At 41.2% G+C, this 288,358-nt stretch overlaps 4 protein-coding genes and 2 long non-coding RNA genes across 21 annotated transcripts; 3 read left to right on the top strand and 3 right to left on the bottom strand.

The window, feature by feature from the left end:
• The first annotated feature begins 76,832 nt into the window (after positions 1–76,832).
• On the top strand, positions 76,833–87,602 carry Tro (trophinin). Of its 4 annotated transcripts, none has more exons than XM_040743984.1 (13): positions 76,833–76,973; positions 78,329–78,398; positions 78,663–79,808; positions 80,425–80,529; positions 80,641–80,704; positions 80,883–80,962; positions 81,386–81,477; positions 82,100–82,179; positions 82,271–82,313; positions 82,708–82,770; positions 83,232–83,346; positions 84,117–87,217; positions 87,389–87,602. In XM_040743984.1, the coding sequence occupies exons 2-12, from the start codon at positions 78,354–78,356 to the stop codon at positions 87,204–87,206; spliced, it is 4,923 nt and encodes a 1,640-aa protein (XP_040599918.1). In that variant the 5' UTR covers positions 76,833–76,973; positions 78,329–78,353; the 3' UTR covers positions 87,207–87,217; positions 87,389–87,602. The 4 variants fall into 4 exon arrangements, with proteins under 4 accessions (XP_040599918.1, XP_040599921.1, XP_040599920.1 ...); XM_040743987.1 differs by having other exon boundaries at positions 76,923–76,973; positions 78,691–79,808; XM_040743986.1 differs by having other exon boundaries at positions 76,954–77,060.
• On the bottom strand, positions 87,590–170,924 carry Pfkfb1 (6-phosphofructo-2-kinase/fructose-2,6-biphosphatase 1). 6 transcript variants are annotated; one of them, XM_040743992.1, is made up of 16 exons: positions 170,744–170,923; positions 170,073–170,172; positions 169,046–169,177; positions 119,992–120,117; positions 115,235–115,328; positions 114,205–114,271; positions 112,941–113,015; positions 112,456–112,512; positions 109,757–109,878; positions 106,334–106,541; positions 102,668–102,814; positions 100,447–100,551; positions 93,829–93,958; positions 90,683–90,745; positions 89,480–89,544; positions 87,590–89,172 (listed from the first exon to the last, which is right to left on the bottom strand). In XM_040743992.1, exons 3-16 carry the CDS (start codon positions 169,134–169,136, stop codon positions 89,113–89,115), a joined length of 1,410 nt encoding a protein of 469 aa, XP_040599926.1. In that variant the 5' UTR covers positions 169,137–169,177; positions 170,073–170,172; positions 170,744–170,923; the 3' UTR covers positions 87,590–89,112. The 6 variants fall into 6 exon arrangements, with proteins under 6 accessions (XP_040599926.1, XP_040599929.1, XP_040599928.1 ...); XM_040743995.1 differs by lacking the exon at positions 119,992–120,117 and having other exon boundaries at positions 170,744–170,924; XM_040743994.1 differs by lacking the exon at positions 169,046–169,177 and having other exon boundaries at positions 170,744–170,922.
• Positions 170,925–170,994: 70 nt separating this feature from the next.
• Apex2 (apurinic/apyrimidinic endodeoxyribonuclease 2) lies at positions 170,995–192,860 on the top strand. The gene is made up of 6 exons (XM_040743990.1): positions 170,995–171,230; positions 171,994–172,077; positions 172,761–172,941; positions 173,434–173,580; positions 174,443–174,512; positions 191,680–192,860. The coding sequence occupies exons 1-6, from the start codon at positions 171,077–171,079 to the stop codon at positions 192,595–192,597; spliced, it is 1,554 nt and encodes a 517-aa protein (XP_040599924.1). The 5' UTR covers positions 170,995–171,076; the 3' UTR covers positions 192,598–192,860.
• An 840-nt stretch (positions 192,861–193,700) lies between these two features.
• Positions 193,701–216,754, bottom strand: Alas2 (5'-aminolevulinate synthase 2). Of its 2 annotated transcripts, none has more exons than XM_005086624.4 (11): positions 216,669–216,754; positions 211,480–211,675; positions 210,184–210,306; positions 209,177–209,287; positions 205,509–205,731; positions 204,556–204,740; positions 201,747–201,926; positions 199,579–199,743; positions 198,209–198,477; positions 197,559–197,721; positions 193,701–193,987 (listed from the first exon to the last, which is right to left on the bottom strand). In XM_005086624.4, exons 2-11 carry the CDS (start codon positions 211,658–211,660, stop codon positions 193,824–193,826), a joined length of 1,764 nt encoding a protein of 587 aa, XP_005086681.1. In that variant the 5' UTR covers positions 211,661–211,675; positions 216,669–216,754; the 3' UTR covers positions 193,701–193,823. The 2 variants fall into 2 exon arrangements, with proteins under 2 accessions (XP_005086681.1, XP_040599923.1); XM_040743989.1 differs by lacking the exon at positions 216,669–216,754 and adding an exon at positions 213,916–213,979.
• On the top strand, positions 212,267–252,967 carry LOC110339377. Of its 7 annotated transcripts, XR_002381509.2 has the most exons (10): positions 212,267–212,581; positions 240,546–240,640; positions 241,175–241,233; positions 242,595–242,683; positions 248,760–248,840; positions 249,496–249,643; positions 250,162–250,230; positions 251,175–251,255; positions 251,347–251,401; positions 252,785–252,967. It is a non-coding gene; the product is annotated as an uncharacterized LOC110339377 (long non-coding RNA). The 7 variants fall into 7 exon arrangements; XR_002381508.2 differs by having other exon boundaries at positions 240,546–241,233; XR_005876722.1 differs by lacking the exon at positions 212,267–212,581 and adding an exon at positions 231,653–233,694 and having other exon boundaries at positions 240,546–241,233.
• Positions 252,968–259,352: 6,385 nt separating this feature from the next.
• Positions 259,353–263,451, bottom strand: LOC121139940. Its single transcript, XR_005876720.1, has 3 exons — positions 263,331–263,451; positions 260,164–260,341; positions 259,353–259,398 (listed from the first exon to the last, which is right to left on the bottom strand). It is a non-coding gene; the product is annotated as an uncharacterized LOC121139940 (long non-coding RNA).
• Between the last annotated feature and the right edge of the window lie 24,907 nt (positions 263,452–288,358).

Genomic DNA, 288,358 nt, shown 5'->3' with positions numbered 1-288,358 from the left:
TGTCTGTTAGTATTCGAGGGATAAACACTGATCCACTGCTCAGGACCCCATAGGTAGCCCAGGCCTCCTCACCGACTCTCACATTCAGGGGGTCTGGATCAGTCCCATGCTGGCCTCCCAGCTGTCGGTCTGGGGTCCAAGAGCTCTCCCCTGTTCAGATCAGCTGTCTCTGCTGGTTTTGCCAGCCCATTCTTTGCCAATTTGCTCTTCACTCCTCTCTCTCTGGGTTCCTTGGGTTCTGTTCAGTATTTAACTATGGGTGTTTGCCTCTGCTTCCATCAGTCACTGGATGAAGGCTCCAAAATGGTTATAGACATCAAGTTCACTATCAGGAATGGTCATTCGAGGTGGTCTCTACACTATTGCTTAGCTTGCCAATTGGTGTCATCCCTTTAGATCACTAGAGGTCACAATGGTGCCTGATCTGCCTTCTAACCTATGATAACCTCTTCCCCCTATCCTACCCACCCAGTCAACCTTCCTGTTCCTCCACGACCTACTCTCTCTCTTCCACTTCTCCCCCTCTCTATTTCCCAGGTCCCCCTCCCCACCCACCCCTTGCTATGTTCCCCATCTGTTCAGAGGATCTTGCCTCATTTCTCTTCTCTTGGGTACCATGCATATCTTTTATGTTCTTTCCTGTTTCCCAGACTCTCTGTCAGTGGAAGTGCAGACTGGCACTCTCCTGATCCATGTCTAAAATCCATATATGAGTGAGTACATACCATGTTTGTCTTTTTGTGACTGGGTTACCTCTCTCAGGATGGTTTCTTCCAGTGCTATCCATTTACCTGCAAATTTCAAGATTCCATTGTTTTTTTTCTGTGAATAATACTCCATTGTGTAAATGTACCACATTTTCTCTATCCACTCTTCAGTTGTGGGGCATCTAGGTTGCTTCCAGGTTCTGGCTATTACAAATAATGCTGCTATGAACATAGTGGAGCAGATGCCCTTGTTGTATGAATTTGCCTCCTTTGGATATATGCCTAAGAGTGGAATTGCTGGGTCTTGTGGGAGATTAATTCCCATTTTCCTGAGGAATCTCCATATTGCTTTCCAAAGTGGCTGTACAAGGTGGCACTCCCACCAGCAGTGGAGGAGTGTTCCCCTCTCTCCACATCCTCTACAGCATAAATTGTCTTCGGTGTTTTTGATTTTAGCCATTCTGACAGGAGTAAGATGGTATCTCAAAGTTGTTTTGATTGCATTTCCCTGATGGCTAAGGATGTTGAGCACTTTCTTAAGTGTCTCTTGGCCATTTTAGCCTCCTATATTGAGAATTCTCTGTTTAGTTCTGTACCCCACCTTTTAATTGGATCCTTTAGTGTTTTGGAGACTTGCTTCTTGAGTTCTTTTTAAATTTTGGAGATTAGCCCTCTGTCAGATGTGGGGTCAGTGAATATCTTTTCCCATTCTGTGGACTGCCTTTCTGTCTTGTTGACTATGTCCTTTGTTTTACAGAAGCTTTTTAGTTTCATGAAGTCCCATTTGTTAATTGTCGATCTCAGTGTCTGTGCCACTGTTGTTATGTTCACGAAGTGGTCTCCTGTACCAACTCGTTGAAGAGTATCTCCCACTTTCTCTTCTAAAAGTTTCAGTGTGGCTGGATTTATGTTGAGATCTTTGATCCATTTGGACTTAAGTTGTGTACAAGGCGATAAACATGGATCTATCTGCAGTCTTCTGCATACCAGTACCCAGTTATGCCAGCACCATTTGTTGAAGATGCTTTCTTTTTTCCATTGTATAGTTTTAGCTTCTTTGTCAAAAGTCAAGTGTTCATAGGTGTGTGGGTTAAAATCAGGGTTTTCAATTCGGGCTGCCTGCCTATTTTTGTGCAATTATCAAGCTGTTTTCAGGACTATAGCTCTATAATAGAGCTTGAAATCAGGTATGGTGATGCCTCCTGAAGTTCCTTTATTGTATAGGGTTGTTTTGGCTATCCTGGTCCTTTTGTTTTTCCATATGAAGTTGATTAATGTTCTTTCCAGGTCTGTGAAGAATTGTGCCGGAATTTTGATAGAGATTGCATTGAATCTGTAGACTGCTTTTGGCAAGATTGACATTTTTATTATGTTGATCCTACTAATCCAAGAGCATGGGAGAGCTTTCCATTTTCTGGTATCCTCTTTGATTTCTTTCTTTAAAGACTCAAAGTTCTTGATATACAGGTCTTTCACTTCCTTGGTTAACATTATCTCCAGATATTTGATGCTGTTTATGGCTATTGTAAAGGGTGAGGTTTCTCTGATTTCTTTCTCAGTCACTTCATCATCTGTATATAATAGGGTCACTGTTTTTTTTTAGTTTACCTTGTTGCCACTTTGCTGAAGGTGTTTATCAGTTCTAGGAGTTCCTTTGCAGAGTTTTTCGGGTCACTTATGTAAACTATCATATCATCTGCAAATAGTGAAAGCTTGACTTCTTCTTTTCCTATTTGTATCTCCTTTATCTTCTTTTGTTGTCTTATTGCTGTAGCTAGGATTGACATGTAAAACAAGCTATTTAAAATTAAAATAAAAAATGACAATAAAAAAGAAATAGTATCCCTATGGATTTTAGACATGAGGCAGGGTAGTGCCAGCATACAATCCCATTGCCAGAGAGTCTGGGAATCAGGGAGTACCCTAAGAGAGATATCCTTGGTATCCCATAGAAGGGGAATCGGACAGGATCTCCAGAGTGGAGTGGCAACATAGGGGGAGGGGAGATGGAGCTGGCATTCTTTGGGGCCTCGAGTACTAGATCAGTATTTATCCCTGGCATCCAAATGAACTTTGGGAGCCCATTCCACATGGAGGGATTCTCTCTTAGCCTGAACACATGGGGCAGGAACTAGGTCCTGCCCGGGATGATATGACAAACTTTGGAGATCTCACATGGAAGGCCTCACCCTCCCTGGAGAGTTGAGTGGGGATTGGATACGGGGTTGGGGGATTGGTGGGGGGAGGGTAGGGAGAGGGAGCTGGGATTGACATGTGAAGCAAGCTTGTTTCTAATTTAAGTAAAGAAAAAAAAAAGCTTAAATCACACATCAAACACCAAACACTAATAGTGGGAGACTTCAACACTTTACTCTCACCAATGGATGTCTGCTAGAACTAACAGATCTTATGACTCAATCAGACTTAATAGAGAAATATAGAACATTTCACCAGAACACAAAAGAATTTACCTTCGAGTGCCTGCAGATCGCCTGGGACCTGCACAGAGCTCCCAATCCCGGCGGGAGCTAAGCACCCCAGACTCCGGATCTTCGCTCCCACCAACGAGACCAGGAAAGGAGAGGAGGCTGGGAGTCCAGGGAAGCGGCGGTTCTTCCAGCAGCATCAGGTAAACAGGCCGGCTTCCCGGCCTGTGCTCCAGTGCCTGCAGATCGCCTGGGACCTGCACAGAGCTCCCAATCCCGGCGGGAGCCAAGCACCGAGACCCCAGGTCTTCTCTCCCACCAACGAGACCAGGAAACCAGAGGACCCAAGAAGACCAGGAGAGTAGCTGTTCTGGATCAAGTGCAACAGGACCCAGCAGAGGGTCCAGGGGACCAGGTAAGAGGATAAGCACCCCAGATTCCTGTTCTTCTTCTCCACCCACGGGACCAGCATTCGGACAAGGAATAGAAGAACCACCAGATTATTGGACTTGCTAGCACCCACCAAAAGGGAACTCTTGTCCCCAGACCAGTAAGGGGCTCTTTCTGCACCCACTAGAAGAAGAGATGGGAAAGAGACAATACAAAAACACAGTCAGCAACAGAAAAACAAATATGACACCGCCAGATTCTAGAGAATCCACACCAGCAAGACCCCAACATTCCAATGCGGACGAAGCAGAAGAGAACGACCTTAAAAGCACTTTCATGAAAATGATAGAGGCCCTAAAAGAGGATATTGGAAAATCCCTCAAAGAAATGGAAGAAAAAACAAACCAAAAAATGCAAGAATTGGAAGAAAAAACACCAAAAAAGGCAGAAAATGGAAGAAGAGATGCAGCAAAAAATGCAAGAAATGGAAGAAAAAACAAAGCAAAAAATGCAAGAATTGGAAGAAGAATCATACCAAAAAAGGCAGGAAATGGAAGAAGAAACAAAGCAAAAAATGCAAGAAATGGTAGAAAAAACAAAACAAAAAAGGAAAAAAATGGAAGAAGAAACAAACCAAAAAAGGCAGGAAATGGAAGAAGAAACAAAGCACAAAATGCGAGAAATGGAACAAAAAACAAACCAAAAAATGCAAGAAATGGAATAAAGAACAAACCAAAAAATTCATAAAAGGCAACAAGCGGACGAACAGATAAACAGAAAATTGCAAGAAGCAATGCAAACACTGCAAGGGTTGAAAACTGAAATAGAGTCATTAAAAAAAACACAATCTGAAGAAAGGCAGAAAATAGAAAAGCTGGACAAACAGACAGGCACTACCAATACAAGCATTACCAACAGAATAGAAGAGATGGAAGAGAGAATCTCAAGTGTTGAAGATATGCTAGGAGAAATGGATTTATCAACCAAAGAAAACCTTAAATCCAACAAATCCTTAACACAAAACATCCAGGAAATATGGGACACCATGAAAAGACCAAACCTAAGAATAATAGGTATAGAAGAAGGAGAAGAAATCCAGCTCAAAGGGGCAGAAGGCATATTCAACAAAATCATAGAAGAAAACTTTCCCAACCTTAAGAAAGACATGCCAATGAAGGTACAAGAAGCCTACAGAACACCAAATAGAGTGGACCACAAAAAAATCCCCTCGCCACATAATAATCAAGACCCCAAACATACAGAATAAAGAAAGAATATTAAGAGCAGCTAAGGAAAAAGGTCAAGTAACATATAAAGGCAGACCTATCAGAATTACACCTGATTTCTCCATGGAAACGCTGAAAGCCAGAAGGTCCTGGATAGATATTCTACCTACACTAAGAGACCACGGATGCCAGCCCAGACTACTATACCCGGCAAAGCTCTCAATCACTATAGACGGAGAAAACAAGATATTCCATGACAAAACTAGATTCAAGCAATATGTGTCCACTAACCCAGCCCTACAGAAAATTTTGGAAGGAAAACTCCAACCCAAGGAAGCTAACTACAACCAGAAACACATAAGCATTAGAGAATCTCTCTCTACCAACAGCCAAAAGAACAAAGGGGTGAAACTCCACACAAAATTCCACCATCAACAACCATCGCAAATCGAAGAAGGATGAGCAATCATTGGTCATTAATATCCCTCAATATTAATGGCCTTAACTCACCCATAAAAAGACACAGACTAGCAGATTGGATTCGAAGACAGAACCCTTCCTTCTGCTGCATACAGGAAACACACCTCACCCTTAAAGACAGACATTACCTGAGAATTAAAGGTTGGGAAAAAATTTTTCAATCGAATGGACCCAAGAAACAAGCCGGGGTAGCAATCCTAATATCTAACAAACTAGACTTTAAAATAAAATCAAGCAAAAGAGATGAAGGAGGTCATTACATACTCATCACAGGTGAAACCCACCAAGATGAAGTGTCTATCCTGAACATCTATGCCCCAAATACAAAGGCATCCACATTCGTTAAAGAAACATTATTAGAACTTAAATCTCATCTAAAGCCCCACACAGTTATAGTGGGAGATTTCAACACACCACTCTCACCACTAGACAGGAATACCAAACAGAAACTCAACAAAGAAGCCAAAGGTCTAATAGAATTAATGACCCAACTGGGATTAACAGATATCTATAGAACATTTCATCCACATAAAAAAGAATATACCTTCTTCTCACCACCACATGGAACCTTCTCAAAAATCGACCACATACTTGGCAACATATCAAACCTCAGCAGCTACAAAAAAATTGGAATAACTCCATGCATCTTATCAGACCACCATGCTTTAAAACTAGAATTCAACAACAACACAAATTGCAGAAAACCTACAAACTCATGGAAATTGAATAATGCTCAACTGCACCATCCCTGGGTCAAAGAGGAAATAAAAAAAGAAATTAAAGACTTCCTCGAATTCAATGAGAATGAAGACAAAACATACCCAAACCTATGGGACACTTTGAAAGCAGTGCTACGGGGAAGTTCATAGCGCTAAATGCTCACATGAAGAAACAGGAGAACAGTTATACCAGAGAATTAACATCACAGCTGAAAGCTCTAGAACACAAAGAAGCACACTCCCCAGGAGGAGTAGACGCCAGGAAATAATCAAATTGAGGGCTGAAATCAATAAAGTAGAAACCAGGAAAACAATACAAAGAATCAACGCAACGAAGAGTTGGTTCTTTGAGAAAATCAACAAGATAGACAAACCTTTGTCCAAACTTACCAAACAGCAGAGAGTGAACACGCAAATTAACAAAATTAGAAATGAAAAGGGGGACATAACAACAGACTCTGAGGAAATCCAGAGAATCATTAGGTCATACTTTGAAAACCTGTACTCCACAAAATTCGAAAATTTAAAGGAAATGGATGACTTCCTGGACAGCTATCAATTGCCAAAACTAAATCAAGAACAGATAAGCAATTTAAATAGACCTATAACCCCTATGGAAATAGAAGCTGTCATCAAAAGTCTCCCAACCAAAAAAAGCCCAGGTCCAGATGGCCTCAGTGCAGAATTCTACCAGAAATTCAAAGAACAGCTTATACCAATTCTTCTCAAAGTGTTCCACACAATAGAAGCAGAAGGGTCTTTGCCAAACTCTTTCTATGAGGCTTCAATAACCTTGATCCCCAAGCCACACAAAGATACAACTAAGAAAGAGAACTTCAGACCAATATCCCTCATGAACATTGATGCAAAAATACTCAATAAAATACTGGCAAATCGGATCCAAGAACACATCAAAACAATCATTCACCACGATCAAGTAGGTTTCATCCCAGGAATGCAGGGATGGTTCAACATACGAAAATCCATCAACGTAATCCACCATATAAACAAGCTGAAAAACAAAAATCACATGATCATCTCACTAGATGCTGAAAAAGCCTTTGACAAAATCCAACACCCCTTCATGATAAAGGTCTTGGAGAGATCTGGGATAACAGGGACATACTTAAACATAATAAAAGCTATATACAGTAAACCAACAGCCAACATCAAACTAAATGGACAGAAACTCAACGCAATTCCTCTAAAATCAGGAACAAAACAAGGCTGTCCACTCTCTCCATACCTTTTCAACATGGTACTTGAAGTTCTAGCTATTGCCATACGACAACAAAGGGGGATCAAGGGGATACAAATTGGGAAGGAAGAGGTCAAACTTTCACTGTTTGCAGACGATATGATAGTTTACATCAATGACCCAAAGAACTCTACCAGGGAACTCTTACAGCTGATTAACACCTTCAGCAAAGTGGCAGGCTACAAGATCAACTCAAGAAAATCAGTAGCCCTACTATATACAGATGATAAAAGGGCTGAAAGAGAAATCAGAGAAACATCACCCTTTACAATTGCCACAAACAACATAAAATACCTTGGGGTAACGCTAACCAAACAAGTGAAAGACCTGTATCGTAAGAACTTTGAATCTTTAAAGAAAGAAATTAAAGAAGCCCTCAGAAAATGGAAAGATCTCCCATGCTCTTGGATAGGTAGAATCAATGTAGTAAAAATGGCAATCCTGCCAAAAGCAATCTACAGATTCAATGCAATCCCCATTAAAATCCCAGCACAGTTCTTCACAGACCTTGAAAGAACAATAATCAATTTTGTATGGAAAAACAAAAGACCCAGGATAGCCAAAACAATCCTGTTCAACAAGGCAACGTCCGGAGGCATCACCATCCCTGACCTCAAGCTTTATTATAGAGCTATAGTCCTGAAAACAGCTTGGTATTGGCGCAAAAATAGACAGGTAGACCAATGTAATCAAATTGAAAACCCAGATATTAACCCACACACGTACGAACATCTGATCTTTGACAAAGAAGCTAAAAATATACAATGGAATAAAGAAAGCATCTTCAACAAATGGTGCTGGCATAACTGGAGACTGGCATGTAGAAGAATGCAGATTGATCCATGTCTATCGCCATGCACAAAACTTAAGTCCAAATGGATCAAAGACCTCAACATAAATCCAGCCACACCGAACCTCTTAGAAGAGAAAGTGGGTGGTACCCTTGAACGAATTGGTACAGGAGACAGCTTCCTGAACATAACACCAGTAGCACAGGCAGTAAGATCAACAATTAATAAATGGGACCTACTGAAACTGAGAAGCTTCTGTAAGGCAAAGGACACAGTCAGCAAGACAAAAGGCAGCCCACAGAATGGGAAAAAATATTCACTATTCCCACATCTGACAGAGGGTTGATCTCCAAAATTTACAAAGAACTCAAGAAGCAAGTCTCCAAAACACCAAAGGACCCTATTAAAAAGTGGGCTGCAGAACTAAATAGAGAGTTTTCAATAGAGGAGTCTAAAATGGCTGAGAGGCACTTGAGAAAGTGCTCAACATCCTTAGCCATCCGGGAAATGCAAATCAAAACAACTCTCAGATACCATCTCACCCCTGTCAGAATGGCTAAAATCAAAAACACCAATGACAATTTATGCTGGAGAGGATGTGGTGAAAGGGGGACACTCCTCCATTGCTGGTGGGAGTGCCAACTGGTTCAGCCACTTTGGAAATCAGTGTGGAGATTCCTCAGAAAAATGGGAATAAACCTACCACAAGACCCAGCAACTCCACTCTTAGGCATATATCCAAAAGATGCCCATTCATACAACAAAGATGTCTGTTCCACTATGTTCATAGCAGCTTTATTTGTAATAGCCAGAACGTGGAAGCAACCTAGATGTCCCTCACCTGAAGAGTGGATAGAGAAAATGTGGTACATCTACACAATGGAGTACTATTCAGCAGAAAAAAATAATGGAATCATGAGATTCGCAGGCAAATGGATGACACTAGAAGAAACCATCCTGAGTGAGGTAACCCAGTCACAAAAGAGAAGCATGGCATGTACTCTCTCATATATGGATTTTAGACATAGATCTGGGGAGTGCCAGCCTACAATCCTATGGCCAGAGAGTCTGGGAAACAGAAACTTTATTTAGTGGCTGATCGAAGAAGAGGCAGACTCCCTTGGTTAAGTACTGAGCTGAACTCAAGAAAGCCAGTAACAGAGAGGGAGGACTGATGATCAAAGGGATTAAGACTGGGCTGGTTTAACCCCAGAAACAGCTGACCAGACAAAGGTTAACTCTTGAATCCCAGGCATTAGCCTGGGAAGCCAGCATGGGACTGATCAAGACCCCCTGAATCTGGGTGTCAGTGAAGAGGCCTAGGGAATCTACTGAGCCTTGGGCAGCAGATCAGTACCCATCCCAAGTATACACACGGACTTTGGACTCCCATAGAACAATGTGAGGTGCACTCTCACCCTGAACTCTTGGGGAAGGGTCTAGGCCCTGCCCTATATGAAATGACAGACTATGCACACCCCCATGGAGGGCCTCACCCTCCCTGGAGTAATGAGGGGATAACGGGGGGGGGAGGGCACGGGAGGAAAGGAGGGAATGGGAGAGGGACCTGGAACTGACTTGTGAAGCAACCTTGTTTCTTATCTAAATTTAAACTGGAAAATAAAATTAAAAAAAAAAAGAATTTACCTTCTTCTCAGCACCTATGGAACCTTCCATAAAATTGATCACATACTTTCTCACTAAGCAAATCCCAACAGATACAAAAAAATTGGAATAAAATAGAAACAAAAAGAACAATACAGATAATCAATGAAACAACGAATTGGTTCTTTGAGAAAATCAACAGGATGACAAACCCTGATTCAAACTAACGAAAAAGCAGGGAGAGAATACACAAGTTAACAAAATGAGAAATGAAAAGGGGAACATAACAACAGACACCGAGGAAATCCAGAGAATTATGAGGTAATACTTCAAAAACCTATACTCCACAAAATTGGAAAATGTAAAAGAAATAGACAATCTTGTAGATAGGTACCATATGCCAAAATTAAATAAAGAACATGTAAATAATTTAAATAGACCTATTACCCTTAAAGAAATAGAAGCAGTCATTAAAAGTCTTCTAACAACAAAAACAACAAATCAAAACCAGGGACAGATGGTTTCAGTGCAGAATTCTACCAGAATTTCAAAGAAGAGCTAATACCAATACTCCCCAAATTGTTCCACACAATAGAAACAGAGGGAACATTGCCATCTCTTTTTACAAGGGCACATTTACTTATATACCCCCAAAACACCACAAAAACGCCACTAGGAAAGAGAATTATAGACCAGTCTCACTCATGAACATTGAGGGAAAAATTATCAAAATACTTGCAAAAATAATCCAAGAACACATCAGAGAAAGCATTCACCATGCTCAAGTAGGATTTATCCCAGTGATGCAGGGATGGTACAACATACAAAGATCCATCAATGTAATTCACCACATAAACAAACTGAAAAAAAAACATGATCATCTCATTAGAAGCTTAAAGAGTCTTTGACAAAATCCAATACCCCTTCATGATTAAGATTTTGGAGAGATCATGGATTCATGGATACAAGGAACATACCTAAACATAATAGAGTCACATACAGAAAGTCAACAGCCAACGTCTAACTAAAGTGATTCCACTAAAATCAGAACATGACAAAGCTGTCCATTCTCTCCATTCAATATAGGAGTCGAAGTTCTAGCTAGAGCAATAAGGCAACAAAAGGAGATTAAAGGATATAAGTTGGAAAAAATGAAGTCAAACTTTCATTGTTTGTAGAAGATATGATAGTATACATAAGTGACCCCAAAAATTCTACCAGGGAACTACTACACTGATAAACATTTTCAGTAATGTTTCAGGATACAAGACTAACTAAAAAAAATCAGTAGCCCTCCTGTATACAGATGATAAATGGGCTGAGAAAGAAGTCAGAGAAACATCACCCTTTACAATATCCATAAACAACATAAAATGTCTTGGGGTAACTCCAACCAAACAAGTGAAAGACCTCTATGAAAATAACTTTAAGTCTTTGAAAAAAATTGAAGAAGATATCAGAAAGTGGAAAGATCTTCCATGCTCTTGGATAGGTAGGATCAACATAGTAAAAATGGCAATTTTCCTGAAAGCAAGATACAGAATCAATGCTATACCCATCAAAATCCCAGCACAATTCTTCACAGATCATGAAAGAACAATACTCAATTTCACATGGAAAAAAATCAAAGAAACCAAAAACCAGGACAGCCAAAACAATCTTATATAATAAAGGAACTTCCAGAGGCATCACCATCCCTGACTTCAAACTCTACTATAGACCTATAGTAATGCAAACAGGTTGTAACTGGTACAAAACCAGGCAGGTGGACCAATGGAATCGAATTGAAGACCTGGATACTAATCCACGCACCTATGAACACCTGACTTTTAAAAGAGAAACTGAAATTATACAATATATATGCTGAACTATGTTCATAGAAACATTATTTGTAGTAGCCAGAACCTGGAAACAATTTAGATGCCCATCAACCAAACAAGGGATAAGAAAAAATGTGGTACATTTACACAATGAAGTACTACCCAGTGGTAAAAAACAATGACATCTTGAAAGTTGCAGGCAAATGGATGGAAGTAGAAAAAAACATCCTGAGTGGGGTAACCCAGATCTAGAAAGACAAATACAATATCTACTCACTCATAAGTGGATATCAGATATAAAGCAAAGGATAACCAGTATACAGTTACAGTCTACAACCCCAGAGAAGCTAGGTAACAGGGAGGACCCTAAGAAAGTTATGCAGGGAACTTCCTGTGAAGGGAAAAAAGACAAGATCTCCTGAGTAAATCAGGAGCATTAAGGAAAGGGGGAGTGGGAGGGAGGAAGAAGAAGGGGGAAGAGAACATAAAGGATCAGGAAGGTCACATTGTGGGAAGGACAGAAAGGGAGAGCAAGGAAAAAGATATCTTGATAGAGGGAGCCATTGTGGTGTTTGTGAGAAACACGACACTAGGGAAATTCCCAGGAATTCACAAAGATGGCCCTAGCTAAGACTCTAAATAATAGTGGAGAGGGTTCCGAAACTGGCCTTCCCCTGTAATCAGATTGATGACTACCTTAATTGTCATCATAGAACCTTAATCCAGTAACTGATGAAAGCAGATGCAGGGATCCAACTCTTCGTTTCATTGATTCTCTGTATTGTTCTTTTTGTCTCTGTTTTATTGATTCTAGTCCTGAGTTTGGTTATTTCCTGTGGTCTACTCCTCCTAGGTGAATTTGCTTCTTTTTGCTCTAGAGATTTCAGATGTGCTATTAAGTCAATTGTGTGAGATTTCTCCAAATTATTTATGTGAATACTTAGTGCTATAAACTTTAGCACTGTTTTCATAGTGTCCCATAAGTTTGGTTATGTTTTGTATTCATTTTCATTGACTTCTAGGAAGACTTTAATATCTTTCTTTATTTCTTCCTTGACCCAATGATGATTCAGTTGTGTGTTATTCAGTTTTCATGAGTTTGTAGGCTTTCTGGGCTGAACTTCAGGAGTACAGTTGAAGAGAGGGAGGAGTGACAATATGAGCAATGGGGTCAAGACCATTATGGGGAAACTCACAGAAACAGCAGATCTGAGCTAGTGAGAGTTCACTGACACCAGACTGACAGTTGGGGAACCTGCAAAGGACTGATCTAGGCCCTCTGAATGTGGGTAACAGTTGTGTGGCTTGGACAGTTTATGGGGCCACTGGCAGTGAGACTAGAATTTATCACTAGTGCATGAACTGACTTTTTGGACTCCATTATCTTTGGAGGGATACAGTGGGGAGGGCCTTTGTCCTGTCTCAGGGTAATGTAACAGACTTTGTTTACTCTCTAAATGAAGCCTCACCCTCTCTGAGGAGTGGGAGGGGAATGGGAGAGGGGAAGGAAGGGTGAACTGGGATTGATATGTAAAATAAAAAATAAAAATAGGACCACACTAGAAGAAACCATCCTGAATGAGGTAACCCAGTCACAAAAAGACAAACATGGTATGTACACACTCATATATGGATTTTATACATGAAGCAGGGGAGTGCCAGCATACAATCCTGTTGAGGGACGTCAATGCAATATGGAATATAATATATTTATTTACCAGAGAAAGAACTTACACACAAGCTGAAAGGTCAGAAGTGTGGCAGGTTTCCAAAGAGAGAGAGAGAGTACTTTTCTTTTCCATAAATATCCCACCTGTGCTAATCTCCCTATCCCCGCCCTTTTGGACATGGATAGTTTTGTGGGCTCACCCCTACAATTCCCCCTTTAGTCTAAATAGAAAATTTAAACTTGATACAAAACTTAAACATATACAACATAAAGAGTACTTTTCTTTTCCTTAAATATCCCACCTGTGCTAATCTCCCTATCCCCGCCCTTTTGGGCGTGGATAGTTTTGTGGGCTCACACCTACACAATCCCACTGCCAGAGAGACTGGGAAACAGAACTTTCATCCAGGGACTGATGGAAGCAGAGGCAGACACCCACAGCTAAACACTGAGCTGAACCCCTGGAATCCAGTGACGGAAAGGGAGAAATGATGAGCAAAGGGGTGAAGACTGGACTGGTTTAACCCCCAGAAACAGTTGACCTGAACAAGGGGGAGCTCTTAGACCCTAGATTGATGGCCGTGTGAAAAGCATGGGACTGACCTAGACCCCCTGAATGTGGGTGTCAGTGAAGAGGCCTAGGTAATCTATGGAGCCTTGGGTAGCATTTATCCCTGGCATACAGATGGACTTTGGGAGCCCATCCCACAATGAGGGATGCTCTCTCAGTCTGGACTCTTGGGGGGAGGGCCTAGGCCCTGCCCTGAATGAAATACCAGACTCTGGAGATTCTCCATGGAGGGCCTCACCCTCCCTGGGGATGAGAGTGGAGATTGGGTAGGGGGGAAGGGAAGGAGGGGAGGGAGAGAGAGCTGAGATTGACATGTGAAGCAAGCTTGTTTCTAAGGTAAATTTTAAAAAGGAAGAAAAAATTAAAACCATTGCAAATACAAAAAATAATGAGAAAATCCATGCCTGCTGGCTCATTTCTATAATGTCAAGACTTGGGGAATGAAGAAATGAGGATTGCTGCAAGTTTGAGTTTCAGGCCACTTTGGGATACAAAGAAGGGCTATGTTTTAAAAACACTAAAAATCCCTCAAAACATAAGAGGAAATACTATTATTTTGATTTGATTAGTATATTTTCATGCACATTTTGAATTATCACAGGATACACAATGAGTATAGTGATTACATGTTAAAAATAAATGTAAATGTGGAGTTGTGGAGTCCCACAGCTACTGCTCAGGGGTCATTGTGAAACCGGGCCAGAAAGATTGTAAAAGCCAGCGGATAAGGCTTCACTCTGAGACCGTGCTTCCTAGAAATGTCAGAAGCTACACCCATAGTCTCCCCAACACGATGGCCTCGACATCAGCTGAATACAACAATAGATGTGTGTGCATGTGCATACATGTGTGTTTGTGTATGTGTAACAACAATAAATGGAAAATGAGGCTATGAATTTGAGAGAGGACAAGGAGCCTGAGGGGTATATGGAAGGATATGAAGGGAGGAAAGGGAAATTATGTAATTAATTTTATGCTAACTTGACATAAGCCAAAACCATCTGAGAGGAGGGAACCTCAGTTGAGAAAATGCTTCCATAAGATCAGGCTGTAGGAAAGCCTGTATGGCATTTTCTTAATTAGTGATTGACAGATAAGGGCACAGCCCATGGTGGGTGGTGCTATCCCTGGGCTGATGGTCCTGGATGTGATAAGAAAGTATGCTGAGCAAGCTATGGGGAGCACGTCAATAAGCAGCACTCCTCTGTGGCCTCTGCATCAACTCTTGCCTCCAGTATTATTCCCAGTTTGAGTTTCTGTCCTGACTTCCTTTGATGATGAGCTGGGATATGGAAACATAAGCTGGATAAACCCTTCCCTCCCCCAAGTTGCTTTAGTCATGGTATGTTTCATCACAGAAATAGTAATCCTGGCTAAGAAATTTAAAATTAATAAAAAGTAAAACAAAGTAACTGTAGCCAAGTGTGGTGGTACACACCTTTAATCCCAGCACCCAGGAAGCAGAGACAGTAGGAACTCTGTGAGTTCCAGATCACTCTGTTCTACATAGCCAGTCCAGGCCAGCCAGGGCTATGTAACAACCTCTGTGTCAAAAACAAACAGACAAACAAACAAATAATTATTAATTTAAAAATATTAGAAAACAGTTTTATAGCATTCAAATGTTAATGCAGAGCACAATAGTAATGTCATTCAAAAGTGACTAAGACTGCGTTGTGTGTGTACCTCAGTGGGGGAAGAGTGCCATCTAGCACACCAAAGCAACTAATAGCATCCAAGCTATTGTAATGTCCTAAATTAGACATACTAATATTTGGGGGCCTTTTTCAAAACAGAGCAAAGCTGTTAAGAACAGGGCATTTGAGTGGGGAAAAATGTCTATTTCAATAATACATTATGAGAAAATAAAACTTTTGCTATATAATGACAAAAAGATTATTTCCTATATGATCTCACAGTAGCTATGGTTGCCTGTACTGGGCCTACACAAGACTAGTCATGTCAACACCAATCATGTATCAAGCAGGGTTTCGTGGGCTCTACTCTCCACTGCTGAACTATTGGCAACTGATGGATTGTAGGGGAAGGACAGTTATTGACTTTAGTTTTATACTAAACAGCACACCAAACTCACCGAAAGAATACTTCCAAATCCATAGCCACAAAGCCCATCAAGGCTAAAAAAAAAATCAAAGATGAAAACCAAACCAAAACAATGCATAAATTCAGAAAAGGAATTTGTAGGGAGGAGGTTTTACAGCCAGGGTGGAAAGGAGATAAGAGATGGTAGGGGAATATGAGCCATCAGATGACACAAGGCATGTTCAGGGAGGCAGGGCTGTAGACAGAACGTGAGTAATCAGAATGCACTGTGTGTATGTATGAAATAGTCAAATAACAAATTTAATCAATAAAAGTATTATTGTTGAATTGAAGAGCAGAACACTTGTATGTTTTTGATGGCTAGTTTGATATCAATGTGATACAAGCTAGAGTCACCTGGGAAGAAGGAATATCAATTGAGTAAATGCTCCCACCAGATTGATCTATGGGCAAGCCACCATGGGCTAGCCAGTAAACAGCACTCCTCCATGACCTCTGCATCAGTCCCTACCTCTACGTTCCTGCCCTGGCTACCCTGGATGAAGGACTATAAGTTGTGAGGTGAAACAAACACTTCCCTCCCTTAGTGTTTTACCATAGAATAAGAAATCCAAAATTGTACAGTTTTAGGTCTTATATGCAGGTCTACGATCTACTTCGAGGTTGTTCATATATATGTTGTGAAATAGGTATCAATACTCTTTTATATGTATTCATTTGTTCCATTATTTTTTAGGGGGCTTTGTTTATTTGTTTGTGTGTTTTGTGGCTCTGGGGATTAAATCTTGGACCAATGATAGGTAAACTCTACCAATAAGCTATATCCCCAGCACTATGCCATTATTTTAAAATAACAATTTTATTATACCATGGTGAACTTAACATGAGATCTATTGACACAACAAATTTTCAAGTGTATATAGTGTTGGTGACTCTAGGTCTGGAACTTAATCATCTTTGATTAACAAACTTCTAGTCATTGATTACCAGTTCCCCCATTTTACTCTCCATCATACAGCAGCCACTTTACTACTCTTTGTTTCTATAAATTTGTTTCAGATACCACTTATACATGAAAATATGTAGTATCTGCCTTTCAGTAACTGACATTACTTTTCTGTCACTGTAAAGTAAATCGCATGCTTGATGACGGTATAGGTAACTGTTTATTGTGGAAGGTACTTAAAAGAGAAAATGTCAGCCCAGGTGAGTCAGCAGCTTTCTGAGACTGGACTGGAAGCCCGAAAGACAACATGCCTCTGCCCTGCACAGCCTTTTATTCCCACGTCCCTATGCACCTGTAGCCATGCCCAAAGTGGGCGTGGTCAGCAGCACAGAGATCGAAGATCTCTCCCTACACTTTTCTGCTATTTATTTTATGGATTTATCTAATTTTATTAGTTCTTTGAGAATTTCATGTAATGTATTTTGGTTATATTCACCCCCCCAACCTTTCCCAGATCCATCCCCCTTTCCTAACATATCCAACTGTGTCCTCTTTTGAAAATCCCATTAAGTCCAGTTTGTGGTGTCTATACACTCTTAGGTGTGTGGCCTTCACAGGAAGGTGACAAAGAACTCTGATGCTGTTTGACAACTAGTAGGTTTGCCAGCTTAAAAGCAACAACAAAGGCTTTTCCTGACTTCTCAGTTCTCTGTGTAAAGTTCAGGTCACAGGCCTCACTGTCCTAGAACTAATACCAAGTCTAGACAGTTTACCTCGTTGCCAGACTCATAAAAGAGATAAACTCATAAAACAGATTTCAGTATGGCTTCTTATCACCCTTTTGTCTAAAGAAACTTACCTTATAAAAATATTTTAAGATGCAAAGTTTAAGATGTGAGGATCTAAAATGTTTCAGGGTCTAAATAAGCAAGTGACTTAAGGTGTATAAATGCAAGATTTCAAATTCCCTTTTGTTGTTTTCTAACTATAGATTTAAAAGGTGTTTTTCATTGTGCTAAAAACTTTTAGATAGAAGAAAGAATATTAATGCTTTCACCTAAAATCATTTCTGACATGAGTATACTGCTGTTTCTAATATGTCTAAAACTTACATTTTCACGAACTCAAAAAATTCTTGTAAGTTCCAGGAATTCGACTTGGATTCACCTTGAACAGGTCAGATGCACCCCCAATTACCAGGATCTAAACAGCCTAAGCCTCCTCACCTTTCCCTGGTCTTGACACTCCCATCTCTCAATTGCCAGGACCTAAGAAAACTATTTCCCCTAAACTTAACTTTGTCTTCTGCTCTGACAGCACCTTGCCAGGTCCAAGAGGCACCGGACAGTTCCATAGAGCCTGGATAGCTATGAGGCAACCAGCTACCCCAGGACATAGCTAGCACCCCAGCTTTCCCAGGTCCCCCAAGATTTTCATACTTAAAACTCATCAGGAAGCAGTCTTGAGAACTTAGTGCCCTCATTTCCCTAACCTGCCACACCCAACTCTTCACTCTTTTTAATAAATAAAGGGAGGAATATTAGCACCCAGGCATGCCAGGCCCCACCCCTTCGGGACCTGGCAGAATGGTCACCCCTGTGCATGCAGGCAGTACCCTGACTCTGTATCAGGCACAAAAGGCTCCTTTAAGAGACAAGCTCCACCCATTCTGCTTTTTCCTGCTGCTCCTCTGAAGAGGCAGGTAGGTCTTTACCTCTCTCTTTCTCTCTCTCTCTCTCTCTCTCTCTCTCTCTCTCTCTGTCTGTCTGTCTGTCTGTCTCATCTCCTCCTCTCTTCCTCCGCCCCTCTCTTCCCTCTCTCCCTTCCCTTCCTGCAATAAAACTTCCCACATAAGGTCTGACTGTATGGTATGTTTGTCCCTCACCTGCCATGGTTTGGACCCACCCGCCAAGGTGCCTCTCATGCAGAATCATAATGCCAGTCCCACTGCCAGAGGCCTGCCCAACAGATCAAGCCACATAACTCACCTACATTCAGAGGGCCTAGTTCAGTCCCATGAAGGTTCCCTGGCTATCAGCCCACAGTCTGTGAGCTACCTCTAGCTTGAGTCAGTTGTCTCTGTGGTTTGCCCCATCATGGTCTTGACACCCCCCCCCCGCCTTGTTCACATGATCTCTCCTCCCTCTCTTCAACTGAACTCCAGGAGTTCAGCCCAGTGCTTGGCTGTAGATCTCTGCATCTGCTCCCATCAGTTACTGGACGTAGGTTCTATGATGACAATTAGGGTGGTCACTAATCTGATTAAAGAGGAAGGCCAGTTCAGACACCCTCTTCACTACTGCTAGGAGTCTTAGCTGAAGTCATCCTTGTGGATTCTTGGGAATTTCTGTAGCACCAGGTTCTTGCTAACCACACAATGGCTCCCTTCATCAAGATATCTCTTTCATTGCTCTCCTCCCTCAACTCTGCCTTCTTGGTTCCTCATGTTCCCATCCCTCATTCTCTCCCTTCTACCCCACCTCACAGTTTACCTAGGAGATCATAACTATTTTCCCTCCCTGGGACCCTCCATGTGTGTCCCTCCTAGGGTCCCCCTTTTTACATAGCTTTACATAGATATACTAGAATAATATCTGATTTCGCAGATGTCTTGCCTTTTATGTTATTTTGTCTTTTCCCTTGAAGCTTTTAATGTTATTTATTTGTCCTGTAATGTTTAGTGTTTTGATTATTATGCAGCAAGGGGGCTTTCTATTTTGGTCCAATCTATTTGGTGTTCTGTAAGCTTCTTGTACCTTTGCAAGCATCTCCTACTTTAGGTTATGAATTTTTTTCTGTGATTTTGTTGAAAACATTTTCTGGGCCTTTGAACTGGGATTCTCCTTTCTCTGTTCCTATTAATCTTAGGTTTGATCTTTTCATAGTATTCCAGATTCCCTGACTGTTTTGTGTTAGGAGTTTGTTTGCTTGTTTGTTTTTTAGATTTAACATTTTCTTTGACTGATGTATCCATTTATTCTATTGTATCTTCAACACCTGAGATTCTCTCTTCTATCTCTTGTATTCTGTTGGTGAAGCTTGTCTCTGTAGTTCCTATTTGAATTCCCATATTTTTGGTCCCCAAAATTCCCTCAGTTTGTTTTCTTTATTTGTTCTATTTGTTCTATTTCCAATTTCAGGCCTCAGACAGTTTTATTTATTTCCTTACATTGTGTTTTCCTATGTTTCTTTAAGGGACTTATTAATTTCCTCTTGAAGTGTTGGGGAAGTCCTGTGTATATGTCAATAAATTACTGCTGGCCAATAGGAATCTAGATAGGTGGGGCTAGGAGTCCAGGAGGATTCTGGGAAAGAGAAACACAAGAGAGTCGAGATGTAACGCCATTGGGGTAGGAAGCTCGGAAACCTCTCCGGTAAGAAACATACTTAGATTAACAATTATGGGGTAATTGCTTAAAGCAGAGCTAGCCAGGAAGAAACAAGAAAGGCCAACAGCTTCATAATTAATATAGCCTCCTGTGTGTTTATTTGGGACTGATGCGGATCTGGAACCAGGCGGGCGGGAAGGCTCCTCTCAAGGAAAAGGTTTCCCATAACATTGAAGGACCTCTATTATATTCATAAAGGTTGTTTTAAGGTCTCTTTCTTGTACTTCAGCTATGTTTGAATATTCAGGGCCTGTTATGGAAGGATAGCTGAGCTCTAGTGGAGACATATTGCCCTGGTTGTTATTATTTCTTTACACTGGCATATAGGCATCTGGGTTTGGGAAGTTTACAATTCTAGATGCTGTTATCTAGTCTAGTCTTCACTGGATGAAGGTTTTGTTCCTTGGTTTCCATTTCCTCTCTAATTTTCAGAGGGAGACCACAGCAGGTTTCCTGCTCCAGAGCTTGGGATGAGACTGGAGAAATTGGATCCCAGGAACACTAGGAGAGGTGTGTGTCTGCCTTCAGCCTATTTTGTAGCCCTGGGAAGAGCTGCCCTTGGGTTAACATGGGTTGCCTGCTGGAGTTGGAGCCTGGGACAAAGCAATGAGTGGAAGAAAGGAGGTTAGGAGGGGAAGGTTTGTGGGATTCACAGGAGATGTGGGTGGTGGTGAGGAAAGGCTATAGCTGGTGTCTGCCGAGGTGTTAAGGATGACATCTACAGTATTTCTATTTCCTGGCCATTGTGAATGGAGCAGAAGTGAACATGGATGGACAAGTACCTCTATAGTAGGATATAATGCCTTTTGGGTATATACCCATGGTTGATTGGTGGATCATGTGGTAGAGCTATTTATAGTTTATAGCGGAACTGTCACACTGATTTCCACAGTAGTTGTACCAGTTTGCACTCCCTCTAGCAGCAGTAAATAATTGTTTCTTTCTCCATATCCATACCAGCATTTGCCATCTATTTTTTGGATCTTAGCCATTATGAGTTATGTTAGATGAAATCTCAAAGTAGCTTTAATTTGCAGTTTCCTGATAGCTGGGGGAATTGATTATATTTACTATGTACTTCAGCTATTTTTATTTCTTCTTTTGAGAAATCTGTTAGTTTCATTCCCTGGTTGTTTTTTTAGTTCTTTGTATATTCTAGGTACTGACTCTTTATTGAATGTGTATCTGGTAAATATTTTCCCATTCTATAGGCTGTTTCTTCACTGGAATGATTATATTCTTTGAAATACAGAAGCTTTTCAGTTTCATCAGAACACACTTACTAATTTTTGGTCATAATGCCTGTACTCTTCGTGTCCTGTAAAGTCCTTTCCTGTGCCAATGAGTCTTTTGTGTTTATATATATAATTTAATACTGTTTTTTCAATTTCTGTATAGAATTTCATTGGAATTTTGCTGAGGATTTAATTGAATCTGTAGACTGCTTTTGGTAGGATGTCCATCCTCACAGTATAATCATGCTAATCCATGATCATAGGAGATCTTTCCATCTTTTGATTTCTTCCTCTATTTCTTCTTCAGATTTGTAAAGTTTTCATCGTACAAGTCTTTGACTTCCTTGCTTAGAATTTTATTGGAATATTTTTCAGTGGGGACTATTGTGAATGAAATTGTTTCCCTTACTTCTTTGCAGTAGGCTTGTCTTTTGTATTTAGGAAGGCTACTGATTAATGTGTGTTCATTTTGAAACCTACTACTTCTCTGAATATGTTTATTAATATAGGAGATTTCTGGACTCTTTAGGGTCTTTCATGTATAGAATCATATCTCCAAATGAGAATACTTTGACTTCTCCTTTTCATATTTGTATTCCCTTTATCTCTTTCTCTTATGTTGTTGCTCTCAGACTTCAAGCACTATATGAAACAAAAGGGGAAAAAGTAGATGGAGAGCCTTGTATTGTTTCTGCTTTTAGTAGAAATACTTTTTTGAGTTTTTTTCCATTGAACAGTATGTTGGTTGTAGTCTTGCTGTATATTGCCTTTATTGTGTAGAGATACATCCCCCCTGTGTTCCTAGATTCTATAAGACTTTTATCACTAAGGGGGGTTACATTTTGGTCAAAGGTCTTTTCTGGTCTAAAGAGATAACCACATCATTTCTGTCCCTGACTCCATTTATGTGGTGAATTGCTCTTGTTGATTTATATATGTGGAATTATCCCTGCATCTCTGGGATGGAGTTGACTTGATTGTTGTGGTGGTTTGAATGAGAATACCCCTCATAGACTCATATATTTGAATGATTGCTTACCAGTTAGTGGAACTGTTTGGGAAGGATTAGGAGACATGACACCATTGGAGTATGTGCGGTCTTGTTGGAGGAAGTGTGTCAGTGTGGGTGAGCTGTGAGGTTTCAAAATACCAGGCCAGCCCCAGTCTTCCTCTCATGCTTGATTTTGAGGATCAGGATGTAAGTTCTTGACTACTACACCAGTGCTGTCTGCTCACTGCCATGCTCCGCTCCATGATGGTCACAGATTAACTCTCTGAAACTGTAGGCAAGGCCCCAATTAAATGCTTTCTTTTATAAGTTGCTTTGGTTATGGTGTCTCTTTACAGCAATACAACAGTAACTGTGGTGACATATTATTTATGATTTATTAAAGCTTGCATGAAGATTCAGAAAGCAATGTCAGCCACAAACCATAGAAGCCAGGCACACATCTTTAATCCCAGCAATCTGAAGCTAGGAGGTGGTGGTACACACCTTTAATCCTAGGACTCAGGATTAAGAGGTAGACAGATCTCTGTGATTTCAAGGCCACCCACATCTACACAAGAATGATCCAGTACTAAAGAGAAACAGCTCACACAACGATGGTCTCAGCACCTGGGATCACACACACCTTTAATCCCAGCATTAGGGAGGTATATAAGACAGGAGCTAGGTCTCAATATCAGGCATTCATTCTCCAGCCACGCTGAGGGTAGGAAGACATTCAGTCTCAGGATTCTCCAGCCACACTGAGGAGAGGAACAGGATCAGCCCACTTATCCTGAGGTGTACTGGTAAGAGCTAGTAACCCACTACTTGGCTTTTCTGTTCTTCAACTTCAAGTTTGAACCCCAATATCAGTTTCTGGGTCTTTTATTTTTTGTTACAAGTAACTAAGGCAATCATGATGAATTTTTTTCATGTGTCCTTGAATTGAGTTTAAAAGCATTTTATTAAAAACTTATAGGTCAATAATAATTTTCTCTTTTTTGTTGGGTCTTTGTCTTGTTTTGGTATCAGGGTGATACTGGCCTCATAAAAATAATTTAGAAATGTTATATTTTTCTAATTTGAAGAGTATTTGTGTTAATTATCTGGAGGTCTGATAGAATTATGTGCTGGATCTATCTGGCCTTGTGCCTCCTTTTTAGTTAGAAGATTTTAAATTACTACTGCTATTTCATTGGATGTCATAGGCCTATGCAAATTATCTATTTAACCTTTATTTATCCATGTTTTTATGTTTTCCAGTTTGGTTTGGTAGAGTATGCGTTTTAAAGCATGTCCTTATGATTTCTTATGTCTGTTGTAGTACCTCTCTTTTTGTCTTTAATGCTATAAATTTGGGTCCCTGTCCTCTTTCTTTTGGCTAATTTGGTTAAAGGTTTGACAAGCTTGTTAACCTTTTTCAAATAACAAACTGTTCCATTGATTCATTGATTTTTTTATTTCTATTTCATTAAATTAACCTTTATTGTGGTTATCTGCTCCTATTTACTTTGGGGAGTATTGGTTTTTTATTTTATTTTTTCTTTAAATTAGAAGCAAGCTTGTTTCACATGTCAATCCAAGATCCCTCTCCCTCCCGTTCTCCCCCGCCCTCCCCACCAGGCCCCCAGTCCCCCACCCAATCTCCACTCTGATCCCCAGGGAGGGTGAAGCCTTCATGGTGGATCTCCAGAGTCTGTCATTTCATCCAGGCAGGGCCTAGGCCTCCCCCAAGAGTCCAGGCTGAGAGAGCATCCCTCATTGTGGGATGGGCACTCAAAGTCTATTTGTAGGCCAGGGATAAATACTACCCAAGGCCCCATAGATTACCTAAGCCTCCTAACTGACACCCACATTCAGGGGGTCTGGGTCAGTCCCATGCTTTCCACACAGCCATCAATTTGGGGTCCAAGAACTCCCCCTTGTTCAGGTCAACTGTTTCTGTGGGTTAAACCAACCCAGTCTTAACTCCTTTGCTCATCATTTCCCCCTTTCTGTCATTGGATTCCAGGAGTTCAGTTCAGTGTTTATCTGTGGGTGTCTGCCTCTGCTTCTGTCAGTCCCTGGATGAAGGTTCTGTTTCCTAGACTCTCTGGCAGTGGGATTGTAGGCTGGCACTCCCCTGATTCATGTCTAAAATCCATATATGAGTGACTACTTACCATGTTTGTCTTTTTGTGACTGAGTTACCTCACTCAGGATGGTTTCTTCTAGTGTCATCCATTTGCCTGCAAATTTCAAAATTCCATTTTTTCCCACTGAATAGTACTCCATCATGTAAATATACCACATTTACTCTATCCACTCTTCAGTTGAGGGGCATATAGGTTGCTTCCAGGTTCCGGCTATTACAAATAATGATGCTATGATCATAGTGGAACAGTTGATCATCTCACTAGATGCTGAAAAATCCTTTGACAAAATCCAACACCCCTTCATGAGAAAGGTCTTGGAGAGATCTGGGATAACAGGAACTTACCTCAACATAATAAAAGCTATATACAGCAAACCAACAGCCAAAATCAAACTGGGGAGTACTGTTTCTCTTATTTTTCCAAAGCTTCCAGTATATTATTCATTTATTTTGTTTAAAACACTTTGAAGCTGTCACCTCATTTTGCAAGAAAAGTTCACAGCAGTGTTTTCATTGTGATTTTGGTATGTTGCATTTTTAATTCTCAATAGAATTCTTGATTTTATTATTGACCAAATTATTATCCAGTAGTGTGTTTTTTAGTTTGTATGCGCTTGTATACTTTCTGTATATTCTGTTGCTGTTGAAATCCAGCATTATTCAATTTTGGTCAGTTAGAATGCAGGATGTGATTACAATTTTCCCATATTTGTTGCTTTGTGTTCTAATATGTAGTGTATTTTAGAGAAAGGTTCATGAGAATCATGTGCATTCTTCAATACTTGGGTGAAATATTCTGTACATAACTGTTAGTTCCACTTGTTATGTGGTGATGTTTTTTAATTCTAGGGTATCTTTTATATTTCTGGATGACCTATCTATTGATGAGAGAAGGTTACTGAAATAACTATCACTGTGTTGGGTTCAATCTTGGATTGACTTCCTTATTTCATTTGTCTTCTTTATTACCTCTTTGTCTTCTTTATTTGGCCTTGGTTACGTTCACTCTTTTGAATTCATTTACATTAGGGATCATTACTATGGGATGTGCATTTTTATTTCTGTATTGGAGCTTGTGCACTTCAAGTCAGTTTGTTGTTTGAGTTATTAAAATCACCTTTCTTCTTTCAACAGAGGTGTTTACAATGTTCAAGATGAGACTAATTCCAGAGTAGTTGAAAATTTGACTTCCTCTGTGTGGTACTTAGGGTTATAGCCACTATCCCGATCTTCTGTTTCATTGCTATATCCTGATACCATTAGTAACTTGGAACTGGAACAAGTTTCTCCTGGCATTGTGGACTGGTCTTGGGTCTCAAAGCTGAACAGTGCAACTGGAGAATCCCACTGGGCAACTATAAGGGCTCTAGGAATCTGGGTCATATATTATGGCTGGAGGGTCTATGGTAGAGATTAAACTGGGATGAGGTGAGTCCTGCAGGGAGGAAGTAGAACCTAGAGGAGGTGGGTGTCCCTAGATAGCAGCCAAGGGACTTGGCAATCCAAATGGAGGGTGGCAAGGCAGGAGAATACCCGGTAGCCTACCTGGGTCTACAATATATATGGTAGCTATTAGATCCTGATAGCAAGTGGCATAAGGAGAGTTCTGGAAGGAAAGAGACTAGCTGAGATGATGTATGTTTCTAGCAAGCAGCAATGGACTTGGATAGCACAAATGGAGAGTGTCATGGGAAAGGAGTGCTGGGAATCAGGATGTAAGCTCTCAGCTACTGCTACCTGGGTCTCTGCCACATGTGGTGGCCACTTTGACTTATTTAATTTAGCATAATAATTCAATATTTCATCTACATTGTCACATATCTCACTATAGTTACTACTTTTCTCATTGCTGGGAAACATACTTGACCAAAGCAACTTAAAGGAACAGAGGATAGAAGTAATCTTGTGGGTATAAAACATAACAAAGAGTCCTGGAAGGAAGGAAGCCCAGGGAATGTATGTGAGCAGTCGCCTCAGAGCATGGGGGCTCGGTTTGCCCCTAAGCTTCCTGACAGCTGTAGCAGGTAGGACGAGGGAGTAGAATTCCCAAGTCTCCATTTTCAGGAGAAAAGGAGGCACTGAGACGTGTCTAAAGGGACACTGGTCTTGGACTGAAATTCCAGAGGAGTTGATCTTGCAGCTGGTTCAGCAAATGTCCAGGAGCAAAAGTCATGAGTGACTTCACAGGGCACTAAAAGGCTCCTTCACAGGCATGCCTCTGAGTGACAGGGGGAAGAGGGAGAAGAGGAGTCACACAGTTGTGTCCCAGAGGGGAGCACTGCTAGCCTGCCCCGTCTCACAGCAGGAAGGACAGGAGAGGAGCCCAGCCCTGACACTGTGTCCATCTCGGTCCTCACCGCCCACTACGCTGACCCTCGGGAGGAGGACACTGAGCTCCCGGTGGAGCTGGGGACATGAGAGTCCTCCAGAGACAGGCCCTGGGTTGGGTGGGAAGTGAGGCAGGGGGAGGTAATGAGTGAAGGACAGACCCTCTACCTCCAGGGCTGGGAGGTGAGGGAGGGCTGGGTCTGGCAGGCAGGGTGTGATGGGGGGGCAGGGCAAGAGATGGCCACAGGGCTTGTGACAGAGTGGCAATGGAGCAGCTGGAAGGGCATGCTAGGCTAGAGGAGCAGCTGGGAGATGAGGGATTGCACTTCTCACCCTCCCCAACATCCAACATCGCCCCTCTCACTGTCTCCCTCCATGGCTTTTCTCTCTGTTGAGCCCTCCATGCCACCTCAACGTCCATGCAGGTGACGGTGACTTGCCCCCATCCAGCAGGATACAGAGGGGAGAGACCTGTGTCCGCATCACCTTCTCCCCAACACTGCAAGACCAGTCTGCCTTCTCCAGCTCAGGCATCATGGCTGACTTCACAGTCCACTCTCTGGGAGGCAACAAGCAGTGGTCAGGGATCAACTTCTCATCATATCCCACATTATTTCTCTTGCTGTCTCTATGTCTGGCTTTATAAAAACCTATACATTGAAACAAAAAGCTGTACTTACTAACAGGGTATCATTTAATGGTTCAATATGCACACATTCTATAATAATTAATATTTATAGTTTCAAAAATTTGTCATTTCTGCAGGATAAAAAATTTCAAAATTCTTTTCTCTTTTAGAAATGTGTAATACATTGTTTTCTCTGTTCATCAGTGGTGCTCCTTGCTCCAGTCTACCTATATGTTAACATTCCCTTCACTCCACACTCCCTTTCCTTGTCTTTTGTGTCTACTGAATTCTTCCTTCACATTCACTCTAACTGCCACTGCATATGGGTGAAACTGATTGGCTCCCATCTAGTAAGATTGGTGGGGGAGAAGCCTATATTTATATCATCTACCATTCACTACTTCAAGGCTAGTGTCTTTTACCAAATGAGGCATCTTGCTAAACTTTAAGGTCCATCATTGGAGATGTGCAGTTGAGGAGACCTGGAGAAATAGTGAGAGAATAGGCTCTGGAATTGACATTTGTTCTCTGTTACCTTGTTACATAAGTATATCCAAATTCCATAGTCTGCTAGGATCTCTAGATTCACAGGTGATTGGAATATTTAAAATGAAAAGAAAACATATAAAGCCACATTTATACTAAACAAAGTGTAATCTAAGCTTCATATTACTGAATGAGATGAAGAATGTTACCAGTGATGACAACATGTTCCATTTTCTGGAAGAATTATAGTAACATAAGGTCCAAATTCCTACCATCAGAAGCTTTAGAACAGGAAGAAGAAACATGCATTTATTGTATACATTTACATTCTGTTATGTCAAAACAGAGAACATCTCGCAGGAAAAAAAACAGAAGAAGTAAATTAACCTTTATGGATGAAGTGTAAGTATATAAGTACATCTTTCTAATAAAAGACATTGTCTTTTTTCTTTACATATTCATAAAACACGTTCTTGAATAATCCCTGAGCTTTTGTACTCTGTCTGGCCTCTGATTTTTAATTTGGAAACCTCAAGATTAGTTGGACTTAGCCTTATAACCTTGATAAGCTAACCATCTTTGAGAAGGTATATATGGAAAACCAAGTGACAACAACCTTTGATCTGGACTTTGATGATCCCTCATGGAAGACCTCACTCTCCTTGGGGATTGGATGGGGGTGGGATGGGGGCTCAATGATGGGCATGGGAGGATGGGAGGGAGAGGGATCTGGGATTGATATATAAAATATGATTGTTTCCAAACTAAATAAATTTATAAAAGATATAACTATTAACTTAATGGAATACACAGCAGAAATTCTTCCTATGCTGAAGTTGGTTCTAGTTAGAAGGGGCAGTATATGGAGAAACATACCACATTTAGAAGACCATGAAACAACATGGCAAGTAGAAAGAATCCTTTCACCCCTCAAAACTGAACAGAGTATACTGCCACCAGGTGGCTGGAAGAGTCTAATTTTACTCTCAGGCAGATGTGATTATTCAGTTTAGAAATGTTTGGGCTTCACCCATGGCACAGCCTAGAGTGTCAGGACCCAGAGGCTCAATGGTCCAGAGACTTAGAATAGAACCAAACACAACTGGAAAAATATCAACACAGTGATGCCTAACAATATTCTGCTATATCCATTGATTAGTGCCTAGCCCAATGATCATCAGAGAGCCTTCATCCAGCAACTGATGGAAACAGATGCAGAGACCCACAACCAAACATTAGGCCAAGCTCAGGGAATCCTGTTAAAGAGAGGGAACAATTGTAGGAGCCTAAGGGGTCAATGACATCACAAGAAAACCCACAGAAACAACTAAACTGGTTCATAGGAACTCATAGCCTGAACCAACAACCAGGTAGCCTGCATAAGACCACGCTAAGCCCTTTACTTATATGTGACAGTGTGTAGCTTGGTCTATTTGTGGAACTCCTAACAATAGGAGCAGGGACTGTCTCTGACTCTTTTGCTGGTTTGGGGGAACCTATTCCTCATACTGGGTTGCCTTTCCCAGCTTTAATAGAAGGAGACGTGCTTAGTCCTACCTCAACTTGATACGTATTGAGGAACATTAGCCTAGACAAGACAGCGATGTTATATGACATTTTATTAGGGAGAAGTCACTTACATGAGAAGCCAAGAACCCAAGGTCAGCGCTCCGTTGCTCTCCAAGACCCAACCGGAACCCCAAGAGAGAGAGAGGGTCTCTTTCTCCTCAGCTCTTTTATCTCCCATACCTTCTACATACCTGTGACCATGCCCAAACAGGCGTGGTCAGTGCTACTCTCCTTACAGATAAGCCATGCTTTGTTGACACTTATAGGAGGACTGATTCTTTCTGAACAGAAACAGAAGAAACATGGATGGGGGGGGGCAGGTGGAAAGTGGGGAGGAGGGAATAGAAGGAAAAGGGGGAGGGGAAACTTTTGTTGGGATGTAAAAGATATTTTAAAAAGAAATGTTTGGACTTTTCCATTTATAACCATTTATAAACTTACCTTTATATAAACAGTGCAAAATCAAACCCATCAGGTTAAAGGTGTAAGATGTATACTTTCCTTTCTTTCTAATGCTGATCCTTTCTTTTACTTTCACATTAGGTTGTAGACACTTAATTTTATCTACTTGTTGACATTTGGCTGTTCATATATAAAATCTGTAGTTGAAGTGTGGAGTCAGGGATGTAATATTCAATGCTCTTTATCTACCAATACTGGCATTGTTGAGATATGTTCTTATGTGGCTTTTGGTCATTTGTTTGTGCTATTCTCTTATGTATCTTCTTTTTCTGATCATAGACTTCAATTTCCTTTCCTAGGAAATATGCCATTGTTTGTGCGCTGCTCTCAACTCAGGAAATATGAATAGGTTTATTTGCCTAAATCCTACAAGACAATTCTTTACTCTTGTAAAATATGATGCAATGAGACTTTGGAACCTTGCCAGATACGTGTTCTATATACTTGGGGGTAGGGTGAGGAGAGACTTAGTTTATTCTCTTTTCTGATTTTCAGACCAATATGTAAGCTTGACATCTCAGCCTAGGTTTTACCAACATTATCATTCCTCTCTTCAGAATCCATAGTGACATATAAACATTCTTTGTAGTTAAGACTTCCTGATCTCTCTCCCTCTCGTGTGTGTGTGTGTGTGTGTGTGTGTGTGTGTGTGTGTAGTTTTGCTATGTTGAGAATTCATAAGAATTAAATTATTTTAATTATTCTGTCTCTACTTCCTTCCTATCAGTTTTTGAATTCTAAATGTTGCTTGACTTCTTGGCTAAAATATATCTATATCACCCTTCTTTTGCTGAAGGATCAAGGCTTTTCAGAATCAGAAGTCAAGAACTGACTTTGCTATTTTCTTACTTTAACTGCATCATCCTGGCTGAGTTCGAGCAAAGGCAGAATACATTTGAAATAGGGATATATCTAATAGAGCTATGTATCAGAAAGGAACAAAAAGAAAGCAAAAGATGTGTGGATGTGGAGAATGTAAGGAGTTGTAAAGCAAAGAATTACTACTAAATTCCAGGGCATGAATGTGAGGTCTCAGGAAAGGCTGGGACAATGGATGGTCATTGGAGTCGGTCCAGAGAGGTGAGTGTTCCAGGCAAAAGATCTGATGTGGAGCTAGCTGCGGAACTAGTATAAGATTGGATTGTTTTGGGGGTATTTCTAAGGTGTATGGAGAATAGTGCAAAAATTATTGTACTGAATATAGAACACAATAATATATGTTTACCTTCAGAACAAGGGGTATTTTAGATTCAAGCTGTTTATTAATTATATGGACAATAAATGGAAGCATAATAAAGCATGTTAGTTCCTCACAGTTCTTGTCTCATACATTAAGAAGAATGAGGTCAGATTATTACAACACAAATTGTGGCATACCCCAGTACTAAGGATACAATTTTATACTTAAGCTAAACAGTTTTCTTCATTACAGTTCTGAAGAAGGTAATGTTAGACACTCCACGACTTATCAGAAGCAGAAGAAAAGAAATTATCTCATGCACGGCCTCTTGGGAGAGTCAGGAAAGCAAATTGGAAATTTCTGTGTTCAATGCACCTCATAGGCCTCCCATCAGTTCATATTTGGGAACGACGGCTATTCAACCAAGATGTAGATTAAATAAAGTTAGATAGATATGTGGTATATAGGGTTGAGGCCAGTCTGAGCTTCAGAAGGAGCCCCGGTTTCAAACACCTACAATTTAAGCCTTTGCTTATATGAAAAGATATCAGAGTGCCATGGCAGAGAGTGTTGCCTACTGTCCTTTCATCTCCTGTTTTCCTCTGAAAAAGGAAAAAGCAGGCTCTATCTCTGAAGTCACAGAGTACCTGAAGGAAGGGAAGAAGATGGAGTTCTTTCCCAAGGTAGTCCTAGGACTTCAGTCCTCACATTTAACACTACCGGGGAGCCTTAGTCCTCAATCAACCATGGACTCCCTAGCTTGAGTAGGTAGTAGACCTTAGATGCAGCAGGGGTGGTAGTGATGCTGACCCTCTCCTTTTCCCTATCCTCCATTGACCTACCCCTCTGGCTTTGCAGAGGGACCAGCAGCCAATCACATCATGACAGCCCAATGCATCCACACTTGATACAATGAATCCCCTCGGCACAGACAGCTCAGTTGGCCTTTGCTGCCTCCTAATCCTCTGCTCTGCCCTGGAACTGCAGGAAGTGGGAGAGGGGACCTCTGCAGGCTCCTAGCCCCTGCTTAATAATGGAGCTGTACTCAAGGCATATCATTTTCTTTTAGTTAAATCTTGTTGTGTAAGCCAGTCTGCCCTGAAACTCACACTCTTTGGCCTTAGTCTCCTGAGTAGAATTGGAGGCATATGCTTCTATGCATGACTTCCAGGCTCATTCCTTGGCAGAAAGAACATACTTTCTGGTAGTACCTAGAGCCCAAGATCACTGTCCTTACATACTCATGGGGACACTCATGCATTCTTAAATCTGATATCTGATAGGAAGAACTAAAGAGTACTGGGAGAGTGAAGTGTAAGAGAACCTCTTTCCAAGGTCCACTAGCCACAACTTAGCTGGAGAGGTAGGAGTCTAAAATTGGTGAGGAACTCATTTTCCCTATATAACCCTTGCCTTACCTCCAAGAATTATGACCCTTCTCCCCACTACTCTGGTGACCTATACACTTACTCTCATTTCACCATTATAACTCTAACCTAGGTTTTTTTCTTAAATATAAATTTTTATTTCAATTAGAAACAATCTTATTTTACATATCAATCCCAGTTCCCTGGACCTCCCATCCTCCTATGCCCACCACTCCCCATCTACTCCACAGGGAGAGTGAGGCTTCCATAAGCGATCATCAAAGTCTGTCACATCACTTGGGGCAGGACCTAGGCCCTGCCCCGTGTGTCTAGGCTGAGAGAGTATCCCTCCATAGGCAATGGGCTCCCAAAGTCCATGCACTAGGGAAAAATAATGGTTCCACTGTCAGAAGTCCCATAGACTGCCCAGGCCTCCTAACTGACACCCATGTTCAGGAGGCCTGCCAACCTAGGTTTGTAGTAGATAATGTATGCTTTTAAAGGACAAGACACACTGGGCGGTGGTGGCACATGCCTTTAATCCCAGTACTCAAGAGGCAGAGGCAGGTGGCTTTCTGTGAGTTTGAGGCCAGCTTGGTCTACAGAGTGAGTTCCAGCTCAGCTAGGGCTACACAGAGAAACCCTGTCTCAAAGCAAACAAACCAACAAAGAACAATACCTTGAACAAGATTAGAAATGTATTCATACTATGTTTTAACAAAAATAATCTCAATTTTGTATCAATATACAAAAAATCCAAGTCAATGTAAGATATTTAAAACTAGTAGTTTCTTTTTTTGTTTAGAAGTAGATTCTATAATCTACCTTTTTATATTATTTCTATATCCCCCCTTTTTCTTTGCAGAGTAGATTCAATAATATAAATGTATATCCTATCATATCTAAATCCCACATTTTTCTTTTCAAAACAAGAACTATGAATTTAATTTCCTTTGTTCAACCTTTTCCCGACCATTAGTAAAAAGTACTACAACTTCTTCAGGATCTATTCCTGCTAATTGATGAAGTGTCAGTTTTTCTTTTAGAATCAACTCAGATCTTTTCCACATAAGTTTTTTTTTTACTTTTTAAATTTATATTAGGAACAAGGTTTTCTTACATGCCATTCCCAGTTCGCTCTCCCTCCCCTGTTCCCCACCAATCCCCTATCCCATGCCCTTCCTGCTCCCCCGAGAGGGTGAGGCCTTCCATGGGGGATCTTCGAAGTCTGTCATATCATTTGGAGCAGGGCCTAGGCCCTCCTCCATGTGTCTAGGCTGAGAAAGTATCCCTCTATGTGGAATGGGTTCCCAAAGTTCGTTTGTACACTAGTGATAAATACTGATCTACTATCAGAGGCCCCATAGATTTCCCAGGCTTCCTAACTGACACCCATGTTCATGGGGTCTGGGTCAGTCCTATACTGGTTTCCCAGCTCAGTCTGGAGTCCATGAGCTCTCCCTTGTTCAGGTCAGCTGTTTCTGTTGGTTTCTCCAGCCTGGTCTTGACCCCTTTGCTCATCACTCCTCCCTCTCTACAACTGGATTCCAGGAGTTCAGCTCAGTGCCTAGCTGTGGGTGTCTGCTTCTGCTTCCATCAGCTACTGGATGAAGGCTCTAGGATGGTATATAAGGTAGTCATCAATCTCATTATCAGGGAAGGGCATTTAAGGTTGCATCTCCACTATTGGTTAGATTGCCAGTTGGGGTCATCCTTGTAGGTCTCTGGACATTTCCCTAGTGCCAGATTTCTCTTTAAAACTATAATGACTTCCTCTATTATGGTATCTCTTTTCTTGCTCTCCTCTATTCTTCCCCCGACTCAATCTTCCTGCTCCTTCATGTCCTCCTCTCCCTTCCCCTTCTCCCCTTCTCTTTCTCCTAATTTCCTCTCCCCTGCACCCATGCTCCCAATAAGCTCAGGAGATCTTGGCCCTTTCCCCTTCTCTGGGGGACCATGTATGTCTCTCTTAGGGTCCTCCTTGTTTGCTAGCTTATCTGGGGCTATGGACTGTAGGCTGGTAATCCTTTACTCTATGTCTAAAATCCATATATGAGTGAGTACTCATGTGACTGAGTTACCTCACTCAGGATTGTTTCTTCTAGTTCCATCCATTTGCCTGCTTATCTCAAGATTCCATTTTTTTCTGCTGAGTAGTACTCCATTGTGTAAATGTACCACATTTTCTCCATCCATTCTTCAGTTGAGGGGCATCTAGGTTGCTTCCAGGTTCTGGATATTACAAATAATGCTGCTATGACCATAGTGGAACAGATGTCCTTGTTATATGAATGTACATGTTTTGACTGTATGCCTAAAAGTGAAATTACTGGATCTTGTGGTAGGCTTATTCCCATTTTCCTGAGAATCCACCATACTGATTTCCAAAGTGGCTGTACGAGTTGGCATTCCCACCAGCAGTGGAGGAGTGTTCCCCTTTCTGCACATCTTCTCCAGCACAAACTGTCATTGAATCCGTAGATTGAGTTTGATAAGATTGTCATTTTTACTATGTTGTTCCTACCTATCTAAGAACATGGGAGATCTTTCCATTTTCTGATATCTTCTTTAATTTCTTTCTTTAAAGACTGAACGTTCTCTTCATACAGGTCTTTAACTTGTTTGGTTAGCCTACCTACAAGCCCTTTTTACGTGACCTTGTTTGCCACAATTGAAACACTTGACATTCTGATTTTTCTTCAAACCTCTGGAAATCACCTCTCATCCATGCATCATCATGGTCCTGAGATTCAATATTGATTGTATCTCGGATCCATTCCTCCAAGAGTGCTCATCTTTCCTTTAATGGCCTACTTATTCTTTTGTATTGTGCATTAGCATTTTCAAAAGTCAGGAATTCAATTATTGTTTGTCTAGCTTCTGAATCTGGTATCATTCTATTTACTGCTGAAGCCAGTCTTTGTAAGAAATCCGTGAAGTCTTCCTTTGGGCCCAGTATAACTTTAGTAAATTACTCAATTTTTCTTTCCTACTTCTCTAATTCTGTCTCAAGGATTAAAAGCTGCTGTGTGACATAAATCCAGAATGTGGTCATCATAGAGATTGCCTTTGTACATCAGCATGATATCCCTTTTCAAAAAGTTGGTCTTGCAGCTGACCAGATAACGGGGAGCTCTTGAATCCCAGACTGATGGCTGAGAGGCCAACAGGAGACTGATCCAGACTCCATGAATGTAGTGCCAGGGAGGAGGCCATAGAGAATCACTGGGGCCTTGGGTAGTAGATCAGTGTTCACCATGGTTTATAAATGAACTTTGGGAGCCCATTCCAAATAGAGGGATGCTCTCTCAGCCTGGACACATGGGGAAGGGCCTAGGTCCTGCCCTGGATGAAATGACAGACTTTAGAGATCCCCCAAAGAGGGTCTCACCCTCCCTGGGGAATGATGTGGGGATTGGGTAAGGGGCTGGGGGGCTGGTGGAGGGATAAGGGAGGAGGGGTGGGAGAGGGAGCTGAGACTGACATGTGAAACATTCACATTTCTAATTTAAATAAATACATATATTGAGAAAAAAAGTTGGTCTTGGGAGATTTCTATACCTCTAGCCCTACTTTGTTGTTCAATGGTCTTAGTCTTATCTTTCCACCAGATTTTCTATTATAATTGAAGATCAGGCTCCAGAACAGCTTTAACCAAGTCTCTCCAGTCTCTAGGGATAATTGTATTACAAGGTGACCAGGAGTTTAACATCTGCTTCACAAAAGATAAATGCGTATCATATGAGACTACCACTTCCTTGAATCTTCTTAAGTCTAACATTTCCACAGGAAACTCTTGCATAGTTTTTAGCATATCTGTCATTTGGCAGTCCCTGTTAGGTAACTGGATAAATTAAAGTTGGTTGTTTGAAAAACTTAAGCCTTTTCCTCTCTAACCTTATAATGCAACTCTGAAATTGAATCTCCATTAAATTCCTCTCTCTGGCTCTGAATATCTCTATGATCTGCTTTATTAAGATTTTTTTTAAATCCTCATTTCTCTTCTCTTGGGTACCATGCATATCTTTTAGGTTCCTTCCTGTTTCCCAGACTCTCTGTCAGTGGAAGTGCCCGTATCTTAGCACTCATATTCACCAACTTTTTAGGGATAAAACAAAAATGATAAAAATGCTATTTATAATTTACATTACATAAGTCCCATAGTTATCACTTAATGTTTCATTTTCAAACCATTGGGCATATTATCATACAGGGACCTAAATCCCTCATTGTAATAGTGCTTCACATTTTTTAATGTGGGAAAAAACTCTGTTTTTTTTAAAACTAATTTCCCCTTTTAAGAATTTCCAATTGTCTCACCAAATCTGCCAACAAACATGTTGGACCTTAAGGCTGCATAGCATGTCTGATCAGAGAACACAGGCAGTGTAAGTCTGGCTGAGGACAGCTGCAACTGCTAGCATGTAGGTATGAGCTGAGAGTGGCAGCCCAAAAAGAGGAGTTTTAGGGGAAGCCAGCAACCTACTAGCAGAGGAGGGAGAAGAGAGAGAGCCAGGTGTCCGAAAAAACACACAGAATTGTTCAGAAGACGCATGTGTGACAGAAGCTGCATGAAGGCAGAGCCGGTCTAGGGCAGGTAAATCCTGTGGCATTTGGAGCTCAGGTGCTTCTGGAGTTTGGGTAGCAGCTTGGGACCATTTTAGAGAGACTACAACAGGAAAATCCCAAAGTCGCTGAGAGGCTTGGGGGAAAAAGAAAAGAAAACCTAGCTAGGCAGGGCAGTAACTCTGGTAGAAGCCGGAATTGCAGCTCTGGTCTGTCTGTGCAGGTGGCAGCAAAGCCGCAGGCAAGCAGCTTTTTCGTGAATTCATGCCTTTAAGTTGGGTACCAATATGTAACAAGAGTTCTAATAGGTCTTAATAATAAAAGACAGGTTTCAATAATAAAAGTCAGATATAGGAGAAAATGCCGAGAGATCAGAGAGACGAAGTAGCAAAACCACAGCCACTTACCTTCTCAACTTCCCAGCTAAAAAATAGACTGAGTGCCTGTCTCCTCCTGCCCTATTATCCAGTATCTGCCCAGCCGTATCACTTCTTGTCTGTCTGTACAGACCTTACAGACCTCCAGACCTCTATAGTTAGCTAGTGGCTAGCTCTGCCTTCTGATGTTCAGGAAAGCTTTATTTCTGAGAGTATAAACAAGGTATCACTACACCACATTGCCAAACTTCTCATCTTTGGTAATAGAGGTTTAGCAGTTAAGAAAACTTGTTCTTACAGAGGACCTGGGTTCAATGCATAGCATCCACATACTTCTCACAACTGCCAATAATTCTAGTTCCAGGGGACCTGATGCCCTGACCTCCATGGGCACCAGGCACCAGTGTGGTGGTACACAGATATACATTTGAGCAAAACACTCATACACATAAAATAAATCTAACAACAACAAAACCTCAGTTCTTTAAGAAATTGAAAAACAAGCTCTTGTGGTGTTGTGCCAAACCCACGGGCATATTGGAAAAATGACTTTGACTAGATTTGGAACTGACCCAGATTGTACAATGAAATGATGTTATTTTTGAGTAGGTCCTCTGGGGCCAATGCATGTTCACGTGCTGCTAAATGAACTAATGCTGCTAAATGAATTGTAGGAAAAGATGTGTTAAGTATGTTTAACTCTTCTCTTGCTTCTAGGGGACATTCCAAATGGGGAGCATTCACAATTTTAATAGAACTTGATGGATAAGTACACAATTGAGTGCCTACCTAGCTGCCCCAAACCACCCATGCAGTATCAATAAATCGGGTTAAAATAGCCAAGAAACAGAAGATAATAGTCCATGGGAGTGAGCTAGCAGAGGTAGTAATTTCCAGTCCCAAATGTGTTCTATCTCTCTCAGAGAATAATGGACTCAATAACAAAACCGAATGCCACAATGAAGGAAAGGTTATTCTTTGAGCAGAGAATAAGGAGAAACTGGGAGGATTGGCTCACAGATTAGCTTCTATTCTGAACAAAGAATGGACGTCCTTTTAAGAGCAAGGGGGTGGTCAGAGAGAAACAACCAGGGACCCTGCATGGGACTGAGCTATACCCTCTACTTATATATGGCAGCTTGGTCTACTTGTGGGACTCCTAACAATTGAAGCTGGAGCTGTCCCTATTCCTCATTCTGAGTTGCCTTGCCCAGCCTTAAGATAAAGGGGGGAGTGCTTAGTCTTACTGCAATTTGATATGCCATACTTTGTTGATATCCATGGGAGGCCTGCCCTTTTCTGAATAGAAATAGAGGAGTGGATGGGGGAGGGGAAGTGAGGGAGGGAATGGGAAAGGAAGGATTTGTTGAGATGTATAATAAATAAATTTAATAAAAATAGGTTATGAAAATAGCAAGGGATTGGTAATTAGAGAGGTTATACATGAATTGTTCATGAATGGTGTCTCAAGTCCATTTTGTCTGGTTCATAGCATCTGCTTTCGCAGCAGTAGCAGCAGCAGCCACCATAGCCCCAAACGTCTGTTCGGTTGGTTAGATAATATCTTGCAGAAACAGAACACTGGTTAGCAAAAGGGATTGTTTTTTAGAGTTTGAGAGGGTGTTTTTCTAGTGACAGCAGAGACAAGAATACTTAAGAAAATGATTCTACAGCTTGTACAACCTTTCCAGTTGCATCAATCATCCTCAAGGCACCATTTAAGCTCCAGTGTGACTGAAAATTATACAGACTAAAGTCGTAACAATACCATGTGGCCAGTAGGCTATGGTGCTTCCTGCAATACTGAACACAGAACTTGTCGTACATGACAACATTATATATCCCATTTAGTAGACCACTACTGGTTGTCATTAGAAATTATAAGACTATTAGAATCTAACAAAACAACAACCAGTATTGTGACCCTTAGACAGTAGTACTATGAAATAGGTCAGAAGTGAGAACACCAACAAAGTGGTTGCTGCCCAGCAAGTGATTGTTATTAAGAATATCAAGAAAATAAGTTGGGTATCTCAGTTAGGGTTTCCATGGCAACTCTTATTTTTTGAGGTATGCTTACTTTTTTAAAAGTTTTGTTTTTAAATTTAAATTAGAAACAAGTTGCTTCACATGCCAGTCTCAGTTCCCTCTCCCTTTCCCTCCCCTCCTCCCACACCATCCCACCAACCCCCCATACCCCCTCATTTCCCCAGGGAGGGTGAGGCCCTCCATGGGGGTGTCCATAGGGCAAGATTGGAGTGAAATAGTGTCTTCCTTATGTTCGTAAACTCAAAGCAGCTAACAAGATCAAGAGAATTAGCATCCTAGCATGGAGAGAGGAGGGAACCTCCTGTCGTAACTGAAGGGCTATTGATAGTTAATGGACTATGGGGGAGGGAGACTATGTTTTCTTTAAGGTGTGATCCCTAGTAGGTTGAGCAAACTACAGGAGACGGTCCTACACACGCGAGTAGGTTTACAGAGTGGACTTGATGTTATTTTTTAAAGAACACTGTGAGAAATCAGAGGTATATCTGGGAGGAGTTGTGGGGAAGAGAAAGATAAATATGATCAAAATATATTGTGTGAAATTTTCAAATAATTAATAAAATATTATATTACATACTCCTTTAATCCCAGCACTCAAGAGGCAAAGACAGATGGATCTCTGTATGGTTAAGAACAACCTAGTGTACATTTAGAGAGTTTTAGGCCAGCTAGGGCAATATAGTAAAAATCTGTTTCAAAAAACAAATAAACAGTGATCTCATTAATACAGTTAGTTATCCACATGTTATCATCTAGTCAAAGAAAAAAATAACTCAATACTAACTTTCAAAAAGGATTAAACTCTATATAAGACAACAGAACACTGAATTTCTAAACATTGATATCTTTAACCTTACACTGTTGTCAGATACTTTGTTTACATAACATTATTTTAAATTCTTTATAATAAGTAATAAATTATATTGCTAAGGAAGGCTTTGATCAAGATGGGAGTATGCACTTTTCAATACTCCTTACTATGCCTAGGTGACATATGTAACAATCCTTACTCTGATTTAAGAGCTTGGCTCTGACTTATTTGCCAAGTAGACCTGAGTGTCCTAAGGAGGGATCTAAGAGATCTAATCTATTTACCCTATGATATGTATGTATATATGTATGTACGTACATATGTATGTATGTATCTATCTATCTCAAACCCAGGGCCTAGTGCATGCTATGCTGTACTTTGAATTATTAACAATTTGCAAAAAGAGTAGGTAAAGTAATACAGTACTAGTTTCAGAACTGTGCTAGTCTAATGTCCCTTGATCATTCCTCAAAAACATAGGAAGAAAAGAAATACAGTACATACTTTGGGGGCATTATGATTGATACAGTCGATTGTTTTTTAAATGAATCTAAATGTTTACTGTGGTTAAAAACACAAGCTTGTGAAACTGATTAAAAATATAGTGGTGCACTCTTCCTGGGGAGCATTATTTCTTCCACTCTCAACATTCCTTAGTTGCCTATAGTTTACTGTCTAGGGTTGAGACACCAAGAGCTTTCCCCCATCTATATTAACATGTCTAGTTGTGTCTGGCCTAGTTCAAGTTGGGGAGACTTGCATAGGTTATGTAATACCAAATGGTCATCTCTGAAAATATTTTCATACAACCACATCATATATGCTTAACAATTGTATGCATGTATATATATATGCATATATATGTAATACTTGTGTATGTGTAACAATGAAAGAAAAAGCAGCCATGAATTTGAAGGCTAGCAAGGGGTTGGTACATGGGAAGAGTTGGAATGAAAGGGAAGGGAGAAGTGATGTAATTACATAATAATCTCAAAAATACATTTAAAACTAGGAAAAGAACACATAGTGCTGTTTTTTAAATGCATGCAAATGTATATAAAACACAGGACTGTGGGGATGGAAAAAGGAATGGTTCAACAGCTGAACAATTTGTACCATTTTTGCAGAGGACCTGAGTTTGTTTTCCAGGACCCAAGTCAGGCAGCTCACAACCACCTGTAACTTCAAGTGCAAGGGATCAGACTATACATGCATACATACATACATAAATACATACATACATATATGTGCTTGCGTGCATGCATGTGTGTGCTCACTGACATGCCCATGAGTACACATGCATACACACATTTAAATAAATTTTTTAATAAAACACGTGTCTAGGACTTACTTGAAAGCTGTACCTTCTGCTTGCTGAATATATAACTTCAGGCTAATAAAATTTAACTTTAATTTGTGGCAAAACTATCTTATAAGATTGGATTTCAAAGTGATAATCTATGTGAAAACTGAGGTTACTTTATCAGAAGCAAATTTGTATCAATTTTTAGTTCAGTATGGTAATTTTCATGGTACAAATTTGTCAGCTGTGGTGGTTCCTGCCTTTAATCCAGTACTCAGGAGGCAGAGACAGATGGCTTTCTATAAGTTCAAGGGCCACCTAATCTACATGGTGATTTCCAGGACTATACAGTGAAGATTTTGTCTCAAAACAAAACAAACAACTCAAAGCCCAAAGTTGAACTGATAATGTTGGCAAAGGTTACTTGGGAGGACCATGCTAAGATGGTTAAGAGTGAATAAATTTATCTTACTATTTGAGTGAACAATATCCCAGTTTCTCAGGACGTTGCCCGATTTTTAGTACTAAAAACCATATATCCCAGGAGTCTGTTTGGATAGAATAGGATGAGGACAGGTAATATCATCCATATTTCTGGCTGAAGTTGCTGTTTGTTGATATTATTTCCATGTCTATAATTTTTATTTGTCATTTCTTCTTTTTCCTTTTTTATTGAAAAAAATTCACACAACATATTCTAAGCATAGTTTCCCCTCCAACTTTTTCCAGATCCACTCCTGACTCCCCACACACCCAACTCCATGCCCTTTCTTTCTCAATGTCTGTAATTTTTTAATGCAGCAACTCCTGATTTATGGCGTTCAATTTTCAAAACATATAAAATCTCTCAGTATGTTTACTTCAAGAATGTCAGTATTTATTTTGTTGGGATGGGCATAATAAAATTTCTGAGGTTGAATATTTTTCTTTCCACACCTCTTTTAATTCTGAGTATCTTGTATAAGTCACAGAAGAAAAGACTTTTACCTATATCTTAGTCTAGGATGAATGGCTATCAGAATCCGAGAAGATGGAAGATCTATAAAGAATTTCATAAAACCATATCACATGCCACAAAACCAGACTGTACCAACTGCTCAGCAGAACTCTCAAGTTGGTTCCTCAACACTGGTGTGTCTCTTAATTTGTGATATAATTATCTGACTCGTTTTATTTTAGCACTCTTTTTAGTATACGGGACTAGGTGTATAGTGAGCTGGTACCTTAAGATCTTATTCTTACCATAGTCTTTGTAATGAATAAATGATAAGTCTAAAGTAGTTAATCCAATCTATTGATCAAATAAGGCAGGACTTTGCTTAGGCTATTGTCTTATATCTTCTTGACAAGATATTTTAAAGAAATCTTCCATTTTCTTTATTATTTTTCTGATAGCAGTGAAGCATTAGGGGCAGCTGGTTCTTTAGCACATTATATTCTAGCACTATGTTCTTCTGATAGCTCTTGTATATTCTTGCCCTGGAATGCTAGGAATGTATGTTTATGTTTTAGTAAAATGTAGCACACTTGAAACCTTTAAGTGCCTCCAGAACAACTGATCTAGATGAGTTTCACCTTAGTGAGAAAGTCAGGTAACAGAAAAACCCATTCATCTCATAAGGACTCTGTGAGATAATACTCAGTGACTGAAAAATATTTGGTAGTGAAATGATAACAAGAAATTTTTGTATACTTTACAAACTAGCAATTCTATGCTTAATTCCATATAATAGAAATTTATTGTTTTTATGCATTCCACCATAACAAGATTATAGCAGTTTTATTTTAGAATAGCAAAAAGAAATGCAAATGTCCACTAGCAGAATACAAAAAAATTGCTGCTTTCATAAATATTAATTTCAATTCTTACTGATAATCCTGGTGTTCAAATCCCTATGAGTATTAATTTTTATGGAATAACATAAGTAAGATTGTAATAATATGTATATAAACATACCATTTAAAAATGAAGAGCACTTTATCTTCTAAGAGGTTCAGTGTGGCTGGATTTATGCTGAGGTCTTTGATCCATTTGGACTTAAGTTTTATGCATGGTGATAGATATGGATCTATATGCAGTCTTCTACATGTCAGCAATTAGTTATGCCAGCACTATTTGTAGAAGATGCTTTCTTTTTTATTGTATAGTTTTACCTTCTTTGTCAAAAATCAGGTGTCCATAGGTGTGTGGGTTAATATCAGCATTTTCAATTTGATTCCATTGGTCTGTCTATTTTTGCAAATATCAAGCTGTTTTCAGGACTACAGCTCTATAGTAGAGCTTGAAGTCAGGGATGGTGATGCCTCCTGAAGTTCCTTTATTGTACAAGGTTGTTTTGGCTACTCCGGGTCTTTTGTTTTTCCATATAAAATTGAGAGTTGTCCTTTCGAGGTCTGTGAAGAATTGTGCTGGGATTTTGAGAGGGATTGCATTGAATCTGCAGATTGCTTTTGGTACGATTGCCATTTTTACTATGTTGATCCTGCCTCTCTAAGAGCATGGGAGATCGATCCATTTTCTGGCATATTCTTTAATTTCTTTCTTTAAAGACTCAAAGTTCTTACTATACAGGTCTTTCACTTGTTTGGTTAGCGTTACCCCAAGATATTTTATGATGTTTCTGGTTATTGTAAAGGGTGATGTTTCTCTGATTTCTTACTCAGGCCGTTTATTGTTTGTATACAGTAGAGCTACTGATTTTTTTAGTTAAATTTGTATCCTGTCACTTTGCTAAAGGTGTTTATCAGCTGTAGGAGTTCCCTAGTAGAGTTTTTTGGGTCACTTATGTAAACTATCATATCATCTGCAAATAGTGAAAGTTTTACTTCTTCCTTTCCAATTTGTATCCACTTGATCTCCTTTTGTTGTCTTATTGCTCTAGCTAGAACTTCAAGTATAATACTGAATAGATATGGAGAGAGTAGGCAACTTTGTGTTGTTCCTGATTCTAGAGGGATCACCTTGAGTTTCTCTCCTTTAGTTTGATGTTGACTTTGGTTTGCTGTATACTGCTTTTACTATGTTTAGATATGTTCCTGTTATTCTTGATCTCTCCAAGACCTTTATCATGAAGGGGTGCTGGATATTGTCAAAGATTTTTTTAGCATCTAGTGAGATGATCATGTGGTTTTTCTTTTTCAGATTGTTTATTTGGTGAATTACATTGATGGATGTTCATATATTGAACCATCCCTGTATCCCTGGGATGAAGCCTACTCGATCATTGTGGATGGTTTTTCTGATATGTTGTTGGATTCGGTTTGCCAGTATTTTGTTGAGTATTTTTGCCTCAATGTTCATGAGGGATATTGGTCTGAAGTTCTCTTTCTTAGTTGTGGCTTTGTGTGGTTTGGGTACCAAGGTAATTGTAGCCTCGTAAAAAGAGATTGGCAATGAACCTTCTGCTTCTATTGTGTGGAAAACCTTGAGGCATATTGGTATTAGTTCTTCTTTGAATTACTGGTAGAATTCTGCACTGACACTGTATGACCCTGGGCTTTTTTTGGTTGGGAGACTTTTGTTGACTGCTTCTATTCCATTAGGGTTTATAGATGTATTTAAATTGCTTATCTGTTCTTGATTTAGTTTGGTAAGTGATATCTGTCGAGAATATTGTCAATTTCTTTTAAATTTTGATTTTTTAAAATACTTTATAAATTTATTTCTTTCATGTATATACCTAGATCAACATGTCAAATTACAATCAAAATCAAGGCAAATATTGCCCATCTTTATACAAATAGATGTCTGAAGATTCTGTTCAGTGGTCAAATATTATGTACAATGTTTTTATAATATTTATGAATAACCTTGATGGTTTTTAAAATGTTTCTTTAAAATATTTATATTGAAAATACATTTAAAAATAAGAGCTTATCTGTAGCAATTATGCTTGCTGGGTAAAAGATCATCAGAAAAATCAAACACTTGCCAAATATTTCAAGGTCTCACATGCTTTCTCTCTTGTTTCATTGGTCCAGTGAAATTGAATATGTTGTAATTAGTAATATCCTTCTTGCCGGAATATTCATCTTTCTGTTCTTTTATATATATATATTTATTTTTAAGTTTAAATTTAAATTAGAAACAAGGTTGCTTTACATGTCAATTCCTGGTCCCTCTCCGTTACCATCCCTTCCTCCCATGCCTTCCCACGAACCCCCCAATATCCTCTCATTTCCCCAGGGAGGGTGAGACCCTCTATGGGGGTGTCCATAGTCTGTTATTTTATCTAAGGCAGGGCCTATACTCTTCCCCAAGAGTTCAGGGTGAGAGTGCATCTCTCCTTGTTGGATGTGAGTCCAAAGTCCATTTATATACCCTGGATAAATACTGACCTACTACCCAAGGCTCAATAGATTACCTAGGCCCCCTCACTGACACCCACATTCAGGGCGGCCTTGATCAATCCCATGCTGGATTCCCAGCCATCAGTCTGGAATTCAAGAGCTAACCCTTGTCAGGTCAGCTGTTTCTGGGGGTTAAACCAGCCCAGTCTTAATGCCTTTGGTCACCAGTCCTCCCTCTCTGTCACTGGATTTCTTGAGTCCAGCTCAGTGCTTACCGTGGGAGTCTGCCTCTGCTTCCACCAGCCACTGAATGAAGGTTCTGTTTCCCAAACTCTCTGGCCATGGGATTGTAGGCTGGCACTCCCCAGATCTTTGTCTAAAATCCATACGTGAGAGAGTACAGGCCATGTTTCTCTTTTTGTGACTGGGTACCTCACTCAGGATGGTTTCTTCTAGTGCCATCCATTTGCCTGCAAATTTCAGGATTCCATTGTTTTTTCTGCTGATAGTACTCCATTGTGTAAATGTACCATATTTTCTCTATCCACTCTTCAGTTGAGGGGCATCTAGGTTGCATGCAATTTCTGGCTATTACAAATAATGCTGCTATGAACATAGCAGAACAGACATCCTTCTTATATGAATGGGCATCTTTTGGATATATGCCAAAGAGTGGAGTTGCTGGGTCTTGTGGTAGGTTTATTCCCATTTTTCTGAGGAATTTCCATACTGATTTCCAAAGTGGCTGTACAAGTTAGCACTCCCACCAGCAATGGAGGAGTGTTCCCCTTTCACCACATCCTCTCCTGAATAAATTGTCAATTGTCGTTGGTGTTTTCTTAAATTTATTTTTCAGTTTAAATTTAGAAAAGATACAAGGTTGCTTCACAAGTCAGTTCCAGGTCACTCTCCCTTTCCCTCCCCTCCTTCCGTGCCCTCCCCCAACCCCCCATTATCCCCTCGTTTCCCCAGGGAGGGTGAGGCCCTCTATGGGGGTGTCCATAGTCTGTCATTTCATATAGGGCAGGGCCTAGACCCTTCCCCAAGAGTTCAGGGTGAGAGTGCATCTCTCATTGTTGGATGGGAGTCCAAAGTCGGTGTGTGTACTCGGGATGAGTACTGATCTGCTGACCAAGGTTCAATAGATTACCTAGGCCTCCTCACTGACACTCACATTCAGGGGGTCTTGATCAGTCCCATGCTGGATTCCCAGGCTTATGCCTGGGATACAAGAGTTAACCCGTGTCAGGTCAGCTGTTTCTGGGGGTTAAACAAGCCCAGTCTTAATCCCTTTGGTCATCAGTTCTCCCTCTCTGTTACTGGCTTTCTTGAGTTCAGCTCAGTACTTAAATGAGGGAGTCTGCCTCTTCTTCGATCAGCCACTAAATGAAGTTTCTGTTTCCCAATCGCTCTGGCCATAGGATTGTAGGCTGGCACTCCCCAGATCTATGTCTAAAATCCATATATGAGAGAGTACATGCCATGTTTCTCTTTTTGTGACTGGGTTACCTCACTCAGGATGGTTTCTTCTAGTGTCATCCATTTGCCTGCGAATCTCAGGATTCCATTGTTTTTTTCTGCTGAATAGTACTCCATTGTGTAAATGTACCAAATTTTCTCTATCCACTCTTCAGTTGAGGGACATCTAGGTTGCTTCCAAGTTCTGGCTATTACTAATAATGCTGCTATGAACATAGTGGAACAGACATCTTTGTTGTACGAATGCGCATCTTTTGAATATATGCCTAAGAGTGGAGGAGCTGGGTCTTGTAGTAGGTTTATTCCCATTTTTTCTGAGGATTCTCCATACTGATTTCCAAAGTGGCTGAACCAGTTGGCACTCCCACCAGCAATGGAGGAGTGTTCCCCTTTCACCACATCCTCTCCAGCATAAATTGTCATTGGTGTTTTTGATTTTAGCCATTCTGACAGGAGTGAGATGGTATCTCAGAGTTGTTTTAATTTGCATTTCCCAGATGGTTAAGGATGTTGAGCACTTTCTCAAGTGCATCTCAGCCATTTTAGACTCCTCTATTGACAATTCTCTATTTAGTTCTACGGCCCACTTTTTAATTGGATCCTTTGATGTTTTGGAGACTTGCTTCTCGAGTTTTTTGTAAATTTTGGAAATCAGTCCTTTGTCAGATGTGGGGTTAGTGAATATCTTTTCCCAATCTGTGGGCTGCCTTTTTGTCTTGCTGACTGTGTCCTTTGCATTACAGAAGCTTCTCAGTTTCAGGAGGTCCCATTTACTAATTGTTGATCTCACTGTCTGTGCTACTTACTGGTGTTATGTTCAGGAAGCTGTCTCCTGTACCAATTAGTTCAAGGGTACCACCCATTTTCTCTTCTAAGAGGTTCAGTGTGGCTGGATTTATGTTGAGGTCTTTGATCCATTTGGACTTAAGTTTTGTGCATGGCTATAAAGATGGATCAATCCGCACTCTTCTACATGCCAGCCTCCAGTTATGCCAGCACCATTTGTTGAAGATGCTTTCTTAATTTCATTGTATATTTTAGCTTCCTTGTCAAAGATCAGATGTTCATGCGTGTGTGGATTAATATCTGGGTTTTCAATTCGATTCCATTGGTCTACCTGCCTATTTTTGTGCCAATACCAAGCTGTTTTCAGGACTATAGCTCTATAATAGAGCTTGAGGACAGGGATGGTGATGCCTCCGGAAATTGCCTTGTTGAACAGGGTTGTTTTGGCTATCGTGGGTCTTTTGTTTTTCCATACAAAATTGATTATTGTTCTTTCAAGGTCTGTGAAGAATTGTGCTGGGATTTTACTGGGGACTGCATTGAATCTGTAGATTGCTTTTGGCAAGATTGCCATTTTTACTACATTGATCCTACCTATCCAAGAGCATGGGAGATCTTTCCATTTTCGTAGGGCTTCTTTAATTTCTTTCTTTAAAGATTCAAAGTTCTTGTGATACAGGTCTTTCACTTGTTTGGTTAGCGTTACCCCAAGGTATTTTATGTTGTTTGTGGCAATTGTAAAGGGTGATGTTTCTCTGATTTCTTTTTCAGCCCTTTTATCATCTGTATATAGTAGGGCTACTGATTTCCTTGAGATGTTGTATCCTGTCACTTTGCTGAAGGCATTAATCAGCTGTAAGAGTTCCCAGGTAAATTTCTTTGGGTCATTTATGTAAACTATCATATCGTCTGCAAACAGTGAAAGTTTGATCTCTTCCTTCCCAATTTGTATCCCCTTGATCCCCCTTTGTTGTCGTATGGCAATGGCTAGAACTTCAAGTACCATGTTGAAAAGGTATGTCGAGAGTGGACAGCCTTGATTTGTTCCTGATTTTAGAGGAATTGCATTGAGTTTCTGTCCTTTTAGTTTGATGTTGGCTGTTGGTTTACTGTATATAGCTTTTATTATGTTTAAGTATGTCCCTGTTATCCTAGATCTCTCCAAGACCTTTATCATGAAGGGGTGTTGGATTTTGTCAAAGGCTTTTTCAGCATCTAGTGTGATGGTCATGTGATTTTTGTTTTTCAGCTTGTTTATATGGTGGATTACGTTGATGGATTTTCATATGTTGAACCATCCCTGCATCCCTGGGATGAAACGTACTTGATCATGGTAAATGATTGTGTTGATGTGTTCTTGGATCCGATTTGCCAGTATTTTATTGAGTATTTTTGCATCAATGTTCATGAGGGATATTGGTCTGAAATTCTCTTTCTTAGTTGTATCTTTGTGTGGCTTGGGGATCAAGGTTATTGAAGCCTCATAGAAAGAGTTTGGCGAAGACTCTTCTGCTTCTATTGTGTGGAATACTTTGAGAAGAATTGGTATAAGCTGTTCTTTGAATTTCTGGTAGAATTCTGCACTGAGGTCATCTGGACCTGGACTTTTTTTGGTTGGGAGACTTTTGATGACTGCTTCTACTTCCATAGGGCATTATAGGTCTATTTAAATTGCTTATCTATTCTTGATTTAGTTTTGGCAAGTGATAGAAGTCGTCCATTTCCTTTACATTTTCGAATTTTGTGGAGTACAGGTTTTCAAAGCATGACCTGATGATTCTCTGGATTTCCTCAGAGTCTTTTGTTATGTCCCCCTTTTCATTTCTGATTTTGTTAATTTGTGTGTTCACTCTCTGCTGTTTGGTAAGTTTGGACAAAGGTTTGTCTATCTTGTTGATTTTCTCAAAGAACCAACTGTTCGTTGTATTGATTCTTTGTATTGTTTTCCTGGTTTCTACTTTATTGATTTCAGCCCTCAATTTGATTATTTCCTGGCATCTACTCCTCCTGGGGGAGTTTGCTTCTTTGTGTTCTAGAGCTGTTAGCTGTGATGTTAACTCTCTGGTATAACTGTTCTGCTGTTTCTTCATGTGAGCACTTAGTGCTATGAACTTCCTCCGTAGCACTGCTTTCAAAGTGTCACATAGGTTTGGGTATGTTGTGTCTTCATTCTCATTCAATTCGAGGAAGTCTTTAATTTCTTTTTTTTATTTCTTCTTTGACCCAGGGATGGTGCAGTTGAGCATTATTCAATTTCCATGAGTTTGTAGGTTTTCTGCAATTTGTGTTGTTGTTGAATTCTAATTTTAAAGCATGGTGGTCTGATAAGATGCATGGAGTTATTCCAATTTTTTGTAGCTGCTGAGGTTTGATATGTTGCCAAGTATGTGGTCGATTTTTGAGAAGGTTCCATGAGGTGGTGAGAAGGTATATTCTTTTTTATATGGATGAAATGTTCTATAGATGTCTGTTAATCACAGTTGGGTCATTACTTCTATTATTCCCTTTGCTTCTTTGTTGAGTTTCTGTCTGGTATTCCTGTCTAGTAGTGAGAGTGGGGTGTTGAAATCTCCCACTATAACTGTGTGGGATCTTATATGTGATTTAAGGTTTAGTAATTTTTTTTTACGAATGTGGATGCCTTTGTATGTGGGGCATAGGTGTTCAGGATAGAAACTTCATCTTGGTGGATTTCACCTGTGATGAGTATGTAATGACCTCCTTCATCTCTTTTGATTGATTTTATTTTAAAGTCTAGTTTGTTAGATATTAGGATTGCTACCCCTGCTTGTTTCTTGGGTCCATCTGAATGAAAAATGTTTTCCCAACCTTTAACTCTCAGGTAATGTCTGTCTTTGAGGGTGAGGTGTGTTTCTTGTGTGCTGCAGAAGGAAGGGTTCTGTCTTCGAATCCATTCTGCTAGTCTGTGTCTTTTTATGGGTGAGTTAGGGCCATTGATTGCTCATCCTTCTTCGATTTGCAATGGTTGTTGTTGGTGGAATTATGTGTGGAATTTCACCCCTTTCTTCTTTTGGCTGTTGGTAGAGAGGGATTCTCTAATGCCTATGTTTTTCTGGATGTAGTTAGCTTCCTTGGGTTGGAATTTTCCTTACATAATTTTCTGTAGGGCTGGGTTAGTGGACACGTATTGCTTGAATCTAGTTTTGTCATGGAATATCTTGTTTTCTCCGTCTATAGTGATTGAGAGCTTTGCCGGGTATAGTAGTCTGGGCTGGCATCCATGGTCTCTTAGTGTTGGTAGAATATCTATCCAGGACCTTCTGGCTTTCAGAGTTTCCATGGAGAAGTCAGGTGTAATTCTGATAGGTCTGCCTTTATATGTTACTAGGCCATTTTCCTTAGCTGCTCTTAATATTCTTTCTTTATTCTGTATATGTGGGGTCTTGATTATTATGTGGCGAGGGGATTTGTTTTGTGGTCCATTCTATTTGTTGTTCTGTAAGCTTCTTGTACCTTCATTGTCATGTGTTTCTTAAGGTTGGGAAAGTTTTCTTCTATGATTTTGTTGAATATGTCTTCTGCCCCTTTGAGGTGGTTTTCTTCTCCTTCTTCTATACCTATTATTCTTAGGTTTGGTCTTTTCATGGTGTCCCATATTTCCTGGATGTTTTGTGTTAAGGATTTGTTGGACTTAAGGTTTTCTTTGGATGATGAATCCATTTCTCCTAGTGTATCTGCAACACTTGAGATTCTCTCTTCCATCTCTTCTATTCTGTTGGTAATGCTTGTATCGATAGTACCTGACTGTTTGCTCAGCTTTTCTATTTCCTGCATTTCTTTTTTTTTTTTTTTGGCATACACAGGTCCTGCATAGCTCTTTATTTTTTCCTTTTCTTCAAATTTAAATTAGAAACAAACTTGCTTTACATGTAAATCCCAGTTCCCTCTCCTTCCCCTCCTCCCCTCACCCCCAGTGACCCTCTATCCCATCCCCTTTCTGCCCCCCAGGGAGGGTTAGGTCTTTCATGGGGGATCTTCAAAGTCTGTCATATCATTTGGAGCTTGGCCTAGACTCTCCCCTGTGTGTCTAGGCTGAGATAGTATCCATCTATGTGGAGTGGGCTCCCAAAGTTCATTAATGTACTAGGGATAAATACTGATCTACTACCAGAGGCCCATAGATTAACAAGACCTCCAAACTGACATTCTCTTTCAGGGGGTCTGAGACAATCCTATGCTAGTTTCCAGCTATCAGCCTGGGGTCCATGAGCTCCTCCTTGTTCAGGTCAGCTGTTTCTGTGGGTGCTCCAGCCTTGTCTTGACCCCTTTGCTCATCACTTCTCCCTCTCTGCAACTGGATTCCAGGAGTTCAGCTCAGTGTTCAGCTTGGGATCTCTGCTTCTGCTTCAATCAGCTACTGCATGAAGGCTGATGTTTGTCTTTTTTTGTGACTGGGTTCCTCACTCAGGATGGTTTCTTCTAGTTCTATCCATTTGCCTGGAAATTTCAAGAGATCACTTTTTCTTCCACTGAGTAGTACTCCATTTTGTAAATGTACCACTAGGAAAAACATATCTCAATAAATGCAGGTAAAAAAATTCAGTCTGTAGATATACTTCCAATACAGCACAGAAGAGACAGAAGAGCATTGTCCTGATTTATGGCTATTTTCTGGAAGGTTAGATTCTCCCAAATCTCTTCATACTCATAATTCACATACGTGTATTTTTCTTTTCTATTAAAAGAAAACATAAACTGGGAACTGGCAACACTGTTTAATAATCTGGGAACTGACAAAAAAATGATTATCAGCCATGAAAAGCAAAAGGGTTAGTTATCTGGAGTGTGGATTTGGGTCAAATGCTACTCTGTCCACAGAGAAAGGAGGACAAAAACCATTGGCCTATAAGGTATATACTTGAAGAATACCTGAGGATAAAATTGAAGACTGCGGAATTAACTTTTCTCTTTGTTCCAAAAAAAAATAATAAACAGCATTTTCCTGATATATTCCATGTCATAAGCCTAAAATATGAATTATCTTCTTTAATATTGTCTACATTATGTTATTTTATTCTTAGCATTCAGTCAAGGACTTCAGTCATCATGCCTATACAGTTAACCAGAAGAGAAAAAAGCAACCTCATCAGTTATTAACTAGTTAGTTGTTTAAGTCTGAACATGGTAAATATATTATGTATTAATCACTAATTTTCCCAAACACTCTAAGTTAAACTAAGCTCATCTTGTAGGTAACAAAGCTGGGGCTCCACAAAGCTCATTGGTTTCATGCAAACAACACTATAATGAATAACTTGAAATATTCCATTCTGGTCCCAAGATTCTAACAACCACTCATTTTTTCCCTCAGGACTGAGTTTGCCTGTGTAGCTTTGGAGACTGTCTTGGAACTCACTCTGTAGACCAGGCCGGCCTCTTTCTCAGAAAGCTGCTTGCCTTTCCCTCCTGAGCGCTGGAATTAAAGCCATGCCTCCACCACTGTCTGGCCCCTAACGTCTTAGTTTTATTGGAATGGTTAGATTAAATCTCTTTATCTTACGCTAACTATCTTTTTTTTTTAATTTTATTTTCCAGTTTAAATTTAGATAAGAATCAAGGTTGCTTCACAAGTCAGTTCCAGGTCCCTCTCCCATTCCCTCCCTTCCTCCCGTGACCTCCCCTCCCCCTCCCCCCGTTATCCTCTCATTTCTCCAGGGAGGGTGAGGCCCTCTATGGGGGTGTCCATAGTCTGTCATTTCATATAGGGCAGGGCCTAGACCCTTTCCCAAGAGTTCTGGGTGAGAGTGCTCCTCACATTTTTCTATTGGAGTCCAAAGTCCGTGTGTATACTTGGGATGGGTACTGATCTGCTGCCCAAGGCTCAATAGATTCCCTAGGCCTCTTCACTGACACCCAGATTCAGGGGGTCTTGATCAGTCCCATGCTGGCTTCCCAGGCTAATGCCTGGGATTCAAGAGTTAACCTTTGTCTGGTCAGCTGTTTCTGGGGGTTAAACCAGCCCAGTCTTAATCCCTTTGATCATCAGTCCTCCCTCTCTGTTACTGGCTTTCTTGAGTTCAGCTCAGTACTTAACCAAGGGAGTCTGCCTCTTCTTCGATCAGCCACTAAATAAAGTTTCTGTTTCCCAGACTCTCTGGCCATAGGATTGTAGGCTGGCACTCCCCAGATCTATGTCTAAAATCCATATATGAGAGAGTACATGCCATGTTTCTCTTTTTGTGACTGGGTTACCTCACTCAGGATGGTTTCTTCTAGTGTCATCCATTTGCCTGCGAATCTCATGATTCCATTATTTTTTTCTGCTGAATAGTACTCCATTGTGTAGATGTACCACATTTTCTCTATCCACTCTTCGGGTGAGGGACATCTAGGTTGCTTCCACGTTCTGGCAATTACAAATAAAGCTGCTATGAACATAGTGGAACAGACCTCTTTGTTGTATGAATGGGCATCTTTTGGATATATGCCTAAGAGTGGACTTGCTGGGTCTTGTGGTAGGTTTATTCCCATTTTTCTGAGGAATCTCCACACTGATTTCCAAAGTGGCTGGACCAGTTAGCACTCCCACCAGCAATGGAGGAGTGTCCCCCTTTCACCACATCCTCTCCAGCATAAATTGTCATTGGTGTTTTTGATTTTAGCCATTCTGACGGGGTGAGATGGTATCTGAGAGTTGTTTTGATTTGCATTTCCCGGATGGCTAAGGATGTTGAGCACTTTCTCAAGTGCCTCTCAGCCATTTTAGACTCCTCTATTGAAAACTCTCTATTTAGTTCTGCAGCCCACTTTTTAATAGGGTCCTTTGGTGTTTTGGAGACTTGCTTCTTGAGTTCTTTGTAAATTTTGGAGATCAACCCTCTGTCAGATGTGGGATTAGTGAATATTTTTTCCCATTCTGTGGGCTGCCTTTTTGTCTTGCTGACTGTGTCCTTTGCCTTACAGAAGCTTCTCAGTTTCAGTAGGTCCCATTTATTAATTGTTGATCTTACTGCCTGTGCTACTGGTGTTATGTTCAGGAAGCTGTCTCCTGTACCAATTCGTTCAAGGGTACCACCCACTTTCTCTTCTAAGAGGTTCAGTGTGGCTGGATTTATGTTGAGGTCTTTGATCCATTTGGACTTAAGTTTTGTGCATGGCGATAGACATGGATCGATCTGCATTCTTCTACATGCCAGTCTCCAATTATGCCAGCACCATTTGTTGAAGATGCTTTCTTTATTCCATTGTATATTTTTAGCTTCTTTGTCAAAGATCAGATGTTCGTACGTGTGTGGGTTAATACCCGGGTTTTCAATTCGATTCCATTGGTCTACCTGTCTATTTTTGTGCCAATACCAAGCTGTTTTCAGGACTATAGCTCTATAATAGAGCTTGAGGTCAGGGATGGTGATGCCTCCGGACGTTGCCTTGTTGAACAGGGTTGTTTTGGCTATCCTGGGTCTTTTGTTTTTCCATACAAAATTGATTATTGTTCTTTCAAGGTCTGTGAAGAACTGTGCTGGGATTTTAATGGGGATTGCATTGAATCTGTAGATTGCTTTTGGCAGGATTGCCATTTTTACTACATTGATCCTACCTATCCAAGAGCATGGGAGATCTTTCCATTTTCTGAGGGCTTCTTTAATTTCTTTCTTTAAAGATTCAAAGTTCTTACGATACAGGTCTTTCACTTGTTTGGTTAGCGTTACCCCAAGGTATTTTATGTTGTTTGTGGCAATTGTAAAGGGTGATGTTTCTCTGATTTCTCTTTCAGCCCTTTTATCATCTGTATATAGTAGGGCTACTGATTTTCTTGAGTTGATCTTGTAGCCTGCCACTTTGCTGAAGGTGTTAATCAGCTGTAAGGGTTCCCTGGTTGAGTTCTTTGGGTCATTGATGTAAACTATCATATCGTCTGCAAACAGTGAAAGTTTGACCTCTTCCTTCCCAATTTGTATCCCCTTGATCCCCCTTTGTTGTCGTATGGCAATAGCTAGGAGTTCAAGTACCATGTTGAAAAGGTATGGAGAGAGTGGACAGCCTTGTTTTGTTCCTGATTTTAGAGGAATTGCATTGAGTTTCTGTCCATTTAGTTTGGTGTTGGCTGTTGGTTTACTGTATATAGCTTTTATTATGTTTAAGTATGTCCCTGTTATCCCAGATCTCTCCAAGACCTTTATCATGAAGGGGTGTTGGATTTTGTCAAAGGCTTTTTCAGCATCTAGTGAGATGATCATGTGATTTTTGTTTTTCAGCTTGTTTATATGGTGGATTACGTTGATGGATTTTCGTATGTTGAACCATCCCTGCATTCCTGGGATGAAACCTACTTGATCGTGGTGAATGATTGTTTTGATGTGTTCTTGGATCCGATTTGCCAGTATTTTATTGAGTATTTTTGCATCAATGTTCATGAGGGATATTGGTCTGAAGTTCTCTTTCTTAGTTGTATCTTTGTGTGGCTTGGGGATCAAGGTTATTGAAGCCTCATAGAAAGAGTTTGGCAAAGACCCTTCTGCTTCTATTGTGTGGAACACTTTGAGAAGAATTGGTATAAGCTGTTCTTTGAATTTCTGGTAGAATTCTGCACTGAGGCCATCTGGACCTGGGCTTTTTTTGGTTGGGAGACTTTTGATGACAGCTTCTATTTCCATAGGGGTTATAGGTCTATTTAAATTGCTTATCTGTTCTTGATTTAGTTTTGGCAATTGATAGCTGTCCAGGAAGTCATCCATTTCCTTTAAATTTTCGAATTTTGTGGAGTACAGGTTTTCAAAGTATGACCTAATGATTCTCTGGATTTCCTCAGAGTCTGTTGTTATGTCCCCCTTTTCATTTCTAATTTTGTTAATTTGCATGTTCACTCTCTGCTGTTTGGTAAGTTTGGACATAGGTTTGTCTATCTTGTTGATTTTCTCAAAGAACCAACTCTTCGTTGGGTCGATTCTTTGTATTGTTTTCCTGGTTTCTACTTTATTGATTTCAGCCCTCAATTTGATTATTTCCTGGCGTCTACTCCTCCTGGGGGAGTGTGCTTCTTTGTGTTCTAGAGCTTTCAGCTGTGATGTTAATTCTCTGGTATAACTGTTCTGCTGTTTCTTCATGTGAGCATTTAGCGCTATGAACTTCCCCCCGTAGCACTGCTTTCAAAGTGTCCCATAGGTTTGGGTATGTTGTGTCTTCATTCTCATTGAATTCGAGGAAGTCTTTAATTTCTTTTTTTATTTCCTCTTTGACCCAGGGATGGTGCAGTTGAGCATTATTCAATTTCCATGAGTTTGTAGGTTTTCTGCAATTTGTGTTGTTGTTGAATTCTAATTTTAAAGCATGGTGGTCTGATAAGATGCATGGAGTTATTCCAATTTTTTTGTAGCTGCTGAGGTTTGATATGTTGCCAAGTATGTGGTCGATTTTTGAGAAGGTTCCATGTGGTGGTGAGAAGAAGGTATATTCTTTTTTATGTGGATGAAATGTTCTATAGATATCTGTTAATCCCAATTGGGTGATTACTTCTATTAGCCCTTTTGCTTCTTTGTTGAGTTTCTGTTTGTTATTCCTGTCTAGTGGTGAGAGTGGTGTGTTGAAATCTCCCACTATAACTGTGTGGGGCTTTAGATGAGATTTAAGTTCTAATAATGTTTTTTAACAAATGTGGATGCCTTTGTATTTGGGGCATAGATGTTCAGAATAGACACTTCCTCTTGGTGGGTTTCACCTGTGATGAGTATGTAATGACCTCCTTCATCTCTTTTGATTGATTTTATTTTAAAGTCTAGTTTGTTAGATATTAGGATTGCTACCCCGGCTTGTTTCTTGGGTCCATTCGATTGAAAAATTTTTTCCCAACCTTTAATTCTCAGGTAATGTCTGTCTTTAAGGGTGAGGTGTGTTTCCTGTATGCAGCAGAAGGAAGGGTTCTGTCTTCGAATCCAATCTGCTAGTCTGTGTCTTTTTATGGGTGAGTTAAGGCCATTAATATTGAGGGACATTAATGACCAATGATTGCTCATCCTTCTTCGATTTGCGATGGTTGTTGTTGGTGGAATTATGTGTGGAATTTCACCCCTTTGTTCTTTTGGCTGTTGGTAGAGAGAGATTCTCTAATGCTTATGTTTTTCTGGTTGTAGTTAGCTTCCTTGGGTTGGAGTTTTCCTTCCAAAATTTTCTGTAGGGCTGGGTTAGTGGACACATATTGCTTGAATCTAGTTTTGTCATGGAATATCTTGTTTTCTCCGTCTATAGTGATTGAGAGCTTTGCCGGGTATAGTAGTCTGGGCTGGCATCCGTGGTCTCTTAGTGTAGGTAGAATATCTATCCAGGACCTTCTGGCTTTCAGCGTTTCCATGGAGAAATCAGGTGTAATTCTGATAGGTCTGCCTTTATATGTTACTTGACCTTTTTCCTTAGCTGCTCTTAATATTCTTTCTTTATTCTGTATGTTTGGGGTCTTGATTATTATGTGGTGAGGGGATTTTTTTTTGTGGTCCACTCTATTTGGTGTTCTGTAGGCTTCTTGTACCTTCATTGGCATGTCTTTCTTAAGGTTGGGAAAGTTTTCTTCTATGATTTTGTTGAATATGCCTTCTGCCCCTTTGAGCTGGATTTCTTCTCCTTCTTCTATACCTATTATTCTTAGGTTTGGTCTTTTCATGGTGTCCCATATTTCCTGGATGTTTTGTGTTAAGGATTTGTTGGATTTAAGGTTTTCTTTGGTTGATAAATCCATTTCTCCTAGCGTATCTTCAACACTTGAGATTCTCTCTTCCATCTCTTCTATTCTGTTGGTAATGCTTGTATTGTTAGTGCCTGTCTGTTTGTCCAGCTTTTCTATTTTCTGCCTTTCTTCAGATTGTGTTTTTTTTAATGACTCTATTTCAGTTTTCAACCCTTGCAGTGTTTGCATTGCTTCTTGCAATTTTCTGTTTATCTGTTCGTCCGTTTGTTGCCTTTTATGAATTTTTTGGTTTGTTCTTTCTTCCATTTCTTGCATTTTTTGGTTTGTTTTTTGTTCCATTTCTCGCATTTTGTGCTTTGTTTCTTCTTCCATTTCCTGCCTTTTTTGGTTTGTTTCTTCTTCCATTTTTTTCATTTTTTGCTTTGTTTTTTCTACCATTTCTTGCATTTTTTGCTTTGATTCTTCTTCCATTTCCTGCCTTTTTTGGTATGATTCTTCTTCCAATTCTTGCATTTTTTGCTTTGTTTTTTCTTCCATTTCTTGCATTTTTTGCTTCATTTCTTCTTCCATTTTCTGCCTTTTTTGGTTTGTTTTTTCTTCCAATTCTTGCATTTTTTGGTTTGTTTTTTCTTCCATTTCTTTGAGGGATTTTCCAATATCCTCTTTTAGGGCCTCTATCATTTTCATGAGAGTGCTTTTAAGGTCGTTCTCTTCTGTTTCGTCCGCATTGGAATGTTGGGGTCTTGCTGGTGTGGAGTCTCTAGAATCTGGCGGTGTCATATTTGTTTTTCTGTTGCTGACTGTGTTTTTGTATTGTCTCTTTCCCATCTCTTCTTCTAGTGGGTACAGAAAGAGCCCCTTACTGGTCTGGGGACCAGCGTTCCCTTTGGTGGGTGCTAGCAAGTCCAATAATCTGGTGGTTCTTCTATTCCTTGTCCGAATGCTGGTCCTGATGCTGCTGGAAGAACCGCCGCTCGCTGGACTCCCAGCCTCCTCTCCTTTCCTGGTCTCGTTGGTGTGAGCGAAGATCCGGAGTCTGGGGTGCTTGGCTCCCGCCGGGATTGGGAGCTCTGTGCAGGTCCCAGGGGATCTGCAGGCACTGGAGCACAGGCCGGGAAGCCGGCCTGTTTACCTGATGCTGCTGGAAGAACCGCCGCTTCGCTGGACTCCCAGCCTCCTCTCCTTTCCTGGTCTCGTTGGTGTGCGCGAAGATCCGGAATCTGGGGTGCTTGGCTCCCGCCGGGATTGGGAGCTCTGTGCAGGTCCCAGGGGATCTGCAGGCACTGGAGCACAGGCCGGGAAGCCGGCCTGTTTACCTGATGCTGCTGGAAGAACCGCAGCTTCGCTGGACTCCCAGCCTCCTCTCCTTTCCTGGTCTCGTTGGTGTGCGCGAAGATCCGGAATCTGGGGTGCTTGGCTCCCGCCGGGATTGGGAGCTCTGTGCAGGTCCCAGGGGATCTGCAGGCACTGGAGCACAGGCCGGGAAGCCGGCCTGTTTACCTGATGCTGCTGGAAGAACCGCCACTTCCCTGTACTCCCAGCCTCCTCTCCTCTATTTCCTGCATTTCTTCAGATTGTTTTTTTTATTGTCCCTATTTCAGTTTTCAACCCTTGCAGTGTTTGCATTGCTTCTTGCAATTTTTGGTTTATCTTTTCGTCCATTTGTTGCCTTTTATGAATTTTTTGTTTGTTCTTTCTTCCATTTCTTGCATTTTTTGGTTTGCTTTTTGTTCTATTTCTTGCATTTTTTTGCTTTGTTTCTTCTTCCATTTCCTGCCTTTTTTGGTTAGTTTTTTCTTCCATTTCTTTCATTTTTTTGCTTTGTTTTTTCTACCATTTCTTGCATTTTTGCTTTGTTTCTTCTTTCATTTCCTGCCTTTTTTGGTATGTTTCTTCTCCAATTCTTGCATTTTTTGCTTTGTTTTTTCTTCCATTTCTTGCATTTTTTGCTTTGTTTCTTCTTCCATTTCCCGGCTTTTTTTGGTTTGTTTTTTCTTCCATTTCTTGCATTTTTTGGTTTGTTTTTTTCTTCCATTTCTTTGAGGGATTTTCCTATATCCTCTTTTAGGGCCTCTATTATTTTCATGAAAATGGTTTTAAGGTCGTTCCCTTCTGCTTCATTCGCATTGGAATGTTCGAGTCTTGCTGGTGTGGAGTCTCTGGAATCTGGTGGTGTCATAATTGTTTTTCTGTTGCTGTGTGTGTTTTTGTATTGTCTCTTTCCCATCTCTTCTTCTAGTGGTTGCAGAAAGAGCCCCTTACTGGTCTGGGGACCAGACTTACCTTTTGGTGGGTGCTAGCAAGTCCAATAATCTGGTGGTTCTTCTATTCCTTGTCCTTGTTCTGGCCCTGTGGGATGGAGAAGAAGAACAGGAATCTGGGGCGCTTAGCCTCCTACCTGGTCCCCTGGACCCTATGCTGGATCCTGTTGTACCTGATCTTGCGGCCAGAACAGCTGCTCCCCTGGTCTCCCTGGCTGCTCTGGTTTCCTGGTCTCGTTGGTGGGAGAGACGACCTGGAGTCTGGGGTGCTTGGCTCCTGTCGGGATTGGAAGCTCTGTGCAGTTCCCAGGCGATCTGCAGGCACTGGAACACAGGCCGGGAAGCCGGCCTGTTTACCTGATGCTGCCACAGGAACAGTTGCTTCCCTGGATCCTCTGGTTTCCTGGTCTCGTTGGTGAGAGAGAAGATCTGGAGTCTGGGGTGCTTGGCTCCCATAGAGATTGGAAGCTCTGTGCAGTTCCCAGGCGATCTGCAGGCACTGATGCTGCCATCTGAACAGGTGCTCCCCTGGTCTCCCTGGCTCCTCTGGTTTCCTGGTCTCATTGGTGGGAGAGAAGACCTGGAGTCTGGGGTGCTTGGCTCCCGCCGGGATTGGAAGCTCTGTCGACGTTGGTGTTTTTGATTTTAGCCATTCTGACAGGAGTGAGATGGTATCTCAGAGTTGTTTTGATTTGCATTTCCCAGATGGCTAAGGATATTGAGCACTTTCTCAAGTGCCTCTCAGCCATTTTAGACTCCTCTATTGAAAACGCTCTATTTAGTTCTTTTTAATTGAATCCTTTGGTGTTTTGGAGACTTGTTTCTTGAGTTCTTTGTAAATTTTGGAGAACAGCCCTCTGTCAGATGTGGGGTTAGAGAATATAGAGAATATTTTTTCCCATTCTGTGGGCTGCCTTTTTGTCTTGCTGACTGTGTCTTTTGCCTTACAGAAGCTTCCCAGGTTCAGGAGGTCCCATTTATTAATTGTTGATCTCACTGTCTCTGCTACTGATGTTATGTTCAGGAAGCTGTCTCCTGTACCAATTCGTTCAAGGGTACCACCCACTTTCTCTTCTAAGAGGTTCGGTGTGGCTGGATTTATGTTGAGGTCTTTGATCCATTTGGACTTAAGTTTTGTGCATGGCGATAAACATGGATCAATCTGCATTCTTCTACATGCCAGCCTCCAGTTATGCCAGCATCATTTGTTGAAGATGCTTTCTTTTTTCCATTGTAAATTTTTAGCTTCTTTGTCAAAGATCAGATGTTCATACATGTGTGGGTTAATATCCGGGTATTCAATTCGATTCCATTGTTCTACCTGTCTATTTTTGTGCCAATACCAAGCTGTTTTCAGGACTATAGCTCTATAATAGAGTTTGAAGTCAGGAATGGTGATGCCTCCGGCCATTGCCTTGATGAACAGGGTTGTTTTGGCTATCCTGGGTCTTTTGTTTTTCCATACAAAATTGATTATTGTTCTTTCAAGGTCTGTGAAGAATTGTGCTGGTATTTTAATTGGGATTGCAGTGAATTTGTAGATTGCTTTTGGCAGGATTTCCATTTTGACTATATTGATCCTACCTATCTAACAGCATGGGAGATCTTTCCATTTTCTGAGGGCTTCTTTAATTTCTTTCTTTAAAGACTCAAAGTTCTTGCGATACAGGTCTTTCACTTGTTTGGTGGGTGTTACCCCAAGGTATTTTATGTTGTTTGTGGCAATTGTATAGTGTGATGTTTCTCTGATTTCTTTCTCAGCTCTTTTATCATCTGTATATAGTAGGGCTGCTGATTTTCCTGAGTTGATCTTGTAGCCTGCCACTTTGCTGAAGGTGTTAATCAGTTATAAGAGTTCCCTGATAGAGTTCTTTAGGTGATTTATGTAAACTATCATATCATCTGCAAATAGTGAAAATTTTACCTCTTTCTTTCCAATTTGTATCCCCTTGATCTCCTTTTGTTGTCGTATGGCTCTGCCTAGAACTTCAAGTACGATATTGAAAAGGTATGGAGAGAGTGGACAGCCTTGTTTTGTTCCTGATTTTAGAGGAATTGCGTTGAGTTTATGTCCATTTAGTTTGATGTTGGCTGTTGGTTTGCTGTATATTGCTTTTATTATGTTAAGTATATTCCTGTTATCCCTGGTCTCTCTAGTATCTTTATAATGAAGGGGTGTTGGATTTTGTCAAAGGCTTTTTCAGCATCTCGTGAGATGATCATGTGATTTTTGTTTTTCAGCTGTTTATATGGTGGATTACTCTGATGGATTTTCGTGGGTTAAAACATCCCTGCATCCCTGGGAAGAAACGTACTTGATCATGGTGAATGATTGTTTCGATGTGTTCTTGGATCTGATTTGCCAGTATTTTATTGAGTATTTTTGCATCAATGTTCATGAGGGATATTGGTTTGAAGTTCTCTTTCTTAGTTTTGTATTTGTGTGGCTTGGGGATCAAGGTTATTGAAGCCTTGTAGTAAGAGTTTGGCAAAGACCCTTCTGCTTCTGTTGCGTGGAATACTTTGAGAAGAACTGGTATAAGCTGTTCTTTTAATTTCTGTTAGAATTCTGCACTGAGGCCATTTGGACCTGGGCTTTTTTTTTGGTCGTGAGACTTTTGATGACACTTCTCTTTCCATAGGGGTTATAGGTCTATTTAAATTGCTTATCTCTTCTTGATTTAATTTTGGCAAGTGATAGCTATCTAGGAAGTCATCCATTTACTTTAAATTTTCCAATTTTGTGGAGTACATGTTGATTTTCTCAAACAACTAACTCTTCATTGCATTGATTCTTTGTGTTGTTTTCCTAGTTTCTACTTTATTGATTTCAGCCCTCAATTTGATTATTTCCTGGGGTCTACTCCTCCTGGGCGACTTTGCTTCTTTGTGTTCTAGAGCTTTCAGCTGTGCTGTTAATGCTCTAATATAACTATTCTCCAGTTTCTTCATGTGGGAACTTAGTGCTTTGAACTTCCCCCATAGCACTTCTTTCAATGTGTCCCATAGGTTTGGGTATGTTGTGTCTTCATTCTCATTGAATTCTAGGAAGTCTTTAATTTCTCTTTGTATTTCTTCTTTGACCCAGGAATGGTGCAGTTGTGCATTATTCAATTTCCATGAGTTTGTAGGTTTTCTGCAATTTGTGTTGTTTTTGAATTCTAAGTTTAAAGCATGGTGGTCTTATAAGATGCATGGCATTATTCCAATTTTTTGTAGATGCTGAGGTTTGATATGTTGCCAAGTATGTGGTCGATTTTTGAGAAGGTTCCATGTGGTGATGAGAAGAAGGTATATTCTTTTTTATGTGGATGAAATGTTCTATAGATGTCTGTTAATCACAGTTGGGTCATTACTTCTATTATTCCCTTTGCTTCTTTGTTGAGTTTCTGTCTGGTATTCCTGTCTAGTGGTGAGAGTGGTGTGTTGAAATCTCCCACTATAAATGTGGGAGGCTTTATATGGGATTTAAGTTTTAGTAATTTTTCTTTTACAAACGTGGATGCCTTTGTATTTGGGGAATAGATGTTCAGGATGGAAACTTCATCTTGGTGGATTTCGCCTGTGATGAGTATGTAATGACCTCCTTAATCTCTTTTGATTGATTTTATTTTAAAGTCTAGTTTGTTAGATATTAGGATTGCTACCCCTGCTTGTTTCTTGGGTCCATCTGAATGAAAATTTTTTCCCAACCTTTAACTCTCAGGTAATGTCCGTCTTTGAGGGTTAGGTGTGTTTCTTGCATGCAGCAGAAGGATGGGTTCTGTCTTCGAATCCATTCTGTTAGCCTGTGTCTTTTTATGGGCTAGTTGATGCTATTAATGTTGACGGATCGTAATGACCATTGATTGCTCATTCTTCTTTGATATTGAATGGTTGTTGTTGTTGGAATTATGTGTGGAATTGCACCCCTTTGTTCTTTCAGCTGTTGGTAAAGTGCGATTATCTAATGTCTATGTTTTTCTGGTTGTAGTTAACTTCCTTGGGTTGGAGTTTTCCTTCCAGAATTTTCTGTAGGGCTGGGTTAGTGGACACGTATTGCTTGAATCTAGTTTTGTCATGGAATATCTTGTTTTCTCCATCTATAATGATTGAGAGCTTTGCCGGGTATAGTAGTCTGGGCTGGCATCCATGGTCTCTTAGTATTGGTAGAATATCTATCCAGGACCTTCTGGTTTTCATAGTTTCCATGGAGAAGTCAGGTGTAATTCTGATAGGTCTGCCTTTATATGTTACTTGGTGTTTTTCCTTAGCTGCTCTTAATATTCTTTCTTTATTCTGTATATTTGAGGTCTTGATTATTATGTGGCAAGGGAACGTTTTTCATGATCTACTCTATTTGTTGTTCTGTAAGCTTCTTGTACCTTCATTGTCATGTGTTTCTTAAGGTTGGGAAAGTTTTCTTCTATGATTTTGTTGAATATGTTTTCTGCCCCTTTGAGGTGGTTTTCTTCACCTTCTTCTATACCTATTATTGTTAGGTTTGGTCTTTTCATGGTGCCCCATATTTCCTGGATGTTTTGTGATAAGGATTTGTTGGACTTAAGATTCTCTTTGGTTGATGAATCCATTTCTCCTTGTGTATCTTCAACACCTGCGATTCTCTCTTCCATCTCTTGTATTCTGTTGGTAATGCTTGTATCGGTAGTACCTGACTGTTTACCTAGCTTTTCTATTTCCAGCCTTTCTTCAGATTGTGTTTTTTATTGTCTCTATTTGAGTTTTCAAACCTTGCCCTGTTTGAATTGTTCCTTCCAAATTTCGGGTTTATCTTTTCATCCATTTGTTGAATTTCATTAATTTTTTTCATGGAGTATAGTTCTTTAAAGTATGACCTGATGATTCTCTGGTTTTCTTCACTGTACTTTTTTATGTCCCCCTTTTCATTTCTGATTTTGATAATTTGCATGCTACCTCTCTGCCTTTGTTTACTTGGATAAACTTTTGTCTATCTTGTTGATATTCTTGAAGAACCAAGTCTTTGTTTCATTGATTCTTTGTAGTCTTTTCCTAGTTTTTACTTTATTGATTTCAGCCCTCAATTTGATTATTTCCTGGCATCTTCTCCTCTTGAGTGAGTTTATTGCTTTTTACTCTAGAGCTTTCAGTTGTGCTGCTAATTCTCTAGTGTGACTATTCTCCAGTTTCTCTATGTCTATGAATTGTCCTCTTACCACTGCTTACAAAGTGTCCCATAAGTTTGGGTATGTTGTGTCCACATTCTTTTTGAATTATAGGAAGTCTTTAATTTCGTTTTTTATTTCTTTCTTGATCCAGGAATGGTGCAATTGCGCATTACTCAATTTCCATGAGTTTGTAGGGTTTCTGCAATTTGTGTTGTTGTTGAATTCCAACTTTAAACCGTGGTAATCCAATAGGATACAGGGGGTTATTCCAATATTTTTTTTTGTATCTGTTGAGGTTTTCTATGTTGCCTAGTTAGAGAAGATTCTGTTCGGCACTGAGAAGAAAGTATATTCTTTTGTGTTTGGTTGGGATGTTCTTTTTTTTTTTTTTTTGGTTTTTACGAGACAGGGTTTCTCTGTATTGTTTCAGAGGCTATCGGTCCAGCCTGGCCTCAAACTCACAGAGATCCACCTGTCTCTGCCTCCCGAGTGCGGTTGGGATGTTCTAAAGATGTCTATTAAATCCAATTGGGTCATAATTTCTGTTAGTTCCTTTGTTTCTTTGTTAAGTTTTTGTCTGGTGTTCCTGTCTAGTGTTGAGAGAGGGGTGTTGATGTCTCCCCCTACAAGTGTGTGAGGTCTTAAGAAGATCTTTAGTAATGCTTCTTTTATGAATGTGGTGACTTCACATTTGGCGCATAGATGTTCAGAATTGAGACTTCATCTTGATGGACTTTTCCTGTGATGAATATGAAATGCCCTTCTTCATCTCTTTTTATTGATTTTAGTTTGAAGTCTAATTTGTTACATATTAGGATTGCCACACCAGTTTGTTTCTTGCGTCCATTTGATTGGTAAATCTTTTCCCAACCCTTTACTCTGAGGTAACATCTGTCTTTGATGTTGAAATGTGTTTCTTGTATGCAGCAGAAGAATCGTGTCTGCGTTCACATCCATTCTATTAGCCTGTGTCTCTTTAGGTTTGGTCTTTTCACGGTATCCCATATTTCCTGGATATTTTGTGTTAGGGATTTGTTGGACTTGAGATTTTCTTTGTTCGATGACTGTATATCCTCTAGTGAGTTTTCATATCTGAAATTCTCTTTTCCATCTCTTGCATTCTATTGGTTATACTTGCATCTGTAGTTCCTAATCGTTTTCCCAGCTTTTCTATTTCCAGCATCCCCTCATTCTGTGTTTTCTTTATTGTTTCTATTTCTGCTTTCAAGTCTTGAAGAGTTTGAATTGTTTCCTTCACTTGTTTTGTTATTTTTCTTGGCTTTTTTAAAAGATTCTTTTCCTCCATTTCATGTATTTTTTTGTTTTTTCTTGTATTTCTTTAAGGGATTTTCTCATTTCCTCTTTAAGTGTCTCTATCATCTTCAAAAAAGAGTTTTAATGTCCTTCTCTTCTGCTTCATCTGCGTTGGGCTTTTCAGGTCTTCCTAGTGTGGTATTCCTTGATTCTGGTGGTATCATATTGGTCTTTCTGTTGTTGAGTGTGTTCTTATACTGTTGTCTTCCCATCTCTTCTTTGAATGGGTACATGTGGGGTCTCTCCTTCTCTTCTAGTCTCCCGGTGGTATATGTGGGGCAAGACCTCAGTGTTTGCAATTCTGGATTGTCTGGCCTATCCTGGAATTCTCCTCATTCAAGTGGAGTGGGAGGCAGAGGCCAGGGGTGGGGCAGAGTGAGGTGTGTCCTATTGGGGCAGGACCACTCTACACAAGTAGCAGGCTCAAGAAGATCCAAGGAGGGGGTGATGGAGGGAGTTGGGGCCTGAGCAGAGTCCACACTCACCTCAAGCAGAGGGCGTAGGTGTCCCCATTTTTCTGTCTCCCTCCTTTTCCATGTGTATCCATCTGGCCCCAGTAATCCTACCTTTCATACTTTATGTGCTCTATGATCCTATCCATCACCTTCCATTACAGCTTCTTTTTTTCAGCAACAAGGTACCCTTCTTATATTCCTACCTAGATACACATATTTAATAACTAGAAGCTAGAATCCACATGTGAGAGACAACATGGAGTAGCATTATTGGTCTTTATGAGCCTGGGTTGCCTCACATAATAAAATATTTTCAAGTCCCATCTATTTTCTTTAAAATTTAATTTTATTTATAGATGAATACAATTCTATTCTGTATATGTACCACATTTTCACTGTTCATTCATCTGTTGATGGATACCTAAACTTAATTTCATTTCCTCGTAACTGCAAAAACAATAGCAACAGCTATGGGTGCATAAGTATTTCTGTGCTAAGATGTAGCATTCTTTGGGTAGAGAAACTATTAGTGGAATGAACAGCAGCCTACAGAACGGTGGAAAAATTTTGCCACTTTCCCCTCAGAGAATGGATTAATACCTAGAATATCTAAAGAAATTTAAAGATTCACATATATACACAAACAACTGCCAATTAAAAAATGGGCCAATGTACTGAACAGTTATCAAAAGAAGAAATACAAATGGCTAGCAGATATTTTTAAGTGTTCAACATCTTATTCATTTAAAAATTATTTTACATACCAACCAGTTTCCCCTCCCTCCTACTTTCCAGTTCTCTCCTCCACCTCCCTTCTACACCCCATCCACTCCTCCCCCTTCTCCATTTAGATGGTGTAAGGCCTCCCATGGGAATCAGCAAGGCATGGCATATCTAGGTGAAGCAGGATCAAACTCCCCCCCCAGAATCAAAAGAGCCAGCTCTTGCATCAGGGCAGGTCCTGGTTCCACTTCTAGTGACTCCACAAAAGACCAAGCTACGCAACTGTCACCCAGATGCAAAGGGTCTAGGCTGGTCTCATGCTGGCTCTCTAGCTTTCTGTCCATAATCCATGACCTCCCACAAGCTCAAGTCAGCTGTCTCTGTGGGTTTCCCCATCATGATCTTGACCCTCCTTGTTCATATAATCCTTTACCTGCTCTTCAACTGGACTCTCAGAGTTTGGCTCAGTGCTTGGCTGTGGATCTCTGCATCTGCTTCCATCAGTTACTGGATGAAGGCTGGTGTTTATCTTTCTGGATCTGGGTTACCTCACTCAGGATGATTTTTTTTCTAGTTCCATCCATTTGCCTGAAATTTTCATGATGTAACTTTATTCTGCTGAGTAATACTCGATTGTGTAGATATATCACATTTTATTTATCCATTCTTCAGTTGAGGGGGCATCTAGGTTGTTGCTGCTATGAACACAGTTGAGGAAGTGTCCTTGTGGTATGGTTAAGCATCTTTTGGGTATATGGCCATGAGTGATATCACTTGGTCTTTAGGTAGATTGAGTCCCAATTTTCTAAGAAACCACCACACTTATTTCTAAAGTGGCTGTACAAGTTTGCACTCCCACTAGAAATGGAGGAGTGTTCCTCTTACTCTACATCCTCTCCAACACAGGCTGTCATTAGCATTTTTTATCTTGGCCATTCTGATGGGTGTTAAGATGTTATCTTAGAGTCCTTTTGATTTGCATTTCGCTGATAGCTAAGGATTTGTGTTCAACATCTTTAGCCATTAGAGAAATAAAAATTAAAAGTACTGGTCAGAATGACTATAGCCAAGGAATAAAATAACAACAAATGCTGGAGCGTGTGAGAAAGGGGGAACCCTCATACATTGTTGTTGGGAGTAAACACCATTGCAGTCACTACAGAAATTGTGGTAGAAGTATATTAAAATGTAAAACTATTACATTTCTAACCCATAGCTTCTTCCCACACCACATCTAACTTCTCCACATTGCCAAATCCTGTACATTTTTCTCCAGGGTCTAGCCTGGTTACTCTGTCTGACCCTCCCATGAATGCACCCTCCCAACCCATCAAACCTAGTCCAGGTCCCACATCCAGAACCCTAGCCTAGTTATGTCACCCCTGTTTTCACCATAGCCAATATTTAGGTTTTGGCCAGGATTCACTCTACCTATTCCCCAAACCACAGATCCCTTTCATGCCACATACAAGCTATCAACCCAAATCTATCTCGAGCAGCCCAGTCCCCTCTGTCCATCTGACTTCATTACACATAAGACATTTCTAACCCAGTGGGCCAACATGCCTACATATCCTCTCTTCTGAAATAACCTGCTCTTTCCATATCAGACACAGAACTATCAAAAGCAGTCCACATGCCCAGATCTCACCACAAAAACACAAACACTATGGAAGGTCAAGCCAATATCTCCTCTCTAAAACCTACCAATAATTTTGAGATTTTTTTTGTCCATGATAACTACCTAAACTAACACCAGGACACATAATTTAAAAGAAGAACCATAAACTTCATCAAATATTTCAAGGAATTTAAAGAAGATGTAAAGAAACATCTCAATAAAATCAAGGAGAAAAAGTTTAAGGAGAACAAACACCTGAGTGATACCCCATAAAATACAAACATAAGGCTGATGGAAAGAAAACAATCTATGGCTTGAGGAAAGAATTCAATAAAGAGAAATACAATTATTGCATAGGACTGAAGCTGAAACTCAAAACCCAACAGCACCACTAGAAAACTCAAAGGAAAGCATTACAAGTAGAATGCATCAGGACTTGGGCAGTTTGTGGAGCCATTGTCAGTGGAACCAGAATTTATCCCTAGTGTATGAACTGGATTTTTTGGAGCTCATTCTCTATGAAGGAATACCTTGCTCAGCCTAGATATGGGGGTGGGGCTCAGCTCTGCCCCAAATGATGTGACAGACTTTGATGATCCCCATGGGAGGCCTCACCCTTCCTGAGGAGTGGATGTGGGGTGGGATGGGGAGATGGTGGGGGGAGAGGAATGATGAGAGGGAGAGGGAACTGGGATTGTTACATAAAATAAATTGTTTTAAACATAAAGATAAATATTAAAAAGAAGAATATAGACCAAGTAAACAAGTAATATGAAAAATTTTAGAAAATGCAGGAAAGGAACATACAGGAAATATGGAAAATCATAAAATGACCCAACTTTAGAATTATAGGCATACATGAGGCAGAATAATCACAAGTCAATGGCATAGAGCAGATCTTCAACAAGACCTTAGAAGAAAGCTTTCTCACTTAGGATAAACATACTGATACAGATACAAGAATCACATAGAGCACAAAATAGACAAGACCAAAAAGAAAATACCCATGGCGTATCATAGGTAAAACAGTAAGTATACAGAACATAGAAACTGTGTTGATGGCTGCAGGAGAAAAATCACAAGTCATATATAAAGGAAACCCATAAGGCTAACAGTTGTTTTCTCAATGGAAACTTTGAAAGCCACAAGAGCATGGAGCAATGGCCTCCAAGTTCTAAAAGATCATGACAGTCGGCCTAGACTAATATGCCCAACAAAAGTATCTACCATGATTGAAGGAGAAAGAAAAACTTCCTATGAAATAAACAGCCTAAGAAACATTTCCAACAAACAAAACCTAAAGAAAATATAGGAAGCAATATTTTGTGCTAAAGAAAGGAATGAGCATAACCAAGAGAAAGAAATACAAAGCCATAACTAATAAAGCACAAAGTACCACTGAAAACACACCACCACCAAAAATCAACATGATGACCAAAATTAACACACACATTTAAATAATAACCTTAAATATCAATAGCCTAAATTCTCCAATAAAAAGACACCAGCTGATTGAGTGTATCAAGAAGCAAAATTTATCAATCTGTCCTGTTGTCTACAAGAAACACAGGTTAACTTTAAAAATAGGACTGCCTTAGAGTAAAACAATGGAAAAAAGTACTCTAACCAAATGGGATCAGGAAGCAAGCTCAGGCACTGATATCCTAATATCTGTTAAAATAAACTTCAAACTAAAACTAATCAGAAGAGATAATGAGGAACACTTCGTTCTAATCATGGGAAGAGTTAACCAAGAAGACATTACTATCCTAAACATATATGCACCAAACACTGGTCTACCCAATTTCATACAAACAGTTATGACCAGATTTAAAGTTGCAGATTAATATCAATCCATTAATAGTAGATGATTTCAATACCCCACTTTCTCCAACAGACAGGTCATTGGCATAGAAATAAACAGAAACAAATTAGTTGACATCACATACCGAATTGACTTAACAGGTAGCTACAGAATATTCTAAACAAGCACCAAAGAATACTTCTACCTAGCAGCACACAGAGACATCTCAAATGGACTTATCAGATAGCTACAGGATATTATGTACAAACATAAAGGAATACTCCTTCTATGTAGGAGCCCATGGAGGCATCTCTAAAACAGACCACATCCTGGGACATTCAGCAAAACTTTACAAATTAAAAAGATTGAAATAACCATCTATTTTATCTGAATATAATGCAATCAAACTTAAAATTTATGACAAAGAAATCCCTAGGAAATACACAAACTTATAGAGATTAAACAGCTCATTAGTGAACGATGAATGGGTGAAAGAAGAAATCAAGAGAGAAAAAATCCTTAAACTAAATTAAAATGAAAACAGTGCACAATAAACCTCTGGGACACATTGAAAGAAGAACAGAACACCATTAGCACAGGCACTAAGATCAAAAACTAATAAATGGAAACTAATGAAACTGAGAAGTTTCTGCATGGCAAAGGTAAATATAATTTGGACAAAACAGAAGCCTACAGAATGAGAAAAGACTTTTTTACAAACTCTACTTCCAATAGAGGATTAATATCCAAAATAAATAAAGCACTCAAGAAACTGGATATAAAAACACAAATAATTCAATTTAAAAATAGGGAACAGATAACCCAAGTAAAAGAAATGGGGTATAGATTTAAACAGAGAATTTTAATAGAGGAATCTCAAATGGGTAAGAAGCACTTAAAGAAATTTTCAACATCCTTATCCATCAGGGACATTCAAATAAAAAAGACTCAAATTTCATCTGTCAGAGTGGCTAAGATAAACACAATGTGTGACAGCTCATGCTGTTAAGGATATGGAGTAAGGGGAACACTCCTCCATTCCTGGTGGGAGTGAAAACTTGTAAAGCCACTATGGAAATCTATACAGTGGTTCCTCAGAAAGTTGAAAATTTATTTACCTCAAGATACAGCTATACCACTCCTGGGTATCTACCCAAAAGACACTCCATCCTACCAAAAGACACTCAACCATTTGCATTCTGACTTAATTCACAATAGCCAGAAACTGGAAATGACTTAATGTCCCTCAATAGAAGAATGAATAACAAATGTGGTACATTGACATTGTGAAGTATTACTCAGCTTTTTAAAAAAGCGACATCATGAAATTTGCAGGTAAATGGATGTAAGTAGACAAATCACCCTGAATGAGGTAACCAAGACCCAGAAAGATAAATATGGTATGTACTCACTTACAAGTGGATATTGTTAAGTAAATTATAACCAAGCTACAATCCATAGACCCAGAGAGGTTAGCTAACAATGATCTCCCTGGGAGGGAGCAATAGATTTTATGGGAAAACTGGGAGAAGATAGGGACAGGAGCGACAGATAGTGTGGATGGCATGGAGAGGGAGAGTGTGGGAAGAGCCAGCTGGAAACCTAGTGTAGTGGAAACACAGTGTAGCAGAAACTTCCTGGAATCTATGAAGATGGTCCTAAGAAGGACTCCTAGTAATGGGGAATACATAATCTCAACTGACCATCTCCTGTAGCCAGGTGGGGCGTCCAGTGGCAGGATTAGGCTGCAGTCAATTGAGTTGTTGGCTAAAGGGGTTCCATGGAAATCCCCAAACAACCCAGGCTGTTGTTAAGATAAGGGGTTGCTCTCTGCAAACTAACAGCAGGGCCCCATTGCTGATGACAGCACACACATAGCTCATTGAACATGGGGATGTTGAGCTGGCACATAATACATGAAGCCCTCACCTCTAAGTTCTAGTCTCCTTGGTGTGGGAAGGTACTTTGCCGGCTGCCAAAATAGAAATATGGACACAAACTCAGACACAGAACCTTTGACCTATAATATATCCTGCCTAGTAAATATGCTAGGGCAATGGTAGCACAGAACTTGTGGTAGTAGCCACCCAATGTCTGATTTGATCTAAGGTGTGCTCCATGAGAAGGAACCCACACACAACACTGCTTGTGTAACCAAGAACAATAGACTAGATAGTCCAAAGATCTAGGGTAAAACCAAACACTAATGGCCAAAAAAATTAATGAAATGATCCCTAATGATATTCTGCTATGCTCATAGATAGTGGCTTATCCAGTCTTCATAAGAGAGGCTTCCCCTGGCAGCAGATGGGAACAGATGCAGAGACCCACAGTCAGACATTATGCAGAGAATCTATGTTGGATGTTCCCTTCATATCCCTCTCTCCAGAGCTCAGGGAAATCCCATGGAAGAGGTTAAGGATTGTAATGAGCCACAGGGGATGGAGGACACCAGTAGAACAAGGTTCTCTGAATCAACTGAGCAAGGTGCATATGAGCTCAGAGACTGAAACAGCAAGCCTAGGGCCTATATGACTCTACACCAGGTCCTCTGTGTATATATTATTGCTATTAGTATTTTTATGGGACTCCTGAGTGTGTGAAGAGTGGGTCTCTGATTCTTGTATCTGTAATTGGGAGTCTTCCTTGCTGTATCCAGCTTCAATGTGATATTTTTGTTTTATCTTGTTATGTTTTATTTGCTATGTCTGGTTATTATCTCTTAGAAGCCCATTCTTTCGTAATAAGAAACTGAAAGGAGGTGTATCTGGAGGGAAGGGAATGTTAGGAGGAACTGTGTAGAGGGAGGGGAAATTATAATCAGGATTTATTCTATGAGAAAAATCTATTTTCAATAAAAGAACAAAAAAGCAATAAATAAATAAATAAATGTACCACTTAGAAGACAGGTTATTTATAGGGTTTCCGTTGCCCTAATTTTTATAGTTTCAAGTCAACCAGTTGTCTAAATATATTAAGGTAAATTGTTTCTTTTTTCACTTTTTGCAACATTACTTAGGCGCTTTCAATCTTCCGTTCTTTTTCCAATTTTCATCATAAAATGTGTAATTGCAGGATACTTTTGTAATAATGTTATATTTACTTGTCACAGATTTTATTGCACCAAGGGATCACTGTATGCTGTGGCTAATTTTGTTGTATATATTAAAGTTCACATTTTGTGACATACAGTTCTATGTGTTTTGACAAGTATTCTCTTCTTAGATTTGTTAAGACTTGTTTTGTGGCCCTACTTAGGATTTATGCTGGAGAATGCTGCATGTATATTCGAGAAGAATGTGTATTCTGCAGCTGTTGGTTGGAATGTTCTGTAGATGTCTGTTAAATTCATTTAGCTTAAAATGAAATTTAAGTCCATCTTTTCTTTACTGATTTTCCATTCATATAATCCCTACATCGTTGGAAGATGGGTATTGAAGTTCCTTACCATTCTTTTACTGAACTCTATCCCTCCATTCATTACTTAACATTGTTTCATATATCTAGGTGCTTCAATGTTGAATTAATATATATTTGTAATTTTTATGGGGTCCTTGTGAATTGTCTCTTAATATAATTGTCTTTTGTTGTTTTGATACAAGATGTCACTATGTAACCCAGGCTAGGCTCTGAACTCACAGGGGTCTGCCTGTTTCTGACTCTGAGTACTATGGGATTAAAGGAATGGGCCACCATACCCAGTCTACAATGTCATTCTTTTTATAATGTGTCATTGTAGTTTTTGACTTAATGCCTTTTTTATCTGACATAATGATCTCTACTCACTTTGACATAATTGAATGAAAAAGTGAGTGCCACAGAATATTTCTTGCACTGGGGAGTAGTGCACTAAATCATGTTCAGTGTATCAGTAAAAGAAGAACATGAGAAAAAAAGACATTCATGTATATTTGTATGTGTCTATATAATACAAACGTATGTGTGTATGTATTATCTATATATATCCATTATATGCATATAATTTACATATAGTCTCATTGTAGAAGGCTGTATTTGAACTCAAGATTCTTCCACATCTTCCTCCCAAGTAGTTCTGGAATTACATCACTGCTTTGGTAAATGCCCACTCCAATATTTTCTTTTTAAAAAGGCATCAATGCAAGTATTTTGCGATAAATTGAAATGACCAGGGATTTTTATTTGTAATAAAGTGTGTGTGTCTGTGTGTGTGTGTGTGTGTGTGTGTGTGTGTGTGCGCGCGCGCGCGTGCACGCGTGTACGTATGTGTTTTGTGCAGGGAGAGCTGTGAGGACAACTTGTGGGAGTAAGGTTTTCTCCCTCCGCCATGTGGGTTCAGAGAATAGAATTCAAGCCCTCAGGCTTAGTAGTAAGTGCTTTTACCAGCTGAACCACCTGATCGGCCCTAATTGATTTTTCTTACATCTACTTTAAAAAATATGTATGAAATACACATTTAATTTATATATTTATTACATTATATATGAAGATGAATTATTCGGGAGCACCTTTATAATGTTTAGAGATTTTAAATATCTTAATCTGGTCATATTTGAACGTCAGCAATGAATGTGACATAATCCTCTGTTCTGACAGTGTATCACGCCATGTAATTAGTGTTGTCGACACAGGCGTGGGAGCACTGAAGTCATTCTCTTCAGTAGAAACAGAAAAATCAAATGGAAACAGGGACATAGAATGGGGTACAGAGAAATGAAATGGAGAATAGGTGTGATGCCGAACAAGAGGTAGTAAACAGAAAAGAGGAGCTACACTGTGGATATCGGGAAGTCGTCAAGCAGGGAGGGGGTGGGGCGGGCCGGTAGGGACAGAGACCCCCCTCTGGAGGCGGAAAGAGGCAGGACCACTTCCGGCCAGGCGGGGGGGTAACAAGCTCAGACCTGAGGAGAGGCTTGGAGAGAGCAGACGTCCTCTGGACTCAGGAGGGTGAGGTGAGCTGAGGTGGCTAGCTTTGGTAAAGACCCTGTGGGGGCTTCAAGGCTGCAGCTTCAGGATTACTGGCTTCATACAACATTAAGGTTTGAAGAAAACCTGCCAGGATTTGGGATCTAGAGGTTTCGATGTTGTGGGTTTAGTGGTGCCTGAACCCAATTCTCATGGGGGGAAAAGCGGGGGCGGGATTTCTGGCTATGGGAAGGTCTGGACTCAGTTTGGGGATGGGAAGAAGGGATGCAGACCTGTTTGTGGTTGTGGAAAGGAAACGTTGAGAAATCATTCTGGCTGTCGCAAAAAAGGAGGTGGACCGAGTTCAGGAGGAGGTAAGAGACGGAATTAAGGACTCGGATTAAGCTGAAGAAAGGGGGTTGGACCCCCTCTGGGCTACGGAGAGGATGGATCTGATCAGAACCAAGAAACGAGCCACAGAATCCTTTTTTAAACGGCCAAAGGACCAGGCTTGGAAGGGAGAAAGGGCGGGCTAGGATCCGGTTAGCACTGGTTTGAAAGGGGGGGGATGACCTAGTGGGGTTAGGGAGCTGGGAATCCAGAAGGGTATCCCTGCTGGATTTGGGGGTGGGGTATCCATGTTGCAGAAAGGGCGGGGCTGGGCTCTTGCAGACGTGGATCTGGGGGGGGCAGTGTTGGCGGAGGCGACTGCGGCGCAGGGGGGAGGGGGCTTGGGGAAGGGTGGGAGGTGCGGGAGGACTGCGGAACCACAGCGAGGGTGAGTGGCTGACAGGCAGCGCGGCCGCAAAAGAATGGGGGGGGGGACTGCTGGGGGAGGGGGAAGAGGGGGCGGCGCAAAGCGGCCCTGCAGGGCCTGAGCCATTCTGAGGGAAAGGGTGGACTGAGAGATGGTGTAGTTAGGAGGAGGCAGCGGGTGGGACTGAGATCTTGTAGCTCAAAGGGGAGGGAGACATAAGTGGAAATGAGATGGTTAGAGATGATCCTGTACCCAAAGCGCATGCGCATTGAGGGCCCTGAGGACCAGGCTCATTTTAGGAAACCTGTGATCCTGCCTGAGTCGTGTGTGTGTGTGTGTGTGTGTGTGTGTGTGTGTGTGTGTGTGTGTGTGTGTGTGTGTGTGTGTCGTTCTGTGCGCATGCGCACTGTCAGGTTGCAGTGTGGTAGAGGGTGTTTAGGTGTAGATCGTAGAACTGATTTGCCATCTTGGAAGTGAAAGATGCTGAGGCTCAGAAACCAGATGCCCTGAGCTTCTAGGTAGGCAACCCCCAAAAAGGTTTGTGGTCCAAAATAAAGTAAATTCTTTCACCCTTCAGATTTAGCATGACTTCTGATGAATCTCCCTGCTCCCTCTTTTCCTCTAACTCAGTCCTATTTCTTTCAGGCTCAGCTGTTAGCCTCTCAAAAAGATGGACAGAAGAAATGACTATGGTTATCGAATGCCCACATTCCAGGTGAGACCTCTCTGCATTCTTACTAGGTCATTTGCCTTGCCCCAAATTCACTTAACCACTCTGGAGTCCACTATCACTGTGTAGTTCCATAATTCCCTACCTAACCTAACTTTGTATGGGGCTGGGAAGAGGGAACCTTGCCTGACTCTCCTGCTCCCTCATTGTTTCCCCACCCCCTTTCAATCAAATTGCTAAGGAGGGGAGGTCACTGTAGAGAGGGGTGGTTGTAGGGAGGCCCATAGGATCATAATCCTAAGTATGTAGGGCCCTGTGCCTCCCCCTGGGAGCCTAGGGCTTCCTTTCTCTTCAGATGTACAGACTGAGACTACAGAGAAGGACAGCGTCCTGCTGATGAATACCCTGTTATCGACATCCAAGGACCCACCTATTGCCAGCCGGTCTAAGAAAAGCAAGACCAAGAAGACTTCTATTAAAGCTGTTACTAAGACCACACCCACTCCCCCTCCGGTCCCATCTGCCAATGACATTGCTAGCAACAAGCCTAAAGTAACTCTGCAGGCTTTAAACCTACCAATGTTCACCCAGATCAGCCAGGCTTCAACTACTACTGAGGCAGCCAATATCCAGACTTCAGTTACTGCTCAGACCAAGAAAGCCAAGACAAAGAGAGTTACTCCCAAGTTATCACTAACTGGCACTGAGGGTGCCACTACACAGATCAAGTCACCCTTACAGGCCCTAAACCTACCAGTTAACTCACCAACTATCCAGTCTCCAGTTGCCAATGAATCAGCTAATTCCCTGGCCTTGATAGCAGTCAGTAAACCTAAGAAAGCTCCTAAGGCAAAGAAAGCTGCCAATAAGACCATACCTAGTGCCACAGAGATCTCACTGGCTTCGACTGCCATCCACACAGCCACTACCCAAGGCCAAACTGCTAAGGAGACAGCTAGTATCCAGGCCACAGCAGCCATTATGCGAACCAAGAAAACTTCCAAAGCTAAAAGGACAACTGCTAAGACCACAAATACTGACACTGAATATGTAGACTCCTCAAATGCCCTGGAGGGAGCTGGCAGACAGATCGAGGCCTCTACTGTAGGTCTAAGGCCCAAAAAGCCTAAGGGGAAGAAGGTTGCCAATAAAGGCCCAAATTCTGCTTCTGAGCTTTCTGAGGCTCGGCCTGCCATTCAAATGGTCACAAACCATGCCCTATCAGTCACCGTACGGATCAGGAGAGGGTCTAGGGCTCGAAAGGCTACCACTAAGACTCGGGCTCAAGAAAGCCAGGCTCAAATCACTGACCAAGGAGCTCAGGCTACCTCCCAGGCCAGCATAAGTGCCCTTGAGACTCAGGTTGCTGCTGCTGTCCAGGCCTTGGCAGATGATTATCTGGCTCAGTTGAGTTTAGAGCCCACAACCAGAACCCGGGGCAAGAGGAACCGGAAGGTGAGATCTGTGACATTATCCTTAACCTTTTGTTCTGTTATCTCTTTCCTATACTAGGTTGTTCATTTGTCTTATGTTTCCTGAGTCATTTAACTTCAAGAGTGACCCTGTGTTCATATAGGCTATAGGACGTGCTGTGAAGAATGTGATACACATTTGTGTCCACTAGTGGTTCACAGATTGGTAGGGAAACACATTTGTGTATTTAGTCAAGACCTATTTGTAACTCATTTCGAATTTACATAATATTTAACCATGTGCCAGATTTTGTGTTAAATACTCAGGTTGTATGTGGATTTCTTGAAAAGAACTCTTACTAACTGGGGACTATTAAGTCCCAGATTTACAGATAAGGCTTAGCAGAGTATGGTGGTGGCCAAAGAAAAGGGAACACCCCCAGGCCATGTCCTTGCTTGACTTGTGCACTTGGAGGTGAAATAAACTGTTGCTTAGGAACCAGTGATAGAAACGTCTGGGAGTCAAGGTAGCCTGTGTTAGGGCCACACCCCTCTGTAATGGAGAGTCTAGGCCCACTAAATCTACAGAACTTTGTGGAAGAAACAGCAATCTCTTTCATTTGGTAACTCCAGGCATTTTTTTCTTTCCATTGATAAAGTCTAAGCATCCCAATGGAGAAGAAAGAACTGGGAGTAATTACAGGCGGATCCCATGGGGCCGGAGGCCTCCACCACCCAGAGATGTGGCCATTTTGCAGGAAAGGGTAAGAATCCAATCTGCTCAGGTCCTATTTTTCTTCTTCCTCTTCATTCTCTGGCATTCTCCCAAGTGTTTTGCCACTGTATTGATTCCTCCCTAACTGTTCCTCTTTTAGGCAAATAAGTTGGTGAAATACCTTTTGGTTAAGGACCAAACAAAGATCCCCATCAAGCGCTCAGGTAGTCTTCTGGAGCTCTCTTCTTCACTACTCTTTCCACATGGCCTGTGGGCATTGGTTTACTCATCACCACCTCTCATACTGCCTCAGCTGCCACACTCATATTTCACCATAGCTACCCTGACCATAATCATGTTGCCTCTGTAAAGTTTAGTATTTCTGTCTCCCCTTTCTTGTAGACATGCTGAAGGATGTCATCCAAGAATACGATGAGTATTTCCCAGAGATCATTGAACGAGCAAGCTATGCTCTGGAGAAGGTGAAGGGGCAGACCTGGGGGATGGGGAAACCTTAATTAGAAGAAAGGTATAGGATCACCCTCCTGGCGGGAAGCACAAAGACCTAATACATTCCCATCACTGTGCAGATGAGCACACAGTGGCATAGGGAGGGGCAGCCACTGATTACACAGCAAGTCAGTGGTGGAACCACAGCTAGTACTAAAGCTACACAGCTTAGTCCTAGCTTCTGTCTGCTGCTGGCTAGTCTCATGTATTGCTGATACTCACTAGTCACAAAGGTGCTGTGGATGACTGTCTTATGTTTGTTACATATTTAATGTGTGCTTGGTACTGAACTATATGTTTTATGCATTTTCTCTCTCACACAAAACCTTGCTTTTCTGCAGAATGCCCAACATACTAGTTGATACCTAAGATATATTTTTGCAATCTCTTGGCAGATGTTTCGAGTCAATCTGAAGGAAATTGATAAGCAAAGTAGCTTGTATATTCTTATCAGCACTCAGGAGTCCTCTGCAGGCATACTGGGAACGTAAGCTGGGGAAGTGCTAGGGTGGGAAGGGGCTTCTTGCTTCCTCTTAGAAGCGCAGGAAAGAGGGTCTAAACGCCTGTGTCCCAGCTCCCACACATGGCTGGATCCCTGTGAGCAGTAGTGGTGCCAGACTATATCTGACAGAAGGGTTTCAGAGCCCGGAGCAGGCATTCCTGCTGTCAGGTTTGCTTTCTCTAACAAGCTCCCCGAAAATTTGGCTGTTGTCACTTGTCTCTTTTACTGAGTACCTGGCCTGGCTGTGGAAGGGTGGCTTTTAAAGGAGGGAGGGATTTCTGGTGTGGACCATGATGCTTGAGAGCAGGAGTGTCATTAGGGTTCCATCTAGAACTTCTCAGGGCCCGGGGGACTATGGGAGAGAAAGAAAAGCCTCCCTCTGACTGAGTGTCCATGTGGTAGACAGGGATTCCTCCATGTCCTGCTAACCCTGGGTAGGGATAGTATGTGGTTTCCCATTATGCTGGAGACCTTGGCTCAAGAGCAAAAGCAGCTTGCCTTAGGTCATAGATAGTGGGACCACAGAGTAGGCCAAATTCTCTGTATCTGAGGAATCGAGGAGAGGCTGGTCTATTGAGCTCGTGAACATAAATGTTCTCTGCCTTAGGACCAAGGACACACCTAAGCTGGGTCTCCTCATGGTGATTCTGAGTGTCATTTTCATGAATGGCAACAAGGCCAGTGAGGGTGAGTGGCTGGGCATGCAGTTGAATAGGTTGCTGTTGTCTGAATTCCAGGTGCTCATTTTCTGTGCTTGTCTCCTTGCCTCTTCTTGCAGCTGTCATCTGGGAGGTGCTGCGCAAGTTGGGGCTGCGCCCTGGGTATGATTGGGCTCTCTCAGCGCTTGCTGTCCATGTTGTCTTTTGGCAAGAGAGGACGGTCCCAGGATTGCATCAACCTGGTGGTCTGGTGGAGCATGTGTGGGGCGGGGATGGGAGATTTCTTACCTGGATGAATGACAATGTTTCTGAACTCTGCTTCTTTTCTCCTTTATGTCTTCTGTTTGTTCTGAATTGTAAGGTGGACCTTCAGGCATCCCTGACAAAGAGCCATCTGGCCTCCACTGTTTTCTTCTAGTGGCCATATGCTCACTACTATCTTCACTTCATTGAGACTGCCTCATTAACTATAGAATCTGTTCCATGTTGGGAAATACCTCTGCCTTTATCTGGGTAGTTCTGGTCTGTATTCACTGATTATTTTTTTCTTTGCTAGGGTAAGACATTCACTTTTTGGAGAAGTGAGAAAACTCATCACAGATGAATTTGTGAAGCAGAAGTAAGTAGTGTTCAAGGCTTTGTGTAACTTTGAACTGCTCTGGGTGTGGTAATCTGGTTCAAAAAACACTTAATGACTTTTTTACACTGTTTATAGACAGATGAACTTCCTGTGACCTAGACCAAGTCCTATCTAAAATTCTTGTGGCCAAGTCCCATTGGAACCCTTGGATCCACTCAGAGCAGGGCTCCGAAAATGGCCAGTCTATTAACAGCACACCCAAAAGGAATCTGGGGTTAATCTTCATAGGGGACAAAACACATCTGTGTTCTGTGGCACAGTGTCCTATATATGTATCACCATGGCTTTGCATGGAAACATGTTTCCATGGGAATGAGTCTGAGTCTGAAGGGCATGGAAAATTTTTCTCCAGGTGTTAAGAGAAGTTGCTTCATCTGAGGCTTAGTGGTTAACCAATAGATTTGCCTGTTTAGAAGCAAGTTTCATTTTCTTTCTCCAAGGTATCTGGAATACAAGAGGGTCCCCAACAGCAGACCACCTGAATATGAATTCTTCTGGGGCCTGCGGTCTTACCATGAGACTAGCAAGATGAAAGTCCTGAAATTTGCATGCAAGGTAATGAACTTCCTGATCTTGGCACCTTACAGGAATGGGATGCTCCAGGCTGAGGCAGGCTGAGCGTAGTGATAGACAGGTATGGGGAAACATATGGTTTGTATATAAATACAAAAAGGCTCATTAATGTCCCAGATATAAACTGCAAGATTTATCTTTAATTGTCTATTTAAGTTTTAAATTTTATCAGTCAATTCAGGCTGCCCTTATAAAATATTGTTAATTACTGGATGGCTTAAGATACATAAATTGATATACTCATAGTTTTGGAGATAAAAACCCTAGATCACCATCTAATACAGTCAGTTTATGATGTAGGCTCTTTCTGACTTACAGATGCTAACTTTTCTGCATCTTCACATAGCATAGAACAAGCCTGAGTTCATTTTTATGTCTTTACTTTATAAGGACATTAATCCTATTTGATCAAGGCCTCACTCATTTCACTTAAGTTACACCCATAAAAGACCCTGTCTGCAACTACAGTCATGATTAGGAGTATTTTCAAGATAAAAATTCTGGGGAAATTGCACTCAGTCCAAAACATACTTAGTTTCTTATCATTTCCTGTATTACATATGGGGATATTTAGGCTCAGTGATATAAAGCAACTTGTCTAAGGACATAACTTGGATGCTTAAGTTATCAGAGCTCAAGTTTGATATCAAGATGGACTCATTAGGACTCTAGATTTTTATTTTCCAGTATGGGTGCTTCACATATAACTAGAAGGGCTATTTTTCTTATAATAATTATAATTTCCATTTTAGGTACAGAAGAAAGATCCTAAAGACTGGGCTGCTCAATATCGGGAGGCAGTAGAGATGGATGTTCAGGCTGCAGCTGTGGCTGTGGCTGAGGCTGAGGCCAGGGCTGAGGCAAGAGCCCAAATGGGGATTGGAGAGGAAGCTGTGGCTGGGCCCTGGAATTGGGATGACATGGATATTGACTGTTTAACAAGGGAAGAGTTGGGTGATGATGCTCAGGCCTGGAACAGATTTTCCTTCGAAACTGATTCCAGAGCCCAAGAAAATGCAGATTCCACCAACAATCTCAACTTCAGCCATGGACCTAGTACCAGAAATAGCTTCAGTGATGGCGCTAATATTAGCTTTGGTGGTATAACCAACCCCAGTGGTGGCTTTGGTGGCATACCCAACTCCACTGGTAGCTTTGGTGGCATACCCAACCCCAATGGTGGCTTTGGTGGCAGAAATGGCATTACCTTTGGTTGTGCACCCAACACCTCTGCCAACTTCAGCAGTGCAGCGAGCATTAGCTTTGGTGATGCATCCAACACTAGCACTAGTTTCAGCGGTGGAGCCAGCATTAGCTTCAGTGGCATACCCAGTACTAGTGCCACTTTCTGCAACACAGCGAGCATTAGCTTTGGCAGTTCATCCAGCACCAGCACTAGTTTCAGCAGCGGAGCCAGCATTAGCTTTGGGGGTGCACCCAACACTAGCACTAGTTTCAGCAGCACAGCCACCATTAGCTTTGGGGGTGCACCTAGCACTAACACTAGTTTCAGCAGCACAGCCAGCATTAGCTTTGGGGGTGCGCCCGGCATTAGCAGTAGTTTCAGTGGTGGATCCAGCATTAGCTTCGGTGGTTCTCCTACCACCAGTACCAGTTTCAGTGGTAGAGCCAGTATTAGTTTTGGTGGCGCACCTTGTACCAGTGCCTGTTTCAATGGCTTTAATGGTGCACTCAGCACAAGCACCAACTTTGGCAGTGCACCTACCACAAGCACTGTCTTCAGTGGCGCGCTTAGCACCACCACTGGCTTTGGAGGCACCCTTAGTACCAGTGTCTGCTTTGGGAGCTCTCCCTGCTCTGGGGCCGGCTTTGGAGGCACACTCAGTACTAGTATCTGCTTTGGTGCTTCTCCTAGCACCAATCCTGGTTTCGGTGGTACACTCAGCACCAGGGTTTCCTTTGGTGCTTCTTCTAGCACCAGCTCTGACTTTGGTGGCACACTAAGCACTAGTGTCAGCTTTGGTGGCCCTTCAGGCACCAGTGCAGGCTTTGGCGGTACACTCAACAGCAGTACCGGCTTTGGCGGCGCCATCAGCACCAGCGCTGGCTTTGGCAATGCACTCAATAGCAGTGCCGGCTTTGGCAGTGCCATAAGTACTGGCTTCGGTGGTGCGCTCGGTAGCAGTGCCAGCTTTGGTGGTGCCATAAACACCAGCACCGGCTTTGGCAGCACACTCAACAGCAGTGCCAGCTTTGGTGGTGCCATCAGCACCAGTGCCAGCTTTGGTAGCGTACTCAATGGCAGTTCTGGCTTCGGCAGTTCCATCAGCACCAGTGCCAGCTTTGATAATGCACTCAATAACAGTGCTGGCTTCGGCGGTGCCATCAGCACCAGTGCCAGCTTTGGTAATGCATTCAATAACAGTGCTGGCTTTGGCGGTGCCATCAGCACCAGTGCCAGCCTTGGTGGTGACAGTGCTGGCTTTGGCAGTGCCATCAGTACCAGTGCCAGCTTTGGCGGTGCAATCAGCACCAACCCCGACTTTGGTGGTGCATTCAGCACCAGTGTTGGCTTTGGGGCACTTAGCACCACTGACTTTGGTAGTACCCACAGCAGCAGCATTAGCTTTGGCAGTGCTCCTACTACCAGTGTCAGCTTTGGTAGTTCCCACAGCACTAACCTCTGTTTTGGTGGGGCACCCAGCACCAGTCTCTGTTTTGGCAGTGCATCTAACACCAACCTATGCTTTGGAGGCTCTTCCAGCACCAACTCCTGCTTTAGTGGTGCTACCAGTGCCAATTACAGTGAGGGGCACAGCACCAGTGCCATTTTCAGCTTTGGGAATGGATTGGGCACCAGTGCTGGCTTTGGCAGCAGCCTAGGGACCAGCTCTGGCTTTGGAGGAAGCTTAGGCCCCAGTGCCAGCTTCAATGGTGGCCTGGGCACCAGCAATGGCTTTGGTGGTGGCCTGGGCGCCAGCAATGGCTTTGGTGGTGGACTAGGCACCAGCACTGAATATGGTGGTGGACTAAGTCCTAATGCTGACTTTGGTGGGGGACTGGGTACCAGTGCTGGCTTCGGTGGTGGACTAAACACCAGCACTGATTTTGGCGGTAGACTGGGCACTAGCTCTGGCTTTGGTGATGGACTGGGCAGCAGCACTGCCTTTGGTGGTGGACTGGTCACTAATGATGGCTTTGCTGGTGACCTGAGTACCAATAATGGTTTTGGCGGCACACTTGGCACTGGTGCAGGCTTTGGTGTAAGCCTCAGCACTGGCGATGGCTTTGGCAGTGGGTCTAATGCCAGCTTCGACAGAGGACTGAATACCATCATTGGCTTTGGCAGTGATTCCAACACCAGCAGTGGCTTTACTGGTGAACCCAGCACCGGCTCCAGCTTCAGTAATGGACCCAGTTCTATTGTTGGCTTTAGTGGTGGACCAAGCACTGGTGCTGGCTTCTGCAGTGGACCAAGCACTGGTAGCTTTGGTGGTGGACCGAGCACAGGAGCTGGCTTCGGCGGACCGAGCACAGGAGCTGGCTTCGGCGGACCGAGCACAGGAGCTGGCTTCGGCGGACCGAGCACAGGAGCTGGCTTCGGCGGACCGAGCACAGGAGCTGGCTTCGGCGGACTGAGCACTGGAGGTGGCTTCGGAGGACCCAGCACTGCAGCCGGCTTTGGTGGTGGACTGAGCAGCAGTGCTGGCTTTGGTGGTGGACTGAACCCCAGTGCTGGATTCAGCGGTGGACAAAGCAGCAGTGCTGGCTTTGGTGGTGGACTGAACCCCAGTGCTGGATTCAGCGGTGGACCAAGCACCGGTACTGGCTTTGGTGGTGGAGGCACTAACCTCGGTGCCTGTGGCTTCTCTTACGGCTAATGCAGTTGCAGGTAACTATAATATTCCCATAGCCAGGATTCATTGGATTAGCTATGATAGTTGGGAGATAATTAGAAGAAACCCTAAGATAGGAGGGCCAAGTGAGAAGATGAAGACAAGAAAGGAAATATGAAGAAATAGGCTTGGTGCTAACATATGTTTTTGGGTACTTTGTTTTTCAGGTTTGTTACCCATGTTTACAGATAATGCTAACGCAGCAGTACTTCCCATGGAGCCAATGTGCAGCTTTGGAATCCGTCCACACAGCAGCCTAAGCAGCTACTACCCATTAGCTGAGTGAAACACTAAGAAAAATCTGCTGTTCCTGCTTTGTGTTTGCTTCCTGTGTTGTTGTCGTATTTTGGTATCAGAGTTACATTAAATTTGCCAAAGGAATCCGAGTTTATTCCATCTTTTAATATGGCTAGATGTGGTGTTTGGGGTTTGTAGAACTAGAATTCAACTTAGTTTCTTGGGGTCTATGGGGCTTCAGCTAAAAGATAGGTATTTCTCAGAGTCAGAGAGCTCTGGGAAAGTGTGGCAGGCCAAAGGATAATAGCTTGAGCAAAGATATGGAAGGGGACACCTAAAGTAGAATGCAAACAGAAAGAGCTATGGATAGTAATTTCACACTCATTTGGGGTAGTTGTATAAGAATAGAGGGATAAGATAAGGAACTAGGAGTTGACATGGGAGAAAGAGGACATTCTCTTGGGATAGGAAAGAAAAATAAGTTTGGACTGTAGGACCAAAGGCAATTGAGAGGCAGGGGATTGATATGGAAGAGTTAAGAATTGACTGAAGTATGAGACAGTGGAAAGGGACAGGGTGCCAGAACACATAATGCCCTTGACTTTGAACAGGGTTCATGGCTATCTGTAGAAGTGGATAAATAGATATTCCAAGTACTGATCTAGAACCCTAGTGCATCCCTGTTTAAAAAGGGTGTGGATGATTCAAGGCTTGGATTTTACTGGGTAGTTGTGCTGAAAGGACTAGGGAACAAAGGCAGCGAGGTAATGAGCCTGTTTATCACATGAACACTAGTGCCTGGTTCATAATGGTTAGTGTATAGATAGCGGCTGAAGAAGCAGGTCCAAGTTGGTTAGGGATAGAAGAATATTGAGAGACTGATGAACTAGGAGGCAGTGGGGGCTCAAAAGGAACATACAGATGAGCAAGGGAAGATACTGTTCATTTAGGAAATACTACATGAATCACTATGGTGTGGAGGCATACTGCTAAAATCTTAAGGATGATAAAATTTTACAGACTCCAATGAAGAGGAAGCTTCCAATCAATAAGTTAGCCCAGAGAGAGGATGCCACAAAGGGAAACAGATAATCACTGAAGTTGAGGGAGTCATATCCCTGGGAGGGAGGGTATTGATGACATTATTAACATAGGCAATGAAATTACTCAGGAAAGTAGCAAGAGTTGGAGGAGACTGAAGGCCAAGTACTGGATTCTTTGAGTAAAATGAATATATCCTGTCCCCATGTACCTTGACTACCAAAGAACAAAACCAATGGGAACTCACAAGGACCTATCTTTTCCATCTTTAAAGTGCTACCCCAGCAATCTTCAGTCTCAGACATCCTCACCAATTTTTTACCAACAGCACCAGAGTCGGGTTAGAATCAAGATCTTCAGAACAATGGGAGAAGCCTTATAGCCTCTCCCTGTCCTATAAGCAGGAAGACGTGTCTTTATTCATCAGAGAATAGTTATTTAAAAGAACTTATGGCTAGGAATTGAGACCTGTTTGGGAGCTGCTACGGACTTCTTCATTGGAGGTAGGGCACTCTCAGGCTAAAGCCAGAGTCTGCTTAGGGAGAAAAAGGGCAGCAGTTCCTACAGGAGGAAGGCAACGAGGATAGAGGCAATCTGATCACTTGGAAAGGGTTCAGTAATGGGCAGGGACAGTGTCCAGGGCTTCCTCAGGTTCACGGGTGATGTCCACATTCTAAGGAGAGAGCCCAGGGTTAGTAGGAAGTATAGGGTCCCAGTCTTTGCCCTGCCTCTTTCCTCACTGCCAGGCACCCCTCTTTCAGCAGGGCATGTGTCCTGGCCCTTTTCTTAGGCATTCCCCGGGGAATCAGCCTGAGGCCTGTTTAACAGGGATCAATACAGCCCTGAGTTTCTATGGGCCTGGAATACTAGTTGATTTGAAACACCTGGGATGTCTGGGGCTGGAGATAGCCTTTCCATGTGAGGGTACTTTCAGAGTGTACCTTGTAATAGCCAGCTTGGGCACAGAGCACCCCACCTACCTCAGGCTTGTCCCGGTGTGTGTTCACAGCCTCTACATTCAGGTAGATGGACTCCACTCTGCAGCCTCAGAAAAGAACAACTCATATGATCATAAATACTCAGGATAAGCCCAAGTTTTTCCTAAGGTATTATTTTCCCCTTTCCTATCATCACTGCCCACACCCCTGGTCCATACTCTCTAGATCAGCAGTTCTCAACTTATAGGTCCTGACCCTTTTGTGGGCTGCATACCAGATATTTACATTAGGCTACATAACAGTAGCAAAATTACAGTTATAAAGTAACAATGAAAATAATTATATGGTTGGGGGGGTCAACAAAACATGAAAAACTGTATTAAAGGGTGTCAGCATTAGGAAGATTGAGAACCACTGTCCAAGATTATATCTCCTCTGAAGGTGGGGGAAGTTCAGATGAGTTGTAGGATGTGTGGGAAAGATTCCACACCAAAAGCCCAGAAATCAACAGTCATCTTCCCAGGTCTGCATCTGTCTGTTTGCTCAGACTCAATTGCTCATTTGTACATGGGGAATGAAATGAGAGGAGATGATCTTTGTGATTTCCCCAACTCCTGTGAAGTGTAAGACAGTGATCTATGTATGATTGACAGAGTGCTGTGAGTACTCCAAGCCTTGCTAAGTGGAGGAGTCCTAGGCTATGGGTACTCAAACCCAAGCAAGGTTTATTAAGAAGACAATTATAGCAATACTATGTATGATCACTGGGAAGTTCTAGGGAACCTGAAGAAGGTCCTGGGGTTGATGGAGGAGATCCACTGTTCAATCTAGCCTCTTCAGCACCATTCCTGCAGACTATCCTGTCACAGGTTTCAGTTGGTTCTTTTATCCTGTTTACACCCTGGACTACATTTGATTCTATGCTTTCCCTGCTTATGAACTTTTCACAAATAGCTAATGCCTCCATTCTTCAATGTCTCCAGCCTATAGTTTTCCTTAGGTATCTGTTGGGGACACCTCTGCCTCAACACAAATAGAACAATGTTCTTTACTCAGCGCCTAGGCAGAGAAAGAAAGAGCCAGACTCTGGATTTGGATCTGACTGTCACCAGCTGTACCTTTACCAGGACAAACTGCCAGCCACCTAGGGAACCTCACCCAGGAGCCTTCTATAGCAAATGGTAGGCACTGGATACATACTCTGGTTTCTATGTATCTTTCCTTAGGTCAGAGTAGGGTACTTACCATAAGCCACAGGTGTGAGTTTGAGCACTGTGTGCAAAGGACACTTGAGATAGGGCAGCTCATCTGGAAAGGAGGAAGAAGCAACCGTGAGAAGATGCAGTATTGGGCAGAAGACCACATCCAGGCTGCTGGATGTTCCTACTTCTACCTTTGCTTCCTATTTGGGTCCCAGTACAGACTTATAGCTGGTAGTCTAGAGAGCTGCTAAGCAGAGTAAAAGAAACCAAGCTACCTGGAAACAGGAATGAGACAGCCTTGGGAAGGGGGACAGAATATGAGTCTCATAGGAGGACTAGGTACCCACCTAGGGGCTTCAACTCTTTACTCAGAATCAGCAGGAGATGAGAGCAAGCTTCCCTCCTGCCCTAGGCTAACTTTCCATAGACCTCTTATACCCCTATCCCCACAAGGGTCCACAATTCTGTCTCTGTCTCCCCCCACCCCCTCCCGTGTGTGTGTGTGTGTGTGTGTGTGTGTGTGTGTGATGTTACTACAACTTTTTTATAGAGAAGAACTGATTGATTCGCTGGTTTCCTGTTATTGGCAATTATACAGAAAGTGTCCCTGAACATTTAGGTACAATTTCCTTTCAAGACCAGTGTTTCTATTTTTCAGAAAGGCTTCAACAGGAAATGTGCCATGGCTAGATGGCAGTTTGGGGCCTCAAACTTAGGGTACTCTGAAGACAAAATGCCTACTCTGCTCTTGTAGTTTGTAGCTGCTGCCACAGATGGAATCACAGAGTACTGTGGATGCACATCTTTTTAGGTACCTTATCTTGATAGCTACCTCACCACTCTCCAGGCTGCACTACATATTATTATTTAGCTGGAAAAACATCACTTGTAATGACTTCTTGTACCTTAGGCTACTTGTAGGCTTTAAAGGCAAGCCACCATCCTCCAAACCTCTGGATATATCAAGATGGGGCATTTTCCTCAAAATTCATTCTGTTTCTCCTCACTGTTAATCATTGCAATTAAGTTTTGGGCCAATGACTTTTTTTTGTGAGATCACACTAAACCTTCACTGATGCTGTGGGTCCTGTCCACTGTCACTTTCCATATGAAGAAACAGGTTTGGAGACCAGAAGCAACTTTTCTACAATATCTGATTCAGCTATGCCACTCTCTGTCTCTGTCTCTCTCACTCTCTGTCTCTTTCTCTCTCTGTCTCTCTGTCTCTATCTCTGTCTGTCTCTCTCTGTCTCTGTCTCTGTCTGTCTGTCTCTCTGTCTGTCTGTCTGTCTCTCTGTCTCTGTCTCTGTCTCTCTCTCTCTCTCTCACCCTCCGTGTCCCCATTTTACAGAACAAGATTAGATTAGGTACAATCTGAAGGTGCCCTAGCCCTGCAGATCTGTGGGTATGCATTCTAACTCATATAATTTTTCTGGGCACTCTTTCATCACTCTAGTCAATAATAAAGGTAAAACTATCTGCTGAGCCCTGTAAAACCTCGCTCCCACATATTCCCATCATATCATCATATCACAGTATTCTTTGCCTGTCAAAGAAACTTATCTCTCAGTGTTTGTGAATACTCAATGAAATGGACAAATGCTGCCAAAGCCATGTGAATGACACCTCAAGTTACTCACTTATTGAGGAATAATTTATTATTGGATGCAGTCATGTCTAATCATGGGTGTATTTAGGAGTGTATTTTTATTGCATGCTTTCTTACATACCATGTCTTCTTCTGGAAGGGTTATTAAAACATACTATGTGTGCTATAGTGAAAGAAAAAAACCTTGCTCCCGGGGCCAAGTTGTGAGCAGCTAGAATGGTCTGTGTGTGAAAAATGATAAGAAATGGAGACATTAGGAAGTACAAGGCTTCTGTGTATATGTGAGAGGAGAGAGCCTCTGACAGGGCCTTATCTTATCCCATGAACTTGAACCTGTCATTTCATTGCTTCAAGCCTTGGTTTTCTCATCTGAGCAATGGGAATAGTGCTAGCCCCAGTCTCAAAAAACCGCTCTGGAAAGCAGAGATGTGAACATATCAGAATTCTAAGACTGAGAGGACCTCTATCATACAGTCCATCACCTATTTCAAATGAGGACATTTTCAAGTGAGGGTACTGAAAACCAGGTAGAGAGTATGACTTATCTAATGATAAGTTCTCAAGTTCCCTGGATTCCAATCTTGAATTATTCCATATTTTATATATTCTTTATTTTGAAATTAGTACAACAGAATTGACTCAAGAGTTTGGGATACTGTAGGCATTAAATAGCATTTAGCATTTCTCCTAAACACCTTCAAAATATACTGACAACATTTCGGCATCCACATTAGAAATGGACTGTCATATGAAGGTGGTGTCAGGTCCCCAGGAAGAAGATGAAGTATATGTATACTTTGTATACATGCATATGGCACTATATCAAGTCTATGTTTACATATGTATGGTACCATATATATATGTATATATATGTATGTATGGCTGCATATAAAGTCTGCATATATGTTATATGTGTGTATGTCAATATATGAAGTCAACATATATATTAAGTATAGATATATACATATGGCAGTATATGAAGCCTGTGTATACATGTAAGACAGCATAGCATAAGTACTCTGTGTGTGTGTGTGTATATATATATGTATATATGCATACTTTCATAAATACAGGTGTTAGATATTTTTAAAGATAAATTACCACTTGAAAAGATTAAATTATAGACATTGCTATCTTGGAGAAATTATTTATACAGCAAGGTCACAAGTCTCACTATCAACTGAGGCCAGTGTGCTTCAGAGATATATTGGCTCAATATGTGAAGCTGTGGCAGACTGTTTATACTGGCTTTCAATACGCAAATTCTACAGATTAGCTAAGAGTAATGCTAGTAATGACCACATAGCCCATAAATGCATCATTTGTTCTGGGCTTTTAACATGTTTATTTCAACTTTAACATTAATCCTCTCCATTTTATAGTTGAGAAAACAGCCTGAGGGAGGCTAACAGTACTTATTGACGGTAGCACAGACCCGTGTAACAAGTTTGAACCTAGATATCCTTGTTTTAAATATTGTGCTTTTAACCACTAAGATATAAACTTCTAAGTGCTGACATCAGCATCTCAAATCATATCCAGCTTTTCACACCAGGAACAGAGGGTAAAGGGGGTGTTACCTGAACTTTTATCCAGGAAGTATGCCAGGAGGCACCGCATAACAGCCTGATGACATATCACCAGTACATTTTCTTGTCGCTCGAGCTCCATTATAACAGGCTCAAGACGCTGAACTAGATCCTCATAGGACTAAACAAAAGAAAAATACATGTAAGAAGTATGGGCAGGGGTAAGGCATATTTGCCCAGAGAAGAAAACTTGGTTTGGGAGCCAGTTGAACTGTTGACCCAACAGTATGGCTAAGGCAAAACACCTGTTTCTCAGTGTGTGTGTGTGTGTGTGTGTGTGTGTGTGTGTGTGTGTGTGTGTGTGTGTTTCTCATCTGTTAAATGAACCAATCAATAAGTGTGTTATAAAAGACAGCACTAAAACTCCCACTATAAAATATATACTTAACTGTACAACTGGCATTTCAAAAATAAGGAAAATTCTGACCTGTAGTATTCCCAAATGAAAAGTTAAAAAAAATAAGTGGGTATAGATGCCACAGCTATACTGGGACATTTGGCAATCTCATTAACCAAGTATCTGGGGTTTCAAAAACCTTACAGAAACAGGAGTTAAGCTAGGAGTTGGGACTCAATGTATATCTGAGACTCTCAGAAGACAAATATTTATACCCTCAGTAAAAGTTTAAAATAGAAAAAGTCCATCCACATGAGAAAGGAAAACAGTAAGAAAATGTATCTGATCCTTCTGCCTCCATCTCCTTCAGGAAATCCTACCAGCCTGCTCCACCAGGGAGGTTGGAGAAGGCGAGCGGGGGTGGGGGGGGGATGCCGAGGAACATGAGGAATCAGGAAGGTTGAGGTGGGGGAAGGACAGAGGAGAGCAAAGAAAAGAGATACCTTAATAGAGGGAGATCGTATGGGCTTAACAAGAAACATGGCACTGGGAAAATTTCCAGGAATACACAAGGATGACCACAACTAAGAATCTAAGCAATAGTGGAGAGGCTACCTTAAATGCCCTTCCCCTATAATGAGACTGATGACTACCTTAAACGCCATCATAGAGCCTTCACCTAGTACTTGATAGAAGCAGATGCAGAGATTCACAGTTATGCACTGAGCCGAACTCCTGAAGTCCAGTTGTAGAGAGGGAGGAGTGATGAGCAAAGGTGTCAAGACCATGCTCAGCTGACCTGAGCAAGTGGGAGCTCATGGACTCCAGACTGACAGCTGGGGAACCTGCATAAGACCAAACCAGGCCCCCTGAATGTGGGTGTCAGTTGGGGGACTTGGGCAGTCTATGGGGGCCGCTGGCTGTGGAACCAGTATTTATCCCTAGTGCACAAATAGGCTTTGGGAGTTCATTCTCTATGGAGCGATACTCTTTCAGCCTAGATACACAAGGGAGGGCCTAAGTCTACCCCAATGACGGGATAGACTTTGATGATCCCCCATGGGAGGTCTCACCCTCCCTGAGGAGTGGATGGGGTTGGGACAGGGAAATGGTGACGAGAATGGAAGGATGGGAGGCAGAGGGAACTGGGATTGGTAAGTAAAATAAGATTGTTTTTAATTTAAATAAAAAATAATTTAAAAATGGAAAAAATTGTATATGTCTCTCTAATTTTGATGGGAAAATATGAAACTTTTCCTGTAACAATTTATTTTAAAGGGCTAATGGCATAAAGAACATGTAGGAAGTCTTGTAATTGAACCTCAGTACAAGAAAGAAAGAAAGAAAGGAAGAAAGAAAGAGGAAGGGGAGAAAGGAATGGAGGGGTGTTGAAGAGAGGGGAAGAGAAGGGAAAAGAAAAGGACTAAAGAGATGGAGGATAGAAATGGACAGGAGAGTGGGGATGATGGGAGAAGAAAAGGAGAGAGAAGAGGAGAGGATGAGAGAGAGAAGAAAGGAAGAGAGGGGGAGGGGGAGGAGGTGGCAAGAGGAATCAAATAATATCTAGACATAGAAGAGTGAAGCTTTAAGGTAACAAAGACATAAAGACTTCACTTAAGCAATGAACAAAGAAAAATAATGAAATTGAAAATTTTCTTAGTCACATTGGAAACAATAAAACAAAGAAATATCTTTAAAGTGTTGAGAAAATAATAGTCAACTGGGAATTATATACACAAGCAATTATCATTGAGAATTGAGGATGTACCCCAAAATAGTTTTAGATAAAAGTAAGGTAAACAATTAATAAATGGGACCTACTGAAACTGAGAAGCTTCTGTAAGGCAAAGGACACAGTCAGCAAGACAAAAAGGCAGCCCACAGAATGGGAAAAAATATTCACTAATCCCACATCTGACAGAGGGTTGATCTCCAAAATTTACAAAGAACTCAAGAAGCAAGTCTCCAAAACACCAAAGGACCCTATTAAAAAGTGGGCTGCAGAACTAAATAGAGAGTTTTCAATAGAGGAGTCTAAAATGGCTGAGAGGCACTTGAGAAAGTGCTCAACATCCTTAGCCATCCGGGAAATGCAAATCAAAACAACTCTCAGATACCATCTCACCCCTGTCAGAATGGCTAAAATCAAAAACACCAATGACAATTTATGCTGGAGAGGATGTGGTGAAAGGGGGACACTCCTCCATTGCTGGTGGGAGTGCCAACTGGTTCAGCCACTTTGGAAATCAGTGTGGAGATTCCTCAGAAAAATGGGAATAAACCTACCACAAGACCCAGCAAGTCCACTCTTAGGCATATATCCAAAAGATGCCCATTCATACAACAAAGAGGTCTGTTCCACTATGTTCATAGCAGCTTTATTTGTAATAGCCAGAACGTGGAAGCAACCTAGATGTCCCTCACCCGAAGAGTGGATAGAGAAAATGTGGTACATCTACACAATGGAGTACTATTCAGCAGAAAAAAATAATGGAATCATGAGATTCGCAGGCAAATGGATGACACTAGAAGAAACCATCCTGAGTGAGGTAACCCAGTCACAAAAAGAGAAACATGGCATGTACTCTCTCATATATGGATTTTAGACATAGATCTGGGGAGTGCCAGCCTACAATCCTATGGCCAGAGAGTCTGGGAAACAGAAACTTTATTTAGTGGCTGATCGAAGAAGAGGCAGACTCCCTTGGTTAAGTACTGAGCTGAACTCAAGAAAGCCAGTAACAGAGAGGGAGGACTGATGATCAAAGGGATTAAGACTGGGCTGGTCTAACCCCCAGAAACAGCTGACCAGACAAAGGTTAACTCTTGAATCCCAGGCATTAGCCTGGGAAGCCAGCATGGGACTGATCAAGACCCCCTGAATCTGGGTGTCAGTGAAGAGGCCTAGGGATTCTATTGAGCCTTGGGCAGCAGATCAGTACCCATCCCAAGTATACACACGGACTTTGGACTCCAATAGAACAATGTGAGGTGCACTCTCACCCTGAACTCTTGGGAAAGGGTCTAGGCCCTGCCCTATATGAAATGACACACTATGGATACCCCCATGGAGGGCCTCACCCTCCCTGGAGAAATGAGGGGATAACGGGGGGGGGGAGGGCACGGGAGGAAGGGAGGGAATGGGAGAGGGACCTGGAACTGACTTGTGAAGCAACCTTGATTCTTATCTAAATTTAAACTGGAAAATAAAATTAAAAAAAAGTAAGGTAAAAGTGCTAATGACAGATTTTCAGTAGAGAAACTTCCACAAGATAGAAGAATGGATCTTGAGATAAAACAAGAATGAACAAAGGATCAGTAAGCATTTAGTTAAATTACTTATAATGTAATAATAACAATGACAATAACAGTTCATTTAGGGCTTCAGAGATTGATGCTACCTGAAATATAAAACATGTAACTTAGAAGAAGTTACTGAAGTTTGAAAGATCCTACACTATTTAGGGGGATAGCAGAGACATTGATTGTTAGGTCTTGTTAGTCATGTATATTAAAATACTAAATGTTCCTATTCTATCTAGGGTCACCTTTATATCCCCATAACACTATATTCTATTTCCTCTCCCTTGGGAAGGGATATGGGAGAGCATAGTAATGGAGGGAGGGAATATCTGACAGCTAACTCTAAAGACCTTTTGAAAAACCACACAGAAACGTACTGCAGAAGCTTCCTAAAATATACACATACACAAAAGGAGTTTAAATGGGGTCACCCCTATAATAAGGGAGACAATGTCCTAATTAGACATCTTGTGTCACCAAGTAAAACCTCCTGTCCCAGGAATGGTCCCACAGAACCACAAAAAAATATTGCAGGCTATTGGTTTTTCTCTACAATCTGACAGTAAGGCCCTATTTCTGAAGACACAATTTAGTTACGTTATCAAACACAAAGAAGTTGAGTTGGTGCCCTACTAAACTTTACCTCTACTGACTAGCATTTATGGTCCTGGAAGGTAACTCCCAATATCACCCAGCTTCAATGGTGGCACAAACATTATGGGAATAAGAAACCACTTTTTGATTGGATTTAAGGCTAATTCTGAGATGGAACCTATACCTGACACTGCTAGTGTCCAAGAATCTGAGCTTAGATAGGTCATTGGCCTATGGGAAAATCTAATACTAGTATTCTGCTAAAGGAGCATAACTTTAAAATGACTGCTAGTGACACATTAATATACCCACAGATTAGTGCCTTACTCAACTCTCATCAGGAAAGTTTCTTCTAGTAGTAGATGGGAATAAACACAGAGACCCACAACTGGACAATGTGTGGGGGTGAGAGACTTTGGAACACTTAGTCCTAAATGGGATGTCTTCATCAAATCCCTCTCTCCAAGGCTCAGAGGATCTATGTGGGAGAGGAGGCAGAGAGATTTTAAGAATCAGGGGTGAAGGATGACTTCCAGAAAATAGTGTCTCCCAGATGTAACAGGTTTGATACACATATGTAGCATGCACAAAACCTACACAGATTCAGGTCAGACAGGGTCTCAGCACTGAGAAGGGGAAGTGGAGATAGGTTCCCAAACCTAAGTAAGAAGCTATTTTGCAACTGATACCCACTGGAAAAAGGAAAATTATACTTCAGAGCAGACCCTATGGCCAAGAGTAGTTGGCTAATGCAAAATTAACTCTATATTTTGTTTTGGAATTATCTTATTGGTTGTTTTGATTTTCATTTTTTGTGCTTTTGTGGAGCTTTTCAGAAACAAAGTTGGGCAAGTGGGAATGTAGGGAGGATCTGGGAGGAATTAGGGGAGGGGAACAATCAAAATATATTATATAAAAATTTTGATTAAAAATAAATATAAAAAGTTGAATGCTCAAGTTGATTATATAAAAATACACAACAATTTATTCTGAGTGATTTAAAAGTACATTTTGACCTCATACCCTCAAGTAGGATATCTTCAAAAACAGAAAGAATCATGATGGCTTTTTTAAAGTTAAGCACAACCTCCACGACAATCTGGAAACAGATTCTAACACATATTGATGAAAAACTCAATCCTAAGGAAAGCAAGAGAAAAATGAAGTAAGCACAGAAAGTTCAAGACAACAGAAATAAATGTTAAAAAGTAAGTAACACCAATAAAAATATATGTACCAAGTTTAGCATTCAAAAGACATTTAAGTTTGGATTTAAGACAACAAAATCCAAGTATAAACTGCTTATAAGAGACATAAATCAAACAAAAGTACCCAGAGAAATTGAAAGTGAATAAGTAAAGATGAACTCAGAAAATGGTTAGATGATACCATGTAGAGCTAGATTTGTGTTAGGTAAATAGCATTAGTAAGGAAAAAAAGAGTCATTCTTAATAAAAATACATAATTCAGCAAGAGGACAAGATTGCTTTTAATTTGCATGTCTCTAATAACAGCCTAAATATATATATGTATAGGAAATGAGAACAAATTAACATTAACTTAATAAAGTCCCTTCTGAGAATGAAGATGAAAATATTAAAGTGATATGTGACTGAACATAACATCTACTGTTTTATCTTCCCTGATGTCTGTATTTTCAGAGAACTGTTCATAGGGTTTTGGATCAGAGATGAGTATGACTAATAAATACATTAAAATGCAGAACTGGCTAAGTAGAGGCTGTATTGAAAGCAATAAGCATTCATCTCATAAAGACAGGAAAATTATGTTCTGGCTCATGTAGCAGCCAAGAAGTTGATTAAACTAATAGCTTTTGTTCCTTGCCAACTGCTGAGAGAGCCTAGAACTGAAAGTTGGCAATAAAATATTACTGAATTATAGTATATTGAGCTATTTCAAGTTGTCCAGTGAGGAAATGACAAATGCAAGGTACTGGACAAAGTGTGTTCTTTTAAAAGTACATACTGCCTATAAGCGGGCAAATATGTAGCTTTTAAAAAAGAGAAGTAGCTGGTCATAGCAGCTATCACTGAGCCTGATGACCTCAGTTTGATTCCTGGGATCATATGGTAGAAGGAGAGAACCAAGTTCTATGAGCTGTTCTCTGACCTCCACAAGCATGCAGGGCATGGCATGCATACATGCACACACTGAATGAATGGATGAATGAATATTTCTTGAAAAGAAGAATAGCTTGCCTAACAGCTAAGGATCAGATGATTATGTACCTTAACAGGTGGCAGCTACTGAAAACATGCTTTGCCTTGTTTCTAAGGCTATTCAGGAAACTCTGGCAGTTGGAATGAAGATACAGGGGAAGAGTCCTAGGAGTTAGACCACCCCTTCAACTTTACCTCTCCCTTGGGATAGCGGTAACGGTATTTATCCTGGTCCCGTAGTGCAAATTCTTCAGGGTAGTGTTCCTGGATTTCTTCGTAGGTCATTTCCTCACAGACACCCTATTAAAAAACATCTGTGAACAATATATTCACCATGGGAAATCCATATAGCTTTTCACACAGTTTAGAGACCAATGATCAGAGAATAGTATAACACTTGGGTTTCTGTGAATGCAGCTCTTGAGGTGTACCTGTTGCTTGTGGTGTGCATGTGTGTGTGAGGTGTGTGAGGACAAACTGATGGGTGTGTTCAGAGTGACTGTATGATATATTCCTATGATTTGTTCAATAGGTCTATATGTGTACATTTTATATATATGTATACACACACACAATAAGTTCTTACTACTATGTTTGTAATCATGTGCAGTATGTTTATTACATGTGCTGTTGTGTGGTATTTTGATCTTATTCTGACAATAAAGTTTGCTTTGAGTCAGAGGGGAGAGCTAGCCACTAGCTGACCAAAATTAACCATAGAGGTGTTGGATTGGACTGAGAAAAGATAGGTGACAGGAAGTAGTAACCTGGGTAGAGAGAGGATCTCAAGTCCTTTCTTTGAATTGAGGAACGGAAGTAGCTTCTCTGCTTCCCTGATCATTTAGGTTCTTATCCTCATATCTGACTCCCAATGCTTTATTGATAAAGAATAATTAGATAAACTCAGAAGTGTGCTTGAGATATGGTCAAAGCCTCATGCTTGCGTATGTAATGTATATCTATTTTTGCATATGTAGTATACTTGTATTCTCTGTGTGTATGTACAGAGTGTCTAAATATCTGAGAATATGCCCATGTGGGTGACTCTGTAGTATGCGTCTTCAGGTGTATTGGTGGCATACATCCATGAATTTGTGCATTCTGCATTATGTTTCTGCTATATATTTGTATCTGTGTGCCTATGTCTGAAGTCTGTGAATTTGGGGTAATATGCCTGAAGCCATGTATTAGTGCTGTGTACATGTCAATGGTCTGTTCATTTGTGTCTGTATGAAATTCATATATGTATATGATGTGCCTATGTTTATTTACAGATGTGTGTGAATATACTGACATGATTGGCAGAAGAGAGCTGTGACTGTGAAGTGCATGTATATACCTGTAAGCATACTTGTGGCAGGTGTCTGAAACTCTGTATCCATGTACATACTACAGTGGTACTCTCCCATTGGACAACCTTTCTTATCCTTCCTGTCCTGTCCTATATTTTAGTATCTCTGGGAAAAATCTATCCACAGATACTTCATGAGGCAAAAATTAGGAAAATTTTAACTTAACTGTGTTTAGGAAGATAAACTCTAAGAGCTTCCAAGTCTACTGAGAAATCCCCATAGGCAAGACTGCTGGTAGTGGTGGTAAAAAGTGGTATTGTTTCTGACATTTCCTTCAAAGTGTGTGAGTTCTAATTAAACCCTGTTTGTTTGGTGCCCGGGGTCACCAGACTCTGGCTGTTGTCTTTTTGGACTATATACCAGACTTCCTTCAGGGCCAGGGAATAGAACACTTATAAATTACAAATAGCTCTGCAGTGTCAGGCTTTCTGAATGGACATTACTCATAGGAAAGAAAGTGCACAAAGATCTTTTAGACTGCTTTAAGCTTCTATTCTGAGGCTTATTGTGAGGCTTCTTGCCTAAGGAAATGACTATTGTCTTCTTATTTTGACTTTAGGCAATATGCTTAACCTATGTTTTATTGTCCTTATCTGCTAAATGTAGAAAATAACTACTTTATAGAAGTTGTCTCTTGCTGTGGTAGACCATGACCAAAAGCATATTAGATAGGATAACAATAGTTCATTATTAAGGGAAGTCAAGGCAAGAACTCAAGCAGGAGCAGTGGCAAGAGCCATGGAGGAAACATGATTCCTTGCTTACTTTTAGGCACACTTAAGACACCATTCTTATACATCCCAGACCTACCTGCCTAACATGGTAAGCTGCCTCCCTATATAAATTAATAATCATGAAAATGCCCAATAGACAATCCTATAGATCAATCCAATGCTGAACTTCACAAGATCTCTAAGACAAAGAATGCTCTCTTATATATGGTTGGTTGACAAAAAACAAAACAAGGTCTAATTAACTAATTAGGTTCCCACAGAGGTAACTGGGGAGATAATCTTAGAATTACCACCTCCCTACATGCCAGGACATTAGCCCTTTCCATTTACCGCATCAATCTCATTCAGGGCTTTCCACTGTTCATAGGGGACACCTAGAGCCTCAGCAGTCTGAATGGTCCTCTTCATATGGCTGGTCCACACCTTCAGGGAGCTGATGCTTTGAGACTGAATGAAGTTGGCCAGGGCATAGGCATACTAGGGGTACAAAGGAGAAGAAGGAAAAAAAGAGCTGAGAAGTGAAAGATCAAGGAAGTCATAAGAACAGGTTCAAATCTTTCATAAATGGTGAAGTACTAAAGGGCAAGCAAGAAAATGAGGGTTAAATTTATATAATGAGAAACCTGAGACTACAGCTCAGAGGTAGACCATTGAGGTGCCGGGTTCTTTTCCTCATACCACAAAAGACTACATAAAAACATACTATTGAGAAGGTGGGATACAGAAAAACTGATCAAAGTGTACAAAGTTACAGAATAAGTTCTAATGTTCCAATGCACAGGAGGGTAGCTAGCGTTAAAAATTGGTGTTGTATAGTTCCAAACCCTTAGAAGATTTTGAATGTTCTCATCTCACACAATGTTAAACACATAGGATGATAGGCCAATTTACAATTAGCATGGAAGTAGTAAATTGGATCTAAACAATATGTACAATTATAAGTCATATCTCATCCTGGGGCACTGATGCACTGATGCTTGCTCACTGAATCCCCTATTAGGTGAATCATTTATTCAAACAGGCCCACCTCTAGCATATGTGGAGCCTAAGAATAAATGGAACCACCTCATGGTCTGCATCCTTTCTCCTTCCATTTCTGATGATATCCAGCAATGTAGGTATCTTTACTACGTTTCTGAGGTTAATCAAATCACATCATCAAGTTCTGGTTATGCTCCATTTTCAGTGGTCCTCTTCCACACAAAGAGTAACCTCAGGGCGACGCTTGAGCCTAAAAGTTAATATTTCTGTGACTAAGGCCTATTCTCAGGTGAACACTATCAGCTAGGTGCATACAGGCACTGAAGCAGATTTCAGGCCATTACCATGGGGTTCCAAGGTTAAAAGAGCCCAGAATGGGGTCTAGAATTGTGGATTGAAGGATCTGAAAGACAGTGCTCCAATTTTGTGAATTCCCATTGCTTGAATGGGGATCCTGGTACCCAGTTAAAGGGCATTTGCACATGCATTGAGTATTAATTGCCCTGTTTTGGATGCTGAAGTGTCAATTGTGGTGATTTATTATTTATAAGTTGCTAAAGCTTTCCTGAGGATTCAGAAAGCAAAGTCAGGTACAAGCCACAGAAGTCAGGCATACACCTTGAATCTCAGCAGTCAGAAGCTAGGAGATGGTGGTACACACCATTAATCCTAGGACTCATAATTAAGAGGTAGAGGGATCTCTGTGAGTCCAAGGCCACCTAGGGATACATGAGATTGAATCAGTCTAAAAGAGTAACAAATCACATGTCTTTAATCGCAGCACTAGATGCGTATAAAAGATAGAAGCAGGTCTTCAATATTCAGTAGGAGGCATTGATTCTCCAGCCACACTGAAGACAGGAAGGCTGAGTAACAAGGAGGATAGGAAGACATTCAGTCTCAGGTTTCTTTTTCCAGCCATGCTGAGGAGAGGCAGAAGGATCAACCAATTCAGCCTGAGGTAGAGATAAGAAGCTAGTGGTCAGCTGCTTTGCTTTTCTGATATTCCGCTTAAAGTTTGAACCCCAATCAGTCTTGCGGGTCTTTTAATTTTTCATGTTACAGTTAATACTCTACAGAACCAGCCACTTAAATAATGGCAGTGCAGAAGGGAACCACAAAGGGCTGTGGGAGCCCTGTGTACAGGGTTTATTAATCACACATGGCACATCCCAGGTATATCTGCACAAATGGGCATAAGCACAAACTTGTATGATAGATGCAATTCAGCAGTCAGTGTTCAAGAAGCCCTTGCCTGAGAAAGAGAAAGGCAAACCCCAGTAGCTCCCTTACACATTTTCCTTCCTTGACCTCACATCACACCTATAAAATGCAAACATCAGACACTTAGCAAGCCTTGCCTCTAAGCTGTGTGGAAAGCAAACTACTTCCTGTTACACAGTAGGTACTAGTTAAATGAAAGCTATAAAGACTGGGGTGGCTGGCCTTTAAAACCAGGCCTGGTGCAGTGGGCTGAAGGACGTGAAGGTTTGGGTCTGATGTGTGCATATATACACATATTTGTGCATGCAGGAGGTACTCATGTGGACATGGCCACTTTTCCAATAAGCTGAGTTATGCAAGTAAGACAGGGACTAGCTATAACCAAGAAGCCCTGGAGATAAAAAAAAATACCTCAAGAGATTTCAACCTCTGTTCTAGAGAGCAGGAGAGGTAAGAGTCATGTCAGAGGCAACCTCCAGAAGGAGGTTTCCAGTCCATAGGAATCAGAAAGGATCCCTGACGACAGGGCTTCAGGGACAGTCCTAGTTTGGGACATCTCCCACCTATCCAGCAGGTACGCTGAGGCAAGGCAGGAAGGAATGGTTTTCAGTTCTGTCTATATGTTATCTTGTACTGATCAAGTGACCTGAGGCCGCTTTCTGTCTCTGTTGCTCATAAACAATGACAGTTATTCTCAGTTCACACTGCTGTTGTCATTCAAAAAATACATACAGAAGTTTATGGTACTGTGGCTGTGCAGAGGTGTTCAATAAAAGACAGTATGGGGCTGTAGAGTTGGCTCATCAGTAAAGAGCACTGGCTGTTATCATTCCCAGAACCCATATGATAGCTCACAATAATCTATAACTCCAGGGGATCTGATGTTCTCTTCTTGCCTTTGTGGACACCAGGCATGCACATGGTACACAGACACACAAGTAGACAAAACACACGTACACATAAAATAAAAGCAAATAAAACTTAAAAAAGACATTAATAACTAGGAATGCCCCTCCTGCACTTAATTTCCTACCTATGTTATCTCTAAGTGATTTCTCCAGCAACATGTTTTCTAACAATCCTAGGTAAAGGACCAGAAGCTGTGAAGAAAACTCCGTTGTGAAACAAGTACCCAGAATGGACAGGTTACTATACTGGGCTGGGAACAGGGAGAGTCATGACCTGAGAGAGAGTCAGTGTTAGATCAGAATGAGGAGAGATGTTCCCAAAGGCCAGTGCCCATAAGATAAGGAGTGAATGGGGAGCATTTCCTGGATGACTAGATCTTGGAGCAAGAGCAGGGCCTTGGAAGGTAATGGAGTGATGAGAGGCAGCAAGGCAGGGACAGTGTGATTTCTAAGATGGGCTAGGGGACACTGAGTCATGAAGAAGAATGATTCAGGCTGAGATCCTCAGGTCACCTATCTATGTACTTGATAGCAGCTGACAGAGGGACCAAAAAGGATAGCAAGATGGGAATGAACAAAGGCAGAGTGGCAAGACTGATGAGGGGAGACATCAAGTAGGGGAAGGGTGGTCACTGTGATGGAGCTTGAGGAGCAGCTAGAAATTTGCAGTCTTGGAGGACCATGCTAGTGATCCTGCAGAAGTAGTAGCTGTATGGGAACCATTCAATGTCTGTGACAGGACTCAGTGACTAATGATGGAAGAGAAGGATCTATCATAATTTGCTCCTTTCCCATCTAAAGGCTACTTCTTAAAACCCAGTCATTGGCTACCCCACTTGGGCTAGCCTAGTCTACAGACCTGAGTCTTTGGAGTCCTCCTTACCTGCTTGCCCCGAGATGAGAGGCCAGAGTCACCACCAATGCGGCCTCTGAGGTTGAGTTCACTCTCCCCATGCCGGCATAGGTAGATGGATCGGGGTGTGACATGAATGTTCATGAGGTAGTAGGCTGTGCGGCTCTGAACATGGTCCTGCACTCGATTTACCATGTAGCGTGTGCCCACATCGAAGATCTTGATGTAGGACAGGTGGCTGGACCCAACCCAAGCAGAAGCAAACATCTTAGGTGCTGATTGTAGGGAGGGTTGATTCCAAGAGAAATTCTCAACCACACATCCTGCTTCAAATCCTCCTCTGGAATTCAGCTCCTGTCTAACACGATGTTAATGCCTAATCTTGTTGTGGGTATATGTTCTAGAGATTTTGTTCCTGACGACCCCAAGGACCTCATCACTGTGGGGTACTATTTCCTTTCTTCAGGTTGAGTCAACCTTTCTTTTTACCTTTCCTAATCACAATACAATAGGCTAAGGTTCTTCTCTTTAGTCTATACCTGCAATTCACAAGTACTTTTATTTGAATTAAGGCACTGTGCCTTGGGTAGAGGATATCTGCCCTTTGGGAACCCTTAGAGTAGCCAAAAACATGCACTTGGAAACATGTGAATAATATTCAACATTTTTGTCACAAACAGCACAGCATGGCAAGTATTAGTGTGAAGTGATACAGAAATGGTGCAGAACATCACTAGCAAACTTGTGGTCCTGGCCCCAAGTTCCTGGTGGTCCCATAAAACAACCTGTCTCTGGAGGAACTGGGAGGCAGGGGTGAGGATACCAACAGATCGAAAGACTTAGAGCCTTGAAGTAAGACTTCTACAGCTTCTGTTACAGCCATAAATCTTCCAGTTATTCGACTGTATGGACCTGAGAGAGCTCTGTGGGAAGAAGAGTGGGAACACGCATCCCAGGGTCCATAAGGCTGCTGATAGTTTTTGTTTCAGAGGGCCTCTTCCTTGATCTTCCTAGAGAAGTCATTTCCATCTACAACCCCATTCGTCAAGACTCCAGGATCCATGTGCAGTGATTCCCACAGAACACTTGCATTTGTTGAGTATTTTTTGTGTATCTTAGAGAGACTAGGAGATTTTAAGATGTATGAATCCTCACAGACATCATTCATAGAAGATATCATCATGTAGAAAACTGAAGCACACAGAGAACCAATTTACCACAGAATGTGTCCCACTCCAGTGATCTTTCTAGGATCCTCAGAGCCTAAGGGCAGAGTGTCTCTGATGTTATCTTGTTGAGTGGCTATTATCAGTTCCCAATACTAGTCTCTATGTGGCTCTAAGGGAACTTTCAAATTCCATAGCTATGTCTGATACCCTAAGTGATTTTACATGCTATCTGTAGTTGGCATCACTACATAGCGCCATACCTTACCCATGACTTTTTAATTCTTATATTGCCGTTGTGCTTGGAATATTCTCAACACTCCTCTCCTCTTTTCATACTAAGAGCTAATTAGGCCAGCTGTCTCAAAGTACTTTTTGTTTTGGTTGAAATGAAGTCCCTTGCTAATTTCCAAAGTTGAGCTCCTATGTATACATCTTTCAAAAGCTAGGATGATATTTACTCTGTCAAATGTTTGCAGGATAGTTTTCTTCTTATCTTTGGAAGATACAATATTGCTGATGCCCTGAACACATAGTTAGATTGCCTACTGAATAATCCAGTTCTTCCTGGCATTCTTCCTTATAGGTAGGCCAAGTTCCCTGCTTGAGTTCCTTCAATTATCTGGCTTACTGTTCCCACAACTGGGATCAGTTGTGTATATACCACCTTTTTCAATTTATTGGGCCTTCTAGCAAAGCATGGACAGTCTTGCCTCTTTGGCTTCCTTAGACACTGCTAAAGCTAGCCATGATGAATGAGTTATAAATGCCTATTAATTAAATAAATTAATAAAATAATTCATTTTATTAAAAATAATTAAATAAAACTGGCCTTCTACTTCCATCTTCTTCAGGCTCAATGGGTTCATCAAAAGAATAACAGAACCAAACAAAACCCATCAGTGTCCTTGTAGGTGTCTAGATTCAGGTCTGTTGGTTTCTTTAATGTCATTCTTTCCCTTCAGCTCCCTTCCTGCAAGATCTTTCCATCATATGCTGTTAGCCCACATAGTGCTTTTGTGGAAATCTGAAAAAAACCACTTTTCTTCAAAGCATAAACAACTCAGTTCCTTACAGGTTTTCCTGAGAGAAATAAGTGTATCTTTGATCAGGGAGCATGTGCAGTGAGTAATCTGTAAAATTATACATGAAGGCCATGCCCTTTGCATTGAATTTTTAAGTCCCAATTGTTACTTCTTGTGATACAAAGATGTGAAGGGGGAAAATCAGGCTGAAATTTGGGAAATAAAGCTTCATTCAGTATAGAGTGTATTGCTGACTCACCATGTAGCCTCAGGAAAGCCTCTGACCTGATCAATCCCTGGTTGTCAGTTTCCCAAACTATGAAATGACGATACCCATTTCCTTACATTTCCATTGGATAAGACTGAAAGGATGCTTTTAAACTTTTTAGGGTAATAATGACTATTTACAGTTTTTTTACACTTCAAACTTGGGCCTCAATGAGTATGGGTAGCCAGAGTCTGTTTTCATGAGAACATTTCGAAAGAGAGTGAGTTTCTTGAAACATTTACATGTACACTCACATCTCCTTTAATCTGATAGCCAATACTTCCCTCTTTGTAGCTAGTATTATGAAAGACATTTTTCTTATTTTGTTGCTTTATAGGTCTTTTCATCTTTTCATATGTCCAGACTCTGTAAAAGCCACCTATGGACAGAACCCATTTCATTTGATTCTATTGACACCTTCTGCATGCAGTTTCCAAAGATTTGCTGACTAAAGAGATACATGAGGATTATGGCAGGAGAAATAACAGGAGACATATATAGTTAGATTCCTAGCCCCACCTATGACTTGTAGTGGAAGCTTGGGAAGTAGCTTCAGCTCTCTAAGACTCAGTTTCCTCTTTTTGGAAATCTATGATAATCAGCTTTACCACAGTCTCTTTTATAGAGCTATGGGAATGTGATGGAAGAAAGAAGGCGGATCTGTTTAGATGCTGAGGTGACATTCACGTGAACAGTATTTCTGCAATAAAAACTCAATATCCACAGAAGGGAGGCATTTGTTTTCAGGGAGCAAAATCCCATCTGTACCTACTGCATAGGAAGGTACAACTTTAGTCAACTCACGAATATTTCCCACATCATGGAAAACTGGACTGGAGGGGGTCATAAAGACATATCAAATCAAATCCCACTTCTGTTATTATGGAAAGAAAAGTTAAGGCCCCTAAAGGTATATATTTCCTTAGGTCCTATAAGATATCAAAACGGGCTAAGACTCCAGACCTTGACTTTGGGGTGTTTTGGGGTCTCTTACCTGTCCAATTCCTCATCCAAAGGTTGGTAGTTGATCTCATAGCACTCAATTCTCTTAAGAAAGTCTTCTAAAACCTTTTCTTGGTCACAGTCTATATAATCAGGACTGCCGAGTTTCACTTGCTGTGAGAAGGTAGGAAGCACACAAATGTGGGTAAACAGAGACTCTGACATTGTACTTGAAAAGAGCCCTTACAGACAACTGACTACTATATACCCCATTACAAAGGCAAGGGAACTTTAAGCATTTGACAAAGGGTTTTACCCTAGTTGACAAAATTAGGCAATTAAAGAGAAGTTGGGCTATATTTTTATAATATATTTACTTCCAGAGAATATATTGCTTAACAACATTTGTAAGAGAACAGGAAACTGTGATGCAGAAGAATAAGATGACTTGGTATCATAAAGGCTTTCATAAATTTAGCCACTGTTGAGAAACAGGCATGTTGTCATTGGCTTTCTTAAAGACTGGCATCTCCTAGTCCTCTGATATCTACCTTCTCCTTCTTTATTTCCCACTCCTCCACTTAGTCACTTAAGCCTACACAGAATTTCACTAGCTAGCAGAAACTAAGCCTCTCAATTCTCTTTTCTAACCAGCTAATCTCTTTTGCCTATGCTCACTAGAGCTTTGTGACTAATTGCTGGTAGCCAAATAGATATTCCTCTTTAAATTTTAGATTATTTTATTATTGTTGTTATTGTGTACATATATATGTGTATGATTCATTATTATTATTATTGTGTGCATGTACATGTGTATGATGTGGTGTTATGGGACATAAGCATTGCCACAGTGAGTGCAAGGACAATTTTGTGGAGTTGGTTCTCTCCTTCTACCTTCATGTGACTTCTGGGGATTGAACTCAGGTCATCAAGTTTGTGTGCTGAGCATTTTTACCCATGGAGTCTCTCACTGGTCCCAGAAGGGTATTTATTTATTTAGTCATTTGTTCATTCGTTTATTTATTTTTCCCAGAAGGATATTTATAACATGCACATTTGACAATGGGACACTCCTATTTAAACTGCTCCGCAATTTCCAAATGTCTTTTAGGACAAAGTATGAACTATTTTAGTAAGTGGATCATGACAAGTCCAATTGCGTTTTCACTATAATCCCTTAGTACTCTCCTATTTGGACACACATTTTGCCTTATAAGGTCTAAACTAATTATAGTTCCCTGGATATATCATGTTTAGTGTATGCTATTCCCCATTTCAATTCTTTACCTGTAAAAACTCCTATGTATCCAGGATATTGCTGCCACCTCTACTTGGAGGCCTTCCTTGGCATCCTACCACATGCAAGATTGGCCCTTACCACTGTGTTCCTGCAATCTTCTCTTTCCCCTTACCTAATCTTTAATCTCAAAGGCTATGTCTATATATCTATCAGTGTCCCTAATTAGACTGGGAGTTCAAGAGAAGGGCTTTTCCTGTTTCTATACATTTAATGCCCACAATGGCTATCCAGGAGTACAGTTTCCCATGAATCAATAAGTGATGAAAAGGAAAAAGATATGAACATGCTATATATACCCCAAAGTAAAAATACAACAAATGGGTAGAGGTTACAGGGAGACAAATTTCACTTTAATTAGGCTACATTTTAATAAATATTAATTAAATGAATATTTTAATGAGTATTAGTTAAAAAGTAAGAATACCTTTTAATGAGTATTTGTTACTGTAAGTGTGAACAGAAATATGGACAAATACTTAGCTGAGATTTTAAGTACTTGATGAAGGGTTGAAAGAGATGGCCTTTAAGGTCTCTTATGCTTCTGAGCACAAGTAATTTGAAGGGGCAGGGAACAACAAAAGTTTGTGAGTGGTCTAATTCTAGGCCATGCAGTTAAGAAACTAAAAGTAGCAATGATTCTGATGTGAAATGTAGGGCACAATACAGAATAGGGGCTTTTGAGAAAGACAGCCAAGCCAGAGTGCATTCCTACTTCAAGTTTTTTGACTCTGCCAACTCAACACTTTGAGCCTCAGTTTTTCCTCCAAAACAAACATGCATGTTTGTTGTGAAAACAATTAAGGAGAGTCAAGCTTAGTGCTTGATACATCCTAAAGGTTCTATAAATGCTGTTTTCATCTAACCTTTTACGAACACTGTGGGCAAGGATGGACAGGGAGTGTTTCCTATACAAAGTGGGAGTAGCATCTTGGAGAGGAAGGCTTTAAGACTATAGTGGTCTTTTAGGTATTACCCAAGCCTGAGACAGAATAAGGAGGATTGAGGGTTGGGGAGATGACTTAGTGGGTAAAGAGCTTCTCACACAAGTATGAGAATGTAAGTTTGGATCCCCCAAACCTACATAAAGCTGGGTGTAGTGGTGTACATCTGTAATCCCAGTGCTTCTATTGTTAAATGAGTAAGTAGAGAGAGGAGGATGCCTTAAAAGCTCAAGGGTCAGTTAGCTTGGAATATGCAACAGAAAATAAGAAGATACCCTATCTCAAGCAAGGTGAAAGATGAGGACAGACACCAGAAATTATCTGACCTCCATATGCATGCCATGGAATATGCCTTCAACATTACACACACACACACACACACACACACACACACACACACACACAATGTATGTGTGCATATATATATACACACATGCATATTTAAAATGTAAATTAAATTAAGACGTATTTTTAAAAGAATAAGGAAGAAAGGTAACTTATTTTCCTTACCCTGATGTTTTCTGCAATGATGTCAGGGTCATTACAAATAGACTCAATAAAGAAGACCTAGAAGAGAAAAAGAGAGCTTTCCAGTAGAGGATTATGTTTTGGGAGAGCCAAATAAACATAACCATTCTTGACAGCCTTGAGTCATCCCTAGGGACATTTCTAAAAACAATGCTTTCACACAATGGTGCTTTCAGGATTCTGACTCCTATGATGCAGCCTGGCTTTAATTGAATTGCCCCAAATTTCTGATGGTTTTTTTTCTCGTGATGCTCATCACCACCTCACTATCACCAGTATCAGGTTGTAAGTAACTAGCTTTCACTGCCTAACCTGGCATCTCTCCTGTTCTGTTCTGCTCTACTGTTTCCGAATTTACCCTGGAAAGCTAGATATTAAACCTATGGAGTCCAAATTGGCTGCTCTAAGTTCCCTAGTTTGTACTTCTTTGTAATTTGCTCTAGGTAAGCATGGTTGTTTCACTCTACCTTGTAACCATGTTCTTTAGCAAATTGCAGAATCAATGACCGTCGTTCTCTGGTAGTGTTGGTGGCATCAAAAACCTAAAGACATGTAATAAGACTGGCTTACTCTCAATTTAGTGTTACCATTCTTTGTTTACCTTTGTTCCAAGTGGAGGGCTTCCAGAAGGGGGCAGAACTTAGAGAGGGTCTTAAAGAAAAAGAAGGCTTTGGAATTGGCTTGTGTCGCTTTCAAAACCATTCATTTAGTCCTTACTGTCTGCTCAGAAATGTTCTCCACTCTATGAATATAATAAGGCAAGAGAAAAGCTTGGGATTTTCCTTAGTATCATGTTATAAGTTAATTAATAGGCCTAGAAGAAGGACTTGCTCTGATAACAGCCATGGACTGCACATAGAGCAATTATAGAGCTGCTTTTCCAGATGAGACCTGTCCTTCCTAAAGCCCTAAAAAAGCTCAGGAACAGGAAAATTTTCCCATCCATTGTATTAGCAAATTTGAGGATCTGTAACCCAAGGATTTAAGACATTAAATTGCTGAGATATTTAGGCAAATATTTCTCTAGAAAAAGAAAAAAAAAGACACAATTCAACAGGCTTATGTTCTACACTGTATGGAAGTTCATGGAGTTGTATAGACGTTCAGTCTTCTTATTTTGGTATGGTATGCTTGTAATTGTTTGCAAGGATTTTTAATAAGAAAGTTTATAACATTTTGAAAAAAGAAAAGAAAGTAATGTTTGTACTGCGGTCTTAAATTTTTTCAGTTCATTATTTTTATTTAAATTAGAAACAATCTTGCTTAACATGTCAATCCCCACTCCCATTCCCTCGCCCCTACACCAGCCTTCCGGTTCCCCATCTAATCCCCACACCTTTCCCCAGGGAGAGTGAGGCCCTCCATGGGGGATCTCCAGAGTCTGTCATTTCATCTAGGGCAGGGCCTAGGCCCTCCCCCATGTATCCAGGCTGAGCAGTCTTAAATTTTTATACTGGTAAATCTTGAGGACAAATCAATGAAGCATGGGGCTTAAGAGTATGGATTTTGCAAATACTGTACCACCCTGGGAAATAATTTAATCTTTCTGCAGTAATTCTTTTGGAATCTAAAATAGAGCATAATAATGACAACTATATTACGGGGCAATGTGAATTACATTATCAATATAAACAAAGTACTTAGAATAATGTATGGCATAAATGGTTAGTACATATTATCTATTTTCCATACTGACAGATAGCCTGAGGGGGGAAATGGGAAATTATTTACCGCAACGTGACCTTCCTCATGGCTGAGGTATTTATGGACATCCTTTAGGGCTGCCAGAGCACACTGCCTGAAAAACAGAGAAAGAAACAGACAACCCCTATTCCCTAGATGAGTTCGCCTCACCGCTGTTCTCTTATGAATCATCTCTCACATGTTTTATACTAAATTATTCATCTACTGACCATCTATACAGCACACTTTGTTCTAGGCATCATGGTAATTACAGAGGGTTCACAGTAGAAACTGGCTCTGTGTCTACAGCTTAAGGGCATGTATAAGATGACATGCTGAGCAATGAAAGCATCCTAGCTTTTGGGCTCTAACTGTGTGCTACTGGAGCTCAAGTTGAATTGGTTGATGATCACAAGTAAGGCATAGGGATGTAGTCTTTGAGTTAAAATGAATTTCTGGCATAGGAAACATTGTAAACACAGGTATGATACAGATAATGTGCTTAGGTTTTAAGCAAAAAATCTTTTAATAGTTACTTGTTACTGAGTTCTATAGTGAGATACAGATAAATAATTGAGAGCCAGGTAGCACCTAGAAGTACTTCCAACCACATAGATAAAAGAGACTTTAAGGTTGAAATGATGAACTGAAGAGTGCTGAGCTACTGGAATAATCTCAATGCTAGGGGAAGAAATTTCTATGCTATCTTACAAGAAATAGGAGACTGTAAATGCTTCTTGATAGGGAATGGCTATTCTTGATAGGGAATGGCTATGACTAGAGCTGACTTCAAGCAGGTTGACAGAAAGGCTGGACACAGACAGGGGTGTTCAACTCATGGCCTAGGATAACTATTCAGTGTGGCCCAACACAAATTATAAACTTACATAAAACACTACAAGACTTTTTTGCATTATTTTCCTATTTATAACTTGACTGAGGAGTTCACAAGCACGAACACTGTAAATGTCAAAAGTTTGGATACCCATGGAAGAGCAGGCTACCCCACTAGTAGGATATGAAGAAAGTTCCCCTTCAACCAAAGTACAGCACAGGTTCTTCAATGTTGAACACTTACTTCCTGATAAGTTGGGCTTCCATGTTGTCTGGGAGAAAGAATTCATAGTTCCTGTAGCTCACTGCCTCACGTCGATATTGGCCTAAATTAAACACTGAAAACAGAAAACCCTAGTGAAGAGGTGGGAAACACTGCAGTGGCCAAAAATATGTTCTTGCTGGAAGGAATCTCAGAGGTAGAAGGCATAATTTATAAGAAATTGTACATATAAAAGGAAATGTAATTATAAAACTTCAAATTATGGGTACCAACTCATTTTCTCCCTCATATTAGTCCTGCAAAGTAGGGTTAACTATTTCACTTTTACAAATGAGGAAAGTAAAGCTCAAAGGTACAAAACAGCTTTCAAGTTAATAACTAGCAATCCAGAATTCAAACCCAAGTCTTTTGATTCTAAGTTACTTTATCATAAATTCCAACCATTTAAATGTCCTATTCAATAGTGAAATGAGATAGAGAGAGTAAAGTCAGTTACCCAAAGTCAAACAAAGAGTGAATTGATAATATATACAGATTGGGTCTCCTGACTCCTAGTTATCATGGTCATTTTATCATTTCGTGTCATAAGGGGAAATCTAAATGTAAATCTCTAAAAAGCACTTTCCCACTTGTATGGGAAAAAACAGAGAAGGAATAGAGAAAGAAATCATATTTTATTAATTCATTAATCTAAGATATAACTTTAGCATACTGTGGTGGTTTGAATAAAGTGGCTCCCATAAGCTCATGTAGTTGACTGCTTAGTCATGGGGAGGGGCACTATTTGAGAAGGTTTAGGAGGTATGATCTTGCTGGAGGAGGTGTGGCCTTACTGGAGGAAGTGTGGCCTTACTGGAGGAAGTGTGTCACTGGGGATGGGCTTTGAGGTTTCAGAAACCCATGCCAAGCCCATAGACACTATGTCTTCCACCTGACTGTGGATCCAGATATAGTAGAACTCTCAGCTACTTTTCCAGACCATGTCTTCCTGAATGCATATCACCATGCTTCTGACATGATAATAATAGAGTAAACCTCTGAAACTGTAAGCCTGCCCCAATCAAATGTTTTATTTTACAAGAGTTTCCCCGGTCATAGTGTCTCTTCACAGTAACAGAACAGTAACAAAGACAGAAATTGGTATAAGGGAGCCTGGTATTCCTATTATGGGCCTGATTATGCTGCTTGTTGGAGGAATATGGAAGATTTGGGGACTCTGAACTAGAAAAGTGGTTAGATGCTTTAAGGCTTAATGGGCCATCCTAGTAGGAGGATGGAAAGCAGTTCTGAGGGTAATTTGAACTGTGGGGGTCCAGTTCAAGTTCTAGAGGAGAAGATAATTAGCAAGTGACCTAGAGCCATTCTTGTGATATTTTGGCAAAGAAATGTGGTTGCTTTTCCCCCTTTCCCAAAAATCTGCCTCAGGATAAACTGAGGAATTTTAGATTAGTGACATTGACTGAGGAGTTCAAGTTAGTCTTGACTGTGTTGTGTAGTTTAGTAATCAGTCTTACACAGACCTATAATGAAAAGGAGGAAGCTGAGCAAGAAAAATCACAAAATGTAGTTTGAGAAAAAAGGGGGTACCAGGAAGTGTAAAAGAGCTATGTCTTGGGCTCAAGGAGATTAAAAGTTTAAAGAAGACCCTGGTGCTAGATGGAATAAAGGGAGTGGTGACCTCAGGGAGAGGCCCTACCAAGTTAAGCTTCGAACTTGTGAAAAGGAATGAAAGAAAAGCTTAAGCAGTGAAGAAAACTGTCCAAAACAGAAAGCTAGTGAAATGTATTTGAACGAGGGGGCCAAGCTCCAGCCCCAGCAAGCAGAAAAACTTGGCAGCTTGGGCCACATGGTTACGGCTTTTGAGTCCAGGATACAAGAAAGGGGCTATGAAATTTCCTTCTGTGGCTAAGGAAAGTAGCTGAGGCCAGGTGTTGTGGCAGAAGAGGCCCTGCATGGAAGCCCAGAGAGACCATTTTGCAAAGCTGTGAAGGTGAAGTCCAGATTGTATTGCAGACCCCAAGAAGTTGGTGATGCCTGAGTTGTAGTATACCTGCTAAGGAGAACCGCAGACCAGGTGTGGCACCAGCCCAACAGAGAGAAGGGTGTTACAGTCAACAGGAATTAGAGATCTGAAGAACACTTTGATATCAGACATGTTGATGCAGAATTTGGAGTTTTCCATGCTGGTTTTGGTCTTGCTTTGGTCCAGTATTTCTTCGCTATGCTTCCTTTTTTCTCTATTGTAATGATAATGTATATTCTGTGCCATTTTATGTTGGAATTGTATTATTTTTGTACTTTACAATGGGTTAAAGTTAAGAGATTGCCTGAGTTTCAAAAGTCTTTGAATTTTGGACTTTTAAACAATGTTGAGACTGTGATAGACTATGGGGATTTTTAAAGAAGAACTGAATGCATTTTTTGCATTACTATATGGCTACAAGGCTATGGGGATCAGGGGATAGAATGTGGTATGAATAAGAATAGCCTCCATAAGCTCATATATGTGAATGCTTAGCCATCAGTGAGTGGCACCAGGCACTATTTGAGAAGCATCAGGAGTTGTGGCTTTGTCAGAGTAGGTATGACCTTGTTACTGGGATGGTCTTTAAGGTTTCAAAACCTAAGCCATACCCAGTGTGTCTCTCTACCTCTGTGCCTGAGGATCAAAATGTAGAACTCTCAGCTATTTCTCCAGTGCCATGTCTGCCTTCATGCCGTCATACTCCCTTCCATGATGATAATGAACTAAGCACCTGAAACTGTAAGCAAGCCTCCAACTAAATGTTTCCTATTATAACAGTTATGGGCATTGTGTCTCTTCACAGCAATACAACAGTGACTAAGACAGATACCTACTCTGAAAAGTGGGATAAGATTTCTGGGACACATACACACATACATAAATACACATACAGACACACACACACACACACACACACACACACACACACATACACACACACTCCCCTAGATTTTTGTGATGAGACTCTCAAGCAGCTCATAAACTCCAAGTCAGACAGCACCCAAATCAGGCAACAGTGAAGTGCCTACAGAGTCCTTTAAGTGCTCCAACAGAGACAACATTGAACTATGCAGAACAGTGATGGGGAAGGAAAAGTTATCTTAGAGTATGTTTGAGAAAACAGTATTTAAACGAGGCCTTTAGGGTAGGTATCTTTTACTGGTGGGTATGAAGGTGAAGGTGGGGAGCAAGGACACTGTAGGTAGATTACAAGTAGGTAGATACTACTTGAACAAAGATATAACATCTGCAGAAAGCAAAGTATGTTTTGGGGGAAGGGGTCAACCACTGTGGTTGGGGCCTCAAAAGCTAGAATAGTCAACTCTGGATGGTCTTGAACAGAAGTAAAAGGGCTTGGGTTCAAAACTTGACTCAAGGAGACCCTTGGAGACTACAACTATTATTGGTCTTGTACTCTGAAATATGATTCTGAAGGTCTATGTGAGCAGTTAAGTTGAATAAACAGAATAAAAGAGGAATCATGACAGAGACAGATCTGCTCCTATGCCATGAGTTTCTTCATTCAGTAGAAGCTCCTCAGGCTTGGAATTCTGTACAGTGGCTCTTTCTTGCCTCCTTGTCTCATCAAATGCGCCCCTCTTCCCAAAGCACCCATGTCAGACATATTCTTATCCATAAAGGATTTGATGCCCATCAGTCAGCAATCCCGTGAGCATCCTCAGCATGCTATCTGAGAATTCCTAGTCCAGCTTTGGTCTTGTTATGTATAGCATTCAAGGTTAGAACTCTTCAAGGATAGCACTTGAGTCTCACCCATTCTTATTTCTTTCCTAATGCTTGGCATGGGTTCTGGCACATGGAAAACTTTGGTAAATTAATTAAAGAAAGTGGAAGAAGGGTAAGGAAGGACAAATTGGGGGTTGACTGGAGGTAGATTTTGTGCCAGGTGTAACTTGGTAGTACAGTGTATGCTTATTATAAACAAAGCTCTGGGTTCAATCCCTAGCACATAAAAAAGAGGAGAAATAGAGTGAAGGCTTGATGGGAATGAGGGGAGGGTGACTGGATGGAAGGGAGTAGATACAATGTTGGGACAAACAAGAGAAAGGATGAGAATAAAATAATGGATGAAAGGAAAAAGAGTACAGGATCCCTTTCTCTTCCCTTTAATATAGTCATGCATTAGACCTAGTGGAGAATGTCAAATTTGAAATCAACCATATCCTGGTCCTGTCACTTTTAACTGTGTCCCTTTAGAAAGGGTATTTCACCTTTTTACCTTATTTTTTACTACGAAATGGTGAAAATTATAATAAGAAAAATGGTGTTATTGGGGGCTAGAGATATGGCTCAGCAGTTAAGCGCATTGACTCCTCTTCCAGAGGACCCAGGTTCAATTCCCAGCACCCATATGGCAGCTCACAATTATCTCTAACTCCAATTCCAGGGGACCTGACAGCCATGGAAAAATATCAATGCATATAAAAATAGTATTATTGATGGGACAATGTAGCTGTGATAAAAATACTTGCAGTCCTCAGAGGGTTGCTTTGAGTTTGCAAGCCTTCTTAAGAGTAGATTTAGTCTTAATACTGGTTTTTCTATGCCTAAAACCTTGCAAGGTATTAGGTACAGAACATAGTCTCATGACCACCGTGACAGTGGTAATAGTAGTGGTAGAAGAGGTTCTAATCCTAGAAACAAGAGTGTGCAGCATTTTTTGTACTGAAAAGTTTGGCCTTCTACCTTCCTCAGTAGTGGGGATGTACAGCAAATGATTCCTGTGACATACCTTTAGTTGGTGTTCCGATCCAGTTGAGATATCGTGTGAGCTTTGTAGAGATGTAGGTCTTGCCCCGAGCTGGTAAACCCACCATGATCATCATTGTGGGGGAATTGGTGAACTGTGGTATAGATGCTGGAAGACAAACAGATCCTCAAAGGCTTATCCCTACACTTAGAGGCTCTTATGCCATTATCTTAGAGATGTAGAGTTGGAAACCACACTACTTTCATCATTATGAGAAAAAGAGGGGGTTAAAATGGGTATCACAACTTTTCTTAGACTCATCAGAAAACTGAGGCTGAAGTGCAGATAGTCAACTTAAACATGTAAAAACAGGCATCAAGAGGACAATAGGACTCTGGCATTTCTTAGTTGATACAGACAATGCTGAACAACATACCAACTCATAAGAAGGTCAAGATAAAAACGACTAACAAACTGCTAAGCTGGTTGTGGGCCAATGTGCTGCTTATAAGGACTGCAGACAGATAGCTTTACAAGCATTTCAAATTTCATCCAGGTGCTGGCAGAGAAAAATCCTGAGAAAAGTATTGTATAGTTATGGCTTGGGAAGGAGAACAGAACAATAACTATTGCTTATATTCTGCCCAGAAAATTTGCTCCATATTTCTGCAGGGAAAGTCTTACTATTCCAAAAGAAAGGCAGCAGAAACCATAGCTTGAAAGCACTGGTGGCTAACTTACTGCATCTGGCAGCCAATACTGACCAATCTACCCCTTCTCTCCTGGAAATCAGGCCAGACCAATTTACCTTCTCTTACCTGGAGGGAAAACATTTCATTTTGCAGAAGGAAGGGAAACAAAAGTTGAAGGCACTGATGAAAACTCTCTGACATGGGAAGAAATACAGAAAATGTGTCTGCTAAGCAGGGAGCTAGGTCTACTTACTATATTTGGAGGGCAAGAACACTTGTGACAGGCATACCCCAAATACTCAAGATAAGCCTGCCAAGGACTGAGACTTAATAACAGAACAACTCAGTTCCCCATTCTTCACTACCAAATAGCTTCATTGAAAATAGTAGTGAAGGGGGCTGGAGAGATGGGTCAGCAGTTAAGAGTACTTGCTGCTCTTGCAAAACACCCAGGTTCAGTTGCTAGCAACAATGTATCAGCAGAAAAACACCTGTAATTCCAGTTCCAGGGACTCTGTTGCCCCATGCTGAACTCTGCTGACCTCTACAAGCACATATACATGCAGCAAAGCACTCAAACACATAAACTTTTTAAAGAAATCTAAAAAAAACCAATATGAAATGGTAGTGAAATGCATCTTTATGAGATGGATTGTCTCTAGGATAAAGGGGGGAAATCAAGACCAAACAAAAAGTCTGAAGAGAGAGAAAGCATCAGAAACAGACTTATTTATGACACTGATGCTGGAATTATCAAACTAAGGAGTTCATCTGCCTATGACTATTGTGGTAAACTCTTTGTTTAAAAGGTAATCACACAGGATGAGAGAGCTATCTACGGCTACTTTACTAAACCAGTGTAATCTCTAAGAACATTCACACTCACAGATAAGTACAGTCCTCTCCATTCATTAAGGAAACTTCTCTTTGCAACATACAGTGACCACTAAAGAAAGTCACAACCAATCAAAATGCAGAGTTGTGGAACCCACTCCCAGTGAATACAGTCACAAAATAACTCTCACCCAAGACTCAGGAAACATTGAGGAAAAGTTGTCAGAAAGCATATAAGAGCCAGAGGATCAGGGAGTTTTCAATGAGATTGTGTCTCCTAGTAAGGTCAGGAGCTATACTCATGAACTCTCACCAACATGACTGAATAAACATGAGCTGAACAATGATGAAAACAATAAACATGTCAAAGTACACTGAGGAAAGACTATGAGACCTCAAGCCTAAACAAAAAACTACATACAGACAACTAAGGAATGCTGAGAGCAGAAGCAATACAGTCTTAACAAAAGAAGAGTACATCAATTAACAATCCAATACCAAATGGTGAGTCCTGAAAACATACATATGAGTAAAATTATAAAGGCTGAAAGGGTTGCTGTGAGGAATATATGTATATATGCAATCAATGAAAAAGGAGATCAGGAATTTGAAGGAGAGAGTGGGAGAGACATATGGGAGAATTTGGAAGGAGAAAAGGGAAGGAAGAAATTGTGTGTTTATAATACCAAAACTAGAATTAACAGCACAGCTGAAAGCTCTAGAACACAAAGAAGCAAACTCGCCCAGGAGGAGTAGACGCCAGGAAATAATCAAATTGAGGGCTGAAATCAATAAAGTAGAAACTAAGAAAACAATACAAAGAATCAATGCAACCAAGAGTTGGTTCTTTGAGAAAATCAACAAGATAGACAAACCTTTATCCGAACTTACCAAACAGCAGAGTGGGAACATGCAAATTAACAAAATCAGAAATGAAAAGGGGGACATAACAACGGACTCTGAGGAAATTCAGAGAATCATCAGGTCATACTTAGAAAACCTGTACTCCACAAAATTTGAAAATTTAAAGGAAATGGACGACTTCCTGGATAGCTATCACTGGCCAAAATTAAATCAAGAACATATAAGCAATTTAAATAGACCTATAACCCCTATGGAAATAGAAGCAGTAATCAAAAGTCTCCCAACCAAAAAAAGCCCAGGTCCAGATGGCCTCAGTGGAGAATTCTACCAGACATTCAAAGAACAGCTTATACCAATTCCTCTCAAAGTATTCCATGCAATAGAAGCAGAAGGGTCTTTGCCAGACTCTTTCTATAAGGCTTCAATAACCTTGATCCCCAAGCCACACAAAGACACAACTAAGAAAGAGAATTTCAGACCAATATCCCTCATGAACATTGATGCAAAAATACTCAATAAAATACTGGCAAATTGGATCCAAGAACACATCAAAACAATCATTCACCACGATCACGTAGGTTTCATCCCAGGGATGCAGGGATGGTTCAACATAAGAAAATCCATCAATGTAATCCACCATATAAACAAGCAGAAAAACAAAAATCACATGATCATCTCACTAGATGCTGAAAAAGGCTTTGACAAAATCCAACACCCCTTCATGATAAAGGTCTTGGAGAGATCTGGGAGAACAGGAACATACTTAAACATAATAAAAGCTATATAGAGTAAACCAATAGCCAACATCAAACTAAATGGACAGAAACTCAACGCAATTCCTCTAAAATCAGGAACAAGACAAGGCTGTCCACTCTCTCCATATCATTTCATCATTGTACTTGAAGTTCTAGCCAGAGCCATATGACGACAAAAGGAGATCAGGGGGATACAAGTTGGAAAGAAAGAGGTAAAATTTTCACTATTTGCAGATAATAAGATAGTTTACATAAATGACCCAAAGAAATCTACCAGGGAACTCTTACAGCTGATTAGCACATTCAGAAAAGTGGCAGGTTACAAGATCAACTCAAGAAAATCAGGATCCCTACTATATACAGATGATAAAAGGGCTAAGAAAGAAATCAGAGAAACATCACAGTATAGAATTGCCACAAACAACATAAAATACCTTGGGGTAATGCTAACCAAACAAGTGAAAGACCTGTATCGCAAGAACTTTGAGTCTTTAAAGAAAGAAATTAAAGAAGCCCTCAGAAAATGGAAAGATCTCCCGTGTTCTTAGATAGGTAGGATCAATGGAGTAAAAATGGCAATCCTGCCAAAAGCAATCTACAGATTCAATGCAATCCCCATTAAACTCCCAGCACAATTCTTCACAGACCTTGAAATAAATTTTGTATGGAAAAACAAAAGAACCAGGATAGACAAAACAACCCTGTTCAACAAGGCAACGTCCGGAGGCATCACCATCTCTGAATTCAAGCTCTATTATAGAGCTATAGTCCTGAAAACAGCTTGGTATTGGCACAAAAATAGACAGGTAGACTAATGGAATCGAATTGAAAACCCTAATAATAACCCACACACGTATGAACATTTGATCTTTGACAAAGAAGCTAAAAATATACAATGGAATAAAGAAAGCATCTTCAACAAATGGTGCTGGCATAACTGGATGCTGGCATGTAGAAGAATGTGGATCCATCCATGTCTATCGCCATGCACAAAACTTAAGTCCAAATGGATCAAAGACCTCAACATAAATCCAGCAACACTGAACCTCTTAGAAGAGAAAGTAGGTGGTACCCTTGAACGAATTGGTACAGGAGACAGTTTCCTGAACATAACACCACTAGCACAGACAGTGAGATCCACAATTAATAGATGGGACCTCCTGAAACTGAGAAGCGTCTGTAAGGCAAAGGACACAGTCAGCAAGACAAAAAGGCAACCCACAGAATGGGAAAAAATATTCACTAACCCCACATCTGATAGAGGGTTGATCTCCAAAATTTAAAAAGAACTCAAGAAGCAAGTCTTCAAATCATCAAAGGATCCAATTAAAAAGTGGGCTGCAGAACTAAATAGAGAGTTTTCAATAGAGGAGTCTAAAATGGCTAAGAGGCACTTGAGAAAGTGCTCAACATCCTTAATCCTCCGGGAAATGCAAATCAAGACAACTCTTAGATACCATCTCACTCCTGTCAGAATGGCTAAAATCAACAACACCAACGACAATTTATGCTGGAGAGGATGTGGTGAAAGGGGAACACTCCTCCATTGCTGCTGGTGGGAGTGCCAACTTGTTCAGCCACTTTGGAAATCAGTGTGGAGATTCCTCAGAAAATTGGGAATAAACCTACCACAAGACCCAGTAACTCCACTCTTAGGCATATATCCAAAAGATGCCCATTCATACAACAAGGATGTCTGTTCCACTATGTTCATAGCAGCATTATTTGTAATAGCCAGAACTTGGAAGCAACCTAGATGTCCCTCAACTGAAGAGTGGATAGAGAAAATGTGGTACATTTACACAATGGAGTACTATTCAGCAGAAAAAAAACAATGGAATCCTGAGATTCGCAGGCAAATGGATGACACTAGAAGAAACCATCCTGAGTGAGGTAACCCAGTCACAAAAAGAGAAACATGGCATGTACTCTCTCATATATGGATTTTAGACATAGATCTGGGGAGTGCCAGCCTACAATCCCATGGCTGGAGAGTCAGGGAAAGAGAACCTTCATTCAGTGGCTGATGGAAGAAGAGGCAGTCTCCCACGGCTAAGCACTGAGCTGAACTCAAGAAAGCCAGTAACAGAGAGGGAGGACTGATGACCAAAGGGATTAAGACTGGGCTGGTTTAACACCCAGAAACAGCTGACCTGACACGGGTTAACTCTTGAATCCCAGACTGATGCCTGGGAATCCAGCATGGAGTTAATCAAGACCCCCTGAATGGGGGTGTCAGTGAGGAGGCCTAGGCAATCCATGGGGCCTTTGGCAGTTGACCAGTACTTATTCATGGCATACAAATGGACATTGGGTGCCCATCCTACTATGAGAGATGCACTCTCACCCTGGACTCTTGGGGGAGGTTCTAGGCCCTGTCCTGGATGAAATGACAGACTATGAACACCCCATGGAAGAATTCACCCTCCCTGGGGAAAGGAGGGGCTATTGGATGGGTGGTGGAAGGGGGTGGGAGGAAGTGAGGGAAAGGGAGAGGGATGTGAGATTGACATGTGTAGAAACGTTGTTTCTAATTTGAATTTAAATTTAAAAATAAAATTTTTAATAAAAATACCAAAACTAAAATAAAATACAAAGGACAGCAAAAATATGGGACCTAATTAAAGAGTACAATAACATACTTAGAATATGCACAGGGGAAAGAAGAGGCAGAGGAAATACTTGGAAGACATAATGGACTAAAGTTTCCAAAATTAGTGACTGACACCAAACCATAGATCTAAGAAGCATAGAAAATTCTAAGCACAAAAGTGTAAAGAATCACATGGAAACATAATTTTACAGACAATTAGTACAAAAATAAAATCTTGAAAGCAGTCAGGACAGAGTGTAAATGAGGAACATATTCCCTACTGAGAAACAAGAATTGTCCTGCATTTTCCTACTGCCCTTTTCAGCCTTTCCTTCTAGCCCATCTCCACTCCTTTGTGACACCAGCAGACCTGCAGAACTACTCTCTATCAAAGATCCTCAGTGGCTAAACTAGGCAGTAACTCAGGTAGATAGCCTTTATTATCCTTCTGTCATTCACTGTGGTCTCTCCAGACATACCCTTAGTCCTCCTGCAGTCTGAACACAAGAGCCTATATTCACAGCCCACATTCATTCCCTTGGAAACTCTACCTTTTGGTGTGGACCCAGGATGCCCCTAGTTATTTTTGCTCACGCCTTTTAGGCTTTCCTTCTAGCCTAACTCTATTCTTGGTGATAATTATTGCCCCCCCCAAATAAACAGACTGTACCAGGGACTTCACAGCCACCACATTTGGGAAGGACCCAGAGTGGGCAACAGCAACCAATGAATGAATTACCCACCCATACAACATTGCCAAGACTAATTTCTAAGTCAAGAAATATTTCAAATATCATGATTATAGCTGCTTAAAATCCAACACAAAACAAAAACATGAACAGCCAAGATAATATGACTTCTCCAGAAGCCAGCAACCCTATTGCAATATGTCCTGAGAAAAGCAACTTAACTGAAACACAAGACAAAGATTTCAAAATAAGAATTGTGATGTTCAAGAGCCTTAAAGGGCATGAATTAATGCCTTAACAAAGATCATGAAAACACAAACAATTAATTGAAAAAATGTAAACACTTCAGGATATGAAAGCAGAATTTAACAAAGAAATAGAATAAATGAAGAAAACCCATACTGAAATAAAAATGGAAATGAAAAATTCTGGCTGTCAAACAAAAACCTCAGAGACACACCTCACCAACAAATTAAAAGACATAGAAGACAGAATTTCAGTTATTGAAGATAAGGTGGAAGAAATTGATAGTTCAAAGAAAATGTTTAGTCTAAAAATTACCAGGCAAAAAATACTCAGAAATTTGGGACATTATGAAAATTACAAATCTACAAATAATAGTAAGAAGAAGAAATCAGTTCAAAGGAAAAGAAAATATTAAAATATTTTCAGGAAAACCATGAAAAAAGAAGCTCCCCAATCAAATGGCAGAAATACCTATCCAGTTCTAAGAATCATATAGAGCATCAAATAGATGGGTCAAGAAAAGAAATTTCCTATGACACAATAAAAACAAAATATATATTAGACAAAGAAAGGATATTAAAAGTGGCAAGGAAAAAAAAGCAAGACCCATATAAAGGCAGAACTATAAGAATAGTTAATGGAATCTCTCAAAGTGAGAAGCATTCTCTCAGGAGGGCTCTGAGAGACCACAGAGGTCATCCCCAAGTAAAATACCTAGAAAAGCTGTCAATCACAAAAAATAAAAAATATATATAAGAAAAGAAGAAGAGACAGTGGGTGGTACCCTTAAACGAACTGTTACAGGAGACAGCTCCTGAACATAACACCAGTAGCACAGACAGTGAGATCAACAATTAATAAATGGGACCTCCTGAAACTGAGAAGCTTCTGCAAGGCAAAGGACACAGTCAGCAAGACAAAAAGGCAGCCCACAGAATGGGAAAAATATTCACTAACCCCACATCTGACAGAGGACTGGTTTCTAAAATTTACAAAGAACTCAGGGAGCTAGTCTCCAGAACATCAAAGCATACATTTAAAAAGTGGGGTATAGAACTAAATAGACAATCCTCAACAGAGGAGTCTAAAATGTCTGAGAGACACTTAAGAAAGTGCTCAACATCCCTAGCAATCATGGAAATGCAAATCAAAATAACTCTGAGACACCATCTCACTCTTGTCAAAAAACAATGATAGTTTATGCTGGAGAAGATGTAGAGAAAGGCGAACACTCCTCCACTGCTGGTGGGAGTGCCAACTCGTCTAGACACTTTGGAAATCGGTATGGAGTGGAATCAGTTTACCACAAGAAGCAGCAATTCCACTCTTAGGCATATACCCAAAAGATGCACATTCATACAACAAGGATGTCTGTTCCACTATGTTAATAGCAGCCTTTTTTGTAATAGTCAATACCTGGAAGCAACCTAGATGCCCCTCAACTGATGAGTGGATAGAGAAAATGTGGTACATTTACACAATGGAGTACTACTCATAGAAAAAAATGGAATCTTGAAATTTGCAGGCAAATATATGGAACTAGAAGAAACCATTCCTGAGTGAGGTAACCCAGTCAAAAAAGACAAACATGGTATCTACTCATTCATATATGGATTTTAGACATGGATCAGGGGAGTGCCAGTCTACAATCCCACTGCCAGAGAGTCTGGGAAACAGGAAGGACCCTAAGACAGATATGCATGGTACTCCAGAAAAGGGGAATGAGGCAAGATTTCCTGAGCAGATTGGGAGTATGTGGGGAGGGGAGAGGGAGCCTGGAAAAAGAGAGGGGGGGAAGAAGAGTGGAGAGGAGGACATGGGGGAGCAGGAACGTTGAGTCAGGGGAAGTATAGAGGAGAGCAAAATGAGAGATACCATAACAGAGGGAGTCATCATAGGTTGAAGGAGAGATCCTGCATTAGTGAGACTTCCAGAGATCTACAAGGATGACACGAACTAGTAAACTAAGAAATAGTGGAGAGACTACCTTGAATGCCCTTCCCTGATAATAAGTTTGACAACTATCTTATATGCCCTCCTAGAACTTCCATCCAGTGACTGATGGAAGCAGAGGCAGACACTAAACTAAACACTGAACTAAACACCTGGAAACCAGAGACAGAGAGGGAGGAGTGATGAGCACAGGGGTCAAGACTGGGCTGGTGAAACCCACAGAAACAGCTGACCTGAACAATGGGGAGCTCTTGGACACCAGACTGATGGCTGAGAGGCCAGCGTGGGACTGATCCAGACCCCCTGGATGCAGGCATCAGTGAGCAGGCTTAGGCAATCTATGGGGCCTTGGGTAGTAGATCAGTATTTATCCCTGGCATACAAATGGACTTTGGGTGCCCATCCAACAACGAGGGATGTCCTTTCAGCCTGGACTTTTGAGGGGAGGGCCTAGGTGCCACCCTGAACGAAATGACAGACTCTGGAGATCCCCCATGGAGGGCTTCACCCTCCCTGGGGAACAGAGTTGGGATTGGGTAGGGGGTTGGGGGGGGTCTGGGGAGGAAAGGAGGAGGGGAGGAAGAAGGAGCTGGGATTGACATATGAAGCAAGCTTTTTTTCTAATTTAAATAAAAAAACACAGAATGAGGAATGCTGGAAATAGAGAAGTTGGGTAAATAATCAGGAACTCCAAATGTAAGTACAACCAATAGAATATACAATAGATGGAATACAGAATCTCAGGCATTGAAGACTCACTAGAAGACAGACAGTTATCGACCAAAGAAAATTTCAATTCCAACAAATCCCTAACACAAAATATCCAGGAAATATGGGATACCGTGAAAAGGCCAAACCTAAGAATGATAGGTATAGAAGAAGGTGAAGAAATACAGCCCAAGGATACAGAAAACATATTCAATAAAATCATAGAAGAAAACTTCCCCAACCTAAAGAAGGATGTCACTATGAAAGTACAAGAATCTTACAGAACACCAAATAGACTGGACCAGAAAAAGAAGTCCTCTCACCACATAATAATCAAAAAACCAAAATTCTGAGCAGAAACACCAGAGACCTGAGGACTGCACAGAGCAGATCCAGATCCCAGCCCAATGGGATTCAGCCCACCCAGAGACTGCTAGCTTCCATGCCCCAATCTCCACTAACGGGACAGGCAAGGCCAGGGTCCAGCCTACCCAGAGTTTGCTAAGGTCCTAAGACTAGGATGGCCTCCATCCATGCAAGACGAAAGCTACCAGGGTATTGGATCTGCTCCAACATACTGGAAAGGAACCGTGGTCACATACCAACCAGGGGAGGAAGAGAATCCTTCTGCACCCAAAGGAAGAAATGATGGGAAGGAGACAATACAAAAACACACACACCAACAGAAAAACCAATATGACACCACCAGAAACTAGAGAATCTATATCCTCAAGACATGTATAGTCCATTGTGGGAGAACCAGATGAGAAAGACCTTAAAAACAACTTCATGAAAATGATAGAGGCCCTCAAAGAAGATACGAGAAAATTCCTTAAAGACATGGAAGAAAAAGCAACCCCAAAAATACAAGAAATGGAGAAAAAACAATCCAAAAAATTAAGGAACTGTAAGAAATGGAGGAAAAAACAATCTAAAAACTGCAAGAAATGGAAGAAAAAACAAACCAAAACTTCAACAAATGCAAGAAAGACAAGAAGAGACAAAGCAAAAATTACAAGAAACAATTCAAACAGTGCAAGGGTTGAAAGCTGAAATAGAGACTAAAAAAAAACACAGTCTGAAGGAATGCTGGAAATAGAAAAGCTGGGCAAACGGTCAAGTACTACAGATACAATCATAACCAACAAAATACAAGAGATGGAAAACAGAGTCTCAGGGGTTGAGGATACACTAGGGGAAATAGATTCATCGACCAAAGAAAATCTTAAGTCCAACAAATCCCGAACACAAAATATCCAGGAAATATGGGATACCGTGAAAAGACCAAATCTAAGAATAATAGGTATAGAAGAAGGTGAAGAAATCCAACTTAAAGGGGCAGAAAACATATTCAACAAAGTCATAAAAGAAAACCTTCCAAAATAAAAGACATGCCAAAGAAAGTACAACAAGCCTACAGAACATCAAATAGAGTGGACCACAAAAAGAAATCCCCTCACCACATAATAGTAAAAACCCCAAATATACAGAATAAAGAAAGAATATTAATAGCAGCAAAGGAAAAAGGCCAAGTAATATACAAAGGCAAACCTATAAGAATCACACATGACATGCCATGGAAACTCTGAAAGCCAGAAGATCCAGGATAGATATTCTACCAATACTAAGAGAACATGGATGCCAGCCCAGACTACTATACCCAGCAAAGCTTTCAATCATTATAGATAGAGAAAACAAGATTTTCCATGACAAAACTAGATTCAAACAATATGTATCCACTAACCCAGGCCTACAGAAAGTTCTGGAAGGAAAACACCAACCCAAGTGAGTTAACTACAACGAGAAAAACAGGCAATAGATAATCCCACCTTACCAACAGTCAAAAGAAAAGATGTGGAAATACACTTATAATTCGACGACCATCAATTATTAGAAAACAAACAAGGATGAGCTATCAATGGTCATTAATATCCCTCAATATTAATGGTCTTAACTTGTCCATAAAGCGGCACAGGCTAACAGAATGGATTCGAAGACAGAACCCATCCTTCTGCTTCATACAAGAAACACACCTCACCCTCAAAGACGGACATTACCTGAGAGTTAAAGGTTGAGAAAAGAATTTCCAATCAAATGGACCCAAGAAACAAGCTGTGGTAGCAATCCTAATATCTAACAAATTAGACTTGAAAATGAAATCAACCAAAAGAGATGAAGGAGGTCATTACATACTCATCACAGGCGAAATCCACCAAGATGAAGTTTCAATTCTGAACATCTATACCCCAAATACAAAGAAACATTACTAAAAATTACATCACATATAAAGCCAAACACACTTATAATGGGAGACTTCAACACCCCACTCTCACCACTAGACAGGAATACCAGACAAAAACTCAACAAAGAAGCAAAGGGTCTAATAGAAGTAATGACGCAACTGGGATTAACAGACATCTATAGAACATTTCATCCACATTAAAAAAAATATACCTTCTCACCACCACATGGAACCTTCTCAAAAATCGACCACATACTTGGCAACATATCAAACCACAGCAGCTACAAAAAATTGGAATAACTCCATGCATCTTATTAGACTACCATGAGTTAAAATTAGAATTCAATAACAACACAAATTGTAGAAAACCTACAAACTCATGGAAATTGAATAATGCACAACTGCACCATTCCTGTGTCAAAGAAGAAATACAAAAAGAAATTAAAGACTTCCTAGAATTCAATGAGAATGAAGGCACAACATACCCAAACCCATGGGACACTTTAAAAGCAGTGCTATGGGGCAAGTTCACAGCACTAAGTGCCCACATGAAGAAACTGGAGAACAGTTATACTAGAGAATTAACAGCACAGCTGAAAGCTCTAGAACACAAAGAAGCAAACTCCCCCAGGAGGAGTAGATGCCAGGAAATAATCAAATTGAGGGCTGAAATCAATAAAGTAGAAACTAAGAAAACAACACAAAGAATCAATGCAACCAAGAGTTGGTTCTTTGAGAAAACTAACAAGATAGACAAACCTTTATCCGAACTTACCAAACAGCAGAGTGGGAACATGCAAATTAACAAAATCAGAAATGAAAAGGGGGACATAACAACGGACACTGAGGAAATTCAGAGAATCATCAGGTCATACTTTGAAAACATGTACTCCACAAAATTCGAAAATTTAAAGGAAATGGTTAATTTTCTGGATAGCTATCACTTGCCAAAATTAAATCAAGAACAGATAAGCAATTTAAATAGACCTATAACCCCTATGGAAATAGAAGCAGTCATCAAAAGTCTCCCAACCAAAAAAAGCCCAGGTCCAGATGGCCTCAGTGGAGAATTCTACCAGACATTCAAAGAACAGCTTACACCAATTCTTTTCAATGTATTCCATGCAATAGAAGCAGGAGGGTCTTTGCCAAACTCTTTCTACGAGGCTTCAATAACCTTGATCCCCAAGCCACACAAAGACACAACTAAGAAAGAGAACTTCAGACCAATATCCCTCATGAACTTTGATGCAAAAATACTCAATAAAATACTGGCAAATTGGATCCAAGAACACATCAAAACAATCATTCACCACGATCAAGTAGGTTTCATCCCAGAGATGCAGGGATGGTTCAACATAAGAAAATCCATCAATGTAATCCACCATATAAACAAGCTGAAAAATGAAAATCATATGTTAATCTCATTAGATGCTGAAAAAGCCTTTGACAAAATCCAACACCCCTTCATGATAAAGGTCTTGGAGAGATCTGGGATAACAGGAACATATTTAAACATAATAAAAGCTATATACAGTAAACCAACAGCCAACATCAAACTAAATGGACAGAAACTCAATGCAATTCCTCTAAAATCAGGAACAAAACAAGGCTGTCCGCTCTCTCCATACCTTTTCAACGTGGTACTTGAAGTTCTAGCCATTGCCATACGACAACAAAGGGGGATCAAGGGGATACAAATTGGGAAGGAAGAGGCCAAACTTTCACTGTTTGCAGATGATATGATAGTTTACATCAGTGACTCAAAGAACTCTACCAGGGAACTCTTACAGCTGATTAACACCTTCAGCGAAGTGGCAGGCTACAAGATCAACTCAAGAAAATCAGTAGCCCTACTATATACAGATGATAAAAGGGCTGAAAAAGAAATCAGAGAAACATCACCCTTTACAATTGCCACAAACAACATAAAACACATTGGGGTAAAGCTAACCAAACAAGTGAAAGACCTGTATCACAAGAACTTTGAATCTTTAAAGAAAGAAATTAAAGAAGCCCTCAGAAATTGGAAAGATCCCCCATGCTCTTGGATAGGTAGGATCAATATAGTAAAAATGGCAATCCTGCCAAAAGCAATCTACAGATTCAATGCAATCCCCATTAAAATCCCAGCACAATTCTTCACAGACCTTGCAAGAACAATAATCAATTTTGTATGGAAAAACAAAAGACTCAGGATAGCCAAAACAACATTACTCAATAAAGCAATATCTGGAGGCATCACCATCCCCGACGTCAAGCTCTATTATAGAGCTATAGTCCTGAAAACAGCTTGGTATTGGCACAAAAACAGACAGGTAGACCAATGGAATTGAATTGAACACCCTGATATTAACCCACACATGTATGAACATCTGATTTTCGACAAAGAAGCTAAAAATATACAATGGAATAAAGAAAGCATCTTCAGCAAATGGAGCTGGCATAACTGGAGGCTGGCATGTAGAAGAATGTGGATCGATCCATGTCTATCGCCATTCACAAAACTTAAGTCCAAATGGATCAACGACCTCAACATAAATCCATCCACACTTAACATGTTAGAAGAGAAAGTGGGTGGTACCCTTGATGGAATTGGTACAAGAGACAGCTTCCTGAACATAACACCAGTAGCGCAGACAGTGAGATCAACAATTAATAAATGGGACCTCCTGAAACTGAGAAGCTTCTGTAAGGCAAAAGACACAGTCAATAAGACAAAATCGCAGCCCACAGAATGGGAAAAAATATTTACTAACCCCACATCTGATAGAGGACTGATCTTCAAAAAATTTACAAAGAACTCAAGAGGCAAGTCTCCAAAACACCAAAGGATCCAATTACATAGTGGGCTACAGAAGTAAATAGAGAATTCTCAACAGAGGAATATAAACAGAGACACTTAAGAAAGTGCTCAACATCCCTAGCAATCATGGAAATGCAAATCAAAACAACTCTGAGATACCATCTTACTCCTGTCAGAATGGCTAAAATCAAAAACAGCAACGACAATTTATGCTGGAGAGTGGTGAAAGGGGAACACTCCTCCATTGCTGCTGGCGGGAGTGCCAACTTGTAGAGCAACTTTGGAAATCAGTATGAAGATTCCTCAGAAAAATGGGAATCAGTCTACCACAAAACCCAGCAACTCCACTCTAAGGCATATATTCAAGGTTGTCTATTCCACTATGTTCATAGCAGCATTATTTGTAATAGCCAAAACTTGGAAGCAACCTAGGTGCCCCTCAACTGAAGAGTGGATAGAGAAAATGTGGTACATTTACAACAATGGAGTACTATTCAGCAGAAAAAAACAATGGAATCCTGAAATTTGCAGGCAAATGGATGGCACTAGAAGAAACCATCCTGAGCGAGGTAACCCAGTCACAGAAAGAGAAACATGGCATGTACTCTCTCGTATACGGATTTTAGACATAGATCTAGGGAGTGCCAGCCTACAGTCCCATGGCCAGAGAGTCTGGGAAACAGAACCTTCTTCATTAAGTGGCTGATGGAAGCAGAGGCAGACTCCTACGTCTAAGCACTGAGCTGAACTCAAGAAATCCAGTGAGAGTGAGGGAGGACCGATGACCAAAGGCATTAAGACTGGGCTGGTTTAACCCCCAGAAACAGCTGACCTGACATGGGTTAGCCCTTGAATCCCAGACCGATGCCTGGGAATCCAGCATGGGACTGATCAAGACCCCCTGAATGTGGGTGTCAGTGAGGAAGCCTAGGTAATCTATTGAGCCTTGGGTAGTAGATCAGTATTGGCTCCCATCCAACGATGAGAGATGCACTCTCACCCTGAACTCTTGGGGGAGGGTCTAGGCCCTGCCCTGGATGAAATGACAGACTATGGACACCCCCATGGAGGGCCTCACCCTCCCTGGGGAAATGAGGGGATATTGGAGGGGTTGGTGGGAGGGCATGGGAGGAGGGGAGGGAAATGGAGAGGGACCTGGAATTGACATGTGAAGCAACCTTGTTTCTACTTTAAATTTAAAAATAAAAATATATAAAAACGAAAAAAATAAAATAAAACAAGCAAACAAACAAATAAAAACAAAATAGACTAAGAAAGAAGTCAGGGAAACAACACCTCTTACAACAGCCTCAAATAATGTAAATTATCTTGGGTAACTCTAACCAAGCAAGTAAAAGACTTCAACTCAATGAAGTAAGAAATTGAAGATGATATCAGAATATGAAAAGATCTCCCATGATAATGTCACAGGATTAACATAGTAATAATGGCTATCCTACCAAAAGTAATTTACAGATTCAATGCAATCCCCATCATAATTCTAACACCATTCTTTACAGACATAGAAGGGACAATTCTCAACTTCATATGGAAAAAGAAAAAACAGAGGATAGCTAAAACAATCCTGAATTTTAAAAAAACTGCTAAAGCTATCACCATCACTGATTTCAATTTGAACCAGAAAACTATGATAATAAAAACAGCATGGTACTGGCACAAGAACAGACATACTGATCAATGAAATCGAACTGAAGACCCAGACATGGACTGGTCTTAAGGACAACTGATTTTTTTTATAAAGAAGTCAGAAATACACACTGGGAAAAAAGACAACATCTTCAATACATAGTCTTGGTCAGACTTAAGTTAGAAGGTAGAAGAACGGAAATAGTTCTGTATCTATCACCCTGCACAAAACTCAACTCTAAATAGATCAAAAACCTCATAAAACCAGATACACTGAACCCGATAGAAGAGAAAATGGGGAATTGCCTTGAATTTGGTGGCACAGGAAAAGACTTTCTGAACACAAAATATAGCTAGGCAATAACACCAATAATTAATAGACAGGATCCCATGAAACTAAGACGCTATTGTAAGGCAAAGGACACCATCATTCTGACAAAGCAGCAGCCTACAGAACGGGAATAGATTCTCACCAATTAGACATTAAATAGGAAGCTAATATCCAAAATATATAAAGAAATCAAGAAACAAAATATCATGAAAATAAATAAGAATTAAAATGGGTAACAGAAAAACAAAAAAAAATCAGGATAGCTAAAACAATCCTGTGCAATAAAAGAATTCTGGAAGTACCACCATCCCTGATTTCAAGCTCTACTGAAAAGCTGTAGTAATAAAAGCACATGGTGTTGGTATAAAAACAAACAGTTGGATCAAAACGGAATTGAACACCCAGATGCAAATCCACACACCTATGGACACATGAGTTTTTTATTATAAAGAAGCTAGACTTGTACACTGGAAAAAGGGAAAGCATATTCAAAAAGTGATGCTTGTCTAAATAGATATTGGCATGTAGAATATTGTAAATAGAAACACATCTATCACCCTACACAAAACTCAAGCCCAAGTGTTTGCAAAGACATCAACATAAAAGGAAGACAAACCAAACACGATAGAAGAGAAAGCAGGGAATAGCCTTGAACACATTGGCATAGGAAATAACTTCCTGAATAGATCACCAATAGCACAGGCACTAAGATCAACAATTGATAAATGGGACTTCATGAAACTGAAAAGCTTCTATAGAGCTAAGACACCATCAATAGGACAAAACGGTAGCATACAGAATGGGAAAAGATTTTCACCAACTCCACATCTGACAGAGGGCTGATGACCAAAATATATAAAGAACTGAAGAATCTAGTCATCAATAGGCCAAATGATCCAATTAAAAAATGAGGTTCAGATCTAAACACAATTCTCAACAGAGGATTCTCAAATGGCCTAGAAGCACTTAAAGAAATGTTTGACATCCTTAGCCAACAGGGAAATACAAATTAAAATGATGGTGAGATTCCATCTTACACCTGTCAAAATGGCTAAGATCAAAAACACAAGTGACAGCTCATGTTGGCAAGGATGTGGAACAAGAGGAAAACTCCTCCATTGCTAGTTCAAATGCAAACTTGTATAGCAACTTTGGAAATCAATATGACAGTTTCTCAGAAAATTGGAAATCAATCTACCTCAAGACCCAGCTATTCCACTCCTAGGCATAGGTATAGGCAGGCACAGGATGGTCCATCTGACCACAAGTACACTTGCTCAACCAAGTTTATTGCTGTTCTATTCAGAATAGCCAGAAACTGGAAGCAACCTAGACGTCTCTCAACAGAAAAACGGATAAAATGTGGTACATTTATACAATGGAGTATTTCTCAGCTGTTAAAAAATAACATCAGGAAATTTGCAGGCAAATGGATGGAACCAGAAAAAAAAACCATCCTGAGTGAGGCAACCGAGACCCAAAAAGGCAAACATGTTTATATACTTACTTGTAAGTGCATATTAACTATAAAGTAAAGAATAATCACACTACAATGTTACAGACAGGGAGGCTAAGTAAAGAGGAGTGGGGAAACTCCTGAATCTCCCTTAGAAGGGGAAAAAGAATAGATATTGTGGGTGGAATGGGGCGGGTGGAAATGGGACCAGGAGAGATCATGTGGGGGGAAGGATGGAAGGAAAGAGTACTTAGGTGAGACAACTGGAATTGGGGGGAATCTCAGGGATGAGCTAGAAACTTTGTGCAATGGAAACTCCAAAGATTCTAAGTCATGACCCTACCTAAGACTCCTGTAATAGGGGATATAAAACCTGAACCAGTCATCTCCTATAACCAGGCAGGACTTCTAGTGGAGTAACTGGGACTCCAATGCAGCCACAAAACCTTTAACCTACAATTTGTCTTGCTTGCAAGAAGTACTATGATAAAGGTGGCACAGAAATTGTGGGAGTGGTCCATCAAAGACTGGCCCAGCTTGAGACCCATACCACAAGAGGAAATCAACCCCTAACACTGCCAGGAGAGCCAGGAACCAGAGGTTGGATAGCCCAGAGACCTAGGATAGAAGCAAAAAAGACTGGCAATAAAATAAAAAATGAAAAGGTTGGGCAGGGGTGGTGCACACCTTTAATCCTAGCACTAGGGAGACAGAGGCAAGTAGACCTCTGTGAGGTCAAGGCCAGCCTGGTCTACAAAGCAAGTTCCAGGACAGCCAAGGCTACAGGGAAACTCAGGCTTGAAAAAAAATAGAAAGAAAAAAAGAGAAAGAAAAGGTCAATGAATTGATTTCCAATGATATTCTGCTACACTCGTAGACAGAAGCCTAGCTTAATCATCATCAGAGAGGCTTTATTAAGCAACTGATGAAACAGATGCAGAGAGCCACAGCCAAACATTCAGCAGATTTCAGGATTGTAGTAGCAAGAGGGTCAGGAATATCACATGAAAACTCCCAGAATTAACTAACATGGGCTCATAGATGTTCACAGAGCCCGAACTGACAACCAGGAAGCCTGCATGGGACTGACCTAGGTACTCTGCATATGTTACAGATCTGTAGTTTGGTCCTCTTATGGAACGCCTTAACACTGGGAGCTGTCTCTCTCTTTTGCTGGCTTTTGGTACCCTTTTCCTCCTACTGGGTTGCCTTGTCCAGCCTTAATATGAGGGGAGGTGCCTAGTCATATTGCGACCTGATATGCAATGTTTGGTTGATATCCCTGGGATGCCTGTCCTGAAGGGAAATGGAGGAAGAATGGATAGGGGGAGGGGAGGTATAGGGGTAGGACTTGGAGAGGAGGAAAGGGAAAACTGAAGGCAGGATGCAATATATGAGAGAATAAATTTAGAAATAGGTACAGATCTAAACAGAGAATGGCTGAGAAACAAATGTTCAACACCCTTAACCATCAGGGAACTACAAATAAAAACTACTTTGAGATTCTATCTTACACCTGTCAGAATGGCTAAGATCATAACAAATGATAGCTCTTGCTGTCAAGGATATGGAACATGAGGAACACTCCTCCATTGCTGGTGGGAGTCCAAACTTGCACAGCCACTGTGAAAACCAGTGTGGTAGTTCCTCTAGATGATGGGAATCCATTTACTGAAGATCCAGCTATATCACTCTTGGGCATTGTCTTAGTTGGGGTTTATATTGCTGTGAAGAGACACCATGAACCGTGGTAATTTTTTCCTTTTTGTTTATTCATCTACTTATTTTACCCTCCCCTCCCAGTCTCTCCCCACCCGCCCCCAATTCCCTCCTCTATCATCTTCATCCAGGAAAGGTCAGGTCTCCTATGAGTATCAAGAAAATATGGCATATCAACTTGCAGTAAGACTAAGCATCTCACCAAGATGAGCCAGTATGAGAAGTGGGGTCCCGAAAGCCACAGCAACTCTTATACAGGAAAACATTTAATTGGGCTGGCTATACAGTTCAGAGATTTATTCCATTACCATCATGGTGGGTGATATGATGACATACAGGTAGACACAATTCTGGAGAAGGTGCTGAGAGTCCATAGGTAACAGGAAGTGAACTATGACACTGGATGTAGCTTGAGCATAGGAGACCTCAAAGCCCAGCCTCATAGTGACATACTTCCTCCAACAAGGGCACAACTACTCCAACAAAGCCATACCTCCTAATAGTGCCACTCCCTATGAGCTTAAGGAGGCCAATTACATTCATACTACCACAGGCGTATACCCAAAGGATGCTTCATACTACCACAAAGATACTTGCTCAGTCATAATAGCCAGAAAGTACAAATAACTTAGATGTCCCTTAAGAATAGATAAAGAAAATGTTGTAAGTTTACACAATGGAGTATCACTCACATTTTTAAAAAATGACAGAATGAAATTTTCAGGCAAATGGATGGAAGTAGAAAATATCATCCTGAGTAAGGTAACCCAGATCAAGAAAGTTAAATATGGTATATTCTCACTTTTATGTGTATATTAGCTGTGAAGAAAATGATAACCAAGCTACAATCCTAAAAACAACAGAATAAGAGACTAGAATATATCTCATTAGGAAAGTGAAATAGGATAGTTAGGAATCGTGTGGAGTGGAAGGATAAAGTGGGGAGGTTGAGGAGGCTGTAGAAGGAAATACAGAGAGATAGCTACAATTAAGGGCCATTTGAAGGGTAGTATGGAAACGTAATACAGTAGAAACTTCCCAAAATCTGAACATATATGAAAGTAATCTAAATGTAATTGCCACATAATGCGAGAGACAGAATCACAACTAGACATTTTTTTTGTCACCAAACAAAGCTATCAGTATTAGGGCTGGTTTATATCTAATTGAGGTATTGGCCAAAGAGGACCCATGGGAATCCCCAAACACACCAGGCTGTTGTCAAGACGATAGGCTACTCTCCACAATGACATCAAGGTGCTCTTGCTGAAAACAACATCTATACAAGTCACTGAACATGGGTATATCAAGCTGGTGCCTACACAGAACCTTCCCCACTATGTTTCAGCGTCTTTCATACAGTAATGTACTCTGTATGCTATCAAAAGAGAAATGTAAACACCAAGGCACCCACAAACTCTTTATATACAACAGGGTCCTGCCTGCAAGATATACTACTGTAATGGTGGCACAAAGCTTGTGGGAATATGCACCCAATTACTGATTTGACTTAAGACCCACACCAGGAGATGGAACCTATACCTGAAACTGTTTTGGTGACTAAGAATCTGAAATTGGATAGCCCAGGAACTGAGGGTGAAACCAAATAATACTAATCTAAAAAAAGAGAAAGAAACCATGTAGTGATAAAATGATTCCTAATGGCATTCTACTATACTCATAGAACCGTGCCTTGTTCAGTCATCATCAGAGAAGCTTCCTCCTGCAGCAGATGGGAGCAGATACAGATATCCACAGCCAGACATTATGCAGAGTGCAAGAGACTTTGGAACACTTACAGTCCCTGCATGGGTCAGTACCAGGTCCTCTGCATATATTGTGGCTTCCAATTTAATGTTTTTATGAGATTCCTGACTCATGTTCCTTCCCTTCTGTTTGTCTCGTGAAACTTCAATGCCATAATTTTATTTTATATTTTTGTAATATATTTTTGAATGAATGAAAACTTAGCCACTAGGGTAAAGGCTAACAACTGAACTGTCACTTGGAGAGGACAAAAAAATCAATTTTCTCTAGTGGAGTGACGTTGGATATATCAGTCACCAAGGACAGGGCTCACGTTCTGGAGTAGCTGACCAACATGTAATGGACTAGACAGGTTTTGTTTATTTCGTTGGGTTTTTTTTGTGCTTTTATTTGCTCACATTTTGGTGTTTTCTTTCCTTTTAGGGTGCTACTTTATTTTGTTTTCTTGGTTTGGAGGCTCTGTTGTTGTACTGGGTTTTGTTTGTGTTTTTGAGAAAGTACTTAAAGATGGGGGGAGGATATGGAAGGACTTGGGGTAGGGAAAATAAGATCAAAATATATTTAATTTTATAAATTATTTTATTTTTAAGTTTCTAGAAGTATTTTATTTTATTTTTTATTTAAACAACCTTATTTTACATACCAATCCCAGTTCCCTCACCCTCCCGTCCTCCCATTCCCCTCACCATTTCCCCATCCTACCCTCTATCCACTCCTCTGAGAGGGTGAGGGCTCCCATGGGGGATCATCAATGTCTGTCACATTATTTGGGGCAGGACCGAGACCCCCCCCCATATATTTAGGCTGAGAGAGTATCCCTCCACAGGGAATGGGCTGCAAAAAGCCAGTTCATGCACTAGGGATAAATGTTGGTTCCACTGCAGAGGCCCCATGGACTGTTCTAGCCCCGCAATTGACCCACACTCAGGAGCCCTGGTTCAGTCTTATACACGTTCCCCAGCTGTCAGTCTGGAGTCCGTGAGCTCCCACCTTCTCAGGTCAACTGTTTCTGTGGGTTTCCCCAACATGTTTTTGACCCCTTTGCTCATCACTCCTCCCTCTCTACAACTGGATTCCATGAATATGGCTTAGTGTTTAGTTGTGGATCTCTGTTTCTGCTTCTATCAGCTACTGGATGAAGGCTCTAGGATGGCATATAAGGTAGTCATCGATCTCATTATAAGGGAAGGGCATTTAAGGTAGCCTCTCCACTATTGCTTAGATTCTTAGTTGGGGTCATCCTTGTGGATTCTTGGAAATTTCCCCTAGTGTTCAAGTTATTTTAAATAATAAGAATACAAAATAAAAAGACTTAAAATTCAAGAAGGAAATTTTTAAAATTTTAGAAATAAAAAAATTACTTTTTAAAAAAAATTTTTAAAAAGTTAGAATTAAAGTGAAAACACACCATGCACAAATCTAGGGAACACAATGAAGATAGTTATAAGCGAAAGATCAGAGTACTAAGTGCCTACCAAAACCTGGAGAGATCTCATATTAGTAACTTTAACAATGTACCTGAAAGTTCTAGAACAAGAAGAAATAATACCCAAAAAGAATAAATGGAAGAAATAATCAAACTCAGGTTTGAAAACAGTTGTCACAAAGACAAACAAACAAAATGCAAAGAATAAATAAAGAGTTGATTCTTTCTTTGAGAAAAAAATCACCAAATTGACAAACTTTAGCCAAATTAACAAAAAGACACACAGAGAAAATATCCAAAAGAAGTTTTTTTAATGACAACAAATGTTGGTGTGGATGTGGGGAAAGCAAACTACTTATTCATTGGTGGTGCAAGTATAAACTTGTATTGTTACTATGGAAATCAGTGTGGTGGTTCTTCAGGAAGCTGGGACTAGATCTACCTCAAGAAGCAGAGGCAGACACCCACAGCTAAACACTGAGCTGAATTCTGGAATCCAGTTGCAGAGAGGGAGAAGTGATGAGCAAAGTGGTCAAGACCAGGCTGGAGAAACCAACAGAAGCAGCTGACCTGAAAAAGGGGAGCTCGTGGACCCCAGACTGATAGATGGGAAACCCCTGATACTGGATGTCCGTTTGGAGGTCTGGTTAATCTATGGGACCTCTGGCAGTAGATTAGTATTTATTGCTAGTATATGATTGAACTTTCAGAGCTCACTCTACACAGAGGGACACTCTCTCAACCTAGACACACAGGGGAGGGCCTAGGCCCTGCTCCAAACGATATGACAGCCTTTGAAGATCAGCCATGGAAGGCCTCACCCTTCCTGGGGAGAAGAAATGGGTGGGATAGGTGGTAGGTGGGGGTTAGGGAAGGAGGGGAGGGAGAAGGAACTGGTATTGACATGTGAAACAAGCTTGTTTCCAATAAAAAAAACAAAACTTAACAGCAATAAAAGCTGAGCCAACAACAAAACTTCCTCTTCAATAAAAAACTATGTATCTAGTAAAACAACTCATCAAATCAAAGGTATAATAAAGGTACTCCCCAATAAACAAACAAACAAACAAACAAAGAAAAAGATACAGCTGTATCATTCTTGGGCAGATACCACAAAGACACTTCATCTAACTACAGAAATAATCCATGTTCATTACTGCTCTATTCATAATAGCCCTAAATTGGAAATGCTAGGTATCTATCAACTGATGAATGGATAATGTATATTGGTATAGTTACACAGCTGTTAAATCATGAAATTCTCAGGTAAATGGGTGGAGTTACATAAATCATCCTGAGTGAGGCAACCCAGACCACAAAAGACAAATGTTGCACGTTTTGTCTTATATGTGAATATTAGTTTGTAAACTTTAGTCGTGTGTGTGTGTGTGTGTGTGTGTGTGTGTGTGTGTTTTAGAAAACCACAGATATTAGGTACTTGGTAAGGAACCAGGAATTGGAATATAGTTTTATAAAGGGCTAAAGGGGAAACTAGAAGAGGAGGATTAAATGAGGAAAGGAATGGGAGAGCAAGGTAAAGCAGGGAATACTGGACAGGTCAACTAACACTAAAGGCCTTTGGAAAAGCCATATGGAAACCTACTACTGTAGAAACTTCCTAAAATTTATACATATATGAAAGGTATCTAAATGGAGACACCATATTATTTGGGAGACCATGCCCCAACTAGACATCTTATGCCACCAAGTAAAACCTCCAGTGCCAGAAATGAGTTATATCGAGTCATTAGCCAAAGGGATACTATAGAAACTCCCAAATACCTCAGGCTATTGGCTACCTTTCATAACCTGATAGTACTTGTGTCATTGGACACTGAGAAATTGAGTTGGTGCCCAACTACAAGCTTCACTGACTACTAACTTTCATGGTACCAGAAGGTACTTTGAACAGGATCAGAGGAGAAAAGAAATAATCAATTATCACCCAGCTACAAATCTGTGACCTGTAACAGAGACCTGCCTGCAAGATATACCAGTCTAATCGGTGCACAAATGTTATGGGAATAACAGAGCCCTTTGTGATTAGGTATAAGGCTCACTCCATTAGATAGACTATGTGACATTTCTAAAGTGTCCAAGAACCTGAGACTAGATAGGTCATAGGTCTAGTTGAAAACCGAATATTATTTTTTGCTAAAGAAGTATAGACACAAAATAAATTCTAATAACATATTGCTACACCCATAGAGTAGATCATCACTCAGCCCTGATCAGAGAAGCTTCTTCTTGCAGTACATGGTAATTAACAAAGAGATGCACAACTGGACCATGTGTGGGGATGAGAGACTTTAGAGCTCTCAGTTCATTAAATCTCTTCCCTCAAGACTCAGGGATCTGTGATGAAGAGGAAACAGAAAGATTTTTTGAAAGAATTTTTTAATTTAAATTAGAAACAAGCTTGCTTCACATGTCAATCCCAGCTCCCTCTTCCTCCCCTCCTCCCTGCCCCGACACCCCCAGCCCCCCACCCCACCAGGGAGGGTGATGCCCTCCATGGGGGATCTCCAAAGTCTCTCATATCATCCCGGGCAGGGCCTAGGCCCTCCTCCATGTGTCCAGGGTGAGAGAGCATCCCTCCATGTGGAATGGGCTCCCAAAGTCCATTCGTGTGCCAGGGATAAATACTGATCTACTACCAAAGGCCCCATAGATTACCTAGGCCTCCTCACTGACACCCAAATTTAGGGGGTCTGGATCTGTTCTATGCTAGCCTCTCAGATACCATTTTAGGGCCCATGAGCTCCCCCTTGTACAGGTCAGCTGTTTCTGTGGTTTTTCACTAGACCCCTTTGCTCATCACTCCTCCTTCTCTGCAACTGGGTTCCAGGAATTCAGTTCAGTGTTTAGCTATGGGTGTCTGCATCTGCTCCAATCAGCCACTGCATGAAGATGCTAGGGTGGCATACAAGGTAGTTGTCAATCTCATTATCTGGGAAGGCCATGTAAGGTAGCCTTTCCTCTATTGCTTAGATTGCCAGTTGGTGTCATCCTTGTGGATCTCTGGAAATCTCACTATTTCTAGATCTCTCCTCAAACCTATAATGACTCTCTCTATTATGGTATGTCTCAGGGGAATGGGACAGGATCTCCTGAGTGGATTGGGAAGATGGGGGGAGGGGAGATGGAGCTGGGAGAAAGACAGGGAGAGAAGAGAGGGAGAGAGGAGGACATGGGGGAGCAGGAAGACTGGGTCAGGGGAAGAACAGAGAAGCAGAAAGATTCTAAGAGTCACAGGTTGTGGGTTACTCAAAACAACAACAACAACAAACAAACAAAACAAAAAAACCCAGTGTTTTTAGACCCAACAGAATGAATGCACACAGGAACTTACAGAGACTGTGACAGAAACACACAAGATTCACACAGGTTCAAACTAGAGCAACTCCCAGCAATGAAACAGAGAAGACAAATCCCCACCCCTAACCAAGAAGCTATTTGCAGTTGATACCTGTTGGAAAGGGAAAATCAGATTTTTTTCAATGAAGTGTTATTGGGTATTATCAAGCACACTCCAGGACAGGTCCTATGCCCAGGAGTAAGTGGGCCAACACAAAATGGATTCTGTGGTTGGTGTATGTGTGTGTGTGTGTGTGTTTTGTTATTTTTTTGTCTTATTTGTTTTCTTTGTTATTTGCCAGTTTAGATTTTTGCTTTTTGTTGTTTCCCCAGCTTTTTTCTTTTTTGAGGCAGAACATGAAGTTGGTGGGGGGGGGGGTCACAGAGGTGGGAAGTATCTGGGGAAGTTGAGGAGGGTAAAGGATGTGATCAGCATATATTGTATAAAAATAAAGTTAAAGCCAGGCAGTGGTGGCACACACCTTTAATCCCAGCACTTGGGAGGCAGGGGCAGGTGGACCTCTATGAGTTCGAGGCCAGTTTGGTCTACAGAGCTAGATCCAGGAAGCTAAGGCTACACAGAAAAACTGTGTCTCAAAATCCAAAAAACACTAATCATAATAATTTTAAAAGTTAAAAAGGAATAAAAGTTCAAAATTGGGGGCTGGACCAATTAACGGTTTGATAGTTAAGAGTACTTGATGTTCTTATAGAGACCAAGGTTTAGGTGGCAGCATCTGCATGGTAGTTCCCAACCATTTGGAACTGTAGTTCCAGGGGATCCAGCACCCTCTGGCCTCTGCAGGAAATGCATGCACACAGGTGGTACACATGCATTATATTCATTTAAGAAAACAGTCAAAAGCATAAGGAGAAATAAATTTAGAACATTTAAAATAGACTAATTTTTAAAATTCCTTTATTCTAGCTTTTAAAAATGTAATATAGGCTAGGGGTATAATTTACTAGTAAAGCACTTGCCTAATACCTCCCAAGCCCACGTTTGAGCCTCAGAATTGCATAAATAAATGTTAAAATAAAAACATATAGTAACTATGATATATAGTTCCCCTAGTATAACAGTACACTAGAACTTATTCATAACTAAACATAATTTAATACCCATAAAGCAACCTTAAAGTATCACTCTCTCACTTTCTTTCTTCAGTCACTGAAAACAATATCATTCTAGCGTCAACTTCTATAGAAGTCATTTTGCATAAGATTCTAAATGAAATAATGTGGACCTTGTTCTTCTGTGATGGTTAATTTCTGGTACCCCATAAATAGGGAAATTTTAATTTAAAGTTGTTATCATTATTATTTGCTATTTATTATTATTATTATTGTCAATGTTTCTGTGTGTATCCCTGGCTGTCCTGGAACTTAGTATATACACCAGGCTGCTATCAAACTCACAGAGATTCACTGCTATTGCCTCACAAGAGCTGATGTTAAAGGCATGCATCACCATGCCAAGTATATTTACAAAATTGAATTGGTTATATATAGTAAGAAAAGGCAGGAAAACAGAAAAATAAAAACAAATAAATGTGAATAGGAAATACAACATATGGATATTTAATATGGAAGAAAAATGGGCAGAAGAAATATTTGAAGACATAATAAAGAAAAGTGAATATATACTATGAACAGGAAATAGCATGAACAAATATAATAAACAGAAAATGCTTCACAAGATGGGTGAATTTTGCAGAGAAAAGTATGTACATTTTGAAACAGAGTTTTGCTAGGTACCCCAGGCTGACCTGAAACTCATGATACTCTTGTTTTAGACTCCTGAGTGCTGGTTTTGCAGGTAGGCATCCCAATGTCTATCAAGATGGTGAGTTTTAATTCAAGTATATCAACAATGACTTTCAATATAAATTGCCTAAGCACATCAATAAAAGATAAGAGATTCCAATACAGATAAAGAAATAATATCCAACTATATGCTTTATACAAAACACATACAGCCTGGTCTTATCTGGAATCTTCTATCTATCACTAACTGAAATATAAAACCCTAAGAGAATGCGTGAACCTCTGCATGAATATTGAAATGTAAACACAGACATAGGAAAGTGAGTCAGGAAAGAAAACCAGAGTTTGAAAGAATAATTAAACATGTCTAATGGCACATGCCTATAATACCAGCACTTGATAACTAAGGAAGGACGATCATGATTTTGAGACTAGCCTGAGCTACACATTGAAACCCTGTCTCAAACAGGGGCTAATGAGAGGGTAGAGTAAAGAGACACTTGGCAATTCAATCCTGACCTGCCTGAATTTAAACCCCAGAAGCCACATGGTGGATGGAAAGAACTCACTTTCACTAAATGTTGTCTTACTTCTCCATACAGACCACGGTATGCATCTCAGCACCAAATAAATAAGTAAATGAAAAAAAAACCAAACATGAACACCTAGAAAGTTACAGAATTAACACTATGTTATAGCTTTCAGTATCCTGAGCCTGAATTCACTACATGAAACATAGAAATGGGCATCGTTTAATGGACAGAGTAAGTCACAGAATAAAGCTTGTGGTTTCGCTTGAGAAATTAAAATAAGATGACATACATTAGTGAAAGGTCATTAAGAATCCCATAACTTTGTACAAACAAATACATAATATAAAATATAGAAGTGAGAAATAAAGTTCAGAGACAATGGGAGAAATCCTTTGATATTTTTTCTTGGTGGAGGGGGATAGTAACTAGAGATTGAACTTTAAGCAAATGTTCCATCACTGAGCTACATCCCAGCCTCCCTTGGGTTTTTATGTACTCTTCATCTTTGGTTCTAGTGAAGGAAGTAACAACAAAGGTGTCTCAGAAGTAGCAGTGGCCCAGAATGGGAGCTTACAGGAATCAAAACCTGTAGGATGAGAACCTTTCTGGAGTTTGAGACACTGTCAACAAGACACAAGCAGATTTGATAGGACTTTTCCCTCTTTCCTCTCTTTCTACAACCATTACTGTGAGTAGTTTTTGAATAGAGGGCAGAAAATGGTAGCCTAAGAAACTGGGAAGCACTGAAAAGAAACAAAAGTAGAGAGTTTACTTATGACTTGTTAGTGTTTTGGTCCTGATTAGCACATTAAGTTCTGAAGCTTAACTACCTTTTAAAACTCCTATCCAAGACCCAGACAGACCACTAGGTGGCGTACACAGAAGACAGGTCTAAATAGTATTTCTGCAAAAGCTCTGAAGGGATAACCCCAACTAAGAATCTAGGCAGTGGTGGAGAGGCTGCCTTTGATGCCCTTCCCCTATAATGTGACTGATAACTACCTTGGTTGCCATCCCTAGAGCATTGACCCAGTACCTGATCGAAGCAGAAACAGTCACCCACAACTAAACACTGAGCCATACTCCCAGAATTCAGTTGCAGAGGGGAGGAGAGATGACCAAATGAACCCAGACAGAACTGGAGATGGCCGCAGAAACAGTTGACCTGACCTAATGAGAGCATGCAGTCCTCAGTTGTAAAGCGGGGGAACCAGCATTGGACCAAACCAAGCCCTCTGCATGTAGGTACCAGCTAGGAGGCCAAGGCAGTCTACGGAATCTCTAACAGTGGAGTCAGGGTTTATTTCTAAGTCACAAATGGAGTTTGGAAGCCCTTTCCCTATGGAGGGATACTATTGCAGCCCAGATATGGAAAGGAGGGCCTGGGTCCTCCCCCAAATGATGTGATGGACTTTGAGGATCCCCCGTGAAGGGTCTCACTATCCCTGGGGAGTGGGTGGTGTATAGGTTGGGGGGTCCGTGGGAAGCATGGGAAGATGGGAGAGTGAGGGAATGGGGGGATGGATACATAAATAAGAGTGTTTTTAAAAATAAAAATATGCAAAAAGGAAAAAAACTTGTCTGATGTTGGAAACATTATATACAGAAAGCAAACAAAACAAAAAAAAAACATTCACTAAAAGAGTTTAATAAGATTTGGACTCTTTAAACAACTCTTAAGAGAACCACTATACAAAAGCCTGTGAGAAACAAATTCACCAACTAGAAAAGCATCCATGCACTAATACTATCTGTTATTAGTCTTACGGCATCAATCAAACCATTAACAATAGTAATTTATTTCTCCCTCCATTCATCCGATTTGGTAAGGTTGTCTTATATACTTGTAATACAGTTAAGATTCATTTGTCAAAAACTGCACTCAATTCTAGATTACCCAAATACTTTACCTGATTTGTTTAAAAAACCAAAACATAAATTCAGCCCTCTGAGTTTTGACAAGTATATAAAATCAACTATCTGTAGTACCATGCAGAATAATTCCATCCCTATAAATTTTCTTACATAGCTGATTACAATAAGACTCAATGACATCCCTCCCTCAAGTCCAGATAACTATGATCTATATCCTATTCCTATAACTTTGGTTTTCCCTGAATTTCAAATAGATTGAATTATATCCTATGTCAGCTTTTGGTTCTGGCTTTTTTTTTTTTTTTGCTCTTAGCACAATTCACAGCTTGTAATGCATTTAAGATATATTCTAATTGTTGTATGAATAAACAGTTCTCTTCATCCCTGAGTAGCATTCTAGTTTGTTAACCCATCAAAAATTGAAGGCATCTTGGTTAATTCTAGTTTTTCATGAATTTTTAATAAAGTTCTATATTCTCATATATATTTTATATAAACATTCTTTCAATTTTATTTATGAAAACTGAAGTGAATTCTTATACCTAGGAGTAAAAATGCTGGATCCTATGTCAAATGCATGTTAAATAAAGTACTAACTGAACTGTATTCTAATTTATAAATTGCTGCTGGAAGGCAAGGTCTACTGGGAGATTCCTATGTCAAACAGAACAAATGAGGTAGTTTGTAAGGTAGTTCTCAAATGAACTCTTGTGTTTTCTAGATTGTGACCCTTGTCTCCATCTTGCTGGTTCTCTTTTCCTCTCCACTTGGTTCCTTTTACTAAAAGCCAGTTGTCACATTGGGAACTTAAGATAGGGACAACAAATTAAAGCCCTAGATGGCAAAATCTAGTAGGATATTTCAATAATGATTTTGATAAACTTTAACACAAGAATGAGAAGGCCCTACAGGAACCTTTGGTACTCTTTCGAGTCTCCACACTTGTAGCAATATTTTGACAGGAACCTCACATTTTCCACAGAGCAGTTAAAAGGGAAGCTCCCCATGCTGTACTGGATGGAAGAACACAAGCACAGCCAGCCACTGTGAGTCCCTCTCTAGCTCTTTTCTTTAACAGAGTCCTGAGATCTAAAAGGAAGGACTTTGCAATGTTGGTATTTTGAACAGCTAGAGGAAGGAAAATTCGTCCCATAACAATCCCATTCTAGCTTTCATGTCTCACCTAAGGAAAAATCAAACTCTATAGCCAGTGCGAAAGAGTTTAAATAAACAGACTGGGAATGCTTTGGCCAGAGATGGGAGAGGAATACTCATGGTTACCACAGCTGCAAGAAACAGGCACACTGTGCTAACAAATTATTTAATTTTAACTTAAAGGACAAGAGAACAGTCTTTTGCACCATACACTAGTAATAAGCCAATATACATCCAGTACTTGTAATAGTGATTACAACTGGGAAAGCTACAAGAGAGAGAAGAAACCCTCTGAAATATGACCAAAAGGGAAACCCAAAATAAGTCCCAAAACAATTTTCCAATCTGTGGCAACTATAATTATAACTAATTTTACAAACAGCAAGAAGATATAAGCATGAAGTAGGTCATGAAGAGCAGTTAATCTATAAAAGAAAAATGATGGAGACTTTAGAGACTTAGTGGACGACAGAAGCCAGTGAAATGGAATTAAAAAAAATAAACTGTCAACTTAGAATTCCATGTTCACCAATATGTTCTTAAATATCAATTCAGTGCTAACATGTCTGTCCTATAATCAACGCTGAAGGTGCTTTCGACAACATTGAAGATTCTTTAACTCTTTAGACAGAGCTCAGAAATCTGGATCTTTATTTATAAAAAGGAAAAGACTTGGAAAAGAACTTAATAAACCTAAACTACTTTGATTTTCACAGTTTCTGTCTTTTTTTTGGAGCTAAAGACCAAACCCAGGGCCTTGCACTAAATCCCCAACCCCTGATTTTCAGTTTTAAAGACAAAATAGAATTATATGTTTTAAAATTGGGGCTACTCTAATAGACATATAGTAATGTATCACTATTGTTATGATTTGCATTTCCTAAAGACTGACCCCTTTGAACAGAGATCTTTTTGTGTATGTGTGTATGTGCATGCATATGTGTGTGGATGAGTATGCCCGTGCTTGTGCATATAGAAGTCAGAGGTGATTATAGCATATGGATAAAATGAAATGATTAATGGCAAAATTCCAAGGGAAAAGTCACAGGAATTAGGAATCCTGGGGCAAAAGGTATATATGCTATACATGAAGGGCTATTTGAAGATAAATTTAAGTTATTTGAAAATAAACTTAAATATTTAAATGTATACTGTAAATCCTAGGGCAACTGCTACACGTTGAATATGTTATTTCCAAAACAAATACATTGAAACTGTGTGGCCAATAGGATGGAATAAAGAAATGAAAATATTTCTGAAATACCAAAGCCAGACAAAGCTATAAGAAGAAAATTACAGACCAATATGTGATTGCAACAAAATAGCAGTAAACTGGATCCATAGAAGTGTTAAAATACTACATACTATGACAAAATTTGATTTACTACAGTAATGCAAAGTTAGTATAATTTCTGAAAATTGGTTAATGTAATACTGAATAAAAATTAACAATTAAAAGCCACACAATCACCTCACATAAAAAAAGAATAGAAGGAAAGAGCATCAGTTTCATAAAAGATATTGTGTTTGTCAGATTGTCTGTTCCTGTGCCAAATTCCTGAGGAAAAGAACTTAAGGGAGGAGAGACTGACTTTGGATCAGGGTTTCAGTCCATCACAAAGAGCAGAGCAGCTCACACTATGGTAATATGAAGCAAAGAGAGAAGGCCTGAACTAGGAAGCTTCTCTTCTGCCTCTTTTATTCTACCTGGATTCTTAGCCCATGGGATGGAGCAACCCACATCCAGAGAAGGACTCTAACTGATTAATCCTCCCTGCATGTGATCTCATACACAGACACAAAGGTATGCTTTATTAATCTCCTAGGTGTTTCTCAATACAATCCAGTTGCCAATCAAGGTAATCACTATAGGCTTCTATGAAAAATTCACAGGTAATATCATACTTAATGGTGAATGACTGAATGTTTAGCTACCTGAGATTAGGACAAAAGCAAGGTGGTTGTTTTAAGCTCATCTTTTTCCTCTCTTCTAAAAAGTAACACATTTTATTTTCTCACAATTCTGATGGCTAGACATAAGAAGAGGATACATTCTTTATTCCTCTTCTAAAATGTGGTGGCTGCTGGCATTGCTGGACTTAAGCTTGCATTACCCCAGTCTCTGTGTCTGTGGGCACACATTTTGTCTGTGTCCCTGTACCTTAACATCCAACTAGAGGTTCTAGACAAAATAATTACCCAAGAAAAAATAATGTTAGTAATCCAGATTGAAAGGGAGAAATAAAACTATCTCTGTTGCAGATGGCATAACCTTATATACAGAAAAGATAAAGGAATACTATAGAACATAATTACTTCAGCCATGTCATAGGAAACAAGATCAATAGATGAAAATAAGTTGTGGCTGTCAGTGAGGAGGCCTAGGCAATCTATTGAGCCTTAGGTAGTAGATCAGTATTTATCCTGGGTATACAAATGGACTTTGGGCTCCCATCCAACAATGTGAGATGCACTCTCACCCTGAACTCTTGGGGGGAGGGTCTAGGCCCTGCTCTGAATGAAATGACAGACACCCCCACGGAGGACCTCACCCTCCCTGGGGAAATGAGGGGATATTGGGGGAATTGGTGGGAGGGCATGGGAGGAGGGGAGGGAAACTGAGAGGGACCTGAAATTGACATGTGAAGCAACCTTGTTTCTAATTGAAATTTAAATTTAAAAATAAAAAATATAAAAAAATAAGTTATACTTCTATAAAGTAGAAATGAGGTAAAAAAATGTAGGTAAAAGGATTCAACTAGAAAAGACCATCTGGTTGTGTGAGGCAACCTAGACCCAGAAATACAAATATCACATGATCTTATCCATGGCCCCTAATTCCAAATCTTCATATATAGTCACATAACTTGAAGTAAATGCAGAAATCAGAAACATAAAAATGGACCATTGCTGGGGATGGAAAGCAAGAGAGAGGCGAATAGCAGGGTACAAGTGATCTGATTGGGAAAAAGATGACAAAAATGGGGGTTCAGTAGGGAGTAGGAAAGAGATAAATACAGAAGAATGTGGGAAGAACATAAACTCACAGTAAGGATGTCTGAAGAGTCATAAGGAATCATACTATTAACTACCTAAAAATACTATACATATATATATACATATATACGTGTGTGTGTGTGTGTAAACATACATAGTTAAAATGAAATTGTCCCATTTTGACTGACAATGCTCACTCCACGACCCAAAGCCCCAACATCATGCATAAGAAACTCTTAAGTTATTAATCAGAATTGAACAAGGGGCTCCCAAAACATTATAGGGTATTATTGTTGCCCTTGGTTGCTCCCAAAAGTGGAAAGTCAGTTACTACTGCTGAAGATGAAGGCATGGAACTGAGCTGGAACTGACCCAAATGCTTCTTCCCTGAGGACTAGTTTTTGTGGTATCAGAAGGAAGGATGCAAGCAACGATTCTACCCAGGTATAATACCTATGAGCCACAGCAACAATCAGCATGGCACAATAACCCTAAGGGTACACTCATGCCTTGGTGGTAACCAATAGCTCTTTAATTAGACTTAAGACCCAAACAACAAGAGGGAAATCATATCTATTACTGGAAACCTAGTGAACTACTCAGAGCTAGTGAAGCCATGGATCTTGGAGGAGGTTTAGTAAAGTGTCACTTTATTAAACCAGAATAATCCTTAAGTACATTCTAAATATTTATTCTTATACCTACAGATAAGTGTAGTTCTCATCCCTCATCAAGGAACTTATCTTTACAATAGACAGAAACCATTACAGAAAACCACAACCAAACAAAATGTAGAGCTGTGTAGCCCAGTCTCAACATACACTTACAATACAAATCCCACATTTAAGGCTCAGGGATCATTGAGAAAGAGGGGTGGGGGAAGATTGTAAAAATCAGAGGAATAAACTGTTTTGTGAGATCATGTCTCTTAGGGATGACGTAAGTTATACCACAAAGGCTTACCAACACAACAGCCTAAACATGAGATGAACATGGTCAACAGTGGATATGCTAACCTGGATGAGGGAAAGCCCACAAGGCCTCAACCCCACGCAAAAGACTACAGGCAACTACAGAAAGCTGAGAGTGGTAAAAACAGTCTTCCCCAGGGAAGAGCACACCAACGGGCACACCAAAAGGTCAGCCCGAAAGCACACATAGAAGTTAACAGTGTATTGACTGAGCAGGGTGTATTAATGTATTTAGGAATATATATGTATATACAAAGACATATGCATGCAGCAACAATTAATGAAAAAAAGGAGCAAGTAGGGGTATATGGGAGGGTTTGAAGGGAGGAAAGAGAAGGAGGAAATGATGTCATTATAAACTAAAAAATAAAAGACATACTTTAAATGTAGCAATGAGAAAAGAAATTGGAATTAAGAAAAGCAAATCCATTTAGTTTACCGTTAAATTAAATCTACAAATACAAAAGCATACTTTGAAAATTACAAAGTAGTTAAAAAACCCAAGTAAATGAAACAGCTCACAAAGCCAAGACAATTAATATTGTTAAGATGGCAATACTCCCAAGCTGATCTACAGATTTAAGGCAGCACCTTTGTAGAAACAGACCAATACATCCCCCAAAATATATATATGAAAATTCAAAAGATGTAAAGTAGACGAAATAATTTTGAAGAAGAAAATTGAAGCACTCATGTTGCAAAATTCATTATATGCAAAATTTACTATGTATTAAAAGTACAGTAATGGAGACCATGTAACTAATGGGGGCTCAGCATAATTAAAAGCCCAGAATAATTCTTTTAATTTATGGTCAACTGAATTTCATTAATGGTGTCAAAATAATTCAGTGTGGAAAGAAGCCGTTTCAATAAATGAAGTTGGGATAACCAGGTATTTACATGTAAAAACAAAATAAAGTTATGTTACTGTTTCATCCCATATGACAAAATTATTTCGAAATGTAAGTAGGACAAACCGACAGCTTACAGAATGACAAGAAATCTTCACGAAACCCGCATATGACAGAGGACTGATCTCCAAAATACATAAAGAATGCAAGAGACTAAACATCAAAATACAAAATAATCCAATTTAAAAATGGGGTACAGATCTAAATAGAGAATTCTCAACAGAAGAATCTCAAAAGGCTGAAAGATATTTAAGGAATTGCTCAACATCCTTAGTCATCAGGGAAATGCAAATCAAAATGACACTGAGATTCCACCTTACACCTGTCAGAATGGCTAAGATCAAAAACAGTGATGACAGCTTATGTTAGAGACGATGTAGAAAAAGGGGAACATTCTTCCACTGCTGGTGGGCGTGTAATCTTGTACAGCCACTTTGGAAATCAATATGACATGTTCTAAGAAAATTGGGAACTAATACACCTCAAGACCCAGTGATATCACTCTTAGGCATATACCCGAAGGATGCTGAATCATACCATAAGGACACTTGCTCAGTAGTGTTCATAGCAGCATTATTTGTAATAGCCAGAACCTGGAAACAACCTAGTTGTCCCTCAACTGAAGAGTGGATAAAGAAAATGTGGTACATTTACACAATGGAGTATTACTCAGCTTTAAAAAAATGACGTCATGAAATTTGCAGGCAAATGGATGGAACTAGAAAAAAACATCCTGAGTGTGCTAACCCAGACTCAGAAAGACAAACATGCTATGTACTAACTCATAAGTGGATACTATATGTAAAGCAAAGGATAAACAGACTACAATCCACAGCTCCAGAGAAGCTAGGTAACAAAAAGAATTGCCCTGGGAAGGGGAATTAGATGAGTTCTCCTAGGTAAACTGGGGGTGATGGGGGCAGTAAAGGGGAGGGGATGGGGGATGAGAACATGAGGGAAAAGGATGGTCGAGTTGGGAGAGGGATGGAGTGAGAGAACAATGAAAGAGATCTTGATAGAGGGAGCCATTATGGGGTTAGAGAGAAACCTGGTGCTAGGGAAACTCCAAGGAATCTACAAGGATGACTCCAGAAGACTCCTAGCAATAGTGGAGAGGGCGCCTGAACTGACCTTCCCCTGTAATCAGATTGAAAACCCCAACCATCATCATCATAGAGCCTTCATCCAGTAACTGATAGAATCAGATGCAGAGATCCACAACCAAGTACCATGCAGAACTCTGGGAATCCAGTCAAAGAGAGAGAGGAGGGAATATATGGGTGAATAAGGTCAAAATCATGAAGGGCAAATCTACAGAGACAGCTGAACCAAGCTCGTGATAACTCACGAACTCTAGAGCAACAGCTGTGGAGCCTCCATGGGACAGAAGCAGGCCCTCTGCACATGGAAAACAGTTGTGTAGCTTGGTCTATCTGAGGGACCCCTGGCAGTAGGACCAGAATCTACTCCGGTGTATGAGCTAGCTTGTTGGAGCCCGTTCCGTATGGTGGAATGTCATGCTCAGCCTTAATGCATGGGAGAGGGTCCTGCATGAACTTAATGTGCTTATTGATTTCTCATGGGAGATCTTATCCTTTGGGAGGAGTGGATGGGGGAGGCTGGGGAGGAGGCAATGTGGTAGAAGGAGGGGTGGGATGGAGAACTGTGAATGGAATGTAAAATGAAATTTAAAAAATAAAAATAAATTAAAATTATTTCAAAATGGACTAAAGACCTAAATATAGGAACCAAATCTACAAAACTTGTAAAGCAAAACCTAGGCATAAATATTTGTAGCATTGAATTGGTTTCTTAGAAATAATACTTAAGATCTATCTCACTAGAGAGGGAGGGAGGAAGGGTGAAAGGGTCGGAAGGAGGGAGACAAAAAGACAAAAAAAAGTGAAGAAGCCAGGCATGGAGATTCATATCTTTAATGCTAGCACTAGAGAAGCACAGGCAGAAGGATCCTGAGTTCAAGGACAGACTTGACTACTCAGACAGATCTTATTTCAAAAGAAGTGAAAAGAAAACTCACAGGTATAGAGGTAGCTTAGTTGTTAAAGTATTTCCCTAATATGACAAAAGCTCTAATATTCTATCCCTAGCAACACATAAATTGGGTATGGTGGCCCATATCTGTCATTTCAGCATAAATTAGGAGGTAGAGGCAGGAAGATGAGAAGTTCAAGGTCAAGCTTGGTTAGATCAAAGCCAGTCTCCCATAATACTTGCCAAAGAAGAAGGAGGAGGAGGAAAAGGAAGAAGGGAGAAGGAGAAGAAGAAAAGAAGGGAGAGGAAGGAAGAAATGAAAAGAGGGAAGGGAGGGAAGAAAAGAAGGGAGGAAAGAACACAGGTAAGGAAGGGAAGGATGGCGGAGGGAAGGGAAGGAAGAGGAAAACGAAAAAGCAGAAATCTACAGAGTGAAAGTAAATTTAGTAAATTGTATTTCTGTTTTTTTATTTTCTTTTTTTAAATTTTAAGTAGCTTGTTTTACATGTCAATCCCAGGTCCCTCTCCCTCCCCTCCTCCTGCACTCCCCCCCCCCCAGCCTCCCACCCTATTGCCAATTCCTTCCACATAGGGGATATCTAGAGTCTGTCATTTCACTCAGGGTAGGGTCCAGGCATTCCCCTAAGAGTCCAGGCTGAGAGAGCATCCCTCTTTGTGCTATGGGCACACGATGACTGTTTGTATTCCAGGGACAGACACTGATCCACTGCTCAGGGCCCCATAGGTTGCCCAGGCCTTCTCACTAACACTCACATTCGGGGGGGGGGGGGGTCCAGATCAGTCCCATGCTGGCCTCCCCGGTCCAAGAGCTCTCCCTGTGAATTGTATTTTTGGTAGGACACTATCATTTAGTACTTAAAGCACTCTTATAAATCTCGGTGCTTGGGAGGCTGAGGCAGGGGGATTTCTATGAGTTTCAGTTCAGTTTGGGATACATTGTGAGTCCTGTCTCAAAAGTGAAAACATAAAGATGGCTTGGCTAGTAAAGGTACTTGTCCTTAAGCCTAAAGACCTGAGTTTTATCCCTGGGGCCCACATGGTGGAAGGAGAGAACAGACTCCCACAAATTGTCTTCTTTCTTCTATGCAAATGTATGTACACGCACAAGCACATAATAATTTTTTAATTCTAACAAAAGGAACTCTTATAATAATTCAAGAACAAATAATCTAATTAAATTAAAATGGACAAAAACTCTGAACAGACTTTTCCCCAAGAAGACAGACAAGTGACCAATGAGCAGATGAAAAAAATAATAAAAGTCACTAGTCATTATATAAATGCAAATCACAAAGAGAGGCCACATCATATCTTCCAGAATTTATACAATAATTTAAAATAAAAATGCAGATGTTTATGAGAATACAGAAAAACTGAAACCATCATATATTTCTTTGGGAAATGAAATATGATGAAATCACTTTTAAACACAGTTTGGCAGACTGTTTACTCAGAGTCAGAGGCATCTGGGAGAGTCCAGAGTGGGCATGACCAGACTTCAGCTGGACCATGTGAGGAGAGGGGGAGAGGAAGGGAGAAGGGAGAGAGGGGAACTGGGTGCAGCAGACAGGAGACCAAAGGCACATATGGGTGGGTAACCAAAATGTCTGTATTACTTAGGGAAAAGCCTCTGGGGGAAGGGCAGCTCAGCCCCTGTACCTGAGAGTTCAGGGCAGAGGGTAGGGTATGCCCACCATACCCTGTAACAAGTTGGGAATGAGGGAGGCTGGTAGAACCTGGCTGTCAGGTCCAGCTTTGATATGTTAAATAGGCACCTCAGCCATTTGTCCCAGGTTTGAAATGAATCAGCAGTCTACATTTATTTCTAAGTATCTAAATTTATTTGTAACAAGCTGGCAAAATTGGCAAATTGCTAGGAGACTTGAACAAATTTCCACAATAACAGGCAGTACAAACTCCAGTAGAGTATTGGAACACTTCAGCCATATTAACAAGCACGACTTAATTAAGATAAGCACAACACAAAGGTAAAATATACAATCTTTTCAAGTGCTCAGAGAACAGCCACCAAATGCTCCATAAAGCATATATCAAGGACCTGAGATCACAGAGTTTGTTTTCTGGCAGGAATGGAATTTGAGTGGATATGGCAATGGTAATGACCCATCTAAACAGAAGCTGGCTCAAGGGCTGGCACTAAGTACAAGAGATGTCCTGCTGTTCCAAGAATTAACCCCTTAGCTACTACATGACAATCAGTAAGATCCTGGCAGTTCTGGAATAGAGACTAAGGCAATGTGGGTAACTGGGTTAGTGATAGACTAAGCAAAACTATGACAGTATTTGGTTATTAAATGGCATACAAATATTTATGCATACACAGAACACAAGCCCTATTTAGTAGGCCAACTATAGACTTAAAAAGAAAAATGCCTGAAAATAAATGAGATGAACACCTGTTAGTTCAAAAATATGAATAGCTACTAGAAAGCTAATTAAGCAAAAAATATACAATAGGAACAAACAAAAAAATTAAGTTTACAAAAACAAAATACAAAGCTGATTTTTTAAAAGAACAATAGAACTGATAAACTGCTTACAAGAATTGTCAAGGGAAAAAAACAAAGGTACAAGTAAACAATGTTGCTCGAGAATATATTGTGTGAAAAAATTTTTTTCAATAAAGAAATAATAATGAACCTTATAAAAAAGAACATAAAACAAGAAAACAGAAGTTTTTTAAAAGATGCACATACAAACTTCAAATAAACTTGAAAACTTGTGAAATAGAAAATTCCCAGAAAATCATAACTTAGCAAGTCTAACACAAGCACAAGCAACAAACAAAACAAACTCCATAAATTTCAAAGAAACTGTAGCAGTTAAAAGGTTTAAAAGACACACTAGGACTAGACTGTTTGATCTGGAAGTTCTGCCAAATATTTGAGGATCAGATAGTTCTGGGACAAACTCTGTCAGAGATGGAATGAAAGAAAATAGTTCTCACCTCATTGCATGATGTTAGTATAACCTTGACACCAAAACCAGAAAACGACAACATGAGAATAGAATCTCTCCTGAAGAAAATACTAAAATACTGAACAAAATTTTAGTGAACTAAATTTAAAAATACTTTTATGACCCAGTACTGCAAGATCATCTCATAGTAAGAAAAACTATGTAGAACAAAAAAGTTACAATTAATCATGCTATATTTCAATAAACCCAGAAAATACATTTCATAAATTTCAACACCCTCTCACTTTTTAAGAACCATGTCAGGTTAGGAATAAAAAGGAATTTCCCAACTTCCCCCCCTTCTTAAGGGATTTCTGCCCAAAAAACTATAATTACTTAATGGTCAAACTTTCAAAACCAGTCCCTTTAAAATCAGGATCAATCCATGAATGCACATTAGTAACACACTTTTTAAGGTTTGTACTATAGTGTGTGTGTGTGTGTGTATGTGTGTGTGTGTGTGTGTGTGTGTGTGTGAGTATTTTGGGAATGGGGGTCTTAGCAATGTATTAATATCAGAAAAAAGATATTGAAGAATCATATGGATAAGGATTGCTGAGAAAACTAAAAGCTGTAATTTGCACAGAAATTATCAAAACTAATAAGAAACCTTAGTAAGTTTGCCAATGATAAATTCACCATATAAAACTAATTATATATATCATCAAACTACTACAAAACAGAATTTTCTACAAAAGTACTGTTTATAGTAGCAATAAAATGAACAAGAAAAACTCCTTAAAATGATGTGTAAGCCCCTCGAGAATAAATTATAAAATGTCACTCCAAATAACATGAAAAAACCTCAAAATTTGTCAAGACATATTTTATGTTCGAGGACAATTAAATATTACAAGATGGTTACTCTTCCCATATTGGTTTATAGCTTGTACTTTCAACCAAATCCTTAAATTATGGCCTCTCTGTGTGTGTAAATTGAAAAGAAGATTCCAAAATTTATGGGGAAGAGCAGTTGGCCAAGAACAGCCAAGATATTCCATAAGAAGGGCAAGGTTGAAGAATTTACTCTACCAAGATAAATGTCCACGGCACTATTGTTTAAGGCTAAAATTTCAAAATTACCTAGTGTGCATCAGTAGTTAAGATAAACTACAAGACAGTTACAAAATGTTATATTACATGGCAAGGAAAAATAAGCAAGCCACGAATGCACAAAATAATAATATGCATGCCTCATATACATATAATGTTGGATAAGAAAGTACAACTATTCAATCACTTTATATATTTCACAGTCAGAACAAAATTATTGATCCTATCTTCCAGAGAGGATGGCATAAACAAAGGGTCAGTCAGACCTTTCTAGGGTCAATAGCCTACCTACCTAGCCTTGAAGGAAAGGCAGACCTTGCTGAAGGCCCTGGCCACAAAATTCAGTTAATCACTAAAGAGTGTCTTGTGAAAACAGAGCGATGGTAAAAGTAAAAGTAAAAAGTCAAATGATCATTTACAGAGCATCTGTCCTGGGCCAAGCCAGGACTTAACACTGGGTATGATGGTAAATAAGAACAGGCAACCACGTTTTGTTTAATAACATTTACTCTTACTGTTACTGTTACTGTGTGCTGGGCATCCTTCTAAGCATGTTGCCCACTTCGGCTACCTAATCCTTGCAACAGCACTGTTAGCAACATCAGTATACAGGTGAGGGAATATAAAAAGAAAGAGGCTTATCTACGTTTACAAAGACAGGAGGTAAGACTCAAAGTTACACAGCCTTGTATCTGCTATTACCCTTATGAACAATTAAGGGATTTGGAACTCAATTAAAATAAACACACATTTTTCTGTTTTGTGTGGGGTTTGTACTTGTACTGTTTTTGAGATATAACTCTGGCTGGTTGAGAACTTATAGACTAGCTCTCAAACTTACAGAAATCCTCCTGAATCTACCTTCTGAGTTTTAGTCAGATTTCTCAGGAATATAAGGGTTTTCACTCTAGAAGACCTATGCATGCAGAATGGCTTCATTGCTTGTCAGCTAAACCCAACAGAATCAAGAGTGGCTGGACGGGTAAGGATGGAATGAGGTTCTATCTTATACAGACTCCTATATCTCCAGATGACTAATGGATTGCTGTTGGAGAGAACAATGGACAACACAACACTGGAATTTATCCTCTACTCTGCTTCTTCTACATCCTACATTCTATGCACTAATCTACTATTGCATATCCTCCTGGAAGTGACGAGATGAAGTATTGACCCCCCAGTATGCCTTAGGCCTACGCTCCTCTAACATTGAGTCTAGTAGCAAAAAAACAAAAGTATAAATTAAGCCGGTCGTTGGTGGCGCACACCTTTAATCCCAGCACTCGGGAGGCAGAGGTAGGAGGATCTCTGTGAGTTCGAGGCCAAGCCTGGTCTACAAGAGCTAGTTCCAGGACAGGATCCAAAGCCACAGAGAAACCCTGTCTCAAAAAAAAGAGTCTAGTAGCTTCCTCAGAGGTTGCTTGAGCTGTCCCAGTTCTGCAGTCTACAGATGTCTTATCTCTAGCCAGCTTCTGTTCTCTCAATCTGGGCTGGATGCACGATTAATCTTGGTTATCTATGAGAATATCTATGGTATACTTTGGTTTCAAAGCCTATTTCCAAGCTTTGTTAACTTTCCTTTAGCCCCTGCTCCTTAAAATTCCAAAGTGAAAAATACACCAGCAGACTAGACTTTGTGATACTGTCTTTTCCCTCAGCCCCTCAAAATGCAAGAGTCTATAAATGTCAAGGCCAAGAAGGCAACACAGGAGCCCAGTACTCAGTCTTTTCCAGCCCAGGCAAGTACAGACTTATTTTTAAAGGGAACGAGGAAGGGCAATGCAGATCAGTGACAGAGTAGTGCTGTGGACTCAGCACCTATCCTTTGAGAGACAATGCCAGAAACCATCACCTTATTTCACCCTGGCATAAATTAAACAAAATCCATTTCCAGATCCTTCATAAAAGAAGCAAGAACAAAATATTCTGAACAGTACTCTACTAGAACCCTCACATTCTAGACAAGAAGCATTCCAAACAAGCTCCTGATTCATGGGCGAAAGCCCTTAGGAGTCTGTGTAGTTTGAGTGCTGTTTATCTAATGCTCATTCTTGTCTTTTGTATCTGCCTTTCTCTCTTACTTCCTTACCCTTTCTCATATTAGCCTCCTGTTATGCTCTAGCTATCTTATTCAACTGTTCATTTATTCCAACTTCTATGTGAGGGCAGGAGTAGATGGGAGCACCGTTTGTTTCCCTAGACCCACCTACCACCACCACCCACAATTGTAAACCCCACTTACAGCCCCTTCGCCGTTGCAGCCTGCTGCTACTGCTGCTGTGTGGAATCCAGATCTTCTGTAACCTGGTTTGAGTGAGCTCTCCCATCTCTTGAGACATCTTAGGCGCTGCAGCTAATGACAGCACTGCCCACAAGGTATTGGGCCTCACTTCCTATGTTCCTAGCTGTTCTTTCTGTTGTCGTGGCCACAGCAGCAGGTGGGCAGGGCTGACACTGGGATACACTGGGTTTCTGAGCCCAAAATATCTCCAGCTCCCTCTTTTCTTCCTGCTCCTGTATTTACAAGTGGGGATGCGGGTGCTGAAAGCCAGAGGCTAGGCAGAAAGTCAGTAGAGGCCTCTGAACTCTAAGGGCTATGTACATAGAAGATAAATTGGAGCCCAGCAAGGAAGGCAGCCAGCAAGACAGCCCAGGTCTGACCAGTTACTTCCCGCCAATGAAGACAGGGCTAATAGAGTATGCAAATAAAAGACCAAAGATCATGTGCTTACATCCTGTGTGGTGTGGCATGGCAAAGGTGATGGAGATAGGCTTCAGCTTTGAAATAAAAAAGCAGGCCTAGTTAGAATTAATAAGCTCCAACTCAGAAAGAGAGTCACACCAGAGTTACAAGGGCCCCCCAAACAGAAACACAAACATAATGTCCCTAATTCAAAATGCAATGTTTTGAGTTAGCAATTTAAGGCCCAAACTGGAAGTAGACTTTCACTACCTCACTGCTCACCCTACTCAACAAGGCATTGCAAAACTGTCCTTCTTGGAGTCTGCTTCCTGCCTCTCCACAAGACCTCTCCCTCTTAAAACGAGCTGTCCGGGGCACTCCAAAGAGATTGGCACTATCTGATCATCTTTATACTCTCTCCAGCCAAGGTTAAATAAATCACAGTAAATCTGACACCTTGGAAATAGGAGTGAGTGCAGCCATTGCTGGGCAGAGAGCCATAAGTAAGTGCAGTTCACATGGCTGCCAACCCTGTGAGATGACCCAGCAATAAAGACATCACAATCTAATCCAAACCCCAGCTAAAGCTCTTCATGCTGAGGTGTTGGGATGGGGGCTTAGGAGAGTGGAAACTAGACTGAGAAGAATATGATGGACAAGAGACAAGGGCCTCTATCTAAATAACACAAGGCCCAGCCACCTCAGCCAGATGTCTCCCCTTCACTGGCTCCTGCTCTTCTTGCCATTCCCCTGGCTATTTTGAGACTTTTATCTGTAGAATTTGTGCAACTGCACAGCTTGCCTGGAAGATGTCCAAGTGCCCTTTTACTTCATTCTCTGTAACCTTCCCACCCCCAACAAACCTCCAGTGATTGGCTATTAGGAATCTCAACTTTCTTCTACTGAGCTGGACTATGCAAGGGCAATCTCTCAGGAAAAGAAATCTCTAGGCCCTGCCCTCAAACGCTCCCAGCTCCACTCTGCCTTTTAAGACGCTTCCTAAAATATCTTCTCAGAACCTGAGTCTATACAAAGGTTAGAGTTACTCCAGTTTCTTTATACACATCACATAAGACTTTCAATACCAAAGCCTACTTATGTCAAGGCACCTAGTGAGGCAGTGGATCAAAACAGTTAAGAACAATGGAATCTGGAGCCACATGGTATGGGCGAAATCTCACTTTTGCTCATTGTTGGATCTGAGAAACTGGGCAGAAGACTAACTTTTCAGTGACTCAGTTGTTTTCTGTTTTATTTTGCGTTTTCATTTAGTATACAAGGAAGGAAAGCAGTTCATATTGCTTCAGTGTTAGTGAAGATCCAATGTATTGACATATATAAAGAAACCTGAGCAATGCTGAATATATATTACTCAGTATTGCTGCTTCTTTTGTGAAGTAAATGAGTTGTCCTTTTTTTTTCAAGGAATTTGTAAGCTCTATCACAATATTATGAAGCAGGATTAACATTTACACTGTAAAGAGTTCCTGAGAATCAATTAGAGAGGTAATCATTTTTGGTTTCTGTTAACTAAGTCTGGCATAGTAAGTCAAATGCTACACGTTCTCACTTATTTGGAGAACCTAAAAGATGTTGGTAAGAAGCAGAATATAGACTAATGGGGAAAGGAGAGGTGAAGAGAAAACAACAGGTCCAGGATTTGGGTAAATAGGAGTAACTTGTGATGTTCTAGAGCACAGCAGGGTAACAATGGTTGACAACAGATATTTATATACTTCAAAGTAGCTGGTAGAGAGGAGAAATGAGAAATATTGGAGGTGACACATATATGAATTAATCAATACCATACAAGTATGTACAATCATGTGTCAATTTAAAGGTAAAAAATACCTATGTCTTTTAGATTAGCAGAGAACCCCTAGAGTCTCAGAAATAGACATTGCAAGACACAAGTCTCTTAACCCTAGCAAGTCACACAGCTAGTGGAAGTTTGTTTTAAAGTTCTTATCACGATGCTGTGTGGTTTCCAATGCCCACAAAGCAACATTTCAGTTATCTTACATATTCCTTTCAAACATCCACAGTAAGAACACAGGAAAATAGGTCTGAGGAGGGGATGGCTTGTCCAAGGTAATCTAGCCAATCACATGAACATATCTTTTATGTTTACAAATTTGTCCTTATGACACTGCCAAGAATCAAGAAGATAATTTTAGTATCAAGAAATATGAGCTAGGCAACCAGAAGGCCTCTGACAAGGTCTCAAAGGGTAAAGCTCAGGATCCAGGTTTGATAACCTAATTTAAACCTGCCTATGAAACTCTTCACCACTGTTACCAATTCTGAGCCCAGAAATAAAAAAATACATCTAGAAATGCCTCAGACTACCATTCAAACCTCTTCTAAATCAAGTCCCAACCTACCCATTCAGTGTGCTATCCCTCAGACTCCCATGCTTAACCTTTACTGGCTGATTCACACAGGGCCCCAAAACACAGCATTTTCTTGTCTTTAGGCTTTTGCTCATCCTGTAGCATGTTCTATTCTCACTGGTCTCTGTCTTCCTCATCAAGACCTGATTTAGTGTTTACCTTCTCTGAAAGTCAGCCTTGAGAGAGGCTTCATCTTTGGTTCTCATATTGCCCATGCGTCTCTATGTAGCAACAGTTTTCTTTACCTAACTAGACTGTGGGTTCCTTAAAGATGGAGCCTGGATCCCTGAGATCTACTGACTGTTCATCTCAGGCTCTGGTATAGAGGACACTTGTTCAGTGTCCATGTTCACACTCTACATCTCTCTGCTGCAGATGAGATAAACATGGCGACAAGAAATCCCAGTTCACCATGGTAGGTATTATAACAGCTTTCAGGGAAATGGATGGGGTAGCTGGTTTGTCTGAGGTAAAAAGTGGCATCTAAGAAAGTTTTAAAACATTGGGATGGAATAGAATAAACTATGAATTTCCCTCTAAAAGGTTTAATGCTTTAGTTATAGACACAGGGTTCACTCAGCATCAGATTCACACTCAAGGCTAAAGGTTGAACCACAAATTTTAAAGCGGGACTATCTCTAGGGAAGAAAACCATGAAGTGTGACTTTTGAAGACCCGTAGAGCCTGCTCTACCACCTCCAAGTACAGAGTGTGGGAAGGAATCTCATTTAAAGCATCAAAAAAGTATATATGGGCAATAAAATCATAAATGGGGTCTCCATATTGGTAAGCCTTGAAATGTGTGGTTGTGAATGCATTTGTTACAGCTAGAAGGCTGACAGATGGTTGATCACATGCTTATGGGCTACATTCATGGATGAGTACATATCAGTACTTCTGTGGCCCATTGCTCCTCTATTTTCAGACTCACAGCTGGTCTGCAAAGCTCACTGCATTCTAGTCATAAGAGCAGCCCTTCATTGACCATAGTCAGTCAGGAAGGAGCGCACGTAGAGGGTTATGGGTGGTACTACCTGTGGATGCCACATAAAAGGGAAGAGCACTAATCTCAGCCACAGCATGAAAGTCCTGAAGTGTCTCCAAAGAGTTCTGGGTTCTGCCTCCCTTACCCCACCCTTTCTTTATCATCAGGCCAGACCTCTGAGAGAAGCAGGCTAGGGGTTTTAATTTGTATTTTACTAAGGTGTCCATTGACAGCCCGAGAAACTAAAGAACTTGTCAAAGTTTCATAATAAATCAACTCTACTTCCTATACTAGAAGAGAAGTCAGAGATACAGTCTCTATTGTTCATCTAAAATTATACTACATACTGGAAGCTAGGCTGGGTGGACCACACAATCACAGCCAGTCTGGGATACATAGAAAGTTTCAGGTCACTATGGGAATCATAGTCAGGCCCTATTTCCAAAATTAAAGGAAATAAAATGAAAATTGGAATTTCAAAGATAGCAGGGGATTGCCCTATAGGCCAGTGTCCTACAAAGTCAAGTACAACGGCATTTTAAAATACTGACAGATAGACATCATCTTTTCCCAACTCTCCCATTTCCTTTAATATAGCTCAATAAAACTCCTATGCAAAGAAAAACTTCCCAAGAGCCTGAAGCACGGATTTTGATCTGTGAAACACCTGTCTACTTTTCCTTTTTTCTCACCTACCTGTTCTCTTAGATGCTTTTTCTTCCATCTCTAATAATCCAATGGCTCTCCTGCATTTACAGACCCCCAAAGCAGGTCCAGTGAGTGGCATCAAATAGGAAACCCGGAGATATCCGTTGGTTCCTGGGAAGGCTGAGGAAGAGCCCTTGTTAAGGGGTGTGTGCAGTGTTGAAATATTAGCTGCTGTAGCTGCCAAAGAAGTTCCTGAGCCACCCAGAGTCTTTTCTCTTCAGTCCAACCATGTGTTCCCCTTGCCCCAAAGGTCAGTACTAATATTAACAAGTCGCTGGAGAATGGGGAAATTAAAACCAGCTATTGAGGTGAGGAAGAACTGGATTTCCTTGGGGCTGAACTTCATATCTGACTTCAGTGCAGTATGGGCAAAATCCCTTGCTTGAAAGCAATCTGGCAACATGAGGAAAAATGTTCATTTCCCTTGTCCTAGTTAACCCACTCTTGGGATTTGCTACTTAGCCAGCAACTCCCAAAGCACGGAAAAGCTCAAGACACAGACTTTTCTTAATTGCAGAGCTTTTTTCTGACAGCAATAACTAGTAACCTTTAAGTCCTCTGGGGGTAGGTAAGCAGCCCACTGTGGTTCTTCTGAAGCCACAGAAGATGATGGCTCTAAGGCTGTGAAATCTGAGGTGTGTTCCAGTGTGAATAACTCTGCAGCAACTTTCAGTAAAATATCTAAGTGGAAAGTTATACTTTTCCCTGGAAATTGAGCTATGCCTGTTAATTCTGTTTCTGTGCTCTAAAAATGAGTCAAGAACCCATTGCAACTGCCCTGTTTATAGCCAGCCATCTGTGAAATACTTATTCCCTTAACGTACATGTTGTGTCAAAGATGGCCACTGCATTCAGCCTTTTGGCAGTCTAGGGACAAGAGAAATCAGGGAGTTGTACATTGTAGCAAATGCTGTGACAGAATGGACCAGAGTGTAGTGATGCCCACAGGAAAATATTTAAATGCAGAGTTGTGTGGACATAAAATATCAATTAATAAAGAAACCCAATTGTTTACCTGATTAAGAAGGGTTTAAATCTTGGTTCTACCACTTCTGTGAGACTGAGACGAATTAACTCAACTTCTACTTAGCTTCCGCGCCTTTTCCTGGTTTATCCTAAGAATGAAAGGACACAATGTAGACGGGAAAACCTTCGCTGCATTGGGAGACAATATTATTCTGAAGCTTAAATTTTCCAGGCCTTAATTTTGCTCATCTGAGAAATGGAGCCAAATCCAAGTATGAGCTCTGTCTCATCCTTTACATGCCACGAGAGCCAAGACAAATATGGCTATACAGGGAAGCTTTGAGGTAGTCTCCTGCCTCCAGACTCAATAAAAACAGAGGCCAGCCTCCTAAGCCTTACCCTAGTAGCTAGGTTTTTAACTGCCCAGTCTTTCAACTGAGAAAGTTCCCTTTGCCCCTGCCCACAAGACTCCAGGGGCAGAGGCCCCTCAGCCACCGCCAGGGGCCGCTCACTTAAACTGGAGTTGTGTCTCGGTGGGGGGCAGGACTTCAGCTGAGTTTGTTTCCCCAGAGGCCCGCCCTTGGCAAAGTGCCAGATCCCATCTGTAAGTAACCTGATGCGACAAGGGGACTTTTGTGTCGAGAAAAGCAGTCAGACTCGGGCGTCCAGGCCAGCGTGAGGCCAGAAGAAAAGGAGCCCAACCAGGGACGCGCTTCTCACCAGTCACTCTTCCCAGGTTTTGGACTGGGTCTTGTTACGTTGCCCAGGCTGGCCATGAACTCATGACTGCCTCTGCCTGAGTTTCCTGAGCATTGGGGTTACAAGCTTGGACGACCAAGCTCGGTTTTCCTAGGGCTTCCACCTCAGTTCCGTCTCCCGCCTGTGAGAACTGAACTCGAAGCCCCGCCCTGCGTGCGTCCTGCCGTCGCAGGGGCGGGGGGAGGAGGAGCGAGACTAGAACGCCTGCGCGAACGCGTGCGGAAGGCGGGGACCCAGCTCACTTCCGGGCGGCAATGAATTTCCGCGCTTAAGCTCGCCTTACTGTTTACCAAAATGTTGCGCGTGGTAAGCTGGAACATCAACGGGATCCGGAGTCCCCTGCAAGGACTGACATGCCAGGAACCCAGCAACTGTCCTACGGCCTTACGACGCGTTTTGGACAAGTTGGATGCTGATATTGTCTGTCTCCAGGAGACCAAAGTGACCAGTAAGTATTCGAGGATCCAAGGCCTCTACCATGTTTTCTTCCTGCTAACGTTTGCTCCCTGCTCCACCTCATTTCATTTTTTCTTTACTCATACTTAGAATCCTGCCCTTGTACCCACCTGAAAGTACGGATCGCTTTCCTCTTAAAGACCGCCACCCCAGCTAGAGTCCCTGTTTCCCACTCCTGGCCTACTTTCCCGCCCCCTCTAGCGCCACAGCTCCGTGCATTGAATTTTCTCCTTCCGTGCTCCTAAGCCATATTCCTCAATTCTCCATTCCTGCTCCCACCTCAGTCCTTTAATTCCCACCTAATCTTTGCCCTCAGCCTAGACTCCCCTTTTCATAGTCCTAAATCCTCTTTTCTCTTCCACCTCAGAGCCTCAGATTCCTGTTTCATGTCTAACCCCAAACTTAGACGTCCGAATCTCTTCAACTATCATCCCCAACTTATATTCCTAATTCCCTCTCCTACCCTCACTTCAGATCCCCAGTCTCCTCTCTCCAGGCCTCTCATCACCTAGACCACAAGGCTTAGCTCTGATTGGCTCTGCTCAGATCTCCCTGCCTCCCCATCTAATCTGAATATCATTTCCCTTTCTGGCCTTTCCATCTTTCCAGCTCCTCTCATCATAAACACTTCTTTTCCCTCCTCCCAGTTACAGCTGGGATGTATGCCAGTAATTAGCTTGTAACTGTAATTCCAGTCTTTCATGGGTCCACAGTGCTACTTTTACCTCTGACTTGATATTACATTTGTTTTGCAGGAGACGTACTGACAGAGCCCCTGGCTGTTGTTGAGGGCTATAACTCCTATTTCAGCTTCAGCCGCAGCCGTAGTGGCTACTCTGGTAAATGGGTTTTTCTGGGGTATTTAATTAAGTTAGTGCTGGTGATGAAGGCAAGCAGCAGAAAAGTGGTTTGGTATTTCATGCGAAGGTAATGGGTTTCAACTTTTCATCTTCAGAGCTAAAGCAGCATAATCTGAGGTTGCATACAACCTAATGTTCATGTGCCAAATGACCCATTTGGCCCTCAGAAGTACAATAATGCCATGGTTAATTGTGTGAGACTGGAACTGAACTGCTAGGGTTCAAGTCATGGCTTACTTCCTAGCTATGGATTCTCTGGCAAGTTATTTTACCTTTGTATCTCAGGTTTCCCACCTAGAAAACGAGAGCAATGCTTACTTTCTAGGCTGTCACATGGATTTAGACAGTCATGCATGGGATAATACTAATAGCCAGTATTTTATCAGCACTTGCCATGTATCTGTGTAAAATGTATTATTATTGTTCTTATAAAGTATAACATTATTCTGTGGCCTCTTTAGATGAAACCGAGGCCTCAGGGTATGGGTTAGGTGCTTCAGCTTCTCCAGAGCCATATATGGCCCTTGAGTTAGGAGGATTGTTCATACATTTAACAAAGATAACCAAAACTATTCCTTGTATGGGGACATTTGGAGTGGGACAGGCTATACAGTACTGTTGTGACTGCCAGTCCCGTTGAGAATACTGTTGTCTGTTCCCAGGTGTGGCTACCTTTTGTAAAGACAGTGCTACCCCAGTGGCTGCTGAAGAAGGCCTGAGTGGTGTGTTTGCCACCATGAATGGGGATGTTGGTTGCTATGGAAACATGGATGAGTTCACCCAAGAGGAACTCCGGGTTCTGGATAGTGAGGGACGGGCCCTCCTCACACAGCATAAGATCTGGTAATAGCCCATATCCTCCTACTACAGACCATCTCTGGTTCTAGTCTTAGTGTCCAGAATATAAGCCCAACTTATAGGTATGCAACTGCTATAGAAAAGTTCCCGAACTTGCCTTCCTGCACTGTAGTACTAGCTCGGTTAAGTGATCCTGGCAAATAATCTTCTTTCTGAGCCTTTTGTTCCCCTCTCTAGACTAGCCTGGGAGTACAGCTCTAATTACCACAGGTTACTCGGAAGGAGCTTAGCCAGCACAGAACTCATTGCCCCAAATTGATTTCTTTCTGGGTATCTTTGTGAATGGCAGTATTATCGCCCAGTTTTCATGGGTACTATGCCCTCCTTGCCTCAGACAGAGTCCATCCCCAAGACCTGCTCATGCCTTCCCTTTTTCTTCTGTCTCACGGACAGCCATTAACTGGAAGCTGCATGGTGTGGCTATGGAAGGAGAATCTTGAAACTAACCTGTTGCGGGGGGTGCTCGTTTCTCCTCAGCACATCGGAAGGGAAGGAGAAGACCTTGACCCTCATCAATGTGTACTGTCCACATGCGGATCCTGGGAAGCCTGAGCGGTTGTCCTTTAAGATGCGTTTTTATCGCCTGCTGCAGATCCGAGCAGAAGCGCTCCTAGCCGCTGGCAGGTACTGTAAATCTAGGCAGCCGGTCTTGGTTAAACTGATGATCTTGGTGACTGACCTTGTGCAGTGCTCCATAAAAGGACATACAAGTTCCTTTACAGTCTGGTTTGGAACACTGTCATGCTGACCTAAACAGGCATGGCTGTCTTAAGAACTGTGAGGACAGTGTCAAGTGACACGAACACGGGTTTTGTACTCTGAGCAGTTTTTCTGGCTCTTCGCTCACCATAAGCCTCGAGGGCAGCTCTGCTCCATGCTCTCCTTTGTCAAACGCCTGTGGGAATCCCTTCCGCACAGAAGAGTTTTGAGAAGAAAATGAGGTGAGGGTGGTAGTGTGTTAGTTCCAAGGCTAGCCGGGGAAAAAGTGAGAGTAGAGTAGCATAATGAAAGGGCGCTTCTTCCTGGGATAGTGGCTGAGCTCAGCTTTGAAGGAGGAGAAAATTGCCATTAGCGATCACTGAAGCATTCAGAGTTTTTGGAACAGTGTCAACTTTGCTGCTCAGAATTTGGTTCCTCATGTGTGAGAAGCATCTTGAATGTGTCAAGAGGGAAGAATGGAAGAGGCACACTGCTGTGAGTAATTCATAGCAAAAGGCTCTAGGTGAGAGGTTGCCTGTCTTGGGCTTTCAGGCCTGGGAAAAATGTATGTGGAGGGCCAGGCGGTGGTGGCGCACGCCTTAAATCCCAGCACTCGGGAGGCAGAGGCAGGCGGATCTCTGTAAGTTCGAGGCCGGGCTGGACCGATAGCCTCCAAAACAATACAGAGAAACCCTGTCTCGTAAAACCAAAAAAAGAAAGAAAAAATGTATGTGGAACTCCTCATTCTTGAATGTGCAGATGACAATCCCCCCAATGTGTTTTTCAGTCATGTGATAATCCTGGGGGATCTGAATACAGCCCATCGACCTATTGACCACTGTGATGCCAGCAGTCTGGTAAGTCTTCCTCTGAACCCTAGGCCACATTCTGGTTCTGTTCACCCAGCCAACCAAAACTGGGGGTTTGGCACCAGTGGTAGCTTACTTTATGGAAAAATAGTACTTGGTTTGAATATATCCTCTTTTTCTTCTTTCTTTCTTTCTTTCTTTCTTTCTTTCTTTCTTTCTTTCTTTTTTGGTTTTTTGAGACATGGTTTCTCTGTGGCTTTGGAGGCTGTCCTAGAACTAGCTGTTGTAGACCAGGCTGGCCTCGAACTCTCGAACTCACAGAGATCTGCCTGCCTCTGCCTCTGCCTCCCAAGTGATGAGACTAAAGGTGTGCGCTACCACCACCCGTGTATTTTTGTTGTTTTGTTGGTTTTTTTCTTTTTTGGTCTTTTTTCATTCTGAAATTACATGTAATAATTGCATGTATTTTATGGAGTATGATGATATATATACATATATATATATATTCTTTCTGGCTAAAAAGTAGTGTATTGTGTATATGTGTATTATATTTTTCCTTATTTGTTCATTAATGAACACGTGTATCTTGGCTGTTGTAAATGATACTGCAGTGAACATGGGAGTACAGATGTTTCGTGGTCATACTGATTTCATTTTCTTTGTATAGATACTGATAGTGGGTTTTCTGGATCATGAGGTAGCTTTTATTTCTTGTCTTTGAAACTAGCCATGCTAGCAAGACTGAGAGGAACATGCTGTCTATTGCACTGGATATGGTTCACATTTCTCTGATATTATGTCATATGTATATTGGCCACTTGTATATCCTTTTTGAGAAATGTTTATTTAGATTATTTACCAATTTTTGACTTGTTTTTTGCAATAAGGTTTCTCTGTATAGCCCTGGCTAGTCGAGAACTCGCTCTGTAGACCAGGCTGGCCTCAAACTCAGAGGTCCACCTGTCTCTGCCTCCCAAGAGCTGGGATTAAAGGTGTGGGCCACCATACCTGGCTTTACTGATTTTTCAAACAGACCTATTTTTTAAGATTCATTTTACATATATGTGTGCTCTATCTGCATGTACGCATTTATGCCAGAGGTGGACACCAGATCTCACAATAAATGATTGTGAGCCACCGTGTGGTTGCTGGGAATTGAACTCAGGACCTAGATAAGCATTCAGTGTTCTTAACTGCTGAGCCATCTTTCCAGCCCCCAATCAAACCTTTTTTTTTTTTTTTTTTTTGGTTTTACAAGACAGGGTTTCTCTTTATTGTTTTGGAGGCTGTCTGTCCAGCCTGGCCTGGAACTCAAAGAGATCCGCCTGTCTCTGCCTCCCGAATGCTGGGATTAAAGGCGTGCGCCACCACCGCCCGGCTCAAACCTATTTTTGTTATTCAGTTGTTTGAGCTCCTTGTATGCTCTGGATATTAATCCCCATCAGATAAGTAGTTTGAAAATATTTTCTCTTGCTCTATAGTTGTGTTTTCGCTCTATCAGTTGTTTCCTTTACTATGTAGAAGCTTCTTAAATTTTATATAGTCCCACTGAAATACTATTCTAAAATATGTATGAAGTTTTGTGTTTCATTCAATAGACAGTACTGACCTTATCTTGGCCTGCCTCTGGCTGATGTGCTGAAGGACAATCCAATCTAGCTCATGGCCCCTAAACCTTCAGTATGTGAATGTGCCATAGATACATTGCTGTCCAGTTCTAGAGTGGTGTCTTCATGACTGAGGTGGCTTCCCTAGGAAGCAAGAGTAACCCAAAGATGGAATTCCTAGGCAAGCAAAGACATCTGTGAGATAGCTAAAACTAGCTAAATCTTTAAAGGTTAGTAGAACCTTTACGATGTGGAGAACTTCAAGTCTCAGCCTTTTTAGAGTGTCATAGGAAGTGAGTGGCAGGAGGTGGGGAGGCAGAGTCCTTTGCGGGCATGAAGAAGATTTTGAGGGCAGTTTTCCTGTTTGCAAACCACCCTTTTACCTCTGTGATACAGAAAAGGCATTGAGGCCAGGCATTCGAGGTGCTTTCTGGTTACTGCCCTGTCTCTGTTTCTATGCTCAGTATCTCTGCCCACTCTTTTCACTCCAGACATATATAATTCCCCTACCCACTACAAAAGCTCATTTCATTCTAGCTCGTTTCACTCTCACCAAATAGGCAGCAATCCCTTCTCTTCTTTTTTCTTATACGAGCCTCTTACTCCCTCTAGGCCAATGTTTCCTTAACCCTTCACTGCATATTAGAGCAAATGTATCAATACCTTAATACTGCATGGAAACAATAGAATCAGAATGTCTTAGGTGTAGAGTCATGGTAATGGTTTGTTGAAAAGTCCTAAAGAGACTTTATTACACATACAAGCTTAAGAACCACTACCTTAGAATATATATGAAACTTCTCATCTTGCCCATCCTCATAGAAATGACTGCTGTGCTAGAAAAGTAAGGTGCCTGTTTTTCCTCTGCTCTCATACTGTAAGAACCAACAGAAGACTCCTGTGAACTCAAAAGTTGTGGGGATTGCTCCGTGCCTCCAAGCAAGCAAGCAGCTCTTCATCTGTAGACATCAGCTAGTTGTCCTTTAATACTGTTCAGTTATGACTTGTCTGCCTCAAGCATGGTCATATTTCACATGTTGAGGACTACTTTCCAAGACTGTCACTTCAGACCCAGTCACCTCTGGAGCCTCTAAGCTATACATTGGAATTCACACGACCTCATCCATATGGTAACTTAATTTACTAGGGCAAAGCAAGTACTCAGACAGCCACTATAACTTACATCTACTGATTAGCCTAAAGAATATTTGAAATGATACAAATAGACAAACGAAGAAACATATGCAGAGGAAGGTCTAGAAAGACCATAAGTGCCCAGCTTCCATTGCTGTGGTGTTGGGTGGGCCACTCTCCCAACACATGGATGAGTTGTTTGCCTTCTTACAACTCTGCATGTTGAGTTGTCCATAAGTTCTGTGAACCTTGCTTTTGTGTTTATGAAGACTTCACTACAAAAGCATAAATGCTGAATGTGGGATATGAAAAGCCATCCAGGCCTGTGCCAGGTTTTCATCATTCCTCCCTCAATGGCTCAAGCATGCATCCTCTGGAGGAAGGAACTTTTATTTTTTGCATAATATATTCTGATCATGGTTTCCCCTCCCTCATCTCCCAGATCCTCTGCTCTTCCCAACCCATACAGCTTCATGTCTCCTTTCTTTCTCTCTCTCTTTAGAAAACAAAGAGAAAAAAGAAAGAGCTGTAGAGAGAGGGGAAGAAAGGAGGGAGCAACCATAAAAACACAATATGGAAAACCATAATATGTAAGCAAAAGACCAGTAAGGTTAAAAAAAAAACGGATGCTCAGACAAGGATGTACAAAAGTACCATTGTGTTTCGTGTTGGCCACCTACTGGTTGGCATGGGACTTGCCCTTCAGCGTGTTTAACATATCCAGTGAGACTCAGTTGGAGAAAACTAATTTTTCCTTTGTGAGCAGTTGTCTATTGTAGATAGCTTTGTGGTTAGAAATGGAATCATGCTAATTTCCCACTTTCAGCGCTGGAGCCCATTTGGCTTGGAACTGTACAGACCCTGTCCAAGCTGCCCCAGTCTCTGAGTTCATGTGTGTGTTTGGATGGCATTGTTTCCTTGCTGTCTTCCATCACCTGTGGCTCTTAATGCTTTCTTCTTCTCTGAGTCCTGAGGAGAAGGATTTGATGAAGACACCCCATATAGGACTTGAATATTCTAAAGTCTGTCACTCAAGACATTGCCCACTTGTGTATTTGCTCCCATTTTTCTTCCCATGGAAGCTCCTCTGAGGATGGCTGAGTAAGACACTGATGGGTATAACAGTATAGGAATCATCATATTTTTACATTCCTTTAGCAAAACAATGGTATTCGTTTTTCCTTAAGTCCCTGACCATCTAGTCTCAGGTTCTTGGCCCCAAGGTGGTGTCAAGCATGGGTTGAGTCTTAGGGAGTATGTCATAAATCTAGTCAGAGAGTGATTGCTTATTCCCAGGACTTTTGTGCTACAGTTGTAAAAGTGTATCATGCATGCAGGTCGCCATTGTTTATCAAAGGATTTATAGCTGAGTTGATGCTTACCTTTATCCTTTGATAGTGGGCAGAGTACCAGCTTTGGTTAGGAATTAGTTTGACTTTTTGTGTTCAGGGAGATATGTTTATGTTGTCTTTGGCAGTACTGCTTAACAATCAATTTGTGGAGAGCAATCAATAGCCTTGGGAATAGCCTGAATTGATTGAGGGTTTCTGTGGGGCTCATTTGACCAACAATTCAACTATATGTAATTCATTCCTGGTAATGGAGGTTTCAATCAGTACAAAGAGATGTCATAGAACAATTTTTAGACTCAAAGAGTTTTGGTTATTTGCTTTGATATTGTGGAAGTTTGAATGTAACTGGCCCTCATAGATTCCTAGAGAGTGGCACTCTCAGGAGGTGTGGCCTTGTTGGAGGAAGTATGGTCTTGTTGGAGGAAACTGGATGACACAAGTCTTTAATCTAGACCTTGATGCTGGAGGGCACATCTTTAATCTGGACCACACCATCTGTTGGAAGTGTGTCATTTTGGGGGTGGGGTTTGAGGTCTTTTTTCTCAAGCTTCACTCAGGGTGACAGTCAACTTCCTATTGCCTCTGAGTTAAGATGTAGCACTCTCAGTTCTAGCCTGCATGCTACCATACTCCCCATGTTAATGGACTGAAACTCTGAACTGTAAGCAAGCCACCACAATTGAATGTTTCCTTTGTATGAGTTGCCGTGGTTACGATCCTTACTGCAATAGTAAACCCTAACAAAGACAGATATCACTGAGGGTGCTCTGGAGTATGAATTCAAAGAGCTTGCCTTTTCTTTCCATTTTTAAAATTTAAGTTAGAAACAAGCTTGTTTCACATGTCAATCCCAGTTCCCTCTTCCTCCCCTCCTCCCCCGCCCTCAGCACCAGCCCCCCTAGTTCCCTACCCAAAATCCACTCTGATACCTAGGGAGAGTGAGGCCCTCCATGGTAGATCTCCAGAGTCGGTCATTTCATCCAGGGCAGGGCCTAGGCCCTCTCACAAGAGTCCAGACTGAGAGAGCATCATTGTGGGAAGGGCACCCAGAGTCCATTTGTATGCCAGGGTTAGGTACTAACCAAGGCCCCATAGATTATCTAGGCCTCCTCACTGACACTCACATTCAGGGGGTCTAGGTTAGTCCCATGCTTTCCACACAGCCATCAATCTAGGGTCTAAGAGCTCCCCCCTTGTTCAGGTCAACTGTTTCTGTGGGTTAAACCAACCCAGTCTTAACTCCTTTGCTCATCATTTCCCCCTTTCTGTCACTGAAACTAGCCCAGTCTTAATTCCTTTGCTCATCACTCGCTTTTTGTCACTGAATTACAGGAGTTCATTTCAGTGTTTAGCTGTGGGTGTCTGCCTCTGCTTCCATCAGTCACTGGATGAAGGTTTGTTGTTGTATTGCTCTAGCTAGAACTTCAAGTACAATATTGAAAAGGTATAGTGAGTTAACAGCCTAGTCTTGTTCCAGAATTTAGAGGAATTACGTTGAGTTTCTGTCCATTTAGTTTGATGTTGGCTGTTGGTTTGCTGTATATAGCTTTTATTATGTTAAGGTAAGTTCCTTTTATCCCAGATCTCTTCAAGACCTTTATCATGAAGGGGTGTTGGATTTTGTCAAAGCCTTTTACAGCATCTAGTGAGATGATCATGTGATTTTTGTTTTTAGCTTGTTTATATGGTGGATTACATTAATGGATTTTCATATGTTGAACCATCCCAGGATCCCTGGAATGAAATCTACTTGTTTTTGGTGGATGAGTTTTCTGATGTGTTCTTGGATCTGATTTGCCAGTATTTTATAGAGTATTTTTGCATCGATGTTCATGAGGGATATTGATTTGAAGTTCTCTTTCTTAGTTGTGTGGCTTGGGTATCAAGGTTATTGAAGTCTCATAGAAAGAGTTTGGCAAAGTGCTTCTATTGCATGGAATACTTTGAGAAGAAATGGTATAAGCTGTTCTTTGAATTTCTGGTAGAATTCTGCACTGAGGCCATGTGGCCCTGGGCTCTTTTTAGTTGGCAGACTTTTGATGACTGCTTCTATTTCATTAGGGGTTATAGATCTATTTAAATTACTTATCTGTTCTTGATTTAATTTTGGCAAGTGACATCTATCCAGAAAATTGTCCATTTCCTTTAGATTTTCAAATTGTGTGGAGTACAGGTTTTCATAGTATGACTTGATGATTCTCTGAATTTCCTCAGTGTCCGTTGTTATGTGCCCCTTTTCATTTCTGATTTTGTTAATTTGCATGTTCACACTCTGCCATTTGGTAAGTTTGGATAAAGGTTTGTCTATCTTGTTGATTTTCTCAAAGAACCAACTCTTTGTTACATTGATTCTTTCTATGGTTTTCCTAGCTTCTACTTTATTGATTTCAGCCCTCAATTTGATTATTTCCTGGCGTCTACTCCTGGGTGAGTTTCCTTCTTTTTGTTCTAGAGCTTTCAGTTGTGCTGTTAATTCTCTAGTGTGATTATTCTTCGGTTTATTTCTTCTTTGACTGAGGAGTGGTGCAATTGTGCATTATTCAATGTCCATGATTTTGTAGGGTTTCTGCAATTTGTGTTGTAGTTCAATTCTAATTTTAATGTATGGTGGTCTGATAAGGTACATGGATTTATTCCAATGTTTTTGTACCTGTTAAGGTTTGAAATGTTGCCAAGTATGTGATTGATTTTTGAGAGGGTTTCATGTGCTTCAGATAAGGTGGTGTCTTCTTTTTTTGGGGGGGGGGTTTGAACGTTCTATAGATGTCTGTTAATCCCAGTTGGGTCATAACTTCTATTAGTTCCTTTGCTTTTTTGTTAAGTTTCTTTCTGGTAGTCCTGTCTAGCTGTGAGTGTGGGGTGTTAAAGACTCCCACTATACGTTTGTGGGGCTTTATATGTTATTTGCGTTTTAATGATGTTTCTTTTACGAACATGGATGCCTTTGCATTTGGAGCATAGATGTTCAGAATTGAAATTTCATCTTGGTGGATTTCTCCTTTGATGAGTATGAAATGACCTCCTTCATGTCTTTTGATTGATTTTATTTTAAAATCTAATTTGCTACTCCGCTTGTTTCTTGGGTCCATTTGATTGGAAAATCTTTTCCCAACCCTTAACTCTGAGGTAATAATGTCTGTCTTTGAGGCTGAGGTGTGTTGCTTGTATGCAGCAGAAGGATGGCTTCTGTCTTCGAATCCATCTTGTTAGCCTGTGTCTTTTTATGAGCAAATTAAGACCATTAATATTGAGGGATATTAATGACTATTGATTGTTGTTTTTTTGTAGCGGAATTATTTGTGGATTTCCACCTCTTTTTTCTTTTGGCTGTTGGTAAGGTGTTTTTCTGGTTGTAGTTAACTCTTTTGGGTTGGAGTTTTCCTTTCAGAACTTTCTGTAGGGCTGGGTTAGTGGATACGTATTGTTTAAATCTAGTTTTGTCATGGAATATCTTTTCTCCATCTATAGTGATTGAAAGTTTTGCTTGGTATAGCAGTCTGGGCTGGCATCCATGGTCTCTTAGTGTTGGTAGGCTATCTATCCAGGACCTTCTGGCTTTCAGAGTTTCCATGGAGAAATTAGGTGTGATTCTGATAGGTTTGCCTTTCTATGTCACTTAGCCTTTTTCCTTGGCTGCTATTAATATTCTTTCTTTATTCTGTATATTCGGGGTTTTTACTATTATATAGCGAAGGGACTTCCTTTTGTGGTCCACTCTATTTGGTGTTATGTAGGCTTCTTGTACTTTAATTGGTATGTCTTTCTTTAAGTTGGGAAAGTTTTTTTCTATGATTTTGTTGAATATACTTTCTGTATCCTTGGGCTGTATTTCTTCACCTTCTTCTATACCTATTATTTATTCTTGGGTTTCATCTTTTTACGGTGTCCCATATTTCCTGGATATTTTGTGTTAGGGATTTGTTGGACTTAAGTTTTTCTATGGTCGATGAATCTATTTCCTCTAGATGTCTACTCTAAGAGAGTATCTCTCTATGTGGATGTTTGTGACTATTGTAAAGGATGAAGTTTCTCTGATTTCTTTCTCTGTCCATTTATCATGTGTATATAGTATGGCTACTGATTTTTGTTTGATTTGATCTTGTATCCTGCCACTTCTCTGAAGGTGTCCATCAGCTGTAAGAGTTCCCTGGTAGAGTCTTTCTGGTCACTTTTGTCAACCATCATATCATTTGCTAATAGTCAAAGTTTGGCGTCTTCCTTTCCAATTTGTATCCTCTTGATCTCCTTTGTTGTTTTACTTAGAATTTCAAGTACAATATTGAAGAGATCTGGAGAAAGTGGACAGCCTTCTCTTGTTCCTGATTTTAGAGGAATCTGGTTGAATTTCTCTCCAATTATTTTGATGTTGGCTTTGGTTTACTATATATTGCTTTGATTATGTTTAGGAATGTTTGTATTATCTGTGATCTCTCCAAGATCTTTATTATGAAGGGGTGTTAGATTTTGTCAAAGGCTTTTTGAGCATCTAGTGTGTTGATCATGTGGTTTTTCTTTTTCAGTTTGTTTATATGGCAGATTACATTGACAGATTTTCATATGTTGAACCATCCCTGTATCCCTGGGATGAAGCCTACTCGATCATGGTAGATGATTTTTCTGATGTGTACTTGGATTCGATTTGCCAGTATTTTATTGAGTATTTTTGCATCAATGTTCATGAGGGATATTGGTCTGTAGTCCTGTTTCTTAGTTGTGTCTTTGTGTTGCTTGGGTATCAAGGTAATTGCAGCCTCATAAAAAGAGATTGACAATGAACCTTCTGCTTCTAGTGTGTGGAACACTTTGAGGCATATTGGTATTATCTCTTCTTTGAATTACTGGTAGAATTCTGCACTGAAACCATATGGCCCTGGGATTCTTTTGGTTGGGAGACTTTTGATGACTGTTTCCATTTCATTAGGACTTATAGGTCTGTTTAAATAGCTTCTATGTTCTTTATTTACTTTTGGTAAGTGATATCCATCCAGAAAATTGTTCATTTCCTTTAAATTATCAACTTTTTTGTAGTATAGGTTTTCAAAGTATGACCTGAAGATTCTTTGGATTTCCTCAGTGTCCATTGTTGTGTCCCCCTTTTCATTTCTGATTTTGCTAATTTGCCATTTTTACTACATTAACCCTATTGATTCATGAGTGTGGCAGATCTTCCCATCTTCAGATACCTTCTTTAATTCCTTTCTTCAGTGACTTGAAATTTTTATCACATAACTCTTTCACTTACTTGGTTAGAGTTACTCCAAGAAACTTTTTATTATTTGAGGCTATTATGAAAGGTGTTGTTTCTCTCATTTCTTTCTCAGTTCATTTGTCATTTGTATATAGGTGGGCTACTGATTTTTGGGCATTGATTTTTGTATCCTGCCACTTTTCTGAAAGTATTTATCAGCTATAGGTGTTCCCTGGTAGAATTTTTAGGGTCACTTATGTATGCTATCATGTCATCTGCAAATAAAGATACTTTGACTTGTTCTTTTCCTTTTTTTAATCCTCTTGATCACCTTCGGTTGTCTTATTGCTCTGAGACTTTAGGAACTATATTGAATGGAGAGAGAGAGAGTCTTGCCCCCATTTGATTTGATGTTCTCTATAGGCTTGCTGTATATTGCTTTTATGTTTTGGTATGTCCCTTGTACCCCTGATCTCTGCAAACTTCTATGATGAAGGAGTGTTGGATGTTGTCAGTGGCCTTTTCTGAATCTAATCAGATGATCATGTGGTTTTTGTCTTCAGCCTGTTTGTGTGGTAGATTATAGTATCCATTTACCTATGTTGAATCATCTCTTCATTGCTGGGCTGAAGCCTACTTGATCATGGTGGATAATCTCTTTGATATGTTCTTTTTTTCTTACATTTTTTATTATATATTTAAATTAGGAACAAGCTTGCTTCCCATGTCAGTCCCAGCTCCCTCTCCCTCCCTTCCACACCCACTCCTCCCCAGCCCCCCACCCAATCCCCACGCCATTCCTCAGGGAGGGTAAGGCTCTCCATGGAGGATCTCTAGAGTCTGTCATTTCCTTCCGGGGAGGCCCCTAAATGTCAAGATTCAGAAAGCATCCTCATTGTGGGATGGGTCGGTCCCCAAAGTCCATTTATGTGCCAGGGATAAATACTGATCTGCTACTAAAAAACCACATAGATTGCCTGAGTCTCCTCACTGACACCCACATTCAGGGAATCTAGATCAGTCCTTTGCTGGCCTCTCAGCCATCAGTTTGGGGTCTAAGATCTCCCCCTTGTTCAGGTCAGCTGTTTGGGTTTTACCAGCCCAGTCTTGACCTCTTTGCTCATCACTCCTCCCTCTCTGTCACTGGGTTCCAGGAGTTCAGTTCAGTGTTTAGGTTGATATGTTCTTGGATTCACTTTAAAAGTATTTTATTGAAAATTTTTGCATCTAGGTTCATAAGGGAAAATGGTCTATAATTTTCTTTCTTTGTTAGATCTTTGTGTGGTTTGGGTGTCATGGTAACTGTGACTCCTAAAAAGACTTAGGCAGTATTCCTTTTGTTTCAATTTTATGGAATAATTTAAGGAATGTTGGCATTAATTCTTTGAATATCTGGTAGAATTCTGTTCTGAATCCATCTTGCCCTAAGGTTTCATTGGTTGGGGAACTTTCAATTGCTTCTTCTGTTGCTTTCACCATTGGCTATGTGTTTATTTAAATTGTTTATCTACCCTAGATTTAAGTTTGGTATTGGTATATATCAAGAAATTTATCTATTTATATTAGCTTTCCCTATTTGGTCCAATGTAGATTTATGTCCTTATGATTCTCTGGATTTCCTCAATATCTGTTGTCATATCCTCCTTTTTATTTGTAATTTTATTAATTTGGATCTTCTCTCATCTTTTGGTTAATTTGGGTAATAATCTACTGATTTTCTCAGAGAACCCACTCTTTGTTTTATTTATTCTTTGTTTTGATTTGTTTGTTTCTATTGGTTTTAGTCCTGAGTTTGATTATTTCTTGCCATCTACTCCTTTTATATGTGATTTCTTTATTCTTGAACTTTCAGGTATTCTATTATGTTATTAGTATGCGATCTCTTGATTGATTTTTTTGGTGTAGGCACTTCGTGCTAGGAACTTACTTCTTAGAACCACATTCTTTGTGTCCTATAAGTTTGGGCATGTTATGTATTCATTATCATCCAATTTTAGAATTTCTTTAATTCTTAGTTGTTTTCAGTCTTGACAGATTTTTTTAATTCAGTAGAGATATGTTTAGTTTCCATAAGTTTGTAATCTTTTCATTGTTATTGATAATCGGTTTTAATCTATAGTAGTCTGATAGGATGCAGCATATTATTTCAATTTTCTTGTTTCTGTTGAGATGTGCTTTGTGTCTGAAAATGTGGTCAATTTGGAGAAAGTTCCATGAGGTGCTGAGAAGGTGTACTCTTCTGTGTTTGCAATACCCTCTCAGTGCATTTTTCCTTTGATTGAGTATGTAATGTCCTTCAATGTCTCTTCTGATTAGTTTTGGTTTGAGGTCTATTTTGTCAGATAATAAAATAGCTACAACTGTTTGCTTTTCAGGTACATTTTCTTAGAATATATTTTCTAACCCTTTACCCTTAGGTGATACCTATTCTTGATGGTAAGGTATGTTTTTTGGATGCAGCAGAAAGTTGGATCTGGATTTCAAATCCAATCTATTAGTCTGGTTTTTTAATTGTAGAATTGAGACCAATAATGTTCAGAGTTACCAATGAGCAGTTACCCGTGGTTATTGATTTCTGTTATTTTATGCTATGGCGTAGATTTTTTCCCTTTTGATTTATTGGTCAGTGATTATCTATTCATGTTTTCTTGGGTGTGGCTAGCCTCTTAAGATTGAAGTTTTCCTTTTAATACCTTCTGTAGAGTTGGTTTGTTGATACATATTGATTAAAGTTGGTTTTGTCATGTCTTTCTTCATCTGTTATGAGTGGAACTTTTGCTGAGTTTGTAGCACATCTGTCCATGTTCTTCTGGCTTTTAGAGTCTCCATTGAGAAGTCAGGTGTAATTCTAACAGTCCTGCCTTTATATGTTACATGGTCTTTTTCCCTTGTGACTTTTAATATTCTTTCTTTGTTCTGTATCTTCAGCATTTTGATCATTGCATGCAGAGGGGACTTTCTTTTCTGGTCTAGTCTATTTAGTATTCTTCTGTATGTTCCTTGGACTTTCATGGGGGATCTCTTTAGGAATGAGAAATCTTCCTTGATTTTGTTGAAAATATTTTCTGGCCAACGTGATAATGGTGCCCGCCTTTAATACCAGCATTTGTAGGCAGAGGCAGGTGGATCTCTGTGAGTTTGAGGCCAGCCTGGTCTGCAGAGAGAGTCCCAGGATAGCCTCCAAAGCTACATAGAGAAACCCTATCTCAAAAAACCAAAAACAAAAGAAGAAAGAAAAAATGTTTTCTGTGTCTTTGACCTGGGTTTCCTCTTCTTTCTCTATTGCTATTATCCTTAGATTTGGTCTTTTCATAGTGTTCCAGATATCCTGACTGTTTTGTGTCAGGAAGTTTTTAGATTTACCTTTTTTGACAGATGTATCCATTTATGTCATATGTCTTCAGTGCCTGAGATTCTCACTTCCATATCTTTTATTCTATTGGTTCCTCTTGGAGCTCCTAAATTTTTCATTTCCTGTTTTATCTCAGATGTTTTTTTTATTAGTGATTCTAGTTCTACTTTCATGTCTTGAAGTATATTATTTCATTCCACTGTTTGTGTTTTCACATTAAGGGATTTATTTATACCATCTTTAAGGTACTTAAACATATTCATAATAGCTATTTTGAAGTTTTTCTTTTGGGCTTTAGTTACATTACATTTCTCATAGTCTACTATAGTATAGTTACTGGATCTGGTGGAGCCACACTGTCCTGGGTGTTATTATGTTTTTATGTTGTTGTCTAGACATCTGGAATTAAGAAGATTATAATTATAGTTGCTGACAACTGGTTTTGTCTTTTTTGGGTGGGTGTTCCATTCCTTGTTTTCTGTTGCCATCTCTGGATCTTAGAAATGTGTGGTGGCTGTGCATTGCCTGATAGACAGTGTTTCTTCTGGCATTCTGCCACAGTGGGATTCAGAGAGGAATAATGCTGGGCTAGGAGAGGATTCAGGAAAGAACCAAGGGGATACTATTTACAACTAGAGGCAGAGTTCATAGGGAGTTGGGAGGTGCGGTGGGAAGAGGGGATCTATGAAGTAGGTTACAGTAAAGCAAAGAATTATCTAGAAAGACAGGCATGAATGGGCTGGGTTGACCCTGGGTCTGAGCCAAGAGTTGGAGTCTCCAGTGGATGGAGTTAAGGTAGGAGGAGGAGGAACACTGTCAGCAAGTTGTTACCAGGCTGAGGCTGAGAATGAAGAGATTGGGCTGGAGGGATAGCTCAGCTGTTAAAGGCTAGGCTCACAACCAGAAATATAAGAGAATGAAGAGATCACAGCTACAGTGTCATTCACCTAATTGAATTCCTGCCCCATGTGGACATTGCAGTTTCCCAGTAGAAAGTGGTTTTAGGTATTGGGGACTGACATAGGAGAGGGATGGACTTGAAGGGGATGAAGAAAGGGTCCACAGGAAGGAGGCAAACTTTGTCTGCTGAAAAGTTTGGTGAGTCTCCAGGGAACTTAGGCAAAGTAGGAGATTAGGCCCCTGCAAGTGATCTGCTCCAGGGCTGAGGATAGGACTGGAAGAACTGAATGGAGCATAAGGAGGGGAAGATAGCCTGCCTGATTCATAGGCCATTGTGGACATTGGGTTACCAAGTAGAGAGTGTTTCCAGGTATCAGCAGTTGACACAAAGGAGCAGTAATGGGTTTGAAGGAGGGGGCTGAGAGAGTTCACAGGAAGTAGGAGAACTAGGTTTGCCTCAAAGTTTGGGGGGGTCTACAGGGAATGAAAGTGGGATGAGAGGACCATCCCCTGCAAACATTCTTCCGCAGGACTGGGGATGAAGCTGGGAAATTGCAGTGTAGGACAGGAAGGAGAGTGAAGATGGTTACCTGCTTCCCAGGTCAGCATGGCCACTTGGTTCGCAGGTGGAGAGTCTGGAATAAGGGTCTTATGCCCTAAGATCAGGCAAGGGTTTGGACCAAGAGTCTCTCACTGGCTGCATAAAATGTGGGGAGGCGTTAGTTTATATGATCTGCCTTAGGGGGAAGACAAGTTGTAGGATTTGCTATGAGGAGGATGAAAACAAAAACTGTTCAAGAGCATCAAAGGCATGGGTGTGATGATATATTATTTACGATTTAATAAAGCTTGCCTGGGGGTTCAGATTGCAAAGCTAGCCACAAGCCATAGAGATGAGGCAATGGTGATACACACCTTTAATCCCAGGACTCAGAAGACAGGCAGATGGATCTCTGTTAGTTCAAGGTCACACTGACTACACAAAATTGATCCAGTCCTAAAGAGAAACATCTCACACAAAGGTGTTCTCAGCACTTGGGATCACATGCCTTTAATTCCTGCTCTAGAGAGGTGTAAAAGAAAGACGCAAGGGTTCTCATGTAGAGATTTAGTTTCCAGACAGGAAGAGATATTGTCTCTGAGGATTCATGGAAAGAGCATTTCAAGGATTTGTGGAGCCAGGAGCACCCATTCAGTCTGAGGTAGAGGTAAGAGCTAGTGGCTGGCTGCTTTGCTTCTCTGACCATCAGCTTTTTATCTCTCGTGTTACACATGGCCAGTGTTGGCATAGTACGACTCATCCCTGGAGGTATTTGAGAAAGAAGGCGTGGGAGGATTCCCTGATTGGTGTTTAAGAGAGCTACAGAAACCTAGGTGTGGCTCTTAGCAGAACTTGGCATGATCTTATGAAGTGGTGGCAGTGTGGTGAAGATGATAAACACTGTGAAGTGCAAGCTTCTCCCCAGAGCTGCTTTTCTAGTCTACTTGTCTTTCTCTACCCCTTCCCCATAGCCAACCAGGCAGTAGTGTTTGTTCTAGCTCCTCTTTGGCACCATGCTAGTCCAAGTGGCCATCACCTTTTACTTGATGGACAGTGGCAATCTTACCCTACTGGAATCTTCAGTCTGGTGTTCCATGGATCGTTTAGATATTTTGCACAGACCTATCACAGAAGCTGTTCTTTAAGTTGGCAGCCTCCACTACTGAAGATACTATCACATGGGCTTCACATCTTGTTCCCAGATCATTTCCCCAAAGTAAGCATCCGTTGTTATCAGAACTAGATCTACTTTACCCCTAGCATCAGTTCTATCATAAAGCAGCTGTTCTATGAATATGTTGTTGGACTAAATCAATGAGTGTGTGAGTGGGTAAGCTAGATAAATGCATGGTGGTTGAATCAGGGATCAGAGACAAAGGCCACACACAGAATTCCCCCAAGCTCCTAAGGGAGAAGGGATATCAGTGAGGATGTTAACATACATGAGATAAACAAATTGGCATGAAGTGGGGCTCTTAAAGGAATAGTAGAAGTCTTCCAACTCCTTATTTTGGCCTACTACTCTCTAGAGGCAACTGCCTTTCTTGTTTGTTTATTGCAATGAGGTCTTACAATATACTCACAGGGTGGCATCAAATTGATGATAATCATCCTGCCTCAGCCTCCTGAGTGCTGGAATTCCAGGTGTAACCACCGTTCTTGGTTTTGTTTTACAATCTTTTGAAAAGCAATTCTGGGAATTACTTTGATTGAGTAAATGACAGACCTTTAGATTTGTCATGTATGTCAAGGTAAGCATAGTATGGGTTACAGAGAAAGACAAACAGGAACTTCTTAAAAGATTTATTTTGTGGGGAAGGGAGAGAAGGGGAGGGGCAGGAGAACATGAAAGATTGGGAAGGTCGAGTTGGGGGAAGGAAAAAAAGGGAGAGGGAACCATTATGGGGTTAATGAAAAATCTGTTACTAGGGAAATATCCAGAGATCTACATGGATGACCCCAACTAAGAATCTAAGCAATAGTGGAGAGGCTACCTTAAATGCCCTTTCCCTATAATGAGATTGATGGCTACCTTAAATGCCATCCTAGAGCCTTTATCCAGTAGCTGATAGAAGCAGAGGCAGACACCCACAGCTAACTACTGGGCCAAACTCCTGGAGTTCAGTTGTAGAAAGGGAAGAGTGAAAATATGAGCAAAGGGGCCAAGACCATGTTGGGGGAACCCATAGAAACAGCTGACCTGAGCAAGTGGGAGCTCATGGACTCTAGACTCACAGCTGGGGAACCAGCATAAGGCTGAACAATGCCCCCCAATGTGGGTGTCAGCTGAGGGACTTGGGCAGTTTTGGGGGCCACTGGCAGTGGAACCATCATTTATTCCTAGTACATGAACTGGGTTTTTGGATATGACAGACTTTGATGATCCCCCATGGGAGGCCTCACGCACTCTGAGGAGTGGATGGGGGTGGGATGGGGAGATGGGGGGTGGGTGGATGACACCGAGAGGAAACTGGGATTGGTATGTAAAATAAGACTGTTTTAAAAATAAAAATAATTTATTTTTATTTTAAATTATGTGTCTGTGTGGGTGTATCTGCACTTAAGTGCAGGTGTCTACAGAGACCAAGGGGCATTTGATTCCATGGAGTTACAGGTGGTTTTGAGATGTCTATATAGATGCTGTAACCAAATTCAAGTCCTCTGTAAGAACAGTATGCATTTTAACCATTGAGCCTTCTCTCCAAACCTGGGCTTTGATTTCTAACATTATTTATTTAAAAGCTCATGCTTGTCAGAGTTGGAGAGATGGGTCAGCCATGGAGTGCTTAGTCCTCTTACAAAGGATCTAGGTTGAATTCCAAGCACTCACAGGACAGCTCAGAACCATCTGTAACACCAGTTCCTGAGAACTTGACGACCTCTTCTGGCCTTCATGGGTACTGCATGCACATGGTGCACAGATATATAGGGAGGCAAAACACCCATTCACAAAAGTAAATAAAAGAAGAAAGAAAAGAAAATAACCAAAGCCTAGCTCTGCTGGCCTGGCTATAAGACCTTGAACAGGAATCTTCTTTAGGATAACCAAATTTTCTTCTTTGTTAAATGAAGCATTTAGCCTAAATGTCTTCCTGTTTTAAGGATATAGTTTTGGCTTTTCATTCCCTTTCCCTTCCCCAGGAGTGCTTTGAAGAAGACCCAGGGCGTAAGTGGATGGATGGCTTGCTCAGTAACCCAGGGATGGAGACTGGTTCCCACACAGGGCTCTTCATGGATAGCTACCGCTACTTCCATCCAAAACAGGAGAAGGCCTTCACCTGCTGGTCAGTAGTCAGTGGTGCACGCCATCTTAACTATGGCTCTCGACTTGACTATGTGCTGGGAGATAGGACTTTGGTCATAGATACCTTCCAGGCCTCCTTCCTGCTCCCTGAAGTGATGGGCTCTGATCACTGCCCTGTGGGAGCTGTCTTGAATGTATCCTGTGTACCAGCAAAACAGTGCCCAGCTCTGTGTACCCGCTTCCTCCCAGAATTTGCCGGTACCCAGCTCAAGATTCTTCGCTTCCTAGTTCCTCTTGAACAAGAACCTGTGCGAGTTCAGCCAGTCCTGCAGCCCAGCCATCCAACTCAGGTACAGAAGCATCCAAGCAAAGCTCGAATGCACTCAACCAGGTCTCGGAAAAGTCAGGGTGGCTTCAAAAGAAACCAGAGAAACCTGATGAGTTACTTCCAGCCTTCCTCGAGCCTTCCACAACCTTCTCCTGATGTGGAACTACCTAACCTGCCTCGAGTAGGCACTCTTACAATCCCAAAGACTCCAGAAGAGGTGACAGTGGCCACGGTGGTGGAAGAGAAGGCCAAGGTTTCAGAGGCTAAAGATGAGAAAGAAATACGAACATCCTTCTGGAAGTCTATGCTGAGTGGGCCCTCTCCCATGCCTCTCTGTGGAGGCCATAGGGAGCCATGTGTAATGCGTACTGTGAAAAAAGCAGGACCCAACTTGGGCCGCCATTTCTACATGTGTGCTAGGCCACGGGGCCCTCCCAGTGACCCCTCCTCCCGCTGTAACTTTTTCCTCTGGAGAAGGCCCAGTTGAAACAACCGAGGCCTAAGGATGTCTGACATGATTGCCCCATGAACAGGGTCTGATGCCAGGTTCCTGCCTCTGAAAATGCCTTCTCCCCTGAGGTTTCCTTTCTCTTCTCATTTCCCTGCGTTCCTTCCCTTCTTCTAATGCCTCCTCCCTCTTCTTATATCTCTATTTCTTCCTCTTTGTACACATAGGAGCAGGGAACTAATTTTAATCCCTTCTGCCCTTGCTGAACACTATTCATAAATAAATTCCGTGTCTTTGTTTCAGTGTACAGTGTTGAGTGAATATTTTGATGCGTTCTAGAAAGTTGAATCAGGGAGGCTGTCTCAGTCCTAGGCTTTGTGACCTCCCATAGCCCAGTGTGATACTGCCAAAGCAGCATGACAGAGGGAGGAGCTATGGTCCTCATGAAGGGTGAGCTCTGGGGATTATTTGCAACTCTGAATTTGGACCATGAGGAAGGTTGGTACTGTGTGGGTTGTGTATACTTAAACAAGAGCTTTCCAAGTAGTGTGTTCTTCACAAATGGGTCATCAGAGAGAAAGGAGGGTGTTTCAGCACTCAGAGGTACAGGGCAGAAGACACCATAACTCTCAGGCAAGGTGACCACCTCAGCCAGTAGAGTTATTAGCTTCCTGTTGGAAACCGTGTATGAAGACATTGTGTACTATAGCTAAGCCAAAGGCTTGTAAACCCTGTAACATGCTATTGGAAGAAAGGATAGTAGATCAAGAAAGACATTCGTTCCTTGTTCTGGAAGATGTCATGGTTTGGGAAAGCCATCATTCCCAAAGAACTGTATCTTTAGTTGAGACCTGCTCTGTGTTCTGACATCAGAGTCTACCTGGAGCTCAGCTCTCAAGGTATACCAGTGAAGAGGAGAGTTCTGTATTTTTGTTGAAACCACTGAGAAAGACTCTTCAAGTCGACTAAAGGGTTTAGCTCTTGGTGCAGCTTCCAAGACAATTTAGGGGCATTTCTTTCCTCTTCCTGAATGTGGCTTTCCCTGTCAGTAAAATAGAGTTGTCAGACTAACAAGAAATCTGTGGTTTCCTTGTGGGGCTGGGACTTGTCTGAATGAGTCCGTATAGTACAGTTGCTACAAATGCTTCAGATTGCTCTTTATTTTCAGAATCACATCAGCTAGAAACACACAACAAAGCAGAGCAGGAAGAAGCCCAGCCCCAAAAGGAGAGCAGGTGGAGTGGGCATCCAAGGCGGCTGGGTTCTTAAGCATAGGTGGTAACATATTGGGGCCCCATGTTCCCAAAGTAGGATCTCTCCCACTCACTCATAAGCTCAAAATGGACAGGACGATGACAGAAATTGCATGCAGCCACAGACACATCCTGGAGGGGCAGCCCCACTTCAGTCCAGGCTAGCAGCAGCTTCTCTGAAAAGGGATAATAGAAGAGAGAAAGAATTAGTTAGATTGGTCTGCTAAAACCCTTGTTGCTACAAATGCAATAGGAACTTGACTCTCTCAATACTTTGAGGAACCATGGGTCCAGAAATAGATTTCTTTGCTTCAGTGTGATCCAGGAATGCTACCGTTTGTCTGTTGATGCTGAGATGTATAAAAGACAGGAAGTCATGCCTGTGACCGGATTTCAAACTATGCTGCACTAGCCTGTACCACTCCCTACATGAAGGACGTGTGTGAACCTAACAGAACCTCTCTGCTTTGAAAATCCTAACCTGGCTGGGCATTGGTGGTGCACGCCTTTAATCCCAGCATTCAGGAGGCAGGCAGATCTCTGTGAGTTCAAGACCAGTCTGGTCTACAAGAGCTAGTTCCAGGACAGCCTCCAAAACAACAGAGAAACCCTGTCTCAAAAAACCAAAAAAAAAAAAAAAAGAAAGAAAAGAAAAGAAAATCCTAAAACACTAAAAGTAATCATACTGTGATATCGGTGTTGCGAGACAGGGTAAAGGGCACATTCCTGGTGTGTGTAAGAACCCAGAGGAGGGAGTATGACCCAACTATGGAAGTTCTTCAGGTGTGTGGCTGGTCTCTGTTTTAAACCCTTATTTTGCCTATCCCTTGCTGGTACAATCTTGTTTTGTGTTCTTTAATACCATATATGCTGATGGTTCTGAAAATCTGATTTCCAGCTTTCCTAGAACGCTGCATCAGTTTCTGGACCTGCGTATTCAGTAGCATTTTTGCATCTCTGTTTGGCTGCCTGATAGTTATGTCTAACGTATCTAACAGTGTGGACACAACTGAACTATTTATATTTCTGCCTTCCTCCAAGCCTGTTCTGCTCACGTTTTCTGCCACTTACCTATATCATCTCTCCACACCCATCTTCTTGTTCCCCAAATATAAGAGGACTATTTCTGTCTTTGGGTATTTGTCTTGAACTGTTCTCTGGGATATCCATTAGGTATTTATCCACCTGTCACCATCAAATCTTTCTCCGATGTCACCTCAATGTTTTCTGCCCTTGCCATTTCAAACCTATGGCCCTCCTCCAAGCCAGTGCCTGCCTGCAGCACTTCTTGTCACCTTTTCTGCTTTATGTTTCCCCTTAACACTTTGAACTAGAATGCTCATTTAGTTACTTTTTAAAAAGTTAATCATCCCTTTCAACTAGAGTTAAGCTCTAGAAGGGAAGGGTTTTGTATTTTGTCTACTACTAGGTTCCTAGCACAGTGTCTAGTCCATGGTAAGTACACAATAGACATCTATTGAAGGGATAGTTAAGACTAGAAGATGAAGAGAAGTAAGCTATGGGATAATGGATGACTGAGTCAGCAAAGCACAGTAAGGGAACTTGAATTCATTGGACATAGCTAGAGAAATAAAATGCATGTGGCAGGGTGGGAAAGGACAGGACAGAGCACAAATAGCACCATATAGAAAGCACTGAATGTCATACTAAGGAGCTTCAGCTTTGTTCTGTAATCTAGGGGCCTCTACAAATTTTGGACTAAACATCCTTATCAGTATAAATGGTGTAGCAGGTACTTCCAACCTGTATTTATTTGTATATTATGTATATTTGGTATTGTCATGTTGCATATTAAAGTGTGATATATTTTATCAGCCTATGAGTCATCATGAGTACCTTACCTTAGAGGTCACTGTTCCAGAGGATAGAATATGGAGGTTTGGAAAATGCAACCACAGGTAATGAAGAGTTTTAGGAAATGGAGTAATATTTTTGGGTTTTAGAAAAATCCCAGAGAAGCAAGGAAATGAGGGGGGAAATATATTGATATAGTTTCAAGAAACAGCAACAGAACAAGGAAACTAGGTTTGAAAGAAGTTAAGATGCGCAGGATTTCAGGATGAATTGGCTGTGGGATTGAGCAGTGGGAGATGTCTCTCATGTATCTCTCCTGCAGAAGTGAGCACTTGGAGGCCTAAGCACTGAGAGCTCTGTGACTCAATCCCAGAGCTATAGAAGAGACTCAACAGAAAGGTCTAAGAGTCTGAATCATCCACTCATAGAAGCCTAGTAGCTGTGGCCACGGAAAGAAGTCAGAACCCTAGTGCCTATGTGACAATGGACCAGTAACTTTTTGTACTTCAATTTGTACATAATACAAAATGAAATTTATAAAGGCATCTCTATCCTGTGTACTAAGTCAGTTAATATATTTCAAACTGCTTGACACATGGTTAGTAATGGAGACTAGGTAGCTTATACTTTAGACAGAATGACTTGTCAGTACATGCCCTCTTTATCTATCTACATATTGCTGCTGGAATTCTTTGATTCTAAAATCTTGGTACTATATCCCCATGTTCAATGTGGACCACAAAGACTTGCTCACCTAGAAATCCTTTCTCATCTGCACTCCATAGCTCATCATATTAGATCAGTCTAGATCTGTTTCCTCTGCCATTGATTTTCTACATAAATTTAATCCAAGAGACCTAGAATGAGCAACTGCCATGTGCCAGGTTCTATGCTAAAAAATATACCCTGCCAACATACATACAAGTGACTTTATATACACTCAGCAGATTATATTTAGGAATGTATGTACATACAGATACATATATGTGTTCAGTAACCATCTGATGAAAAAGGAGGCCATGAATTTGAAGGAGAGTGAGGAGGTACATATGGGAGGGTGTTCAGGGAGGAAATGGAAAGGAGAAATGTTGTAATTAAATTACAGTCTCAAAAATACACCCAAAAGAAATACAGTGAACATTGGGTAAATACACCAAATTGTCATCTTTCAGGGTAAAATTCAAACTACTCCGCTGAGCTCAACTGGCCTCTAAACCTAGTCCTTGTTTATATTGTCCCTGTAGCTCATAGATCAATCTCCCCCATCCTACTAACCACTATTCCAGCAATTTCTGTTCTTCATTGTTGCTTTTGAGATCTGGTCTCCTTAGTCCATATACACTGGCCTCAAACTAGCTGTGTAGCCAAGACTGACTTTGAACTTCTGATGTCCCTGCTTCCAACTCCCAAGTCCTGGGGTTTGGAGCATGTGCAAGCAAGCTCAGCTGTTATTGATCTTCACATGTAGTGCCTCCTCACCTTCTTCCTGTCTTTCTTTGTGTTCCTTAATCCTCTCAGAATACCTCTTATCAACCCTTTTCTCTTGGTCTAAACCCACTTACCTAGTAAGGTTCAGCTCAGAGGTCTCTTCCCTCTAGGAAACCTATCTTGAATCCTGAAGGTTAGATTAGTATCCCCCTCTCTGCTCCTACAACTACCCCAGGCACTATCTTTCTTAATCGTTGATCTCACCTGATATCATTGTTTGTATCTGCTATTGTTTGTGTCTCTATGATCTTCCCAGCCAAACTAGAGCCCAGTGAATATGTGCTGTTTCCCATTCATTTGTGACCCTGGTGTGGAGCCACTACACAATGAATGCTTCTAGAAATGTTTGTTGAATCAAATGGAATCTAGTCGTAGTCTCTCAGCTTCTTTGGATCGTGAGGCTTAAGGGGAAGGAACATGTAGACACCCATGCTGAGAACTCACCCACAAAGTTTTCCATCATCTGAGGGCTGTGGTGGGGGGAGGGTGCCAAGCGCAGCAGCTCCTCACCCCGTGGCACGGTTGGGTAGTTGATGGCCTGCACATAGATGCTGTGTTTGGAGAGCAGGAGGTCACAGATCTTGCTGTTGAGTGCTGCATCACCGACCTGGGCTCAAAAGAAAGCCTCTCAGTACTTCTCACTCTGGAACTAACATTGTACACTAGCTCTGTTAAGGAGGTGGAGGGAACCAGATCAAGGAACACCACTGAATTTAGGGACAGATTGTTTTTCATAAAAGACTTAGGCAGTGACAGCTCCAGACTATCTATCAAGGGGAACTCTGAGCCAGCAATGAGATTTGAAAGAGGGCTAGAGCTGGTATCTTGTCTTGATACTATTTGTGCAACAAACACATTGGTTAAATTGGAGTGGTTGGAAAGCCAGGGCACCTCTGGGTTGCTGTCACTAGGTTGATGATTGATGAAAAAAGACAGATTAATCTATAATGGCTAATATTGCAAAACAGGGACCAAAAGGGACACTAAGCCTGTGTTTGGGGGATGGGTCATAAGAAAGCAAAGTGTTGATTGAAGGGTCAGGAAGTAGTTTACTGGAAATAGGGGGAAGACAGGGGTCATGATGGAGTTCTCACCCTGATGGGGATGATGTGGCTGGGGCAGGGGATGACAGGAAAGCCCCTATCCATTAGTAGCTGGCGCATATGCTTGACATTGCGCTGGTGTGCCCGCCTCAGGGCTTGTCCCTCCTCTCCCTTAAGAAGACGCACAGATTCTAGAGCTCCAGAGAGCACCATGGGAGGCAGGGAAGTGGTGAAGATGAAGCCTGCAGCATAGGAGCGCACCATGTCCACCAAGTCCCGAGTGCTGGCAATATAGCCACCAACGCAACCAAAGGCCTTGCCTGCAAACAAGAATACAAGTTATGCACAGACCTGGTGATCAGTTCCCCAGAGGGACAGGATAATACCCCAGGTAACACAGGCAGGTGCACCAGAAGCTGGGCCGAGCTACCTTCCCAGTCCTCTGCACATCTTTCCTGTGCATGTCCGAGTTGATAGTTATGTGGTTCTGAGATAGGACTGCCACATACTGGTGGCACATATGTGGTGACTAGATAGGTCAGAGCAGGGTGGGGACCTCTAGTTGATTACGACCTGGAGAATAACTAAGATGAGACTTGGGGCTGGTGTTGGGAGGGAAACCGTTTTCTTCTTCTAGTTGAATCCAGCTGTCTGGTGCAGTTTAGGAGCCTTTTAGAAAAACTTTCCCAGACATTCTCAGTGACTCTGCACTGGGATGAGAAAGAGATGATTTGGTAGGACAAAAGCCTAGGGTTATAAATTCTTTCCAAATAACTCCTATAGTTAGCTGTACACATGAAGAAGAAATAGGTCTGGCTGGGGCCGCTTCTCTGGATTGCATATAAGGGAGGCCCAGAGCGTTTCTTCTTTTATGTCCACTTGACATAAGCAAAAGTCATCTGAGACGAGGGAACCTCAGTTGCGAAAATGCCTCCATAAGACTGGCCTATAGGCAAGCCTGTGAGGCATTTTCTTAATTAGTGATGGATGTGGGAGAGACCAGCCCATTGTGGGTAATACCCCCCTGGATTAGTGGTCCAGGGTTCTATAAGAAAGTAGGCTGTCAACTTGATATGGCAGACTTTGTTGACTCCCCGTGGGAGTCCTCACCCTCTCTGAGGAGTGGATGAGGGGGTAGGGTGGAGGGAAGACAGGGGGAGCTAGAGGAGGGGATAGAGATAGAACTGAGATTGGTATGTAAAATTTTTTAAAAGTGGTTAAAAAAGCAAGCAGCCTAAGCAATCCATGAGGAGCAAGCCAGTAAGCAACACCCCTCCATGGCCTCAGCACCCTCCATGGCCTCTGCATGAACTCCTGCCTTCAGGTTTATACCTGGTTTGAGTTTCTGCTTTGGATTCCCTCTTCCTGCCTTGGCTTCTCTCAATGAACTGTGATAGTAATAGTAACACTAAGTAACTCACCAAGAGTTCCAGAGATGATGTCCAGCTTGTGCATAATTCCGTCACGCTCCCCAATCCCTGCACCCCGGGTTCCATACAGTCCTACAGCATGGACTTCATCCACGAAGGTCAGGGCCCCATACTGGTGGGCCACATCACACAATTCTTCCAGAGGACAGATGGCACCTGAGAAAAGCCCAGCGAAAGGAGTAGGAAATCATAACACTTCCCCAGCTCCATTTCCTATATGAAATTTTCTCCTCATTTAAGATTACTTTGACATAGAAATACAAAACATAAGGACAACCAACAATAGGAGATAGAACTTGAGATAAGATGGTTTGATGGTTCTAGTATCATTTCTGAAGCAGAAATCCACATCTAGAATTGACAGTTCATTTGCAAGTGTGACTAGTGTAATTGCAGCCCATAATTTCCTCTAGGAAAATTTGAATAGTTTTTCCATGGTAAAAATAATGCATGTGTGCTGGTTTTACATTCCTTATGATTGTAGAAATATGCTGCCGGACATGACAGTGAGTACCTTATGTGTGTCAATTCATTTAGTGTTCAGGGATAATATGTTATTACCAGCATTTTGCAAATCAGCTAAGTGCAACTCAAATGAATTTTAAAAACGCACACTAGGAGCTAGGGAAATGGCTGAGCAGGTGACAGTGCCCGCTGCACAGCCTGGTGATCTGATAGATTTCCAGAACCAAGATGGAAGGAGTGAACCAATTTCACAGAGTTGCCCTCTGACCTCCACATGTGTGCTCTGTCATGGGCACCCACATAGACATCATATACAATAATAAATACATATTTTAAAAACTTGCTCAAGCTAATAGTTATGCTAGTATTCGAACACGGACAGTGTGTGATGGCATGATGTTTATGGTGCTTGCGGTTATATAAATTAGGGAATACTAAGGATTCTTGTTTCACTTGGAAAAGTGACACCTTGATGTGAAATGAGGACCTCTTCCCTTAAGTAAATCCAGAAGCAGTACACAGAACCAGCAATAGATAGCTCTGGGCATTATTGCAGTTGCTACAAGAAAGGAGGTGGGAGAATAAAGTCATTGATTTCTGTTAAAGTATAATCAGTGGAATGACTTCCATCACCTATAATTCTGCAATCAGTCATTTTACCCTAAAAAAAAAAAAACCGAGGCTCACAGGGTTTGAAAATTCCCCAATTTCACACAGAGAATATGTATCAAAGGTGGGATTTAAATCCAAATCTGTCTGACTTGAAAATCTGTTTTGACTCTAGTGTTTCATGGAGTCCTAGGCAAGAGTTTGTGTAAACTTTGCCACTGTAGAGAGCAGACACTGCTATCATTCCTTATGGAACGAGTGGCATGCAGGGAAATCGAGTTATTTGACCTAGTAAGAAAATAATTGTTCTTCCACCCATTTGATGAGGCACTAAAACAAACTTTGATGCTCTTTGTGGACTTTAGCTTCTTTTGTATAAGGATGTAATAGCTTGTACAAATCCTCCCACAAGAAAACCCACAGAATCAACTCATCTGGCTCATAGGCGCTCACAGAGACTGGGCCGACAATCATGGAGCCTGCATGGGACTGACGTAGGACTTCTACATGAATGTGACAGTTGTGTAGCTTGGTCTCCTTATAGGACTCCTAGCAGTGAGATCAGTGGTTGTCTCTGACTCGTTTGCTGGATTTTGGGACCCTATTCCTCATACTGGCTCGCCTTGCCCAGCCTTAATGCATTGGGAGATGCTTAGTCTTACTGCAACTTAATACGCCATGTTTTGTTGATACGAATAGGAGACCTGCCCCTTTGTGAACAGATACAGAGGAGGAATAGATTGGGGGCGGGGGACAGAGGGGAGGTAGGTAGGAGGAAAGGAGGGGAGGAAACTGTGGTTGGGTTGTAAAGTAAATAAATGTAATTAATAAAAAAGAATGTAATAGCTTCCTCTCCTTTGGCATTTACTACCTGTGTGACCTGTGACTCCACTTGCTCATGTCTGTTTCCTCATGCAACAACAACAATGATAATAGAACCTACTATCCCGATGATTTAGTGAGTTAATACATGTAAACTATGAATAACTGCATAGCATACTACACACCATATGTTAGTTGTTATTATCATGTTTTTGTGAGATACTGATACTAGTAAACATGCACTCAGACACACGCATACATACCATCCATAGAGTGCACAGTCTCAAAGGCCACAATTTTGGGTGTCTTGGGATTAGACTTCTCAAGAAGTTTCTTCAGATGGTCTGGGTCATTATGCCTGAAGACAAATTTGGCCACACCACTGTTGCGGATACCTTGGATCATGGACGCATGATTGCCTGCGTCTGAGTAGATCTCGCACCCTGAGGAAACAGATGTGTAATTGCTAAGCTTCTGTCTCACTCCTCCCACTCCACAGTCCAGGTGTGGCGTGGCAGGAGAAGAACGACCAAGCCCTTTCCCCTCTGATGACTTGCTCTCCTTCCTCCTTTGGAAACCTTTGTGACACACCTCTTCCTCCCTTGGCACAACTCCCCTGCCCAGGAACTCTTATATTCCTCCTTCCAAGGACGCCAAGCCGTGACCTCTTGACCGTCTTGAAGGGAAAGAAAATTAAATTTCCCAGGAACCTTGAGTTTCCCAATGACAGGGTGTAGCTTTATTCTCCTTGACACTTGGAAAATCAAAACTTGGTAAAGAATTCGTGGAGAAAGTTTATAGACTTCGACCAGTGCTACTAGATTCTCCCTGGTCTTCTTGGCACGTCACCTTTTCCAGGTAGCACCCTTTCGTTGATAATTACAAGGATGGATGCTTATCAGGTTTCACTGATGGAATCATATGATCACGGCAGTTCACAGCAAACAGAGCAGATAATGACCACTGCACTGCACAAGGAACAAGCTAAGCACCACAAAAGGGTTTTCTTTAGGACGTTAATGCAGAGATTCTTATAGGCTCTTTGGGGGAGGGCAGGGAGGTATGGATTATGGGAAAGGGACCTATCTATCTGTCCTATAGAACCTTTAGATTTCACAGACAATAAGGAACTTTGGTCTTTAATGAAATAAAGGTCAACTTCTATTTGATAAAAATGAATCATAGTTTCTTCCAGGACTTGGTTTGCCTAGATAGAAGTTTCTTGAGAACAAAGTCTAATCCCTTGTTCCCACTATAAGATACACAGAATGCTAAGGAAACATTTTTAAATGAGTGAATGTATAAACAAATCACTAATTTATAAATGAGGGAAAGAGTAAGAGAAGGATATCAAAGGTTGAGGTTTAAAAGATGTGTGTAATAGAATTCGGGTTTTTTGGTTGTTTTTTGTTTTGTTTTTTTTTGGGTTTTTTTTGTTTTTTTTTGTTTTTTTTTTGCTTGCTTGCTTGTTTTTGGAATCAGAGTCTCATTCTGTAACCCAGACTAGTTTGTAATCCACTATGTAGTCCTTTGGACTTAGCCTTCCAAGTACTATGATAAGAAATGTAGATCTGTGCCCATCCTAAGATTTGGTTTAGTTAGAAACCATGATGTAATTTACATTTGATCTTAGGGGCAACGGGGGCCATCAAAGAGTTTTAAACAGGGAAAGGACAAAGGTAGATTTAGGTAATAAAACATTGTTCTGAATTATGAAAAATAGATTGTAGGAGAAAGAACGAATCAAGAAAATGGTGTTGGTTAGACTAGAATGATGGTAGTAAAAATGAAAAAGTGCTGAATTGTATTGTGAGGAAGAGTAAAGAATTGATCAGAAAGAAACCCCTAAGATGTTGACTTTATTTAGGGGTTCTGAATGACCTTAGAATAAGTGTTCACAAAATAGGTTTGAAGTGTGCAGTGAAGTCACAGACAGCAAGTACAAAGACTTCTCATGCATTGTGCCTCTTACAGGCAGGAGAGAGTCTGACCAGTAGTAGCTACAGAGTGATGCAGGACTTGAGGCAAGAGACTTAAACATATTTAAATAGAGTGAGAGGCAAAAGATACAGAGGGGCAGAGAGACAGATGGATGGATGGATGGATGGATGGATGGATGGATGGATGGATGGATGGATGGATGGATGGATGGATGGGGCATGGGGGAAAAGACACACACAGTGGGAGGTGGGTTAGAACGAGAAGTTTCTGAGTATAATGGGCACCATTGGCAACGACTAGCCAACAAGAAAACGGGGCATGTCTTGTACTGTTACTGGAAGCAAAGAGTGAGAGGAAAAAGTGGGGATGCATGTAAATTGGTAGGTGTTTGTTGATAGTTGAGGATAATTCTGTCTGGGGTTGGGAGGTAAACACATCTTCTGAAAGGAGAGGGGAGAAGAGGATTTGGCAAAATTGTCCCAGAGACATGAAAAGCTCTGAGTAGAGTTAAAGAATGTGACATTTTAATAGCCTCCCTCTGAGCACTTACATGAGCTCAGGATTGACATAGATGTGGAACACTGTATCTATGAGACTGATGAAGGCATGTGAGGGGATGGCTGGAGAGTGGGAAAATGGGAAGGTGGGCTCTAGTACATAGTTGAAGGGATGCTTTTAGGCAAAAATGAAGAAATATATTTCATGATAAAGGGAAACAATGAAGACATGTTGATGAACAGATAGATTTGTCAATAAGTAAGGAAAAACTATCCAGTGGTTTATGTATTGTTTGTGTAAGACCTGGGTTATATGTTAAGAGTGAAGGATGGAGATAAAGCTTTTAGAGAAAACTATTTTTAAAAGTTTGTGGAGACAAAAGACTATATGTGCTAGAAATGATGAGTTTATGTTGTTCCTGTTCTGTGAGGTTAGGCACTGTTTCCTGGTGCTGACCCTCAACCTAGGTGTGCTAGGAGTGAAAGCAGAGGGTTGTAATCATCCACTGTTCATTATGCATGGTAGGTGAAAGGGAAGAACAGAAGCAAATGAACTCAAAAGAGGGGCAGCTAGTGAGGCTGGATGCACTATTGCAGGACATCAGCCTTGAGCAAATCTCAGCCTCGTGCTCACCTGGCAGAAGCTTGGCCAGTGTAAAGAGAGTAGAATCGTTGGCCACAAAACAGGAGGAGAAGAGCAGGGCTGAGTCCTTCCGGTGCAGTTCGGCCAGCTCCTGTTCAAGTTCCACATGAAACTTACTGGTACCTGAGATATTGCGAGTACCACCAGCTCCAGCTCCATGATTCTGCAGGGTCTCCCTGGCCCCAAGAAAACAAGACAAGGCGAAAACAAACACAAAACAAAACAAAACCTTGTTAGGCACTGAGAGAATATGAAACCCTTCTTTAACGTTTCCAGGCTCACTTAAGTGCTACTGTCTAAATGGTGCCCTTTGTGACCAAGTAGAGCAGTGGTTCTCAACCTTCTTAATGCCTTGACCCTTTAATGTAGTTCCTCATGTTGTGGTGACCCCCCTAACTAACCTTAAGATTATTTCTGTTGCTTCATAACTGTAATTTTGCTACTGTTAATAAATTGCAATGTAAATAATCTGATATGTAGGATGGTCATAGGCGAAGGCTATGAAAGGGTCACTCAAGCGTGAAAGCAGTCATGACCCACAGATTGAGAACCGCTGAAGTAGGGGAAAGAATAAGAAATGTTAAGATATAGCTTGAGTAGTCTGGAAAAGCTAAATTAAGTCTCTCTGTCTTTCTCTGTCTCTCTCTCTCTCTCTCTGTCTCTGTCTCTGTCTCTCTCTCTCTCACACACACACACACAGCACTCTATACTTTGTTTCTAGTTCATGGAATCAGGGATCCTTTCTTAGTTTCCTTATCATCCTGCACAGCAGACAAACAGTAGTTTAGAAAGTGTGATGTGTTAGCTGACTTAGTTTGTATCTGGAGAGTAGATATACTGGGGCAGGGAGCTTGTACAAAAGGAATGGTGGTAGAACCAAGGTGTCCCCTGCTAGATCTTTATATGTGCCCCACAGCTCATAGTATACACACTCTACTACTCACTGTATGGCCTGCAAGACACGAGGGTGCCTGCTTATGCCCAAATAGTCATTGCTACACCAGACAGAAACATCCTTTGAGGTCATAGATGCCTCAGAGAAGTGTTGGGCAAAGGGGTAGGCATCAGCCCAGCGATTCACAGTCTTGAACACACGGTAGGTGTGGTCTTGTTTCTTCTCCATGATCTTGTCTCTGAAAAATTGGTCATAACCAAAGGCCTGGCTTCCTGCATAAGTAGAAATAGAGATAAGAATAATTCAACTCAAATCTCTTCCTGACTAGTCTTTATTTTATTCATCTTGTTGATTTTGACTTTTGTAATTCTCTTCCCATGTATTAATTTATTTTTTCAACAAATGTCTTATTGGTTCTCATTAACTCTTCTTTTATTCTGTTATTTAATACAATATGTGTATTTGCCTGTGTGTGTACACATTCAAGTGTGTTTATGCCATAGTGCACATATGGAATTCAGAAAACAGCCAGAGACGTCAGTGTTTCTTTCCACTTTGTTTGAGACAGGATCTCTTGTTCACTACGGCATGCAGCAGGCTAGCTGGCCCTTCAGCTGCTGGGGATTTTCCTATCTCTGCATTCCATTAGAAGCATTCTGAGATTCTGGACACTTGTGCTGCATTTGACTTTCATGTGGGTTCTGGGTACTCACACTCAGGTTGTTTGCTTGCAAGTAAGCATTTTACACACTGAGCTGTCTTCCCAGCCCTGGTTCGCACCAACTCTCTATTTCATTCAATCATCCCTTTGCTTACTCACTCACTAACTCAATAATTCATTCACAGAGTTAGTCAGGCTTTCCATGTTTAGCATGGCCTCATCTTTCTTTCCAGATTTAGTGTGGAAGATGCCTTACAGGAGTTACTACTTCAGTCTCAGAGAAAGGAACATTGCTAGATCTAGTTTCTAATCATGTCTCTTCTCACTTGATAACTATGTGACTCTGAGCCAGCAAAGAATCCTCTTAAACACCAAACGCCCCCACAAATATTTCAATTGCTAAATGGACTAATGAACTGAATAGAAAACTCCCAAAAGAAAACTTCAAATGGACACTAAGTATTTTCCATCCTTAGCCACCAGGGAAATGCAGATTTAAACTGCATTTTTTTCTTTTTTTATTGGTTTCTCAGTAGCTATTGAGCCAGTTCTCTGGAACTAGGTCTTGTAGACCAGACTGGCCTCGAACTCACAGAGATCCACCTACCTCTGCCTCCCAAATGCTAGAATTAAAGGCGGGTGTCACCACTGCCTGGCTAAACTACTTTTTCAATTCCATCTCACATCAGTCAGAATGGCTATTGTCAGGAAAACAAATGACAACCAATTCGGGTGAGTATGTGGGGAAAGAGGTACTCTTATATACTAAGGGTGAGAAAGTAACTATAGCAGCTATGGAAATCAGTATGGAAGTTCCTCTGAAAAATAACAGGGATTAGAGAGATGACTCAGTAGCTCATGCTGCTTTTGTAGAGGACCCTACATCAAGTGTTCAGCAACCACATCAAGTGACTCTCAACTTCCTGTAACTCCAAGTCCAGCGAATTGGACATATCTGACTTCCAAGGCTATTATCACACATGTGTATGCATACACAAATGCATGCATGCATGATTGAAAAAATGATAAAAATAAAACTTCAAAAGAATCAATTAAAAATAGGACTACTATATGACTCATTCCTCCTGAACATGTACCCAAATGATTCTAAGTCAGCATACCACAGAGATACTTGTACATCCATGTCTATAACTGCACTGTGCATAGTTGTTAGCAAATAGAAACAGCCATCAACAAATGAGTGGCTAGTAAAGATGTGATACGTATAAAACAATGTAATTTTATACAGCTATAAAAATGAAATTATGACATTTGCTGGAAAATGGGTAGAGATGAAAATCATTATGTTAAATAATATAAGCTAAACAATATATATGTGGGACCTAAATTTAAAATTCTGTATATAGTATCTATGTTTGTACATGTGCATTTGTAGGTCAAAAACTAGAAAAGGGACCATAGTTAGAGGAAGAGATCTTAAGGAAAGTGGGAATTAGAGAAGGCAATGGAGTATATGTAATAGGAAAGCAAAAAGAGGGGGCTAACTAGTAAAGAAGGGGAACTAGACAGGGGAGGAACAAATGAGAATAAAATATAATAACACATTTGTATGGTGATCATGTGAAACCTATTACTTGGTATGCCAGCCAAAACAATTTTTAAAAAAAAATCTTTTTGAAAGAGTACTCTGTTTTTTTGTTTTAATATCCTCATATGTAGACTGGAGTGTAGAAATCTTTCCTTGCTGAGTTGTAGAATCCTATGACAACACTAATATTAGTATGTGGTAATAATGGTGTCATAATAATAATAGTGGTTGGAATTAAAATAGATATTATATTATTATAGCCAGCATTAATGAATGCCTAGTACGTGTAAAACCTACTTCCAGGAACCTTAAAGATGCTATTTAATTGATTTCTCACATCAACCCTATATGGAAAGTTCTATTAGAATCTGTATTTTACATTTGAAATAATGTAGGCATAAAAGATCAGCTAACTTGACCAATTAAGTGTTCATTAAGTAAGTGACACATTGATTTAAATAATGAAAAAGGTAAAACCACGAATTTTGTTTTGGTGTATTCAAATGGATGTAAAACTAGCATGCAGTCTAAGTGGAAGAATGCAAAATTAATAGAAACAACCTGAAGTATAGGTTCTTGATTAAAAGAATAATGATGTATCCACATTACAGACCACAATTCAGCTGTTAATAATCATTATGCAGCTCTGTGTTGATGACCATGAAATAAGTGATACGTGGTCACATTGCTATGTGAACAAAGCATCACAATAAACTCTGGAGGTAATAAGGTCATATTTCTTTTTTTTTTTTTTTTTTTTGGTTTTACCAGACAGGGTTTCTCTGTATTGTTTTGGAGGCTGTGGGTCCAGCCCAGCCTCGAACTCACAGAGATCCGCCTGCCTCTGCCTCCTGAGTGCTGGGATTAAAGGCGTGCGCCACCACCGCCCGACTAAGGTCATATTTCTGAAAAGCCACAAGTAGTATTAGGATAGTGGAAATTCTCTGTCTCTGTCTCTCTGTCTCTGTGTGTGTGTGTGTGTGTGTGTGTGTGTGTGTGTGTGTGTGTGTGTGTGTGTTTTGCCATAGGAAGGTGTGTCTGAGAGAAAAAACAGCAAAAAGTTAATGGTGGGATGGTAGGTGGTAATTTACTCTTTGTTTTCCTGTATCTCTTAAAAATAATTCCTTATTCCTATACTAGAAAAATGAAGCAAATTCTTTTATGAAAAATGGACAAAGGAGACGGAAAGGAAATCTGTGAAGGTGAGAAACTTTCAGGGAAATATGGAAAAGAAATAATGGAGGTAAGCTTATTTTTAATGAGTCCTCGTAACAATCTAGAATTACTTTAAGTACGATTTTATTTTCCCTTATAAACTATTGAGGTAAGTGTTTGAATGAAGTGACTTAGTTAGAAAAGCCAGCAACATCAACACTAAGGCATAATGTTAAAGTCTCTTTGGTTTAATAATCTTCCCATTTCCTAGCTTATCCTGTGTCACACACCCTTTCAGTAAGTAGCTCCTTCCCTGTTCCCAAGCCCTTTATTTCCATCTCAGCAAACTCACCTGTAATATTGTTCTGGATCAGGTGAGTAATTGCCCCTTCAATCTGTTCTGGGTCCTGGAAACTAGGGAATGGTTGGCTTGGGATGGTTGAATCCAAAGAACTCAGCAGGTCTGAGAGGGAATATGGAATTAATTGGCATGAAGAGAGAGAAAAAGATAGATTTTTGTTCTCTTTAGGTTCAGTGTGATGTATAGAAATGTAAGTTTAGAAAGTATAGAAGGCTCCTGGAGAATTCTTCTGCAAATTAAGCTTCCACTCATCTCCTCAAATAGCAACTCTCAAAATGTTGGAAAGCCTTCTTTAAGGTGACTCACACTTCCCACTGAGAGTTCCCTTTGCCTAGGTAACCAGGAAATGCACCCTAGACCCTGCACTTGAGAGATCGGTGCATTTTAGTCTTCTTTTCTGAACATCATTAAATTTCAGTCTTTAACACTTTTGTTCTTAGTGATAGCCCTAATTGGCCTATGAAGGATGTCAATAGGGTGGCAATCCCTAAGTGTAATTGTCTTGGATGCTTGGCCAGTTGCCCTTGAACTATGTACGCTTTATAAAGTGTGACTTGGTGAAAACAAAGCTTTATTTGAATTTGTTTTAAGAAAATTGAAATTCAAAGTACTTTTTGGGTAATGAAGACTAATTAATGGACTGTGTTGTGTGAAAACTAAAGGATTTAGCTATTCTCCAGCCCCTTTCCTTCATACAAACCCAGACTCTCGTAATGTGGTCTTGCTAAAATTGGGATCCCCCCCCCTTTGGATTCCATTTAGCTGTCTGGGAGAGAGGAGGGCACATTTTAGACTGACAGCTAAGTGTTTCTGGAGTTTGTGTATGTGCTGAGGAGGGTGCACTTCAGTGCACAGTCTAATCAACTACCTGTTAGGGCTCCGACTGCCCACCGTAGAATGTATACTAGCTTCCCTTGGATTTGCTTAGCTCAAGAGTGTAATACAGTGGGCTCAATCATTAGGAATGGAGGTTGGGTAGTGTGGAGGTTGACTCCAACCTGTCTTGAAAGTCTTTACATCCTCTTGGACTTCTGGAGCTGCCTTCTGCACAATCTTGCTCTTCCCATCTTGGAGTTCTGACATCATGAAAGGACAATGGCTCTTGGCCCAAGATGGAGAGTCTACACAAAGGTAAGAGAGTAATGGGAGGTTCATTCTTCACTATACGTTCTATTCAGCAATGCTTACTGAGACTTACTGTATCCCAGAGTCCTGTCACCGACTATGATAGAAACGAGGAGTTAAATGAATCTGGTTTTACTGCTGGCAGAGTTTCTAAGCAGGGAGAAGTGGCACACACCAACAGCACCTTGGGAACAGTGAGAGAAAGGACAGGACAAATGAAGTCTAGAAGATAGAAGGGATGGGACGAAGAGTTGGTACTGGATAGGCTAGAGGTCTAGGCCAGCTTTGCAGAAGCAGTAATGCCCCAGTACAGTGTTGAATGAGAAGCATGAGAAGAGAGTATAGGAGAAGGTCATATGTCAAATGCATATGCAAGGAATTATAGGACGAGAAAATTGATTTGAGCAATTTCAACCTCTTTCAGCATGGATGGAAGAAGGATAGTGTGTGAAGAACATGGAAATAAGCATCTATAGCAGTGGTTCTCAACCGGTGGGTTGCAACCCTTTGGGGGTCAAATGACCTTTTCTCAGGGATGGCATATCTGATATTCTGCATATGAGATATTATTTACATTACAATTCATTGGTCCTTTGTGGGACTCCTAACAGTGGGAACAGGGGCTGTCTCTAACGCTTTTGTTGGTTATTGGAACCTTAATCATGCTGGGTTGCCTTGCCCAGCCTTAATACAAGGGGAGGTGCTTAGTCCTATTGCAACTTGATATGCTATGTTTTATTGAACTCTTGGGAGACCTGCCCTTTCCTAAACAGTAACAGAGGAGTGGATTGGGGGTGGAAACAGAGGAGTGGGGGAGTGCCTTGGAGGAGAGGAGGAAGGGGAAACTGTGGCTGGGGTGTAAAATAAATAAATAAATTTGTTAATAAAAACTAATTACAACTGCAGCGAAATTATAGTTATGAAGTAGCAATAAAGATAATTTTATGGTTGGGGGTCACCACAACCTGAGGACCTATGTTAAAGGGTCACAGCATTAGGAAGGTTGAGAACTCCTGCTCTAAAAAGATCCTGGCAGAAAACATAGCCTGGGTATATTTTTTTTTAGGCCTTGACATTTTCATACTGACTCTCCAAGCTATGAAGTGATGATAGTCAGACTTGGAACCTTGGTTTTATGACAGTCCCTTTTGTCAATAGCCTCTTCTTACCTCCTCCAGCCTTTGTTGCCTTAAGGTGGATTTGAGAACAGGTTGGTCCATGGGTGGCCAGGATGGGACAGCGTCCAATACCAAATAGGAACTGGTAAGTCTTGGCCACTTTGCCTACGAGGCCTGTGGGGCCCCGAGAGAGCACTGGGCAGGACCGTAGCAACACAGCTGCTGCCACCATCTTGAGCCCAAAGTCCTGTAGAAATTGTGGAAGAGAAGAAAGTCCATCATGAGGGTCTGGCCAAAAGCCAAATAAGTCATGTCAGTGTTCAATTCTTTTCCTTTAGTTTCCCACTCAAAATTTGTTGCCTTCCTCAGATATCATCTTGTTATCCTTCTCAGGAAGGCCTCCTGGTGTTAAAATGTGAGGGAGAAAGGAGAAACACCACTAGATAAAGGGGCAAGGGGGAGATTTCTAAATCGAGGCCAGAAAACCTGGGTTCTGGCTCATTCTGACACCAGCTGCTCAGTGATTGTGAGGATCATGGAAATGCCTTTGTGAATGGCAGAATGACATCTGATAATCAACACCTGAGGCCACTACCTTCCTAAAACTATTATCCTCAGCTGGGTGTGATGAGACACTCCTTTAATCCCAGCACTTGGGAGGCAGAGTCAGGTGGATCTCTGGGAGTTTGGGGCCTACCTGGTCTACAAAGTGGGTTCCAGGACAGCCAAGGCTACACAAAAAAATCCTGTCTCAAAAAAACAAAACAAGCTGGGTGGTGGTGGTGCACACCTTTAATCCCAGCAATTGGGAGGCAGAGAAAGGTGTATCTCTGTAAATTCGAGTCCTGTCCTGTCTACTGAGTGAGTTCCAGGACAGCCTTCAAAGCTATACAGATACCCTGTCTCGGGAAAAAAGAAAAGAAAAGAAAGAAAACAAGCAAAAGACTATTATCCTCAACCACATGAAAATTTGACCTGCTAATGCAAACAGATCCCATTCACCAGAACTCCTGAGGATGGATAGTCCTGATGTTTCCTGAGAATGCTCTGCCAGCAAGGGAAAAGGAGCTGGAAGTCAGCTGGCTGTCAGCTTAAGGAGATCCAGGCAACAAGAAAAGGGTAGACATGCACCCTACAGACTGTGTACCACCAGGTTGGTATTTTGATATGTTTGGATTTTCTCCCGACTTTTGGTTAAACACAGATAAGGGCAGAGGTGAAAATAAAACCCAAGAAGGCTGATAGACATAATCTGTGTGGATCAGTGAAGAAGACAGAGGTCAAGGGAGAGAAAAGATAGAAAAATCAATAGACAAAGACAATGAAAATGACATATAACTGTCAGTGAGTATTGGCTGAATTTTGGAGAAAGTTAATGAATAACTATGATCTTCATTAGAGAGAGGGGGAAGTGTGTGGGGGTGATCAAATAATCAAGACAACTTCAGAAAGATAAAAGAAAGAAAACAGAAGTGTGGAGCAGGAAAACCAGAAACTGAGAATGAGAAAGACTTCAAAGGGAAACAAGGAAGTGATAAAAGCAGCCATGGAGAGGAAGACTTGATTCTGAAAACCAAGACAACAGTATAATGGGAAATGTAGAAAATAGGGAAAGATAATAAGGCGAGAGAAAGAGAAGCGGGGATAGACTAGTAGGGACAAACAGAAGGACACGATAAGGACGTCAGTTAGCTTTGAGTAATACATAAAAACTGAAAATTAAGCAGGAGAGAAAAGAATCCCGCAAGAGCAGAGTGGGACACCAAGATGAATGGGGAGAGTTAGACAATAAAGACTTGGGGAAAGGGACCGCGGCTCTACTAGGGATGGTAAGAAAGAAACTGAATGAAAAAGAGAATGTTTTTAAATCAAAAGATCAAGAGACAGCTATAGGTGCAAACGAGATGACTCAGTGGTTAAGAGTAAGTTCTGGTTTTCCAAGTTTGATTCCCCAGTACTCATGCTGTGTGGCTCACAACTGCCTGCCACTCCAGCTCCAGGAAAGCTGATGCCTCTGGTTTCCACAGGTCTGGCACACGCATACACATACCCATGTGCAGAACCACACGCATACACATAATTTAAAATAATGAATCTATATATAAAAAGGGAACAGGTGGGTGTAGGGGAGGAGGAAGCCTATAAGGAGGTAAGATTGAGAAATACCAAAATGAAAGACAGAGAGAACAAGAGTGAGAAACAGATTGGAAAAACTGGCCAGTTGTAGGGCCAGAGTCGAAGGGTGGACAAGAACAGCACAGTAGGAAAGAGATGAGGGAAAGGGCAATACCGAAGCCCCACCTCTACCAAGAAAGCTACTGAGTGAATCTAACAGCACCCTCAGGGTATAAGGCTAAACTGCTTGAGGGACAAGGGGTAGGAGGAACTCACGGGCCTGTCCCCTTGGTAACTTCTTTCATCTCTCTAATTGGCCTGTCCCCTTGGCAACTTCTTTCATCTCCCTAATTTCACAGAGCAAGCACCCACCTCTCACTTCACACAGCAGTCGTCACAGCAGCCTGAGTTAGTTTGTGGGCCTGAGTATATGGGCCCTGTGATGGCAAAAGCAGAAAGCTGATTAGAAGAATTAAGTGAAAAGGCAAAAACAAAACAAAAAACATGTGAACCCTTCAGCATAAAAAGTTCAACTTTCTAGTTTAAATTCTGGCTTCCTAGCTCCTTTGCTCAATGTTTTTTGGCAGGCTACTTTCTCCTTTCTGGGTCTTGGCTTTGACGTGTTGTCAAATGGGAGGTAATTATGCCTTCATCACACGGTAGGCCATTGATTGGGTCCAGTGGCCTACCTCATATCTGGAAATGAGAGTCTTGCTTCTGACTGCCTGCCCATGAGGGCCAAAGCACTCAAGGCTGAGCCTGCAGACCATAGATAAAGCCCCCAGAGTTTATCGCCTCTGGGGTCTGGCCACTCCCTAAGATGAACCCAGGGTGTGGGAGAGAAGAAGAACCCCTTCCTGGAATCACACCTGAGCATCTGGCCAAGGCTGGCTCTGGCAATCTGTAGTGAGTCAAGATGGCTGGCCCAGGTCCTTGCAAGTTCCTACAAACTCCTCTGACATCAACACTGACAACGGCAACGGCAATGGTAACAACATTGAAGTATGTAGTGAGAAAGAAAGCCCTTGAGATTAGAGGCAAAATACAGTCCTGCCCTGAAATGATGGTGGATTAAGGCCTGTTTCCCATGTATAAAAACTGAAAAGGTCAAGTATGCTCATCAGCTCTATGGAACTATTGGCCATAATTTACTGAGGTTCCTGGGGAAAAAAGGGACTACTTCTTGACATGGATTGAATTCTTGAGTTATTTTAAAGCTTCAATTACAACTTCTCTTGGCTTACCCTGATCTTCCTGAACATCATTATGACCGTCTGTGTGCACTGCAGAACACACAAATATGAGAAGGGAATGACTGAAATTGAATGGAGGAAGCATTTCAAGCAATTGAGGGTATTAAGATCATAGACTCTTAGTTGTGAATCTTAACACACACAGGAAGCTGAGACAGGAAGATCCTGAATCCCATGCCAGCCTGGGCTGCCTAGTTCCAAGCCAGTCAGGACTCAGTAGCAGATCTTTTCTCAATAACAAAACATATACTCTGGAGCCAAGGAGTCACATCATAAATATATCAGAGTCACATCATGCTTATTTCAGGTCAAGTATGGAAAGCTGGAGATGATATTTTTGTCTGACGCTTATTACAACTTACTAAGTATAAACTTGGGTTCCCCCCACTTTCTGAACTGTAGTTTCTCCACAGACATTGAATTAGATAGGAAATTTCATAATTTCCCTTCTGGTTCTGATGTTCAAACATTAACAAATGCTCCACATATATTGACATATTCAGTTCCCAGGACAATGCTGTGAAACTGAGGCCCCAAAAGATCTAATGACTCATGCAGGTCACAGAACTGGTAAATGAAAGAAGGGTTTCAACTCAGGCTGTCTAGCTCAAGAGACCCCCCTCCCCAGCTTAGCTACTGTGGATCCACGCTCCACCCATTACATATTTTCTTAGCTGAGGGCTTGACTCTAGACACCAAGCTGCACTGCTAAACAAATACAGGTACAGGACCCTTTACTGTGTCTTTATCTTTTAGGACAAATGCTTTCCTCAGATGTTCGACAGTAGGATTTGAGGTACTATTGAACATTTATTATTTCATTCCACCATTTGATGGTTTCTACACCCCACTGCATAGAAAAGATTACCAGTAGTCTTAAAACAAAATCAAATTTATAATGATGACTTTTCAGGCCAAGTGGCATCATTACTCAAAGGTTTTTTTTCTACCTGTCTACAATTCTACAATTTTATGTCAGTTTGCAGTCCCATGACCATGGAGAAGCCAGAAGCCTCCCTTGCAGCTTCTCTTTCCCATCTGCCTGCTTTTAAGAATCATTAAGTCTGGAGGACCATCTGTTGCTTCTTCCAGGAAGCCTTGCCTCCCCTCCTGGTACCCTCTTTCCTACTGCTGGAATAGGAATGAGAAGAGAATAGAAACGGAAGAATTTTTTTTTTAGATCACAAAACCAAAACTAAGAGATCTGTGGAAATTGTGGACAGGCCCTTTTGCCAAAGGATGAATGACCTGCCTGGGGTCTCACAGTGAATCAAGACTGAGACAATGCAAATCTTTTGCCTTTCTGTACAAGGACTGCATTCCTCTTCCACCCTCTTCCCATCTCTGCTGACTATTCAACCTCTCAATTCCCCCCAACTTGCCTTACCATTTTTAACCACCCCCACCAAGCCCTCCAGTTTTTCTTTCCTAGATCTGACCCCCCACACCCAAGGCTCTGAAAACTTGAGCTCTGGTCTAGGCCAAACAGACAGAAAAGGGTCAAGTGGGAGGGGGTGGAGAATTTTGGAAGAAATGTTACAATGCCTTCTAGAGAAACAGGAGAGGAAGAGACAGAAAAGACAGAAACAGAAGGAGAGTAAGTTACAGAGTTGAGGAAGGGGACAGAAGGGGGCAGGGGTACAGAGAACAGTTCACTGAGGGAAAAGTAAGAGGAAGCATGAATGTCAGTGAGTAAGCAGAGTAAGATGAATGATGCTGAAACTAGTAAAAGAGGGAGAGGGGAAGAAAGGAAAGCCCCAAACAGGAGACACAGTTTTTGTGAAACTGTTGACTAGTCAGGTCTAGTCAACCAAAGGCAACATGCAGCAGTGGAGGGTGGGAGCCCAGAAAGAGGCTGAAAGCAGCTCTTACCTGTTGCCCTGCACTGAGGACGAACCAAAGACAGTGAGTGCTGTGGGCTTGGAGGCAGAGTTCACCCCTGCCTCTGGCTCAGCCCCACCCACCCCGCCTTCTGCCTTGGCCCTAAGGTGTCCCTGGCCTCTGCTAAAGATAAAAACCACAGTAGTCTCCTATTACTTTCTCGCTCCCCCTGTTCTCTTTCCCCTTTCTATTTTCTTCCTCTTCTCCTTCTGGGATGGTAAAATTAACTCATTTGATTTTGAGATCAGGCCATCCCTATAGAGCCAGGGCACCTTCAGCACAATCCCGCCTCTGACCAAAGTTCCCTCAACCATAAAGTGGGGCAGTAAAGGCCAGAAAGGCTAGTACAAGTATAGAGGGCCCTGAAGTCTGACCTAGAATACATGTGCTCTTAAGACTTCTAGTTGTCAATCTCCATGGGAAGCCGTGTCAATTCAAAAGATGTTGTATCACTTCAATAAATGTAGGAACATTTGGCACAGTGCCTATTCTGAGAAATGAAAGCTAGTGTTGATGGACTGTTATTTCTCTGTACCTCATGGTGTTAATTGCTTTACATTGATTACCTAACCTCATAAGAACCTTAAGATAGAGGCACTGTAATCTCTGTGTTACAGATAAAGAAACTAAGGCTTGGGAGAGGGAGGAAAACCTACTGATAATTACCCAACTAGAAGTCCATAGCCCAGCTACAAACTCAGAATGTACAGTTAAAATTTTGAATTTCTCTGTGTTCTAGTTCCCAGTCCCTATACCTTTTAACTTTTTTTCTCTCATTTCTTATTCTCCATTCCTTTCTGAAACCTAGAGCAATGGGACTATGTTATAACTAGGTAATTTCATCTCTGTAGCAAGTTGTTATCATTAATATTACATCTTCATAATAATTTGGTCAACATATTATGTGCCATTTTCCTTTTTCCACATGGCCATATGCCAATAAACAATAGAAGTCTTTCCATATAACTCCACTGTTTAGTGGTGTTGCAATATTAAGGAATCCAAATTATAATTCATTTAAATACTCCCTCATTGATGGAAATTTAGAACAGTCCCAGGGATTTCCCCCCTCTACATTAGGAATAACATTGCAATAAATAAGTTTGACAATTTATGAAACTGTTCCTACCAAAAGAAAAGCCCTGGGCCTGTGAGATGGCTCAGCAGGTAAAAGTGCTTGCTGGGCAAGCCTGGCGACCTGAGTTCAATTCCTGGAAACCATGTAAAGTTGGAAGGAGAGAACCACTTCACAAAGTTTCCTATGACCTTCACATGTGTTCTGTAGTTCCCCCCCACACACACACACAAACAAAATAAATAAAAAAGGTAAATGATATCTGGTACAAAGGCATGAATAGATTTCAATTTTGATACAGTTAATTTGCCATACACATGTGGTGTAGTTCCCCACCAAGTGGTGAGAGAAAAACGAGAGGGACACGCACACGGGGCAGGGGAGTTAATTCACCAGTTCTGTAGTAAAATGCATAAATCATTTTTAGAATCATAGGCACTAAAAGTACCTATAATCTCTGTGATGCTTTCATTGGTTTTTCTTTAATTGTTAATGAGATTGTACACCTTTTCATACATTTCTTTCTTTTTTTTTTTTTTTTTTTTGGTTTTTCGAGACAGGGTTTCTCTGTATTGTTTTGGAGGCTATCTTGGAACTCGTTCTGGAAACCAGGCTGGCCTCGAACTCACAGAGATCCACCTACCTCTGCCTCCCGAGTGCTGGGATTAAAGGCGTGCGCCACCAATGCCCGGCTTCATACATTTCTTGATCATTTGCTTGTTCCTCATCTGATCCACTCAGTTTGCTTTTTGCCCATTTTTGGGATGAGTTGGCAGTATAAATGTATGTGTTCTGGAGTCAGATTTACTCACATTATTTTATGTTAATGTGGTTCAGTAACTCCTGATTCCTTGTCTGTAAAATGAGACTACCATAGCATATATACTGTAGGATTGTTATAAAGATATGTCACTCATATTATTAGTTCTTTTTAATAGATTGTTAGCTGTAGCAGTCCTTTAAGTAGTATGTATATTGTCTTAATTAGGATTTCTCTTGCTGTGATAAAATACAAACGAGACTTGGGAGGAAAGGATTTATTTCATCTTATACTTGTACCACACAGTCCATGCCTGAGGGCAGTCAGGAAAGGAACTCAAGGCAGAAACTGATGCAGAGATCATGGAGGAGTGCTGATTATTGGCTTGTTCCTCACGCTTGCTCAGCCTGCTTTCTTACGGTCCCCAGCACCACCAGCTCAGAGATGGCACTGCCCACATTGAGCTCCACCCTCCCTCAACCATCAATAGAAAATGTACTACGGGTTTTTCCACAGGCCAATCTGGTAGGAACATTTTCTCAATTGAGGTTTCCTCTTTCAGAATGACTCTAGCTTATGTCAAAGTCACATAAAACTAACCAGTACATCTATTAAAACCTTTTTCTGTGCAACTTGTTGCCTAGTCTGGCTTCACTCAATAAATATTTATTGATTGCCAACCAATGTGACATTGTGGTTGGTATTGGTGTGTGAAGTGCTGAAAATCCTGCTGCATAGAATTGAAAACTGAGGGTATATTTTGGTGTATTTAACCATCTCTTAACAATTGAAGATGGTTTCCAATTCTTCTGGAATGTATTTAAAATAGAGATACAATCGTCAGGTAAGGTGATTCAGTGGATAAAGGTGCTGGCCACAAAACCTGTCGATCTGAGTCCAAACCCTGAGAACCAACTCCTGCAAATTGCCCTCTCTCCTCCACACGTGCTGTGACACACATGCTCTTTCCCACAAAAAATCAGTCAATCAGTCAATGTAATAAATAGAACTATAGTAACTCCAACCTCCAGTGTTTTATCTAGCCAACCATTTCCTGCATTGGCTATTGAGTTCAGAATATCACCCTTAAGAAACCCTCCCTAACTCCACACAAGATGTGGTCCCTCTATTGGAATATCTCCCCTTCCAGAATTTATCACATTGGGTCCTATATGAATTACTGTATGTCTTTTCCTCCCATCAGACCCTAAGCAACCTAAGAGGGATCTAAAATCATTATCGAAATGGTCTCATAGAAAGATTTGTTGTATTCAGTTGCATTTTTTTCTAATCTTTGCACCCTATTCTGCCTGTCCTCAGGAAAGGACTGGGAGAATAAAATCCATCCAGACTGGTACATCTGCAGTAGTGAAGAGGAAGAATGTTAAATGGCTGAGTGGGTGAAAGTGGAGCTTCCCAGGCTATTGGGAAGGATGCTTAAGTTGCAAGAAACTAAGGTATTTTGTGGCAGGCTAAGAAAGAATGTTTTCTGTTGTGAGTAATTTATATACCTAATGAACTATTTTAGCAAGCCCAGTGTGCTAGTGCATGCCTCTAATCCAAGAACTCAGGAGACAAGGGCAGGAAGATCTCTCTGAGTTCAAAGCCAGTCTGGTCTACATAGGAAGTTTTAGGATATCTAGTTCTACCTGGTAAGACCCTGTCTCATATAAAGATATTGGGCCTAGAGAAATGGTTCTGTGGGTAACAGCACTTACTGCTCTTGCAGAGGACCCAGGTTCAATTTCCAGCACCCACATGGTAACTCAAGACCTCCTTTGTACTCTTCCTGGTTCAGGTTAGTATTTGAGAATGGGTGACTTCCTCCCTCACTTCCCTTCTCCTCTCACTCTCCTCCTTTTTTCTCCTTCTCTGGTGGTTATGTGATTCTTATCTCCCTGAGACACCATGCTGTCTGGAGAATAGACAATGTTCAGGTCCCAGATCTCTGTGTTAGGTGCTCAGGGAACGCTTCTCTTACTCCTTTCCACAATTCCTGCTCTACTTGGATTAACTTGTTCTGTGTTTGGTTGATGTTCTACCTGCCTGAGAATTCCTCCAAGTTCAGAATCATGGTATCAGCACAACAAAACAATAGCTATGCAGATGACTGTGTAGGTGAATAGAATAGTGATCTGGCTCTTTGAACTATTTATAGCGCAGTTAGTTGCACAGTAGTGATTATCATAGTACTTAAAGAATCACTTGTGTTTCATTTTTTTAGTATGAATTTTCCAGCAGCTTATTGAAGCATAGTTTATAAAGCATAAAGTACAGTTGTGATAGAGAAAAGGAGGCATGAACGGATGGGGTGCAGGTGGAATGGGCTCCCAAAGTACATCTGGATGACAGGGCTAAATGGTGATCTATTGCCGGAGGCCCCCAAAGAATGCTGATGACTCCTCAATGACACTCACGTTCAGGAGGTCTGGATCAGTCCCATGCTGGCCTCTCAGTCATCAATCTGGGGTCTATGAGCTTCCCCTTGTTCAAGTCAGCAGTTTCTGTGGGTTTCATCTGCCAAATCTTAGCCCCTTAGCTCATCACTCCTCCCTCTCTGCAACTGGGTTCCAGGAGTTCAGTTCAGTGCTTAGCTGTGGGTGTCTGCCTCTGCTTCCATCAGCCACTGGATGAAGGCAGACGTAAATCACATTATCAGGCATGGCATTTAAGGTAGTCTCTCCACTGTTGGTTAAATTGCCAGTTGGTGTCTCAGGACATCTCACTAGTGCCAGATCTCTCTTCAAACCTATAATGACTCCCTCTATTATAGTATCTCTCATCCTTCTCTCCTCTATTCTTTCCCCTACTCAACTATCCTGCTCCCCCATGTCCTCCTCTCCCCTCCTCTTCACCCCTTCTCTTTCACCCAGCTTCCTCATCCCTCCGCCCCTTGCTCCCAGTCTCCTCAGAATATTCTGTCCTGTTTCCCTTCTCTGGGTTAACTTGCGTATCTCTCTTAGGGGTGTCCCTGTTTCCCAGACTGTCTGGCAGTGGGATTGTAGGCTGGTAATCCCCTGTTTCATGTCTAAAATCCATATATGAGTGAGTATATACTACTATGCTTGTCTTTTTGTGACTGGGTTACCTCACTCAGAATGGTTTCTTCTAGTGCCATCCATTTCTCTGCAAATTTCAAGATTCCATTGTTTTTTTTTCCCCGCTGAGTAGTACTCCATTGTGTAAATGTACCACATTTTTTCTATCCACTGTTCAGTTGAGGGGCATCTAGGGTGCTTCCAGGTTCAGGCTACTACAAATAATGCTGCTATGAACATAGTGGAACAGATGTTATTGTTGTACGAATGTGCATGTTTGGGTTATGGACACATGGGGGAGAGCCTAGGCCCTGCCCCGGATGATATGACAGACTTTCGAGAGTCCCCATGAAGGGCCTCACCCTCCTCAGAGAGTGGAGTAGGAATTGGGGAGGGGTTGGGGGATGGTTGTAGGGGGCAGGAGAGGAAGGGAAGGAGAGGGAACTGGGATTGACATGTGAAGCAAACTTGTTTCTAATTTAAATTAAGTGAAAAAATGAGATGGGGTTCAGAAGACAATAGAACACATGATATATTAAAGTGGAAGAATATTGGGAGTAAAAGGACACAGTGGGGAAACAGAGGGTCACAGAGATAGGAAAGAGTGGAGAGTCGATAAAAACCAAGTATTATGGAAATACCATAAAGAAACCATTAATTTATAAGCTCATTAAAAAAAACTTAACTTCTGTTAAATACACTATTAAATGATTTATACATTTATATAATTGCACAATCACTACTTCCAATGCACAAATATTGCTATTGGTTTTTAGGAATTAGGTATTTGATTAATGTATATGACCAACTTAGAAGTTAAATTCATTCTTTACCAATTTCATGCATATATACCATGCATTCTGTCTGCTCTCAGCCCTTGCACTCTTATCTCCCCTCCTGCCCTTTCCACCCCTGCTTCACTGCTAATCTCTTTCCCACAGTCATGGCATTTGGTTTGTTTGTGTCCCTCTGGTTAGGAACTTCTTAAAAGATTCTTCTTCATGTTATCAACTATTTCTTTTTAAAGCTATAGCAGTTAGTGATCGTCTCAAGAGTATATGACAAATCAGAGTTGAGAAAGGTACATGGAGCTTTGTTGCACACTCTGGTGGGTCAGGCTCACTACTTCCCTCTTGCTGGCTATAATGCCTCCCCAGATTCTAGAGTGACAGACTAGCAGCAAGTAGTCACTATCCTCATGGTTCCTTATAATTCTGTTTCAGATGTGCTACAGTTCTTTATTCTTGTGAAACTGGTCTGTAGTTTCTGGGTTAATCTAAATAATACACTTGTTCTTGTAAGATTCGATAGAACAGGACAGTACAGTTATTTAATACCCAGGCCATTTAAAAGTGGCAGCTAAGTCACTCTTTAACAACTTTTCCCATGAATGCCCTTGATTGTTTATATCTTTACTTCTTCGCCTATGAATTTTAGCAACTGATATTCTTAAAGTGGTACAGAGTAATATTGGGAGTTTGCTTCTGAAATTTGGTTAGGTATATATGAAATTTCAGAGTACAACACCCCGACTCACAGTGCTGTGAATATTGTTGCATGAGTGTATAAACTTGGTATTACAGTTAAGGTGTTCTATGACAGGCTGAGAGAGAATACTTTCTTTTATGAGTAATTTATATACCCAAAAAAATATCAACCAGGCTTGGTGGCGCACACCTTTAATCCCTGCACTCTGGGGCCGAGGAAGGCAGATTTCTGAGTTTGAGGTCAGCCTGATCTACAAAATTGCATTTAGGACAGCTAGGGCTGTTATACAGAGAAGCCCTGTCTAGAAAAAAACCAAACCAAACAATTTACTTAGCCTAGTGTAGTAGCACATGCCTTTAATTCCAGAATGTGTGAGGCAGATGCAGGAAGATCTCTCTTTATCCAAGGCCAGCCTTGTCTACATAGAAAATTTCAGAATATATAGGGCTACATCATTAAATCATGTCTTATTAAAAATATTGGGTCATAGAGAGATGGTTCAGTGATTAAGGGCACTTGTTGCTCTTGTAGAGGACCCAGATTCAATTCCACATGATAGTTCAAGACCATCTGTAACTACAATTCCAGAGGTGGAGGCTCTTCTCACCTCCACATGCATTGCATACATGTGATATGCAGACTTGCTTGCTGGCAAAAGACCCATCCATACACACAAAATATAAGTAAATGCAGAAATAATTTTTAAAAACTGTTGCAATGAAGCCAGGGAGATAGCTTAGTAGGCAAATGGATTAGCTGTACAAGCCTAAAGACTGAAGTTTGATTCCTGGAGCCCTTGTAAAAAGCTGGATGCAATAGTAGGCATCTGTAAATTTAGCATTCTTACAGTGAAATGGGAGGCGGTGGCAGAAACTCAGAGGCTAGATAGCCTAGAGGGTTGGATCTTCTATTCCATTCCCTTGATTTATATGTCTGCTTTGTGTTAGCATCATAATGTTTTTATTACAATATATCTATGATATAATTTGAAAGCTGGTATGATAATCCCTTAAGTACAGCTATCTGTTATTTTACAAAGATGCCAAAAGTACAAACTGGAGGAAAGACTGCATCTCAAGAAATGATATGGCAAAAGTCACGTCTATCAATCTGCTACAAGAGGAAGCTTCTCTGATAATGGCTGAGTGAGACAATGCTCTATGAGTATAGATAGCAGAATTTTATTAGGAGTCATGCTATTGCTAGGTTCCTTGAGCAGAACAATAGTATGTGGTTTTCTCCCAGGTCCATGGTCTATCTAGTCCTAAATTCTTGGCCACCCAAGTAGTATCAGGCATAGGTCTCATCTCGTGGAGTGGGCCTTAAAGTCCAACCAGAGAGTAATTGCTTACTCCCACATTTGTACTGTTATTGCACCAGTATATCCTACAGGCAGGTCACCACTGTAGATCACAGGGTTTATAGCTGGCTTGGTGGTTACCTATGTTTTCTTCTAGAAATTTCAGTGTTTCGGTTTCACATTGAGGTCTTTGATCCATTGCTTGTTTGGTTTTTGAGACAGGGTCTCTCTATGCAGTTCTGGAACTCACTACACTTTGTATACCAGACTGGTCTCAAACTTAGAGATCTGCCTGCCTCTGCCTCACAAGTGCTTGAATTAAAGGTATATGTCACCATACCTGGCACTGGAATTGATTTTTGCACAGGGTGATAGACGTGACTTTTGCCAGAGAATGGGAGACTTTGGAGCACTCAAGTCTTCATTTTTTTATTGTTTTTTTGAGACAGGGTTTCTCTGTATTGTTTTGGAGGCTGTCCTGGCACTAGCTCTGTAGACCAGGCTCGCCTCAAACTCACAGAGTTTGCCTGCCTTTGCCTCCTGAGTGCTGGGATTAAAGGCCTGTGCCACCAATGCCAGGCTCAAGTCTTTTTTTTAAATATTTTTGTCTCCTCTCTTTTTAAAATTTATATTAGAAACTTGTTTTACATGTCAATCCTAGTTACCTCTCTCTCCTCCCCTTCCCCCCCCCACCAACTCCCTATCTCATTACCTTTCTGCTCCCCAGGGAGAGTGAGGCCTTCCATGGGAGATCTTCAAAGTCTGACATATCATTTGGAGCAGGGCCTATCATGTGGAATACCTTCTAATGCTATGAACACTCAGTAGTAGGGATGGAGGCTCTGGTTAGGCACCAGCTTGACTTCTACAGGTTTAATGAGATGGGAAGTGTTGTTTTAAACAATAGGACCTTACCATCATTTTGGGGAGAGTAACCAAATGCCTTGTCAATAGCCTTCATTGTTTGAAAGTTTCCATGGAACCCATTTGGCCAACAACTCAATTAGATGATTTCTAGTCCCAGAACAAGAAATATTTTGTTGAGTATTTTTGCCTCTATGATCACAAGGGAAATTGTTCTGTAATTCTCTTTCTTTGGTGGGCCTTTATGTATTTTGCTACTAGAGTCCATGTGGCCTAGTAAAATGACTGGGCAGTGTTCCCTCCATTTCTATTTTGCAGAATAATTGGAGGATTATTTGCATTAACTTTTCTTTGAAAGACTGGTAGGAGGATTTTAATTACTACTTCTATTTCTCAAGGAGTTATAGGTGTATTTAAATCTGATCTTGATTTAACTTTAGTAAGTGGTGTATATCAAAAAATTATCCATTTCTTTTAGATTTTCCAATTTAAAATATTTGCTTATTATTGTGTGGCTTTCCTGGGTGTTGTTATGTCCCCCTTTTCATTTATAATTTTGTTGGGTTAGATATTCTCTTTCTACCTTTTAGTTAATGTGGTTAAAAGTTTGTTAATCTTTCTGATTTTGTCAATAATACACTCTTTGTGGCATTGTTTGTATTGGTTTTTTTGGCTGTTTGTTCATATTTTATTGATTTCAGCCCTCAGTATTTCTTACCATCTACTCCTCTTTGGTATGATTTCTTCTTTTTGTTCTAGAGATTTTAGGTATGCTGTTAAGTTACTAGTATGAGAGCGCACCAATTTATTTATGCAGGCTATATAGGCACTTAGTGCTATTAATTTGCCTCTTAGCACTTAGTTGTATGAACTTGCCTCTTAGCACTGCCTTCATTGTGCCCTATACGTTTGAATATGTTGTATTCACTTTCATTCAGTTCTAAAAAGTCTTTAATTTCTTTTGGAATTTTTGTCTATACCCATTCATCAGAAAGCAGTGAGTTGTTCAGTCCGCATGAGTTTGTAATGTTTCTGTTGTTGTTGATATCCAGCTTTCATCCATGGTGGTCAGATAAGGATGCAGGGTGTTATTTCCATTTTCTTGTATGTCTTGAGACTTGCTTTGTGTCCAAGTATGTGGACAGTTTATAGAAAGTTACATGAGGTGCTGAGTAGAAGTTCTTTTGTATTTGGATGAAATGCTCTATACATATTTGTTAGGTCCATTTGGTTTTAAGGGTAGTTATTCCCAGAATTTCCCTATTTAGTTTTTGTCTGCATGACCTGTCTATTGGTGAGAGTCAGGTATTGGCATTTCCCACTATCGGTGTGTGAGGATCAGTATGTTATTTAAGCTGTAGTAGTGTTTCTTTTACAAACTTGGGTGCCCTTGTGTTTGGGGCATAGATGGTAAGAATTTCAATGTCCTTGGTGGCTTTTTAATTGATGAGTATGCAGTGTCCTTCTCTATTTCTTGTGATTATTTTTGGTTTCAAGTCTATTTTGTCAGATATTAAAATGGCTACACCATCTTGTTTCTCAGGTCCGTTTGCTTCGAATATGGTTTTCTAACCCTTTACCATGAGGTAATGTATATCCTTGAAATTCAGGTGTTTCTTAGATGTGGCAGGATGGATCCATTCAAGTAGTCTTTGTCTTTTTGTTGGGGAGTTGAGAACATTGTTATTTTGATTCCTGTTATTTTGCTGTTTTCTGTGTGTGTTTCTCTTCTTTTGACTTTGCTGGTTTGATATTATTTCCTGTGTTTTCGTGGTTGTAGTTAACCTTTCTAGGTTAGAGTTTACCTTCTAGTACCTTCTATAGGACTGTATATGTAGATAGCAATTGCTTAACTTTGACTCTAACATAGAATGTCTTACTTTCTCCATTGATGGTGATTGAAGGTTTTTCTGGGTATATTAGTCTAGGCTGACATTTGTGGTCTCTTAGACTCTGCCACACATCTGTCCAGGCCCTTCTGGCTTTTAGAGCCTCCATTTAAATTTGGGTGTAATTCTAATAGGTCTGCCTTTATATGTTACTTGGTCTTTTTCCCTTGTAACTTTTAATATTCTTTCTTTGTTCTGTATGGTGTTTTGGTTATTATGTGTCAGGAGGACTTTCTTTTCTGGTCCAGTCTATTTGGTTTTCTGTAAGCTTCTTGTACTTTGATAAGCATCTACTTCTTCAGGTTAAGAAAATTTCCTTCTATGATTTTGTTGAAAACATTTTCTGTGACTTAGACCTAGGTCTCTTCTCCTTACACTATTCCTATTAGATATTGTTTTTTAAGTGTGTCTCAGATTTCCTTAATGTTTTTTGCCAGGAGTTAAACATTTTCTGTGACTTTGACCTAGGTTTCTTCTCCTTACTCTATTACTATTAGATATTTTTTTAGTGTGTATCAGATTTCCTTGATGTTTTGTGCCAGATTTAATGTTTTCTTTGACCAGTGTATCAATTTCTTCTAATGTGTCTTCAACACTGAGATTCTTCCATCTCTTGTATTCTGTTGGTGAAGTGTAGTGATATGCAAAGGAAAGCCTTTGTGTCCCGCTTTGAGCTAAATGTATGGCAAAGCCTTTGTGTCTGGCTTTGAGTAAAATGCTTCAGCAAAGCCTTTGTTATGTTTGGGTTAATCAGTAGAGGCTGAGAAATTGTTTTGAGATTGTTTAATTTTTGAGGAAATGTTGTCTCTTTGCAAAATCTTCACTTGATGCTACATGAGAGTTTGTACCAACCTGAACCCAAAAGACACCTCTGGTAAACTTGGAGTTCTTACTTTTGATTATAGTTAGCCATAGTCAAAAGGGACTGAGATTTGTGTGGGTTGTCTTCTGTCACAGGCAACAAGAACAAGATGACTTTGATAGTTGGAACCTTTCCCAGCCCCAATTAACCTTGTACATGTTTGGTTAAAGTAACTGAAATTAGCTAGTTGGGTGTTGGTCTTTTCCAAGAAGGGTGTACCTCCCACCCCCGCTCCTTTAGAAAATGAAGGCTTATCATCTTGGTGAGCTTCTCTCTCTACTTCAGCACCTACAACAGACATCAAGGAAGAGTGAAGCTTGCCTGTGTGGTTCCTGTTTGAGCACCTAAATTTTTCATTTCTAGTTTTATCTCAGTTTGGGTTTTCTTTATTGATCATATTTCCACTTGCAAGTCTTGAGCGGTTTTCTTCCCACTGTGTTTCCCTGAATTTCTTTAAGGGATTTATTATTTTTCTCTTTAAGGTCCTCTCTCATATTCATAAAGACTGTTTTAGGGTCTTCCTTTTGTGCTTGAGGCTGTGTTAGAGTTTCTGGGCTCTGTGGGAAACATATCCTGGATGTTATTGTGTTTTTATGCTGGCGTCTAGGCATCCAGGATTTCAACTATTGTGATTCTAGGTGCTGAATTGTCTTTGTTGAACTTTCTTGTCTTTGTTGGGTGGGTGTTTATTCCTTGGTTTCTATTTCCTCTCTGGTACTTAGGAGAGTATGGTAGCTGTGTGTTTTGCCTGTAAGAAAATTTTCTGGGATACTGATAGGTGTAGACTCTGGGGGTTCTGGGTGAAGGGAGTTTCTGGGTATTGCACCTTGAAACTTAATGATGACCATGGACCCATGGACTTGTGTCTGTGGAGGAGCTTCACAAGAAGCAGGGTGTTCCACCAGCATCTGCTTAGTTAGACCCTGGGAATGCGGGCAGAGTGTGAGGAAGAGGCTTCAGCAGTAGTGTGCTATGGAGCTGGGGATGAGACTGAGGATTGACCTTGGAGGAATGGAGGGAGAGGTGAAGGTCTGCAGTTAGTGAGCTTGCTTCCCTGGTCAGAGTGGCCTGTGGGTTCCTGAGGAGTGCCTGCTGGAGTTTGGGACTGGGACAAAGCAATGTTTGGTGGGAGGAAGTTTGAAGAAGATCTGTGTGATTCCATGGAGATGGGGGCAGCAGTGTTCTTCTACAGAGCTGGGGATGAGACTGGGGGATTAGACTCAGAGTGCAGAGGGAAAGGTGAAGATCTGCAGTGAGCCTACCTGCTTCCCTGACCAGAGTGGCCTGTGACTTCCCAGGGAGTGCCTGCTGGAGTTGGGGGACTGGACAAAGCAAAGAGTTGGGGGAGTGGAGTTAGCAATGGAAGATCTAAGGGATCCAATGGAGATGGTGCAGAGTGAAAAGGGTTGTTGCAGCAGAAGGTATGCTGCAGATCTGGTAATGAGGCTGGGGAACTGGATTTAGAGGAGCTGAGGGGGAGGTTGAGATCTGATGTTAGCCTACCTGATTCCCTGGCAGGAACCTGTTTTCTTTTTCCATCCCATATTGAACAAGCAGGGAAAACCATATGGATACAAGAAAATGTTTAAAAGCACATGCTGTACTCAGGAGACACAGCAGAGGACAGGTGATATTTCAAATGGTGTTTAAAACATGAATGTACCAGATAGTGAAGAGGAAAGGGAACAATCCAGGTAGAGTATGTTATAGCAATACGATCAGAGGTATGATTCAGGAGCCATGAGTTCCCTAGATACTGAAGAAAAAAGAAGAGTGTGCGATTTCTGCTAATTCACTTTCTGATGAGTGATCTAGTGGGTGATATGGGTCCTTAGTTCTTCTGCATGTAATTATCAGATGAACACTTGCTAAGAACGTGGTACCTGCAATCCAGCTGCCCGGTTGGGGCATGCAAGACTGAATCATTGCAATAGTTTAGGCTTCATCATCTTTACCCTCCATACTAGCTGTTGGTACCTTTCTAGTTCAGAAATCTGAACATAAATGTCTACTCTAGATGTCTTCTCTAGTGGTCAGAAAACAACTTTTGTGAACTTTCTGGAGTTATCTTACCTGCTGTCCTAAATCCGCCTATACTTCTTTTTTGTTTTTCTTTTTTTTGTTTTGTTTTGTTTTGTTTTACAGTTTCTTCCTGCTTAGAACTGCTTTTTCCAATCTTCTTACAAAGGCATTGTCACTTTGGTCTAGTTTACTAAATCCCACTTTAATACTCCATTCACATGTCATCTACCTAAGAGACTGTTCTTGTTCCCATGTTTCTCCTCTGTGCCTCCTGGATTCCATCCATGTACCTGTCCTTTTTTGTTGCTGTTGCTGTTATTTTGTTGCCATTTTATTATTTCTTAGTTATATTTGTTCCTTCAGGATTTCACAAATGTATTTTGATTATATTCAATGCCCTCTCCCAACAGCTCCCAGATCACCTCTCCATGTATGTATTCTCTTTTAAAATATCAAGTCTAATCTTTGCTATTCATGTACTCTCAGATATGTGGCCCTACACTGAAACTCAGTTAATCTATCCGAAGCCATACCCTTAAAGAAAACTGACTTCTTCCTCTGATTATCCGTTGCCAGTAGCTCCTCTGCTAGGGGTGAGACTTTCTGTCCACCTCTCCTCTCCATGCTGGGATTGTGTCTCTCTTGAGCTTATGCGTGCCTCGTGCATACTGCCATAGCTGCTGTAAGTTCATATGTGAACTCAGATACATATGTGAGTTCAGTTACCCTGCTATGTCTGGAAAACACTATCCTTGGAGCCATCCATCACCTCTGGCCCTTAGAGACTTTGTCCCATCAAACCCATGCCTGCCCCCTAAGGCTTTGATGAACTCTTCAAGAACTGGACTCTTGTGTTATTTGTCCTTTTTTGTATCCTTAGCCATCTGAAACATACTAAGCATTCAACACATATCTGTTAAAAGAATGTATGTAAAAAGAACATAAAATGTTTGACAATGGTTAGCTATCTGAGACTAGCTGGGTTCACAGGGTTTTCTGAATGGGACACTGCCTTAAGTGTCCCAGACTTAGACTTAGAATTCTGTCTTCAAACCCTAATACATGTGTTCCTACCCCTATTCTCTATGATTCTTAAAAACCTATTTCTAAGTTCTTAAAAGGTCTCTAGTCTATTGCTGTATTTGTCTTTCTATATCTATATATTCCATATGGATAGGACTGACTTTTTTGAAAATGTAATTACATCATTTACCCCTTCCCTTCCTTTCCTCCAATCCCTCCCATGAATGCCTTGATCTTTCTCTCTAATTCTTGGCCTCTTCTTAATTGTTCTCTCTCTCTCTCTCTCTCTCTCTCTCTCTCTCTCTCTCTCTCTCTCTCTCTCTCTCTCTGTGTGTGTATGTGTCTCTGTCTCTCTCTGTCTCTCTGTCTCTGTCAACAGTTTCTACCATTTGCACAGTATAGCTAGTGCAGAATTCATCATTCTGTAAGCTATTCCTAATTTGTCTGTTAGATGTTCTTTTTCTTTGTGCAGGATTGAGGTGCACGAGATGTGCTGTAGGTGTATATCAAATGGGACTGGCCACCACACAATCTCTATACCTTTTGATCAGTTGTGGTTATCAGTAATGGTCTCCAGATATATTGTATATATGCACATGATGACAATGAAAAAAGAGGCCATGAATTTGAAAGAGCAAGGAGGTGTATTTGAGAGTGTTTGGAGGGAGGAAAGAGAAGGGAGAAATGATAAAATAATCTCAAAATAAATGAAAAAAGAGCTTCCTCCAGAGGAACACAGAAATCATTACCTTGTGTCCTTGAAAATCTTGGGTATTTTATTATTTTTGCATGTTTCGTGTATATGTATGTTCATATGTGTGTACATGTGAAGTAGAATAAGTTTTTTAAAAGACCAATTGTTAGATACGGATGTATTGATTTATTTCATGATTTACTTAAATACTGCTTATGCTATCTAGTTAGGAAACATGACTTCACTTGCTACCTGGAACAGAATGACCTGGAGAAATAGCTGAAACGATAGGTTGTTGCTGACTGTACTATATGCTTCTATAAACTCTTGCTTGCCTGCCCCACCTTGTCATTTTGGAGTAGAAAATGAGAATAGGAAAAGGACCCAGCCTTTCAGGAGGTATCCTGGCTTTGGTCCACTGGTGACACCTCCCCTCTTCCACTCTCATTGGTGTTGGAGTGCTTATTCCAGAAAGATTCGTGCAACAAATGTGGTGGCCTGAAGTTCACATTGGCTGTCTTCCTCCATTGCTCTTGCTCTCTACTTTATTTACAGAAGCACAACCTGAGGATTGAAACTACAGTTCTCCACATTAGCTAGTCTGGCTTGCCCTGGGAATCCCATCTCTGCCTCCCAGGTGTTGATAATACAGGCAGCCACCAGGACTGCTCAGCTTTTGCTTGAGGCCTTGGGATCCACACTGGAATTCTGAAGCTTACCGACCAAGCGCTTTATCCAGCCCTGACAGCTTAACTTGTCTCTTCTCTTTCTTTTCTTTTCTGTTGTTTTTTTGCTTTTCTTTTTTGTTGTTTTTTGAGACAAGTTCTCCTTATGTAGTCTTTTTTGCTTGTTCACTTGTTTGTTTTTATATCCCATTCCAAGTTTCCCCTGCCTCTCCTCTTTCCAGTTCCTCCCCCACCACCTCCCCTCTCCCCCAGCCCCCAATCCCACTCAATCCACTCCTCCTCCACTGTTTCTCCTCAAATATAGACTGGCCCCCCACGGATTTCAGCCTGCCATGATATATCAAGTTGCAGTGGGACTAGGCACCTCCTTTTCTCTTCAGGCTGGATGAGGCAACCCAGTAGGAGAGATGGGTCCCAAAAGCACGCAACGCCGTCACAGACCACCTCCTGCTCTCACTTTAGAAATGTCACAGGAAGAACAAGTCACACAACTGTGACATATGCAGAGGGCCTGTGTCAGCCCCATGCAGGCTCCCTGGTTGTTGGTCCAGTCTCTGTGAGCTCCTGTGAGCTCAGGTCAGTTGATACTGTGGATTTTCTTGTGATGCCCATGATACTATTGGCTCCTACAATTCTTCCTCCCCCTCTTCCGCAGTATTTCCTCATCTGCCCAATGTTTGGCTGTGGGTTTCTGCTTCTGTTTCCGTCAGTTGCCCAGTGAAGCCTCTCTGATGACAATTGAGCTAGCTGACCAAATACAAATACAAATACCTATTAATTAGACGTTTGAAAGATCAATAATTTGTTTACATTTTCTCATTTTAAGAGGATTTCTTGATGACTGTTTTGGTGCGGGGGCTCATTTACCTTTGTTTTTAAGGCTGGAAGAAATTATGCTCCCACCCACCCTTAGCTCCTTCCCCTCTAGCTGACTCCATGAAGAGACAGCCTAATTAGGGTTTCACCAGACTCAGGATGTATGTGTGTGTAGCCTTCAAGTTCAGTGAGAATGAAGCAGTGGGAGTCACCAAAGCATGGCATTTAGAAAGCTTCCACCCAGGGATCCGTGGGTAGTAGCTGCCTCTGTCTCTCCTGTGAGTCATGTCTCTTCGCGCTCTCACTAAATTCAGTAAGACAGAAAGGGAAGAGTCAGGAGAGGGAAAAAGGCGGTGGATCATGCTTATGACTGATTATAAGAATAATATATTCCTGAAATCAAGAGGCAGGGTGGGGTACAAAGAAAGGCATCTGTTCTGCTGAGGATTTGACTGGTTAGGACCAAGCTGATGCAGAGACGAAGGCAAAGATGCATACAGGTGAGCATCACCTCACTAGACCTCACGAGCAGCCTTTGCTGATTTTTTTTATGGTGGGGGTGGGGTCGGGGATGACAATGGCAGAGAAATAGGCTGCAGTAAAAAGTGGGGGAGGCATAGAAGAGATGACATTTTCTAGCCTGCTCTCTCTAGTCCTGTATTTTTCCTTTTCTCTCTTATGACCATTAGTCTAGAAAGGAAGCAGAGGTTGGTTACCAAGGAAACCGAAGCTAAGTGTGTTTGATTGGTTAACTTTGAAATAAAGACAAAATTGCTATTCAGAATACAAGCTCTTGTGGAGGATGGGCATTAAGCATGTTAGACATCTATTAATCCTTATAATTACTTTTCACACACACACACACACAGAATCACAAATATGTAAACGATAAAACCATATTTTCCTACAGGGTTATTCGGGACTCTTCAGAAAGACCTTGAACTCTACCCCCCAGTGCCTTCTATTCTTCCTGCTGGCCCCACACTGTTACTCTCTCATTGTGCCCCTTGCCTCAGTCTGAAACCCTAATTAGACTGTCTCATCATGGAGTCAGCTAGACGGGAAGGAGCTAAGGGTGGGTGGGAGCATAATTTCTTCCAGCCTTAAAAAACAACAAAGATATGAACCCCCACACCAAAACAGTCGCCAAGAAATCCTCTTAAAAATGAGAAAATGTAACCAAAATGTTGATCTTTCAAATGTCTAATTAATAGGTATTAGTATTTGGTCAGCAGAGTTTCATGCAAATGTAATGGAAATGCTTAAATACTTTGCCATTCCTTATACACTGCTGCCCCTAGTGTAACAAAGAATGACTGCATCCTCTGAATTGATGAAGGCCATTAAAACTGGGTTTTTTTCCTTCCCCATTTGACTCTTTTATACAGAGCTTTAGACCTGTATCTATATTTTTCTACATGATAGAATATCTGTTAAGAGGTTTTATTGTAAAAGACCAAAGGATATAGTCAGCCAGAGCCTGAAGATTCTCCTGATGTGAAAATAATATACTTTCTGATATAAACATTGTCTGTATGGGAAATAGTGTTCAATTTTGACAAACCCAACCTTTGTAAACTCTGAAAGGACTTCAGAAAATCCGTGCTTATGTCAAATGTTTTCTAATAATGTGATTTCTGGGTTATTTGAAAATTAATGTGAAGCCTGCTTTAATAAGTATTAGGCAAACAGGGTGTGTTAAGATCTGACTAGATTCTCTTATAAGATTGGGAGAATTGCCCTAGTAAATGAAAAACTTAGATTGGAGTAGGTATGTGTGTGTGGCTCTGTGTCTATGTGTGTCTGTGTCTGTGCTGTGTGTATGTGTCTGTGTATCTGTGTGTGTGTGTGTGTGCGTCTGTGTATGTGTGTGTCAAGAGTATAAGATTATAGTGATGAGAATGTATTGTGCGCCACTGGCTTTGCTAGAACTTGCATTATTTTGTATGAATATTATAATCATGAAATAAGTTAGGTATCTTAACTAAGTTGGCTCTTGGCTTGATTCTCTGAGGCTAACTTCTTGTGAATAGCAAAGTGAACAGAATTGTTATTGTTGCTAAGACCTCTCTGATATACTTAGTTACCATATTCCTTTGTAGTTTGAAGGAAATTCTGGTAGCAAAATTCATTTTCATGGGTTAAGGTCAATTGCCATGCAGTAATTGTCTGGTTTAGACATTTATCTTCCTCAATTTACAAATGAGGTACCACCTGCAAATAAGAAGCTCCAAACCCAGAAGTTTCCGTTTCTGAAGTGTGTGCTTTGAAACTACGCCTTACTGTGTCTGCCTGTCCAATTCCTCTACTTCCCTCTTGTAGTAAGAACTGAAGTGTTCATCTTAAGACATTTCATTGATACTTCTTACAAGTTTTACCTAAAACACTAGGGAGGCCTTCACATATCTCAGTGCTTTATCAAAAAGGCCATTATATAGTGATGCAGTGTTTACCAATAGGAATATATTTTGAAACGGGTGCTGTTTGGTGATTTCTTCACTATGGAAACGTCCTATAGTGTGCTATGGCATCCCCAGATGATGTGCCATCACATATGTGATCTGCTGTTGAGAGAGGTACTTGTGCAGTGGATGAGACACATGTATAAATGAGCTGACCTGGACCCAGCAGTTGCATGCTCACTTCTTCACTCAACACTTTCATCACTGGGGGAGGTTACTGAATGCCTATAGGATTCATACATTAATTTGGATGAAAATCTAGGATACTGGTGTACTGTATTAGCCTGATAAAGATGCTATAACAGAATACCACACATCAGATGTGTGTTAGACTTTTCATCACTGAGAAAGAAGCACCAGAGAGAAACAGTTCAAAGAAAGATTCAGTTTGGCTCCCAGTTTGAGAGGTTTGAGTCTGTGGCTTGGTCTGCACTGCTGAGAGGCTGTGGTAAGCTAAGGCATCATAGCAGAGGATCCTGGAGGAGCAGAGCAGCTCAGCACATGGCAAGACATAGCCCTCAGCGGCACCCCCTGTTACAGCATACTTCGCGATGGATATATGCATATGTATGCATTGAGCTTAAGGCCTCACATGTTAGGCAAGTATTCAACCAAGAGCTATGTCCTCAGACCACTGTGTTGTTGGTTTTGGACAGTGTCTCACTAACTTATCCAGGCTACCCTTGAACTTGTGGTCTTTTCCCCTTAGCCTCCCAATGTTTAGGATGACAGGCCTGTACTATGGGGTCCAGCTACTTCAAAATTTCTGAGGAAACCCCATACTGTTTCCCATAATGACTATGCTAATGGACATTCCCAGAATCGCTGTGCAACAGTTCACTTGTTTCTAACCCTCCCCAACACTTGTTTTACTGTCTTTTTTACCATGGTCTTTCTAACAAATATGAATCTGTGTCTCACTGTGACATTCCTTTGTCTTTCCCCCAATGATTAATGATGTTAAGCACATTTTCATACACACTAACAATTTATAGGTCTTTTACTTTTCTCATTGCTGTTGGCAAATGGCTGAGAAGATGTAAGTTACAGGAAGAACTTACCTGCTTTGGCTCATAGTTTGAGGATGTACTCCATTGCTGGAGGGAAGACATGACTGCAGGAATGGTTTTGTGACTGTGGTGGCAAGGGTGGCAGACTGTGTGCTGCTTATAATCCAGTGTGCCAGGAAGGAAGGAGAGGAGGGAAAGGAGACAGGAGTGAGAGACAGACAGACAGACAGACAGACAATGAGATGCTTGGGGCTAAGCCTCTGATCCTCAGTGAACCACTTCCTCCACCAAGGTCTTGCCTTCTAAAGGTTCCACAACCCAAATATCACCAGCTGGGGATTAAGCGTGCCAACACAGGAGTCTGTGTGGGTGTATTTCACATTCAAACCCTAACAGTCTTCTCTGGAAAAATATTGATTCAAATCCTTTGCCTTCATTTTTTTCTGCACTGGGGATTGAACTAGGCTTCACACATGCTAAGTAAGTGATCTGTCACTGAGCTATTGATGCACATTCATGCCCCTCTGCTCACTTTTAATTGGGTTCTTTTCATCACTATTGAGTTGTCTAAATCCCTTATATACTAGGGGTGTTGACACTGTTGTATATGATATATGACAAATGTTCTCTGAGAACATTTCTGATGGACTCTGAGACAGTGAATGCTTTAACCTAATCAATAAATAATTGCTTGGGTTTATAGTATGATGGTATTATTAGGACATGGGTATATTTGGAGAATGTAGGTTTCTGAGGGCATACTCTTCTTCACTGCTCCCTACCCTCTCTTGCCCTGCCCCTGTCCCCCACCCCTACAACCTGGATGATATGAAATAAGCAACTTTTCTCTGCCATATTTTCTCTGGTAATGTAGACTTTTTTCGCACCATGTTGATTGTTTGTTCAGAAACTCTTTGATTTGGTGCAATTTCATTTGTATGTTTTTTGCTTATGTTGCCAGTGACTTAGGGGACACATAAAAAATATGATATAACCAATGTCCAGAAGCTTTTCTGTATGTTTTCTTCTATTAGTACCAGGTACTAAGTATAAGTCTTTAATTGATTTTGAGTTGGTTTTTGTGTATAGGGTGGGAAGATACTTTAATTTCATTCTTTTTATATAAACTAGAAACAAGGTTGTTTTACCTGTCAATCCCAGTTCCCTCTCTCTCCCCTCCTCCACTGCCCCTCACCAGCCCCCTATCCCATCCCCTTTCTGCTCCCCAGGGAGGGTGAGGCCCTCCATGGGGGATCTTCGAAGCCTGTCACATCATTTGGAGCAGGGCCTAGACCCTCCCCTGTGTGTCTTGGCTGAGAGAGTATCCTTCTATGTGGAATGGGCTCCCAAAGTTCATTTGTGTACTATGGATAAATACTGGTCCACTGTCAGAGGCCCTAAAGATTGCCCATGCCTCCGAACTGACACCCACATTCAAGGGGTCCGGGTTGGTCCTATGCTGGTTTTCCAGCTATCAGTCTGGGGTCCGTGAGCTCCCCCTTGTTCAGGTCAGCTGTTTCTGTGGATTTCTTCAGCCTGTTCTTGATCCATTTGCTCATCACTCCTCCCTCTCTGCAACTAGATTCCAAGAGTTCACCTCAGTGCTTAGCTGTGGGTGTCTGCCTCTGCTTCTGCCTCCATTAGCCACTGGATGAAGGCTCTAGAATGGCAGTTAAGGTAGTCATCAATCTCATTATAGGGAAAGGGCATTTAAGGTAGCCTCTCGACTATTGCTTAGATTCTTAGGTGGGGTCATCCTTGTATATCTCTAGACATTTCCTTAGTGCCAGATTCCTCTTTAGACCTATCATGGCTCCCTCTCTTATGGTGTCTCTTTTCTTGCTCTCTTGTAATTTGCCACTGACTGAATTTTCCTGTTCCCTTAATTTCTTTCTTATGCATGCTTTCCCAATTTATGCTAGAGACTTTGTGTTTCTGGCATCTGGGATGTGCCTATTTATTTCTGTGATTTGTTTTTATAATGCTGCATTGGTGTGTGTGTGTGTGTGTGTCTGTATGTCTGTGTCTGTGTGTGTTTGTACCATGCTGAGAATTTGGTGGGGTTGGTATTTGGGATATTTTGTCCATCACTTTCCCACTAAGATAAATCCTCAGCAGCCCTGTTCTTTTTTTTTTTACCATATGTAAGTGTATGTGTGCACACATGGTAGCTGCCATTTTGGATTTTCACTCCAAATTTTAAACTGATGCTGGCCTGCAGCTTGTACAGGAGGTGCCACTTTTATAATAAAGGCAGAGCTACAAGAAAGCGTCATAGGTTCCTGGGACTCAGATATGTCCTAATGGGAATTATTAATAAACAAACAAAAAAGAAGAGTCTATTTTCTTTCAGGTAAGGCTTGTTTGATAATTCTATAGAAATGTGGGTTAAAGTAGAACATGGATATCAAAATGAGTCTTAAAAGGAAATATATGATTTCTAAAAATTATATTTCTCCCATTTACTGTCTGTGTTCTCTGCTTTTCTTGTGTCACTTTCTCTGACCATTCATTATGTCAGGAAGAATCACTTGTTTGTACACAACAAAACCCTTCTAATGAGCACATAATAGTCTCAGTCCATGAGTGTGGGTGGATGAAAATGCATCTATCATCCATTTTCTATAATTCTTGACATTTTCTCCCTCACGGCTTTGAAAGATTCAGCTTTGGTTTCCCTGGCAACAATCATTATCTTTTTGCTTCAGCCTCTTAACAATGAACAACAAAGAGGAAGGTAGGCTATTACCTGTTCCCGGTTGCCAAGCACAATGTCCCTGCCTGAGCTGAATCACTCAATAGAGATGAGAAGCAGAGCTGTTACTAAGACAACAGAATTATGGATGCATCTCCTTGATGAGGCCCCATTTCTTCCCCTTCTTTCTCTCATACCAAGTAAGAAAGGGAGAACTCTGGGATAAAAATACTGGCAGTGAACAATGAAACCATGAAATGATGCTTTTCTCCATTTCAGTAATGGAGGGATTACTTTAGAATAACATTTAAAAAGCAAAAATAATGTTAGAATGAAAAGTTCTTTATAAAACATATGATAATTGATGTATACTTGAATGATATAAAACATATATAATATAAAATCAAACTATGTCAAAAATAATGACAATGTAAATAGAGTGCTTTGACTTATCAAAATCTCCAGTTGGACATCACAGAAAAGTGATATCTGAGCCCCATCCACCAAGATACTTATTAAGTACGTAAGTGATATGGCCATGAAATAAACACCAGTGTAAGATTCTGTGTGTGGACAGCCAAAAGGGAAGCTACCATCTAGAAGAAAAACCAGCCTTTAAGAATGTTGTGGGGTATGCACCAGAGAAAACTGCTCAGACATGGGTTTAAGTCAACAGAAAGTCATTTATCTGATCTGTGACTGCACTGAGTGTTCAGGATCCCAGTGTAGCCCCAAACCTTTCTCAGGGTGAGCTTTTAAGAACAAAAACAATATTCTGGGTTGACACACTTCAGTTAACAAGAACAGGTAACCAGAAGTGGAACTACAGGAGCCAAAAATCAAGGTTAGTGGCGTACAAATGGACTTTGAGTGCCCATCCCACAATGAGAGATGCTCTCTCAGCCTGGACTCTTGGGGGAGGGTCTAGGCCCTGCCCTGGATGAAATGACAGACTCTGGACATCGTCTATGGAGGGCCTCACCCTTCCTAGGGATCGGAGTGGGAATTGGGTGGGGGCTGGAGGAAGGGGTAGGAGGGGAGGGAGAGAGAGCTGGGATTGACCTGTGAAGCAAGCTTGTTTCTAATGTAAAAAAAAAATTACAAAAAAAATCAAGGTTAGTACTTTTAAGAGACTTTCTTGGAACAGTAGACTTTGATAAATTAACTTTGTTTTCATTTTGCAGGTGGTGCCATCTACATGCTGAATTTTGCAGCCTGAAGGGTGCATCCATCATGGATTCAGTTGTGCTAAGGTTTGGAGGCCTTCTAAAGTCTGAGGGTATGTTACAAAAGAAAAGAAAAATCTGACTTATTTCAAGAGTCAAGTTAGGTAAGGTATGGTGGTGCACACCTTTAATCCCAACATTCATAGTGCAGAGAGGCAGATGAATATCTGTGAGTTCAAGGTCACGCTGCTCTATGTGATGAGTTCCAGGTAATCAGAGCTGCATAGTGAGATTCTATCTCAAATAAATAAATACATATCAGATTAACCACACTTGAGAAAAATTCTCAGTTTGACTTGCCACACCCTCAAAAAATTATATTGAACTTGATATCGTCTAACTCCCTAAAACCCAAGGTCTGTGAAATATAAATTCTTTACTTTAGAAATGAACTTCAACACTTTCTTTTCTTATGTAGGCTCCTTGTACCTCAGTAACTTCAAGATTTGTTACAAATTGTATAGACAGTTGTGTTCAACCTAAAACATCAATTAGCCTGGAAATTAAAGCTCCAAATTGTATTACGTGGTTAAGATGAATTACTATTTGTACTTCTGCTAATTATTCTCTTTTTTCTTTGTTTTGAGATGGAGATCTGGCTTTATAACTCAAGTGGCTCATGGTTCTCTAGAGGAACAGAACAAATGTATGTATGTATGTATTTATGTATATGCACATATATATGCATATATACATGTATATACATAGATATTCATTGTGTTTGTGTGTGTATGTGTGTATGTGTGATTAGTGGTTTAAAATCTATGGTCTGATTGCTCTAACAATGACTGTCTCCTGGTGAAAAGTTCTAGAATGAATGTCTTAGCTGCTCTTTGTTGGGGGTAGCCATCAGAGAAGACTGCTTAGACATGGGTTTAAGCCAATAGAAAATCTATTAGTCAGCTTGCAACTACACTGAGTGTTTGGGATCCCAGCATAGCCCCAATCCTATCCCAGGGTGACTTTTAAGCACAAAAACTATGTCTTGGTTTGATATAAATCAGTTAACAAGAAGAATAGCTAGAAGCAGAACTACAGAAGCAAAATAGCAAGTTAGTACGTTTAGAGACTTTTCCAGGACTATGGACTTTGATGGATTAGGCCTTTGTTTTTAATTTTGACAGGTAGTGCTATCTATGTGCTGAGTTTTATGGCCTGAATAGCCCTTTCATCATGGAGTCAGTTGTGCTAAGGTCTAGGGCCTACTAAGTCTGGGGCCCTGTTATATTCCCCAATGGTCTTAGTGAATGAGTTAAACGATGTAGTCATCCTGCTCTAAAGAAGTTGAGTTGGCCCTAAAGACCATTAATTTCATTAAATATATAATTGGCCAAATAGATTTAGATGGGCCTGCTGCTAATCCAATCAGAATGAGAAGTAAAGGCCTAGCCAGTGCTGATATCAGAGTAGTTAGCAAGGGAGCCACAAGAAGATGGACTGGTACAAATTTTATGATTAATGTCTGTGGTGGTTTGAAAGATGGCCTCTAAATGGAGTGGCACTAGTAGGAGGTGTGACCTTGTTGGAGTAGGTATGGCCTTGTCGGAGGAAGTGTGTCACTTTGAGGGTGGGCTTTGAGGTCTCCTATGCTTAAGCTGTGCCCAGTATTACAGTTCACTTCCTGTTGCCTGTCAGTCAAGATGTAGAACTCTTAGCTCCTCCTCCAGCATTACCTCTGCCTGCTTGCCACCCACTGGGATGAAAATAGACTAATCCTCTGAACTGTAAGCTAGCCTCAGCTGAATGTTTTCCTTTATGAGAGTTGCTGTGGTCATGCTGTTCCTTCAGAGCATTAGAAAAGCTAACTAAGGCAATCTCTTTTGTAGTTTTCTCCAGCCATGACAAGTTTTTTTTCCAATTACTTCTGATTGATTGCCATAGAAACAGCAGGTTTTCTCCAAAGCCATATAGTCCCCCTTATCTCATGAGAAATAAGTCTGAGGCTCTCCTCTAATTTTGTGTGACCATTCCTGCAAGGGACTTTAACTGTTGTTTTAATATCTCTAGGTCCTGATCAACCTGTCTACTCAGTTTGGGAATCATCAGAAGAGGCACATTTAGTCAAACCATTGGTACACGCCCACCAAGTCGTCTCGGTAATTGCTGTTATCCAGATGAATTAACCCATAAGGCAGAGTAGCAGGCATCAGAATAAGGGCAAGTATATAGGTTAAAGGTTTTGTACATTAGACAAGTTTCATCCCCTTGTAAGTCCTCAAACATTAATCTAGGCTGTCACCATCACAGTGAGTTGTCAGTCAATGGGCTGACAGTTTTGTTAGTTCCTAACCCTATGTAGTGTCTAAGCATAACCAGCAATCCTGGCTGACTTTTGGATGGGAATAATTAACTCTATCCCCAGGTTTTTCCTGTTTCCCTAAGACCAGAATCTTTTTAAAGGAATTTTTCAGGAAGCCTCAGTTTTACAACCCCAGTCTTTACAATGGAAACTCCCTTGTTTCTGGAAACTAGGGGTCCAGCTGTAGTGTTGTAAACTCTGTATTTCTATCTTAGAAGACAAATTCCCATCTTTCTTTTTCTCTAACACAACCAGACACTTAGTGTGGACCTCAGCAAGTAAAGGTCAAGATGGAATATAAATTGCTGGTCTGTAGTCACACTAGCTAATGCTTTCCCTGTGTCTGTCTTCCTCAGTTTCCAGTCCAGGCCTGAGTGCAGTGGGGGGGGGTCCAAATGAGAGACCAACACCCCAATAAACTCTGGGGAACCTGACTTCATCCAAGACCTGACCTGCTAAGGGAGATAAAAGTGCTTGCCAGTTTTTATAGATAATCTTTTTTGGGTGGGTAGAAGTGTTCCCCACTCAGACTGAAACTGTTCAAATAGCTTCAACTCTCCAGTAACTGGTCCCCTGGTTTGGCCTCCTCCTAGCAATGAGATCCAACAATGTCCCAGCTATCATAGCCAAATCCTCTCAATTAATGGCCAGAGCTTTAGACATGTATATAGACTTCAGAGTTCTTGGCAGGTTAAAAAGAATAAACAAGACGTTAAAAGAAAATCTTACAAAACTCTCATTAGAGTCCAGAGGAGGATGGATAGACCTCCGCCCTTTGCTTTGCTTTGCCCTGCTTTATCTCATATTAGGGTGAGATTTACCCTCCGTGAGGCTATGTTTGGAAGACCTCCCCCACTGCTTCCCAGGCTTAGAAACTAGCAACTGGCAGGAACTATTTAACCATTCCTTTCTCAAGTCACTACACCCTCCAATTCTCCATACAGGCTATTCATTTAACTATCTGAGTCCATCACAAATTTCTCCTTGTTCAAGTACAGTGATACCATCTGGGTCAACTGAGTAGCCAAAGGGGCACTTAAACTAGCCTGGAAAGGGCCCTACAAAGCAATTCTTTTTACTCCTATGTCATTGAAGGGAGCTGGCATCACAACACCTAGGTCAAGAAAACAGAAGCCACAGATGCAGGTGCCAAATGGACTGTCTCTGGACTATGGACCCATTGAAATGAAGGTTTCATTGGGTCCTGAGCTCTTCTACTCCCTGAGTCTTATGTTTTGCACTTTGGGTATGAATACATGGTCATGGTCCAACCCCCACTGTCCTCAGATACAGAGAAGGTATTAGCTAGTATGACTACAGACTAGGGCTCTCTGTTTTTGATTTACTTGAGCACAAACTCGCATCTGGCTGAGGCATCCCACACTAGGCTGTCCAGTCTATGTATAGTACGCCTTGATCTGAGCAACTCAGAAAGTTTTGTGAACCTTAGATAAGTAGCTTGGTGAACGTCAGTTACCAGAGACCTGCCAGTTGTTTCTGGGAGAATGTTTCCCTCTGGTGTCCTCCGTTATCCTGTGGGTTTGAGCTGTCCATTTCTTCTTTACCATGGAGTCACAGGCAGCACTGAGTCAAGGGTCTGTCATCAGAAGTTTGTCATCAATAGTTTGTTGGACAGCCTTGTCAGTGGGCTGGCAGTAGAGTACAGCAATTTGTAGGGGAAGCCAAATAGCCTCTAGGAAAGCCACTATTTTCTAGTATTCTGTTTCCCAACAGTGACAAAACCTCTTTTTCTATAGATCGTATATGGACATGTGTGGTAGTAAAAGCATAGTGATGGTCCATGTATGTGTTGGTGCACTGTCCTTTTCTCCAACTGAGAACATGGGCCAGATAGGTCAGTTCTCTCTGGGCTGAGGTACTTGACTTGGGCCCAAATCAACTCACTTAAAGTAACTGCTGTAGCTCCCATGCACCTGGTCTCATCTTTCATCTGACAGTTAGGGATGAGCACCTGCAGGTTATCATCAGGCAAGAGGGTAACAGGATTGATGGTGGGGGCTCTCTCAAGCCAGACTCAAGGATGGGTCACAGAGTCATTAGGCAGCCAGCCAGCATTGGAGCTCCTCAGAGCAGGGCCTCAACCATGTTGTGCTGTGCTGTGAGTATGCGATCTTGACCCAGAGTTAACTTGTTTTGTTTGCTTGCTTCCTTTTTATTTGAATAGCAGTAGCTGCCACAGCTCTTAGACAGGTGGGCCATCCTGTGGCTACAGGGTTCAATCATTGGGACAGGCATGTCAAATGGCTTTTCCATGAACCCAAAGTTTAAGTTAAAACCCTTTTATAGTGTCTTTTTTTGTGGACAAAGATGAAAAGATTTTGACATCTGTAGTGGTAGGACTGGAGTCAAAGTCAGAGCTGTTTTTCAAGCCTCAAATGTCTTTTGTTTAGTCTAAGTTCAAATTAGGGATTCGGTACCCTCTTTGTGCTGGTATATAGAGGTTTTGCTATTTCCACAAACTCTGGTATCCAGGGGCAGCAATAGCCAGCTGTACCTAGGAACTCTTGAACCTGTGTCTTAGACTTTGGAGTTGGGGTCTGAAGGATGGCAGCAATCCTACTCTGAGACAGGCTCCCCCCCTTTTTTTCAATCCCTAGTACCAAAGAGTTTTATTTTATTTTATTTTTTATAAATTTTTCTTCAAATTAGAAACAATCTTATTTTACATATAAATCCCAGTTCCCTCTCCCTCCCATCCTCCCATGCCCCCACCGAACCCCCATCCCATCTCCATTCTACTCCCCAGGAAGAGTGAGGCCTTCCATGAAGGATAATCAAAGTCTGTCACATCATTTGGAGCAGGGTCTAGGCCCTCCCTTTTGTGTCTAGGCTGAGAGAGTATCCCTCTATGGGGAATGGGCTCCCAAAGTTGATTCATACACTAGGGATAAATATTGGTTCCACTTACAGAGGTCCCAGGCCTCCTAACTGACACCCACGTTCAGGGGTCCCCAGCTGTCAGACTGGAGTTCATGAGCTCCCACTTGCTCAGGTCAGCTGTTTCTGTGGGTTTCCCCATCTGGGTCTTGACTCCTTTGCTTATCACTCCTCCCTCTCTGCAACTGGATTCCAGGAGTTCAGCTCAGTGCTCAGCTATGAATCTCTGCTTCTGCTTCCATCAGCTACTGAATGAAGGCTCTAGAATAGCCTATAAGGTAGTCGTCAATCTCATTATAGGGGAAGGGCATTTAAGGTAGCCTCTCCACTATTGCTTAGATTCTTAATTGGGGTCATCCTTGTGGATCTGTGGACACATTCCTAGTAGCAGATTTCTCTTTAAATGTATAATGGTTCCCTCTATTATGGCATCTTTTCTTGCTCTCCTCTATTCTACCCTGGACTCAATCTTCCTGATCCCTCATGTTTTCCTTCCCTCCTCCTCTTCTCCTCTCCTCTTTCTTCTCCCTCCCTTCCCACTCCCCCCATACTCCCAATTTGTTCAGGAGGTATTGTCCCTTTCCCATTCTGTGGGGTCCATGTAGAGACAGACTCCTTTTGCTGGTAGCCAAGATGGGTAGCCTTCTACAAAGTAGGGCTTTCTTAGCTGACATTCTGTAGCCCAAGGTCTATAACTCTTGTAGCAGTCCTCAGTGGCCCTTTTATAATCTGTTTTTCCAGGAAAAATTCTCATGGAAGGGCAGGAATTCTGCATTTAATGTATTTAAATCTTGAGGCAACTTGGTCCAGGTACGTTGCCTGCTATAACCTCCTTCTGGGTCTGTCCATTTAAAAGGAAAGGTGGGTTGGCTCATCTCTGCCAATGGGAAGCAGAAGAATGCATCTTTCAGGTCCAAGACAGTATACACCTGTTTCTCTGAAAGAATCAGACTTATGTGAATCGGAGGTCCCAGGTGTCTTCACAGGCAGGAGAACTGTATTCCAGGGTGACTGGCAGGGGACCAGGATTCCTGTCTCTTCAGGACAGGTAATATCGACTGCAATTTCCCCTTTTGTGTCCAGGGTCACTGGGTATTGATTGATCTGGACATGGGTAGCTGAACTGGCTAGTCGAACAATTACAGGAACTTGGTGTTTCGTCAGTCCTGGAGGGTTTCTGCCCATACCCCCAAGACTCTTTGTTGTGAATTTGAGAGATAGTCAAATGTACCTTTTGATTGGAGGCAGAACTTTCAGCTAGGAGATATTTGTAGCTAGTCTTTCTCTGTCCTGCAAGCTCCTAAATCATAACATCAATACTTATTATTAATTATGAACATTTTGCCGATAGTGTAGGCTTGTTTCTAACTTGCTGTTATAACTTGAATTAACTCTCTGCCTCATGGCTTTATTACCTCGTCCCCATAGTGCCGGTCCTGCTCACTGTATGTCTCCCTGGCCTTTCCTGTATGTCTTCACAGCCTTTTCTCTGCCTCAACATCCTGCTATTATTAAACCAATCCAAGTGGTACATTTTGACAGTGTTCAAAAGATTATTTTACAACAGATATTCTTCTGACAGAGGGTAAGACACTAAAATTTTGCTGGGTATCTGTAAGTTTAACTGTGTCACATCATCAGAGAAGATGACTGTGGCTTCAGTTTATGCAAAGGTCTTGTACTAATCAGATCTGTGTTGCTGAACACCTTTTGAGCTACCTCAAGCAATTGAGATCTACTTATTCCTCTGAATTTTTTTTATTTATTTTTCAGTTTAAATTTAGATTAGAAACAAGGTTGCTTCACAAGTCAGTTTCAGGTCCCTCTCCCTTTCCCTCCCCTCCTCCCTTGCCCTCCTCCCAACCCACCCATTATCCCCTCATTTCCCCAGGGAGGGTGAGGCCCTCCATGGGGGTGTCCATAGTCTGTCATTTCATACAGGGCAGGGCCTAGACCCTTCCCCAAGTGTTCAGGGTGAGAGTGCACCTCACATTGTTGGATGGGAGTCCTAAGTCCTTGTGTATACTCGGGATAAATACTGATCTACTACCCAAGGCTCAATAGATTACCTAGGCCTCCTCACTGACACCCACATTCAGGGGATCTTGATCAGTCCCATGCTGGATTCCCAGGCTGATGCCTGGGATTCAAGAGTTAACCTTTGTCAGGTCAGCTGTTTCTGGGGGTTAAACCAGCCCAGTCTTAATCCCTTTGGTCATCAGTCCTCCCTCTCTGTTACTGGCTTTCTTGAGTTCAGCTCAGTACTTAACCATGGGAGTCTGCCTCTTCTTCCGTCAGCCACTGAATGAAGGTTCTGTTTCCCAGACTCTCTGGCCATGGGATTGTAGGCTGCCACTCCCCAGATCTATGTCTAAAATCCATATATGAGAGAGTACATGCCATGTTTCTCTTTTTGTGACTGCGTTACCTCACTCAGGATGGTTTCTTCTAGTGTCATCCATTTGCCTGCAAATCTCAGGATTCCATTGTTTTTTTTCTGCTGAATAGTACTCCATTGTGTAAATGTACCACATTTTCTCTATCCACTCTTCAGTTTTCCTTTGAATTTTTAAACTTAAATAACTTTTTAAATATCTGGGACCCAACTGGGTAACAAAGGAAATCTTTGTAGCAGCTGTCTCTAATCCATCTAAAAAGAACCTAGTAAAAATTGTCTCCTTGGTTTATATTGGTCAGAAGGGAAAATCTGTTCTATCCACACTGCATTGTCCGGCAGTGACCCTCCTGCCTGGCCTGGGGGTGATTTTTTTTCAGAGAAAGGTAGGTTTTGAGTTTTTCAATTATGCAGATTACTGGCAAAAATGGAGTTATAAAACATGAAAGAGGAAGGAATGTAACTTTTTTTCCTTTGGGCTCAGCCCAGGAGAACTGTTCCCCTTCCTATGGGCTTTTTAGGAAGCAATTTACACCTTGGGGAATCTTGGGGATCTAATTTCTCCTCCCTTTGTGCTTAGATGTCAGGGTACCCTCAAGATGAAAGGTCTGACCTTCATCACTTTCACCTGGGGACCAGGACCAACCCTGACCATGAGCAAGTAAGTCAAGTGATGAAACAGGTAAGCACTCTGCAAGTGGAGCAAACAGAACTTTTTAAGTGGAGCTTCTCTAGACAATCTGGCAGGGCCAAAAGGATTTGAGTCCCCAACAGGAAGGAGCACAGGTATTATGCATCTGGGGCAAGGGATGTCTCACACTAGAGATAAACACACACACACACACACACACACACACACACACACACACACAGAGAGAGACAGACAGACAGACAGACAGAGAGAGAGAGAGAGAGAGAGAGAGAGAGAGAGAGAGAGAGAGAGAGAGAGAGAGAGAGAGGTGTGGCCACCATACCCAAACAGACAGTGGTATCCAGTGATGTGTTGCAGAATATTTCTTTATACTGTGTGAAGCTATGTCACTATGTTTGGTTTAATAAAGAGCTGAATGGCTAATAGCTAGACCAGAAGAGGTTAGACAGGGCTTCTGAGGACAGAGGGGAAGGAAAAAGGAGGGTCACCAGCTGGCTGCAGAGGGAGTAAGACATACAGGAGGAAAGGAAAAAACCATGAGTCACTTGACAACATGTAGATGAATAGAAATGGGTTAATTTAAGTTATGAGTTAGTGGGACAAACCTAAGCTATAGGCTAAACATTAATAATTAATAATAAATCTCCATGTCATTGTTTGTGAGCTGATGGTTCCTGACAAGAAAGTTCATCAACAGTGATGTAGATGTCATGTGGATTCCAGACACTGAATCAGCAGCTGTGTCAGACCTCTCCTATGTGTCCCAACAGAAGGTGCCTTAACCAGGCTCACCTCTGGAAGTGACAGACCAGGTGACTTTCTAGTTTATTTTTGGGTGGAGGTGTCAGGTTCCTCCAAGTCTTTAGACAGCAATTGATCCAAGGGAATCTTGGGGATGTGAAACTCAGGTTGCCCACCCCCTAGGAGTCCTTATACCACCACACTCTTCCCTGCTCCAGGGGGCTCTGAGACACCCTCCTCAGTGTCTCAAGGTTTGGAGTCTGGAGATCTTAGTGGAACCTCCAGAAATGTTGTGGGGTACTCACCAGAGAAGACTGCCCAGACATGGGTTTAATCTAACAGAAAGTCTTTATTAGCTGTCCAGTGACTGCAATGGATGCTCTGGATCCCAGTGTAGCCCTGAGCCTTTCTCTTGGGGGAGCTTTTAGGCTCAAAAACCATGCTCTGGGTTGACATACTTCAGTTAACAAGAACAGTTAGCCAGAAGCAGAACTACAGAAGCCAAAAAGCAAGGTTAGTACATTTAGAGACTTTCCCAGAACTATGGACTTTGATGGGTTAGGTCTTTTTTTTTTTTCATTTTTGGCAGGTGGTGTTGTCTGTGTGCTCAGTTTTGCAGCCAGAATGATACTTCCATCATGGAGTCAGTTTTGCTAAGGTCTGCTTGGGAGCCTAATGAGGTCTGGGGCCCTGTTACAGTTTTCAGTATGTGTGAGAATCCCAGAGAAATAGGTTCTAATACCAATGGAGTAATGAACTTGCCAATGAGAGTGAGGGCAAGCAGGCAAAGAGCTAAGCTTACTTCTTTTTTTTTCCTTTTTTTTCTTTTGGTTTTACGAGACAGGGTTTCTTTGTATTGTTTTGGAGGCTGTAGGTCCAGCCAAGCCTCGAACTCACAGAGATCCGCCTGCCTCTGCCTCCCGAGTACTGGTATTAAAGGCTTGCACCACCACAGCCCGGCTTCTAAGCTTACTTCTTTAATGTCCTTTATATAAGCTACCACCCAAAGGTGTGGCCCAGGTTTAAGATGGGTCTTCCCATTTCAAATGATCCAATCAAAAAAATTCCTTACAGGTGTATCCAGCAGCTTAGGTTTTATTTTATTCCAAATGTAGTCAAGTTGACAACCAAGAATAGCCATCACAATTCCACCCCTTGTCAGCTTGACACAACATCACATCTTCTTATGTTATCCTTAATTTCTAAATGAAAATTATAACCAGGTCATGATTATTGGATGCTGATTCAAAACATATACTGCCTTCTGGAGAACACTGTCCCAACCCTCCAGACTGCTGCTACCTAGTGGGCACTGTAACTGTGTCTTCAAGAGGACATTACATCTTTCTATCAGGCCAGCTGCTTCGGGACTACATAGTGAACTCTAGGTCAGCCAGGGCTGTATAGAAAGACCCTATCTCAAGTAAGTAAATACATGAATATATATCATGTTAGACACATTTGGGAAACATTCTCAGGTTGATAGGGTTTTCTCCCCAACTATATTGAACTTAATGTCTGCTAAGTCCCTAAAACACAAGGTCTGGAAAATAAAAATTCTTAACTTTAGAAAAGAAAGTGACATTTTCCTTTCTTCTGTAGGCTCCTAGTACCTGGGTAGCTGTCAAGGTTTGTCACACATTGGATACACAGTTAGATTCAACCTAAATCATCAATTAGCCTGTAAGTTAAAGATGGATTACATGGTAAAGATAAATTAGTATTTATGCTAATTCTTACTAATTCTCTTCTATTTTGTTTCCTTTTGGGATAGAGGCTTGGTTTTATAGCCAAAGTGGCCTGAGTTTCTTGAGTGACTGAAAATCTAGGTATGTGTCACCACATCTGACTTAATTTTTCTCATTGGTCTTAAGTTATGTTCTGAAATATTAAAGATGTGTTACATTTGTTTATGCTGTGTAACATTTCTTTAATGATGCAACAATATGAAGCATTCTTTTATGTTGCATTTGTTTAACTCTGTAAAGATGTGTTACTTTGCCTGTCTAGAATAACTGATTGATTGATCTAATAAAGAGCTGAATAGCCAATGGCAGGGCAGAAGAAAGGATAGGCAGGGCTGGCAGGCAGAGAGAATAAACAGGAGAATAAATCTGGGAGGAAGGATCAAGGAACGCGGAAAAACAGGAGAGGAGAATGCCAGGGACCAGCCACCCAGCAACACAGATTTGCCATGAAGTAAGAAGTAAAGAAATGTAAGTATATAGGATAAAGATAAAAGCCTAAGGCAAAAGGTAGATGGGATAATTTAAGAAAAGCCAACTAGAAAGAAGCCAAGCTGAGGCCAGGTGTTTATAAGAAAGAATAAGCCCCCATGTGTTTAGTTGTGAGCTGGGTGCCAGGTCCCCAAATATCCAAAGATCCAATAGCCAAAGGAGTAACAGTAAAACAAAATAGAACAAAAACAAAATCCAAAAAACCTGCGTTTTGATGTACCAACATGAGGATTAAATATCCCTATGGCCTGAGAAAGCTGAACAAAGGGGGGGAAAGATATGTGTCGCCTTTAAGAAATTCTGACTCAAAGAAGAGAATGTAAACAGCTGTTTTCATGATAAATAGAATTTAAAAACTAAGTAAAAAAAATCCTGCCACAGTGCAGAGCACTGGCATTCGATAGCTGGGGGCTTGAATGCAGTTCCTGGTCAAATGCACCTTTTGACCAGGCCTTGAGATTTAGCCTTGGCTCTCACAAACATAGAAGCAGGCAGAGCCAACCAATGAAGAGCCCACCTGTAGCTTAGCAGTTTAAAGTTTGCTCACATGGTCAAAAAAGCCTAAATAATATAGGTCCAGATGGGGGGGGCACCTCTAAACAGGTTCCAGTGTGTTTTGTGATGTGCGTAGGCTTAAGAAAGAAATAAAAGGAGTATAGACAGTAAGAGAAAGAAATAGTTTAAAAATGATAAAGTTTATAAAGAGAGAGTAAAAGTAATATAAAAGAAAAAGCCACATAACAATGGAAATACACAGGGAGTATGGATCCTATATAAACAATATTGTGTTGATTTTGAATTTTTTGATTGTTGATAAGCAAACAACAGCTGACAAAAGATGTGGGATTGAAAGGACTTGAAATAAACCAGGCTAGATATTTTAAGAATGACTTAACTTTAAAATGGCAACAAAAAAATTTGTCAAATGAAAGTTAAAAATGCTTTGGAGAAAATGTTTTGCTTTTGTTTCCACAGGATACAAGAGACTGTGGATTCGTTCCAGATTAAGGCGGAACAGCTTTGACTAGGGGGAGACTTCCTGAAACTTGGCAGGTGATATCTATCAAAGGTTACTGCTGGCCAGGCTGTGGTGGCACACACCTTTAATCCCAGCACTCGGGAGACAGAGGCAGATATATCTCTGTGAGTTCAAGGCCAGCCTGGTTCCCTGAGTGGGTTCCAGGACAGGTTCCAAAGCTACAGAGAAATCTTGTCTCAAAAACAAAACAACAATAACAAAAAAAGTTACTGCTGGTCTTCCCAGGACTTGACCATTATCTCAGTTTTTCTCAGGAACCCCTAAAGATGCTTTGTTCACAGACAATAGGAAGCAGTCTAGAGAAAATGATGTCCACATTCCCAACAAATGGTGTGGGTGGCTGTTGGTTATTTGAGGGGTTATGGATGTTTGTTATTAGGGAAATATAGTATATTGATACAAATTTAAAGTTATTTTGTTACACTTTATATATGTTTCTACTCTTGTCTTAAAATGAACCTATGCAGTTCATTTTAAAATTTAAGGTAATATTCTAGTTTTTTTTAAAGATGTGTTGCTTTTTTAAAGATTTATTTATATATTATGTACACAGTTCTGCCTATATGTATGGTTGCCAGCCAGAAGACGGCACCAGATCTCATAACAGATAGCTGTGAGCCACCATGCAGTTGCTGGGAATTGAAGTCAGGACTTCTGGAGAGCAGCTAGTGCTCTTAACTGATGATCCATCTCTCCAGCACCACTATTCTAGTTTTTAAAAGCTATTATTAAAAACTATGTAGTATAATCAAGAAACATAGGTTAGTAGTCATCTGTAACAATCAAATTTATAGATATGTTTGGTATGTTTTCAAGATCATACAGAGATATATTTTAGATAGATGGTCTTCAAACACTTCAAAGACCCATAGAATATGACATTTAAAATGTTTTGTTAATATAGGGTTTTTCATGGCAATGTGACATGTCTGCTCTTGGCAGCACCAGTTTACTTCAGATGAAGAGCATTGAAAAAACTCCTTACAGAGTTTGCTTTCATTGTGGCAAGGTTAGCCACTGGGCAAAGAAACTGCTTTTGCCTTGACTGATTGACAGTATGCTGTATAAACTGGACATGCAGGGCCCACACGAAAGTGACTGCTAAACTTCACCAAAACAAGGTGGGATGGTCTTTTAGGGTTCCTGTTTCACAAAAGAGTCTACCAGATATTCTGCAGGACAAAGAGGAAAGCAACTGATGAATTTTACCAATACAAGGTGAGGCAATCCTTCAAATTTCCTGCTTCACTGAAAAGTTTACGAGATACCCTAGGCATGTAGCCCGAAGTTGGATGCCCCAACATTGCAGAACTTTTGGTTACTGTCCAGGAAGCAAGATGTCTCTGTTGTTAGGTATTATTACATCCTTTTGGGTCTTTGATGGATTTGAAGACTAGTTATAGTTGCACTTTTAGTTATAATTAAAAGTAAATTAGGCATAAAAGTTTGATTTCACTAAGATAGGATAGATAACAGTATTTTCTCTGAAAATGCTAAATACTAATGGACTGAATGTTGTAAATATAATTCTTACATGATAACTTTTGTTGTATATAGTTTTACTATGTTAAAGTTAAAACCTTTCATTTTTATTTAGACAAAAAGGGGGCAATGTTATAGAACATTAGTTAAAGATGTGTTACATTTGTTTATGTGGTGGAACATTTCTTTAATGATGCAAAGATGTTTGAATTCTTTTATGTTGCATTTGTTTAACTGTAAAGCTGTGTCACTGTGCCTGTCTTGATTGATCTAATAAAGACCTGAACGGCCAGTAACAAGGGAGGAGAAAGGAAAGGTGAGGATGGCAGGCAGAGAGAATAAATAGAAGGATAAATCTGGGAAGAATGATCAAGGAATGAGAAAAGGCTACACATTAAGCCTGGCGTAAGGAATAAAGAAAGGTATAGAGGATAAAGATAAAAGCCCAAAAGCAAAAGGTAGATAGGATAATAAAGTTAGAAAAGCTGGCTAGAAACAAGCCAAGCTCAGGTTGGGCATTCATAAGAAAGAATAAGTCTCCGTGTGATTATTTGGGAGCTGGATGGCAGGCCTGCTGAAGAGGCAAATATCCAAGAGCCAAAAGAGTTTAAAAAAAAAGCAGAATTACAAAGTTATATTCTTTGAGGCTGAAAGACTATTTTGTTAGAGTTTAAATGACCCCCACCCCCAAGGTAGGCAAGCAGTAAAAGCAGTAAATCTCAGAAGCTGCCTGGAGGAGAAAAGAAGAAGTGGGGGGAGGCATGGTGTTTGAGCTAAGCAGGCAGGCATGGAGGTCAGACACACACTGACAAGAGAGACAGGAAGACTTTAGAGCAAGAGTACAGAATCCCAAAATGCCAGAAGAAGCATTCTTAGGACTTGGCGGACATCTGCAAGATAAACTAAAGAAGAAGGAAATGTTGGATTCTGAATGTTGACAGGGCCAAAGAGTCTTATGGCAACCTCCTTGCAGCCTGTAGGGACTATGATAGGGGAGGGCAGGAATTTGGAAAAAAAGTACAGTATCTCATTTTTGGTTTTTGTTTTTATTTTGAGACAGAGTTTCACTATGTGGCTCTGACTGTCCTGAAACTCACTGGGTAGAACCAGACTGGCCTTGAACTCACATAGATCTGCCTCCCTTTCAGGTGCTAGGATTAAAGGCATGCACCTACATGCCCAGGTCAATGTATGTCTTTAGAATGACTTAGTGTGTCTTCCTAGCAGTTGTCCCTCATTCTGGTACCTTGACCTGCTCAACTGGAGTGTAAGTCTCTGTAGCTTTTGAGGCTGTCCTGGAACTCGCTCTGTAAACCAGGCTGGCCTCCAGCTCACAGATAACCATCTATCTGCCTCTGCCTCCCGCGTTCTGGGATTAAAGGTGTACTTTTTTTTTACTATTTAGAACAATTTATAAATTTATATTTATATTTATTTTGATCATGTTTTTCCCCTCCCCCAAGTCCTTCCAGGTTCTCTCTGCCTCCCTAGCCCACCCAACTCACCCAACTTTAATTTCTTTCTCAAAAACGAACAGACTGCCTCCAAACCAAGAAAACAAAATAAATCTTTACTCCAAAAGATAAAAAGCAAATAAATAACCAAATAAATAAAAACATGCACACACACACACACACACACAGAGACAGAGAGACAGAGAGAGAGAGAGAGAGAGAGAGAGAGAGAGAGAGAGAGAGAGAGAGAGAGAGAGAGAGAGAGAGAAGAGAGATGGAGTTCATTATATGTTAATCAACTTCCTGGAATGGTTTATATACCCAGTGTCATTCCATTAAGTTTTCCTCTCCTAGAAGGTATAAATGACAGTTTAGTTGTTAACTTTTACTTTAGGGGCTAGGTTTTCATTCATTTATTCATTCACTTTTTAAATATAACAATATAAAATATAGTAAGATATAACAAAAACTATCACATTGAATTTGGAAAACAAGAACTAACAGAAGGAAAAGAGCCCAAAAGAATACACAAGAATCAGAAACCCACTCATTTGTACACTCAGGAATCCCATAAAAGCACTGAGCTAGAAGCCATAATATATACACACAGGACCTGATGCAGACCTGTGCATGTTGTCTCAGTCTTGATGAGTTCAAATGATCTTGGTTCATGTTGATTTAGAGGGCCTTGTTCTCCTGGTGTCCTCCATCCTCTCTGACTATCACCTCCTCTTCCTCAGGGTGCCCTGAGCTCTGAGGGAAGGCATATGATGGAGACATCCCATTTATGGCTCACTGTTCCAAGGTCTGTCAGTCTCTGCATGTCTGGCTGTGGGTCTCTGTATCTGTTCCCATCTGCTGCAGGAGGAAGCGTCTCTGATGATGGCTGAACAAGGTACTGATCTATGACTATAGCAGAATGTCATTAGGAGTCATTTTATTGTTACTTTTTCTAAGAACCGTAATATTTGGTTTGACCCTAGGCCTCTTGGCTATAGTTTGGATATTCTCATGGGGCCCCTTTGGCCAGCAACTCAATTAGATGTAACCCAATCCCCGCACTGGGAACTTCATTGGGTGACAAGAGATGCCCAGTTAGGACTCTTTGTCTTCCTCATTATTTGGCAATTTCATTTAGGTCACCTTTGTATCGGTATATATTTTAGTAAGTTTCTACTGTATTACATTTCTATACACCCTTTCAAACATTCCATAATTATAGCTGCAAACATCCCATAATTATAGCTGTCTCTCCCTGTATTTCCTCCCACTCCTCCTCTCCTTCCCTACTTGATCCTCCCACGCCCCCAGTCTATCCATAGCTATCTATTCTATTTCTCTTTCCTAGCCAGGTCTGTCTGTTCCTTCTAATCCCTTACTCTATACTTATGTTCTGTGGTTCTATGGATTGTAGCTTGATTATCATTGACTTCACAGCTAATATCCACATGTAAGTGAATTTATATCATATTCATCTTTCTGGATCTGAGATACCTCACTCGGGATGATTTTTTTATATTATCTTGTTGCAGGCAACCCTGCTCAGATACCTCTTGGGGGAGGGGGTGAAAAGACCCAGACACTGGGAGTCGAGTGAGTAGCAGAGTGTGGCTCAGGCACCTATTCTGCTGCATTGTCCTTTTCTCAGTGGCATCTCCAGTCAGTCTCTGTGTCAGCAGTCTCTGGGCCCAGTGGCAGGCCTTACATTACCTCAGGGAGGAAATGCCTGCCAGGCATGCTCATGCAGGCCTGTTTGGTCAGGGCGACTTTGACTTGGGTAGGCTGGCTGGCAGTTTCTTCTACATTATTTGCGGCAATTTTGAAGGGTGTTATTTCCCTGATAGCATTCTCAATCTGTTTGTCATTTGTATATTTTGGAGGACTAATCACTTTTTTAAGTTAATTTTGTACCCCGCTACTTTGCTGAAAGTGTTTATCATATGTAGGAGTTTCCTGGTGAAAATGTTTGGTTCATTTGTGTCATGTCATCTGCAGCTAAAGATAATTGACTTATTCCTTTCCTATTTGTATCCCCTTGATCTGCTTCAGTTGTCTTATTGGTCTCCTAAGTCTTCAAGTACTATATTGAATAGATATCGAGAGAGTAGACATCCTTCTTTTATTCCTGATTTTAGTGGAATTTCTCTGAGTTTGTCTCCATTTGATTTGGTGTAGGCAATAGGCTTGCCTCAAACTGCCTTATTATATTTAGGTATGCCCTTGTATGCCTAATCTCTCCAGGTCTTTTTTTTTTATCATGAATGGGTATTGCACTTTGTCAAAGGCCTGTTCTGCATCTCATGAGATGATCATCTGGTTTTTGTATTTTGGTTTGTTTATATGCTGGGTTATATTTATCAGTTTACATATGTTGAACCATTCCTGCATCCCTAGGATGAAGCCTACATGATGGTGGTGTGTGATCTTGATGAGCTCTTGGATTCCATTTACAGATATTTTTGAGTATTTTAGTGCCTATGGTCATAAGTGAAATTGTTCTGTAAGTCTTTCTTTTTGGGGGGGTCTTTATGTGGTTTGGTTATCTGGGTAGCCATGGCCTCATAAAATTAATTAGGCAATGTCCCTCCTGTTTCTGTTTCGTGGAATAATTTGAGGAGTATTATTGGCATGAACTCATCTTTGAAAGTCTAGTAGAATTCTAAGCTAAAACCATCTAGACTTGTGCTCTTTTTAGTTGGCACCCTTAATGACTGCTTCTAATTCACTAGGGGTTATATGTCTGTTTAAATTGCTTATTTGATCTTTATTTAACTTTGGTAATTGGCCTGTATCAAGAAAAATATCTGTTTCTTTTAGATTTTCCAATTTGTTTGAGTACAGGTTTTTAAAGTATGTCCTTATGATTCTTTGTATTTCCTTACTGTCTGTTGTTCTGCCCCCCTTTTCGTTTCTAATTTTGTTAACTTGGATATCTTCTCACCACCTGTTAGTTAAGTTGGATAAGAGTTTGTCAATCTTATTGTTTTCTCAAAGAACCAATCCTCTCTTTCACCAATTTTTGTATTATTTTTGTTTGTTTCTATTTTATTGATTTCAGCCCCAAGTTTGATTATTTTTTAACTTTTTTATTATTTTAATTTTAAATAGCTTGCTTCACATGTCAGTCCCAGTTCCCTCTCCCTCCCCTCCTCCGGCATACCCCCACCATTCCCCCCAGCCTCCCACCCTATCCCTACTTCCTTCCACATAGGTCATATCCAGAGTCTGTCATTTCGCTCAGGGCAGGGTCCAGGCACTCCCCTAAGAGCCCAGGCTGAGAGATCATCCCTCTATGTGTTATGGACACACGAAGTCCATTTGTATGCCAGGAATAAACACTGATCCACTGCCCAGGACCCGATAGGTTGCCCAGGACTCCTCACTGAATTTCACACTCAGGGGGTCTGGATCAGTCCCAGCTGGCCTCCCAGCAGTGGGTCTGGGGTTCAAGAGCTCCCCCTTGTTCAGATCAGCTGTCTCTGCTGGTTTCGCCAGCCCATTCTTTGCCAATTTGTTCATCGCTCCTCTCTCTCTGTCACTGGGTTCCATGAGTTCAGTTCAGTGTTTAACTGTGGGTGTTTGCCTCTGCTTCCATCAGTCACTGGATGAAGGTTCTAGGATGGCATATAGGGTAGACGTCAAGTTCATTATCAGGAATAGGCATTCAAGGTGGTCTCTCCACTATTGCTTAGCTTGCCAGTTGGCGTCATCCCTTTAGGTCACCAGAGGTCTCACTGGTGCCAGATCTCTTTTCTAACCTATGACTCCCTCTATTATAGTATTTCTCATCCTGTTCTCCCTCTATTTTAACCCCCCAACCTTCCTTTTCCCCCATGACCTACTCTCTCTTCCTCTTCTCCCCCTCTCTTCTTCCCAGCTCCCACTCTGCCCCCTCCTCTCACCGTGTTCCCCATCCATTCAGAAGATCTTGCCTCATTCCTCTTCTCTTGGGTACCATGCATATCTCTCCTAGGTTCTTTCCTGTTTCCCAGACTCTCAGTCAGTGGAAGTGCAGACTGGCACTATCCTGATCCATGTCTAAAATCCATATATGAGTGAGTTCATACCATGTTTGTCTTTTTGTGACTGGGTTACTCACTCAGTGCCATCCATTTACCTGCGAATTTCAAGATTACCAACTGCATGTTTTGTACATAGTTGAAAAATAAAATATTATTATATTTTTACTTAGCAGGAAAGAGACAGTGATCAAGAAAGTGGAGATTGTCTGTCACACACTGCTGACCTTTTAATTTCTCTAAATACAGGAAACTCAACTACACATTCTGTGCTAATAGGGGCTTGCATTCACACTCTTCCTCCAAAAGGGAAATATTATCATATAACGATGAAGGTATTAAAAAGATGATTTTCCTCACCCTTTTGAGTTGTTGACTAGGGCCGTCCAAGAGACTTTTCTTGGTAGCTCTTCAGGATCTGAAGGTAAGTTCTTGTTGCTGAAGAAAATGCAAACTTCAAATCCATGAGTTAGAAGAAGTGAGCTCAGGGACCTGCAGACCTCCTCCCTAGGGCTGCCTCTCACAGTGTCAGAAAGAGCTGCCATGGAGAAAAGTTATCAGTACCCCACCCAGGTGTAAAACCTACAAAATACAACGATGCTCAGCATGGCAAGATATGCCCAAAGGTGCAATAGTGGCACTTATGTCTTGGGGATAACTATATGCCACCCAATTGGAATTAAGGCCCACTCAGTAGGAGGGATTTCATGCCTGGTACCAAAGACTTAGTGAACTACCCATGACTGATGAAGCCATGGAACCTAGAGGAGAAGCTCCTACTGCTGTGGAATAATCCTTCCGTACACTGTATGAACATGTGTCGCTATGATTGGTTTAATAAACAGGCTGACTGGCCACTAGCTGAGCAGGATAAAGTTAGGCAGGAAAGCCAAACTGAATGGGTGGAGTCAGAGGAGTTGCTAGCCAGACGGAAAACAAGTCATACAGGCAAAATGGGATAGAGGTAAAAGCCATGAGCCTTGGGGCAGCACATAGATTAATAGAAATGGGTTAAGTTGTAAGAGCTAGTTAGTAACAAACCTGAGCATTTATAATTAATATAAGTCTCAGTGTCTATCGAGAGTGGCTGCAGGACAGGAAAACTCAGCATATATACTACCGTCACTTTCCTAAACTGGTGTAACATTTAACTGCATTCTCAAGATTTATCTGTATACACACAGAAAAAATGTAGACCTCGCTCCTCATAGAAGACACCTTTTACAGCAGATGAAATTCAAAGATCTATAACTAGTCAAAATGCAGAGAACAAATGACAGTGGGATGCCCAGCCCCAACTGAAGCATCCACAACACAACCTATTTACCTAAGAACCAGGGACCCTCTTGGAAGAGGGAGCAGATGGAGTGTAAGAGCCAGAGGAGCAGATGGAAGTTTGCTGTGAGACAGTGAGATAGTGCCTCTACATATGCCGCCAGGGGAGTTGCACCCACAAAACCTCAACAGTATGATCACCTGAACAAGGACACACCAGTTGGCATGTCAGTATGGAAGGGCGAAGCTCACAAGGCCCTACATTTAGATGGAGAGCTACTGCATTTTGCTTTCCTGGTGTGCGTGCGCGCACGCGTGTGTGTATGTGTGTGTCTGTGTGTGTGTGTGTCATTATCCATTCCTCCCCCTTCCCCCACCCTTTTTACCTGTTGTTTCGCTTTCGTAGACCCCCCCTTTATGCTTTCATGTGTGTGTATATGTATGTATATTTAAATCTAATTTCAACACAGGAGAGAAAATGTGGTATTTGCCTTTCTGTGTCTGATTTATTTTCCTTAGTACGATTTATCATTTCCAATATGATCCATTTTCCTGAAAATGTCATGACTTCTCTTCACAGCTTAGTAAAATTCTTCTTTTGTGTGTGTGGCAATTTCATTTTTTAAAAATATAAATTAAAACAATCTTATTTTACATACCAGTCCGAGTTCCCTCTCCTTACCATCTTCTTACTCCCCCACCATCTCCCCATCCCAACCCCCATCCACTCCTCAGGGAGGGTGAGGCCTTCCATGGAGGATCATCAAAGTCTGTGACATCATTTGGAGCAGGACTTAGGCCCTCCTCCGTGTATCTAGGCTGAGAGAGTATCCCTCCATAGGGAATGGGCTCCCAAAGCATATTCGGTGTGGCACATTTTCATTGTGTGCTCCTCTGTTGATGAACAGCTAGGCTGAATCGTTTTCTTGGCTACTATGAATAGTGCAGTGCTAGACATGGGTGGACTACTGTCTCTATTTGCATGCTGGCTGACTTGGTGCCGCCACCGTGGGTGTGTAAGTCTGTGTTTGCTGCCTTTGATCCCTTTAGAGTATACAGCCTGTAGTGATATATCTGGATAGTGTAGCAGTTGTGTTTGTAGTGTTCAGAACAACAGCTTGCTGGGTTCTATCATGTTTAGACTAATTTACATTCTCACAGTCAATGTATATAAGGCTCTCTTTTTCCATACAGCCTTGCCAGCATTGGTTGTTTTCTTAGTCATTCTGACTGGACAGTCGTAATCTTCATTTTCTTGCATTTTTCTCTTCTGGTTTTGAGTGTTGTTCCTTTGTATTTTTGACAGGTTGACTATAGCATGTCCTGGAGAGGATTTCTCTGGCCATGTCTGTGTTTGGGTGCTCAATTCTTCCTATAGATTTGAGAATTTCATTGAGCCTGTTCCCTGTGCCTTCTTCTTTATCTCGGCTGCTTCTATCTCTTGGGTTCTTATACTTATTACGTTGATCATATTTTGATATTTGTAGATGATGTAGTCTATAGTCATGATTATTCATAGGTTGTTTTTGTTTTTTTACAGTTCTTGAGATTGAACCTAGGGCCCCCTATACACTAGGCAAAACCATTTGCTTCTGAGCTATAGCTTCCTCATTTCTTTGTTTGGTTTTAGGGTTTTTGTTTGGTTTTGGTTTTGGTTTGTTTAGGACCAAGTCACACTATAGTTCAAGCTGGCCTGTAACTGTAATACTCCTCCCACAGCCTCCAGAGTGTTGGGATTACCTGACATTTTTTTTTCTACTTTATTGGTACCTGAATGTAGTATTCCCTCTACTTCCATCTCTGAAAACCTTTTTTTTTTTTTCTGGTCAGTCAACTTGATCAGTGGCTATGCTTTCCCGTGTATTTACTACTTGATTCATTGGTATGTCTATTTTTTTTTCATTTCCAACATTTCCATTTGCTTTTCATTTTTCAAACTCTCAATTTCCCTGCTGAATTTTTGGCTCATGTTGTTAAATGTCTTTTTTGTTTACTTACTTGCTTCTTTGTCCATATTACTGACTTTCCCATACATTTTGTAGGTTTTCTTGTCTGTGTTGATGGCTTCCCTCCAACTGGAGGTTGAGAGACTTGTTCCCAGCCCTAGTGGGCACCATGAAGCCCTTAGAGACTCTTTGTGATCACACTTGTGGGTTAAATGACATCCACACTGCAATAACACTAACCATAAACCCATATACATAAACCATAATTCCACAATTGCAGGATAAGTTGGAAAAAATAGAACTTACAGAGAAGTGGAAATAGATGTAGCTGGGCCCATAAGAAAAATTGCCAGTTTGAAGAGCAAATAAGCAGAACCGTGGTTTATTCCATCCTCAGTTACAGGCAGGTCCACACAAAACAGTGGCAGGGAGAGGGAAAAAGAAAAAGAAGAAGGAAAAAAAATTCCCTTATTTAAAAGGTGAAAAGAAGAAGGCTCCACATAATTTTTTCAAACACAAAGGACTGGGTAAGAAAGTTTTTTTTTTAACACAAAGGGCGGGGGTAAGAGGCATACCTGGTCGCTGCCTTGTACAATGCTACCATCTAGTGGCCAGAAAAAGTCACGTACATCCCAAGAAAACTGGCTTTCACACATACAATCCTAAAGACAAAAGTTGCTGCAACAAAGCAAAATAAGAGGACGCTTTTAGATCCCGGAAAAGGAGACCGTGATCTTTAGCCTCCAGAAAGCTTGGTGCACTAATCGAAAATGTGGCGACGCGAACAGTAGGTCAGCATGTCACCTGCCTCATACCCTAAGCTACATGTAAAAACTCATAGGCAGGATAAAAGCACAATCAAAAGACAGGAAAGTGCCAGCGACTACAGTGGGGACCTTGGCGCCAACCTGCCACCTGCCAATCCAAACAAAGGGCTTGTTGTGCCTATCCTTTGTGTCCTGACCCGGCTGCTATTGTTCTGACTCCGAGGGCAGGCATGAGGAAGGCAGCCTTTCTCGGGCAGGTTCCCTGGGCGCACTTAGTGCCTATAAGCATATATTCTGTAGTCGGTCTAGTTTATCCCGTCTGGCTTCCAGAATTCTTTCTTTGTGTTGGTGACTCGAAGAACTGAAGAAAATGGCGACTTTCTTTGGGTGTCGGTGAATTTAGGTTTCTTTGGCCACTAGATGGCACTGTTGTATAGCGTGAGTGCCTTGCTCTCTGTTCTACCCCGCCCTTTGCGCTTTAAAAAAATGGAATGACGGGTTTTTTTTTTTCTATTCAAAAATTCTTAGCCTGCCTCTTCCCAGCTTGGGCTAGGCAGGCTAGAATCTGACAATTGTGTTTTATCTTTGTGAACTCTTTCTTACCCAAAATCCACCACCTGTGCTTTACATTTTTTTTTCCACACTGGTTGGGTGGTCTGGGCACCCAGGCACCCCACCGCCTCAGATTTGAGCTTCTCTGAAAGACCTTTGCCAATCTTTATTAACTAATTATTTTAATGTAGGCTTCACTTAAACTCTTCACATTTCTATAGAAGCATATTGATGAAAATTCTTACAATCCCATTACTGCATGACCGCCGTTAATTATACTTTATTATAGTTTCTTTTATTTATTATTTTCATTTATACCGGCACATTGAAAATACATGGACTTTAGTGTTTTCAGCTTTGCCCTATCATAATTTTGAAATCATTACACTGAATTCCACTGGCATATATAATTAAATTTAAATTTTTCATATATTGTATTTTATGTTTCCTTGTCTTAGTAATCATCTTGAAAGAGTGGATGTTTTTTCCTCTAATGTGACAAAACTGTTTAATAAGTGATAGGAAAAACAGAAATAAACATTAACACTCTATCTCAATGGCAGGTATCTTTGCTTTCTCGTTCATCTTTTTTTTTTTTTTATTCTACCATAAAAACAGAACAGGGCCCAACAATCTCTGTCCCTTGTTAAGAGCATTGATGTGGAGATAGCCCAGTTGGTAAAATTCTTTGTGAGAATATGAGGACCTAACTGCACATTCCCAGTGCATACTCAAGTAAAAGCCTGGCATCGCAGCATGTGTAGAAAGTTCACCAAGGTGTGTGCTGCCAAGGGGAAGGCTTTCGCTGTATATAGGAGGCAGAGGCCAGAGTGTGGCCAGCAAAATGGACAGTGCCGTTCGGGCTTAGGGAGGACCAAAAGAGGAGACAAGAAAGAGAACCAAGAGGGAGGGGGCCAAGAGAGTGAAGGCCAAAATGGCAGGGTTATATAGGCAGGAGAAGGTGGGGGAAGGAAAATCCATGAGCTGGAGACATCTAGGGTAGGGGTGGGGTGAGAAGAGCCATGGTACTGAGTGATTCTGAGAGTCTGGGGGCCAGCATGCTCTTTGGTATGCTACTAGGCACCACAGGGAGTCATCTGTGAGTTTCTTTTGGTTTGGACCTGACAGCCTGCACCCCTAGTCCTTGAGCTGGGTGAGTGGAGACAAAAGACCCCTGGGATTTTCTGGCCTGTGAGTCCCAGGTTCAGTTAGAGACCTTGTCTCAAATAAGGTGGAGAAATACCAGGCATTAACATTCATATATGATAACACCCCCCATACCCCGCCAGAACAAAATAACAGCAAAACCCAAGACCTGTTGTTGCCTAAATAGTTAAAGCTTACAGATAATCTCATGAGATCATTTTACAATCAACCACATGGTCTCTGGAAAAAAATGTAGACTAAAGATTTAGGTCCTAACAATAAACAAAACAAAAAGGCAGCCCACAGAATGGGAAAAGGTATTCACTAATCCCACATCTGACAGAGGGTGATCTCCAAAATTTACAAAGAACTTAAGAAGTAAGTCTCCAAAACACCAAAGGACCCAATTAAAAAGTGGGGTCCAGAACTAAATAGAGAATTTTCAATAGAGGAGTCTAAAATGGCTGAGAGGCACTTGAGAAAGTGCTCAACATCCTTAGCCATCCGGGAAATGCAAATCAAAACAACTCTGAGATACCATCTCCTGTCAGGATGGCTAAAATCAAAAACACCAATTACAGTTTATGCTGGAGAGGATGTGGAAAAAAGGGAACACTCCTCCACTGCTGGTGGGAGTGCAAACTCATACAGCCACTTTGGAAATCAGTATAGAGATTCTTCAGGAAAATGGGAATCAGTCTTCCACAAGACCCAGCAATTCCACTGTTAGGCATATACCCAAAAGATACACATTCATACAAGGACTCCTGTTACACTAAGTTCATAGCAGCATTATTTGTAATAGCTAGATCTTGGAAGCAACCTAGATGCCCCAAAACTGAAGAATGGATAGAGAAAACGTGGTACATTTACACAATGGAGTACTACTCAATGGGAAAAACATGGAATCTTGAAATTTGCAGGCAAATGGATGTCACTAGATGAAACCATCCTGAGTGAGGTAACCCAGTCACAAAAAGACAAACATGGTATGTACTCACTCATATATGGATTTTAGACATGAAGCAGGGGAGTGCCAGCATACAATCCCACTGCCAGAGTCTGGGAAACAGAACCTTCATGCAGTAGTTGATGGGAGCAGAGGCAGACTCCCACAGCTAAACACTGAACTGAACTCCTGGAACGCAGTGACAGAGAGGGAGGAGTGATGAGCAAAGTGGTCAAGACTGGGCTGTTTTAACCCACAGAAACAGATGACCTGAACAAGTGGGAGCTCTTGGACCCCAGACTGATGACTAGGAGGCCAGCATCAGACTGATCCAGATGCCCTGAATGTGGGTGTCAGTGAGGAGGCCTACGCAATCTCTGGGGCCTTGGTTTATGAATAAACTTTGGGAGCCCATCCCACAATGGTGGATGCTCTCTCAGCCTGGACACATGGGAGAGGGCCTAGGCCCTGCCCTGCATGAAATGACAGGCTCTGGAGATCTCCCCAAGGAGGGCCTCACCCTCCCTGGGGAATGGAGTGGGTATTGGGTTGGGGGCTGGGAGGCTGGTGGAGGGACCAGGGAGGAGGCGGGGGAGAGGGAGCCTGGACTGACATGTGAAGCATTCGTGTTTCTAATTTAAATAAAATTATATTTAAAAAGTAAATGAAATTACAAAAAAAATTAGGTCCCAGTCTTGCTCTTACGATACAATCATGTGACAGTTTCTTCCCATTTTTAACGGGTGGGGAGATAGAGAGGAAGTACACTGTGGAATTTTGAGATAAAGTCTTAAGTAGCCCATGCTGTTCTCCAACTCACTACAAGCTCACAATGGCCTTGAACCCTAGATCCTCGTAAGTGTTGCCACCATGCCTGATGTAAATTTGTTCCCAACAAAGTGGTATTCTTTCAGAGATGAATTATCTGTGTGATCCTGAAGTCAGTAGTGATTTCATTCTATTATTTTAAGTTTTGATGTCCAGTAAATTATTGGAAATAATTCCATAGATTTTTTTTCTACTATACTGATTCCTTTTGTCCATTAAGAACCCAGGCATGAAAAAAAATGCATCATGATAGTCTTCATATCTACACTGTTTTCCAGTATAAATATTTCCTTCTTGTAAGGTGTGTGAAGTTCCCAGAAACAAAGCCTCCCCTGTGTTAAAGACTTTCCCAAGGCTGACTGACTGATGAGAACGTCTGTGATCACTGAGGGCTGGAATGGTGTAGGTGCAGGGCCAAATTAGCTGGAGTTATCCTTAACCCCTCCATAGCAATCTGTTGTCTACCTGAATTTGATGCGTCACTCTGCTGACTATCTGGTTAAATATATACATATAAATGGGTACATAGGCACCTAGCTTCCATCACCCAAAAGTATAAGAATGTCATCAGATAGCATCCGAGGCCTATAGCAGAGGTTTCTCAGCTTTGCTCTTACCTATCTACCTGATGTTTCTGACGAGCCAAAACTCCAGATCAACCTTCCCCAGCCTTAGCTCCTAGAGGCTAGGTTGTATGCAACAGGCCTAGGCCCAAAACTGAACAAACGGAGCTCCAAACCCCCCAGCATCCTGGGGACTGTTTGACCTCAAAAGAAACTTGCCTGTAGCCTCCAGGAAATTCAATTCTGAAAAATATTAGTACAATAGACCACCCGCAAGCTGTAGAAACCACAGAATATTCTCTCCAGTACCAACCTATGAGAAAAATGGGTACACAGGTATTACAAGACAAAAACATGACTTTGAAAAAAATCTCTTGATTGTTCCCCAGATGTCAACCAATTAGAAACTCGTACCTACTGATGTAATCCTGTAACTTTTGTCTTTAAAACCTAGCAGTAGACAGGGAACTTCACCCACTCTGGAGGCTGCTGCGACAGCTTGCTAGATGGGGTCCCTCCTGAACGGAAGTACAGAATAATCAATAACGAGGAAGGATAGAATAATCCATAAACCTTGCGCATTTGCATCGGTGGTCTGTCTCCCTGGTCTCTTTGGGGATCCTTGTGACTTGGGCACAACAGTTTCCACCACTGTCTTTGAAAAATACCTTCATTTGTGACCAATTTCATTCTGTTAGTACAAAAATGTCATAAAAGTATAACAAAGTTGTTACATAGTATTTGGATTAACCTAAATCTCAGGCTATACCACTCATCTTTGGCTACAACATAAACTATCTCTTACTCCCTTTGAGGAGAGCGCTTAGACTTTACGCAGGCAAAGGTCCTTCTAGAATCATCCTGTGTAGCAAGAATAATATAAGCCCAGAGACAGATACTGGGATTCAAGCTGAAGATCAGAAAAGCAAAACAGCCAAGTTACCAGAGAGCTCTTACCTCTACCAAGACTAGGGTGATCGTGCCCTCAATGTGGCTGGAGACTAATTGCCAGCTCTGAGACCCTGCTCCTGTCTTCTATACCTCTCTAGTGCTGGAATTAAAGGCATACACCACCACTGAGAAAGGTTCTCTAAAACTTGTAAGGGCTCTGTCATGTTCTCCGTATTTGTGGGGTTTCTCTGCAATATGAATTTCTGATGTTTACTGAGGTGTAACGAATGGGAAAGTATTTGCTACATTCTTTACATTTTTAGGGTTTTTCTGATATGAGTTGTCTAGCTGAGGAAACTTTAAATCTTTTCTACATTCTATACATGCTTATAGTTTCTCACCAGTATGTATTCTTTAATGTTTACTAAACAAGGTAAAAAACCTTGGCCATAGACACTTTGTGAAGTGTCTCACCAGGGTCTGTTTTCTGATGTTGATTAACATGTAAGAACAGTCGCGGCATTGGCATGCCCTTTGCAGTTGTAGGCTTCCCTTCTGGTTATATGGCGACTAGCTCTTGTTTCTTTATATCTCATGGCATTTTTTTTCTTTGCTCCACAAATGTGACTAGGTGAGGCTGGAGTTGTAGCTCAGTTGTTAGCACTAAGCAGTGAATCTGAGGCCAGCCTGGGCTACATGAGAATCTCCAAAATAAAGAAATCAACTAATATAATTAGTTAAGTAAAATAAAGAAAAAGAACTATGTCCAAGTATTTTAAGGCCCAGAGATGCAAGGTTTCTGGAATTCTCTAACACTATCTTCCTAAAATGTCATTGATCAGGATCAGGATCCAGGCCCATCCCATGACCCTCCACCCCACCCCCACATACCTACCCCTTTTTAGGAAGAAAGAAATGACCTCATCTTTGAGTGACATCAGTTCCCATGCGAGGAAACTCTCACTCTTTCAGAATCTCAGTTCACAGGCATTGTCTCCTGTGAACACCAGTGAGGCCCAGTTCTTAGCATTCTAGGGGGCTTGGCATCCTGCCTATGGATTCCCCCCTCCACCTGCAGTTCCTAGGAAGACAGAGGCTCCAGGAGAGACATTTCATGAACTGTTCACATGTAATAGACAAAATCCATTTCTTGGCTCCCACAGTGTCCTGGTGTCTGCTTTGGGCATCTCCCAATGCTGGTCCATCACGGGTTGACAGCAGCTGTGACAGATCCAGCTTACACTCCTTTATGGATGAATAATCCAACCCATAGCATACACAGCAGTTCAAGTAGCTATAGGATAGACCTTCTAAGCCCATTTGATACTAACTTGTGAGCCCTAAATATCACATTAGAATTATTTTAAAACTACATCTCAGGCATGGGGCCCTACTGTACCAGAGTCTATGTTGATGTACACGGCTCCAGGTGCCATAGAGGGCTATGCAGATTCCTGGGGTCTGGGCTGACAGTTGGGGATGTACTGGTGTCTAGGGTCATTTTGGTGTCTCAAGGCCCCAATGCTACTGGGGTCACGCTAATCTGGGTGGCCTGTGCTGTCACCTGGGGCAATGGTGACATCCAGACCCTGGCAGCAGCCAAGGACCATGTCTGGGTCCGTGGTCCTACTGCAGTCAGAGACTGTGTTGAAGTCTGAGGCCCATGCTATGACAGAGAGCTACACGATGGCCTGGGGTCGGGGCCACAACATGTGACCGTGACTGTGATAGAGTCTGGGGCCATGTGCAGCTGGTGTGGCATGTGCTGCCACCTAGGTAGGACCATGGTGTCATCTGTTCCTGGGCTGCTGCTCAGGGTCATGTCCTGGTCTGTGGCACTATAGCAGCCGTGGGCTGTGTTGATGCCTGTGGCTTCTGTTGCCACTGAAGGCCATATGGATACCTGGGGTCAGGTCAGTCACTTGAGTTCATGTTGGCATCAGAGGGCCATGCTGCAGCCAGGGCCATACAAACCTGAGGGGGCCTGTGCTGCCAACCAATGCCAAGCTCATGTCTTGGCCTGAGCTGCAACTGAGGGCCATGTCGGGTATGTGGCCCTATATCAGCCAGGGCCTAATCAAACAGCATGGCCATTCAGTCTAAACTAGCTTGAAAACTAACAAATGCCTTTTATTGTATCAGATATACCTTGCCATGATGGAACCTTCCCCAAAGTTAGGGTTGGGGAAGGGTTTCGTTTTTGTCTTTTCAGGAGAATGAAGGCATCCAGCTAAGGAATCTGAAGGCCACTGGACAAAGGAGACATTTTAAGAAAAAGGACAAATCATTCAGACAAAAAAAAGTCCCAAGAAAAAAGAGTGAATAGGCCTATTAGTAGATCATATCTCTAACAGGATAAAGTTTCATAAATCTTCCCAAATGTTTGTTTCTGATTTTCTCTGCAGACATATAATGCAAATGGTCTCTTTGTAGTTCCTGTCCAATGAAAACTTAAAGCTTGCTTTTGAGTTATAGTATGGCTCTCTCCTTCTCTAAACCCAAGCATGCTTGTTAAAGTAAAATCCAAAATCTCCACAAAAGTTAAAGGACTATTGTACTGCCACAAATCTCATAATCCTCTGGTTTTATTTTGACTCTTTCACATCTTTTTGTAAGGTATAAATATTGTCTCAAATTTATAAGATTAATAAATATTCATTTTTTGTCATGGTATTAATGGTCACGTAGAGTACTAACTAACTGAACAAAAAGGTTTATCTAGCTTCCTGTATGTGATTTCAGGATTGAGTCATTATAACTAACTAGAAATTAAGATTTTTTTGGCTTTTTATATTTTGTTTTCCTTTTTATTTATTTTACATGTCAATCCCAGTGCCCTCTCCCTCTCCTCCTCCTCTAACCCCCCACTCCCTATCCCATCCCCTTTCTGCTCCCCAGGGAGGGTGAGGCCATCCATGGGGGATTTTCAATGTCTGTCATGTCATTTGGAGTGAGGTCTAGGCCCTCCACCATGTGTCCAGGGTGAGAGAGTATGTCTCTATGTGTCATGGGCTCCCAGAGTAAAATCGTATACTAGGGATAACTACTGATCCATTGTCGGAGGCCCCATTGATTGCCCAAGCCTCCTAACTGACACCCATGTTCAGCGGTTCTAGGTCAGTCCTATGATGGTTTCCCAGCTATCAGTCCATGAGCTCCCCCTTGTTCAGGTCAGCTGTTTCTGTGGGTTTCTCCAGCCTGGTCTTGACACCTTTGCTCATCACTCCTCCCTCTCTGCAACTGTATTCTAGGAGTTAAGCTCAGTGTTTAGCTGTGGTGTCTGCTTCTGCTTCCATCAGCTACTGGATGAAGGCTCTAGGATGGCATATGAAGTAACCATCAATCTCATTATCGGGGAAGTGCATTTAAGGTAGCCTCTCCATTATTGCTTAGATTCTTAGTTGGGATCATGCTTGTAGATCTGTGGACATTTCCTAGTGCCAGATTTCTCTTTAAACTTATAATGGTTCCCTTTTTATAGTATCTCTTTTCTTGGTCTCCTCTATTTATTCATATCCCTGACTCAATCTTCCTGCTCCCTCATGTCCTCCTGTCCCTTCCTCTTTTCCCCTTCTCTTTCTCCTAACTCCCTCTCCCCTCCCCCATGCTCCCAATTAGCTCAGGAGATCTTGTCGCTGTCCCATTCTCCTAGGGATCATCTATGTCTCTCTTAGGGTCCTCCTTGTTTCCTAGCTTCTCTGGCAGTGTGGATTGTAGGCTGGTAATCCTTTGATCTATGTCTAAAATCCATATATGAATGAGTACATACCATGTTTGTCTTTTTGTGACTGGGTTACCTCACTCAGGATGGTTTCTTCTAGTGCCATCCATTTGCCTGCTAATTTCAAGATTCCATTGTTTTTTTTTCCTGCTGAGTAGTACTCCATTGTATAAATGTACCACATTTTATCCATCCATTCTTCAGTTGAGGGGCATCTAGGTTGCTTCCAGGTTCTGGATATTACAAATGATACTGCTATGAACATACATGAACACATGTCCTTGTTGTATGAATGTGCTTCTTTTGGGTGGAATTGCTGGATCTTGTGGTAGACTGATTCCCATTTTCCTGAGGAACAGCCATACTGATTACCAAAGTGGCTATACAAGTTTGCACTACTACCATCAATTGGATGAGTGTTCCCCCTTTTCCACATCCTCTCCAGTAAAAGCTGTTGAGTATAGTTTCCCGCCAGCCGCTTGGGCTTTGCAGTGCTGTCTGAATCCCCAAATAACACACCCGACACTGTATTAATTATGAAGCTATTGGCCATTTGCTTGGTTTCTTACTGACTATCTCTGACTTAAGTATTTAATCCATAATTGTTAATCTAAGTATTTCTCTTACTGGAGAAAGGGGTCTGGACCTCTTACCCCTATGGCAGTTACATCGTGGCTCCCTGTGTTTCTCTTTCCCAGAAGTGAGATGGCTGGGTGGAGAGAGGAATATAGGCAGGAGTAGATAGGAGCTTAGTCTCTTTTAGGTTGAGAAGTTGGGGGGATAATAGGTAGGTATGGTTTGCTCCTTTATCTGTCTGATCTTTCATCATTTAACCCTATATCTGACTCTGGGCTTTCATTATTAGACCTATTAGAACTCATTCTACACCTACCACAGCCCATGTTGCCACCAAAGATCACACAGAAGCCCTGGGTTAGGGCTGCAATCTGTGGACTTTTTGGAGTCAGGGGCAGTGCTACCACCAGAGCCATCCTGATCTGAGTGGCCGGTGCTTCCACCCACAGCCAGGATGTCCTCAGGGTCTGAGCTACTGCTGTGGGCCAAGTGTGGGTCTGTGGGTTCTGTGTTGATATCTGTGGTCGGTGTCACTTCAGTGGCCCTTAGTAACCATGAGTGATGAAATCAGGCCAGGCTGTGCTGGCCCCACCCTTCACTGGCCCTGGGAAGGCTGGGTCTGCCCCTCACTAGACACTGCAGCAAGAAAGCTGGCCCCAACCATTATGGGAGAGCTGCCCCCAGTAGTCCCTCCCTGCACTTTGGATAGATGGTCTCATTTCCTCATTATAATGCATAATGAGGGAATGAGACCTAGAAGAGCTGACTCCACCCCTTGCCTCAGGTGGGTGGCACCAGTGGCCCAGACTAACCAGCTTAGCTACCACCCTGGCCCACAGCAGGGCCTTGGGTTTGCTCACTCTAACATCTTAATCTAGGACCTGCTGGAGCTCAAGAAGTGAATGGTCCTGTGGAACAATACCCACAGGATCTCCATGACTCAGGGATGCTGCAGGATATCCCAGGGGAGTTTTGGTGAGGATCTAGTGATTATGGTATATCAGAAACCAGAGGCCTTGAACCAGACCAATGACTCACTGCATTGAACACTTGCAGGTAAAGTTGACTAGACAAAAGGGTATAATATGTGACACACTGTGGCTCCCAGTGCACCAGGATGGGAAAGACAGAGAAGCAAAGAAGGTTTTTGTTGTTGTTTGGTTCTTTTTTTGCTTGTTTGCTTGCTTGTTTTGATTTTTTTTTTATTTTCTTTTGGAGAGCATTACAGGGGTGAGGGGAGGATATGGGTGAATTGAGAGGTGATGGAATTAGGGGCATGTTGTGAAACTCTCAAAGAATAAAAAAAGAAATTATGTTAACTAAAAAATTTCTGAGGCTGGGAGGGTCGGCTTGGAGGTTAAGAGCACTTTTTGCAGAGATGCTTTGTTTGATTCCAAGCACCAACATGGTGGCTCACAGCCATCTGTAACTCCAGTCCTGGGGTATCTGCCATCCTCTGCTGTCCTCACCAGACACCAGGCATGCATGTTGTACACATGTAGGCAAAATATACACACCCAATAAAACAATTTAAAAGTACCTATTCCTTGTTGTTTTGTATCTTCCTAACATGGCTTGTCTTTCATTCTGCAATTGCATGTACTATAGAGTGTATCAGGCCAGGGAGACCAGTGCACTTTGATATACTCTGTGTGGTGTTCTGAGACCCTTCATAACTGCCTTGATATTTCCGTAGCACCATTATCTATAAAACTAAATTAAGGTGTTGATAGTATCTGCTTCAAGGGATATAAGCTTGTATAAATACCCCAAAAGCTCTTAGACTGTGGCCTCACGAGGGGAGATGGCCTACTAAAATGTGCTTTATCTTCAATATTAGCTACTACATGGATAGTATATGATTGTGGGGTTATTGGGGTGGTATATTTACTCATGTATATAATTATGTGTGCATGTGAAGGCTAGAGGAAGATATTAGGTGTCCTGCTCTATCACTGTCTACTTTGTTCCCTTGAGACAGAGTCTCACTGAACCAGTGGCCAGATGGGCAACCAGCAAATCTCCTTCCTCTGCACTCGCACTTAGAACTGGGGTTACTGGTGTTCTTTGTTGGTACATTTGATTTTTATCTAACTTCCTTGTACCTGCCCTCAGTTTTGTTTTAAAATGAGTGTCACACAATTTATTCTTTAAAAATAGTCACAGAAGGCAGAGGGCAGAGGTGAGCTCTGGGCCCCCATCGTGGACCTGAATTCCTCTCATTCACCCTCTCTTGGTTCTCCTGGCCTGGGGACCACAGCCAGGTTGACTTGTCCCCAGATGATCAAGTGACTAGGAGCCTGCAGAGTGAGTTTGTCTACTTCTGCCCCCACTCAGTGCAGAGGACAGAGAGCAGAGGCCAGAGAGTATTGGATTTGCTTGAACCCATTGAAAGGGAATCCTGGTCACCTACCTAGCAGGAGAGAAAGAGGCTCTCTTTTCATGAACTGGAAGAAGTGATGGGAGAGATAATATAAGAACACACTCAGTAACAGTGAAATCAAATATGACACCACCAGAGTCTAGAGATTCTACACAAGCAAGAGCTGAACACCCCAATGCAGATGAAACAGAAGGGAATGACCTTAAAAACACCATAATGAAAATGATAGAGGCCCTCAAAGAGGATATAAGAACACACTCAGCAACAGAAAAACAAATATGACACCGCCAGAGCCTAGAGATTCTACACCAGCAAGATCTGAACACCCAAATGCAGATGAAGCATAAAGGAATGACCTTAAAAACACCATCATGAAAATCACAGAGGCCCTCAAAGAGGATATGAGAAAATCCCGTAAATAAATGGAAGAAAAAGCACACCAAAAATGCAACAAATTCAAGAAAGGGAGGAAAACTCAAAGCAAAAATTACAAGAAAAAATTCAAGGTGCAAGGGTTGAAGACTGAAATAGAGACAATAAAAAAACACAGTCTGAAGGAAGGCTGGAAATAGAAAAACTGGGGAAATGGTCAGGAACTATAGATGCAAGCATAACCAACAGAATACAAGATATTAAAGAGAGAATCTCAGGTAGTGAAAACACATTGGAGAAATAGATTCATCCACCAAAGAAAATCTTACGTCCAACAAATCCCTAACACTAAATATCTAGGAAATATGGGACACCATTGAAAGACCAAACTGAAGAAAGACATGTCAATGAAGGTACAAGAAGCTTAGAGAACACCAAATAGAGTGGACCACAAAAACAATTCCCCTCACCACATAATAATCAAGACCCCAAGGACACTGAATAAAGAAAGAATACTTAGAGCAGCTAAGGAAAAATGTCAAATAACATATAAAGACAAACCTACCAGAATTACACCTGACTTCTCCATGGAAACTCTGAAAACCAGAAGGTCCTGGATAGATATTCTATCAACACTAAGAGACCACGGATGCCAGCCCAGACTACCATACCCAGCAAAGCTTTCAGTAAATATAGATGGAAAAGACAAGATATTCCATGACAAAACCAGATTTAAACAACACATATCCAATAACCCAGTCCTACAGAAAGTTCTGGAAGGAAAATTCCCATCCAAGGAAATTAAATACAACCAGAAAAACATAGGCAAAAGATAATCCCACTTTATCAACAGCCAAAAGAGAAAAGGGGTGGAAATCCAAATATAATTCCACCACCATCAACCATTCCAAAACAAAAGTGAGCTATCAGTGGTCATTAATATCCCTCAATATTAATGGTCTTAACTCACTCATAAAAAGACACAGGCTAACAGAATGGATTTGAAGACAGAATCCATCCTGCTGCATACAAGAAACACACCTCAGCTTCAAAGAAAGATGTAACCTCAGAATTAAGGGTTGGGAAAAGATTTTCCAATCAAATGGACCCAAGAAACAAGCAGGGGTAGCAATCCTAATATCTAACAAACTAGACTTTATACTGAAATCAATCAAAAGAGATGAAGGAGGTCATTTCATACTCATCACAGGAGAAATCCACCAAGATGAAGTCTCAATTCTGAACATCTATGCCCCAAACACAAAGGCATCCATATTTGTAAAAGAAACATTACTAAAACTCAAAGCACACATAAAACCTCACACACTTATAGTCAGAGACATAAACACCCCAATCTCACCACTAGACAGGACTATCAGACAGAAACTTAAAGAAACAAAGGAACTAATAGAAGTTATGACCCAATTGGGTTTAACAGACATCTATAGAACATCCCATCCGAACACAAAAGATTATACCTTCTTCTCAGCACCACATGGAACCTTCTCAAAAGTCAACCACATACTTGGCAGGCAACATAGCAAACCTTAACAAGTACAAAATAATTGGAATAACTCCATGTATCTTATCAGACCACTGTAGGGGGGAGCCCAAAATATTGTCCATGCCCAAAGGGGCGTGGACAAGGGATGGGCACAGTTGAGAATAAAAGGAAGTGAAAGAAAAAAGTACTCTCTTGGAAGCCTACCACACTCGTGATCTCTCCACTTGTATGTAAGTGTTTTTTCCTGTTAATAAAAATATTTAATTCCACACTGTATTGGTTAAGGTACAGACCACCATGCTTTAAAGTTTGAATTCAACAACAACACAATTTGCAGAAATCCTACAAACTCATGGAAATTGAATAATGCGCAATTGCACCATTCCTGCGTCAAAGAAGAAATAAAAAAAGAAATTAAAGACTTCCTAGAATTCAATGAGAATGAAGACACAACATACCCAAACTTATTGGACACTTTGAAAGCAGTGCTAAGAGAAAAGTTCATAGCACCAAGTGTCCACATGAAGAAACTGGAAAACAGTCACACTAGAGAATTAATAGCACAACTGAAAGCTCTAGAACAAAAAGAATCAAACTCACCCTGGAGGAGTAGATGCCAGGAAATAATAAAATTGAGGGCTGAACTCAATAAATTAGAAACTAGAAAAACAATACACAGAATCAATGTAACAAAGAGTTGGTTCTTTGAGAAAATCAACCAGATAGACAAACCTTTATCCAAACTTACCACATGGCAGAATGTAAACATACAAATTGACAAAATCAGAAATGAAAAGGGGAACATAACAGATACTTTGGAAATCCAGAGAATCATCAGGTCATATTTTGGAAACCTGTACGCCACAAAATTCGAAAATTTAAAGGAAATGGAAATTTTCTGTATAGATATCACCTGCCAAAATTAAATCAAGAACAGATAAGCAATGTAAATATACCTATAACCCCAAAGGAAATAGAAGCAGTCATCAAAAGTCTCCCAACCAAAAAAGCCCCAGGTCCAGATGGCCTCAGAGCATAATTTTACCAGAAATTCAAAGATCACCCATGCTCTTGACTAGGTAGGATTAACATAGTAAAAATGGCAATCTTGCCAAAAGTAATCTACAAATTCAATGCAATTCCCATTAAAATCCCAGCACAATTCTTCACAGACCTTAAATGAACAATTCTCAACTTTATATGGAAAAACAAAAGACCCACGATAGCCAAAACAACACTGTTCAACAAGGCTACATCTGGAAGCATCACCATCCCTGACTTCAAGCTGTATTCTAGAGCTATAGACCTGAAAACAGCGTGGCATTTACACAAAAATAGACAGGTAGACCAATGAAATCAAATTGAAAACCCTGACATTAACCCACCCACGTATAAACATTTGGTTTTTGACATAGAAGCTAAAATTATACAATGGAAAAAGAAGAAGGCATCTTCAACAAATGGTGATGGCATAACTGGATGCTAGCATGTAGAAGACTGTAGATAGATCCATGTCTATCACCATGCACAAAACTGAAGTACAAATGGTTTAGAGACCTCAACATAAATCCAGTCACACTGAACCTCCTAGAAGAGAAAGTGGGGGACACCCTTGAACAATTTGGTACAGGAGACTGCTTCCTGAACATAACACCAGTAGCACAGACTCTGGGATCAACAATTAATAAATGAGACCTCCTGATACTGAAAAGCTTCTGTAAGGTAAAGGACACAGTCAATAAGACAAAAAGGCAGTCCACAGAATGGGAAAAGATATTCACAAACCCCATATCTGACAGAGGGCTGATCTCCAAAATCTACAAAGAACTCAAGAATCAAGTCTCCAAAGCACCAAAGGGCCTGATTAAAAAGTGGTTGGCAAAACTAAATGGAGAATTCTCAATAGAGGAGTCTAAAATGAGTGAGAGACACTTGAGAAAGTGCTCAACAACCTTAGCCATTATGGAAATGCAAATCAAAACAACTCTGAGATACCATCTTACTCCTGTCAGAATGGCTAAAAGCAAAAATATCAATGACAATTTATGCTGGAGAGGATGTGGAGAAAGGGGAGCAATCCTCTGCTTCTGGTCAGAGTGCCGACTCATACAGCCAGTTTCAAAATCAGTATGGAGATTCCTCAGGAAAATGGGAATCAGTCTACCACAAGACCCAGCAATTCCACTCTTAGGCATATGCACAAAAGATGCACATTCATACAACAAGTATGTCTGTTCAACTATGTTCATCGTAGCATTGTTTGTAATAGGCAGAACCTAGAAGCAACCTAGATGCCCCTCACCTGAAGAATGGGTGGAGAAAATGTGGTACATTTACACAATGGAGTACTACTCATCGAAAATAAAGAATGGAATCTTGAAATTTGCAGGCAAATGGATGGCTCTAGAAGAAACCATCCTGAGTGAGGTAAACCAGTCACAAAAAGACAAACAAGGTATGTACTCACTCATACATGGATTTTAGACACGGAGCAGTGGATTGCCAGCCTACAATCCTACCGCAAGAGGGTCTGGAAAACAGGGAGGACTCTAAGAGTGATATGCATGGTACCCCAGAGAAGGGGAATGGGAACAGGATCTCCTTAGTAGACAGGGAACATGGGAGCTGGGGAAAAGTGAGCCTTAGAAGAGAAGGGGAAGAATAGAGGAGAGCAGGATGAGAGATACTCTAATAGAGGGAGTTATTATAGGTATGAGGAGAGATCTCTCACTAATGAGATTTCCAGAAATCTATAAGGATGACACCAACTGGCAATCTAAGCAATACTGGAGAGGCTACCATACATGCCCTTCCCTATAATGAGATTGACAACTACCTTGTATGGGATGATGGAAGCAGAAACAGACAACACGGCTAAACACTAAACTGAACTCCTGGAAACAAGTTGCAGAGAGGGAGGAGTGACGAGCAAAGGGGTCATGACTGAGTGGGTGAAAACCACAGAAACAGCTGCCCTGAACAAGTGGGAGCTCATGGACCCCAGACTGATGGCTGAGACGCCAACATGGGACTGATTCAGACCCTCTGAACGTGGGTTTCAGTGAGGAGGCCTTGGTAGGGTACCCGATCAGTATTTATCCCTGGCATACAAATGGACTTTGGGAGGCCATTCCACATGGAGGGATGCTCTTTCAGCCTGGACACATGAGAGAGGGCCTAGGACCTGTCCCAGATGATATGACAGACATTTGATATCCCACATGGAGGGCCTCATCCTCCCTGGGGAGTAGAGTGGGATTTGGGTGGGGGGCTGTGTGGGGACACCAGACCTTGAGCAGAAACCCACTTCCCCTTTGGCCTGGGAGCAGGCAGCTATGTAATGTTTACTGAAAACAATTCAGTGCTTTAAAGCTCTTGATAGGGCTCAGATAAGGGCTTGCTCACTGAAATACCATGACTTTGACACCCCCTACGGCTAGATGCTTCTTCCTGTTCCCCCTGCTGTGTCTCCCCGATTCTGGGGCCAGAGATTAAACCACCAGCCAGGAGGGTGAGAAGTCTGGAAAGAATTGTATGTAGATGGATGACAGAAGTCCTTAAAAAGGGAAGCTCTTTTTTCCTGGAGAGACTTCTCCTGAGAGCTCTCTCCTAAGCGGACTGGGGTCTCCTCCTAAGCTGACTTGGGAAGCATAAAGTTTTCTTAAAGCAACCGACCGGTCTCTGTGTCATCTATCCCAACCACCTCGCTACATTCTCGGATGCAGGCCGCACAGCAAGTGCGACAATTGGAGGATCCCACCGAGATTGTGAAAGCGAGGTAAGTGAGCGGGTTCGTCTCTTTTTCTGGCCAGGGACAGATTGGGGAAAAAAGAAAAGAAACCATGGGGAATAGTTCTGGGAAGCTTAAATTACAGTATCAAGTTAAAAAGTTACTTGAAGGACATGGGACTACAGTAAAGTCTAAAACCTTAGAAGGCTTTCTAAAGTCAATCGAACGAGCCAGTCCATGGTTCATTACCGGGGGGAGCTTAAATATCCCAGATTGGGAGGAGGCTCGCCGTGATCTTCATCAACTTTTACGAAAAGAGGGACCTGAGTCCCTGCCCCCATCCACATTCTCCTTATGGAGATTAGTGAAGGGCGCACTTTTGACAGATAAGGCTAGCCACCGCCAGGTAGTCCAGGCCACAAAAGAGGCTTTTTCAGAGTTACAAGAGATTGAGACTCAAGCCTCCCTGAGTTCTGAGGCAGAGAGTGACAGTGAATCATCTGGAGAAACCCTGACTGAAACTAGAGGCTCCATTGTTAGTGAGGATGAGGAGGAGCCTCTTAGCAACAACAAAAGAGTTAATAAGAACCTCGGGCCGCGACCCAAAAGGAGGGACTTCAGTCAGAATCAGGTATATCCTACTCTGTCAGACCTAGAAAATGAAAATAGCTCATACCCAGACTGACTCGTCAGAGTCTGAGAAGGAACAGTTACTTGCTGAGGTCTCGGCCCTTAAAAAGGCACTAAAAAGGACTCGAATTAAAAAAAGACAGGACAGGGAGAGAAGCCCTCCATACTCTAAAATAAGGGACTCCTCCTTCTCGGACCTGGAGGGAAGACCCAGAGGAGGGGTCCAATGCTGTCCGGTGGTGGCCCCAGTAATGCAAGTTCCAGACCCAAACAACCCTGAGCGGGTCATTAGGCACCATAACCCTTTAAGTTTCAAAGATATGAAACAACTGAAAGAGGCAACTCTAAATTATGGAGCACAGGCTCCCTTTACACTTTCCTTAATGGAATCTTTTGTGCCTCTTAATTTGACACCTGGCGATTGGCAGCAGCTTTGCAGAGCAGCTTTGTCCGGGGGAGATTATTTGATTTGGAGCGGTGAGTTTCAAGAAAGATGCAGCCAGACAGCCCAGAGGAATACACAGGCCGGACAGCCCCAGAGAAATGTGGAGACGCTTACTGGGAGTGGTCAGTATGCCACCGCTCAACAACAAATGCAATATGACATCGCTGTCTATGCCCAAGTGGCGGCAGCAGCCCAAGGTGCTTGGAAAGCATTGCCTTCAAAGGAAGGAGGGGATCACCTGTCCAGAGTCCTTCAAGGACCCTCCGAACCTTTCCAACACTTTGTAGACCGCCTCAGTCAGGTAACAGAGAGAATTTTGGGGGGGCATTGGGCCTGCGATGCCAATTATCAAATAGATGGCTTTTGAAAATGCAAATAAGTACTGTAAGGAGGCTCTTCGCCCCCACCGCAACAAAAGTCTAAATGACTACATCCGGGTCTGTAGAGACATTAATGGTAATTTCATCCAGGGCCAAGTGTTAGCTGCTACTATTCGACCCCAAGGGGGAAAAAAAGATCTAATCAGGGAGGGAGAAAAACATGTTTCAGCTGCGGTAGGGAGGGACACTTCCATAGAGAGTGCCCTCAAAATAGTACTACTAGTCTCAAGAAACCTGGTTTATGCCCCCGCTGCCAAAGGGGATATCATTGGGCCACTGACTGTTACTCTAGAACTGACTTGGGGGGGCAATTTCCTTCCTACTAATAATAATAAAAAACTGGAAGAGGGCCCCGCCCCAGGGCCCCAAAACCAATGTGTATGGGGCAATGACCCCCGCTGTGGGCAGCAGCAAGATTCGTTTACTCCCCCAGAGCAACCCCTTCATATCTCAGACCTCCTTAGAGCCACTTCAGGCAGTGCAGGACTGGACATCGGTCCCTCCACCCGGGCAGTCCTAACACCCGAGATGGGGATCCAGGCCCTCCCTACTGGGGTACATGGGCCATTGCCCCCAGGCACAGTTGGACTACTCTTGGGACGGTCCAGTACTATCCTTCGAGGCATCCAGGTACACCCTGGTGTTATAGACCAGGATAGTGAGGGAGAGATTAAAATAATGACATCAGTGGACAGTGGGGTTGTTGCCATCCCAGCAGGAGAACGGATTGCTCAGTTACTCCTCCTCCCTACAGCCCCTTGTGAGGCTCAAAATTAAAGAAAAAAGGGATAACCAAGGTTTTGGAAGTACTGGCCCAGCAGCATTTTGGGTAGCCACCATGGAGAACCGCCCCCAGCTTACATTAAAGATAGAAGGCAAGTCCTTCAAAGGCGTTTTAGATTCTGGCGAGGACATTTCTGTCCTCTCAGATAAATTCTGTCCCCCTGCCTGGGCCAAGCAGGAAGGGAAGGTGACCCGCCAGGGAATAGGACAGGCTGTGCCACAAAAGAGCCTCAAAAAGCTAAAGTGGCAAGAGTCTGAGGGCCACACAGGGTTTTTTCAACCATATGTTTTGTCTGGCCTCCCTACCAACCTCTGGGGACGAGACCTCCTATAAGAAATGGGAGTGGTCCTCACCACCCAGGCACCCAAGTCCAAAAGCGGGGCCCCCCAGCAAGGGATGGGCTGGAGTCAGGGGAAGAGACTAGATAAATTAGAACAGGGAGAGGCTTGCCCGGTGGCATCCCCCCCTTTGAATACCAGGGCCCCAGGGAACAGGAAGGATTTTAACCATTTTTAATGAGGGTCACTGTTGTGCCACCAGCCCCCATACCTATCACATGGCTATCAGATGATCCCGTATGGGTGAAACAGTGGCCCTTACCAGCAGAAAAACTCCAGGTGGCTCATCAGCTAGTTCAAGAACAATTGGAGGCGGGCCATCTGGTCCCCTCCACGTCCCCCTGGAATACGCCATATTTGTAATTAAAAAACCATCAGGAAAGTGGAGGTTACTACAAGACCTGAGGGCCGTAAATGTGACCATGCAGCCCATGGGGGCGCTCCAGCCTGGCTTGCCCTCACCTGTGGCCATTCCTAAAGACTGGCATTTGATTGTTATTGATTTAAAAGATTGCTTCTTTTCCATTCCCCTACATTCTCAAGATAGTCCTCGGTTTGCATTTAGCCTTCCTGCAATTAACTTTAGGGAGCCTGCACTTCGCTTCCAATGGGTGGTGCTCCCCCAAGGGATGGCTAACAGTCCAACTATATGCCAGATTTATGTAGCTGCCTGTTTAGATCCCCTCAGGCGTAAGTTCCCTAATCTTTACATCATCCACTACGATGATGTTCTTTTGGCTGCAGCCGAGGAGAGGCAATGTTACATAGCCTTTGCAGAGCTACAAGAGCTCCTGGAGGCCCGCGGATTTATTTTGGCTCCAGAAAAGATCCAAAAGAGACCCCCTTATACTTACTTGGGTCATCAAATTCAACAAACTGGCCTCCGGCCCCAAAGACTCCAAATTGATTGTTCAAATTTAAAAACGCTTCATGACTGGCAGAGATTTTTGGGAGAGGTGCAGTGGATTCGCCCTTCTCTTTCTATTGAAACAGTGGCTCTTAAACCCCTTTATGATGTTCTTCCTGGGGATCCTGCTCCAACTTCCCCTAGACAGATTACCCCAGAGGCCAAGAATGCCCTACAATTGTTGTTAAAAAGTATAGAGCAAGCCCACCTTCGGCATATAGATTATGGACAGCCTCTTGTTCTGGTTGTACTTTCATCTAGCTTTTCGCCCACTGCTGTGTTTTGGCAGTCTGGCCCCATTTATTGGATACATTTGTCAGCCTCCCCTAAGAAGGTAGTGGCCCCCTACTATAATCTGATTTTACAATTGTTATGGAAGGCACACAAGTTTAGCATCCTTATTCTTCCTTATGATAAAGAGAAGATGGAACATCTACAGACCTTCCATGATGGGTGGACCCTGTTTATTACATCTACAGGTGCCAAGTTTGATAACCTTTATTCCAATAGCCCCTTGATGTCTTTTTTTAAACAACATCCTGTGATTTTTCCCAAGGTTTTAAAGGAGAGCCCCTAGTTGGGGCTCGCTCAGTCTTTACAGATGGTTCCTCCAAAGGTTTCGCGGTGGTGGTTTCTTCTCAGGTGCAGAAGAGGGTACCCATAGGGAAAATGTCAGCACAAGCTGCAGAGTTGTTTGCCTGTTTGATGGCCTTCCAAATGTTTGAGGGGGAGCCCTTTAATTTATATACTGATAGTGTCTATGTTGCCAACATTGTCAGACCTTTAGAAACCTCTCCATATGTTCTTCCAACCTCTCAGATTCGTTCCTTATTAGTTCAGCTCCAACATCTTATTTGGCAGCGCATCCACCCTGCTTATGTGGGATTTATTCGTGCACATACGAACCTTCCAGGACCCCTTGCCCAGGGCAATCAATTTGCTGACTCCTTGACCCGCCCTAGGGTCTTATACACTCAGGAGCAGCTTGCCCACCAGCTCCATGAGCGATATCATCTAAATGCCCGCTCCATTAAATTTCATACTGGGTGCTCCCTATCCATGGCTACACAGATTACCTCTCAGTGCCCTGACTGTGCCCCTTATCATAATTCTCCCAATGAGGGGGTAAATCCCCGGGGCCTCAGGGCCAACCATCTTTGGCAAATGGATATAACTCACCTGCCACAGGCAGGGAAATTAAAATACATGCATGTTTCGGTGGATACGTATTCTAAACTGATTTTTGCCTCTCTCCACTCAGGAGAGAAGATTAAAGATGTTATTTCCCATTGCCTGCAGGCCTTTGCCTACATGGGCGTTCCTGATGCCCTAAAAACGGACAATGGCCCTGCCTATGCCAGCAATCGCTTTGCTGCCTTTTGCAGGGAACATCACATTGTCCATTCTTTTGGTATTCCTCACAACCCCACCGGACAGGCCATTGTGGAGCGCACCGATGCCACGCTCAAACAGTATTTTAAAAAAATAAAAAAGGGGGAATATGTCACCTCCCCCAATATTCAGTTATCCACCATACTTTATATTTTAAATTTTTTGACCATAGACAGTAATAATTTGTCTGCTATGGAGAGACATTGGAACAAACCCTCCCAGTCTTTGGGATGGGTCAGATGGAAGGATTTGATTACAGGAAAATGGCAGCCACCCACTCCCCTACTAGCTAGGGTCCGAGGGGCTGTTTGTGTTTTCCCTCCAGGAAGTGAGAAGCCTATTTGGGTCCCCGAACGGTGCATCAGGCATATTGACCCCGACTCTGCTCCCGACACTAGGAATGCTCGCCATGATAAAAATGATCCAAACATTGCCAAACTCAGGTAAGGGAAGTATGGGCACTGGTGAGGAAAACCCCACCCACCGTTTTGATGCCAGTTAGTCACTGCAGCTCCCCATTCATCGCCTTTATAGCACTAATAAATACATTGGGAGTGGCTGCTGCCAACACGAGAGTCTGAGTTTCCCCCTCCTAAAAGGGGAATCTCTGCTTTATTAAAAATATTTAATATCTCCATGATTAAACCCTCAGTTGAAGGGTGGATTGGATTAAATGTCTAGGCCCTCACCTAACAAAGGTCAAAAAAGAAAGGGAACCTAAGATAAGAAGTTGCCCTCAGTTGGAGGGTAGATTTGAGGATCATCCTCAATGGGAAGATAGATTAAAGATGGGTAAATTAAATAAACTGGTAACAGTTAATAAATGAGGTATTAGTATTCAGTAAAGAAAAAGACAAAGGTATATAAAATAAAAATGTTTGGTTACATTTATATGGGGTAGGTTATTGAATTTTGTGAGTCATCTCTAAAAACTTTTGACAAAAGCCTGGCCTTTCCACTTTGCATCTACAGAATTACAAGGATTGGGTATGGCTGTAGCCCCTGAGTGTAGCTCAAAACTTCTCTAATAAACAAATGATGAGGGACATGCAGGACTTTTTCAACCTTTTGTCTTAATTCAAAGATTGACTGGAGTTGTTCTGTTAAAGAAGTTTCAGTTCAACAAACTAATCATAACCTAGGCAAAAGGAGAGATATGTATGCATGGTCTGTGTGTATGGACGTGGCCACGTCAGTATGTATGAAGTGTGAAATGTAAATGTGTGAATGTTGACAAAAGCAACTGTTCCAACTGCCTTGGATATGATTAAAGGGATACTTAAATCTCTTCAAACAGTTAAAAACTACCTAAATCGATTTAGATATAGCCAAAAGAAACATCCAGTCAATCGGTTAATATTTTAACAAAAAATTCAAGTTAAGCCCTCAGAGCCAGTCAGAGAGAGACAGAGAGAAAGAGAGGTTTTTTCAGGGAACTGTCCTGCCACTTTGGCAGGCCCCCACCCCCAAAGGAGTCTGTGTAGATGCAAATTAGGCCTTGTCAGTTCAGATGCAAACGAGGCCTTGTCAGCTAGTGAGAGCTACAGGTTAAAAAAAAAAGGGACTATTTGGGACATAGTATAGTTTACAATCCTTAAATGATTCTCAATGGTACTTAATGGTTATGTCCCTTTTAAAGGACATCTACTAATACTTTAAATAGTGATCCCAATTCACCTAGATAGTTGACTAAGGAGGGTAGACAAATCCTTCTACTGTTATGGTCCAACTTCAACAGTTCAAACAAAATTTAAAAATAAAAGGGGGAGTAATGTCCCCAGTCCCCACATGATTCATTAAATAATCCACTCCTCATTTAAAAATTTTTAAAATGTAAATGCCAGTGAGGAATCTGCTTCAGACAGATTCTGACATAATGAAAGTTAAATAACTATTACTCAGGCCAAATGGAAACATCCATACACTAGACAGTAGAGAAGACCCTAATTTGGGGTCGAGGGCAAGTTTGTGTTTTCTTACAGGAAAGAATAAAGCTTCAGTAGCGGTCACAACATTTGGTGAGATGCATGGAGCAGAGAAAACTGGACCTGAGACCGTGGGAGCCTGCTCAAGCCAGTTCGAGATCTCCTAAGTCGGTGTTCCTGACCCTTGATGTCATCAAATCTACAGCCCGAGAAAGAAATAAAACAGTCAGTTTGAGATTTCCAGATTCTCATCAGGCTTGCTACATCAACCTCCTGGACCCGTGAGTTTTCATCCCAAAGCCAACAAAACTGGAAGATTAGCAGCTAGCCTTTGATCCACCTTAAAACAACAGAATTCATTTTGCCAGCTTTTCCCTTTGGGGGAAAAAGGACCCATTTAAAACATTCGGACATTGGTATGGACTGTGATGAGTGGCAAAAGCCTTTTTTCAGTATTTGAACAGGACATGGTCACTTGAAATATCAGACTTGGTAGTTCCTGTTTCTGGAATCACACCTATGCCAGCGTGTTTTTCTGGAGAAATGTGGTT

This window comes from Mesocricetus auratus, unplaced genomic scaffold (genome assembly GCF_017639785.1).
Source record: "Mesocricetus auratus isolate SY011 unplaced genomic scaffold, BCM_Maur_2.0 Super-Scaffold_100003, whole genome shotgun sequence".
In the NCBI taxonomy this organism is placed as follows: domain Eukaryota; kingdom Metazoa; phylum Chordata; class Mammalia; order Rodentia; family Cricetidae; genus Mesocricetus; species Mesocricetus auratus.
The sequence above is the reverse complement of the archived record's forward strand: the minus strand, read 5'-3'. Positions and strand labels throughout refer to the sequence as shown.

Bases quoted from the DNA above. Each gene is read 5' to 3' on its own strand.
- Tro (XM_040743984.1), top strand. From the start codon at position 78,354: ATGGACAGAAGAAATGACTATGGTTATCGAATGCCCACATTCCAG. The intron at 79,809-80,424 runs GTGAGATCTGTG...CCATTGATAAAG, and splicing joins GGGGCAAGAGGAACCGGAAG to TCTAAGCATCCCAATGGAGA. The intron at 82,180-82,270 runs GTGAGTGGCTGG...CTCTTCTTGCAG, and splicing joins TGGCAACAAGGCCAGTGAGG to CTGTCATCTGGGAGGTGCTG.
- Alas2 (XM_005086624.4), bottom strand. From the start codon at position 211,660: ATGGTGGCAGCAGCTGTGTTGCTACGGTCCTGCCCAGTGCTCTCTCGG. The intron at 209,288-210,183 runs GTTGGAGTCAAC...ATTCCCTCTCAG, and splicing joins TGTAAAGACTTTCAAGACAG to ACCTGCTGAGTTCTTTGGAT. The intron at 198,478-199,578 runs GTGAGTTACTTA...TCTTGTTTGCAG, and splicing joins CATCATCTCTGGAACTCTTG to GCAAGGCCTTTGGTTGCGTT.
- Pfkfb1 (XM_040743991.1), bottom strand. From the start codon at position 164,627: ATGTCTCAAGAGATGGGAGAGCTCACTCAAACCAGGTTACAGAAGATC. The intron at 115,329-119,991 runs GTATGTCACAGG...TTCTGTTTTCAG, and splicing joins GATCGGAACACCAACTAAAG to TGTTTAATTTAGGCCAATAT. The intron at 93,959-100,446 runs GTAAAGTTGAAG...TCTTTTGTTTAG, and splicing joins ACCGCTATCCCAAGGGAGAG to TCCTATGAGGATCTAGTTCA.
- Apex2 (XM_040743990.1), top strand. From the start codon at position 171,077: ATGTTGCGCGTGGTAAGCTGGAACATCAACGGGATCCGGAGTCCCCTG. The intron at 172,942-173,433 runs GTAATAGCCCAT...GTTTCTCCTCAG, and splicing joins CTCACACAGCATAAGATCTG to CACATCGGAAGGGAAGGAGA. The intron at 173,581-174,442 runs GTACTGTAAATC...TGTGTTTTTCAG, and splicing joins GCGCTCCTAGCCGCTGGCAG to TCATGTGATAATCCTGGGGG.